This window comes from Heterodontus francisci, chromosome 8, assembly GCF_036365525.1.
Source record: "Heterodontus francisci isolate sHetFra1 chromosome 8, sHetFra1.hap1, whole genome shotgun sequence".
In the NCBI taxonomy this organism is placed as follows: Eukaryota; Metazoa; Chordata; class Chondrichthyes; order Heterodontiformes; family Heterodontidae; genus Heterodontus; species Heterodontus francisci.
The window spans coordinates 85,206,223-85,467,233 of NC_090378.1; the positions used below are offsets into that span (position 1 = coordinate 85,206,223).

Genomic DNA, 261,011 nt, shown 5'->3' on the forward strand with positions numbered 1-261,011 from the left:
ACTGTGATAGGATGGAGGGTGGAGAGATTAAATGACGGGTGTCATGGAACAGAGTGCAAAAGAGAAAACACAAATACAGAGAGAGTGCTAATGGCAGAATAATGAACAGCTCTGTATGAAGGAAAAAATGTGAAAAATAAGTTAGAGACTAGCACATGGTTAATAAATAACTAGAAAAAGAATATAGATAAAAGAATAAAAATAATAAACAAAAAATAATGGGACTCATGTTCTCAAACTATTGAACTCAATATTGAGTTCAGAAGGCTGTAGAGTGCCTGATCGGAAGATGAGGCACTGTTCCTCGAGCTTGCGTTGATGTTCACTGGAACACTGCAGCAGGCGAGGACAGAAATGTAGGCATGAGAACAAGGTGGAGAATTAAAATGACAAGCAACTGTAAGCTCAGGATCGTGCTTGCGGACTGAGCGGAGGTATTCTGCAAAGCGGTCACCCAATCTGCGTTCGGTCTCCCCAATGTAGAGGAGACTGCACTGTGAGCAGCGAATACAGTATACTAAATAGAAAGAAGTACATGTAAATTGCTGCTTTACCTGGAAGGAGTGTTTGAGGCCTTGAATTGTGGTGAGAGAGGAGGTAAAAGGGCAGGGATTATACCTCCTGCCATTGCATGGGAAGGTGCTGTGGGAAAGGGAAGAGGTGTGGGGGTAATGGAGGAGTGGACCAAGATGTTGTGGAGGGAACGGTCCCTTTGAAATGCTGACAGGGGAGGGGAAGGGACGATGTGTTTGGTGGTGGCAGCACGCTGGATGTGGCAGAAATGGCGGATGACAATCCTTTAGATGTGGAGGCTGGTGGGGTGGAAAGTGAGGACAAGGGGAACCCTGTTGTGGTTCTGGGAGGGAGAGGAAGGGGTGAGGGCAGAAGTGCGGGAAATGGGTTGGACACTGCCAAGGACCCTGTCAACCACAGTGCGGGGGAATCCTCGATTGAGAAAAAAGGAAGACGTATCAGAAGCCCTGTTGTGGAAGTTTGCATCATCAGAACAGATGCGTCGCCGACAGAAAAATTGGGAGAATGGAATGGAATCTTTACAGGAAGTAGGGTGTGAGGAAGTGTAGTCAAGGTAGCCGTGGGAATCGGTGGGCTTCATAGAATCATAGAAAGTTTAAGGCACAAAAAGAGGCCACTTGGCCCATCGTGTCTGTGCCGGCCAAAAAACAATCCACCTGTTCTAATCCTACCTTCCAGCATTTGGTCCAGAGCCCTGCAGATTACGGCACATGAGGTGCATATCCAGACACCTACCCTTTCAGGCAGTGAGTTCCAGACCTCCACCACCCTCTGGGTGAAAAAGTTTTTCCTCATTTCCCCTCTAATCTTTCTACCAATCACTTTAAATATGAAAGGATTCCATATGCCGCCTTAACCACCTTATCGACCTGTCCTGCTACCCTCAGGGATCTGTGGACATTCACTCCAAGGTCTCTTACTTCCTCTACACTTCTCAGTATTTTCCCATTAATTGTGTATTCCTTTGCCTTGTTTGACCTCCCCAAATGCATCACCTCAGACTTCTCCAGTTTGAATTCCATTTGCAACTTTTCTGCCCATCCAACCAGACCATCAATATCTTCCTGCAGCCTAGAGCTATCCTCCTCACTATCTACCACACGGCCAATCTTTGTGTCGTCTGCAAACTTCTTGATCATGCCCCCTACATTTACGCCCAAATCATTATTATACACCACAAAAAGCAGAAAAAAGTTGTCTCTCAGAATAGATTCCAATAATTTGCCCACTACTAAGGTTAGACTGACTGGCCTGTAATTATTTGGTCTATCCTTTGCTCCCTTTTTAAACAGAAGTACAACGTTAGCAGTTCTCCAATCCTCCGGCACCACATCTCTATCCAGTGAGGACTGGAAAATGATGGTCAGGCCTTCTGCTATTTCCTGTCTTGCTTCTTTTAACAGCCTACGGCACATTTCATTTGGCCCTGGTTATTTATCAACTTTCAAGGATGCTATTCCCATTAATACTTCCTCTCTCCCTATGTTTATCACATCCAATACTTCACACCCCTCCTCCTTAACTACAATATCTGCGTTGTCCCCCTCTTTTGTGAAGACAGATGCAAAGTATTCATTAAGAACCATGCCAACATCTTCTGCCCCGACACAGAGTTTACCTTTTTGTTCTTTTATGGGCCCTACTCTCTCCTTCGTTATCCTCTTACTCTTAATGTATTGATAAAACGTCTTTAGGTTCAGCTTGATTTTGCTTGCCAATATCCTTCCATGCCCTATCTCTGCTTTCCTAATTTCCTTTTAGATTTCAACACTCCACTTTCTATACTCCTCTCAGCTTTCTGTAGTATTGAGTTCTTGGTGTCAAACATAACTTTTCCTTTTCTGCCTTGTTTTACCCTGTAGGCTGTTTGACATCCCTGGGGTTCTAGATTTGGCTGCCTCACCCTTTTTCTTTCTGGGAACATGTTTACTCTGACCCCCTTGAATGCCTCCCACTGTTCTGACACTGATTTACCTTCAAGTAGCTGTTTCCAGTCCACTTTCGCTAAATCAATCTTCAGTTTAGTAAAATTGGTATTGCCCCAATTGAGAACTCTAACTCCTGTTTTATCTCTGTCCTTTTCCATAATTATGTTAAAACTGACTGAATTATGATCACTACCACCAAAATGCTCTCCCACTGCCAATTCTTCCATCTGCCCATCTTCATTTCCTAAAACTAAGTCTAAAACTGTGCCCTCTCTCATTGGACTTGCTACATACTGGGCAAAAATGTTCTCCTGAATGCACCTCAAGAATTCTGTTCCCTCAATCCCTTTCACACTAAAACTATCCCAGTTAATATTGGGGTAGTTAAAATCCCCTAATATTACTGCCCTATTGTTCTGGCACTTCTCAGAGATTTGCTTACATATCTGCTCTTCTATCTCCCTCTGACTATTTGAGGGTTTATAGTACACTCCCAACAGTGTGATTGCCCTTTTTTGTTCCTTAGCTCAATCCATATGGCCTCATTTGATGAACCTTCCAACATATCATATCTCTTCGCAGCTGTAATAGTTTCCTTGGCCAAAATTGCCACTCCCCCTCCTTTCATATCCCCCTGCCTATCGCGTCTGAAAACCCTGTAACCAGGAACATTGGGCTGTCATTCCTGTCCCTTCTTAACCCTCAGCTCATCTGCTTTATTTACTATACTCCTTGCAATGCACTGCCCAAGTCTTATTTTTATTTTCTAACCTTTGTTTCCTCTGTCTCAGACTCATCCATTAATTTTTTGCCTTCCATTTTCATTTCTGATTTTGTCCCAACTGAGTTTACCCTCAGATCCCCATCCCCCTGCCAAACTAGTTTAAACCCTCCCCAACAGCACTAGCAAAACGTCCCTCAAGGAACTCAGTCCCGGCTCTGTTCAGGTGCAACCCGTCTGCCTGTACAGGTCCCATCTCCCCCAGAGCCGGTCCCAATGTCCCAGGAATCTAAAGCCCTCCCTCCTGCACCATCTTTCCAGCCACGCGTTCATCTGTCTTGTCCTTCTCACTGGCACGTGGCACTGGGAGTAATCCGGAGATTACTACTTTTGAGGTCCTGCTTGCTAATTTCTTACCTCGCTCCCTAAATTCTGACTGCAGGACCACATCCCTCTTTCTACCTATGTCATTAGTTCCGGTGTGGACCACGACTGCTGGATGTTCACCCTCCCCCTTCAGGATGCTCTGCAGCTGCTCAGTGACATCCTTGACCCTGGCACCAGGGAGGCAACACACCTTCCTAGATTCACATCTGCGGCCACAGAAACGCCTGTCTGTTACCCTGACTATTGAATTACCTATCACTATGGCTCTTTCAGTCTTCTCTGTACCTGCCCTGTGCAGCTGAGGCACCTGTGGCGCCATGGACTTGGCTCTGGCTGCACTCCCCAGGTGAAGCATCAGTTTCCTCAGTATTCAGAACTGAATACCTGTTGGAGAGTGAGATGCACTTGGGGGTTTCCTGTGCTTCCTGCCTGATTCTTTTTGACTGCCTGGTGGTCACCCATTCCCTCTCTTTCTGGACACTCTTAAGCTGTGAGGTGACCACATCTATAAACATGCTATCCATGTCGCTCTCATCCTCGTGAATGCACCGCAGTGTCACCAGCTGCCGCTCAAGTTCCAAAACCCGGAGCTCAAGCTGCCACAATTGACAACACTTCCCACACAAATCGTTCTCCAGGATATGGGAGATATCCTGGAGCTCCCACATAGCACAAGAGGTACATTCTCGAGGTTGAAGCACCCCTGCCATTCCCTCATTTATTAGTTGACCCTTTGTTACTGCTTAGAAAAAACCTTATCAATACTACAACACCTTAGAATTATTAATAAAACCTTACTAGTACTGATAAATCCTACTAAAAATCAATACAGTTCACTAGTTAAAATAAACTTTACTCAAAAAAAGTACTCACCAGCTACTCACTTGTTCCTTCTTAATACTTAATTTTTACTCTTTTGTCTGCCAGTTGTTGATACAGTATAACCTAGCTATTGACACACGCACCCTAACAGTAAAATACTAACTCAGCTGTTTACTGATGCTCCCTATCAGCAGTTACTCACCAACTAATCACCATGCAGCTTTCCTGTGATGTCACTGTTCACTTTGTTTTCAAACTCCGGTGTGCTTGGACTCCTCTCTGCTGCTCTCCCAGAAGGTAAGTGCTCTAGGCCACGACCCTCGGGCTGTATTTATCAGCTCCCCGATTCATGTTCTTCCCGCAGGTCCATTCCTCTCAGAAGGGAAATGCGCTAGGCCACGATCCTCGGGCTGTATTTATCGGCTCCCTGCTCCGTGTTCTTCCTGCAGATCCGCTCCTCTCCGCTGCTCTCTCGGAAGGTAATAATAATAATAAATACTAGTGGACAGCCTATCCCCAGAGATGGAGACAGAGAAGTTGAGGAAGGGAAGGGAAGTGGCAGAGTGGACCATGTGAAGGTGAGAGAAGGGTGGAAATTGAAAGCAAAGTTGATGAAGTTTTTCAATTCGGGGTGAGAGCAGGAAGTGGCACCGATACCATCATCAATGTACCGGAAAAAGAGTTGGGGAAGGGGGCCTGAGTAGGACTGGAACAAGGAATATTTGACATATCTCACAAAAAGACAGGCAAAGCTAGGACCCATGCGGGTACCCATAGCAACACCTTTTATTTGGAGGTAGTGAGTGGAGTTGAAGGTGAAGTTGTTCAATGTGAGAACAAGTTCAGCCAGGCGGAGGTGGGTGGTGGTGGATGGGGACTGGTTGGTCCTCTGTACAAGGAAGAAGCGGAGAGCCCTCAGACCATCTTGGTGGGGATGGAGGTGTAGAGAGATTGGACGTCCATAGTGAAGAGGAGACGGTTAGGGTCAGGAAACTGGAAACTGTCGAAATGACGGGCATCAGAAGAGTCACGGATGTAGGTGGGAAGATACTGTAGAAGGGGAGAAAAAATAGAATCAAGATAGGAGGAAATAAGTTCAGTGAGGTAGGAACAGGCTGAAACGATGGGCTGAATTTTACCAGCTTCAAAGATAACGGTCTGTCCGCTCGGATCACTCGTCGCAGAATAGCGTGGCGGCTCATTAACATACACGTGACACACCGTCCCCCCATATGACGTGGAGGGAGTGGGATTGACACTGCCTTAATTAGCATTGGTCAGATGAGGAGCAGGTGCTGGGCCCTATTTAAAGGACAGCCAGTCCTGCATTAGATTAAAAGCTGAAAAAACAACCTTGCAGCCAGAAGTCAGAGCAGTTGGACTAAGTAACAAAACCTGTGCATTTAAAGGACCAAACAAAAATCTGAAGATGGCAGGGGGGTGCTCCAGGGTGGCCCCAGGGTTCAGCGATGCTTTCCGGCTCATTCTCCTCCAGGCTGTGTGGAAGAGGCGGGACGTCCTTTTCCCCAGTGGTGGTAAGAAGAGGCCCTCCCACCTGACCAAGGCAGCTGGCTGGAGGTGGCAGCCATGGGGCCATCCGGTGTGACTGGGTACAAGAGGATGAACAATCTGCTTCGCAACGCAAAAGTAAGTGCCACTTTGTATCATGTCTCCACTGAACCTGGTTGTCCCCACACAGAGGGGCACATGTGTGCCACTGCAATGCCAAAGACAGAGAGGTTGGGCAGGGAGGAATGACATGACATGAATGTATGAAAGAACTCACCCTTGTCTGCTGCTCAGAGCATGGCACCTACATGAGTGGCTCACTCAGTAGTGCACACCGAGCATTCCCCACCTTTGGGCCCAGCACCTGTCTTGTGACATGTGTTATGTTGTTGCTTAAATATCTGCCTCCTTGCTCCTCCAAGCAAAGAAGGCCGACAATGCTCAGGAGGCGAGTCGGTCTGGTGGAGGAGTGCCAGACCTCCGAATGCTGACACAGGCTGAGGAGGATGCCCTGGAACTGGCAGCGATACATGTGGACCATTCAGTTGGTGACATTGAGCTCAGGGTACTGGGTGAACAATCAGCCATTTGATATACACAGTGATCACTGTGAAAATCTTATTCTTTGAGACAATGCTGACATAACCGTTACACACGCACCATAAAGACTGACAGTGTGCTCTTCTCATTGTATCTTGCAGCTCAACACTCTGAATCGACGCCGGCGGCCCAGGACTCCTCCTGCACCTCTGAGGAAGAGACATCTTCAGAGGATGCAGCGTCCCTTGCTTCTTCCACCAGCGCAGATACAGTCACCTCGGTGGGAATGCGATCAGTCATAGAGTCTGGGTCACAAGCTGGTGAGAGCACTGCAGACGCGCCCGAGCAGCTGACCGATGCTGAGACAGCCGAGGCCCCTGACAGTCGGAGGGCGGTAAGTGGCCAGGCCCATGCTGAGCACCAGGTTACTGTTGACCCTCTGTTGTCAACAGCACAGGGCATGCTGGAGCTGCAGCAGCAGTCGTGGCAACATCTGTTGGAGATGCCACAGGCCATGCGCAGCCTTGAGCGGACGATGGGGGTTTCAGACATGTGAGCGCATGGCTTCATCCATGGAGATGATGGCAGTCCTCTTGGTGAGCCAGATTGCATTAATACGCGCTGACCTGCAATCCCTCACCGAGGCCATCAAATCCATGCAGCAGTGGCTAGGCGAGAGAGGGACCAGGGGTTTGGAGACTGACCCTGCCCCTGCTCCTTCCCAGGAGAGCAGAGGGATTCAAATGAGCCCTGAGATGGAGGAGGCGAGCCTGCATGCCATATCTGGCATTGCCCCTCAAGGTGATTCCAATGTGGACACTGGCCCCTCCGCCGGTGAGTCAAGTTCCAGCAGCCACGATGTCTGAGGAGAGTTCTGCGCTGACACAGGATTCCCCCAGCCAGCTGGAGCCCTCCAGGCCTCGTGCGCACAGAGGACAACTGCCAAAGTCATCCACAGCCAAAGGGCTTGCTCCGGTCAGGCTGCTAGTGCAGAGATGGCACCGTGAAGGAGCACTTTGTTCTTCACTAACGTGTGTTGTTTTTTCTGTGTGAATGATGGGTGCCAGCATGTACCGATCATGTCTCCTCCCAGTACATCATTGGTCTTTCAGAACTGCCAGTGTATGGAATAACATCATTGTCATGCCAGCATTACTCATGTGCGTCTCCACAGATGCAGTAACATGGACAATGGCTCAGTATTCTGCTGCCAGTAATGGTTGCGACAAAGATGTTGCAGATGCGGACTGCTGCACAACAGGTGAACGAGGATGCTGTGTAACTTGAAGAGCACATGGTGGTTTTTATGGCCTGGAGAACCTTTGATCAATAAGGCATTGCCATGCAACCCTTGATTGCTGCTCGCCCTGCATGTGGCACCTGGATGCTCTCTGTCCTCCCATGCGCCTTTCCTGTTGTAATTCCTCTGCATCCTCATTATCCGAGGAGGAGTCCTGCTCACGTCTCTCCTCATCTTGCAAGGCCCCACCTCCTATTGAGTGCATAGTTGTGCAGAGCACAGCAAACAGCAACTATATGAGCTACCCTTTCTGGTTTGTATTGCAGGGCACCACCCGATCGTTCCAGGCAGCGGAAGTGGATTTTCAGCATGCCAATCACCTGCTCAATGGTAGCTCTTGTAGTGCCATGGCTGGCATTGTATCTCTCCTCTGCAACAGCGGTGGGATTTCTCACCGACATCAGGAGCTATGTCTACAAGGGGTTGCCCATGTCTCCAAGAAACCACCCCTCAATGTGAGCCAGTTCATTGAACAGCAACGGCAGCTAGGACTGATGCAGGATGAAGGCATCATGCCAGCTGCCTGGAAAGCGGGCACGGATTTACATAAAGCGTTTCTGGTGATCACGTACTAGCTGCACACTGAGCGAACGGAAGCCTTTTCGGTTTATGTACGCAGCTGGGTCGCCTGTCGGGAGCCTTCATGGCCACGTGTGTGCAATCTATAATCCCTTGCACCTGTGGGAATCTTGTGATGGAGTCAAAACCGATGGCCCTCTGGGCCTGGCTCTCAGGGTCCGTTCTGAAGCAGACATAGCCACCAGCCCTCCGATACAGGGCATCGGTGACCTCCCTGATGCAGCGGTGTACTGCTGATTGTGTGACCCCACAAAGGTCACCGGTGGGTCCCTGAAATGATTTAGAGGCGTAGAAGTTAAGAGCCGCTGTCACTTTGAGGGCCACAGGCATAGGATGTCCACTGAAGCCCATCGGCTACAGGTCATCGTTCAGCAGTGCACAGAGATGTGTCACCGCTTCTCTCAACATCCGCAGTCACCTCTGACACTGGTGCTCAGACATCTGCAGGTATGTCATTTGGGACCTGTAGATGCATGGCGATCTATAGTGGCGAACTCGCCTTGGGGGCTGCTGGTGCTCATGATCGGGGGCTTCCACGTGGGCTACACCTACCTCTTGGTTTTCCCTGTGGTGCATATGGCTTCTCATAACAAGCAGATCAATGAATATAGGGTGAACCATCCCCATCTCCAAGTTAAATTTGGTTTCTTCACATCTTCAAAGGTACCTAACAGTGCAAAGAATGATTTTAGCTAGTACATCAAGTGCTTTCAAGTATCAACTATATGGCGTGGCGTGGTATTGGCCGTATTAGCTTCCACTAAGAGTGGCACAGCATGACCACATTCAGATTGCAGCAGTTGCATCGATTGGCCCACCAGCCAGATCACCTTTAAAACGTCTACTGTTTATGGTACCCTCCCCAAACACAGGGTTCCTGGAGTGAGATTGTTCCTTCACTCACACAAACATTCAATGGCGCAGAGTGCCCCCCTTTTCGGAGGGAGGGTACGCAGTAGCTCCCTTTATTCTTGCAGAGTTGTGGACCTTTAATGCACCCCCCCACCCACCTCCCTACACGTATGCAGAGTTGTGCCCCCTTTAATGCACTCCCCCCCCCCCCAACCTGTCTTGATGCCTGCAGAGTTGTGCCTCCGGTAATACCATCCCCCCTCCCACCTCTGTACACGTCTGCAGAGTTGTGCCCCCCGTCTTGCCACACTAACCTTCACAGGCTCCGAGCACTGCAATTTCTGTCCCGTGGTTTTTATAGGTCGGGAATGGGAAGGTATGTGAGACATGCCCGTTCAGCTGAATATTAAAAAATGTTTTCAAAGTGGCAGCAGGATGCATAGTGATGCAAGGTAAGTAGCGCTTTGCATATGTTGATTCGGCTCCCATCGCCGAGCAGTGTGGGGACCGCCATGAGGCCTCACCGCCACTGACGATAGGGGGCGGGGCCTTCCCGACATTGGGGAGCATGCTGGGCTTTTCCTAGAGGCATTTTCCGGCCCTCCCTCTCCCACCGGTCACGACCCCCAAAGTCAGGGGGGGGTCAGTAAAGTTCAGCCCTATCGGTCTGGGACAGTCCTCTTACACCTCCATCTCATATGAGGAGAGATTGAGGCAACTGGGCCTCTATTCTCTTGAGCTTAGAAGAATGAAAGAATAATCTCATTAAAGTATACAAAATTATTACAAGGTTCAACAGGGTTGATGCAGAAAGGATGTTTCCCCTGGCTGGGGAGTCTAGAAATAAGGGACACAGTGTCAGAATAAGAAGTAAGCGATTTAGGACTGAGATGAGGAATTTTTTCACTCAGAGGATGGTGAATCTTTAGAATTCTCTACCCCAAAGGGCTGTGGAGGCTCAGTCATTGAGCATGTTCAAGACAGAGGTTGATAGATTTCTAGATATGAAAAATATCAAGGGATATGGGGATAGTACGGGAAAATGATGTTGAGGTAGATCAGCCATGATCTAGTTAAGTGGTGGAGCAGGCTCGAGGGGGTCGAATGGCCTACTCCTGCTCCTATTTCTTATGTCCCACATTATGAACAAGAATAGGAGATTCAGGCCCTGGAGCCTGCTTCGCCATTCAATTAGATCACGGTTGACCTAGTAGCTGCTGACTTGATTGCCAGTTTATTAAAATTAGGAATGAAATACAGATTCAATATTTGACTCCCAACAGGAGTGCATTTTCATTTATAATTTCCCCTGCATTATTCTTCACATTCCATTCCATTTAATAAGGTACACAGACAGGCCTTGACAAGCATTTAATGAGGTTTTTTTTTAAAACTTGTAATTTGCATTTCAACTCTCTAGCACTTTAGCAATTGTACTAGTAACAGATGTTTAAGGCAGATGTTGATAAAGACCAGGATTGCCCACTGGTTTAATCACAATTCCTTTTTTGCTGGACTTTATTCCCAAAGTAAAATGTACCTTATTGCTGAAACACTTAAAAGGGCAAATAGAGAGAGTACAGTAACAAATGTATATTGGTGCCACAAAGGTAACAAATACAAATCAAAGCTTGGTAAGCTGGAAACAGAAGTGTCGAAATGTGGCTCAGGATATAGAATTCATGCATATTTTCCCAATCAAATCTTGTCTTTACAGAATTCCAAGGTAAACAATTATGATTTTTTAAATTCAGTAGTTCAATGCTTTGTTCACTCAAGCAATGATTCTGCAACGCTGCACTTTCAGCAGGGAGCCAGACTTGTAAGAAAACTGAGTCAGAGAGTAGGGAATACAACATTAAAGCTGTATTTCTAATTTGTGCTCCCTTCCAGCATGGTAGATTTTTTTTAAGATGGTGCTGTGTTCACAGTTCTAAAGAGTTCCATGATATAAACTGTACCGTGCTTGGTGTCAACCTAATATTTAGAGACCATATTCTAATCTCCACTCACTGGGGCAGTTCATTTCAATTATCATTTCAATGTGTTAATCAGGCCAGAATTTTATGCCCCCGAAACGAGCGGGCTGGTGGTGGGGCGTGGGGAGGGGGTGGATGGGAGGGTGTAAAATTGAGTGGGAGGCAGGGGGGCTGTTCCCAACCCCCCCCCCCCACCCCCATTGCCAATTTACGCGGGGTGGCGGCAGCGAGAAATGGCCCGCCCTCACCAGGCCACTTAAATGGCCATTTGACTGGCACTTAAGGGCCTCCGCCTGCTGCCACGGGTATTTTACCCTTGGCTGCGGGTGGCTGAGGGCTCAAAAAGCATGCCTGATGAAAGCAGGCAGCCTTCTTGCGGGCTGGGGGCCGGTGGGGGGGGGGGGGGGGGGGCCTTACTGATCATGCACATGCCCCATGGAGACCTGCCACCGAAGCCCCAACCGCCGCCAACGCACAACATTCCCCCCGCCCCCCTAACCGACCCCCCCTTGCCTCACCAGTGCCCAACCAATTGTCCCCGACGAGGCCCTAAGAATTTATCTTTTTTCTGGGGACGTCTTTCATCTTCTTCCAATAGCTGGGTGTAGTCCCAGCAGTGGCCACTGCTCCTGGTGGCGCTGCTGGGACTAAGAGCTGCCGGCCTGCTGATTGGCCATTAGCTCCATTAGGCGGGACTTCTTGCCTCAAGGAGGTGGAAGTCCTGCCCAAGACCAATTAAAGTCCTGGGGAGCGAAAAATCCCGGTCTGGCTACCCAAGCTCAGTGGAGGCGGTCTCGCCAATGACCTTTCGGTTGGTGGACAGAGCCTCCCGCCCAACGAAAAATTTCGGCCTCAGGCACCAACAAGACATATTTTAAGAGTATTAAGAAACATTTTTGGTTAAACAAAACCCTCTGGGTGGGCTGTACCCTTGCACAAATCAGCTCAGCATCCCACGTTGCCATACCTAACAACATGCAGTTCAGTCTCAGATACAATATCTGATCCTGTGTTTATTCCAGTAAATTAAATGTAGATAAAATGTTACAAACTGCCATGCATAATTTTACATTAGGATATGGCACTAATCATTCTAACTATATTCACTTTACTATAATTTATCCAGCTTTGTAACATAGTCCATGTATTAATATCTATTAAACTTGTACTTCTTGATAGAAGTACAAGTGCATCGTCTCATCCACTGGGAAGTTGAAGGTGATCACCAAGCTGTTTAGGGACTTCAGTGCATAAAATGAAACTCTTATTCAATAACTGAGTGCAGGTTCTGTGAATATTGTTTTATAATGCATACAGGCCATATCATTTCCTGGTAATCAATCAACTGCAAAAGACTTATAAATAAACCTGTATCTGTGTTGCTCCTTCAATTTGAATTTCATCATCCACAAACCAACTGGAATATAATAATAATACCAACATAAAATGGACTCAAACTGAATAAAACCCACATCAAATTAAACCAGTGAAGTCTGTGCTATCTGATATTAATTACTATCTGGTAGTTTAATATTTTTCTGTGGTAACATCGGTACCACCAATGAAGCTGCCAGGTTTGGGAACTGCTCCAGTTGTTTCCTTTTTTCCATTGGGAAAGCAGTAAATATGTTGCCCTGATTGATAAGACTGCAATGATGTGTTTAGTACGTTGGTGTATGGACAAATGACTACCTAATCTAGCAAATACCACCTGTCATGGAGTCCCCCACCTGCTAAGAATGAGACACATTAATTTTGCCACATGAACATTAAAACTTAAGATTGTTGCTAGGAAGAAAAGAGGGCCTATCACAAGGAATTGCCAGGCTCCTCACTGGAAAGACCTTTTTTGCATACTAGCAGACAGTGTTGGAACAAAGGAACCAGTCCTTACTCCCCCTATACACAGAAGATGTTGTCAGACCAGTCTAAGCACATGACTGTTGGAGTTTCTTGAATTTGAACTTGCCACAGAGTTTTAAAACTCAGAAAGCTGTTTGCTCCTGGACTGAAGAGACTTCTGTCCTGTCTGCTCATCTTTTTCTCATCAGCTTTGGAATCCATTGAAGACACTGGAACCCCAAAAGAGAAAAGTCTCCTACAGTGAACAAGGTTTAAGAAGAATACTGGGCCCCAAAGAAAAGCAAGAATTACCTACAAAAGGACTGCAGCGAGCTCAAAGCACAGTAACAAGAAATTCTTCTGATATTGCCTCAAACCTCTCCACTTTATTTTTTCTTCTGCTCTTTTCTGTCTCTATTTGCATGTGCGTATCGCGTATGCATGGTGGCATGGGGTGCAGCGTGTATCCGTAGGCGTGAACCAAATTAGAGTTTAAGTTTTAATAAATTTCACTTTTCTTCTTTAAGCCTAAGAAGGCCTGTTTGTGCTCATTTCTTTGCCTTTTAATTGGAAAGCAGTGAACAAGGATTCACCAAGGGGGAGCTCAAAACACAGTGTGTTTAAAAAGTAAATCCTGTTACAATAAGACCAGGTGAAGGCTGAGAAAAACCCCTAGACACCTTTCTCACCTGGTCGTAACATCACCAGTAATGATATCTGGACAGATTACACAGGAACATAGAAACAGCACTAAGCCATTCAGCCCCTCAAGTCTGTTCCACCATTCAATTTGATCATGGCTGATCTGAACCTCAACTCTATTTGCCCACCTTTGATAAAAATCTAATAAGCTTATTTCTGATTAGCTTAGGTCCTACTGTACAGTCTAGAGAAAGTATCAAAGATCATTTATTTCTGCTTTATTCTGTATAACTTTGCCGTTAGAAAAGTTATGCAGCCTGAAAGGATGGAAGGTGAACCTGTACCCATTACTGCAGAGAAGAAGAAAAGGAGGATGGTGAGATAGAAGAGAAGCCAATTTACTGATGTATGGCCAAGTAATATAATATAGCAAGGACCAATAGACTAAACTTTTAGTTAAAAGCAGCCCTTACATGAAAAGTCCTATAGGCCTCTCTGTACTCTGTTTGCCGGATAAATAACATGATGGATCAAACCCCAACTGCCTTCACTACCAAAACCTAAATGTTTTCTCCCTACATCAGCTGTCATATGTTCCTTGTGGCCAATAATTTGTCACCAAGCATTTCAAGGAAGGTGCAATTAATTTTTTTCTCAATTTCACTGGTGGATTCTTGCATCAAGATATGCTTACTCAGTGCTTAATCTTTGCAAAAGTTCAGGTGCTTACTAATCTCCTGCTTCGCCTCAGACCCATCTCCCAAACTCATGACCTCCACCATCATCACCTCCAAGTTCCCCTCCAGGTCACCCGCCATCCTGACTTGGACATATGTTGCAGTTTCTTCATAATCACTGGGTCAAAATTTTGGAACAACTTAAGAGCACTGTGGAGTGCCTTCGCCACAAGGATTTCAGTAGTTCAAGAAGGCAACTCACCATCACATTCTCAAGGGGAACTAGGGAGAGGTAATAAATGCTGGCCTTGAGAGCAACACATCTCTCAAGAAAGAATTTTTTAAAAAGGTGGTGGTATAATAATTTTGAGGAAAAATAATTTGGTCAAGCAGACCTATGTAATATTTTGCAGATTAATTACGAATCAATAAACATGACACTAAACATATGGGAAATTTCACAGCTTTTGTAAGTACTGCTTTCAAAATTCAAAAGCACCCTGAAGCATTCCTTGAATATTGCTTTAAAAGAATGTTAAGATTCAACACTTCCAGTTTATTTAAAATTAATACAGTGTCTCGCTGAAATCCATTTCTACATTTTTTTTAAGGAGTGTGTAAGTCAATACTTTCTCCTATGAATGAACAATGAGATGAGTAACATGATAAAGTGCCGAATGAACCTACCTTCACCGTTAGGACTCAGAATCAGGAACAAAAATAGAACAAAGAATGATAACAACAATCCAAAATTCATTATAATCATCAAATGATTCTGTAAGTTATAGGTGTCTTACAGTACATTCATACATGAATAAATGTGATCAGAGTTACCAGTATGATTAAGCAATTCATAATATGCATTTCCTAACTTTCTACTTAATAAGGTGTAACCAAACACCAAGAGTCCGTGTGTTTCATTAGTCATTATCAAGATCAAACATGTACACTCTGAGCACTAAGGCCTCACAACACTCATTAATCAGCCATTCCTTAAGATTTGAAATGTGTTTCTTTTTTTCGTCATGTGCAAAATCTGCCATGGACCAATTCATTCAGGCAGCATTTTTTTAAATTGCATCAAAAATATATTTTTTTATTTGTATTTTGAATGTGAGCACCACTGGCAAGGCCAACATTTATTGTCCATCCCTAATTGCCCTTGAGAAGGTGGCGGTGAGCTGCCTTCTTGAACCGCTGCAGTCCACGTGGGGTAGGTACACCCACAGTGCTGTTAGGAAGGGAGTTCCAGGATTTTGACCCAGCGACAGTGAAGGAACAGCGATATAGTTCCAAGTCAGGATGGTGTGTGACTTGGAGGGGAACTTGCAGGTGGTGGTGTTCCTATGTATTTGCTGCCCTTGTCCTTCTAGTTGGTAGAGGTCGCAGGTTTGGAAGGTGCTGTCTAAGGAGCCTTGCTGCAGTGCATCTTGTAGATGGTACGCACTGCTGCCACTGTGTGTCGGTGATGGAGGGAATGAATCTTTGTAGATGGGGTGCCAATCAAGCGGGCTGCTTTGTTCTGGATGGTGTCGAGCTTCTTGAGTGTTGTTGGAGCTGCACCCATCCAGGCAAGTGGAGAGTATTCCATCACACTCCTGACTCATGCCTTGCAGATGGTGGACAGGCTTTGGGGAGTCAGGAGGTGAGTTACTTGCCTCAGGATTCCTAGCCTCTGACCTGCTCTTGTAGCCACAGTACTAATATGGCTACTCCAGTTCAGTTTCTGGTCAATGGTAGCCCCTAGGATGTTGATAGTGGGGGATTCAGCGATGGTAATGCCATTGAATGTCAAGGGGAGATGGTTAGATTCTCTCTTGTTGGAGATGTTCATTGCCTAGCACTTGTGTGGCGCGAATGTTACTTGCCACTTATCAGCCCAAGCCTGGATATTTTCCAGGTCTTGCTGCATTTCTACAAGGACTGCTTCAGTATCTGAGGAGTCACGAATGGTGCTGAACATTGTGCAATCATCAGCGAACATCCCCACTTCTGACCTTATGACTGAAGGAAGGTCATTGTTGAAGCAGCTGAAGATGGTTGGGCCCAGGACACTGTCCTGAGGAACTCCTGCAGTGATGTCCTGGAGCTCAGATGATTGACCTCCAACAACCACAACCATCTTCCTTTGCACTAGGTCTGACTCCAGCCAGCGGAGGGTTTTCCTCCTGATTCCCATTGACCTTAGTTTTGCTAGGGCTCCTTGATGCCATACTCGGTCAAATGCTGCCTTGATGTCAAGGCAATCACTCTCACCTCACCTCTTGAGTTCAACTCTTTTGTCCATGTTTGAACCAAGGCTGTAATGAGGTCAGGCAGAGTGGCCCTGGCGGAACCCAAACTGAGCGTCACTGAGCAGGTTATTGCTAAGCAAGTGCCGCTTGATGGCACTGTTGATGACACCTTCCATCACTTTACTGATGATTGAGAGTAGGCTGATGGGGCGGCAATTGGCCAGGTTGGACTTGTCCTGCTTTTTGTGTACAGGACATACCTGGGCAATTTTCCACATTGCAGGTTGTAGCTGTACTGGAACAGCTTGGCTAGGGGCGCTGCAAGTTCTGGAACACAGGTCTTCAGTACTATTGCCGGAATATTATCAGGGCCCATAGCTTTTGCAGGATCCAGTGCCTTCATTCGTTTCTTGATATCACGGGGAGGGAATGGAATTGGCTGAAGTCTGGCATCTGTGATGCTGGGGACTTCAGGAGGAGGCTGAGATGGTTCAACTCGGCACTTCTGGCTGAAAATTGTTGCAAATGCTTCAGCCTTCTCTTTCGCACTGATGTGCTGGGCTCCCCCATCATTGAAGATGGGGATATTTGTGGAGCCACTTCCTCCAGGTGGTAGTTTAATTGTCCACCACCATTCACTGCTGTATGTGGCAGGACTGCAGAGCTTAGATCTGATCCGTTGGTTATGGGATCGCTTCGCTCTGTCTATCGCATGCTGCTTACACAGTTTGGCACGCAGATAGTCCTGTGTTGTAGCTTCACCAGGTTGACACCTCATTTTGAGTGAGGTTGTTGAGTGTTGTTGGAGCTGCACTCATCCAGGCAAGTGGAGAGTATTCCATCACACTCCTTAGTTGATATATTTAAGATTGGAAATTAGGTGCAGTTTGAGTTATATGACTGAAATGGGTTTATCACAAAATTGATTTATCACAAAATAATCATTTTTAATCACAGTATCAATTCTTTACCTGTGAGGAACTGGATTTTAGATTATGGAATATAACTTTAAAAAAATATACAGAACCATTTACAATTATATTGGGATACAGTAGTCAGTTTCTTGTAGATTTATTTTTAAAAATTCAAATGGTTTTTAGAGGTGCCTAGTAGTGTCCTCATGCCCAGGAAACCAGCTTAATTTTTAGGGACTCCTCAAAGGCTTGCCAATGAGCAAAATAGTGAAACTCACAAAGGTGATTAATTCATGTTGGGGCCCATGGCCAGTTTTGTGGTGAGGCCCAATTTCTAGCACAAAGTTATGCTAGTCATTTATAAATCTGGTTTGGCCTCAGATGGACTATTGTGTCCAATTTTGGGTACAACACTTTAGGGAGATCTTGGAGAAAGTGCAGAGGAGATTTACTAGAATGGTACCAGGGCTGAGGGGCTGCAGTTATGTGGAGAGACATAGAAGCTGGGATTGTTCTCATTAGAGCAGAGAAGGTTAAGGGGAAATTTAATAGCGGTGTTCAAAACTATCATAGATTAGATAGAAACTTTCTACTTGAGGAGGGTCAATAAACAAGGGACACAAATATTGGGTGATGCAAGCAGATTCAATATTATATGATTATCGGATAAATATTTGAAAACGAAAGATTTGCAGAACTATGAGAAAAGAGCAGCAGACTGAGTAATTGGATAGAGCCGGCACAGGCAGGATAGGCCGAATGGCTTCCAGCTGTACTGTAAGATTCTACATAGCCCAGGTATTCCCAGTTCTCCCGTCGGCGCTGCAGCTTCTTCATCACGGTAACAACAGCGAGGAAACCCCGCCCCCTCCGCCAAGCCCGATTCAAATTTGAGCCAATGAGAGCGCGGGGATCGTTCATTTACCTAATTTATGTAACCGCCACTGAGCGAGCTTGTGGAAGGTAGTGTCTAACTGTAAACTTCTCAAATCCGGTCAGGAGTGAGCAGCAGCATTGTCGTGAGTATCAAACCTGTCACCGGGAGAGGAGGGGGAACAGATTTTATAAAGGGGTGTAGGTTGGAATCAAAGCAATCTCCAATTTCAAACACAACGCCTTTTACTCGTTAAGTCAGTGAGGTTCGCATGCAGTCGAGTGCGGATTGGGACATGATCCGTTTCCAGCAAAACTCATCATTTTTTTCTCGGGCTGGGCCCCACCGAAATACTCCCAACTTTCAGCGTCCCTCTAAGAAGGAAGGATTGTGGTAGTGGTCAGTATGGAAAAAAATCCTCTTTCATGTTTGGTTCCCTTACTTCACTCTCTGACTAACTTGATCCCCTCTCTATGCGACTGGTGCATGTGTTTCGCCATTCTCTGTTTTGCCTTTGTCTGTTTAATCAGAGTTGTGTTTGCCACTGTAAATTTTCTTTTTACCTGTATTTGAGTTGCTTTTTCGTGGTTTAGTTGCAAGAGAAAGGAAGATGTTGGAAGCGATACTTTAAACTGCGCCGCTCTGCTGAAAATTGATAAGCCTACCCGTGCTAGATGTTGGTCAAGGCTTTATTTACCCTGGACTGTCGATTGCAGTAGTGTTTTATCTTACTACTCATCGACGTAGACGGCTGTTCGGACTTCTTGGGTAATCTTTAATCAGATTACTCCGTCGTGCCAGAATTTAGCATTGGGGATTTATTAGTTGCTTGCGCATGGAACTAGGATAACCAGCAGATAAGATCGTGGAGACAAACGGAAGTTGCATACTGTATTTTCATTTTATGGTCACTGCTAGGGAGGATGCCAGCACCTTGACAACATTAGGCGTAGTATAATTTGAAGGAGGATCTTGAAGCTCCAAGTACTATCAATTTGGGACTGCGCACAATTTGAACAAAAGAATATACAGTTGGAAACTGAAAAAATGTTAGGCAAAATTTCATTTTTGAATGTCACAAAGTCTTAAAGTTTATAAATGGAAAAATCATGACAGTACATAGAAAGTAACAGACTTTTTTTTCCTCTTTCTGCATCTCGGGATATGGGAATCACAGTGTGCACTGAAAATTCAAGTGGGGTAGATTGCACCCCCCTCCATTTTTGTCCATTTAAAATTCATGGAAAATCAGGCAATCTGTTAAGGACTGTGCTTCTCTCTGTCTGATTGCCCTGTATTCCCTGGGCCCAAGTAATTCAATAGTCCCAAGCAACCATTGATAATCTCTGCCCTGAAATTTGTTATAAACTGTAACTCTTACCTCTTCGCAATGTAATGAAACATAGAATAGATAGAACTCTTTGTTTTAGCAAGATAGTAAAAATAAATTGGAAATAATAAATTTGAGTATGGAGTGCCAGTCATCAAGATCATTCTAATAGCAAGTTCTCCCTGTGTCTGCGTGGGTTTCCTCCGGGTGCTCCGGTTTCCTCCCACATGCCAAAGACTTGCAGGTTGATAGGTTAATTGGCCATTATAAATTGCCCCTAGTATAGGTAGGTGGTAGGGAAATATAGGGACAGGTGGGGATGTGGTAGGAATGTGGGATTAGTGTAGGGTTAGTATAAATGGGTGGTTGATGGTCGGCACAGACTCGGTGGGCCGAAGGGCCTGTTTCAGTGCTGTATCTCTAAACTAAACTAAATATGGATCAGAATCCTTGTAATTTGACGATCAGCTATGCACACAAGATCATCTTTAATATTCACAATATAAAGAGTGTGATCTTTCTACATGCTATTGTCATATAGATACATCTTACTGTAACTGCTTCTATGAGTGGAATTATATAATAGCCAATGGTTTTCTGCTTTGTTATACTTTTTGCCCATATCAGTTGTTGGGGGGGGGGGGGGGGGTGCTGTCAGATATTAGCATCAAGGCTATTTCACTTCAAATTGAATATTAATCTTCAAAGTGCAGGACACAACAAATATGTTTAAAACAGCTACACTGATATTTCGGACCTGGTGTTAGATTTTGTATCACAGATGCAAAGTGTTTTATGGTGTACAGTTTGGACATGCAAAATCCGGGTGTCTGAATACTGGGAATTGTCTGAAAACTGGATATTTTTGAAAATAGTCAAAACCCATTTTGCTCAGAGAATTTCTTATATTTAAAATTTTCATAGTGTATGTAAAAGGGTAGAAACCCATGTACAAAGCTTAAAAAACTCGTATTATACTGCTGTACGCACCTTTTAAATATTGTAACTTAACCTTAAAGGTCCAGTGCTCACAAACAGCAACTGCGGTCTTTGACTAAATTTTCAGTTTTTATTGCTTTGGGCCATCCAAACATTGGCATTTTGTTCAGTGAAATAAGGTACTGTATTCTATTTACACCGCCTTTAATCTGATTGGCAATTCTTGCTGTGACCAGTCACACATTTCAAATCTCCCACTGCTACCTTGGTATTGGGTGAGTTTGTAGGCTGCTCTTTAACTGATGTGCGGTATTGCTGCGAATATCTGACCATCACCACCATCCTGCCTGGCTGAAATCAAGCACTGGGGTAGTTAAAATGAGACTAGTCACATCTCTTCTGATCCTGCTGCTTTCATGCCAAGTCCCAATCTTAAACTGCTGTTTTGAGCAGGTGAGCGGGACACATGCAAGAAGCAAATGGTGCAGTGATGGATTGGGGCATCAGAAGAGGTCCGCCGTTCTATTTCCTGCACTCTGAGTCGACCCAAATGACCCTCAACACCTGACCTCATCTGACCCTGTGTTTTTTGCCATTGTGTCAAAAAGGCCAGAGATATCCCCATAGACAGCACTGCAAAAAGAAAGCATAATTTGTCGTCTATAGCCAAGAAATTGGAATTACAGCAGAAATTAGATTGGTACACCATTGTGAAAGCTGAGTGAGGAGTATGGGGTAGATACCTCCAACATTAATGATTTAAAGAAACAGACCAGATCGTGAAGTTTTATGCTGAAAGTGATGTTCAGAAAGAAATGAAAAACTGCATAAAACTAAAAGTGAGGATTTAGACAGTGATGATGGAGTGGCTGCGACAGAGGAGGAGTGAGAGGATAGCATTGACTGGGTAGATGTTGATTAAGCAAGACATGATTTTCTGCGATGAGCTCAATATTTCAACTCCATGCGACTACGCTTCAGCTTGGTTAAACAAATTTAAAAGGCATTATGGAATAATGCAATTAAAAGTGTGTGGAGCTAAAGCCTCAGTGGATCATGAAGCATGAAAATTACATAGATGAGTTCACCAAGTTATTACTGATGCAAAAACCATTCTGCTGAACAAATCTATAGTGCTGATGAAACATCTCTATATTGGCGTTCCATACCAAGGATACCCTTAGCAACAGCTGATGAGAGGGCACCAACATGTGCAAAAGATAGGCTTACTGTGCTTGGTTGTGCTAATGCGGCTGAGACGCATAAATGTAAGCTGATATGTATTGGAAAAAGCCAGCATCCAATATGTTTCAAGGGGGCAAGAATATTTCCAGTTCATTATTATGCTAATGAGAGAGCATGGATAACCAGGCAAATTTGTTTGGACTGGTTTGAGAAGCACTTTGTTCCCGAGGCTTGCGCTCATTGTAAGTCAGTTGGGCTTGATGAAAAGTGTAGGATATTGTTGTTGCTTGACAATTGCTCAGCACATCCTGATGTTGAACGTTTTGTGAAAGGCAATGTGTTTGGCATGTATTAACTCCCAAAGTAACATCATTGATACAGCCAATGGACCAAGGAGTTTTAAGGCCCATGGACTGTAAATATAAAGATAAATTTATGAGGCGTCTGCTTAGTGCTTTGAACTGAGGCCTGGGGATAGAAGGGTTCCAAAAACAATTTTCAGTGAAGAACGCCATCTGGGCTGTTGCGCATGTGTGGAACCAAGTGACTAAAGACATCATGACTAACGCATGGCGCGACCTGTGGCCGCCAGCTATGTTTGATTTGGATTAAGATGCTGATTTTGAAGGATTTCATGTGTCTAATAAGAAGAAAATGATTTCGGAACTGTTAAGAGTATGCAAAAGGGTAGTCTTCTCAAGCTGCGCAATCGTTGAATGAGCAAGATATCGAAGCAGTTATGAACATAGACAATGATGCTCCCGTTCACCCACTTACAGATGGTGAAATTGTGGAAATGGTTTTACATCTGGGGAGAAAGATAAAAACAGTGAGGATGACGATGATGACACTGATGATCAGGTAGAGAAAGTGTCCATAGACAAATGTATAAATAAGTGTGAAGATTTAATTAATGTCCTAGAGCAACACAGCTTCATAACGGAGGAAGAGATAATGCAGGTTTACAAGATTCAAGAAAAACTAATCAAAGAGAAGCCTAAGTTCATGAAGTAAATGAAATTAGATAATCTCTTTAACAAGGCGTCCCAGCAGAGTGCTATTGACCTGACTTCAATTTCAACTACAATTTCCAGGCTGTAAAATCCTGTTGCTGAGCCATTTCCCTCAAGCTGTAGTTTTGAGGAACAGGGCCCTCTAGAGGTGAGACTAAAGAACAACTAAGCTGGTCAAGTTTGTGCTCACTGAAGCTGCCCTCAAGAGCGTTGTTTAAATCACCTGCAGATGGTGTTTTTCTGTACAGTTACAGCAAGATATGGATTTTTTTTGCGACAGTTTTAAGTTACTGAATAAAAATTCTGAACCATTGAAATTCCTTGTCAAGGTTTTTTTGCATCCATTCATCAATACATTATTTATCCTTTTTCATACTTTATTTTATGTATAGGAATCTTTTATCAATTGAATTTGGCTTACGATTGGCTACCAATTTTATTGTCCAAAATCTGAGAAAATCCAGCATGGTCTTGGTCCCGAGGGTGCCGGATTTTGGACATCGGACTTGAAGTACTATCTACTGTTTTTGCAAATTGTGACCATGCTGAGTGATTAAAGCTAAATACTGGACTCAAAAGTCATTGTCATCTTGCTGGTAAAACATTTCTGGTGCTTGCAATGCAGATGTTGGCAGAGTTTTCTTTTAAAATTAGCATTTTGGTGGCTGGTCAATATTAAGTTTCAGCCTGTCAATGAACATTATTCACCTGATCTACAGTGTACAGCAATCAAAATATGCCAATGGACAACATATAGCAACCATCAATAGCACATGCAAATTACTATTCAAAGGGAGGTAACTTACTGACTGAACTTGATACTTCAATAATTTTCAGTTCCAGAAAGCAAACATAGATAAAGCTTTATTTTATTCAGAATGTCAAGATAACATATTAAGATTGAGTATCCTCCTAAGTGACAACTAATCTTCCAAGAATGTCTTCATCCTCAGCAGGTCTGGCAGTATCTGTGGAGAGAGAAGCAGAGTGACCTTTCATCACTGACCTGAAATGTTAACTCTGCTTCTCTCTCCACAGATACTGCCAGACCTGCTGAGTATTTCCAGCATTTCTTGATTTTTTTCAGATTTCCGGCATCTGCAGTATTGCTTTTATTTCTTCCTGCTTTATTCAAAATTCTTATTTATTCATCCAAAATGTGACTGGTGCTAGTACACTCATGGCTAAGATCAGAGGTTGTGGAGTCAGGAGACAGATAGCAGAACAGAATAGGAGTTAAGGGTAGCTACTCTGACAGGCAAAAGGTGGAAAGTGGTGTTTCACAAGGATTGGTGCTGGGATAAAAACAAAAAATGCTGGAAATACTCAGCAGGTAAGGAAGCATTTATTGGAAAGAAAAACAAAGCTACTTTTCAGGTTGACAACCTTTAGTCAGAACATGGAGCTGGAAACACTGATCACAGTTTACATGAAGAATTTGGACTTGAGAATCAGAAATTAATTTCTAGATGGATAGGATTGAAAAAGCAAAATTATGTTAAACTTGTATTGAACATTTATATCACACCTGGAGTATTGTGCACAGCTTTGCTTTCCGTATCATTGAAAAGATAGAGGCACTGAAGAATTTGCAAAAAGAATGTTGCCAAAGCTGAGAAGATATACTTACTGGGAAACACTGAACAGGCTGGGGTCTTTTCTGTTAAAAAAGAGAAGACTGAGGTGTGACCTGATAGTGGTCTTTACCCTTTCATAATTTTAGACATAGAAAACATATTTGCTCTGTAGGGAGATGAAAACTAGGGGCCATAAATGTAAGAGTACAAATAAATCCTGATATGAAATTCAGGAAAAACTTCTTTACCCAAAGAGTGATAAGAATGTGGAACGTGCTACCACAATAAGTAGCTTAAGTGAATAGCATAGAGGCATTTAAGGGAAAGCTAGGTGTACACATGAGGGAGTGTTGCAGTGCTGGAGATTCTGTCTTTTGGTTGAGACTTTAAACCAAGCTCCCATTTTCCCCCTCTAGTGTATGTAAAGATCCCATGACAGTATTCAAGAGAAGGGAAGTTCTTCCTGGTGGCCTGTCTAATATTCATCCCATCAACAACATCAGTAAAACAGATTAAGTGGTCATTATTTCATTATTGTTTGTGGAACCTTGCTATGTTTCCTATATTACAACAGTGATTGCACTTCAAAACACACTTCATTAGCTGACATAAGGTTGCGCAAAGCTCGATACTAATTCAAGTTCTTTTTCCCTATTGCAAAACCTGAAAAAAAATCTTCTATAAATATTAACACTTAGACTAGAATTAGTATATATTACTCCCTTTTTTCTAACTATGTGCAATCTCACAAGAAACTTCACTATTATCCCTTCTGCTGCTCTCTTACACATAGTAGAATTTTCTAGATCCTGAGCACAGACTTGTGCTTCAAAGGATGTTTGCAGCTTTAATAATATCTGTCATGTCAGTAATTATACTTATGGATATGATGGATCTTTCAGATTTAACATTTACATTATTATAAGATGGGTTCAGATGAAAAAGACCCTTTGATCCTTTTAGTCTTATCCTTCCATAATAACAACTATATCACCTTCCCATTATAACTTCTAGTTGTTTGCATTGTTGTAATCCCAATGACCCTCCCTGATAATCTGCTGTAGCTGTTCATGACTCCGTGTAAAATAAATACTTTTTTCTGTTCTGATCTTGCCATTCAGGTCCCTGAACCTATTCGAATTTATCATATTTCCTAAGGATACAGTAAGAAATCCAAAGCACTATGTCATTAACTATCTTTAGAATTGCTGAAATATCTCTTTGGGGTTGAAGAGCCCTCACTTAGCTCATGTCTCTAATTCCAGATTCATTGTTGTTCTCAGTGATGTCCGCTGGGTTTAGGTGGTTTCTTTGCTGCAGTGACTAAAACTGATTGCAGTACTCTTAGGTCCAGCTTGACCACAGCACAATACAGCTTCAGCATGATTTCTGGGGAGTTGAACTCAATTGATTTGCATGTGTTAATGTTTTTGTTCTATTTTTCTACATTCTCAATATTTTAGGCTTCTATTTTACTGTTGCTTATGGTCCTGAACCAAATGCGTTTGTCTAAAATGGTGTAATGAAGACGCAAAGCTGTAGAGTGAGTGTAGCTGTATCGCTAAATCTCATAAAGCCCACCTAATTTTACGCTGCCCTAGCAGGTCGGATGGTGGCGTGGGGGTGGCGTAAAATTGAGCGGCAGGCTCTGGGAGGCCTACCCGCTCCGCTTCTGCCTCCAGACAAGTTTACGGCGGGAGGGCGGGGTGTGGGAAACGGCCCGCCCGCTCGAGGCCAATCAAGGCCCTTAAGTGGCCACTTAAGGGTCCTCGCCCCCCTCTATGGATATTTTACCCGTGGCCGATCCCCCGGTGAGGCATGCCCCTACTTACCTTCCCTCCTGGTTCCATGGCATCGGATGGGCTGCAGTCCCAGCAGTGGCCACCGTTGACCAATGCAGAAGTGACAACAGTAACTCTGGTCAAGGTAGACCTGATTGATAAGGAATTGCAACATAGCTGACAATCGACCCACTTAGCTCTGATATGAACAGAGCGACATTTGACCTTAAAATAAAAGCAAAATACTGCGGATGCTGGAAATCTGAAACAAAAACAAGAAATGCTGGAATCACTCAGCAGGTCTGGCAGCATCTGTGGAAAGAGAAGCCCCGTCGGAGAGAAGAGCAGAACTTCTTCAAGGTAGGCATTCCTGGAAGAGAAGTGGCAGTGAATTAAACACTAAAATAAAAGCAAAATACTGCGGATGCTTGATTTGACCTTTCTGTATTTGACAGAGGACCAGATATGGCACAATGTAGCCCAGACCCTCCATTATCAATGCTGTTCTAATAGCTAGAAAAAGCTTCCACACCTATGTATTGCTTGATTTATTTGTTTATGCCAGAATAATGTCTTCCATTCTTATCTATGCTATTTACTAAATCAAGGCCAATCATCAGTCTCATTGAGTTGAGAGTTGATGTGGTAGTTGCACTCCTCCTTTTAATTGTTGGAAGATTTTAAAATGCAATTTTAACTAGGTTCATGCGGGACACACTGAATAATGGATAGTGCCTGTATGGAATTGGGAATATTTTGAACTGTTTCATTTATGGATCCATTAGAGCCACACTTTCTTGTAACTTGACTTTTAATATGTTTTAGCACTGTTTCCCTGCACTTCTTTCAACTTGCATTGTTATAGGTTCTTGCTGTGGAGGTAGATCCAATTTATTTAGTTTGACAAGCAAATATGGTAGTTACAACACTGAAATTTGAATTAAGTTTAATTTTTCTTTAGAAAATAAGGTGTAAAAATTTTAACTTGGATAGCCTTGTTTCATTGGTGTTCAAAATATGAGTGTTCTTTCGACCTCCTTGGCTTTATTTACAATCTAGGCAGTTTGTTGCATTTGATAACAGAAGCCTGGAAATTAATGTGAGCGGTGCTATCACATGAATGATTGATGTGCCCATATCAAATTCCTATTTCCACTATTTGACAATGAATGGTTTAATACTTTCTTTTAAAATGATCTGGGTGACTGGAGTCTCGACCACCGATTTAAAAGTACTGGTGAGAGCTCCACATTGCCTCATCTGGGGAAGGCCCGCCAGATCAAGTGCCAATTCAGCACTTAAGTGGACAGCGGTGGGCCTTCCTCGGGATCAAGGACCACTGCAGTGGAAGTCCCGCCGCCTCCCCGCCCCCCTACCAGCTGCGAGCTGCCGATCAATCAGTGGCTGGCAGCTCTTTTAATGCTGCCGGTACTGAACTCACCTAAGGCTTAGGATCGTTGAGGGACCCAGGCCACAGGTGAGTCAGGGATGGAAGGTTTTCGCGGAGAGGGGTGTGTAGGGGTGATTGGCAGCAAGGCAGGGGGGTGGCTCTCAGTGGGCCCTCCGCAATCCTGATGCCAGGGCCCTCGTTCATGCACTAGGTGCCTTTGAACGAGGGACCTCCTCTCCCATTCCCCCACCAGCCCCGCTTCCTGGAGCCAGCAAGCAAACTGCATTGTCTTGCTTGGTGTGCTTCCATTGTCGTGACAGGCCTGCCCACCGCTTGGCTAATTGCGGTCGCGGGATGTGACCCTTAATTGGGTATTAATTGCCCATTCAAGATACTCAGTTGGCAGTGGTAATTTTATGTGCTAATTTGGCATAATCCACTTTTATATGTAGAAGTTGAGCAAATCAGGAAGAATAGCAGATCATCCATTGAGCATGTTGTAATGTTGATTTTGTGTGATTTGAGAATGGAATTTCTGACTGCTTAGGATTGCTCTAACAATTACTTCTACCGTTTTTCTGTTGCGTATCTTGGATTTGGAATCACTCATAATTAACTGTATTTGTGTGGAATTAAAATAATTGTGTTATGGACTAGAACATGGTGGGAGTAATCTATAGGTCCCCAAACAGTAGTTCCGCAGTGGGGCACAGTATAAACCAGGAAATACTGGTGGCTTGTAATAAAGGTACGGCAATAATCATGGGTGATTTTAAATGCATATAGACTGGATTAATCAAATTGGCAAGGGTAGCCTCAAGGGAGAGTTCACTGAATGTATTAGAGATTATTTTTGGAGCAATATGTTGTGGAACCAACCAGGGAGCAGGCTGTTCTAGATTTGGTATTGTGTAATGAGGTGGGATTAATTAATGATCTCATAGTTAAGGATCCTCTAGGGAAGAGTGATCATAGCATGCTAGAATTTCAAATTCAGTTTGAGGACGAGAAACTGGAGTCCCACACGAGCGTTCTGGAGTTAAACAAAGATAATTACATAAGAATGAGGACAGATGACACTAAAATAGGTGGGATAGTAAGTTGCAATAAAGAAATAAGAAATTTACAAATGGATATGGATAGGTTAGGTGAATGGGCTAAAATTTGGCAGATGGAGTTTAACGTGGATAAGTGTGAGGTTATTCATTTTGGTCGGAAGAATAGAAAGGCAAATTATTATCTAAATGGAGGGAAACTTCAGAGTGCTTCGGTGCAGAAGGATCTGGGTGGCCTTATGCATGAATCGCAGAAAACTAGTATGCAAGTACAGCAGGTAATAAGGAAGATAAATGGAATTTTGGCATTTATTGCTAAATAAATAGAGTATAAAAGTAGGGAAGTATTGCTGCAACTGTACAAGGCGTTAGTGAGATTGCACCTGGAGTATTGTGTGCAGTTTTGGTCCCCTTACTTGAGGACGGATGTAGTTGCATTGGAGGTAGTTCAGAGGAAGTTCACTAGATTGAGGGATGAGGGGCTTATCTTCTGAAGAGAGATTGAGCAGTTTAGGCCTTTACTCTCTAGAGTTTAGAAGAATGAGAGGAGATCAAATTGAGGTATATAAGATGATTAAGGGTATTGACAAAGTAGACGTAGAGAGGATGTTTCCTCTTGTGGGGCAATCTAGAACGGGAGGTCATAGTTTTAGGATAAGGGGTAGAAGATTTAAAACAGAGATGAGGAGAAATTACTTCTCTCAAAGGGTCATGAGTCTGTGGAATTCACTACCCCAGAGTGCAGTGGATGCCGGGACATTGAGTAAATCTAAGGAGGAGATAGACAGATTTTTAATTAGTAGTGGGTTGAAGGGTTATGGAGAACAGGCAGGAAAGTGGAGTTGAGGCCGAGATGAAATCAGCCATGATCGTATTGAATGGCGGAGCAGGCTCGAGGAGCTGAATTGCCTACTCCTGCTCCTAGTTCTTGCGTTCTTATATAGTTCCATGGCCTCATCAGACATTTTACTTTTGGTTAAGAATTGTGAAATTATAGTCAAGTTGGAATTATTTCATGTATATTGTTTATAACCTGCATTTTGAATTTCCCAGACATTATCTTGGAATATCCATGTTAAACTGTTAATTCTGCTAGCAGATAGGATACATGTTTGTGTTCCTTGATTTAATTCACATGGCCAGTTCTCACTTTTTACTCTGCTTTTGGTAAAAGGCAATTGCAGGCTAGATAAAATTTTAGTAGTCTAATAGATGTGCATGCGTTACATTTTTATTTGCATTGGTCCATTATATTTTGAGTTAAAATTTGAACCCAAAATTTCCATTAAACAAATGTGAATGCATCTTGATGGAGTTCATCTTAGAAAATTATTAGTATTTTTGTATTCTGTAATGTAATCATCCTATTGCCTACAGGTTCAGATCATAATTCTAATTCCTTTGAGCTGAGAAACTGCTAGATTGTGAAGTAATCAGTAAATTTTGTCTTTGGAAACTTTAAGTATGTATAACAGTTACTTACTTATTGTTTAGGTGCAATACACAATGAAATTCTAAGTTTCAAAAACCCTATTATAGTCCAAGAATTGTTTTGATCACTTTCTAACTTTCCAAATTTAGTACTGACTTTATCTAATTTTAGTCACTTTTGATATTAAGATACTGTAGTATCCTAAGTGTGCGTGTGAACGAATGGTGCTGAATTATCCCATGTTTTGTGTGACCTAGAATGATATTGCCAGTGATAGAACAGTTTTCATTGTTTCCATGCAAATACAGCAGGATGCTAGAGTTTTGAAATTCTGCATATTGGTCACATTTTCAATAGTGGGCATTGCACGTGCAGTAAACATTCAAGTCTGTTTTCTACATTGTTCCTCCTATGATATTGAAACCAAATACCATTAATATGCCAAACTCAGAAGTCTGTTTGACATGGAGCAGAAGTGAATTCTTACCCAGGCCCTCACTGAGGGTGGTGGAGGGGGTGGGGTAGGATGAGGTAGAGGCCAACAGAAAAAAAGAGACAATTCTAGAGGCAGAGGGAGGGCAGACTTGCCAAAAGAATCCAAAGCAAACTGACGATGAGAGAGACTTTGCGCATAAAGAGGAACAGAATGAAGAAAGATTGAGAGAGACAGAAATAATTATTGTGAAACAAGCAGTGGTTGTCATAAGAGGCATTTTAGTTTATAAGCAATGCCAAGAAATATCAACTAATGTTTAGGAAACAGTGATTATGGATACTACCCTTTTGTATTCTTTAAACTTGACTTTCTTTCTATTTGTTTGAAAGCCATTTCTGCTGAACTTCTTTAATTCAGCTCCTCCACCATTATAATCCTCTTTTAAACTAACTGTTTGACAGATGTCCCGAACAGAGGTTACATGTAAAGCTGATCATATTTTCTGTAAAGGTGCTGACACAATATGCGTTGTTTTTCTTTTAACTCCTGAAATAAGATGCTGGCATTTCTGTTGTATTGGAGTTTAATTATCCTTTTACCCATGTAAGCGAACATTTGGAATCATTTCCTCATTGTTTTTGCTTTAAGGCATCACCTGAGTGCCTCAGCTCATGTCAGTTAAATTTGCCAAACAGTAATTCCACCAATTGCTAATAGGAGGAAACGCCCTTTTTTCCAATTATGAAATGCAATCCAAAACTACTGGGCACTACTGAAATGATTAAACTTGCCATTTTTATTATGGTAGCCATGGTGCATAATTCATGAGCACATGCTTTGAAATGTATGTTTAAATATTTTTGAACTGGTGTCAGATGTGTGCTTGTGTATTGAAGGACTCGTGATGAGCAGAATATAAACTGCAGACAATGAAATAATGCGTGGCTACCAAATCTTTTAAGTAGCAATTTTTGCAGGTAAACTTGGAATTATTCCTTGCAGTTGTCCATATACTTCTGTCTGCTTGATTATTTCCTTCTGCAGACAATACAGTAGTCAGCGAAGAATGCAATTTAATGCTTGAAAGTATACTTCAAAACCACTGTTAAGAAATACTTGCATTATACTTTGGATAAATTCCATATTTAGCAGCTTGTTGTAGTTTGTGCATCTCAGATAATTTGCTTTTGTCTTCAAAACTGAAAAAAATTGAAAACTGAGATGGTTTGAATCTAGTTGAACTGTTTGAGTGAATCAATTCCTGTTAAATGAAGAGAAAAATAAACATAATTTTGGAAATAACATTTAAATATACTATTTTAAATGACTACACATTTAAAAGCTATGCTCTAAGATTTACTTTACTAGTAAAAATAAATTGTCTAGTTTGATTCCATTTTCTATACTTCTATTTAGTTTGAGAAATTTACTGATCATCACAAAGTTGCTCTGTTTTGTACCATAAACATTCTCGCTACCATTTAGTGGGATCCACCTTGACCTATTTATAATTTTAAAGCATGGATTAACTATGGATTAAATAGAACAAAATAGATCTTTATGATGAACTTCCTATTGCGTGGATCGGAATTTAAGGAAAGACATTCAAAATGCAGTGTTGTGTGAACTTCTGCAGCATATCACTGCAACTATAAATGAACTATTGCAGAGATTTTGTTTTGATCTATTGTCACTTTTAGAATACTTGTCATTTTTAGGTGTTATGGAAGTGATTGTTAAAATTTTTTTTGAGGAATTCGGTCAAACTGAATTAATGTTGGACCAGATTTTTTTCTAAGAGGGCACTGAAAGAACTAATTTGGCAACAATGTTTACTGGTTGTCACATGAATCAAGTTAAAAGTAGGACAGAAACCCTGGTAACGGGGGAAAATGTGGGCAGAGAAGTCCGTTGCGCTCTTTGGACAAGCCTGGCAGCAGCCCTGAGAGGGCAGAAAACTCACAAGCTTTTGTTTGTCAGTGTCCGAGTGTATTTTACCTTCTGGAGTGAGCGGCTGATAAAGTTAGCTGGAAGAAGAAGTGAAGGAAGGAGAGAAGACTGCAACCCAGCTCACTTTCCAGCATCTCTAAAAGACCCTGAGAAATCCACTGTGTCAATTCATCTCGTCTCCTGTGTTTGAAGAAAGCCTGCTAAATTAATTCTGAACACTGCCTGAAAAGAACTGTTCTAAAAGATTCTAGTCACCTGTCTACGTGTACTCGGAGGCTAGACTGTATGCCAGTTTTGAAACAACATATCTCATCTGCTGTTTTCTTCAAAAATGAGCAAGTAATCAGCCTGAGTGGTTTTTTTTTGTCTGTAACCGAGCTCTGAATTTTCAAAAAATCCCTTATTTTTCTGGTTAACCGATGAATGTATGAGCATGAGGGGCTAAGGTAAAAAGGGAACTTTAAAATTTTAAAATCTCTGTGTTTATGCTTTCCTTCATTATTAATTAAGACTTGTTCTGGAATAAACTGATAATTTTGTTCATTAAAGAAACCTGGTTAGTGTGTTCTATTCTGGGAAAAATAGAGTGTATGATTGACCGTATCGGTAAGTGGGAAAATTTAAAATATATGTTGTGACCTGCAGCGAAGTGGGACTAGAATAAACAGTGCATGTCTCCCCCCTCGGTCATAACATAGGACAACTATGATTGTCATTTTTAAATGAAGAAAGAACAAAATTCCAGACCTGGGTAATGGCTTTTCACTAGAATCCTTAAAATAAATGAAGGTTGTGCTGTTTGCTGTGGCTTTATTGCTTAAAATTTATTGCTTGCAAAATGTCCATGATTACATGAAATCCCTTTCTTGGCATTGTTTAGGGTTATGCATATAAGCTGTATGTTTATTATTAGGCTTCTTGCATCCAATAGGGCTTTATGCAAGCATTCTTGTGTTTCCTTTTGCAGATTACAGTTGAAGGAACAGGGGGCCATCATTACAAGAAATCACAACCCTTTTTGTGACCCAAAACTATTTTTTGTAGTTCTGAGGAAGAACAATGAAGCAAGAACTTAAGATGCAGTCAGCATTCCCAAAATCTTCATACTTATGGAGCCTGTACCTTAAGTTGGTTAATTGAATTTTCTGAAATTAAAAGAGGAATTGACATTCTTCTGGAGCCTTCGGTGGATATGTTGAGTGTCGTCATTTAGTGCAGCTGAATGGATGCAAATGATATTTTGGTTAGCCTGCGTGAGCACCCCAATCATATCCGATACAGGTAGAACTTTTTCCATTTTTGCGATAAGTAGTAAACTGTATAAATTTGCTTTGAATATTTTCCTATTAAAGTTATGATATGTTATGTTGGTAAAGCAATAAAATGTTTGCCATATAACTTAGTGTTTAAAAAGTCCTTTTTTAAAACATAATCTTGTATCCTCGTATAATAAAAGTGTATTAATATAGAAGTCTCAGTTAAATGGACTAAAGCATCAGTGGTTTAACATTGGAACCAATTGTATTTTTTCCTCCTTCCTGTATTTTCTCTTTCCTTTTATTTTGCCCCAGGATTTAAATATTTCCTGAAGTGGTTTGGAGGAAATAGAAACTATAAAGCTATCTCGTGCATGACACCAATCCTATTAATTTTTGTGTTTTATTTTAAGCTCATTTGATTTCAATAAAAATACAAGTTGATCTTCAGCATATTAAATTTCTAAGTTTTAGTATTCTTCCCCTTCACCACCACCATCCCCACTCAATATTTATAATGAAAACAACCTATGTAAGCACATGCTGCAACTACACCATCCTGTCAGTGGAGGTTGTGCAAGTGGGTGTAATTACAATGACATTTAAATGAGCATTCCAGCATTTACTGTTTATTTCAGATTTCCAGCATCCATAGTATTTTGCCTTTTATAAATGTGGACGTTAAAATTTTTAATGGAAGTAGAAAAGTAAGGACAGAATGAATGAATGATTTTAATGTGTGAACTAATTTATCTCTGCATGCCTGTCCCAATTATCCTGCTCCCTCTAACCTCATTTCGTCTGCAGACTACATTTGCTGTGGACACTCTGCAACATCACAGGAGATTGACTAATATTACTACTTCAATTTTTTTTTGACGTTTTTGTGACAATTTTGTGACGTTCAGGCAGCTGCCAGGATTAAAGATGGCACTGCTCAATTTATCACAGGAACTGTTCATGCCTAGATCATTCTCGCAAACTAACCTTACATTAAGTTGCATGGAAGCCCAGCAAAATGCTACTATGTAGTTATAGTTGACGAACTGTAATCCTCAGATCCATTTAATATTCCAGTAATCCTATTAATTACAAAAGGAATTTTATGATGGGATCTCCATTGGAAGATAGTGAATTGGCACCCCGATCAATGGAAAAGAAAATCGGGCAGAGCATAAAATGTGCTATCAATTAGTTATTGTGATTCGTTTATATGACTGACCAGGACTGATTTCACCCGAATGCAGCTACTAACTCCCACCCCACTGGCTGCTCTGCCCCCTCCCCCCTCGGCAACTGGCTTTCTCCTCCTCCCCACCGGCTGCTTTCTTACCCCACCAACACCCCCCCCGCCCCACTTAGTTGCTCGCTCCAGACCTCACTGCTCCCCCGTTTCTCCCCCCCTCCCCCCATGTCCCTGGCTGATTGTTCCCCGCTCTCCAGCTGCTTGCTCACCCACCCCCCCAGCCGTGAGCTCTGGGCCGCACTGCTTCCCTCCTCTCGCCACTCGCTCCCATGCTTCATCTGTCTACACGCGCTGCCTGATGAAGCAAGTGGTGACTGGTCGACGTAGGAGCGAGTGGCTGAGAAGAGGGAAGTGGCACGGCCTAGAGCTAGCAGCAGGAGGGCATGGGGGCAGGAGGGAGCAGCTGGAGAGTGGGGTGAGTAATTGGCCAGGGGAATGGAGGGGAGCAGCGAGGTCTGCAGCGAGCGGCTGAGGGCAGGAAGCGTCGAGGCCTGGAATGAGGGGGGAGAGCTGCACCCTTAAAGTCTCCCATTCAGCTGCTTCTTCCAACCGTTGGATACAAAATGATGCTTTATTGCGCATGGTGCGGATAAGCGATGACGTTAGTGCTTTGTGTTGACGTCATCTTGCACATGCGCCACTGTCCAACAGGATGTAGCTGCGCATGTGCGCAGCTTGGCGCACTCTGCTGACATCAGTGGGCCGGTGCATTGTCAAGAATCACTTTGTATGAACATTGCACATTTCTAGTTGAGCAAATACATTAGTCACCCTTTTTCATCCAAACTGATTATCGACAACGCAGCCGGCAGCTGACGTCATCAGATTGCGCCAATCTGTGCACATGCACAGATCGGCTCATGCTCTCTGCGCATGCGCTGTGTTCCACATTGCCAGGACTGGTTGGCGCATGCGCAGATTACGTCATCGAGTAACGCATGCAGAGAGCGGGGGTGGGCGAAGCGGTGTGAGAGCGGGGGTGGGGGAAGTGGGGTAGGGATGGGGGTGGGTGTGCTCTCCTCCTCCCCCCCCCCCCCCCCCCACCCCCGGCCTGCCCGCTTGCTCTGAACCGCCCACCCCCAGCCCGACCACCTGCTTGGTCGCCCCTGGCCCGCCCTCTCGCTCTCTTCCTCCTCCCCCCACCCCCGGCCCGCCCGCTCACTTCCTTTGCCCCTCCCGGCCCGCCATCTCGCTCACTCACTTGCTCTCTCCCTCCTGCCATTGTGTGCTGCTATGTGTTTAGGTTGCTTTTGTGTGATTATTTGAGCAGCGCTATCTTTAGTTAGTCCTGGCAGCTGCTGATGTCGCAGACTTTGATGTTTAAGTGGCACAGGCTGCATTTGTGCACGTGCCACTGCAGCGCCACCTAGTGGTAGTGTCAGCAAACGCAGCCTTTTTCATCTGATAGCGAAAGTGACGAGTTCAAATCTCCTGAGGTAAGGAAAAGAAATCAGGCTCTTGCATTTGAGTAATATTACAGCTCTTTGAGTCCTCAGAGAATGCATTTGCCTTTCACACCCTTAAACAAGTGAGTACCTATTGTTCTAAAATGAAACAAAGAAATACAGCTATAATTAGAGTCTGATTTTGTTAATGCCTAGGGCTCTGAATATGTCCACTTCACTCATAGCATATTGGTGCACCAATCTAGATGAAGACAGCACAAGTAATTTTTCGCAGGTTTTTTATTCTATCAAAGTACTATTCTGCATTGCACCTAATATAAAACGATCAGAGCCATTTGTTTTTCTTCAAACAAAAGCACATTTTTCTGCTTAATGGTGTGAATAGGTGAAGATTAACACTAATTTTGGTGTCCTTTGCTGTGCACTAAAGTCAAAGATACTGCATTTCATGTGTGTAAAGTTTGACTCAATGAGTTGGGATTACAATTCTAAATATCGACTGTTTAATTCATGTCATCCTCAAAGCATCACTGTAATCACACTGATTTTAGACAATCTGTTTCTTTCAATAAAGCAAAAACAGGTGTGGGTATAGACTGAGTTTCGCAGTAATAAACCTTCACCCGATCTTCACAAAATTTGGATGATATTTTTGTCTATGATATCAGCCAGCAGTAGTCTTTTTAGTCATTGAATGATAGTTTGGAGTCTATTTCTGTGTTGGTGGGAGTGAAATTCTAAAATGTCGACAAATTCAACAGCTTAGATTGCAAACTAGTCCCCGTACTTGACCCACATAAAAATTCCATTCCATCATGATTTTGAAACACTGACCCTGTACGCCCCGTTTTATAATCTTTTCCTTATGCCATGCTATTTTGGAAAAGTGCTGATGGAGACTAGTGCTTTCTTCCATGGAGGAGAAGGAATGCTGTTTAGCAATTTCAGGGAATCAGTACACAGAAACCAGCAGCAGGTTACTTGCGCTGCATCATGGGGAATTGAGGGAAATGATAGACTGGTCCGAATTTTGTGCAGGTCGTCTCAGAATATTTCCATAAATTAGTGCTGTAGAAGGTCTGAGAACTAGGCGCAATTTTTAAGTTTTTGGAGGGAGCCTGTTTGTTCAAGTGGATGAAGGTTCCATTCCATTGTCTCCTATGTCAGGGTTGGGGTGTGACCAGGGAAGAGAACTCGCAGACTTGGTACTCTATAGTCCTAGCTTGGATTCTGCTGGGTGGCTGATATGCTGATAGAAAGCTTTCAGTATGCCACACAAGTGCCAGGCAATGACCATCTCCAAAAAGAGAGAATCTAACCATCACCCCTTGACATTCAATGACATTACGATCGCTGAATCCCCCACTATCAACATCCTGGGGGTGGGGTTATCATTGACCAGAAACTGAACTGGAGTAGCCACATAAATACGGTGGCTGCAAGAGCAGGTCAGAGGTTAGGAATCCTGCGGCGAGTAACTCCCCTCCTGTCTCCCCAAAGCCTGTCCACAAGGCACAAGTGAGGAGTGTGATGGAATAGTCTCCACTTGCCTGGATTGGTGCAGCTCCAACAACACTCAAGAAACTCGACACCATCCAGGACAAAGCAGCCCGCTTGATTGGCACCCCATCCACAAACATTCACTCCCTCCACCACTGACGCACAGTGGCAGCAGTGTGTACCATCTACAAGATGCACTACAGCAAAGCACCAAGGCTCCTTAGACAGCACCTTCCAAACCTGTGACCTCTTCCACTTAGAAGGATAAGGGCAGCAAATACCTGGGAACGCCACCACCTGCAAGTTCCCCTCCAAGCAACACACCATCCTGACATGGAACTAGATTGCTGTTCCTTCACTGTCGCTGGGTCAAAATTCTGGAACTCCCTTTCTAACAACATTGGGTGTACCTACCCCACATGGACTGCAGCGGTTCAAGAAGGCAGCTCAGCACCATCTTCTCAAGGGCAATTAGGGATGGGCAATAAATGTTGACATAGCCAGTGACGCCCACATCCCATGAACGAATAAAAAAAATGTAAAGTCCTCTTGGCTTGGACCCCTGAAAAACTCTGGCAGCTTTTGAGCGACTTTACATTGCCTGGGGTTGCTGTGGTCAGTATGAGAGGTTACCTAATACCACATTTTCCCACTCACCCTTCCAGGATAGGTGCCCATAATGCACCGATCATGGTGTGAGTTCCCACCACTAATTTTAAAATTGGGGAGCTTCCTTCTCAGCCCAGATACACGGACGTTAGGTCAGTAAGGTCAGCAGCAGAGATTCCAGACAAGCATGTCCCAGGATTGAGATCCATGGCCTATGGATTTACAGGGCCACTGTCATTAAAAAAAAAACCCTCCCTTTTTCAGAGGAATAATCTTGAAAAAATGGATCCTTCCATAAAGTATGATGATCTTTTCACTGGATAAAACCATTGCAGTGTAATTTCAAGTTAGATAATCTATTGGGATGAATTTAAATGCTGTATAACTTTTTTCCCAAATGATCTGATGCGCAATTAGCATGAACAGATTCCAATGGATATTTTAACAGACTTGTAGGTAGTACACGAGGACAAGTTTTGTAAGTTACTCTAATTGGAGCAAGGTAACCTTTCAGTTTTAGTGCTAATGTCGGATAACAATTGGGAGGCTTCCTCTGAATGTAGGAGCTTCTTTTAAAAGGGGAGGGTTTCTACTGTTAGAACTGAGCAGAAAGGATGAAAGTGACTGTTTTAAAAAAAAAACATCGCTATCAAACCTAAATGACTGAAGACTTCTCACTCCCTTGCTGTTAGTCTGACAACAGTTTTATTTGCATTTGATGGCAAAAGAACTTCCCTAGTTTAGGGAGACTTTGGGAGAATATAAGCTGCGCATAATTGCAAGTAGCACTGGGAATACTCCACCCACTCAGACTGGAAATTGGCTGCTGCTTTCATTTTCAGTTCCACCAGTGTTTACAGTGGCGGAAAAGCAAAGGCAAGAGTCACATTAAGCTGCAATTTATATTGACAATCCAAAGGACTTGACTGATATGGCTACTGTAAAGAAGGCTTTGCCGTGGCGGTGGTCTGCCCAAGGGCGGGTCCTCTGCTCTTTTTTTTTCTCCACCCAGGAGAGATGGGCATGACTCGGGAAGAGGGTATATGAGATGTTTTCCCTTTGCCTTCCTCAGACTGGAACGGGAATTGAACCCGTAAAAAGGATGTACAGCTGCTAAATTAAACTAAAATTACACACATCACCAAAATTAATAATTGCAGTTTATTTCACTGCAGGTTTTGTATTTTAAAATTACCTCTACATCAATGTGTAGTGTAAAGGCATGTAGGTTTCTGCTTCCAGGCCTTGACGTTTCCATCTATGTGACCAAATGCAAGTATTGCTTGTATTCAGAATCATTAATTTTTAAAAAATACTTTTAAAGCATCAGGACATAGATTTTGAACTTACTACAGATAAGGTAATATTCAATCTGCAAAAGAAACCCTGTGATCGAGTTAAATTGATCTTTCAATTTTTTTAATGGAGGAAAAAAAATAAAGAACAAGCAAAGAATATCTGGATAATGACAATCTTGGCCCTCAGTGTCTCTCAGATACTAGATTTTATTGCTTTAAATACACAGTAATACAATTCCAGTAGCTTAAATAGATTAGAGTGAAATGCAATGTTATTAAATGACTACTTTTCAAATATTTCTGGAATTTATAAAAAAGTTTGTTTGTACAGCAGATTTCTCCAGGTAAAATGTAGAACTAAATCTAGTCCCATCCATTTGTAGAGCAAAAATACAAATTCCTGGGAATGCTTAAAATAGTGTCTCTCAGCATGTGGGGAAAAGTAAAAGGTAGATGAACAGTTGGATAAACATGCTTTTTGAGATGCTGACAGACCTGTGTGTGCTTCCAGTATTACATGTTACAGCAGTATTTAAGTATTCAGTTTTCTTTGTCCATTTATGTGACAATTTGGTCTAAGAACCTCTTTGTTCTACTTTTTCTCTATAGATTATTACACATTTCTGAAAGATTCTAAAACTGTAACTTAAAATTTAACTCAGACATTTGAGCATTTATTGTTTTCAATCTAATAAAAAACATTTTTAGTGGGGGGGGGGTTAAGCTGTCGATGGAAAGTCATCTGGACCATACCAAGTAGTTGAAAGCAACCTTTAGTCTAAAGCTGTGATTACTTTTTTGTTCATACTACTTTTGGGGTGTTGTAGGGTGTCTGGCATGTGTGGAATCCACCACCACATTTCACGTTTAAGAGCCTCCAAACCAAGCTACTGAGAAATCCACACACAGTTTCTGTTTGCCAAACATGGGAGTTCGCACATACTCTGAGGATCCTCCCTCCAAAGGGCTTAGGCATAGGTGTCAGCAGCTAAGACTTAATGACGGCAAAATTTGGTTCCTTAGCGTCTAGCTTTGCGGCACTGAGTGCCATTTTTCTGATGTGAGCTGTGCTGGATGCCATTTTGGTAAGGGCATTGGGCCGTGTGCAGAGTGTCCACTAGAAGTATGTAGAGTAGGCAGATTGTGACATCAATCAGCATGTAACACTGATTTGATGCAGCGCTGGCATTTTGGAGATCAACACTCCCGCCTACGCTGTCTCTTTAAATATGCACAGCTGAATGCAATGTCAGCAGCAGGAAGGGTGCCCCACCAGTGTCAATTAAAAGGATCATCAGCTACTTTACAGGTAGGCTGCCACTGACTGCACGCAGATCACCTTGCGGATGCTGCGTGTCAAACTCTCAGATATGCTTTGACCAAGAGGGATTCCACTCCCTCATTGTGCAACCATTTGCAATGCATCATACAGGTCGTGCTTGTTATCCTGGCAGCAGTTATGATGCCTTCATTTGCAACGGGCTACTGTGCCTCTGTATTTGAGTCACCATGACAAATTAGAAGGTGGCTACTGGGTGATGAGGGTTATTTGCTGATGACTTGGCTTAACTCTGGTGCGCTACTCCTGCAAACGTGGGCCGCATGCACACTACAAAAGCTGTGCCATGCTGTTACAAGAAATGTGGTTGTTTCAACATGCCAATGGTCTGCTCAATGTTAACTGCTGCCTGGACTGCTCTAGAGGAATCCTGCAGTACTTGGCAGAGCGTGTGTCAAGATTTATGGTTGTGCTGCATGCAGCAGATCATCTTGCTATGAGTGAGCAGCTGGGAAGCAGGAGGAGGAAGGGAGAAGGCAAAGAACACAGCTCCTTTCTGACAGGGCTGGCTGTGAACAGATCAACCGACTGCAGTACCAGTGAATGCAACCCCAACTCCCTGTTCCACCACAGACCCACACTTTACCTTCCCTCTGTTACAGACCATCACAGCAGCTGTTTGGCCATATGTAAAAATAAAAGCCCACACAAAATAAACATCCCAAACCAAATTTAGAAATCAAACCATGTTATATTGGATACAAACATCAACTAACGACCCTTGTGCATTCCTTAGTGCCTGTCTTCCATGTGCCTTTGCCTATCTTAGTGCTCCTGTGCGGTGATACTTCAGTTGCTGCAGCATGACTGGTGGAAGGCTACTGACTTTGTGGAGAAGTCTGCAGATGGCCTTGGAGGATGACCCTTGAGCAGCTCTGGTCCCAGAAGGCCCAGCTTGGTCTGCACCATCTTGGTGGGCATCATGGGTGGCAGCAGTCTGGGCTGGCTGGCTGACGGGCAACAGCAAGGGCACTGGCAGAGTGGCAGTGTTGGGAGGACGAATGGTGTCATCCTGAGAGAAGATAGTGCTGCACGGTGCACTCCCCTGGGGTGGTGCCTCTATTGAAGGACAGATTTATTTATCTTGGGTATCTGAAGGAGAAAGGCACAAGGGTAGGGTGATGGTGACTGGAGGAAGGGAAAGCAAGAGGTGCATGCTTACACCATCTGCAACTTGTAAATCAGAATGCATTGTGCGATGAGGAGGAAGTGTAATAGGGTCATAGAGAGATACAGCACTGAAACGGGCCCTTCGGCCCACCGAGTCTGTGCCAACCAACAACCACCCATTTATACTAATGCTACATTAATCCCATATTCCCTACCACATCCCCACCATTCTCTTACCACCTACCTACACTAGGGGAAATTTACAATGGCCAATTTACCTATCGACCTGCAAGTCTTTGGCTGTGGGAGGAAACCGGAGCACCCGGCGGAAACCCACGCGGTCACAGAGAGAACTTGCAAACTCCGCACAGGCAGTACCCAGAACCGAACCCGGGTTGCTGGAGCTGTGAGGCTGCGGTGCTAACCACTGCGCCACCCTTTTTTTCTAAAGCAGGCCCTTCAGCCCACCGAGTCCATGCCGACCATCAACCACCCATTTATACTAATCCTACATTAATCCCATTTTCCCTCTCACATCCCCACTTTTCCCTCAATTCTCCTACCACTTACCTACACTAGGCGCAATTTTTTTTATTTTTACAATGGCCAATTTACCTATCAACCCGCAAGTCTTTGGCACGTGGGAGGAAACCGGAGCACCCGGAGGAAACCCACGCGGTCACAGGGAGAACTTGCAAACTCCCCACAGGCAGTACCCAGAATTGAACCGGGTCGCTGGAGCTGTGAGGCTGCGGTGCTAACCACTGCGCCACTGAGATGTAAGGTGAATTAAATATGAGGATACCATCCTCCTCAATGGTTTCAACTACCCCCCTCCCCCCTGCTTGCCTCTGCAATGGCATCTCTAATGATGGCGACCGCTCTATCCTCCATTGGAGTAAGCACATGTAGTTAACCCCGCCACTTAATTCCTGCTGCCTTACGTTGCGTGCCACATTATCCTGCGAGAGAGAGAGAAGTGTGTCAGTGAGGTGGTCCAATTTTTTAGGTGATGTGCCTACTGTGGTTGAATAGCTGGCAGTGTGTACAAGTTGAGATGTGGGTGTGAGGCTTACAGCAGTGCTTAGTTTGAGGGTGAAGTGAAGTACGAGTCGTGATTGGTAGAAATTACTGGCAGATGAGTGAAAGGGATGGTGCATTGAGCATTTTGTGAGGCTAGTGGTGCAATTGATGGACAATGGCATTTGAAGATTATTTCACTGACCTTGTCCAATTGTGTGCAGTCATTGAACTTCTTCGGCACTGCATCCTGGTCCTCCGGTCTTGACTGCTGGCATTGACCACCTTGGCTGTCTGCTCCCACTGCCTTTGCACAAAGTTTTTCTGTGGGGGCCTTCTTTTCCCCAGCAGCGCTCTCCTTCTCCTTTCCACCACCTCCGCCAAGGTGTCCAGTACAGCATCAGAGAACCTTGGGATTATGCTCACTCCCCTGTTGTGCCATAATTCACACTTTATTTTACTGTTCAATGTCTCTTGCACAATGTTCCAGCACCTGCTTCAGCCAGACTGTAACCCACCCCCCCCCCCCCCCTCCACCACCGACTCCCTATTTAGCACTGGTTGCTCTTTGTGCTCCTGCAGATAAGCAGGCAGCAAGAAGTTGGCACGCCGCCTGCATTGGAAGCAGTGGGCACGGGTTCATACCACATTGTGATCCCCATGTCTGTTTTTGGAAACTATTGAATTTAGCCCCCAAAGATTCTAAAGTATGCATTGGAGCTTGTGTTTTATTCAGGTAAAACAGTACAGCTTACCATCACAACATTAATAAACTTCCAGCTAGAGCTACCCTATACATTAGAAATTATCTAGAGCCAAGTGATAAAATTCCCAAAGCCTGCAATAGATCTACCTCTCCTGAATATTAATAGCCTGGTATTCTGATTTAATCATTTCTGTGGACCTTCCTGGTTCAGTTATCCAGACTACTAAGTCTGCCATATTGTACAGTCCCTCACAATCTTCCATTGTTGGGTATGACACTTTACATAGAATTGATTTGAAGATGCTTCAACAGCACTGCTTATTTTTACAATCCAAACATGATGGGCCCTCAACCCTGGGTATATATTTTATGTAGTGTTATACTCAGCTTCCAGGTGACTCCTTTCAGCAGCAGTAATATCAACCTTGAAGAGTTTCCTCATCAGCTGTTAGTATGTTCTGATGTGTGAACAGTGAACAACCTTTTTTCATGTTTCTTAAATGTCATTCAGTCATTCATAACCCAGCACTTTAGAGATGATGAAAATATATTCGGAAAAGCTTCACTTTGATTTTCTCAATAGTTTTGTTCCAATTTGAAGTCTTTAAATCAGTGGTATCTGAAATAGACGGATTTATTTTTGAGTCACCGATTATAGAACAGATCAAGTTGTGCTTGGTCAATATCTGGTGAGATTGATGCATTCCAGAGGAAAAGCAATGACCGTGAGACTTTTTTTTCCAATTGTCTTGTTTAGGTCAACATAAGCAGGGCTATTCATTTTCTTCTGTTAATGTTTCCAGTCTTCCCCAAAGCATTTGTATTATTCCACTGTTACAGCAACAACTTAAATTTTTATAGTGTCTTTAATGTAATAAAATGTCCCAAGGCACTTCATAGGAGCATTATAAAACAAAATATGACACCGAGGCACATGAGATACTAGGTTAGATGACCAAAAGCTTGGTCAAAGTGGTAGGTTTTAAGGAGTGTCTTAAAGGAAAAGGCAAGATAGAAAGGTATAGGGAGGGTTTTTCAGAGATTCGGGCCATGGCAACTGAAGGGGCCGCCAACAAAGGTGGAGCGATTTAAAATTGGGTGCTCAAGAGGCCAGAGTTAGAGGAGCGCAGATATCTCGGAGCTTTGTGGGGCTGGAGGAGATTACAGAGATAGGGAGGGGTGAGGCTGTGTACGATCTGAAAACAGGGATGAGAATTTTAAATCAAGACGTTGCTGGACCTGGAGCCAGTGTAGTTCAGCGAGCACAGGGCTGATAGGTCAACAGGGCTTGGTACGAGTTAAGACATGGGTTTTTGTTGACCTAAAGTTTACAGAGGGTAGAATGTGGGAGACCAGCCAGGAGTGCGTTGTAATAGTCAAGTCTAGAGAAAAGCATAAATGAAGAATTCAGCAGCAGATGAGTTGAGATGGGTGAAGTCGGGCTATGTTATGGAGGTGGAAAACGGCAGTCTTGGTGTGAATATGAAGTCGAAAGCTTATCTCGGGGTCAAATGTAACATCCAGGTTGCGAATAGAATAGTTTAATCTCAGACTGTTTCCAGAGAGCGGGATGGAGTTGGTAGCTAGGGAATGGAGTTTGGAGCGGGATCCAAAAAGGATAGCTTTAGTCCAGTATTTAATTGGAGGAAATTTCTCTTCATGCACTGTTGGATGTCAGATAAGCAGTCTGATAGTTTAGCAACAGTAGAGGTGTCGAGAAAGATGGTGGTGAGATGGAGCTGGGTGTTCTCAGCATTCATGTGGAAACTAATACTGTGCTTTCGGATGATGTCACTCAAGGGCAGCATGCAGGTGAAAAATAGGGGGCCAAGGATAGATCCTAGGGGGACACCAGAGATAAAGGTGCAGGAGCAGGAAGAGACGTCATTGCAAGTGATTCTCTGGTTCCGATTAGATAGATAAGAATGGAACCAGGTGAGAGCAGGCCCACCCAGCTCGACAACAGTGGAGAGGCATTGGAGGAGGATGGTGTGGTCAACTGTGTCAAGGCTGTGGACAGGTCAAAAAGGATAAGGAGGGATGGTTTACCTTTGTTGCAGTCTCATAGGCTGTCATATGTCACTTTGATAAGAGCTGTTTCGGTACTGTGGCAAGGACGGAAACATTATTGTAGGGATTCAAGCATGGAGTTCTGGGAAAGAGGGGAACATATTTGGGAGGTGACAGCAAGGGGTGGCGCAGTGGTTAGCACTGCAGCCTCACCGCTCCAGCGACCCGGGTTCAATTCTGGGTACTGCCTGTGTGGAGTTTGCAAGTTCTCCCTGTGTCTGCGTGGGTTTCCTCCGGGTGCTCCGGTTTCCTCCCACAGCCAAAAGACTTGCGGGTTGATAGGTAAATTGGCCATTATAAATTGCCCCTAGTATAGGTAGGTGGTAGGGGAATATAGGGACAGGTGAGGATGTGGTAGGAATATGGGATTAGTGTAGGATTAGTATAAATGGGTGGTTAATGGTTGGCACAGACTCGATGGGCCTGTTTCAGTGCTGTATCTCTAAAGCTAAAAATCTAAAAATGTTAAAGGGCTTTGGAGAGGAAAGGGAGGTTGGAGATGGGACGATAGTCTGCAGGGGCGGTGGGCGTCAAGAGTTTTTTTTGAGGAAAGGGTTGATGATGGCAGATTTAAAGGAGAGAGAACTATTAATAGTACCAGCTAACATGGGGACCATGATTGATAGTTGGGTGATTAGCAGTTTAGTGCGAATACAATGTAGGGAGCAGGGGGTGGGTCTCGTGGATAAAATGAGCTCAGAGGGCATGAAGGGAGATGGACGAACTAGAGAAAGATGCGAGTTCAGGGGGCAAGGGAGAGCATTAAAGGAAGTTTGGCTAAGTGGGTGAGTGAAGGGGAGGGATAAGGTAGAGGTCGCTGATAGGATGGTCTTGATCTTCGTGACTAAGGAGTCCATGAGCTCCTCTCACTTATTGTTGGAGGTGAGGGGGGAAGGGTTTAAGAAGACAGTTTGAAATAGAGAAAAGCTGGGGTTACCTTTGTATTCCAGGATGATGCTGAAATAGTGAGTCGTTTTAGTAGATGAGAGCACAATCCAATAGTGTTTTTAAGTGGACCAGCCAGATCTGGCAGTGGATGGCTAAATCAGTTGTCTGCCATATATTTTCAAGTCTGCACGCAATCATGTTATCATATGTGGCAGACAGCTGATAATCTTAGATGTCATGAACAGGATTATCTCATACTTTATCCTTCATGCTAATCCTGAATCACAAATCATGTATGTAATGAGTTCTTTAACTCTCAAAGCAATCATACAACAACGTAGAGGTCTCTGGAAAGAAGCATTTACGTTATTAGCAAGAGGCAGCATGGTTTTTTGAAGGGGAGGTCGTGTCTCACTAACTTGATTGAGTCTTTTGAGTAAGTGACGAAGGTGATTGAAGGAAGGGCAGTGGATGTTGTCTACATGGACTTCAATAAAGCCTTTGACAAGGTCCCTCATGGCAGACTGGTACAAAAGGTGAAGTCACACGGGATCAGAGGTGAGCTGCCAAGTACAGAACTGGCTCTGTCATAGAAGACAGAGGGTAGCAGTGGAAGGGTCTTTTCTGAATGGAGGGCTGTGACTAGTGGTGTTCCGCAGGGATCAGTGCTGGGACCTTTGCTGTTTGTAGTATATATAAATGATTTGGAGGAAAATGTAGCTGGTCTGATTAGTAAGTTTGCGGACGACACAAAGGTTGGTGGAGTTGCGGATAGTGATGAGGATTGTCAGAGGATACAGCAGGATATAGATCGGTTGGAGACGTGGGTGGAGAAATAGCAGAAGGAGTTTAATCCAGACAAATGTGAGGTAATGCATTTTGGAAGGTCTAATACAAGTGGGACGTATACAGTAAATGGCAGAACCCTTAGGAGTATTGACAGGCAGAGAGATCTGGGCGTACAGGTCCACAGGTCACTGAAAGTGGCAACGCAGGTGGATAAGGTAGTCAAGAAGGCATACGGCGTGCTTGCCTTCATCGGTCGGGGCATTGAGTATAAAAATTGGCAAGTCATGCTGCATCTGTACAGAACCTTAGTTAGGCCACACTTGGGATATTGCATACAATTCTGGTCGCCACACTACCAGAAGGATGTGGAGGCTTTGGAGAGGGTACAGAAGAGGTTTACCAGGATGTTGCCTGGTCTGGAGGGTATTAGTTATGAGGAGAGGTTGGATAAACTTGGATTGTTTTCACTGGAATGACGGAGGTGGAGGGGCGACCTGATAGAGGTTTACAAAGTTATGAGCGGCATGGACAGAGTGGATGGTCAGAAGCTTTTTCCCAGGGTGGAAGAGTCAGTTACTAGGGGACATAGGTTTAAGGTACGAGGGGCAAAGTTTAGAGGGGTGTGCAAGGCAGGTTTTTTACACAGAGGGTGGTGAGTGCCTTGAACTTGCTGCCGGGGGAGATGGTGGAAGCAGGTACGATAGTGACATTTAAGAGGCATCTTGACAAGTACATGAATAGGATGGGAATAGAGGGATACGGACCCCAGAAGTGTAGAAGGTTTTAGTTTAGGCAGGCATCATGATCGGCGCAGGCTTGGAGGGCCGAATGGCCCGTTCCTGTGCTGTACTGTTCTTTGTTCTTTAACACTGACGTCCATGTGATGCATGTTCCATTATTGTCTTTATATCAGCTTGTGATAACAGCAAGATAGACAACTGATTGACATCCATGTTGTATTTGCAAAATGGAAATGCAAAAGTAGCAGTTACTGTACTTTGTTCCCCCTCTAAAATACGATAATGTGCTCTCTTTCTTGAAAATAGCTTTTTTAGTGCTTCTAGAAACCATTCTGGCCTGAAAACATCAAGAAAGCTACTACCAAATACTAGCTGCTGAGAGCAGAATTGTTGATCTAGCTCTGCTGTACCACTGCATAGACTTGCACTACAAGTTTCCCTCTTTTTTTAGTAGAAGAACCCCTTTTGAAATGGATTAGTAATCAAGCACTACATCTAAATTATAATACTATATAATACTGCATGTAAAGTGTGTTTTAATAATGGTTTTAAGAAAATGGCTTTTTGCGTACAGATACCTGTGAGGTGGGTGTGCCTGCTTCTCACTGCAGAATCTGTCTATCCTTGCATTCTCCCCTCTCCCCTCCTAGGTGAAACAGCCAGCTCACTCTGAGCTATCCTGCTGACTTGCATTTCACATTATTTTGCAGACACCAAGAATGTCTCTACAGACCCCCAGGGCCTTGCGAACAACTGTTCTAGTACAGTAATGGAATCCTTTTATTAATTTGGTAACCGCCCCTTTAATCCCTTGCTATCTCTCCTGAAAATGTTGCAATCAGAATGTAAAGTTGCCAATCCCATTCAAGTTTACAGCTACGAAATCATATGCTGCTTAATTATAAACTAATTAAAATTAATTTTCTTCCTTACTTGAACAGTGAAAATCAATATTTTATGGCTTCATTGTAACAGTATCTTAAGTCAAGATATAGAATCAGTTTGGGTAGAGATAAATAAAAATAAATAAAGGTAGGAAGTCACTTGTGGGAGTAGTTTGTAGGCCCCCTAATAGTAACCACACTGTAGGTCGGGGTCTACAGGAAGAAATAATGGGGGCTTGTGAGAAAGGTATGGCAATAATCACATTGGCAAAAGTAGCCTGGATGATGAGTTCATAGTGTTTTCAGGACAGTTCCTTAAAGCAGCACGTTCTAGAATAGCCTGCTCTCTGGTTGGCTCTAGATGTGGTAATGTGTAACGAGACAGGATTAATTAATTACCTCGTAGTAAAGGTGCCCCAGGTAGCAGTGATCACAACATGATTGAATTTTGCGTTCATTTTGAGGGTGAGAAGAGTGGATCTAAGACTAGTGTTTTAAACTTAAATAAGGGTAATTATGAGCGTTTGAAGAGAGAGCTGGCTAAAGTAAACTGAGAAATTAGGTTAAGGGATAGGACAGTAGAGATGCATTGGCAGACATTTAAGGTGATATTTCATAACACTCAGGAAAGATACATTCCAATGAGAAAGAAAGACTCCAGGGGAAGGATGCACCGTCCGTGGCTAACTAAGGAAGTTAAAGATAGTATCAAATTGAAAGTAAAAGCATACAATACAGTGAAGAGTAGTGGCAGGTAAGAAGGACAGAATATAAAAAACAGCAAAAAATAATGACAGTGTAATAAGACTACGAGAGAAAGCTATCTAGAAATATAAAAACAGACAGTAAGAGTTTCTACGGGTATTTAAAAAGTAAGATAAGTAAAGTGAGTGCTGGTCCTCTAAGAGAGTGAGTCTGGGGAGTTAATAATGGAAAATAAGGAAATGGCGGAGGGACTGAACAGATTTTTGAATCTGTCTTCACTGTAGAGAATATAAATGAAATCCCAGAAATAATTGTGATTTAAAAATTGAAAGGGAGGGAGGAACTTAAAACACTTACAATTACCAGGGAAAGGGTACTGAGAAAATTATTAGAACTAAAAGCTGACAAGTCCCCAGGTCCTGATGGACTTCGTCCTAGGGTCTTAGAAGTGGTGGTCTTAATTTTTCAAAATTCCCTAGATTCTGGAAAGGTCCCATCAGATTGGAAAATAGCGAATGTAACTCTGCTATTCAAAAAAGGAGAAAGAAAGAAAGCAGGAAACTACTGGCCAGTTGCTGAACATCTGTCATAGGGAAAATGCTGGAATCTATTATTAAGGAGGTTATAGCAGGTCATTTGGAAAATCTCAATGCAATCAGACAGAGTCAACATGGTTTTGTGAAAGGGAAATCATGTTTGACTAATTTATTTGAAATCTTTGAGGAAGTATCAAACAATGTGGATAAAGGGGAACCTGTGGATGTGTTGTACTTGGATTTCCAGAAGGCATTTAACAAAATGCCACATCAAAGGTTATGAAACAAAATAAGAGCCCGTGGTATAGGGGGTCACATACTAGCATGGAGAGAGGATTGTTAGCTAACAGGAAACAAAGTAGGCATAAATGGGTTGTTTTCAGGTTGACAAGCTGTAACTAGTGGAGTGCAACAGGGATCAGTGCTGGGGCCTCAACTATTTACAATCTATATCAATGACTTGGATGAAGGGACAAAATGTATGGTTGCTAGATTTTCTGATAAAACAAAGATAGGTAGGTAAGTTGTGAAGAGGACATAAGGAGTCTGCAAAGGGATATTGATAGGTTAAGTGAGTGGGCAAAGATTTGGCAGATGGAGTATAATGTGGGAAAGTGTGAACTTGTCCACTTTAGCTGGAAAAATAGAAAAGCAACATATTATTTAAATGAAAGGAGATTGCAGAAATCTGAGGTGCAGAGGGAGCTAGGCGTCCGAGTACACAAAACACAAAAAGTTGGTTAGTATGCAGGTACAGCAAGTGATTAAGAAGGCAAATGCAATGTTGTCATTTATTGCAAGGGGAATGCAATATAGAAGTAGAGATGTTTTGCAACATTTGTGCAGGGCATTGGTGAGACCACATCTAGTGTATTGTGTACAGTTTTGGTCTCCTTACTTAAGAAAGGATATAATTGCATTGGAAGCAGTTCAGAGAAGGTTCACTCGACTGATTCCTGGGATGAGAGGGTTATCTTCTGAGGAAAGGTTGGACAGGTTGGGTCTGTATTCATTGGCGTTTAGAAAGATGAGAAGTGATCTTATTGAAACATACAAGATCCTGAGGGGGCTTGACAGGGTGGATGTTGTAAGGATGTTTCCCCTTGTGGGAGAGACTAAAACTAGGGGGCACAGTTTAAAAATAAGGGGTCTCCCATTTAAGACCGAGATGAGGAGAAATTTTTTCTCTGTCGAACTCTCTTCCCTGGAGAGCGGTGGAGGGAGGGAGGGTCATTGAATGTCTTTAAGGCAGAGGTAGACATATTCTTGACACAAAAAGGAGTCAAGGGGTATCTGGGGTAGGCAGGATAGTGGAGTTGTGTCCACAAACCGATCAGCCATGATCTTTTAGAATAGCGGAGCAGGCTCAAGGGGCCAAATAGCCTACTCCAGCTCCTTGTTTGTTTGTAAATCATTATAATAGAATGAGGCCTTTGGATATTTTCATTACACATAATACTTCATACTTTTTTTTTAAGTAAGTAAACTCTTTTGCCTTCCATAGATGTTCTGACTGATATGCAGCTTGCTATGTGGAAAGTCATGGCCTTGAAATTATATTTTAACCACAATGTGGTGCAGTGCATTGGTATAACGTTACACTTATACTGCCCAGTCAGACACCCCGGCTTCATGGTTTGAGGTGCAACTTTTTTGTACATGTTTTCAATTTAACCTTTTCAGAACAACCAACCCATACGTTTTCACAATCTATGACTGCTCTAAGGCATTTTGCAATATGAAACAAAGTTTTGTAACCTCCTAATTCACTGTAGTTATGGCATCGATCACATTTCTTTACTTGTGGTTTTGCAGAATGGAAGCTTCTTGCTTGGAGCTGGCCCTAGAAGGTGAACGACTCTGTAAAACAGGAGACTGTCGAGCTGGAGTGTCATTTTTTGAAGCTGCAGTTCAGGTTGGAACGGAGGACCTGAAAACTCTTAGTGCCATCTACAGTCAGCTTGGAAATGCCTATTTTTATTTGCATGATTATTCCAAAGCACTGGAGTACCATCATCATGACTTGACTCTTGCAAGGTAAGCAAATAGTCTGCCTTACTTTGGGTCTGCATGTATACGAAGACCATTGGACTCATTTCAGTTTGTAATTTTTGGAGAAAAGATGCAAAAACTATTCTGCTAGAATTTCATTCCTTACTGTTCTTATGAGTATTTATATTAGACTAATAACTGAATTTTGTCATTTGTCTGTCAGATGCTATGTTTTCCATCTCTCACTTGTGGGTGCTTTATCAAATTACCATGTAAACATTTATTTCAATTTGAAGAAAGTCCGTACGATATTGCTGAATGACTAACCAATTCTATTATATAAATCCTAGCTTAAAATCTCATCGTTAATCATCAACAAGGCTTAAAGTGAACTGAGTCAGAAGTGACAGTTATAAATTTTTTGAAGCCTATAGTGTTCTTCCATACATACTTGAGTTATAATATGTTGCCCAGTTAAACAAATCATGACCTCAGTTTTGTGATCTGATGAGCCAATTTGACTAAACTATTAAATCAAAATTATAGCTGGAAATAGTGAGCAGGTCTATTAACATATAAAAAAGAAAAGGTTGGTTTGTACCCATAATTTTATTAGAGTCCACTTCTGATGCTCATTGACCTGTTGTATATTTCTAGTGTTTTTCTATGTAATTGAGCTCGATGCAGAAACCAATTATAAACTTGTTTCACTTTGGCGAGGACAATTAATTAAGAGCAGAAGGGATACCAAATATGATTAACAAATTGCGTTAACTCTAATACGGACATGAAAAGTGTTGCATATTGACAAAAACAAACTAAATACATATACAACAACGGGAATAGTTGGCACAGGCAGATTTACAAAGATGTCTGGAAGTAACATTGAAAGTAGTAGGTCTACTGTTAATACAATATGGCGAAACAATTTAAAAAGCAAGAACCAGTTTGGTATACATAGCTCGATTAATTATTTAGAGGTTCGCAGAAACTATGCTAGGGCTTTTCTAGTGTACTGGTGAGATCAGAACTGGTTCCAATGAATGGCTTATAGTTGTCTGAAACTTTTAACCTCATTTTTCTCTCTTCAGATATTAATGGATCTCTTGTTGTGTCTTTCTAACATCTTGTTTTTATTTCAGCCAAATTGGTTCATTAAACTATAAAAGTGAGTCATAAATGATTTTAATTTACTACGTTACAATTTTGATCACTGCAGTAGGAAAGGCTAAGAGAGGAGTGTCAAGAACAAAGTACTTGATACAGAAAGCATTGCCAGTTTTTAGGTTTTAATATACTGTTTACTTCATTTTTCAGAACAATTGGTGATCGACTGGGAGAAGCTAAAGCTAGTGGGAACCTTGGCAATACTTTCAAGGTTTTGGGACGCTTTGATGAAGCAGTCGTTTGCTGTCAAAGACAGCTAGACATTTCCAGAGAACTCTGTGATAAGGTAGTGGTTAGCAAATCATTCAATATGCTTGATAGTAACTCACTTGTTAACCATTTTTTTCTGTGCCTTGTAATCAATGACTCTAACATATTCAACAATATTACTTTGCCAGTGAAGTGTTAATGCATCCAATCATAATTCTAAAGACACAGTGGACTAAGTGCACTGCATGTTGGAACATTGAATCATGCAGACCAAGAAGTTCCTAGATTGAATCCCTGATTTGTGCTGATTGAGCAGACCTGAACTGGTGGGGGCACTACATTTGGGTTTACCTACTCCCCAGCACAGTTCCATGGAATTATGTGGAAACCACAACACTGAAAAAGGCTGTGTTGTTTATCCTTCGTGAACCGTATCCTAATTCCTGCATTTCCATATCCCTATCTTTTAGCCACATGGCTAACCTATTGTTATATTTTGACATGGTTCAATTATTAACTCTGGTAGTTCATTCCACAGTTAGGCAATGCTTTGTTAAAGAAAATCATTCTTTCCTGATCTCTGTCCTAAATCTTTTGCATTTAATCTTGTATCTTCTTGTTCTAGAACCCTCAATCATTAGAAACTGTTTGCTTATATTTATTCGCTCTTAGCTCCTGGATGCTAATTAGTGTTTTCTGCTGAAATGTTAATGTGACCATCAGGTGAAGATGGGTTTAGACGCTGCTATGAATAGTCATAGGAACAGGAGTAGGCCATTCAGCCTCTTGAGTCTGTTCCCATCATGCGATTAGATTGTGACTGAACTGTATCTTAACTCCATGTAGCATCTTTGGTACTATACCACTTATTACTGTAGTCTAACAAAAATCTGTTAATCTCCTCAGTTTTAAAATTTTCAATTGACCTAGCTTCGATAGCTTTTTGGGGCAGAGTTGCAGATTTCCAGTACTTTTAGTGTGAAGAACTGCTTCCTGACATGATCCTTGAACAGCCTAGCTCTCCAATTTTAATTCCATGCCCGTTGTTCTGGATTTCCCACCAGGGAAATAGTTTCTCCATATCTGACAAATGAACTCCTTTTGATCATAATGCTTCAATTAGAACACCCCTTCATCTTTTTTATATGCAAAGGATAACAAGCCTAGTCTATGCAATCTGTCTTCATAATTTTACCTTTTTAGCGCCAGTATCATTCTGGTAAATCAGCGCTGCACCCCTTCCAAGGTCATTTTATCCTTCCTGAAGTATGGTGCCCAGAACTGAATACAGGACTACAGATGGGATCTAAACAGAACTCTGCAGCTGCAATATAACTTCAGGCTCCCTTGAGGTAAAGGCCAACATTCCATTAGACTACTGAAGTTTTTTCGTACCAGTGCTGTAGCTTTTAGCAACCTGTTTTTGGACCCCTCAATCTCCCTGCTCATCTACAGTTGCGAGCTTCTCGCCATTTAAAAATTACTCTGGTCTATCTTTCTCGGTTGCAAAGTGGATAACCTCACACTTTGCCATATTGAACTCCATTTGTAACAGTTTTTTCCACTCACTTAATCTATCAATTGTCCCTTTGCAACTTTCTGCTTCTAATCTATACTAATTGTGCCACCTCAGTGTTGCCAGCAAACTTTGAGGAATAGCGAGCTATACATCTTCTGAATCATTTATAAATATAGTGAAAAGATGAAATGCCAGTACAGATTCTTGGGGAACTCCACTAGTCACATCATGCCAATTTCAGTACATACCCATTACCCTTATTTTGTCTCCTACCTCCTAACCGATAACTGTATTGCAGCTTCTTCATTGTTGCTGGGTCAAAATCCTGGAACGAGCTCCCTAACAGCACTGTGGATGTGCCTACACCACATGGACTGCAGCAGCTTAAGAAGGTGGCTCATCACCATCTTTAGGATAGTAAGGGAAGGGCAATAAATGTGAGTCTAGTCAGTGATGCTCAGATCCAATGAATGAGTAAACAAAAAAAGTTCCCTATCCAAGTTAATGGTTGCCTCCAATTCCATGTGCTCTCATTTTTGTTAACAGCCTCCTATGTACTCTGTTGATATTTGGCCGCAGTGCAGAATCTCTAATTGAAGTACCAAAGGATTGCCAGCATATTTTTCCGAAGAAGGTTGGGGGGGGGGGGCAGGGGGGCGGTGTGGGGCAGAGAGTGGATTAAAGATGAAGGATCATCTTAACATGTCAATTAGGTAAGTTACCAGAGTTCAGCTACTGCTGCTTATAGTTTACTACAGTTATTGTGATTTAAAAATTACTGCTTTCTTATTTCATTGGATGTGGGCCAGCATTTGTGCCCCTGAGAAGGTGTTAGTGAGCTGCCTTCTTGAACAGCTGCAGTCCATATGGTTTAGGTGCACCCACAGTGCTGTAAGGGAGGGAGTTCCAGGTTTTTGATCCAGCAACAGTAAAGGAATGTTGATACAGTTCCAGGATGGTACGTGGCTTGGAGAGGAACTTGCAGGCGGTGGTGTTGCTATGCATCTGCTGCCCTTGTTCTTCTAGGTTGTAGGTTTGGAAGGTGCTGTCAAAGGAGGCTTGGTGAGTTGCAGCAGTGCATCTTATAGATGGTACGTACTGCTGCCACTGTGCACCTATGGTGGAGGGAGTAAATGTTTACGGTGGTGGATGGGGTGCCAATCAAGCAGGTGTTTGTCCTGGATGGTGTTGAGCTTCTTGAGTGTTGTTGGTGCTGCACACATCCCGGCTACACGCATCCCGGCAAGTAGCGAGTATTGCATCACGCTCCTGACTTGTGCCTTGTAGATGGTGGACAGGCTTTGGGGAGTCAGGAAGTGAGTTTACTCACTGCAGGATTCCCAGCCTCTGACCTGCTCTTGTAGCCACTGTATTTATATGGATGGTAACCCCAGGATGTTGATAGTTGGGGATTCAGCGATGATAATGCAGTTGAACGTCAACGGGAGATGGCTAGATTGCCTCTTGCTAGAGATAGTCGTTGCCTGGCACTTGTGTGGTGCAAATGTTACTAGCCACTTATCAGCCCAAGCTTAGATATTGTCCAAGCGTTGCTGTATGCAGGCACGGACTACTTCATTATCTAAGGAATCATGAATTGTACTGGACACTGTGCAATTATCAGTGAACATCTCTGCTTCTGACCTTATCTTGGAGGGAAGGTCATTGATGAGCAGCTGAAGATGGTTGGGCCGAGGACACTACCCTGAGGAATACCTGCACCAATGTCCTGGGGCTAAGGTGATTGGGCTCCAACAATCACAACCATCTTCCTCTGTGCTAGGTATGACTCCAACCAGTGGAGAGATTTCCTCCTAATTCCCATTGATTTCTATTTTGCTGGGGCTCCGTGATGCCACACTCTGTCAGATAGTGCCTTAATGTCAAGGGCAGTCACTCTCACCTCACCTCTGGGATTCAGCTCTTTTGTCTACATTTGGACCAAGGCTGTAATGAGGTCTGGAGCAGAATACCCCTGGCGCAACCCAAACTGAGCATCAATGAGCAGGTTATTGCTGAGTAAATGCCACTTGACAATACTGTCAATGACACCTTCCATCACTTTGCTGATGATTGATAGTAAACTGTTGGGACGGTAATTGGCTGGATTGGATTTGTCCTGCTTTTTGTGTACAGGACATACCTAGGTAATTTTCCCTGTTGGGTAGATGCCAGTGTTGTAGCTGTACTGGAACAGCTTGGCTAGGGGTTTGGTTAGTTCTGGAGCACAAGTCTTCAGTACTACAGCCGGGATGTTGTCAGAGTCCGTGGCCTTTGCTGTATCCAATACTTTCAGCCATTTCTTGATATCACATGGAGTGAATTGAATTAACTGAAGACTGGCATCTGTGGTGCTGGGGACCTCAGGAGGAGGCTGAGATAGATCATCCACTCGGCACTTCTGGGTGACGATGGGCGCAAGTGCTTCAGCATTGTCTTTTGTGCTGACATGCTGGGCTCCCCCATCAGTGAGGATTGGGGTGTTTGTGGAGCTTCCTCCTCCGGTTAGTTGTTTAATTGTCCACCACCATTCATCACTGGATGTGGCAGGACTGCAGAGCTTAGATCTGCTCTGTTGGTTGTGGGATCACTTTAGCCCTGTCAATAGAAGGCTGCTTCTCCTGTTTAGCATATTATTAGAATCAATTCTGAGAGACAGAATAAACTGACACTCAGAAAGGCACGGATTAATCAGGGATAGTCAGCATGGATTTGCTAAGGGAAGGTCGTGTCTTCCTCGTTTGATTGAAGTAACAAGGAGGATTGATGAGGACAGTGCGGTGGATGTGGTCCACATGGATTTTAGTAAGGCATTTGACGAGATCCCGCATGGCAGACTGGTCAGAAAAATGAAAACCCATGGGATACCGGGGAATGTGGCAGGTTGGATCCAGAATTGGCTCAGTGACAGGAAACAAAGGGTAGTAGTCGGCTGCTTTTGCAAATGGAAAGCGGTTTCCACTGGCGTTCCACAGGGCTCAGTGTTGGGTCCCTTGCTGTTTGTGGTATATATTAATGATTTGGACTTAAATGTGGGAGGCATGGTTGGAAAATTTGCTGATGACACAAAAATTGGCCATGTAATTGAGAGTGAAGAGGATAGCTGTATACTCCAGGATGATATCAATGGTTTGGTTGAGTGGACGGAAAAGTAGCAAATGGAATTCAATCTGAAGAAGTGTGAGGTAATGCATTTGGGGAGGGCAAACAAAGCAAGGGAATACACAATAAATGGGAGGATATTGAGAGGGTAGAAGAAATGAGAGACCTTGGAGTATATGTCCACAGGTCCCTGAAGGTGGCAGGACAGGCAGAGTGGTGAAGAAGGCATATGGAATGCTTTCCTTTATTGGCAGAGGTATATATAGAATACAGAAGCAGGGATGTGATGCTGGAACTGTATAAACGCTGGTTAGGCCACAGCTGGAGTATTGCGTACAGTTCTGGTTGCCACGTTACAGGAAGGACATAATTGCTCTGGAGAGAGTACAGAGGAGATTTACAAGATTGTTGCCAGGGCTTGAAAGTTATAGCTATGAGGAAAGATTGGATCAGCTAGGGTTGTTTTCCTTAGAACAGAGGAGGTTGAGGCGTGACTTAATTGAGGTGTACAAAATTTATGAGGGGCCTAGATAGAGTAGACAGGAAGGACCTGTTTCCCCTGGCGGAGAGGTAAATTACCAGGAGGCACAGATTTAAGATGATTGGTTGAAGGATTAGAGAGGACATGAGGAAAATCTTTTTCACCCAGAGGGTGGTGGGTGTCTGGAATTCACTACCAGGAAAGGTGGTGGAGGCAGAAACCCTCAACTCATTTAAAAGGTACCTGGACATGCACCTGAAGTGCTGTAACCTGCCAGGCTACGGACCAGGTGCTGGAAGGTGGGATTAGATTGGGTGACTAGTTTTTTCGGCTGGCACAGACACGATGGGTGAATGGCCTCCTACTGTGCTGTAATTTTTCTATGGTTCTACATATAGTCCTGTGTTGTAGCGTCACCAGATTGGCATCTCATTTATAGGTATGCTTGGGGCTGTTCCTGGCATGCTCTCCTGTACTCCTCAATGAACCAAGGTTGATCTCCTGGCTTGATGGTAATGGCAGAATGAGGGATATGCCGGGCCATGAGGTTACAGATTGTGGTTGAATACATTTCTGCTGCTGCTGATGGCCCACAGCACCTCCATAGATGCCCCGTTTTGAGCTGCGAGATCTGTTCTGAATCTATCCCATTTAGTACGGTGGAAGTACCACACAACACAATGGACAGTGTTTTCAGTGTGAAGATGGGACTTTGTCTCCACAAGAACTGTGCGGTGGTCACTCCTACCAATACTGCCATGGATCCATGCATCTGCAACAGGTAGATTGGTGAGGATGAGGTCAAGTAGACTTTTCCCTGTTAGTTTTCTCACCACCTGCCTAAAATTTTCAGATTTTGACTTATGAAAGATGAGTAACTGGAAAATTGTGGCTGAGAAGTTCAACATTCTCTCCTAATTAACCTTGGAAAACATTGATCTTTGGTGATGAAACATAAAGAGTAATTGCAGAATTTCAGAGACTGTCCCATTAAAGGTAAATTGCACAATTTGCATTTGATATTTGTACCAGGTTACTGTGGCTTTACTAACTTAGGGTCATATTAGAAATAGAACTACTAACTTGTTTGATCAATTGATAACTTAAGAGTTTGAATTAGAATTTGATTTTGATTCCAAACATAATTTGTTATTCTACATTGCAAGAAATGGTTTGCAGCTACAGAATTTGTTTTTCTTTGAGTAGTTGGTGGTCTCCATGCCATTTTGAATTTGTTTTTCTGTTTTTAAACAGGTAGGCGAAGCAAGAGCACTTTACAACCTTGGCAACGCATACCATGCTAATGGGAAAAGTCTTGCTTGTGCAGGAACACAGGATCCATGTGATTTTCCAGAAGAGGTGGTTGTGGCCTTACAAAAGGCTTCAGAATACTACGAGTGAGTAACTTCTTTCAATGGAATCATGGAATTTTAAAGCAGGGAAAGAAACCGTTCGATACATTGTGGCTGTGCCAGTTCTCTGAACGAGCTATCTACTTATTCTCCTGCTCTCTCCTTATATACCCACTTACATGGGTCTTTTTGAAATATTATCCACTTTCTTTTTAAAAGCTATGATGGATTCTGCCTCTCCCTATCTTTATTAGGGTAGATGTTCAAATCTTTTTTTGCTGAAATGAAAACAAAAAATCCTGGAAATACTCAGCAGGTCAGGCAGCATCTGTAGAGAGAAAAACAGAGTAAACCTTTTGACGTTAACTCTGTTTCTCTCTCCAAAGATGCTGCCTGACCTGAGTATTTTCAGCATTTTCTGTTTTTATTTCAGATTTCCAGCATCCACAGTATTTAACTTTTGCTCTTGCTCTTTTTTGCTGAACTGCCCCTTCAGAGATTCATGTCCCATGTGTACACTCCTCCCCCCCCACCCCACCCTGTCTTATTGGGGCAAGTTATCTTTGTATAGAAAAGAGGATTTTATTTTCTTGGCTAGAATAACATATTGCTTAAGAGAGAAAGCAACATAAATAGCGCCATACCCATGCTATGCTACTGAATAAACCTGAACTTTAAAGAAATGCTCGATGACTAACTTTTAGTGAGTAGGATTGGCTTGTTTACTAGCTCAATTTGTGGCATTTCTGTTTAATTTTGGAGAAATCCAACCACAAATTGGTCTCTACATTCAAGCGCCTTCTGTTCTTGTTTTTGATGTAAATGAAGAAAATCCCACTTGACGTAAAGTGGCCAAACATTCCAAAGGCCCATTGGGACAACTTGGGGAAGACTACTTGAATTTACAGGCAGAACTGATCAAGACGCGTGGTTTTGAAATGATCTCTTGAAACGGAGTCATCAGCAATGTTAATCAGATTCTCTTTTAGACGTGCCAATCTTAGCCTTTGATAGAAATTCCTCTGCAAATGTATTTGAACCCAAACAAAACTTTGCAATTCACTTGCCTCTGTTTTGCTGGGCAGTTTGAAAATGTTGCTGAATTTTGTGGATAGCTAAGATAAATACTCCATAATTGCATTCTTAACTTTTAGGACCAATATTTCACAGCCTATGATGACAAACCATGTTGGGTACATAGGTATATTTTCTTGCAGCACACAGCTACTCCACAACAAATGCCTTTTTGGTAAAGCTCCACTTTTCTGTGCATAATGTAAGTGCTAGTTCTTACAAGGAGGATGAGTCATTGCAAAGCAGCTTTGCTAATGCTGCTAAGAGCTAGCTAAAAATGGAACAGGAAATATCATCACCCCCTCTCACCAAGCACTCTTGAACATCTTGATTTACACAAACATACGAATTAGGAGCAGGAGTAGGGCACTCGGCCCTTCGAGCCTGCTCTGCCATTCAATAAGTTCATGGCTGAACTGATTACTCCACATTTCCACCTACCCGTGATAACCTTCCACCCCCTTGCTTATCAAGACTCTATCTACCTCTACCTTAAAAATATTGAAAGACTCTGCTTCCACTGCCTTTTGAGGAAGAGAATTCCAAAGGCTCACGACCCTCTGAGAGAAAAAAATTCTCCTCATCTCTGTCCTAAATGGGCGACCCCTTTATTTTTAAACAGTGACCCCTAGTTCTAGATTCTCCCACAAGGGGAAACATCCTTTGCAAATCCACCCTGTCAAGACCCCTCAGGATCTTGTATGTTTCAATCAAGTCGCCTCTTGCTCTTCTAAATTCCAGTGGATACAAGCCTAGCCTGTCCAATCTTTCCTCGTAAGACAGCCTGCCCATTCCAGGTATTCGTCTAGTAAACCTTCGCTGTACTGCCTCTAACGCATTTACATCCTTCCTTAAATAAAGAGACGAGTACTGTACACCATACTCCAGATGTGGTCTTACCAATGCCCTGTATAACCTCCCTATTTTTTATATTCAATTCCCCTCGTGATAAACGATAACATTCCTTTCCTAATTACGTACTGTACCTGCATACTAACCTTTTACGATTCATGCACTAGGACACCCAGATCCCTCTGCATCTTAGAGCTCTGCAATCTCTCACCATTTAGATAATATGCTTTTTTTATTCTTCCTGCCAAAGTGGACAATTTCACTTTCCCACATTATACTCCATTTGCCAGGTCTTTTGCCCACTCACTTAACCTATCTATATCCCTTTGTAACCCTCTTATGTCGTCTTCACAAGTTACTTTCCCACCTACCTTTGTGTCATCAGCAAATTTAGCAACCATACCTTCGGTCCCTTCTTCTAAGTCATTTATATGAATTGTAAAAAGTTGAGGCCCCAGCACAGATTCCTGTGGCACACCACTCGTTATATCTTGCCAACCAGAAAATGACCCATCTATGCCTATTCTGTTTCCTGTTAGCTGGCCAATCTTCTATCCATGCCAATATGTTACCCCCCCACAATATGAGCTTTTATTTTCTGCAGTAACCTTTGATGTGACACCTTATCAGATGCCATCTGGAAATCTAAGTACAGTACATTTTGGAAGGTCGAATTTGAATGCGGAATACAGGCTTAAAGACAGGATTCTTGGCAGTGTGGAGGAACAGAGGGATCTTGGGGTCCACGTCCATAGATCACTCAAAGTTGCCACCCAAGTTGATAGGGTTGTTAAGAAGGCGTATGGTGTATTGGCTTTCATTAACAGGTGGATTGCGTTTAAGAGCCGCGAGGTTATGCTGCAGCTCTATAAAGCCCTGGTTAGACCATGCTTGGAATATTGTGTTCAGTTCTGGTCGCCTCATTATAGGAAGGATGTGGAAGCTTTAGAGAGGGTGCAGAGGAGATTTACCAGGATGCTGCCTGGACTGGAGGGCATGTCTTATGAAGAAAGGTTGAGGGAGCTAGGGCTTTTCTCATTGGAGCGAAGAAGGATGAGAGGTGACTTGATAGAGGGGTACAAGATGATGAGAGGCATAGATAGAGTGGATAGCCAGAGACTTTTTCCCAAGGCGGAAAGGGCTATCACCAGGGAGCATAATTTTAAGGTGATTGGAGGTAGGTTTAGGGGGGATGTCAGAGGTAGGTTCTTTACATAGAGAGTGGTGGGTGCGTGGAATGCACTGCCAGCGGTGGTAGTAGAAGCAGATACATTAGGGACATTTAAGCGACTCTTGGATAGGTACATGGATGATAGTAGAATGAAGGGTATGCAGGTAGTTTGATCTTCGAGTAGGTTAAAGGGTCGGCACAACATCGTGGGCCGAAGGGCCTGTACTGTTCTTTGTTCTATGTTCTACATCCACTGGTTCCCCTTTATCCATAGCACATGCAACTCCCTCAAAGAACTCCAATAATTTTTTTTTTTTAAGGGATACAGCACTGAAACAGGCCCTTCGGCCCACCGAGTTTGTGCCGACCATCAACCACCCGTTTATATTCGTCCTACATTAATCCCATATTCCTACCACATTCCCAACTTCCCTCAATTCCCCTACCTATACTAGGGGCAATTTACAGTGGCCAATTTACCTATCAACCTGCAAGTCGTTGGCTGTGGGAGGAAACCGGAGCACCCGGCAAAAACCCACGCAGTCACAGGCAGAACTTGCAAACTCCGCACAGGCAGTACCCAGAATTGAACCCGGGTCGCTGGAGCTGTGAGGCTGCCGGGCTAACCACTGCGCCGTCCTTAAACATAATCTCCCTTTCACAAAACCATGTTGATTCTGCCTGATTACCTTGAATTCTTCTAAATGCCCTGCTATAAAGTCTTTAATAATAGCTTTTAACATTTTCCCTAAGACAGATGTTAAGTTAACTGGCCTGTAGTTTCCTGCTTTTTGTCTCCCTCCCTTTTTGAATAAAGGAGTTACATTCGCTATTTTCCAATCTAAAGAAACCTTCCCCGAGTCTAGGGAATTTTGGAAAATTAAAACTAACGCATCAACTATATCACTAGCCACTTCTTTTAACAGCCTAGGATGAAGTCCATCAGGACCCGGGGACTTGTCAGCCCATAGCTCCAACAATTTGTTCAGCACCACTTCCATGGTGCTTATAATTTTCTTGAGCTCCTCCCTCCCTTCCATTTCCTCACTTACAGCTAATACTGGGATGTTACTTGTATCCTCAATAGTGAAGACTGATGCTAAATATCTGTTCAGTTCATCTGCCATCTCCTTATTATCCATTATTAATTCCCCAGACTCACTTTCTATAGGACCAATGCTCACTTTATCATGGCTTTTTCTGGGGGGGAGGTGTGTGAAGCGATTAAATCCAACTAATTTTACCTGGAATTTTGTATGTTATATGGTATAATTCCAAAGCATTGCTCATGGTGCATAAAATATGTTTTCTTTTTGACATCAAATAATCTTCTTTGAAGAATTTTGATCAGCCTTAAGAAAAAGGTTATCCATTCAGTTTTACTGGTTTGTTCCTAGAAGGGAATGAAGAGCTGGTAAGGGAATTAGGATGTCTGTACAAGGGATCCTTGCCAATGTTCCCTCTAAGCTGCACAGCAACATGAAAGTTCCCACATGGCTGCACAAAGAAATTTAAAGGGGTCACGCACTTAAAGAAATCGCTCACCCAATCAAAAAAAAGGGAACAATTGATCCTAGCATAAACTCATAATGAATCCATATGCTGCTTCGTGTGTTCTTTTGAGTGTCAGATGTACAAACTGATTCTGGTAATGGCTGACTTTCACGAAGAGTATGCGGTGATGTTAATTTGAACAGTGATCATTGTTATACTTCTGGTGCACTATCCACTACTTTGTATTTCTTAACTGAATTTATCCTTGCTTTGTCTTTTTCTTTGTTAAGCGAAGTTCTAATCCGAACTAACCATTGGAAATCACTATTATTTACCTGAAACAATTTATTCGTAGGGAAGATTTAGCAATTGTTAAGGAGCTTGGAGACCGAGCAGCCCAGGGACGTGCTTATGGGAATCTAGGAAATACACATTACCTTTTGGGAAACTTCAGAAAAGCAGTGAAATCCCACAAGGAGGTAAGAAATATGAAAAATGTATTTTAATCCTAACTTCATTTCAGGGTGCCAGCATGGAGATGCAAATTATCAAAAATGCGTTGTTTTTCTTCATGTTTTCTATAGATAGAAGGCAGAGTGGAGTAGTTAATCTGGATCTTCCTGGATTAATCTTGTTTTGTACCCTGATGGGTAATGGAAACCACCAGGTCTCACTATTTAAGGCATCAACCCCTTTTAAAAGTGTTCTCATCAATTCTTTTTATTTTTCTTCTGTTGATGTCACACTTTACAATGCTTCTGTGGATGTAAAACAACACTGTCTTTTGCTTGGTCTGTTGATTTTGAAGTATTTTATTCTCCACATTAAGAGCTGAATTTTATTATCCCGCCGCTGAGAGCAATGGCGGGTGCACAAAATGGCGGCTATTTAGCATAATGATGGCAGCTGCCCCCCCCCGCCATCACGTAGCGGGCGCAGCATTGGCGATGCCATTAACAGCATCTCCTGATGTTGGATTCCAGAGTTCCACACCCTATCCCTCAACAGTATTCACTTGCAGAGTTCGCTCCTTCCCTCACAACTGTAGATTGAGCTGAGCGGCAATGTCCGATGTGTTAAGAAAATTCCAGAAGGGAACAACGGATGATTTACCTAATCTTTGCGGGCACCAATGTCTCTACCCTCGGTGGCACCAGTTTTTCAAATACTGGAAAGTGACGGCACGTGAGTGCCACAAATCACGCATTAGATTGCGAACGCCTGACAGGATTGCGGTGAATTAGATACAAATTCATGCAAAACAGTATATAACAGATTTAAATTATGTCGCATTGTGGTGGAGGTGCTGCCACGGAACGTTGCTGCCTCCCAAAAAAATCGGAAGCTGGCATTGCGATGTCTGGTTCTGTGGTGGATAACTCTGTGCCGATTCTCCGGCCACCGCCACCCCCCGCCCCATCCAAATTACCTGCCTTCTAACAGAGTATAAATCCAGCCCTAAGGTTTTGCTATTTTTAGAAATTTAATTGAAGCTACTGGAAAAGAAAGTTTTCCTTTACAAAGTGATTCCTGACAACGCAGCCGGCCACTGATGTCATCTGTCTGCGCCAAGGTGCACACATGCGCAGACAGGCTCCTGCTCTCTGCGCGTGCGCTGCGTTCCGACTTGCCAGGACTGTTTAGCGCATGCGCCGATGACATCATCGCGTGACGTGTGCATCTTCAGGCAACGCGCATGGTTGGCCTCTGTGCATGCGATTTACGCGTACAGCAATGCAACGTCAACGGGTATTCACCCATGCATCAAGCTCTGCTCCCCTCCTACCTCGCTGCTCTCTCTGGCCACTCCGCTTTTTCAGCCACTCCACTCCACCCTTGCTGCTCTCTCCGACCGCTCTGCTTTTTCAGCCACTCCACCCTTGCTGCTCTCTCCGCCTGCTCCACTCCCCCCCAGCTGCTGTCTCCAGTCGCTCCGCTCTTTCAGCCGCTCCACTCCCCCCCCCCCCCCCCCTCGCTGCTCTCTCCGGCCGCTCTGCTGCACTCCCCCCTCCCTCGCTGCTCTCTCCGGCCACTCCACTCCCCGCCCCCCTCCCCCTCGCTGCTCTGTCAGGCCACTCTGTTCTTCCAGCCGCTCCGCTCCCCCAGTCCCCGGCCCGCTCCGCTCGTCCCCAGCCCTGGCCCGCTTGCTCACTCTCCCTCCCGCCATTGTGTGCTGCCATGTGTTTAGGTTAGTTGCCTTCGTATGATTATTTGAGCAGCGCCATCTTTAGTCCTGGCAGCTGCCTGAAGTCGCAGACTGTGACGTTTTAGTGGCATGTGCTGCATTTGCACATGTACCACTGCAGCGCCACCTAGTGGTAGCATTGTCAACAAATGCAGCCTTTCCTTTATTGCTTATAGCCAGTGACTGATTGATTATATTGTGAGAATTCTGCAAAGTAGTGGAGTGAGTGTAATTTGTGCCATTCCTTTCTAGTATGAACTTTGGTCAAAGCCAGTTTGTGAAAATATCAAGCTGTGAACTTTAAAGGGGCTGATGATATCAAACCTGGGCTGAATAGGTATAGTTAGCTGTTTGTGTATGAAGTGTGCCCTTGCATTAATTATGTTTTGATCTTATGAAATTTTAAATGAAACTGAAACGTCTGGGCAATGCACTTAAAGTGGCTAGATGCCTCTAATTTCAGTTTAAAGGTGCTACTTTTTTCCCGTCACACTTTCAAACATATATAATAATCCAGTAAATAAAAGTGCAAACTGTAATGTACACTACTATTGTCTAAATATTGAAGTTAACTACTTTTGATATTCGGTTTGATTTAACTCTTCATATTTTCAGCGCTTAGAAATTGCAAAGGAGTTTGGAGACAAATCAGCTGAAAGGAGAGCTTGTAGCAATCTGGGGAATGCCTATGTGTTTCTTGGTGATTTTGCAATGGCAGTTGAATATTACAAGTAAGCATTGTTTGCATATGAAAACTGTTGTCTTAATTTTGAAATCTAGTAGCTAAATTTTGTGAAAGCATTTTTTGTGGAAACTTACTCTGAGGTATGACTCCATGATACCTGTATCCTTCCATGACCTCACCAAAGTGGCCATTCATGTGTAAACCTAGATCAACAAGACCTCCTCCAATCTGAGGTGCTATGGCTAATTTGAATGGCCCTCAGTTGCTTTGGTTTGAGGTCATTTAGCTCTGCATAGACCAAAGATCAAACCTGGGACTTTTCTTGGTCTGTGGTTCATTATTACCACACCACAAGATATTTACTTGGCCATAGTAGAATCACAGCTGTGTGTGTTCTTGAATGTAGTGACCAATTTGAAAGGCTGCCTAAATGACCTGGCTTAGTCAATTAGCACTGCATAGACCAGAGATCAAACCTGGGACTTTATCTGGTCTGTTTGTCTTGGTGCCATGCCACAAGGTACGCTTATCCACATGGCCATGATACCCAATTGTGTTTTAATCTGATTTTGAACTTAAACTAGATTTACAGTTCTTGAAAAACCTGTCCGTTCCAATTTCTTCGAAGCACTGAAATACACCAAAAATCATACTTGAAAATGTTGCATAACATATAGGTATTTTCAAAATGTTTTGACCTGTGTACCTTACTGATATTCATTTAGGAGAACACTGCATCTTGCTCGACAGCTGAAGGACAGAGCTGTGGAAGCACAAGCTTGTTACAGCCTTGGAAACACTTACACTCTGCTTCAAGACTATGAAAAGGCCATTGAATACCATTTGAAACACCTTATGATAGCACAAGAGCTTGTGGATAGGTAAAATTTAAAATAATCGCTTTAATCTCTATGCATTATTGATGTCACATTTAGGCTATCGTGACTGGTCATAGTCCACAATATAAATGCATTTCTTTATATGAAAAATGGTTTGAAATGCATTGCAGTGCTGATACTGCAATGATAGGCAGCACCATTGAAAGAAAGCTGAGCTTACATTAACAGGTGCTCATAATCAGAAGAAAACTTAGCTGTCTGAAGAAAGCTAACTTAGAAGAAAAATTTGCTATCAAAGTAACGGTGAGGCTAATTATGTTTACTGTTAATTATGCAAGAATCGCACAGCAACTTCATGTGAGGGCAGTTGCATGGTTAAACATGAAAATCCAAAATTTGATGTTCAAGATGTGCCACTTTGCTGTTTTTGTGAAAATAGTATTTTGCTCTCTGCCTCACCTTTTCAAATGCACTGAATGATTACAAACCAAGATCTGGAAAGTGGGATTAGGCTGGATAAATTTTTCAGCCAGTGCAGACACAATGGGCTGAATGGCTTCTTTCTATGTTGTAAATTCTCTGTGGTTCCAATTACTAACTTGTCTCAGAAAGTTACGTCAAGTCATTTTAAGTCCAGGTGCCCTTCTAACAATATAAGTGTTAATTACTGCCAGTCAACCTCTCTCAGCACTGAAAGTTAACTATCGAGTGTAGAGTCTCACTCTTTTTCATGTTTTAATTGTAGTTGGAGATTTTTTTTTAACTTTTCATTTGTCTTTTCTTTCACCCACTGTCTCTATCCAGTCTTTCTTTCCCCCCTTATTTTTCTCTTTCTGTAGGCTAATGCTCTGGGAACATGGGTTCGAATTCCACCATGGCAGATGGTGAAATTTGAATCTAATTAATAAAAATCTGAAATTAAAAAGCTAGTCTAATGGTGACCAAGAAACCATTGTCGATTATTGTAAAAACCCATCTGGTTCACAAATGTCCTTTCGGGACGGAAATCTGCAATCCTTACCCGGTCTGGCCTACATGTGACTGGACCCACAGCAATGTGGTTGACTCTTAAATGCCCTTTGAAATGGCAGTTAGGGCTGGGCAATAAATGCTGGCCTAGCCAGGGGTGCCCACATGCCACGAACGAATAAATAAAAAATATTTATTTGAATTCACCCACTCTGTTAACTTGGTGTTGTTCACAAGCCTTCAATCTGGTTAAGGAGATTGAACAGTACAAGAAACTTTCCGTTTCCAGATATGGGGTACTGCACCATTTCCATCTTGCACTCCCAGAGCAAAATATTGAGATTAAACAGGAAAGGGCAAGAACAGCAGTTGCTGTTTGCTGACTGGCTACAGCAAATTCTGGACAAATTTAGAGTCATAAGAATCATTATGGCACAGAAGGAGGCCATTCCATCCATTGAGTCCATGCTGGGTCTCTGCAAGCAGTCCAGTCAGTTCCATTCCCCTGCTTTATTCCTGTAGCCTTCCAAGTCTATTTCCCTCAAGTGTCCATCCAGTTTTCTTTTGCAATCATTGATCGTCTCTGCTTTCACCACCCTCATAGGCAGCAAGTTCCAGGTCATTACCACTCGCTGCATTTAAAAAAAAAAAAAAGTTCTTCCTCACATCTACCCTACTTCACTTGCCCAAAACCTTAAATCTGTGTCCCCTAGTCTTTGTACCGTCAGCTAATGGAAACAGCTTTTCTTTGTCTACCTTGTCTAAACCTGCCATAATCGTGTACATCTCTATTGTTTCTCCCCTCAGCCTCCTTTGCTCCCAAGGAGAATAACTCCAGATTTTCCCACCCAATCTTGTAGCTAAATTCCCTCATCCTTGGAACCATTCTGGTAAATCTCCTCTGCACCCTCTCAACAACTGTCACATCCTTCCTAAATTGTGGTGACCAGATCTGGATGCAATACTCTAGTTGTGGCCTAGCCAGAGCTTTATAAAAGTTATATATATTATTATTTATAAAGGTTCAGCCTAGTTTCCCTGCTTTTGCACTCGATACCTTTATTTATGAAGCTCAAGATCCCATAAGCTTTGCTAACGACTCTCTCAATATGTCCAGTCACTGTCAAAGATGGATGCACATGAACCTCCAGGTCACGCTGTCCTTGTACACTCTTTAGAACTGTGCCATCAAGTCAATGTTTCCTCTTCCTATCGATTCTTCCAAAATTCATCACCTCACACTTGTCTGTATTAAATTCCATCTGACACTTGTCTGCCCGTTCTGCTAGTCTATCTGTCCAGTTGCAGGTGGTTCATATCATTCTCATTGTATGCCACACCTCCAAGGTTATCATTGGCAAATTTTGACATTTTACTCTGTATTTCAATATCCAAGTCATTTATATATAGTAAAAAAAGCAATGGTCTTAACACTGAACCTTGGGGAACACCAATGTCTACCATCCTCCAGTCTGAAAATTTTCTGTCCTTAAGCCATTTTTTATCACAGCTGATGCTGACCCTCCTTTTCCATGAGACATAATTTTGTTAGCCAGCCTTTTTATGTCGTGCTTTGTCAAATGCTTTCTTAAAATACATATAGACAACATCCATGGCGTTCCCTTCATCAACCTTCTCTGTTACTTCATCAGAAAATTCAATTCGTTTAGTCAAGCATGATCTGCCTTTTACATATCTGTGCTGGCTCTCCTTAATTAACTCAAACCTAACCAAGAGTTTGATTTTGTTTTTTCCCCCTGATTTATTATTTCTAAAATCTTAACCACTGCTGATGTCAAACTGACCAGCCTGTAGTTACCAAGAATGTCCTTACACCCTTGAAGAAGGGTGTCACATTTGTCAATTTCCAATCTTCTGGCACTTCCCTCGTTTCTAGGGGAGATTGGAATATTATGACAAACCCTTCCACTATCTCCACCCCAACTTCCTTTAGCAACCCGGCATCCAAGCCATCCGGAACAGGTGACTTATCCAGTCTAAGCATAACCAACCTTTCCAGAACGTCCTGCCTATCAATTTTCACCCCCATCCACTGTATCTACCTTCTCTGCTTCTACCGATTATTTTGTCAGCATCCTCTTCCTTAGTAAACACCAATACAAAGTACTCATTCAGTATTCGAGCCTTATCCAGTGCCTCTAAACATATATCACCCTCTTCATCTCTAATAGGACCCATCCAGCCTCTTGCTATCTATTTACCATTTACATGCCAGAAGAAGATTTTTGGATTCCCTTTTATGTCAACTGCCATTCTATTTTCATGTTCGCTATTTGCCAGTCTTATTTTCCTCTTCTCTGCCCCTATCCACTTATTGTATTTGGCCTGTTTCTCATTTAGAGTTCACCTGACATGCATCATATACCCTCTTTTTTGTTTTTTCTTCATATTCTCTATCTCTCTCGTAATCCAAGGAGTCCTGGCTTTGGTTCCCCTACCTTTCACCCTTGTTGGAACGTACCCGGCTTGTACCTGAAATGGCTCCTCCTCAAAGATGACCCATTGTTCCATTAGTTCTTCCTGTCAGTCTTTTGTTTCCATTTTACCCTGGCTATATCTCCTCTCATCCCACTGACATTAACCTCTTCCAATTTAGAGGTTCTGCTTTAGATTAAAAGCAAAATACTGCGGATGCTGGAAATCTGAAATAAAAACAAGAAATGCTGGAATCACTCAGCAGGTCTGGCAGCATCTGTGAAAAGAGAAGCAGAGTTAACGTTTCGGGTCAGTGACCCTTCCGAAGAAAACAAATTTTTGCCATGCAGCATTGCTTTCTATTATTGGGCTGCATATTTGTAAGCACTTAAGCAAGTACTAACTCCTTCTCCCCAGCCACATACAGTGAGCCATCAATAGTAAACAAAATATAAACAAAAGGTTTTAAATGAATTAATATTCCTTGGTTTCATCATAGCATCTCTTCATAAATGTTACCTTATATATTACTGGTACAATATATTCCACTTTTTGCAAGATGAGATGTGTGTACCTGTTCTGCCTATAGCTCTGATAACTTCTGTATGTGTAGATTCTTGTTTAAGAAAAATAGAACTTGAAAATACAGAAAAAGTCAAGTAATATGGCCAAAATCTATTAAATCTGCTTTTAATTTAAATTTTAGGATTGGTGAAGGGAGAGCTTGCTGGAGTTTAGGAAATGCTTACACTGCACTAGGAAATCATGAACAAGCTATGCATTTTGCAGAGAAACATTTTGAAATTTCAAAAGAGGTAATCTTTTTCTTTACAAATTTTTTAAAGTATATTTTTTGAAAAAGTACATCATATAAAAGTTCAAATTTGACATTGCATGAAGTGTAATACCATTTAGTTTCTTTCAATACTGTACGTAGCACTCTGAGGCGTCTCACTATTCTTGTAATTACAGGTTATATTTACAATATACATTTCATGTGAAACATTGTCATGTGTACAGCATGGGGTTTTACACTGGTTCCAGCCCCTCTGTATACTATGTCAGGAGGGCTTTAGTACAGTAACACCGAGAGCACTTCGCACCTAATGACCAGGTTTTTTCCCACAATGGCGAGGGAGTGCCACTCCCATATGTACAATTTCTGTTTGGCCTTAGCTATATGCTCCTCCCAGTTTTTGGCACACACCCTGGTTCCTCTGAATCATATCCCAGAATCTTCAGGTGGTTTGACCCGACTGTGAAAGGGACAAAGATTGGTCATTCCATTTCCCAAAGAACATGGCCTCGCTTTTGCTGCAGTTCACTTTAGCTCTCGAGGCCAGTTTGAACTGGTTGGAAATGCTCATCAGTCTGCGAACAGACAGTGGATTGGAGCAGAAGACAGCTACATTGTTTATGCACAGGGAAGCTTTGACCTGAGTGCTTCTGCTGCCTGGGATCGTCACCCTTTTTATGTTTGCATCCTTCCTGATGGACTCGGTAAAATGTTCAATATCGCACACGAGCAAAACAGAGGGGCAAAGACAGCCTTGCCTGACTCCAGATTTGATCAGAAAGCTTTCTGATTCCCACCCATTGGAAACTGCGCTACCAATGTTTGTGTAGAGCAGTTGGATCCGATTGCAGATTCCCTCCCCAAACCCATTTTGGAGAGCCATTTAGGCCTCCCAACAGCCAGCGGGAGGTAGAGGAGCAGATATGTAGACAGATTTTGGAAAGATGTAAAGGTAACAGGGTTGTGGTGGTGGGTGATTTTAACTTCCCCAAAGTGACTGGGACTCACTTAGTGCTGGGGGTTTTAGATGGGGCAGAATTTGTAAGGAGCATCCAGGAGGGCTTCTTGAAACAATATGTAGATAGTCCAACTAGGGATGGGGCCGTACTGGACCTGGTATTGGGGAATGAGCCCGGCCAGGTGGTCGAAGTTTCAGTAGGGGAGCATTTCGGGAACAGTGACCATAATTCCATAAGTTTTAAGGTACTTGTGGATAAGGATAAGAGTAGTCCTCGGGTGAAGGTGCTAAATTGGGGGAAGGCTAATTATAATAATATTAGGCAGGAACTGAAGAATTTAGATTGGGGGTGGCTATTTGAGGGTAAATCAACATCTGACATGTGGGAGTCTTTCAAATGTCAGTTGATTAGAATCCAGGACCAGCATGTTTCTGTGAGGAAGAAGGATAAGTTTGGCAAATTTCAGGAACCTTGGATAATGCGGGATATTGTGAGCCTAGTCAAAAAGAAAAAGGAAGCATTCGTAAGGGCTGGAAGGCTAGGAATAGATGAATCCCTTGAGGAATATAAAAACAGTAGAAAGGAACTTAAGCAAGGAGTCAGGAGGGCTAAAAGGGGTCATGAAAAGTCATTGGCAAACAGGATTAAGGATAATCCCAAGGCTTTTTATACATATATAAAGAGCAAGAGGGTAACTAGGGAAAGGGTTGGCCCGCTCAAGGACAGAGAAGGGAATCTATGTGTGGAGCCAGAGGAAATGGGCGAGGTATTAAATGAGTACTTTGCATCAGTATTCACCAAAGAGAAGGACTTGGTGGATGATGAGCCTAAGGAAAGGAGTGTAGATAGTCTCAGTCATCTCATTATCAAAAAGGAGGAGGTGTTGGGTGTCTTGCAAAGCATTAAGGTAGATAAGTCACCAGGGCCTGAAGGGATCTACCCAAGAATACTAAGGGAAGCAAAGGAAGAAATTGCTGGGGCCTTGACAGAAATCTTTGCATCCTCATTGGCTACAGGTGAGGTCCCAGAGGACTGGAGAATAGCCAATACTTTGTGTCTGTCTTCACTGAGGAAGATACTAGAAATCTCCCAGAATTAGAGATCCAAGGGACGAGGGAGAATGAGGAATTGAGGGAAATCAGTATTAGCAAGAAGGTTGTACTGGGGAAATTAATGGGGCAGAAAGTTGATAAGTCCCCAGGACCTGATATTCTACATCCCAGAGTGTTGAAAGAGGCAGCTATGGAGGTAGTGGATGCATTGGTGATCATCTTCCAAAATGCTATAGAATCTGGAATGGTTCCTGCACATTGGAAGGTAGCAAATGTCACACCACTATTTAAGAAGGTAGAGAGAGAAAACAGGGAACTACGACCTGCTAACCTTGCATCAGTAGTAGGGAAAATGCTAGAATCTGTTCTAAAGGATGTGATAAATGAACACTTGGATAATAATGATCTGATTGGGCATAGCCAGCATGGATTTACGAATGGGAAATTATGTTTGGTGAACCTTTTGGACTTTTTTTTGAGGATGTTACTAACAGAATTGATAAAGGGGAGTTGGTGGATGTAATATACTTGGATTTTCTGAAGACTTTTGATAAAGTCCCCCACAGGAGTATGGTTGGCAAAATTAAAGCACATGGGATAGGAGGTAATATACTAGCATGGATTAAGGATTGGTTAACGGGCAGAAAACAGAGTAGGAATAAACGGGACATTCTCGCGTTGGCAGGCTGTGACTAGTGGGATACTGCAAGGAACAGTACTTGGGGCCCCGGCTGTTCATAATATATATCAATGATTTGGATGTGGGGACCAAATGTAATATTTCCACATTTGCAGATGCCACAAAACTACGTGGGAATGTGTGTTGAGGAAGATGCAAAGCGGCTTCAAGGGGATTTGGACAGACTTAGTGAGTGGGCTAGAACATGGCAGATGGAATATAACGTGGAAAACTGTGAGGTTATCCATTTTAGTAGGAGGAACAGATGTGCAGAGTATTGCTTAAATGTTGCGAGATTAGAAAGTGTAGATGTACAAAGGGACCTGAGTGTCCTCGTCAGTAAGTCACTGAAAACTAACATGCAGGTGCAGTAAGCAATTAAGAAGTCTAATGGTATGTTAGCCTTTATCACAAGAGGATTTGAGTACAGGAGAAGTAAAATCTTGCTTCAATTGTATAGAAACTTGGTTAGACTGCTCCTGGAGTACTGTGTGTAGTTTTGGTCACCTTACCTTAGGAAGGATATTATTACCATAGAGGGAGTGCAACAAAGGTTCACCAGACTTGTTCCCGGGATGGCGGGACTGTCCTATGAAGAGAGACTGGGAAAACTGGGCCTGTATTCTCTAGAGTTTCAAAGAATGAGGGGTGATCTCACTGAAACCTACAAAATACTTAAAGGGATAGACAGGGTAGATGCAGCTAAGATGTTTCTCCTGGTTGGGGAGTCTAGAACCCAGGGAACATAATTTCAAAATAAGGGGGAAGCCACTTGGGACAGAGATGAGGAGAAATTTCTTTACTCAGGGGGTTGTGAATCTTTGGAATTCTCTACCCCAGAGGGCTGTGGAAGCTCAGTCATTGAGTATGTTTAAAGTCGAGATTGACAGATGTCTAAATACCAATGACATAAATGGATATGGGGATAGTGTGGGAAAAAAGGCATTGAAGTAGATGATCAGCCATGATCGTATTGAATGGCTGAGCAGGCTCGATGGGCTGAATGGCTACTCCTATGTTCCCATGTCTGTACCGGCTCTTTGAAAGAGCTGTCCAATTAGTTCCTTTCCTCTACTCTTTCCCCATAGCCTTGCTATTTTCTCTGCTTCAAGTATTTATCCAATTCCCATTTGGAAGTTACTAGTGAATCTGCTTCCAGCACCCTTTCAGGCAGTGCATTCCAGATCATCATAACTCGCAGCACAAAAAAAATTGCTCCTCCTCTCACCTCTTGCTCTTTTGCCAACTACCTTTAAATCTGTGTTCTCTAGAAACAATTTGTCCTTATTTACTCGAACAAAACCCCTCATGATTTATGATCAGCCAGATCAGATAATCCTTCACTATGTAAATCTTGCTAGTTGGTGTTGATGAACTCTCTTTTTGATTTCTGTCGATCAGAGAGAGGCTGTGATAGAAATTGGGACAGATGCTATTTGAGGGTCACTGATGCAACATGCCTGTTTTTTTAAAAATGCCTGTACTTGTCTTGCTTTTGAGACTTGAATCAGCACCATTTTCCAAGTACTCTTTGTGGAATAATCTGCAAGATGAAATATGAAAATCTGTCAGTCATCACAAGAGTGATAAAATCAAACTGATGATCTGGACAGAACCAAATAAAACATCTTCTGGGTTTACCGAACAGAAATTCTCCCACCCCAGTAAATATCGGGGCCATTGTTTCTGAGAAGCAAACTCGTATTTCACGAAAGATTCCGTAAACCAATATGCTGCATGAAATAAAGAATAATGTGTGGATAAAATCTACATAAATGCAGCTTGAGTGTTGCACTTACAGGAGAATTCTAATCTTGAAATTCTTAGGTGTGAAGAAGATATGTTTTATGAATAGTTGTGTTTTTTTGGTCAAAATCGCATATTAAGTTGTAGAAATTGAATCTATTATTTACTGTTCGAACTACCAGAGGTTTGCAGTGCTTTTCTAATTGTGTATGAAAATGAAAGGCAGGTTCGGCTTTTGAAATACTTTAGACATTGTTTGGCATTGTGAAGCTGCTAGTCCTATAAAATAGAGTCGCAGTTCATACAAATAATCTCTGCAATGTACTTTTAACATGTCAGTATTTTATATTTTACAGGTAAGGGACAGAAGTGGTGAACTCACAGCTCGGATGAATCTTTCAGATCTTCAGATGGTTTTGGGCATTAGTTACAGTGCAAACAACTCCATCTTGGCCACAAGCCATGAACTGGATTGTAACTTGCAAGGTGGGTGTAAAGAAATCCTGTGTAAGGAAGTCTCTTGCGACCCCAACTTTAACCTGGGCTCTGCTTGAATGCAGCTCCCTGCTGCAATCATCAAAGTTGCCCTGTTACTGTTTCTGTTGAAGAGCTGCAGATCTTAGCATGAAATTATGTTTGGTGATAGCATTTTTCTGCTTATCAATACAGTGATTTGTCATGGTTAGAAGTACTTGAATATTTCATCTGTTTTCTTGTTAGTGTGGCCAAGTGAAATGTAATTATTAGCACTGGTCTAAAGTGTATCATGGGATTATTTAATTCCATTTGCACAGGCTTATCTTTTTAATACTCACAAGAACTTACCAAGTGTGTCATATGGATGAAACAACGGAGCTGAATAAAATTATAATGTAGCAGTGGGGGGTGGACGGGAAGCAGTGCATAGAGGCACGTGAAGATAATGAATAGAAATGTGCATTTGGTGGAGACCTTAGGTTCTGCTTAAAATAATGCCATGACAACTTGTTTGCATTTATTACCAAGATTTTAGTAATTTCAGTTTTGTACAGATGTCTGTTACAAACAAGTTCTTTATATTTCTTTAAAAATTGGATTCTTAAGGCCAGGGAGTCATGAAGTTTAGGAACTGTTTTAAAAAAACTTTATTGAACTTTATTTACAAGACCTTTGGCTACTTCATGGGTAATGTCAAAAGTCATTCTCTGTACACTTCGTAAGATATCATAAGATCAGTCCTTACACCTTGAATAAATAATTAAAGATGTGTTTATATCATAGTTTCCAGTTAAGAATAGACACATAATATAAGAAAAAGAATAATAGCATTTTGAGACATACTTTTCCCCGCTGGATAGAAAATTGTCCCAGTGGTTTTTGCTGGGGTAAAAAAGATTAAGAGGTTATATTGGACAGTGGTTGCAGTTAAGTACCTCTGCTGCAGTTAAAAAAACAAAAATTGAGGTAGCAGTTAAAAAAAACTCTTATTGATCTATTATTATTCTAGGTGCTCGACCAAGATTAGGGCGTCGACAAAGTATGGAAAAAATGGAAGTAATGAAGTTAACACCAGATAAGGTACTGGCATTTAAAATTGTAACAACATACTATGAGCCAGAGAAGGAGATGTTGGGACCAAGGAGGAAGTTTTTAAGGAGAGTCTTAAGGGAGAACAGAGAAGTCGAGGGTTTAAGGAGGAGAATCAATAGCTTAGGGCCCAGACAGCTAAGGTTTGACTATTAGTGGTAGAGTGAAGGAAATTGGGATTCACAAGAGGCCAGAATTGGGGGAACGCAGTTTTTTTTTGAGAATTGTAGGGCTGGAGAAGGTTAGAGATATAGGGATGCACAGAGCTGTGGAGGAATTTGAACACTAGCGAGAATTTTACATTCGAGTTGTTAGCAGACTGACTGGTCCGCGATGGGTGAATGGGACTTGGTGTGAGTTAGGATGCGGGCAGCAGAGTTTTCGATGAGCTCAAGTTTATGGAAGGTGGAGGATGGGAAGCCAGCCAGGAAGGTATTGGAATAGTTGAGTCTCAAAGTAACAAATGCATTGATGAGGGTTTCAGCAGTAGATGGGCTGAGGCAGAGACAGACATTACTGAGGTGGAAGTAGGAGATCTTGGTGTTGGAGAGGATATGGGGTCAGAAGCTCAGCTCAGGGTACAATAGCATGCTGACGTTGCAAGCTGTCTGATTCAGCTTGAGACAGTAGCCGGGGTGGGGTTTAATTGGAGGAAGCAGTTCATTCACGACTGGAAGAGTATAAACCCTTAACGCTATAAAGAATTTAGGCTAACTAGCATAACAGTAGAAATTCTGTCTGTACACTGTGTGACAATACTCTCTGGATTCATTGTAATTTTCAGTAGACCGTGTCGTCACCACAGATTTCAAGAGACAGTCATGCTTGACCAAACTAATTGATTTCTTGGAAGAAGTAACAAAGAGAGAGTAGACTGGGGTAATGCTGTAGGCCTAATATATTTGGATTTTCAAAATGTCATCGATAATGTACCACATAGACTCATGACAAAGGTTAGAAAGTGTAGAGTCTACAGTATCAAAATGGATACTACACTGGCTACAAAAGAGTATGAATTAAGGGCAGCTACTCAGACTTGCAAAAGGTGGGAAGTGGTGTTACACAGGGATCAGTGCTTGGACCAGTGTTCACAATTTACATTAACGATTTGGACTCGGAAATTGGAAGTACAATTTCTAAAGCTGCGGAAGACACCAGTTTGGGGGATGTCGTTAATACAAAGGAAGATTGTGACAAAATGAGAAAAGACATTAATAAATGTATAGAATGGGTGTTGTAAGATTTGATAAGATAGGGGTGTTTTATGCCCCCTTTTAAGGTGGGAACAGACTTGGCAGCACAAAAATTATGAATCGACTTTATTGAGATAAAGGTAGGGACAAGTTTATTAAGTTTTCAGATAAACCATAGTCATATGATCAGCCAATGATCAACGGTCTAACACAGATATTACCCGTATTAGAGACTGGACAGCAGAGCGCACAACTCTTTCTCTTGCAGCTTTTGGTCTTCAAGTTTTTTGGTCGGTCTCTCTCTCGTCTTCGTTGTTCGAAAATTCTCTGCCGAGCAGTCTCAAAGCCAAGACTTCTTTTATCCTGGCAGCTTTCCAATTAACCCTCCCTTCTCCCAATCAGTGATTAGTCTTGTATTAAAGGGTGTCTGTCTTAACCAACCAAGGATCATTTTGTGATGCTTACTAACCTTTCAGATTTACGCAGGTAATACCCCTTTGTATTGACTACTTTATCTCAATGCTTTTACATTTAGGTTTCTATCTCATTGTGAGGCAAATCTACACTTTGTTCTTACAAGCTGTTTTGCACTGTTTGCTCTCAAGGTCTCGCCCTTTTACTGCAAGTAAGCATTTTAAAACTTGACACAATCTCCCAGACTCCCTGCCTTGACATCTTGTCTATACTCTGTGCCCTATTTCCTAAGTTTTCCCATGTTACCATACTACAAAAAAGGGTTCTAATAAAGCTAAATGTTAGTTTATGATGATAAGTAATAATCATAACAGCAACTCTGGTGAGGTTATTGCACTATTGTCCTGTGTGCTAAACTACTTGTATTCACTTCTACAGACATCTCTTCCTGCTGTCATCTGAGATGTTGCCTGGAGGGCTTTCAGCCTCCTTGGGGGGAAATAGAATTTCTCTTCTGCTGACAACCAGGACCTCCAAAGCTGTATTGGAGAATTTATGTGCCATCTCTGACTCTCTTGCAGCCATTTTACTGCTTTGAACATGTTTCGGCTGTCTTCAGCCACATTGTATCTGCCCTTTAATAGGTGCTGGCTGGCTTTTAAGAAGTGTCGGAGACACTCGATTTCCCAATGCTAAACAGGCCTACATCCAATAAGCAATGCAGATAGCGCTGGCTGAATCTCATTCTCAGTATAATGAGTTGTTAGCATCGATTTCATGTTTTTGGGCACAATTGAATTTATAGGGCTGCATCTTTTGTTTTTCTTCTTACTAGTCCATGGGCTGGGCAAAATTAGGTAAATCTTTTCTGACTGGAGACATTCTACATTTGGTGCATCAAAATGCAACTGCTAACTTTGGATGACCTAGTTGAAAAATATCATCTGAAGTTGTTCATTCACTTTGTAACATTTGAGGCCAATTTTCATTTGGGGTCTAGAACCTTACCTACCCCATTTATCCCGATGGTCAGTTCCCTGTAATTTATGTAGAGGTGTACTGCTAGGCAGCCGAATGACTCGGCTGAAATCACTGGTTGGCCTTTTTCTGTTCCAATGATGTAGTTGGGACTCTGATTGCAATTTAAAGTGACACGGGGTGGAGCTTGCGTTGTGAATGTTGCACCCTTCTATATTGGTATTCTGATCAGAAAATGGTTAATAAAGTATTGAGTTACTTGGATATTTTTGTCGACCCGGAAGATGCAGAAGTGTTCCCCTTAGCTGTAGATAAATACAGCGGGCCTCTGCCAGTGTCCTGTTCGACTGACGTTCCTGAAACCAAAGAGCAGTGATGTACATCAGGGCACTTGTCTGGCCTCTACAGCTCATCTGCCAATTTCAGATGAGGCCAAGGCCTCAACATCACAGACTGATGGCCACGCAAAAGTTAAAATTAACCACATTCTTGCAAGTCCTGAATGCTGTTTGGGATTTTGGTCCTTGAGTTTCCACATTTCTACCTTTTAAATATTAACTCTCAGAAAATATAAGAACAATAGCGATGTTTCACAAAAGAAAAATACTGTGGATGCTGGAAATCTGAAATAAAAACAAAATGTTGGAAACCGAGTTAACATTTCAGGTTGATATTTCGTCATGTATTGCAGTTTGTTCTAGGTTGTAGAGCCAGCAATTACTGGAATTTTCTAGCTAGTTCCCAGTCAACATGCTTTCAACCCCTACCCACGAGTGGAAAGAAGAAAATATGTGATAACAGAAAATGCTGGAAATGCTAAGCAGGTCAGGCAACATCTGTGGAGAGAGAAACTGTTAAAATTTTAGGTCAATAACCTTTCATCAGAACTGGAAAATGCTAGTTATAACAGGTTTTAAGCTAGTAAATAGGCATGGAAAGGGGTTAGTAGGAAGGAGCAAAAGTGAAATACTGTGAAATGGTGCGATGCAGGATTAATTAAATGACAAAGGGATGATACTAGGCAAAAAGAGAGTGGTAATGGAACAAATATAGAAACAAAAGATGGGTCTAGAGGACCCGTACTTGCAACAGAAGCATTACCAGCACCCGCTGTCCAAAAAAAACGGTGGTACTTGTTATGATTTGAAACTGTTGAATTTAGTGGCTGAGAAATTCAGTTCTGTAGCGCTGCTAGAGCACTGACAGGGGAGTGGTGCATTGAGCAGCTTGAGAGATTGGTGGTGTGGTGAGTATAAAGCCCTTTTTGATGCATTCACTGACCTTGGCTACCTGTGTGAGATCATTGAACTTCTTGTGGTACTGCTGCCAGGTCTTTAGGGTCAGACTGCTTACATTGACCTCCCTGGCCATCTGCTCCCATTCCCTTTAGAGGGTGGTCCTCTGTAGAAACATGACTCTCTCTTGCTCCTGCCCACCTCCAGGTCTAAGGCCTTCAGCACCTCATTTGTGAACCTAGGAGTCCTCTTTCTTCCCTGGTGCGTGATTTTTGCAGCTGCTGCATGCAGCCAGTGTCGGTACAGGCAACCAGCAACAGCTCCCTTCAACTGAGCAGAGCTCCCTTTTAAGAAAGGTAGACTGGCTGCACCACATGAGATTAACGCTGGCTGCTTGGCCTGTTGCTGAGTCCTCAGGTAGCTAGCAGCGTGAGCCATGCTTGGACCAATGTTTCAATCAGGTAAATGAAGTAGTAACAGTTTGCTGCTGCCTGCCTCAATGGCATCAGGTGCTGGCAGGTCGTGAATTGCGATCTCTCTACCCAAATATGGGCCCTAACGAATCTTTAGCCTAATATTCTGTAAGGCTATAAAGTGCATGATTGAAAGATGAAGTATTGTTCCTCGAGCTTCATTGGAACATTCTAGGAGGTTGAGGTCAGAGTGGGAGTGGGACAGAGAATTAAAATGACAGGCTAAGGGTCGTAGTTTGTGTACTGAACTGGGGTGTTCAGCAAAGTGATCACCCAGTCTTTCCAAAATAGTGGAGACTGCATCATGAGCAGCAAATACAGTATACGAAATTGTACAAGTTGTTACGACCAGATGAGAAAGGTGTCCAGGGGTCTTTTACTGTCTTACCTGGTCTTATTGTAACAGAGTTTTATTTTTAAACAGTGTTTTGAGCTCCCCATTTGGTGAATCCTTGTTCACCACTTTCCAATTATAAGGCAAAGAAATGAGCATAAACAGGCTTTCTCAGGTTTAAAGAAGAAAAGTGAAATTTATTAAACCTTAAACTCTAATGGGGTTAACGCCTACAGATAGATGTGCACCCATGCTAGCATGCACATGCGATACACACGTGCAAATAGGGACAGAAAAGAGAAGAAAAATAAAATGAAGAGATTTGAGGCAATATCAGAACAGTTTCTTGTTTACTGTACTTCCAGCTCATTGTAGTCCTTTTGTAAGTAGCCTTACTTTTCGTTGGGGCCCAGTATTCTTCTTAAACCTTGTTCACTGTAGGAGGCTTTTCTCTCTTGGAGTTCATGTGTCTTCAATGTTTTCCGAAGCTGGTGAGAGCAAGATGAGAGGTGTTCTCAGTCCAGGAGAAAACAGCTTACTGAGTTCAAAATTCTGTGGCCAGTTCAAATTCAGAAAACCAACAGCTAGCTAGTCATGTGACTACACTGGTCTGACCACTTCTTCTGTGTATTGGGAAGCAAGGACTGGGTCCCTTGTTCCATCACTGTCTGCTAGCATGCAAATGTCTTTCCAGTCAGGGGCCTGGCAATTCCTTGTGATAGGCCCTCTTTCTTCCCAGCTGCAATTTTAAGTCTTAATGTTCATGTGGCGAAATACTATGTGCCTCAGTCTTGGCAGGAGGGGGGCTTGCCTGACAAAGTAAATCGCTGTTTCACCTGGAAGGAGTGACAGTGGGAAGGCAGGAGGTGAAAGGGCAGGTGTTGTATCTCCTATGCTTGTACAGAGAGGTGCTGTGGGAAGGGGACTGGACGTTGGGAGTGATTGAAGAGTGGACCAGGGTGTCGCAGAGGGAGCAGTCCTTTCAGAATGCTGAAAGATGTGTTTGGTGGTGGCATCACAGTGGAGGTGGTGGAAATATAGTCGAGGGCCCTGTCGACCATGGTGGAGGGGAATTCTTAGTTGAGGAAAAAGGGAGACATATTGGAAGCATTGGTGTGGAAAGTGGTCTCATCAGAACAAATTTGACAGATGGAGAATACATGATTACAGCTTCCCTAGGGCAATACTACTGATAATAAACATTCCAGATGCATTTAGTTGCTGAGATAAACACCTGACTGGAAAGTATACTTATGACAGTGCAGTGTCAATGAATTGAAAATAGAATTTCCTAATGCATCAAGTGAATCTCCCGTGGTTGTGTGTCTGAGCTGTAAGGTGACTTGCGAAATGTAGAATATCTCCTCTCTGTGAAGGCAATCTCTATTTTGCTATTTTTCTCCTAATCCTTCTGGAAGGTTGCGTGGGAGCTGGAGGGCATAAACTCTTCTTCAATTCAAACTGCTACTTGTTCCCCTCTTTTTTTTTTTCCCCCCCATTCCAGTGATCATCAAATGATCAGTGGCTATATATTTGGAGGCATTTTAATGTGCAGGTTTTGTAATATTGATGAATGAATTTGTTTTGCCCAGGTTCAGAACTGGAACAGCGAAATATTTGTGAAACAGAAACCTGCACTTTGGAAGCCGTCAACAAAGTTGTTGTTTGTAAATCGATTCAGGGGCAAAAAGCACAAAAGTAGCAATTCATCTGCAAAAGTTCTTAAGGACACCAGTAACTCTGTGGTCATAAATGATGCCAGAGTCCACATTCCACAAAAGGTAAGCTTTGTTATAATACTTTGTTTTTATTGTTTACATCTTCTTGTTTGATAGATGATACCCAACTCACCAAACTCTTTAAGGTATTCTTGAATCCAAGTACAAAATAGAACAAATTTCCCAATCTATGTGTTTTGATTTCCATCAATCTGTCTGAATTTCTAATCTTGGTTTCATAACTTTCCCGTAGGAAGGGAAAAATCAATAGATGTACATCATGGAACATATTTAATACAGGCAAAGCCACTTTAATGTATTCAAATGGAACCAAATGATATGTTCTCCTGAAGGGCCATTCATTTAGTAAGTGGATGTGCTTGGAAGCTAATGAGGTTTAGTGGATACAGATAAATCAGGCTATTGTTTTCCTGTGATAATTGCACTCAGGTTAATGTTCATTTAGAAGTTTGAGAATGTAACTTGTTGCACCTTCGCACTGGGGTCACATTTAACTTGGCTCAAATTTCAAGTTTTGAGTGGAGGAAATGGTGATGGGGTGGGGGTGGTTTTTGTAGCTACATGGCCGCAGTATTGGTGGTGGTGAAGGCAAGAGTGACAGCTATATGAAAGGTGTAGAAATGTCTGATTCAAAACTATGAGCATCAACATTTACTTACTAAGCGTATTTATTATTCCCCTATTATGAAACATAGGAAAAAGGACAGGAAAAGCCCTACTGGCCCATTGGGCTAGTCCCCCCTCTAGGCATACTGTAATTTGCACAGACCAATACCTCCATCCTCTGCATGCAGTCACACAATCTCCTCGGAAAGGCAAAAAAGAACTGTAGGCTCATCTCCGAAAATCTCTGGACACTTGCCCTGTGACCTGCAGAGGCGATTAACACTAGCTGCAGGAAACTACAGTGATTGGGTGACACAACCCCAGTGGCCCATCAACCATTTATATGTTTTGAGATAAAAAGAGAAAATGCTGTGAATACTCAGCAGGCCTAGCAGCATCTGTGGAGACAAAGAGTTGACGTTTTGTTGGTTTGGCAGCAAAACTGGGAAAAGTTAGAGATGTGTACTTATATATTTGTTTTCTACATGATATTAGAATCTCAATTGGGTTTCTTTGAGTGCTATATTTGCATTAAATGTGATTAATTTCAAATTTTACTGTTCAAGCTGGACATTTGTGTAGGTATTTTCTAAAAGGAAGTAGACTTATTTTATAGAATACTAGTTTGCATTTTTGTTAAATTCTTGAGTCTCCTCAAGAATTTAACTAAAGCTGGGAGCTACTGAGATGTGAGTGATTTTATATTTGATTTTTGCAAACTATATTCTCTATATAGAGTACATGTATTCTAAGTTCAATTTCTGCTTCTTTAAGGCAAATAAGATTAATTGTAGAGTTTCCTCCTGGCATTGTTTATTTGTCTCCTACATTTGCTGGTGACAGCACTGTGAACTAAAGGAGGCAGCTACTTCTTGTGGCAGCACAAAGAGCCTCTGCATGTGACTTTTTGCCACACTTCAGGAGGGAACAGAGCTGCTACAGAAATACAAGTGACTGTAAATGGCTACCAGTTTCTTGGGTAAAAATGGGTTGAGCATTCAGTCTTTCCATAGGCCAGAGATGTCTTTGGAATTATAAACAAGGCAGATTTCACAGCATTGTGCAGTGTAAACCCATCAGTACAGATGGGTTTAGAGAACAGGATTCTAATTTAAAATGTGGCAAATGCCAAAAGAATTGAACACATGGGAAGTGCATATTTACATAAGGAAATAAAAATTACCAATTATCCAATCAATCAATAAAATCACAAGGAACAGTTTATCTTGAATAGCTGTTGAATGCTGGTGAACTTTCCAGCCTTTGCTCCAAACAAAAGGGACGGCATTTTACCGTCATGCTTTGAGTAATCAGTGGCAAATTGGAGAAGAGGGCTGGAAAAGGTCTGAATTCATACTGCGTTTATAAAGTGCTTTGGGACTTTCTATTTAAAAGTCTTATATACATGCAAGTTGATGCTGCATAATGGCGGAGTATGTAGCTGTCATAGTATGATGAGCAGTATGACGCTAAGATTGGAAGCAAGCAATGGCATTTTGCATTCTCACCCTAGCTTAAATATGATTACATGCCAGTAGGTTTAAATCTTAATGTTTGTCGTAGAAAACCACAGAGTACAACAGAATGTTTGCAAGCTGTGTTGCCCTCACTGCTCTTTAAGTTGGAGGTAATAAGGTTAGGGTTTAAGCCAGGAGAAGTAAAATTGGAACGCTGAAAAGGTTGCTTTTTCAAAACAATCCCCTCAGCAATCTGAAGTAAACAACTTTTCAATCTCCCAGTTATTCAAGATCAAACTGGTGAAAATTGTTCCATGTCTCAAAGAAAATTAATAGAAGTTGAGCTCCCCTGTCAGTTCCCTGAAAAGTTTGAATTTAAAATTTTAATATTTTAAACTTGAGACTGAAAAAAATATCAATTTTTCATACAAACCCATAAAGTTGGTACCAACATCACATTGGCCAAAGCCATAAGTAACATCCTCTCTGACCATGACTCTGTCTTTCTGTTCCCACTTATTCTTGCCTTCAGTCTAATTTGATGCTGTTAACTACTACATCTTCCTTCAGTGCACAATCACACTTGGCTCCCTTCTGGAAACTGCTCATACCCTACTATACTGCTACTAACAGCTTCTGTTCCTCAGCTTACACAATCACCTCTGATGTATCTTGGGGGTTCATCCTTGCCCTCCTATCCCCATGGTCACTTCCCACATTAATACTGGTGCGCCCCACCAGAAGGAGAAACTGAATAATACTGTCCTGTCTTCCATAGAATCATATAATACAGCACAGGAGGCCATTCAGCCCATCTTGCCTGTGCTGGCTCTTTTGAAAGAGCTACCTAATGAATCTCTCTCTCTCTTACCCTCCAACTATTCATGCAGTTGTCATTTGAAAGTTATTATCGAATCTGCTTCCACTACTCTTTCAGGCACTGCATTCCAGATCAAAAAATTGCTGTGCAAGAAAAATTCTCCTCATGTCACCTCTGGTTCCTTTTTCAATTACCTTAAATCTTTGCCCTGATTACTGAGCCTGCCACTGGAAACCGTTTCTCCTCATTTACACTATCAGAACACTTCGATTATGATTATGAACACCTCTGTTAAATCACTCCTTAACCTTCTCTGCTTTAAGAACAATCCCAGCCCCTCCAAGGAGTGGCACAGTGGCGCAGTGGTTAGCACCGCAGCCTCACAGCTCCAGCGACCCGGGTTCAATTCTGGGTCCTGTCTGTGTGGAGTTTGCAAGTTCTCCCTGTGTCTGCGTGGGTTTCCTCCCACATGCCAAAGACTTGCAGGTTGATGGGTAAATTGGCCTTTATAAATTGCCCCTAGTATAGGTAGGTGGTAGGGAAATATAGGGACAGGTGGGGATGTGGTAGGAATATGGAATTAGTGTAGGATTATTATAAATGGGTGGTTGATGGTCGGCACAGACTCGGTAGGCCGAAGGGCCTGTTTCAGTGCAGTATCTCTAAATAAATAAAAAATAAAAATAAAATAACCGAAGTCCCACTGGTACCATTCTAGTAAATCTCCTCGGCATCCTCTCTATGGCCTTACTTTCTAAAGTGTGGTGTTCAAAATTGGACAATACTTCATCTAGTGATTTTATAAAGATTTGGCATACTGCCTTTGCTTTTATACTTTATGCATCTGTTTTATAAAGCAAGGGAACCCCTCTGCTTTTCTAACAACCATCTCAACTTGTCCTGCCACCTTCAAAGAGTTGTGAACATATACCCATAGGTGTCTCTGTTCCAGCATCCTTTAAAATTGTACCATTTATTTATATTACTCTACTCATTCTTACCACCAAAATGCATCACTTAAAACTTATTTGCATTAAATTTAAGCTGCTGTCTCCCCATTTGCTAGGAGCCCTAGCAAAACTGAGGTCAGTGGGAATCGGGGAAAACCCTCCGCTGGCTGGAGTCATACCTAGCACAAAGGAAGATGGTTGTGGTTGTTGGAGGTCAATCACCTGAGCTCCAGGACATCACTGTAGGAGTTCCTCAGGGTAGTGTCCTAGACCCAACCATCTTCAGCTGCTTCATCAATGACCTTCCTTCAATCATAAGGTCAGAAGTGGGGATGTTTGCTGATGATTGCACAATGTTCAGCACCATTCATGACTCCTCAGATACTGAAGCAGTCCTTGTAGAAATGCAGCAAGACCTGGACAATATCCAGGCTAGGGCTGATAAGTGGCAAGTAACATTCATGCCACACAAGTGCCAGGCAATGACCATCTCCGACAAGAGAGAATCTAACCATCTCCCCTTGACATTCAATGGCATTACCATCGCTGAATCCCCCACTATCAACATCCTAGAGGCTACCATTGACCAGAAACTGAACTGGAGTAGCTACAAGAGCAGGACGGAGGCTAGGAATCCTGTGGCGAGTAACTCACCTCCTGACTCCCCAAAGCCTGTCCACCATCTACAAGGCACAAGTCAGGAGTGTGATGGAATACTCTCCATTTGCCTGGATGGGTGCAGCTCCAACACCACTCAAGAAACTCGACACCATCCAGGACAAAGCAGGATTGGCACCCCATCTACAAACATTCACTCCCTCCACCACTGGCGCACAGTGGCAGCAGTGTGTACCATCTACAAGATGCAATTCACCAAGGCTGCTTGGACAGCACCTTGCAAACCCGCGACCGCTACCAACTAGAAGGACAAGGGCAGCAAATACGTGGGAACACCACCACCTGCAAGTTCCACTCCAAGTCACACACCATCCTGACTTGGAACTATATCGCCATTCCTTCACTGTCACTGGGTCAAAATCCTGGAACTCCCTTCCTAACAGCACTGTGGGTGTACCTACCCCACATGGACTGCAGCGGTTCAAGAAGGCAGCTCACCGCCACCTTCTCAAGAGCAATTAGGGATGAGCAATAAATGCTGGCCTGGCCAACGACGCCCACATCCCATGAATGAATAAAAAAAAAAATTTCACCAGTGCTGCTAAAGTCTGTTGCTATCTGCCTCAAAATTTACTACATTTCCAAGTTTTGTCTCATCTGCAAACTTTGATATGACCAGCATACCCAAGTCTACATTGTTAACTCTTCCCTCCAGTCTGAGAAAACAATTGTTCTCCATTATTCTTTCCTTTATTGTCCTTTAGCCAATTTCATATCCGTGCTGCAGCTGCTGCTCCTTTGATCCCATGGGCTTCAGTTTTGCCAACCAATCTATTATGTGGTATATCAAATGCTTTTTGAGTGCAGATTATTTAAAATAAATACCCATGGGAGCGATAAGACATTAATGCAATCCCAGAGTATCAATTTTATATGGTTTTTTAAAAAATCAACAAACACTGCTTATTCATGACTTAAGTCAGAATATGATTCTGGCACCTGATAACTTTGTTTATGTAGCTTCTTAGCAGAAACAACCAAAATTACTTCTATTTTTAAACAAATTTCTAATTCATGCTTCCAGCAACTTGTGTTTTTTGAGATCGTAGTGTAAGAACTTTTTGTGAGTGTGTGTATGTTTAAGTGAACTGTGTGTATACATAGTAACAATTTCCGGTGTAAAAATTGTCAATAGTATCTTCAGTCCAATTTTTGAGAGTTTTTATTTGATGTTGACAAATGTGCATGACAAATTTTTCACATGGCAAAGATGCCAACTATATAATGCAGTAACATAATATTGTTGAAATCTACACCAAGTGGAGGGTGATGATTAGACCAGATAGCTGCTAATTGCAAATTTAAATTACTAGTAGCTATGAGCACTGGTGTACAGATGGTATAAAAGTGAAATTGATAACAGAATTATTTATAGTTGGCTCCAGCAAAAAGTGTTAGAAACCCCATTTAGCCAAATAACTAGCTAAAAGTATGAGCAAAAACATTTACAGTTGACATTTTAAATCAGTTATTCATACTTTAATTCTTTTTCCTCCCCATTTTAGAATGTAGTTTAAAACATTTGACCCTTGCAAAGGTACTTTTAGTGTTCATTACACTAATTTAGATTTTTCTTTGGCTTCTGTGACTGATCTTAATTAATCTGATGTTTGTGTATAACTTTCACATTTATAACAGTGTTAATATATAACCTAAATGCATCTTCTTCGGGAGCTGTTAATATTTTCTCAATTCTGCCTCCCCAGAATAATCATCCCCACTCTTGAGTTACCTCATGCGAAGGAACGTATTCTCCCTCATATGTGTATTGTACAGATTGTGTATAATTGTTATGTAGAACTTTCTAAATGCAGCTAGTGTTACATTGATGTACAATTTATAATATTTGTCTTCAGAGAATGAATTCCAGTATGCTGGGAGAAGAAGGGTTTTTTGATTTGCTGAGTCGATTCCAGAGCAATCGAATGGATGATCAACGATGCTCATTTACCAAGAGTCAGAATGGGCCGACAAGCACTGCACCAGCCTCATCAACCAGACCCAAAACATTAAGTGAGTGTTCTTTCAATTTTCCTGACTTTATGTTGGAATTGCATCCATATATAGTTGCCCCTGTTAGGCTAGGGAAATTTTAAGTGTGCTTTTAAATTTCTTGCAGGAATTTTTATTTGTGCTCATACTTTCAGCCAGTTATTTGGCTAACTGGGGTTTCTAACACTTTTTGCTGGAGCCAGTCTTTCTAACAAGCCATTCCTTGGCAGAATGTGAGCATCTATAGGAATCTTTTTCCTTCAAATAGTATAAATAGAGAGACCAAGAATAGAGGTATATTGGGCAAGTTTAGATTCACAGGAAGAAGGAGTCCAACAGCCTTTGCTCTCCTGATTGCATTTATAGATAATGCCACACTTAACTGAGGAACAATGTATGTGGATGCACTAATTCACTATGGAGACTGTCAGGAATTGTCAAATGCTGCAAGCTGGTCTTCAACCCAACTCCAGAGCAGGAATGGTACTGCCAGTGCCTGATAACACTTCAGCAAAAGAGTCCTGTGTTTTTTTTCCGATTAGTCAGGATTTCACAAAGTCCAAAGCTTCAGTGACTGCAGATATAAGCGTACATGTAAGCTGCTACACAAAATAGTGGTGCGTCTCTTGCTGCAAGAGCTACTTACTCCCATCATTGTGCACCTGGCCTGTTGCTCTTTACACAAGCAGCAAAACACTTGCCAGTTGTGATCTACATGGTTTTGGATGGTCAGCCCCCAGCAATATTCAAAGAACAAAGAACAGTACAGCACAGGAACAGGCCATTCGGCCCTCCAAGCCTGCGCCGATTTTGATGCCTGTCTAAACTAAAACCTTCTGCACTTCCAGGGACTGTATCCCTCTATTCCCACCCTATTCATGTATTTGTCAAGATGCCTCTTAAACATCGCTATTGTACCTGCTTCCACCACCTCCCCTGGCAGCAAGTTCCACCCTCTGTGTAAAGAACTTGCCTCGCACATCCCCTCTAAACTTTGCCCCTTGCACCTTAAACCTATGTCCCCTAGTAACTGACTCTTGCACCCTGGGGAAAAAGCTTCTGACTATCCAGTCTGTCCATGCCGCTCATAACTTTGTAAACCTCTGTCTTGTCGCCCCTCCACCTCCGTCGTTCCAGTGAAAACAATCCGAGTTTATCCAACCTCTCCTCATAGCTAATGCCCTCCAGACCAGACCTCCTGTGCATACTTTAGGCCCAGGTCTTTCTATTGCCAACCTGCACCAAAGTTGTTTGGACTTGAATGAGTATAGGGACGGAACAAAGAACAAACAAAGAACAAAGATAATTACAGCACAGGAACAGGCCCTTCGGCCCTCCAAGCCTGCGCCGATCCAGATCCTCTCTCTAAACATGTCGCCTATTTTCTAAGGTTCTGTATCTCTTTTCTTCCTGCCCATTCATGTATCTGTCTAGATACATCTTAAAAGACTCCATCGTGCCCGCATCTACCACCTCCGCTGGCAATGCGTTCCAGGTGCCCACCACCCTCTGCGTAAAGAACTTTCCACGCATATCCCCCCTAAACTTTTCCCCTTTCACTTTGAACTCGTGTCCTCTAGTAATTGAAACCCCCACTCTGGGAAAAAGCCTCTTGCTATCCACCCTGTCTATACCTCTCATGATTTTGTACACCTCAATCAGGTCCCCCCTCAACCTCCGTCTTTCTAATGAAAATAATCCTAATCTGCTCAACCTCTCTTCATAGCTAGCGCCCTCCATACCAGGCAACATCCTGGTGAACCTCCTCTGCACCCTCTCCAAAGCATCCACATCCTTTTGATAATGTGGCGACCAGAACTGTACGCAGTATTCCAAATGTGGCCGAACCAAAGTCCTATACAACTGTAACATGACCTGCCAACTCTTGTACTCAATGCCCCGTCCGATGAAGGAAAGCATGCCGTATGCCTTCTTGACCACTCTATTTACCTGCGTTGCCACCTTCAGGGAACAGTGGACCTGAACACCCAAATCTCTCTGGACATCAATTTTCCCCAGGACTTTTCCATTTACTGTATAGTTCACTCTTGAATTGGATCTTCCAAAATGCATCACCTCGCATTTGCCCTGATTGAACTCCATCTGCCATTTCTCTGCCCAACTCTCCAATCTATCTATATTCTGCTGTATTCTCTGACAGTCCCCTTCACTATCTGCTACTCCACCAATCTTAGTGTCGTCTGCAAATTTGCTAATCAGTCCACCTATACTTTCCTCCAAATCATTAATGTATATCACAAACAACAGTGGTCCCAGCACGGATCCCTGTGGAACACCACTGGTCACACGTCTCCATTTTGAGAAACTCCCTTCTACTGCTACTCTCTGTCTCCTGTTGCCCAGCCAGTTCTTTATCCATCTAGCTAGTACACCTTGGACCCCAAGCGCCTTCACTTTCTCCATCAGCCTGCCATGGGGAACCTTATCAAACGCCTTACTGAAGTCCATGTATATGACATCGACAGCCCTTCCCTCATCAATCAACTTTGTCACTTCCTCAAAGAATTCTATTAAGTTGGTAAGACATGACCTTCCCTGCACAAAACCATGTTGCCTATCACTGATGAGCCCATTTTCTTCCAAATGGGAATAGATCCTATCCCTCAGTATCTTCTCCAGCAGCTTCCCTACCACTGACGTCAGGCTCACCGGTCTATAATTACCTGGATTATCCCTGCTACCCTTCTTAAACAAGGGGACAACATTAGCAATTCTCCAGTCCTCCGGGACCTCACCCGTGTTTAAGGATGCTGCAAAGATATCTGTTAAGGCCCCAGCTATTTCCTCTCTCGCTTCCCTCAGTAACCTGGGATAGATCCCATCCGGACCTGGGGACTTGTCCACCTTAATGCCCTTTAGAATACCCAACACTTCCTCCCTCCTTATGCCGACTTGACCTAGAGTAATCAAACATCTGTTCCTAACCTCAACATCCGTCATGTCCCTCTCCTCGGTGAATACCGATGCAAAGTACTCGTTTAGAATCTCACCCATTTTCTCTGAGTCCAAGCATAACATTCCTCCTTTGTCCTTTAGTGGGCCAATCCTTTCTCTAGTTACCCTCTTTCTCCTTATATATGAATAAAAGGCTTTGGGATTTTCCTTAACCCTGTTTGCTAAAGATATTTCATGACCCCTTTTAGCCCTCTTAATTCCTCGTTTCAGATTGGTCCTACATTCCCGATATTCTTTCAAAGCTTCGTCTTTCATCAGCCGCCTAGACCTTATGTATGCTTCCTTTTTCCTCTTAGCTAGTCTCACAATTTCACCTGTCATCCATGGTTCCCTAATCTTGCCATTTCTATCCCTCATTTTCACAGGAACATGTCTCTCCTGCACGCTAATCAACCTCTCTTTAAAAGCCTCCCACATATCACATGTGGATTTACCTTCAAACAGCTGCTCCCAATCTACATTTCCCAGCTCCTGCCGAATTTTGGTGTAGTTGGCCTTCCCCCAATTTAGCACTCACCCTTTTGGACCACTCTCGTCTTTGTCCATGAGTATTTTAAAGCTTACGGAATTGTGATCACTATTCCCAAAGTAGTCCCCTACTGAAACTTCAACAACCTGGCCGGGCTCATTCCCCAACACCAGGTCCAGTATGGCCCCTTCCCGAGTTGGACTATTTACATACTGCTCTAGAAAACCCTCCTGGATGCTCCTTACAAATTCTGCTCCATCTGGACCTCTAACACTAAGCGAATCCCAGTCAATGTTGGGAAAATTAAAATCTCCTATCACCACCACCCTGTTGCTCCTACATCTTTCCATAATCTGTTTACATATTTGTACCTCTATCTCACGCTCGCTGTTGGGAGGCCTGTAGTACAGCCCCAACATTGTTACCGCACCCTTCCTATTTCTGAGTTCTGTCCATATTGCCTCACTGCTCGAGTCCTCCATAGTGCCCTCCTTCAGCACAGCTGTGATATCCTCTTTGACCAGTAATGCAACTCCTCCACCCCTTTTACCTCCCTCTCTATCCCGCCTGAAGCATCGATATCCTGGGATATTTAGTTGCCAATCATGCCCTTCCCTCAACCAAGTCTCAGTAATAGCAATAACATCATACTCCCAGGTACTAATCCAAGCCCTAAGTTCATCTGCCTTACCTACTACACTTCTTGCATTAAAACAAATGCACCTCAGACCACCAGTCCCTTTATATTCATCATCTGCTCCCTGCCTGCTCTTCCCCTTAGTCACACTGACTTCATTATCTAGTTCCTTACAGGCTTTTGTTACTACCTCCTTACTGTCAACTGACCTCAATTGGTTCCCATCCCCCTGCCACATTAGTTTAAACCCTCCCCAACAGCGTTAGCAAAAGCACCTCCAAGGACATTGGTTCCAGTCCGGCCCAGGTGTAGACCGTCCAATTTGTAATAGTCCCACCTCCCCCAGAACCGGTCCCAATGTCCCAAAAATCTGAACCCCTCCTTCCTGCACCATCTCTCAAGCCACGCATTCATCCTGACTATTCTTTCATTTTTACTCTGACTATCACGTGGCACTGGTAGTAATCCTGAGATTACTACCTTTGAGGTCCTACTTTTTAACTTGGCTCCTAACTCCCTAAACTCTGCATGTAGGACCTCATCCCGTTTTTTACCTATATCATTAGTGCCTATGTGCACAATGACAACTGGCTGTTCACCCTCCCCCTTTAGAATGTTCTGCAGCCGATCTGAGACGTCCCTGACCCGTGCACCTGGGAGGCAACATACCATTCGGGAGCCTCGTTTTTGACCACAGAACCGCCTATCTACTCCCCTTACAATCGAATCCCCTACGACTATAGCCCTTCCACTCTTTTTCCCGCCCTTCGGAACAGCAGAGCCAGCCACGGTGCCATGGACCTGGCTACTGCTGCCTTCCCCTGGTGAGCCATCTCCCTCAACAGTATCCAAAACGGTATACTTGTTTTGGAGGGAGATGACCGCAGGGGACTCCTGCGCTGCCTTCCTGCTCTTTCTCTGCCTTTTGGTCACCCATTCCCTTTCTCCCTCAGCAATCCTAATCTGCGGTGTGACCAATTCACTAAACGTGCTATCCACGACCTCCTCAGCATCGCGCATGCTCCAAAGTGAGTCCATCCGCAGCTCGAGAGCCGTCATGCGGTCTAACAAGAGCTGCAGCTGGACACACTTCCTGCACGTGAAGGAGTCAGGGTCATCAGCCATGTCCCTGAGCTCCCACATTGAGCAAGAGGAGCATGATACGGGTCTGAGATCTCCTGCCATTTTTAATCTTAAGTTTAAACTTAGTTAAATGAAAAAGGAACGAAAAGTTTTTACCAATCACAATAAAACCAGAGAAATCGAAAAAGCCTTACCTTATAAACACCCCACCGAGTCCTTTTTTTTGGTTAGAGGAGGAGGGCGGGTGGGAGACACTACAAGTGTGGTGTCTCGGGTTCAGAAACCGCCCAAATATATAGTGTTTTACTTACCCAGCAGCCCCCTGGCCTCCGCCGAAAAACAAAAGGAAATTAAATTTACTTTCAAACGGACTTTCCCAGCTGCTCACTCGCTCACACGCTGCTCCCGAAAAAGCTGCTGCACTGAAAGGAAAGTTATTTTAAACCGCCCAAATATATAGTGTTTTACTTACCCAGCAGCCCCCTGGCCTCCGCCGAAAAACAAAAGGAAATTAAATTTACTTTCAAACGGACTTTCCCAGCTGCTCACTCGCTCACACGCTGCTCCCGAAAAAGCTGCTGCACTGAAAGGAAAGTTATTTTAAACCGCCCAAATATATAGTGTTTTACTTACCCAGCAGCCCCCTGGCCTCCGCCGAAAAACAAAAGGAAATTAAATTTACTTTCAAACTGACTTTCCCAGCTGCTCACTCGCTCACACGCTGCTCCCGAAAAAGCTGCTGCACTGAAAGGAAAGTTATTTTAAACCGCCCAAATATATAGTGTTTTACTTACCCAGCAGCCCCCTGGCCTCCGCCGAAAAACAAAAGGAAATTAAATTTACTTTCAAACGGACTTTCCCAGCTGCTCACTCGCTCACACGCTGCTCCCGAAAAAGCTGCTGCACTGAAAGGAAAGTTATTTTAAACCGCCCAAATATATAGTGTTTTACTTACCCAGCAGCCCCCTGGCCTCCGCCGAAAAACAAAAGGAAATTAAATTTACTTTCAAACGGACTTTCCCAGCTGCTCACTCGCTCACACGCTGCTCCCGAAAAAGCTGCTGCACTGAAAGGAAAGTTATTTTAAACCGCCCAAATATATAGTGTTTTACTTACCCAGCAGCCCCCTGGCCTCCGCCGAAAAACAAAAGGAAATTAAATTTACTTTCAAACTGACTTTCCCAGCTGCTCACTCGCTCACACGCTGCTCCCGAAAAAGCTGCTGCACTGAAAGGAAAGTTATTTTAAACCGCCCAAATATATAGTGTTTTACTTACCCAGCAGCCCCCTGGCCTCCGCCGAAAAACAAAAGGAAATTAAATTTACTTTCAAACGGACTTTCCCAGCTGCTCACTCGCTCACACGCTGCTCCCGAAAAAGCTGCTGCACTGAAAGGAAAGTTATTTTAAACCGCCCAAATATATAGTGTTTTACTTACCCAGCAGCCCCCTGGCCTCCGCCGAAAAACAAAAGGAAATTAAATTTACTTTCAAACTGACTTTCCCAGCTGCTCACTCGCTCACACGCTGCTCCCGAAAAAGCTGCTGCACTGAAAGGAAAGTTATTTTAAACCGCCCAAATATATAGTGTTTTACTTACCCAGCAGCCCCCTGGCCTCCGCCGAAAAACAAAAGGAAATTAAATTTACTTTCAAACGGACTTTCCCAGCTGCTCACTCGCTCACACGCTGCTCCCGAAAAAGCTGCTGCACTGAAAGGAAAGTTATTTTAAACCGCCCAAATATATAGTGTTTTACTTACCCAGCAGCCCCCTGGCCTCCGCCGAAAAACAAAAGGAAATTAAATTTACTTTCAAACTGACTTTCCCAGCTGCTCACTCGCTCACACGCTGCTCCCGAAAAAGCTGCTGCACTGAAAGGAAAGTTATTTTAAACCGCCCAAATATATAGTGTTTTACTTACCCAGCAGCCCCCTGGCCTCCGCCGAAAAACAAAAGGAAATTAAATTTACTTTCAAACGGACTTTCCCAGCTGCTCACTCGCTCACACGCTGCTCCCGAAAAAGCTGCTGCACTGAAAGGAAAGTTATTTTAAACCGCCCAAATATATAGTGTTTTACTTACCCAGCAGCCCCCTGGCCTCCGCCGAAAAACAAAAGGAAATTAAATTTACTTTCAAACGGACTTTCCCAGCTGCTCACTCGCTCACACGCTGCTCCCGAAAAAGCTGCTGCACTGAAAGGAAAGTTATTTTAAACCGCCCAAATATATAGTGTTTTACTTACCCAGCAGCCCCCTGGCCTCCGCCGAAAAACAAAAGGAAATTAAATTTACTTTCAAACTGACTTTCCCAGCTGCTCACTCGCTCACACGCTGCTCCCGAAAAAGCTGCTGCACTGAAAGGAAAGTTATTTTAAACCGCCCAAATATATAGTGTTTTACTTACCCAGCAGCCCCCTGGCCTCCGCCGAAAAACAAAAGGAAATTAAATTTACTTTCAAACGGACTTTCCCAGCTGCTCACTCGCTCACACGCTGCTCCCGAAAAAGCTGCTGCACTGAAAGGAAAGTTATTTTAAACCGCCCAAATATATAGTGTTTTACTTACCCAGCAGCCCCCTGGCCTCCGCCGAAAAACAAAAGGAAATTAAATTTACTTTCAAACTGACTTTCCCAGCTGCTCACTCGCTCACACGCTGCTCCCGAAAAAGCTGCTGCACTGAAAGGAAAGTTATTTTAAACCGCCCAAATATATAGTGTTTTACTTACCCAGCAGCCCCCTGGCCTCCGCCGAAAAACAAAAGGAAATTAAATTTACTTTCAAACTGACTTTCCCAGCTGCTCACTCGCTCACACGCTGCTCCCGAAAAAGCTGCTGCACTGAAAGGAAAGTTATTTTAAACCGCCCAAATATATAGTGTTTTACTTACCCAGCAGCCCCCTGGCCTCCGCCGAAAAACAAAAGGAAATTAAATTTACTTTCAAACGGACTTTCCCAGCTGCTCACTCGCTCACACGCTGCTCCCGAAAAAGCTGCTGCACTGAAAGGAAAGTTATTTTAAACCGCCCAAATATATAGTGTTTTACTTACCCAGCAGCCCCCTGGCCTCCGCCGAAAAACAAAAGGAAATTAAATTTACTTTCAAACTGACTTTCCCAGCTGCTCACTCGCTCACACGCTGCTCCCGAAAAAGCTGCTGCACTGAAAGGAAAGTTATTTTAAACCGCCCAAATATATAGTGTTTTACTTACCCAGCAGCCCCCTGGCCTCCGCCGAAAAACAAAAGGAAATTAAATTTACTTTCAAACGGACTTTCCCAGCTGCTCACTCGCTCACACGCTGCTCCCGAAAAAGCTGCTGCACTGAAAGGAAAGTTATTTTAAACCGCCCAAATATATAGTGTTTTACTTACCCAGCAGCCCCCTGGCCTCCGCCGAAAAACAAAAGGAAATTAAATTTACTTTCAAACGGACTTTCCCAGCTGCTCACTCGCTCACACGCTGCTCCCGAAAAAGCTGCTGCACTGAAAGGAAAGTTATTTTAAACCGCCCAAATATATAGTGTTTTACTTACCCAGCAGCCCCCTGGCCTCCGCCGAAAAACAAAAGGAAATTAAATTTACTTTCAAACTGACTTTCCCAGCTGCTCACTCGCTCACACGCTGCTCCCGAAAAAGCTGCTGCACTGAAAGGAAAGTTATTTTAAACCGCCCAAATATATAGTGTTTTACTTACCCAGCAGCCCCCTGGCCTCCGCCGAAAAACAAAAGGAAATTAAATTTACTTTCAAACGGACTTTCCCAGCTGCTCACTCGCTCACACGCTGCTCCCGAAAAAGCTGCTGCACTGAAAGGAAAGTTATTTTAAACCGCCCAAATATATAGTGTTTTACTTACCCAGCAGCCCCCTGGCCTCCGCCGAAAAACAAAAGGAAATTAAATTTACTTTCAAACTGACTTTCCCAGCTGCTCACTCGCTCACACGCTGCTCCCGAAAAAGCTGCTGCACTGAAAGGAAAGTTATTTTAAACCGCCCAAATATATAGTGTTTTACTTACCCAGCAGCCCCCTGGCCTCCGCCGAAAAACAAAAGGAAATTAAATTTACTTTCAAACTGACTTTCCCAGCTGCTCACTCGCTCACACGCTGCTCCCGAAAAAGCTGCTGCACTGAAAGGAAAGTTATTTTAAACCGCCCAAATATATAGTGTTTTACTTACCCAGCAGCCCCCTGGCCTCCGCCGAAAAACAAAAGGAAATTAAATTTACTTTCAAACGGACTTTCCCAGCTGCTCACTCGCTCACACGCTGCTCCCGAAAAAGCTGCTGCACTGAAAGGAAAGTTATTTTAAACCGCCCAAATATATAGTGTTTTACTTACCCAGCAGCCCCCTGGCCTCCGCCGAAAAACAAAAGGAAATTAAATTTACTTTCAAACGGACTTTCCCAGCTGCTCACACGCTGCTCCCGAAAAAGCTGCTGCACTGAAAGGAAAGTTATTTTAAACCGCCCAAATATATAGTGTTTTACTTACCCAGCAGCCCCCTGGCCTCCGCCGAAAAACAAAAGGAAATTAAATTTACTTTCAAACTGACTTTCCCAGCTGCTCACTCGCTCACACGCTGCTCCCGAAAAAGCTGCTGCACTGAAAGGAAAGTTATTTTAAACCGCCCAAATATATAGTGTTTTACTTACCCAGCAGCCCCCTGGCCTCCGCCGAAAAACAAAAGGAAATTAAATTTACTTTCAAACGGACTTTCCCAGCTGCTCACTCGCTCACACGCTGCTCCCGAAAAAGCTGCTGCACTGAAAGGAAAGTTATTTTAAACCGCCCAAATATATAGTGTTTTACTTACCCAGCAGCCCCCTGGCCTCCGCCGAAAAACAAAAGGAAATTAAATTTACTTTCAAACTGACTTTCCCAGCTGCTCACTCGCTCACACGCTGCTCCCGAAAAAGCTGCTGCACTGAAAGGAAAGTTATTTTAAACCGCCCAAATATATAGTGTTTTACTTACCCAGCAGCCCCCTGGCCTCCGCCGAAAAACAAAAGGAAATTAAATTTACTTTCAAACTGACTTTCCCAGCTGCTCACTCGCTCACACGCTGCTCCCGAAAAAGCTGCTGCACTGAAAGGAAAGTTATTTTAAACCGCCCAAATATATAGTGTTTTACTTACCCAGCAGCCCCCTGGCCTCCGCCGAAAAACAAAAGGAAATTAAATTTACTTTCAAACTGACTTTCCCAGCTGCTCACTCGCTCACACGCTGCTCCCGAAAAAGCTGCTGCACTGAAAGGAAAGTTATTTTAAACCGCCCAAATATATAGTGTTTTACTTACCCAGCAGCCCCCTGGCCTCCGCCGAAAAACAAAAGGAAATTAAATTTACTTTCAAACTGACTTTCCCAGCTGCTCACTCGCTCACACGCTGCTCCCGAAAAAGCTGCTGCACTGAAAGGAAAGTTATTTTAAACCGCCCAAATATATAGTGTTTTACTTACCCAGCAGCCCCCTGGCCTCCGCCGAAAAACAAAAGGAAATTAAATTTACTTTCAAACGGACTTTCCCAGCTGCTCACTCGCTCACACGCTGCTCCCGAAAAAGCTGCTGCACTGAAAGGAAAGTTATTTTAAACCGCCCAAATATATAGTGTTTTACTTACCCAGCAGCCCCCTGGCCTCCGCCGAAAAACAAAAGGAAATTAAATTTACTTTCAAACGGACTTTCCCAGCTGCTCACTCGCTCACACGCTGCTCCCGAAAAAGCTGCTGCACTGAAAGGAAAGTTATTTTAAACCGCCCAAATATATAGTGTTTTACTTACCCAGCAGCCCCCTGGCCTCCGCCGAAAAACAAAAGGAAATTAAATTTACTTTCAAACGGACTTTCCCAGCTGCTCACTCGCTCACACGCTGCTCCCGAAAAAGCTGCTGCACTGAAAGGAAAGTTATTTTACTTGCACACCCCACCAGGCAAACAAACTTGCCTGTCTGTGTTTATCAGTTCTTTGGTTTGGAGACCTTTTAAACATGATAATGTTGTAGGAACCTGACCAAAAAATAATGTCCACTTGTAACATTATAAAATTTTCACCAATCTTGATAAGAGATATCCTTATTAGACCTGCGACCTCTTCAAAATGGTCTCGAGTTTACTGTATGTCTATAAATATGAAATTTAGTACTTTCCTTGAGTTTAGAAAGCATTTCTGAATTGCAGTTGTTTACTAAAAACTATCTTGCATTACTGCAAATCAGATTTGTTCTGTTACAATACTGTTGCTGCATATTATGTCAAGGTTACTGGCTGTATAACCTAATTTCAAACTCGACGGGAATAAAAACGCCCTTTTTATTGAAAGTAGTTTGTAATTTTTTTGCCAAAATATTGCATCTCCAATATGCTTGCTCCTTCTACTTCAGTAGCCTCACCACAGACAGATGAGTTTTTGGATCGGCTTGCTAGTTCTCAGAGCCGCCGATTAGATGACCAGCGTGCAAGCAGTCGCAATCTTCCGGGCTTGCGCCTTAACCAGCATAATAGCCACCCTGTTCTCAGTCGCCTGATAACCAGTGGTGACAGCAAGGAGCCAGATGATTCATTCTTTGATATGCTGGTAAAATGTCAGGTAAGTCAGATTTTGAGACCTTCCATCGTTATTGACTTCATTTCTAAAAATATCAGTTGCAGTTCACATGTGAAGTTTCTGAATGTGAAATTCTACTCTGTTGCACTGTTTCTGGTCCTGATGGAAAGGGAGTTTAGAACGAGGGGACATGGATAAGATTAAATGTAGGCAACTTAGGACTGAGAGCAAGAAAAACTTTTTTTTTTACATTGAGAGTTGAGAGACTTGAATGCACTATTGGAGTTGGTGATTCAAGCAGCGATCACATCAACATTTAAAAATGTTAGATAGGTAATTGAAGAAATAGGGGATAAAGGAATATGGGAGTGCAATGTGCACTTGGGATTAGGACTGCTGCTCATGTGGAGAATAAACACTAATATGGCTTGTTTCCTTCCATGTTGTAATTGAGTTTTATCAAGTTCTTGTGTGTATCCAATATAATGGAATTAACTTCCTATTTATGTAAAATTCCGATTAAAATGGATGGAAAGCTTCCAAGTACAGACAATGTGTAGTTTAACATTAACCAAAACAGACCAAATTCCATTCCCGGTCTGTATTTAAGTTTAGCTGGTCTCAGCTATATTTAGTTTCATTACACATGCTGTGAGGGAGGGGAGCTTTTGAAGAAAGATAAAGTAACAGCCGAGGTGTGTGTGGCTATGATGTTCTTCACAGTTGAGCAAAACCTTTTGATTCTTACTGTCTGGGCTCACAAATGAATTGGTTTAGGAGGGCTGCTGGGGCCTGGGTAAGAATATACCTCCTTCATGAAAGTTTTATGAGAAGGGGGAGAAACACATTTCATAGAATCATAAAATGATGCAGGAGACGACCATTTGGTCCATTGTACCTGTGCCAGCTCTTTGTTAGAGTTTATCCAATTAATCCCACTCTGCTGCTCTGATTTTGTTCCCCTTTTTATATTTATCCAATTTTCTTTATTGAAAGTTAAATTTTGAATTGGCGCATCCTTTTTGGCACTGCATTCCAAATCGTCTTAAACCTCTGTCCTCTAGTTCCTTATGCCACTAGAAACAGTTTCTTTATTTATTCTATCAAAATACTTTTTCAAATCTCCTCTTAACCTTCTCTGCTCTGAGAACAATCCCAGCTTCCTTGTTTCTCCCTAATAAAACCAAGGATCCCCTATGCTTTTTAAAAAAAAAATGTAGTCATCTCAATTTGCCCTCCTACCTTCAAAGATTTTTATACATGAACCCCCTTTAAAATTATACCCTTTGTTCCCTCTAAGCTACGCAGCAATCAGGAATGTGCCATGCACAAGCAACATTCCCATTAAGATGCGCGCATGCACGGCCAGGTGGCAATCTTAAAGGGACTGTGCAGCGCATTGTACCACTTAAATTATGATGTCTCCTCTCATTATTCCCACTAAAAATGTATTACTTCACACTTCTCTGCATTAATTTCATCTACCCTGGTCTGCTCATTTCAGCAGTCTATGTCCCCCAGAAGTCTGTTACTATCCTCCTCATTGTTTACTAAATTCGAAGGTTTTGTATCAGCTGCAAACTTTGAAATTATGCCCTATTGTTTTGAGTCCAGATTATTAAAATATATCAAAAAAAGCAGTGGTCCTAATACTGATCCCTCCAGTCTGAAAAATAAGTGTTCACCACTTTGAAGTCTTAAAATTGTCTTTAAATTTGTTTAAGTACAGTGGGTTGAAATTGGTGCACTGAGCTACAAAGTGTATGACACATTTGCTATACCACAGCTAGAGTACTGCGTACAATTCTGGTCACCAGAAGAGGGAGGTGATCACATTGGACAGGATGCAGAGATGATTTTGAATGATGTCGCCCGAAATGGAGAATTTTAGCCATGAGCAATGGTTCAATGGGCTGTTGTTGTTTTCTTCAGAACAGAGGAGGCTGAGGGGAGATTTAATTGAGGTGAATAAAATTATGAGGGCTGAGATAAAGTAGATAGGAAGGACCTATTTCTGTTAGCAGAAAGTTAAATCACTGAATGACATAGATTTAAAGTAAAAGCAAAATACTGTAGATGCTGGAAACCTGAAATAAAAACCAGAAATTCTGGAAATACTCAGCAGGTCTGGCAGCATCTGTGGAGAGAAAAGCAGAGTTAACGTTTCAGGTCAGTGACTCTTCATCAGAGCTGCATAGATTTAAAGTAACTGATTGAAGGATTAGAGGGGAGTTGTAGTAATTTTTTTCACCCAGAAGGTTCCGTGGTCAGGAACTCATTGACTGAAAAGGGTGTAGAGGGAAAAATCCTCATCGCATTCAGAAAAATACTTGGATATGCACTTGAAATGCCATAACCTACAAGGCCTAATTGCAGACATGGTAGTGAGACATTTTGCACATCAATCATCATTTGAGACAGATGCTAAGCATTGTTCACTGGAAGGGAAGCAAATCATAACTACCATTCTACGAAGGCTAACAAATACTAAGTATAAATACATTAAGTATAGTCAGGACAACTGATGCTACAACCAACGTTGTAAAACATTCAACTCTTGTTCTCTTCGTTGCCCTCAGGAAAAATTAAGCTACGTCTGATGTAATCTAACAATGGAGCTCATGCTTGGAGTCTGATCAAAGGTCCTCAATGACTAACAATAGTAGGAAACTAATCTGCTGGGGGAAATCCCACCCTCTGTCCACATTACTGTTCTCTCATGGTCATTGGGTTGGTATTTGGTCATGGACCAGTATTAGTTTTAATATGTAATTGTTCTGACTTAAGAGTGCTTACAAATCCTGTCTAACATGTACTATTGGTTCTAGGGAGAATACTGATGCCTGCAGATTTGCCTTCTGTGGAATATTTAGAAACAGTAAAATTTAGCCATTCTGCCCACTGTCAGTACTGGCCCACCTTCCAACTCTTGACCTGTAGTCCTTGTAGGTTATGGCATTTCAAGTGTATATCCAAGTATTTTTTTTGAATGTGATGAGGATTTCTCCCTCTACAGCCTTTTCAGACAGTGAGATCCAGGCCCCACCACCTTCTGCGTGAAAAAAAAATAACTCCAACTCCCCTCTAATCCTTCAACCAGTTACTTTAAATCTATGAACAAAGAACAAAGAACAGTACAGCACAGGAACAGGCCATTCGGCCCTCCAAGCCTGCGTCGATCTTGATGCCTGCCTAAACTAACACCTTCTGCACTTCCGGGGCCCATATCCCTCTATTCCCTTCCTATTCATGTATTTGTTAAGATGTCTCTAAGACGTTGCTATCGTATCTGCTTCCACCACCTCCCCTGGCAGCAAGTTCCAGGCACTCACCACCCTCTGTGTAAAAAAAACTTGCCTCGCACATCCCCTCTAAACTTTGCCCCTCGCACCTTAAACCTATGTCCCCTAGTAACTGACTCTTACACCCTGGGAAAAAGCTTCTGACTATCCACTCTGTCCATGCCGCTCATAACTTTGTAAACCTCTGTCTTGTTGCCCCTCCACCTCCGTCGTTCCAGTGAAAACAATCTGAGATTTTCCAACCTCTCATAGCTAATGCCCTCCAGACCAGGCAACATCCTGGTAAACCTCCTCTGTACCCTCTCCAAAGCCTCCACGTCCTTCTGGTAGTGTGGCGACCAGAATTGCACGCAATATTCTAAGTGTGGCCTAACTAAAGTTCTGTACAGCTGCAGCATGACTTGCCAATTTTTATACTCTATGCCCTGACCGATGAAGGCAAGCATGCCGTATGCCTTCTTGACTACCTTATCCACCTGCGTTGCCACTTTCAGTGACCTGTGGACCTGTACGCCCAGATCTCTCTGCCTGTCAATACTCCTAAGGGTTCTGCCATTTACTGTATACCTGCATTAGACCTTCCAAAATGTATTACCTCACATTTGTCCGGATTAAACTCCATCTGCCATTTCTCCGCCCAAGTCTCCAACCGATCTGTATCCTCTGACAATCCTCATCATTATCCGCAACTCCACCAACCTTTGTGTCGTCCGCAAACTTACTAATCAGACCAGCTACATTTTCCTCCAAATCATTTATATATACTACAAACAGCAAAGGTCCCAGCACTGATCCCTGCGGAACACCACTAGTCACATCCCTCCATTCAGAAAAACACCCATCCACTGATACCCTCAGTCTTCTATGACCGAGCCAGTTCTGTATCCATCTTGGCAGCTCACCTCTCATCCCATGTGACTTCACCTTTTGTACCAGTCTGCCATGCGGGACCTTGTCAAAGGCTTTACTAAAGTCCATATAGATAACATTCACTGCCCTTCCTTCATCAATCATCTTCGTCACTTCCTCAAAACACTCAATCAAATTAGTAAGACACGACCTCCCCTTCAAAAAACCATGCTGTTTTCAGTTATTTAACTCTCTGCTTAAAAAATAGGTCCTTCCTATCCACTTTATCTCGGCCCCTCATCATTCTATACACCTCAATTAAATCTCCCCTTGGCCTCCACTGTTGCGACAAAAACAACAACAGCCCATTGAACCATTCCTCATGGCTTAAAATTCTCCACTCCTGGCAACATCATTCAAAATCTTCTCTGTATCCTGTCAAGTGAGATCACAACCCTCTTGTAAAGCTATGACCAGAATTGTACGCAGTACTGTAGCTGTGGTATAGCAAGTGCTTTATACAGTTTCAGCATAACTTCCCTGCTCTTGTACTCTATGCCTCGACCGACAAAGGAAAGTATCCCATATGCCGCCTTCACCACCTTATCTACCTGTCCTGCTACTTTCAGGGATCTGTGCTTTGCACTCCAAGGATCCTTTGTTCCTTTACACTTCTCAATACCCACCATTTATTGTGTATTCCCTTGGCTTATTTTCCCTCCCTGAATGCATTCTCTCTCACTTCTCCAGACTGAATTCCATTTGCCACTTATTGCCCACTTGAGTAGTCCATTGATATCTTCCTGCTGGCTACAGCTTTTTTCCTCATTGGCATGGCCAATTTTCGTATCATCTGAAAACTTCTTAATCATGTCCCCTACATTTAAGTCTAAATCATTGATATACACAAACAGCAAGGGATTCCCAGTACAGAGCGCTGTGGAATCCCACTGGAAACAGCCTTCCAGTCACAAAAAAAACGGTTGACCATTACCCTTTGCTTCCTATCACTGAGCCAATTTTGGATTTAACTTGGCACTTTCCTTTGGATCCCATGAGCTTTTAAATTTCTGAACAGTCTGCCATGTGAGGACCTTGTCAAAAGCCTTGCTAAAATCCATGCATACTACATCAAACATGCAACCTCATCAACCCTTTTTGTTGCCTCCTCAAAAAAGTTTAAATCAGGTTAGTCAGACAAAACTTGCACTTAAATTCATGCTGACTGCCCTTGATTAATCTGTGCCTTTTTAAATGACTATTTATACTGCCTCAGATTTTTCCCCCCAATAATTTGCCTACCATCAAGGTTAGGCCGACTGACCTGTAATTACATGGGCTATCCCTTCCTCCAATTTAAAACTATGGGACAATGTTAGCTGTCCTCCAATCCTCTGGCACCACACCTGTAACTGGAGAGTATTGAAAAATGATGGTCAGAACCTCTGCTATTTTTGCATTGTTTGTTTTTTTAACAGCCTGGGATACATTTAATCTGGGCCTGGTGATTTTATCCACTTTCAAGGATGCAAAAAAGCATTAATATTTCCTCCCTCACTGCTTAGCCCATCCAATATTTCACACTCTTTCTTAACTACAATATTTGCTTTGTGAAAACAGGTGCAAAGCATTCATTGAAAACCATGCCCACCCCTTGCACCTGCACACTCATGTTACCATTTTGGTCCCTAATTGGCCCTGTTCTTTCCTTAGTTATCCTCTTGCTCTTTATGGATTTATAAAACATCTTTGGTTTTCCTTGCCAATATTTTTTCATGCCCTCTCTTTTTGCTTTCCAATTTTACTTTCTAATCTCACCCTGCACTTCCTATACTCCTATGCTTTCTGCAATATTGAGCTCTTGGCATCTCACACATGCTTTCCTTTTTTGCTCATCTTACTCCGAATGCTCTTTTGATGATCTGGGGTGGAGGGGGTGGGGTTTGGTTTTGTGAGTCCCACCCTCCCTTGTGAGAACATTTGTTCTCAACTCTCTATCCTCTCTTTAAATACCTCCCACTCCTCTGACTGATTTACCTTCAAGCAGCAGTTTCCAGTCCACTTCTGCCAAATCACATATCAGTTTAGTAAAATCGGCTTTTCCCATAACTACTCTAAATTTATTTGAACTATGATCTTTCCCACTGATGCCCCTTCCACCTGCCTAGCCTCATTCCTTAAAACTAAGTCCAGAACTACCCTTTTTCTTGTTGGGCTTGCTGTGTACTAGCGAAAAAAGTTCTCCTGAATACATTTTAAAAATACAATGCCCTCTACATTTTACACTGATTTTTATCCCAGATACTATTAAGGTAATTGAAATCCCCTACTGTTACTGCTATATTGTTTCTGCATCTCTCAGCAATTTGCCTACATATTTGCTCTCCCTATTTTCCCTCTGACTGGGGATCTATAGTATACTCCCAGTTCTGTGATTGCCCCTTTTTTGTTTCTCAGTTAAACCGTATGGCCACATTTGAGGATCCTTCTGGCATATCATCCCACCTCACAGCTGTGATTTTGTTTTTATTCCCCTCTCTGGCTGAAAATAGCAATGTTGAGCTGTCATTCCTGGCCTCCTTTGAGCTATGTTTCATTAACAGTTATGTCATACTTCCAGTGTCTATCTGTGCCCTCAGCTCATCTGCCTTATTCACTGGACTGCTTGCATTTAAGTAATCACTGAACGACTCCTTTCTCTGTTTTCTAGCTTTTGTTTCCTCAACCTTCCATACTAATTTTCTGCCTTATATTACTAGATTTGCTTCTCTCCCTTCTGAATCTATGCTCAGGTCCCCACTCTCCTGTCAAGCGAGGGAAACTAGTTCCTCCCCAATGGCACAAGCAAATCTCCTGACCATGATATTGTTCCAACTCTGCTGAGGTGCAAACCACTTCCCCCAGAACCATTCCCAATGCCCCAGGAATCTAAAGCTTTCTCTCTGCACCATTTCTCCAGTCATGCATTCAGCTGCATTATCCTCCAATTTCTGCAGTGCGTGCATGGCACTGAGTAATCCAGAGATTACTGGCTTTTGAGACCCTACTTTTTATCTCCTGGTGCCTTAAAATTACCTACAGGACATCATCCCTCTTCCAACCTATATCATTGGTACCAATATGGACCATGACCCTCTGGCTGTTCATCCTCCTCTTCTCAATGTTCTGCAGCTACACTGTGAAATCTTTGACCCAGGCATTGCGAGACAACCTACCATCCTACAGTCATGTCTTTGGCCAGAAACATGCCTGTCTGTTCCCTTAACTATTAAAATTACTAATGCTTTCCTGACTTCCCCCATGTTCCCCCACTCGGGCTGCATAGTTGAGCCACCCATGGTGCTGTGGCCTTGACTCTGGCTGTATTCTCCAGAATAACCATTGCTCTCACCAGTATTCAGAACTATTTATAGAAGGAGATGCACTCGGGGGACTCCTGCTTGATCCTCCTTGACTGTCTTGTGGTCACCCATTCTCTGTCTGCCAGAATATCTTTAAGCTGCGAGGTGACCACCTCCACAAACATTCTACCTATGTAGCTCTCATCTACGCAGATGCACCACAGTGATGCCTGCTACTGCTCAAGCTCCTCCAGCTGACACTTCCTGTACATCTTATTGTCCAGGACATGAGATGTGTCCTGGAGTTCCCACATGGCACAGGATATACGTTCGATGGGACTGAGGTGCCCTTCCTTACCTCTATTTATTGGATTATTATCTAAACTTACCAGAAATAAAACTTAAGTCTACTTAAAACTTGCCAAACTTGCAATTTATTAGACCACTACATTTCTTAGTTTAATCAACTAGTCACCTAGTTGTTGTCCTATGACATCACTCCTTGATTTGTAGTTGCAATTGTATGTAATTTCACATTGTATTGCCAACTTAAATTGATTTCCCATGATTTCCACCAAACGTTTACAGATTGGGCTTGTTTCTTTAAAACAGAGTCAAATAGAAAAAATTATCAAAAGTATGGAGCTGTGCTATAAATGCAAGTTATGGGTTTTTAACCATTTAGGTGAAATAGTAGAATTCTGAAATAAAAACAAAGCTGGAAACACTCAGCAAGTCTGGCAGCATCTTTGGAGAGAGAAAGTTAACATTTCAGGTCTGTGAACTTCCATCAGAACTGAGAAAACGCAGACATTTAATAATGTCACAACTGTTTTTCTCCTCCGTTTAAAACAGTGTGCCTTTAAGACTGAGCACAGTGTGCCAGCAGCTGCACCCGTTTCCTAGGTCAGAGCAGGAGAGAGAGATGTCACATCGTGTACTGTAACTTATCTGTGGATAAAGACTGGTCTGAACTAGAGTCCAGTGAAACATGCTCTGGAGGAAGAAGCTGTCTGTTTCTCTTAGCAGAAAATCTACATTTATCTTCAGGCTTAAGGAGAGAGAAAAATCCCTGGGGGAGAAAAAAAAGAAAAATTTTCTTCAAAAAGGATTCTGTTGTTTGTTTGTGTTTGCTGGAATTCTCAGTAAAGTTTCTACTGAAAAACTACCCAGTTAAAAGATGAGGTGCTGTTTTCAAGCTTGCATCCAAGGCCCCAAACACTCTTCCTAAGTGAAGCAGTGATTTACTTCTACTTTCAATTTAGTATAGTGCATTCGCTGCCCACGATGTGGTCTCTACATTTGGGGAGACCAAACCCAGACTGGATGGCCGCTTTGCAGACCACATGTGTTCAGTCTGCGAGCTTAACCATGAATTTCCTGTTGCTTGACATTTAAAATTCTCTACCATGTTCCCATTCTGACCTTTCTGTCCTTGGCCTGCCTGCTAGTGTTCCAATGAAGCACAACTTCCAGCGGCTGCAGTATTTTGCTTTTGTGGTAAACTTGAGTTGACTTAATTTATTATATCCTTCATTGTAAGTGACTTAAATTTTTAGTGTCTTCAAAAGCATTTGAAAGTTATTCATTTAGTATCTTTAATCGATTTATATACTTTGTTCAGGGCTCCAGGCTAGATGACCAAAGATGTGCACCACCACAGCCTGTACACAAGTGTATTACTGTTCCCGATGAAGATTTCTTTAGCTTGATCCTGCAATCTCAGGCCAAACGGATGAATGAACAGCGTGTCACACTTCCCTCAAATGTGAAGGAACAAAAGAGGGACTTCTCCCATTAAACTGAATGAACATGTTTACTGATAATTAAAAAAAACTAATTATTTCTGAGAAATTGAAAACAATGGCTGGGACTTGCTAAAATTCACATTGCACTTTGGACTGTTGGCAACCTGCAATCTTGTCTTCTGAGGTTCTATTGTCCACAAGTGTATGTTGCTCGAAGTTTTATTTTCATTGTTCTGTTCTACATTTTACAGGCAGTTGAATGATTTGAAAAGGTAGTAAAATGGGACTAATAACTACCAATTCGTATATAAACTGGTCAAAGGATATGCCAGTCGTCTATGTTTTTTAAATTGAAAACTATCACTGATTTGATGATCATAACAGTAAAAGGATCATCCTGTTTTTTCATGTTAGATCAACAAACATTGATTCTAAATTCATTCTTACCAAATGTTTATAGAGTTCTATTAGCAGAAAATTGCAACCGCCTTCATTTTTATTTTTAAACAGCAATTAGAAAATTGAGCACTACCCATTTTAGGCTTTTAGTTTAAACTAATTTTTGACATATATTTGCTATAGGAAATCATTGGTATTTATAACAGAACTATTTTCTGATGTACAAAAATATTTCTAGCCTTATTAATGTATTCCACTACCAATCTTGACCTTATTTTCTTTCTTGCAGTTTAATGAAGAGGTCTTCAAACTGCATATAATTTGCAGCTTTTTTTGTAACTGCTGCTGTAAGAAATTATTTTAGTTCTTGATCGCAAATCCAGTACTGAGCATTTATAACTTAACAATTTTTAGATGATGTGGTTAGGATCAGTTTTTAGTTTTCACTTTAAAGCTCCAAATCTATCTTCTCCGTCATTTGTTCTATGCTGCTTTCAGTTAGGTAAAAAGGTGTATATAATTTTTATAGTACATTTGTAAGGGAATAAACAAAAGTATTCCTCAATCATGTCACAATTGAGGTAATGTCTGTTTTGTCAAACTACTGAAGTGAGAGAGAGGGGCATTTTTATAGTTTCTTTTTTTTAAAAAAAGGATTCCAGGCAGCTCGGTTTGAAAATATATATCATCCTTCCACAGCAAAAAGAATGATGCATTCCATTCATTATTAGTCAAGATAAAACACTGAATAATGGTAGAATGTGGTACTTTATTACATTTTTATATTTTTGGGTTGGCAAGGAGTATAGGTTAATTTTTCTTAGTGTTGATCATTATTGTCTTTCAGTGCAAATATTAAATGTTGCTTGTGTGCTTTTTTTTGTTTGCAATGATGTAGTGTGGAATCATGTCCTCACTGAAGAATTATTACAGATGTAACATAAAAGCATGCTGCCTCCAGAATAAGAATACTTAATCTGCTAAAGCACTGGCCAATTAGAATATTTTCAATAACCCAAATATGAAATGCTATTGCACACAATGTTCAACCTATATTGATTGTGCATCTTTTAATAGAACATTTGGGACAGTGTATAGAAAGTATAAACTAGGACCAGGATTTCAAAGGGGGCAGATGGGATCCTGGGTTTTATGGAGGCATAGAATCTAAAACAGGAAGTTGTAATGTATCTTTATAAAACACTGGTTCAGACTCGCCTGGAGTCCAGTTCTGGGCACCACAGTTTAGGAAGGCTGTGAAGGCTATAAAGAGGGCGCAGAAAAAAATCATGAGAATGGTTACAGGGATGAAGAACTTCAGTTATGTAGATAGATTGGAGAAACTGGGGCTGTTCTTTGAAAAGAGAAGCTTGAGGGGAAATTTGATAGAGGTGCACAAAATTATGAGGGGTCTGGATAGTGTAGAGAGAAACTGTCCCCATTGGCCAAAATGGTCAAGAACCAGAGGACAATGATGAATAGCTAAAGCAAAGGTGACATGAAAAACTTTTCATGCAGTGAGTGGATAGAATCTGAAATGTACTGCCTGAGAGTGGTGGAGGCAGCTTCAGTCGTGACTTTCAAAAGGGAATTGGATAAGTAGCTGATTTACTCTTGCGGAGACTTGGTACAGACATGAGAGGCTAATTGTTATGTGCTGTAACCATTCTATGATTTTATTTCTTGTGTCTGCACCTGCCAGATCATCATTTTCCATCCATTAAAATGAATGAATGGAAATGTGGGTTGATGTGCAAAGCAGTGGAAAACCCAGGCTTATTCCAGTTCATTTCAATGTGGTCATGCCATCTGGCTAAGTAAAATTCTATTGAATCTTTCTGCCAACTCTATCCATGCTACTCTTAAGCACAAGGTGTCCGTCACCACTCTTCTGGCCAGTGCTTCCTGCAGCATGACTTGCATCTTAACACTATTCCACCTTTTGGCCTGTAAAAGCTGATTCTCTCCAATCAAGCAATAGTTTAAGGAACTGTTGTAATCTTACCTTGCTGTATTAAAGTATACTGTCTTCTGCATCTGTTCTGGTGTCTTGCATGTTGAGCCTGGATGCCACCCTCTGTCAGATACTAAGCACTGCTTACTTCTAGGAAAAGTATGTGACAATGCCAAAAAGGGCAACCTGATTTTTATGCAATGGAGTAGCATGTTCACTTTTCCAGTGGCTACATCCTTTTAAATGAGAGCAGCTGGTTTGGTAAATATTCTGATCAAGTACAATAGTACCTGCACCTGGGTCTATGCGTGCAGGGGCACTTACAAGTTATTTAAATAAGCTGATCTCAAATGCAAGTTGTTTTGTGTACTTTATCACTTTTAACATAGAAAAACATCCCAATGTGCTTCACTTTGCCGGAAGAAAATAGTCTGAATTGAAGATTTCAATATAATTTGTATATTTGTGATTTACCATTGAGAGATGGTGCGTGCAGAACTACATTTTGGTATCAAGAATGTGGTGACACTATTTTAAAGGGGGTGCAGGAACACAGACACCTGGGGATGTACTTGTACAAATCTTTGGAAGTGGTAGGACAAGTTGAGAAGGCTGTTTTTAAAAAAAAAAGCACGGGATCCTTTGATTTATTAATAGAGGAATAGAGTACAAAAGCAAGGAAGTTATGCTAAACCTTCTGTAAAGCACTGGTTAGGCCCCAGCTGTAGTGTGTCCAGGAAGGATGCCAAGGCCTTGGAGAGGGTGCAGAAGAGGTTTACTGGCATGGTACCAACAATGAGGGACTTCAGTTAGGTGGAGACACTGGAGAAGCTGAGGTTGTTCTTAGGTGTTCAAAATCATAAAGGGTTTTGACAGAAGGGTGGCTACCTAGAGAATACAGATTTAAGGTAATTTGGAATGCACTATCTGAAGGGATGGTGGTAACAGATTCAACAGTAACTTTCAAAAGGGAATTGGATAACTACTTGAAGGGAAAACAAATTGCCTCCTTCTATATCATATGCTTCTATTAAAAGTTTAATGTTGTGAACATGCTAAAACTAGGTCATTTTTACAAATTCCAGATCTTCCTTTCTACAGGATTCCTTAATAATCATTTATTTAAAGATACATGTTTTTGCATTAAGAATTTGGTAGTCTTTACTGTGGCAACTTTGGAAATGAATACAAGTAGAAAACAAGCTAGTTGCATCAACTGGAAAACAGACATAAAAGCTTTAATATTCCACACTCTGTTATAGTATGAACAAAAATGATAATGACTAAACTATCTGAATCCACTTTCACCTTGAAATTTGTTTTTCTGTTTTATCTAAGTAGTTCTAAGATGCTATGACATAAGTCTTATGCTATTCAAGTTTAAAAATCTAAATTTCACACAAATATAGTATTTTGTTAGAACTGCCACCACCATAAACAATTTTAAATAGTTAGCCATGAAAATTTTTCCTCATCTTGATTTAAAAAATACTTGTTCAAAAATTAGTTGTAATGATACGGCATAGAAACTTGGAGATACAGAAATTGGATGTGTCCAATTATATTTCTCTTCTAATTGCCACTAACCCAAGAGAATTCACTACAGGTTGGATGTCCAAAATCTGACTGTCCAAAATCTGGACATTTTTGAAAATATTCCACTTGATATTCAGTGAAATGACATTCGGACTTATTGTTGAAATACTGGGACAATTCGGCTAGGCGCTAGTACTAGTTGCCATGCTCAGAGTCGACCCTGTCCAACCTGGGGTTTCCTGTATTTTTTGCCATTGCAATCATGTCAAAAAAGCCAGCAGATAATCTCATTTGTAGCACTGCAAATAGGAAGCATAATTTATTGTCTATAACTAAGAAAGTGGAACTACTGCAGAAGTTAGCTAGAGGTGTGTCAGTGTGAAAGCTGAGTGAGCAGCATGGAGTGGGTACCTCTACCATTTATGATTTACCGAAACAAAGACCAGATCATGAAGTTTTTACGCTGAAAGTGACGTTAAGAAAGAACTGAATAAATGAAAAACTGCATAAACCTAAAAGCGATGAGTCAGACAGTGATGGAGTGGATGCGACAGAGGAGTGAGAGGATGTCATTGACTGAGCAGATGTTGATTAAGCAAGCTAAGATTTTCCGTGATGAGCAGGTTGGTTAACCAAATTTAAAAGGCATAATTGAATAAGGAAATTGAAAGTGTGTGGAGATAAAGCCTCAGCAGATCATGAGGCAGCTGAAAATTACATAGATAAGCTCACCAAGTTAATTACTGATGTAAACCTTTCTGCTGAAATGAATCTATAATACTGATGAAACATCCCTATATTCACATTACATACCAAGGAAAACTTTAACAGCTGATAGGATGGCTCCAACATGTGTAAAGGACGCAAAAGATAGGCTTGTTGCGTTAATGCAGTTGGGACACTTAAGTGTAAGCTGTGTATTGGGGAAAAAAAAGCATCCAAGATGTTTCAAGGGGGTAAGAATATTTCCAGTTCATTGTTATGCTGATGAGACAGTATAGATAACCAGGCAAATTTGTTTGGACTGGTTTCAGAAACACCTTGGTCCCGAGGCTTGCGCTCATTGTAAGTCAGTTGGGCTTGATGAAAAGTGTAGGATATTGTTGTTGCTTGACAATTGCTCAGCACATCCTGATGCTGACCTTCTTGTGAAAGACAATGTGTTTGGCATGTATTAACCCCCAAAGTAACATCATTGATACAGCCAGTGGACTAAGGAATTTTAAAGTTCATGAACTGTAAGTATAAAGACAGATTTATGAGGCATATGTTTAGTGCTGTGAACCGAGGATTGGAGATAGAAGGGTTCCAAAAAGAATTTTCAGTGAAGGACGCCATCTGGGCTGCTGCGCATACGTGGAACCAAGTGACTAAAGACATCATGTCCAATGCTTGACACAACCTGTGGCCGCCAGCTATGTTTGATACTGATGCTGAATCTTAAGGATTTCGTGTGTCCAATAAGAAGAAAACGATTTCAGAACCGTTAAGAGTATGCAAAAGGGTAGTCTTCTCAAGCTGTGCAATCGTTGGATGAACAAAATAATGACAAAGTTATGAACATAGACAATGATGCTCCCGTTCACACACTTACAGATTTTGAAATTGTGGAAATGGTTTTACATCCAGAGAAGAAAGATAAAAACAGTTAAGGATGACTATGATGACACTGGTGATCAAGTAGAGAAAGTGTCCATAGACAAATGTATAAATAAGTGTGAAGATTTAATTAATGTCCTAGAGCAACACAGCTTCATAACAGAGCAAGAGATAATGCAGGTTTACAAGACTCAAGAAAAACTAATCAAAGAGAAGCCTAAGTTCATGAAGCAAATGAAATTAGCTAGTTTCTTTAACAAGGCATCCCAACAGTGCTATTGATCTGACTTCAACTTCAATTTCCACACTGGAAAATCCTATTGCTGGCCCATCATGAATCCCAGACATCCTAGCTGAGCCCTTTCCCTCAAGCTCTCCCTTCAGCCAGATGTAGTATCCATTGTTGTGCATCCTACTTTAGAAGCAGATAAGAACTAGGAGCATTCGAGCCTGCTCCGCCATTCAATACGATCATGGCTGATCTCATCTCAGCCTCAACTCCACTTTCCTGCCTGTTCTCCATAACCTTTCAACCCATTATTAAGTAAAAATCTGTCTATCTCGTCCTTAAATTTACTCAATGTCCCAGCATCCACTGCATTCTGGGGTAGTGAATTCCACAGACTCGCAACCCTTTGAGACATGTAATTTCTCATCTCTGTTTTAAATCTGCTACCCCTTATTCTAAAACTAAGACCTCTTCTAGATTAAGAAGAATATTTGATGAGTACAAAAACTTAGTATTTATTCTTTCTCCAAACTTTACATATACATTATTTATTCTTTTTCATACTTTATTTCATGTATCTCATTAATTAAATTTGGCCTAGGATAGACTACCTGATTTTATCGTCCAAAATCTGAAATCCGGCACAGTCCTCGGTCCTTAGGGTGCCGGATTTTGGACCTTTGTCATTTCAGCTGTCCACTAATACAACCTCACTAACTCGTTAGTTCTCTGATGTTGATACTTCCGTTTTAAAAAGCATCTGTTCAAATTAACAGGAAAGTGAAACAGGCATTAAACCTAAACTGTTACATATGCATATAAATGTTTTGATTATTGCATAGACAAAGGTGGCAAGATGCACTCTAAATACTACTGCAAACAGCCCTGACAAATGACTGTACATCACAAATGATACAGCTACCTTAAGCCACTGACCCGACAATGTAGATTCATGCACCAAGGTCTTCATAACAGACAGATGTCCCTGTTTTCAGTTGGTTTTAATGACTTTCAGGTTTACTTAATTTTGCTAATACATTTCAGATCGACCTTAGTAAAACATTTACAACAGCATCATTACAGTGTACCAAGAGGATGGCCAAGTTATACATATTTCTTGTGTTTCCTAGTTTAAAAAAATTTGCAGTGAAGTAACTGCATGACAGTACTGAATGTATACAGATAAGTGATAAATCAGCACTAATACAGGACTTCTGAAACTCGTGCAATAGCATTCAGTCCCAGAACTGTGGGCTGAAGATGATTGTAGCCCAAGCTTTGCACTGGAGCCATAAGTTTGTGCCAGCTATAGAATTTCCTAAAGTTGATAACCATCATTCTAGCCTGGTGCTAAAAAATGGAAATTGGACCTAACCAGCAAATGTTGGTTTCACTCTAGATATAAACAAAGAATTCAATTGAAAAAATGCTGTATTGTGATCATAATTATGTGGTCTTAATTGAATTTGGTTCTGTTCATACATGCAACTTTGTTTTTTTTATAAGACATGATGTTTGTATCTAAAACTATAGATTAAAATTAAATTGGAAGATTGAGGATGTAAAACTTTTCAAGGAAACATGTTGCATTTTTTTCTGATAACTGGTTTTACTTTATGTTCAGTCTGAAGCTTTGTTCACTAGATGAATGTGAATACAGGAGGATTGCTATTTGTCCACCTAAATTTTAAAAGTTCATTAGCAATACAATTGTGTTACTTCAAATGTTACCATAAACATGTTGATATATGAAAGAAACGAATTACACTTCATTATGAAAGATACTTGAGATCATTGGCTGAAATTTCAATAACTAGCATTTGTTGCAAGATACAACTAACATTAGTTTCTTCAACAGAAATCTTCATGTTCTTTGGTTCTCTCCAGATTCTGGATTACTGAAAGCCTATGGAAGAGACAACCATTAATTATTCAACACAAAGTTAAAAAAAAAAATCTACATTATTTCACTTATTTTGTTCATGTTTAATAATCATAGAACTGATATTACTCCATTCACATACAATATGAACAATGTTGAGAATATGAGTAACTTTGGTGAGATACAGGGAAATTAACACAAGAAATTCATTACATACATTAGGAAATTTTCCCAGAGCACATTTACACATTTAATTATGGCTTTAAACTCTTATGTATCACAATATTTGAGACAAAGTTAGACTGAACTTACGATTTTAAATTTATAAATTCCATCATATTAGTGACAAATTACTCGTTTAAATCTGAAAGCGCAGAGGAAGATTTCATGCAAAAACACAAATAAGACAAATCACAAATTAGGATATAATCAGAAATCTCATCACTGTAGAACAGTTAGCATTCACCAATTATGGAACATAGTACATTATGGAAACTGCTCACCCACAAACAATAATTTGTCTTTGCTCAGGAAAACACCACAGATTCTTTCTTCAAGCAAATTCTGATTGACAATTAACTTTAGCCAAACAATTTTTAAAAATTATTTGTTTTTTTAGACGTGGGCTGCATTAGTTGCCCTGGTGGTAGGTCCCAATTTAATACATCTTAGCTACCCAGATAGGCTTAAAAGAGCTAGGTCTGAATAATTCAGGGAAGCATATATTAAAAGGCAATTTAACTGATATTTACAAAATAATGAAAGAATGGACTGGGTTTATATGGACCAATTACTTTAATAGGATAGGTTATGCAAGACCAGGGTCACGCTCACAAGTTATGTAAGGACAGAACTACGTAGCAATTTGCCAAGGTTACTTCAACAGCACCTTCAAAACCCGCAACCTCTACCACCTGAAAGGACAAGGACAGCAGATGCAGGGGAACACCGCCACCTGCATTTTCCCTCCAGGTCACCATCATCCTGACTGGAATATATCACTGTTCCTTCACTGTCACTAGGTCAAAATCCTGAAACTCCCTCCATAACAGCACTGTGGGTTGTCTACACCTCATGGACTGTAGCAGTTCAAGGTGGAGGATCACCATCACCTTCTCAAAGGGTTGTGAATCTTTGGAATTCTCTACTCCAGAGGGTTGTTGATGCTCCATTATTAAATATATTTAAAGCTGAGATAGACAGATTTTTGGTCTCAGGGAATTGAGGGCTATGGGGACTGGGCAGGAATGTAGAGTTGAGGCAGAAGATCAGTCATGATCGTATTGAATGGTGGAGCAGGCTCGATTGTTTCTGAATGCTGCATTCTCCTGTGCAGGAAACCACTAACAAAGTACAGCCTTCATCAAATTGACATTAACTGTAAAATACAATTGACAGTGAATAGCATCAGACCAGAATCACTGAAAATAGTGCAACCTCCACTTGCCAATACAGAAATATTAAACTTCTTAACTCTGCATCAACTAAAGAGATTTTCTAATTGAATAGCTTAGACTTAAGTGGATCAGATTCTACACATATGCCAATGTCAACCAAAACCTAATTAGAGAACTGGTTTCATCTTTATATACCCTTCTTCTCCTTTCCCTTTCCAGGGTGCAGTGGCCTTTTTTTCACCTCCATTTTCCTTCCATCCTTTTGACTATACTTCTACTAATATGGAATCTTATAAATGATCAACAACTTATTCCTGGGTACTGAAGTGTTTTTAAATTGCCATACCCAAACGCCCATTATATTTTCACCTCCCATCAGTGCCAGCTCGCACTAAGACATTTTATCATTTACTTAATACTAATGCTGCATTAATATTGTTACGCTTTTAAAATCAGCTATTTACTCACTCAATCAATTCCCTCCTTTGAAACATATCAGTTCCCACTGGGTTATCCTTTAAATCTCACCATTTCATCATTAAGCTTCCCAGTCTCTCCAATTTAAGAGATGATGTAATTAATGGAATACAATTAAAATTAATTTACCTTGTACCCACATACCTTACATATTGCTTCAATGCATTTTAATTTTATATGAAAATTTCTTCACTTGTTTCTTTATCCAGCTTTTGTTTATAAAATACACATGTCTATTTCTCATAACTACAATAATTCAACACTCTCATAAATATCATTCAGTCTAACATGCCTGTGCCAGGTCTTTAAAAGAGTTTTCAATTACTTCCTCTCCCCGTTCTTTCCCTATAACCTTGCAATTTTCTCTGCTTAATGTTTATCCCATTCCCTTTTGAAAGTTACTGGTGAATCTGCTTCCAGTCCCCTTTCAGGCAATGCAATCCAGATCATCATAACTCGCTGTGCAAAAAATTCTCAACTCACCTCTGGCTCTTTTGCCAATTACCTTAAATCTGTATCCTCGGGTTACTGACCCTTTATCCAGTGGAAACAGTTTCTCCTTACTTACTCTATCAAAACCCTGCATGATTTATGAATCAGACAGATCAGATAATCCTCCGCTATATAAATGCAAGCTGTTACTCTTTGGTGTTGACAAACTCTTCTGACCTCTGTTGAGAGGCTTTAAATTAGGACAGACACCAAAAAAGCAGGCAGCAACCAGCAGCTATGCTTTTATGCTAAGTAAAGAGCTCATCAGAGTCATATTGATTGCCTTGAGTGTCTGTCATCATACTCAATGTTCTGTATATTGTCTATTGAATAAAGCAGATTCAAATAAAATTGAATGTCATCTTGGTTAGTGCTAATTCAGTTCATATTTGGAGAAACTTGGGTCCTGTTATCAGGCTAATAGATATAGGGGATTGAGAGTCAATTTAAGGCAACACGATCATTTAAGGAAGCGACTAACACTGAACAAGTAGATATTGGCAGCAAATTCGTTACAACCTCCTTCCCTTGAGCCTCTTTACTTTGTCTTTCTTATTCTAAGCTGAGCAATACTGCCCTGTGACCACTTTATCTACCTCCCTGTCCCACTCCCATCACTGTGTAGCTCACTACAAACCTGCCCACTAAGATGAATTGCCACTGGCACATTGCTCCCACCCCACTGAGAGGAGTAAATGTTTTCAACCCCCACACTTTCAACAATGAGGAAATCAATCCCCACTGAAGACTTCCCTCCTTATTAAGCAAGAAAATCAATCACCACTTGTTACATTAACCCCCTGCCCCCAGCTGGAACACGGTCCCAAGCCCATTGCCCCTTAAAGCATCAAAATAGGCTGTAGCAAACTGTTACTCCTCCCAACAGTATTCATACAAACATCCTCCACACCAGTCGTTCTACCCTTATCCTCCCTCCACTTCCCCTCTCTCCAAGAGGCATGTTTTAAAGTTACAAAGCACTTGGTTTTCCCACACAGTTCAATAACACAAAAATGTGCCCAATAAATGGCTGCCAACAGACCAATGTAAAATATTCCATTTTTGCAATACTGTATATAGTTAGAAATGTGAAATCCTACCCTTCCACCAATCGCTATCTTGTAGTTAAGTGTTTACAAAAAATGGCTTAATTACTGTCCTAAAAGTATCTCGATTTCTGGGAAAACTTACTTGCACTCCCACATTTTCTATGCACGAGGCCTCATTTCCAAATTTCATTTCCTGCACAGGTTTCTCGTCAGTCCCAGTGACATTCCTTCCTGATGGAAGCTGTGAAACTGCAACAAGTGGCCTGTCAGTTGTCCCAAGTTCCTCAAGAACATTATTCTGCATGTCCTCCTCACCTGCTCTTCTCCCGTTTTGTAACTGATCATCTGATTTACTAACAGGCAAATCAGTTGCCTTCTTATTTTGTAAAGTACTACCTTCACACTGTTCAACAATCCCTTGAGCTTGGTGAACATCATCATCTTCTGTGAAACTTTGTGCAGCATTTTCCTCTGGTGGTTGTAGTATGGCGGTTGTAAAGACTCCATTAATAGACCCCAGCTGTTTAGACGTGCAATTAGCACATTGACAGTCTTGCTGGTCTGGTACTCTCCTTCTGCGTAGCTGGTTGTCACCTCTCCCATCATTGGGCATCCCAGCTCTTTCCCAGTTCATTAAATCTTCCAGACCCTGGTGATTTATATCTCTTGGTCTATTGGCACTTGTAATTACAGCATCATGGTTGGTATCTCTTCTCATGTGAGGATCATAACTAGCATCTCCCCCAGCTTGATAATCCAGATATCCTCTCTTTTGGTAAAAAGTATTATGAACAGGGCCTTGTACACCATATGGCACATTATAGTGTGTAATTGGAGCTTGAGGACCAATATTTGGAAGTGATCTAGATAAACCATATCGAACAACTGCATTTCCACAGGAATAGCAGAATGCCTGCAAAAGACAAAAGCAAAAATGGGCGATCATAGTAATGTCTGAGAATCACTGAACAGGAAATTATGCAAACCCTTTCCTTAAGCTAAAAAAAAAGTCGAGATGCTCAGGAATAATGCCACTTAAAAATAACTTGCAAAGTCTGCCATTTTAATACATTAATTTCAGACCTTCATTCTCCAGAAAATATTTTTGTTTATGAACTTATCCAGTATAAATGAAGAAAAAGTGCTGGAGATGCACTCAGAGTTATACAGCACAGAAACAGGCTCTTCAGCCCATCATGTCTGTGCCAGCCATTAAGCACCTATCAATTCTAATCCCATTTTCCAGCACTTGGCCCGTAGCCTTGTATGCTATGGTGTTTCAAGTGCTCATCTAAATACTTAAATGTTGTGAGGGTTCCTGCCTGCACCACCCCTTCAGGCAGTGTGTTCCAGATTCCAACCACCCTTTGGATGAAATTTCTTTTCCTCTAATCCCCTTTAAACCTCCTGCCCCTTACCTTAAATCTATGCCCCCTGGTTATTGGCCCCTCCGCTAATGGAAAAGGTTTCTTCCTATCCTATCAATGCCCCTCATAATTTTGTATACCTCAATCATGTCCTCCCTCAGCCTTCTCTGCTCTAAGGAAAACAACCCGAGCCTATCCAGTCCCTCCTCATAGCTGAAATGCTCCAGCCCAGGCAACATCCTGGTGAATCTCCTCTGCACCCTCTCCAGTGCAATCACATCCTTCCTATAGTGTGGTGACCAGAACTGTACACAACACTCCAGCTGTGGCCTAACTAGCGTTTTATACAGCTCCATCATAACCGCCCTCCTCATAATTCTATGCCTCGGCTAATAAAGGCAAGTATCCCATATGCCTTCCTAACCATCTTATCTACCTGTGCTGCTGCTTTTAGTGATCTATGGACAAGTACACCAAGGTCCCTCTGTACTTCCTAGGGTCCTACCATCCATTGTATATCCCCTTGCCTTGTTAGTCCTCCAAAAATGCATCACCTCACACTTCTCAGGATTAAATTCCATTTGCCACTGCTCTGCCCATCTTTATCGTCCTGTAATCTAAGGCTTCCTCCTCACTATTTACGACACCACCAATTTTAGTGTCATCTTCAAACTTACTGATCATACCTCCTTTATTCACGTCTAAATCATTAATGTACACTACAAACAGCAAGGGTCCCAGCTCCGATCCCTGAGGTACACTGCTGGTCATAGGCTTCCACTCGCAAAAACAACCCTCGACCATCACCATCTGCCTCCTACCACGAAGCCAATTTTGGATCCAATTTGCCAAGTTACCCTGGATCCCATGGGGTCTTACCTTCTTAACCAATCTCCCATGCGGAACTTTATCAAAAGCCTTACTGAAGTCCATGTAGACTGCAGCAACTGCTTTACCCTCATCTACAGATCTAGTCACCTCCTCGAAAAATTCAATCAAGTTTGTTAGACAGGATCGCCCCCTGACAAAGCCATGCTGACTAACCTAGATTAATCCCAGTCTCTCCAAGTGGAGATTAATCCTGTCCCTCAACATTTTTTCCAATAGTTTCCCTATCACTGATGTTAGACTCATTGGCCTGTAATTACCTGGTTTATCCCTGCTATCCTTCACTCAGAGACACTGAATGACCTACATTCTTGTACTCTGTGTCAATGCCTGTTGGAACCCCAGTATAACACACATTAGCAGGATCTTATTAATAAATGAACCTTTAATGCATAAAATATAATTTTAAACAAATATTCAATTTGATAATTAAAGCTGATACTTACAACAACAGCCAATACTACTGTCAGGATCACAGGAAACTGCAACATCCATGGTAGGTCTTTAAGGAGATCTCGGAAAAATTGACTGATGGGTTCCCCAATATGTTTTAACGGTTCAGTGATCAGTGTTGTTATAGTAAGCATCAGAGCCTTAAAGAAAAAGCAAATTACACCATTGGGTATTTCAAATAAAATAAATACATTTCTGACACACAATTATTCATTTTTACCTTGGTTGGAGGAATCTCCAAAAATGGATCCACCAAGAGAGCTTCATAGTATGCTTCACAAGGGTCTTCCTGTAACGTCCACGTTCGCCTGTACCACTCTGTTTAGAGAAGAATCTGAGTGTTAAAGGGCTTAAAAATCAAACAAAAGATTACTATTCCATGTTCCTCAAAACTTAGATCCATGCCGAACATTTACAAAATAGCCTCAAAACGTAAACATTACATTGTACATGCCAAATATGGCTAACCAATGCTGTTACAGTCCTAATTGGAAAACTTACTTTCTCTCCCATCAAAATAGGACATTTAAGAGCAGTTGGAAAAATCTGTAGCTAGCCCAATACAAAATGAGCTGCTCTAAAAATATTTCCTTACAATCCTTAAGAGGTCTGACCCTTTCAGATTGGAGCTAAATAGACACTGATAAACAAAGGATCACCAAAATAAAGAATTTTCTCCACATGCCTTGACAGTTTTGGAGTCTAACAATACAATGCCATAAGAAATTAGAAGTAACACAAATAAAAGGGTCAAATAACACCTCGCTTCCTGCTTTGAAAAAAAGATGTCTATATATAAATATGTCTATATATACACAAACCAGTCACTTATCATGCTAAATTTCATCTGCCATGTGTCTGCCCATTTCACAAATATATCTATGCCCTCCTGAAGTTTATTATTAACCTCATTATTTATTACATATCCAAGGTTTGTATCATTTGTAAATTATGCCTCTGTACCCAAGTCCAGGTCATTAATATAACTAAGAAGGAAGGCTCAAGTGAAGGGAAGTTTATGTTACACTCCTGTTCAAAAGGGAGAGAGATAAACCCGACAATTACTGGATAGTCAGTGTAACGTCAGTGGTGGGGAAACTTTTAAAGACAATAAGTGGCATTGGAAAAATATGTGTTAATAAATGAAAGTCAACAATGTTAAAGACCAATCGTTTTCGACTAACTTGCTCGCGTTCTTTAATGAAGTAATAGAGAGAGTTGATGAGTGTAGTGTGTTCGATGTTCCAAAAAAAATCAGTGGTCTTTCCTAACTGCACTTCACCAATTAGCATTAGCAGTCTCTGCACAGGGCGTCCATATAGTATGAAAGGAGAGAAGCCTGTAGATTATTGCAATATCTCCCAGTTAGTAAATAGCAAATATGGCAACATTTTATCTCAGCCCTTTTGGTGCACATCATCCTAGTTAGTGTGTCATTAGAACTCTCTACTAGCCCATTTGTCTTAGGGTGATGGATTGAAATTATTCCTTTTTGAGTGTTACTGTAATTGTGTCTAACAGGCATAAAATTAGCTCCCAATTGGATATAACGGCCTAGCGTTTCCACCCGATTATGCTGGTTTACGCAGCATAATTTGGCTAAAATTGGCCTAACCAGCACAAAAGACCAATGAATTGCATTTAACTCAAGTTTCTGCAATCTTGAGCTGGTTTAAAAAAACACCGCACTGGAAGCAGGTCCTATTCACACAATTGGCCTTGCCCCAGCGTGCATTAATCCCCATTGGGAGTTTTGACTAAATGTGTTCATTTGCAGGCCTTCAGGGAGGCTTTAAAAGGTACATTCTGAAAGCTATAAATGTGATTTTTGTATTAATTTACTAAGAAACTGTCTAATGTACCTCAATATAGGGGAAGGCGGTGGCGTAGTGGTATTATCACTGGACTAGTAACCCAGAGACCCAGGGTATTTCTCTGGGGACATGGGTTTGAATCCCACCACAGCAGAAGGTGGAATTTGAATTTAATTAATAAATCTGGAATTAAAAGCTAGTCTAATGATGGCCATGATAACATTGTCGATTGTTGTAAAAACCCATCTGGTTCACTAATGTCCTTTAGGGAAGGAAATCTGCTGTCCTTACCTGGTCCAGCCTACATGTGACTCCAGACCCACAGCAATGTCAATAAAAAGGAATGAAATCGGACGGACCACCCGGCATTGACCAAGGCACCGGAAACGACAACGGCAAACCAGCCCTGTCGACGCTGCGAAGTCCTCCTTACTAACATCTGGGGGCTTGTGCCATAGTTGGGAAAGCTGTCCCACAGACTAGTCATGCAACAGCCTGACATAGTCATACTCACAGAATCATACCTTACAGACAATGTCCCAGACACTGCCATCACCATCATCGGGTATGTCCTGTCCCACCGGCAGGACAGACCTACCAGAGGTGGTGGCACAGTGGTATACAGTAGGGAGGGAGTTGCCCTGGGAGTCCTCAACATCGTCTCCAGACCCCATGAAGTCTCATGGCATCAGATCAAACATGGGCAAGGTAACCTCCTACCGATTACCACCTACTGCCCTTCCTCAGTTGATGACTCAGTACTCCTCCATGTTGAACAGCACTTGGAGGAAGCACCGAGGGTGGCAAGGGCACAAAATGTACTCTGGGTCGGGGGCTTCAATGTCCATCACCAAGAGTGGCTCGGTAGCACCACTACTGACCAAGCTGGCCGAGTCCTAAAGGACATAGCTGCTAGACTGGGTCTGCAGCAGGTGGTGGGGGAACCAACATGAGGGAAAAACATACTTGACCTCGTCCTCACCAATCTGCCTGTCGCAGATGCTTCTGTCCATGACAGTATTGGCAGAAGTGACCACCACACATTCCTTGAGGAGACAAAGTCCTGCCTTCACACTGAGGATACCGTCCATGGTGTTGTGTGGCACTATCACCGTGCTAAATGGGATAGATTTCGAACAGATCTAGCAATGCAAAACTGGGCATCCATGAGGCGCTGTGGGCCATCAGCAGCAGCAGAATTGTACTCATGGCCCGGCATATCCCCCACTCTACCATTACCATCAAGCCTGGTTCAATGAAGAGCGTAGGAGGGTATGCCAGGAGCAGCACCAGGCATACCTCAAAATGAGGTGTCAACCTGGTGAAGCTACAACCCAGGACTACTTGCATGCCAAAGTGCGTAAGCAGCATGCGATAGAGCTAAGCGATCCCATAACCAACGGATCAGATCTAAGCTTTGCAGTCCTGCTAAATCCAGCCGTGAATGGTGGTGGACAATTGAACAACTAACTGCAGGAGGTGGCTCCACAAATATCCCCATCCTCAATGATGGGGGAGCCCAGCACATCAGTGCAAAAGATAGGGCTGAAGCATTTGCAACAATCTTCAGCCAGAAGTGCCGAGCTGATGATCCATCTTGGCCTCCTCCTGAAGTCCCCAGCATCACAGATGTCAGACTTCAGTCAATTCAATTCACTCCGCATGATATCAAGAAACGAATGAAGGCACCGGATACTGCAAAAGATATGGGCCCTGACAATATTCCAGCAATAGTACGGAGGACCTCTGCTCCAGAACTTGCCGTGCACCCGCCCCCCCGCCACCAACCCCCAAGCAGTTCCAGTACAGCTACAACACTGGCATCTGCCCTGCAATGTGGAAAATTGCCCAGGTATGTCCTGTACACAAAAAGCAGGACAAGTCCAACCTGGCCAATTACTGCCCCATCAGCCTACTCTCAATCATCAGTAAAGTGATGGAAGGTGTCATCAACAGTGCCATCAAGCGGCACTTGCTTAGCAATAACCTGCTCAGTGACGTTCAGTTTGGGTTCCGCCAGGGCCACTCAGCTCCTGACCGCATTACAGCCTTGGTTCTAACATGGACAAAAGAGCTGAACTCAAGAGGTGAGGTGAGAGTGACTGCCCTTGACATCAAGGCAGCATTTGACCGAGTATGGCATCAAGGAGCCCTAGGAAAACTGAGGTCAATGGGAATCAGGGAGAAAACCCTCTGCTGGCTGCAGTCATACCTAGTGCAAAGGAAAATGGTTGTGGTTGTTGGAGGTCAATTATCTGAGCTCCAGGACATCACTGCAGGAGTTCCTCAGGGTAGTGTCCAACCATCTTCAGCTGCTTCATCAATGACCTTCCTTCAATCATAAGGTCAGAAGTGGGGATGTTTGCTGATGATTGCATAATGTTCAGCACCATTCGTGACTCCTCAGATGCTGAAGCAGTCAGTCTAGAAATGCAGCAAGACCAGGTGCACAATATCCAGGCTTGGGCTGATAAGTGGCAAGTAACATTTGCACCACTCAAGTGCCAGGCAATGACCATCTCCGACAAGAGAGAATCTAACCATATTCCCTTGACATTCAACGGCATTACCATCGCTGAATCCCCCACTATCAACATCCTAGGGGCTACCATTGACCAGAAACTGAACTGGAGTAGCCATATAAATACCGTGGCTACAAGAGCAGGTCAGAGGCTAGGAATCCTGAGGCGAGTAACTCACCTCCTGACTCCCCAAAGCCTGTCCACCATCTTCAAGGCACAAGTCAGGAGTGTGATGGAATACTCTCCACTTGCCTGGATGGGTGCAGCTCCAACAACACTCAAGAAGCTCGACACCATCCAGGACAAAGCAGCCCGCTTGATTGGCACCCCATCTACAAACATTCACTCCCTCCACCACCGGCGCACAGTGGCAGCAGTGTGTACCATCTGCAAGATGCACTGCAGCAATGCACCAAGGCTCCTTAGACAGCACCTTCCAAACCCGCGACCTCTACCAACTAGAAGGACAAGGGCAACAAATACATGGGAACACCACCACCTGCAAGTTCCCCTCCAAATCACACACCATCCTGACTTGGAACTATATCGCCGTTCCTTCACTGTCGCTGGGTCAAAATCCTGGAACTCCCTTCCTAACAGCACTGTGGGTATACCTACCCCAAATGGACTGCAGTAGTTCAAGAAGGCAGCTCACCACCACCTTCACACCTTCTCAAGGGCAGTTAAGGATGGGCAATAAATGCTGGCCTGGCCAGTGATGCTTACGTCCCATGAATGAATAAAAAAAAAATATAACTAGAAAATAGTTCTACATTTTTTTTTAAATGAATTTAGTCAATTTAAAATTTGGTTACTCTGAAGTAGTGGATTGACACTGTGATTAAAAATATATAATTTTTGTGGAAGACCTATTTTCAGCTATTTTAATCAAACTTCAAATTACCACTTTTAAATGTGTGATGGAATTTTTTTTTTTTTACAAAGTGTTTTAAAACGCTGCCCGATTGCGCTGGTTCATGATATATTCTGCATTCAGCAATATGCGTAAAAAAATATTTTCAGAATGGAAATAATTAGCACTAGAATCGACAATTACACCCAACGTAGAAACTCAACCCCAATCTCTTTTAGGAATCCCAATTTGACTGAACATATCAGCAACGCATCGGCGATGATGTCTGTGTCCATGGACAAGATGGATTACTGCATCTGCATACCTCCACATGTAGGGCTGAATTTTTGCCCCAATATGGGGGCGAGTACAGAGGCAGGCAGGCGTGTAAATTTGCACCGCTGGCTGGCATGCCGATTTTCAGGCACCATCCTGCCCCTGAGCCATTTTCCCAAAGGCGGGATCAGGGGCAGAAGGGCTAACAAGCCAATTAAGGTCAATCATATTCCAACTGGAATTTTCCTGTGGGACCAGGGACAGGCCAACTACCTGGAGGCGGCCTCCCATAAGAACTTAAGAAATAAGAGCAGAAGTGGACCATACGGCCCATTGCGCCTGCTCCGCTACTCAACATGATCACGGCTGATCTTGGGCTTCAACTCCACTTTCCTGCCCGCTCCCCATATCCCTTGATTCCCTGAGACCAAAAGTCTGTCCATCTCAGCCTTAAATACATGCCATGATGGTGCATCCACAGCCCTCTGGGGTAGAGAATTCCAAAGATTCACAGTCATTTGATCGAAGAAATTTCTCTTCATCTCAGACCTAACTTAGGAGCCCTTAATCTGAAACTGTGTCCCTTGTGTTCCCAAAGACAGAACAGGGGGCCCAGCATTCCAAACATGCCTTGTGACCTCTCCGTCTACTTGGCCACAGCTGCCCCCTTCACATAGGTGGCCCGGCAGCTGTGGCCATTTTTAATTCAAAAGTGTTAAAAGTTTCTCAGAGGGAACCTCAAGATGGACAGTGAGCATGCCCTCATTGGCCAATTCAGGGAATATCACTGCTGGGTGACTGCTTCCAACAGTGCGGGATCAGGACACCCATTTGACCCAGTCATCGGGGTCCCGACCCAAAACCCTGCCCAGGGTTAAAAGTACCATTTCCCAACTGACTTCTTTTAGGCATAGGGCCTGCATTATTTATGCCCACTCTGCTAACAGATTCAGCAATAATAGAGAGGGGTTGCAATGAATATTTGCTCCAATCTCCCAGCTTACTCATATGTTGAGATTTGCCATACATTTAACAAAGTTTGTCTGTGTCCTTAACGTTATTAGGCCAATAAAAGCTGTAGCACTAATTTTTATACGGTTTGTTGCCTGATGTCCTGTGAGTAGGATACGACAGGCTACTGCTACAACTGATATCACTATTCGTCAGAATTCTTCCAGTTCCTGACCCACAAAAGGTTTGGATTTATAAAGTACAGTCAAATTGGTCTTCATGACTACACAGTTCCATTGATTCAGACTGTGTGTCCCTGACATCGTGGGTGGATTGCGCTTGCACGTCTTCAAATGTAGGATGCGTCCACTGAGCCTCTTAATTTTTAGTGTTCTAAGCTCTCCACGTCCTCCTGGTTAGCTGCTTGTTGTGGGATGCTGCATTGGTAAACATCAGCTCTGTCTAGTTGACTCAGCATCACTTTGGTAGTAGAAGTCTCCTCACCCTGGGACCTGTCTACTTTCTTGGGTGCCATGAAAGCTCAGCTCACTACTGTGGTTGGTATCACTGCTATTTCGAACTAGTGTGGCTCCAGTCTTAGCCTGACTTTGTGTTACAGCCAAAGGTTTCTCCACCTCAGCTGAATTAATCCCAATGTTCTGATCAATCAAATCATTCCCCAACAAAATTTTAAACAGTGTAAGAATAGACACTCCTGTTTTCTTTACTTCCATTCACAAGTGACTTTACAGCTGGACCTCGGCTAGTGACTCAATCTATTGGCTAGTGAGACCCAGTGAGGCCACGAGCTTTTGGTTTTTGTAGGTTAACTCTAGAGCCAAATTTGGCATCATGCAAAAAAACGTAAGATACAAATCCGAATCCAGTTTTATTTTTATATTAAACCACCATTTATATAAATATTACCAAACTGTAATTCTATGAATACACGGAAGCTGATTTTCTACTGTAGTATCTGTGTTGGTACTGGAATTTCTTTCCTTCTCTCCCAACAAAATTCACTGCCAGTTAGTTTGTACTTCGCTCTTTGCTTCAAAAACAATCTAATTCAGATTGCCACTTATACAAACTATAACCAAATAAGCACCAGTATTGACAATTTTAACATTTTATGAAATGAAATAATAAAACTAAAACAAAGTACTTTGCTGTTGTTGCAGCTGCATCTGTTTGATAATTCTTGCTACTGCCATATTATGACTGCTAATAAGCTTGTATTTTACAGACCAATAATTAGCGAGATTATTTAATTTATTTAAGGCGGCACAATGGCGCAGTGGTTAGCACCGCAGCCTCACAGCTCCAGGGACCCGGGTTCAATTCTGGGTACTGCCTGTGCGGAGTTTGCAAGTTCTCCCTGTGACCGCGTGGGTTTTCGCCGGGTGCTCCGGTTTCCTCCCACAGCTAAAGACTTGCAGGTGATAGGTAAATTGGTCGTTGTAAATTGCCCCTAGTGTAGGTAGGTGGTAGGGAATATAAGATTACTGTAGGGTTAGTATAAATGGGTGGTTGTTGGTCGGCACAGACTCGGTGGGCCGAAGGGCCTGTTTCAATGCTGTATCTATTAATAAAATAAATAAATATAAGCTTGCTCAATAAAGCTTACTCACCAACCAGACTGCCCCTCCAGTCCATGTCTTGTACGCCTGTACACATAGGTTTATCAAGTTGTAATTTGGCAACATTAGCCTGTCGCTTAGCAAAAGCTGTCTGCAAAAAATTTACATTTTACAACTTCAAGATTTGCATTATAAAAATTAATTGTAAGGCTGCACAATCTGCACAGAGTGCATTTTATGGTAAGCCAATTAGTTGTTACATAGAAGTGCACTATAGCCTACGGTGGAACAATTCTAAGAAATACATCATCGTGGATCTTCACAGAATCGTGGAAAAATGGTGTTGGTACAAAAATTCTGTGCAAAACAAACAGTCTATCATGAAAAGAACAGAAATATTGATTCATATTGCCAGGTTTTTTTATATATTTATTTTTTGGGGAATTGTTGGACCCACAAGGGCAACATCTAGCATGGGTACAGGTTTCTTTGGATAATAAAACCAAAAGCAGATAGTTTTGAGTGCATACTCCACATCTACTTTTGGTACTGCTTGTCAGGGAGGTTTTAGAGTCATTACGGCAGAGAGAGAGTCCATTTGGCCCATTGAGTCCATGCCCTCTCTGTACAGCAATCCAATCAGTCCCACTGCTCCACTCTATGCCCATAGCCCCACAAGTTTATTTCCCACAAGGGCCCAACCAATTTCCTTTTGAAATCATTTATCATCTCAACATTCACCACCCTCGTAGGCAAAGAGTACCAGGTCATTACCACTCGCTGCGTAAAGAAGTTCCTCCTCATATTCCCCCTGCATCTCTTACCCAAAACCTCCAATTTGTGTCCCCTAGTCCTTGCACCATCAGTTAATGGGAACAGCTTTTCTTTGTCTACCTTATCTAAGCCTGTCATAACCTTGTACACCTCTATCAAATCTCCCTTCAACCTCCTTTGCTCCAAGGAGAACAACCCCAGTTTTTCCAACCTAACCTTGTAGCTAAAATCCCGCATCCTGGAACCATTTTGGTAAATCTCCTCTGCACCCTCACATCCTTCCTAAAGGATGGTGACCAGACCAAACACAACATGGTAGTGGCCTAACCAGAGCTTTATAAAGATAAAGCAAAACACTTCCCTGCTTTTGTACTCAATAGCTCTATTTATGAATCCCAAGATTCCATATGCTTTGCTAACCACTCTCCCAATATGTCCTGCCACCTTCAAAGATTTATGCACATGAACCCCAGGTCCCTCTGTGCCTGTACACTCTTTAGAACTGTGCCAGTCTATATTGCCTCTCCCTATCCCTTCTGCCAAAATGCATCACCTCACACTCCTCTATTAAATTCCATCTGTCAGTTGTCTGCCCATTCTGCTAATCGATGTCGTGCTACAGTCGATTGGCATCATCCTCAATGTCTGCCACATCTCCATTAGTATCATCGGAAAATTTTGAAATTTCACCCTGTATTCCCATATCTAAGTCATTTCTTCTTTTGGGCCTCCTTATCTCGAGAGACAATGGATACGCGCCTGGAGGTGGTCAGTGGTTTGATAGATGCGGGATTTTTATAGATATCAAAAAAAGCAGTGGTCATAGTACTGAACCTCGGGGAATATCACTTTCTATCAACCTCCAGTCTGAAAAACATCCATTTACCATGACTTGCTGTTTCTGTCCTTAAGCCAATTTTTTAATCCAAGCTGACACTGATCTGACACTTATACCATTCGCCTCAATTTTATTAACTAGCCTTTTATTTGGCACTTTGTCAAACATTTTCTGAAAATCCACAAAGACAACATCCATTGCATTCCCTTCATCAACCTTCTTTGTTACTTCATCAAAAAATTCAATTAGTCAAACATGATCTGCCTTTTTCAAATCTGTGCTGGCTCTCCTTAATTAACTCAAACCCCTCCAAGTGCCTGTTGATTTTTTTCCTGATTGTTTCTAAAACCTTACCCACCACTGATGTTAAACTGACCGACCTGTAGTTACTAGGAATGTCCTTAAACCTTTGCTTGTGTAAGGGTGTCACATTTGCCACACTCCAATCCTCTGGCACCTGCCCCGTATGTAGGGAACATTGGAAGATTACGGCAAGTCCTTCCGCTATCTGTACTTCCACTGGTAGCCTGGGATGCAAGCCATCTGGACCAGGTGACTTATTCACTCTAAGCATAGCCAGCCTTTCCAATACATCCTTCCTATCAATTTTCACCCAATTCCTTACCTCTATTATCTCTGCTTCTACAGGTTGGTAATGAACTGCTTTTTCCATTACTGCACTCAATGAGAGAACTGAGCTTTCTCACATCAGGTACAGCACAGCCATATGTGGTTATAAGGTCCTTTCAATTCCATCCCAAAATATGTCTTAACCATAACCTCAGGCACAAAAATATGATTTTTCCTCTTGCATTCCACCAATCATCGTTCCTACTAGTTCAGCCTTTTTGAGATGCCAATTCAGCGCCAAATCAAGGGCAATTTTGTGCTAATGGGCCTGCATCCACCAGGAACTAGGTTTAAACTGTCAAATTCACATGACTCTTACAGCTAACAATGAAAAGAGACTTTCATTCCACCTAGGCTAGATTCCAATAATTTAGGTTCCAAGGATGAAAGAACAGCATTGAAACCAGGTATCACAGAACCATTATTTACATGTGCAGAGATCTTAAATTTAAAAAATTACCGTTCCATACTTTATAAAACAAGGAGCTTTTTCATATCTATGCAAGGTAAAGATCAATGACTTTAAACAAAACAATAATCTTTCCTCAGTGATTATAATGTTTGATTAATTACATAGCTGTAGGTTAAAAGTGACTGAACACTGTGGCCAGATCTAGAGTGATACAGACTCAGGCAACAGGTCATTCTCTTAGTCAGGAGTCAGAGGATCGTAAAAAAACAAAAGACCTGGATCCAATTTCCAACATACGAAAATTAAAAGGGCTCACAAGTCAAACTTCTGGTTAAAATCAAATCATTAACTATGTGATTTATTGGGCCATAGTTACAGTTTCTAAACAAATATGAAAATCTAGCATTCAAACTGTATTCTAGTAATTAATCAATTATACCATTGCAAAGGAGAATATAGAAAACCAAATGTGGAAAATGGCAAATTGATCTTTGCATTTAAAATAGGTATTCCATGTGCAATTATTTGACAGGGCCCAGAAATTGAGCAAAAACATATGACTATATGTCAGATGAGATAAACGAAATCAAAGACTTCTGTACCTTGTATAAAAACACCCAGTTCCAAACAAAACTAATCAGAAAGCAGTACAAGAAGAAGCGATAGGGCCGTGTAAATGGTGAGGTGACAGTCCATACAATCCAAATAATTATAACGATTAAAGTTAGGTTGGCCAACGACTGGGGGAAGAAAAAGGAAAAAGTTAAGTCGGAGAGATATCAGACCACTTGCAATCACAATCCACAGCTTCAGTTAATGTACAATGCAATGCTTATATATTTAAATGGCAGTTTAGTGTGGGACAATTTCCTAGGTTTTGGTGTTGAGGCAGAGATTGAGCCACAAAAGCATAGGAACCAGGGTGAAATGGAACCACAAGCAAATTCTGAATTTTTTTTTTTTATTCATGCCCATCCCTAATTGCCCTTGAGAAAGGGGTGGTGAGCTGCCTTCTTGAATCACTGCAGTCCTTAGGGTGTAAGTACACCAACAGTGCTATTAGGAAGGGAGTTTCAGAATCTAGACAGTGAAGGAATGGAGATATAGTTCCACGTCAGGATGGTGTGTGGCTTGAAGGGAAACTTGCAGGTGGTGGTGTTCCCATGCATCTGCTGCACTTGTCCTTTTAGGTGGTAGCGGTCACGGGTTTGGAAGGTCTTGTTGTTGTTGTAGGAGCCTTGGTGAGTTGCTGCAGTGCATCTTGTATATGGTACACACGGAGTCAGAATTATACAGCACAGAAACAGGCCCTTCGACCCGTGTCCCCACCGGCCATCAAGCTTATCTATTCTAATCTCATTTTCCAGCACAGCCTATAGCCTTGTATGCCAAGGCATTTCAAGTGCTCATCTAAATACTTCTTAAATGTTGTGAGGGTTCCTGCCTCTACCACCCCTTCAGGCAGTGTGTTCCAGATTCCAACCACCCTCTGGGTGAAAAATTTTTCCTCAAATCCCCTCTAAACCTCTTGCCCCTTACCTTAAATCTATGCCCCCTGGTTACTGACACCTCCGCTAAAGGAAAAAGTTTCTTCCTATCTATGACCCTCATAATTTTGTATACCTCTATCAGGTCTCCCCTCAGCCTTCTCTGCTCCAAGGAAACAACCCTAGCCTCTTCAGTCTTTCTTCATAGCTGAAATGCTCCAGCCCAGGCAACATCCTGGTGAATCTCCGCTGCATCCTCTCCAGTGCAATCACATCCTTCCTATAGTGTGGCGACCAGAACTGTACATAGTACTCCAGCTTTGGCCTAACTAGCGTTTTATACAGCTACAGGTGGTGGATGGGGCGCCAATCAAGCAGGCTACTTTGTCCTGGATGGTGTCGAGTTTCTTGAGTGTTGTTGGAGCTGCACCCATCCAGGCAAGTGGAGACTATTCCATCACACTCCTGACTTGTGCCTTGTAGATGGTGGACAGGAATTGGGGAGACAGCAGGTGAGTTAACTGCTGCAGAATTCCCAGCCTCTGACCTGTTCTTGCAGTCACAGTATTTATGTGGCTGGTCCAGTTCAGTTTCTGGTCAATGGTGACCCCCAGGATGTTGATAGTGGGGGATTCAGTGATGGTGATGCCATTCAACGTCAAGGGGAGATGGTTAGATTCTCTCGTTTGAGATGGCCATTGCCTGGCACTTGTGTGGTGCGAATGGTACTTGCCACTTATCAGCTCTAGCCTGAATATTGTCCGAGTCTTGCAGCATATGGACTGTTTCAGTATCTGAGGAGTCACGAATGGTGCTGAGTATTGTGCAATCAGCAAATATGTTGGTAAAGAGACTAGCTATCTTTATTGTGCAGGGGTCTGAATGTAGTCTTAAAACTAACCAGGCCCTTTATTGCTGGCATTATATATTAGCCTGTGTTGTTTTGCAAGTGTGCTTATAGCACTCTTACATGAGTCAGATCACAGGCACGAAGTCCACTGCAAGAATTGAGCACACAATCTAACCTAACATTTCAGTGCAGTACTAAGTGCTGTATTGTCAGAGGTGCTATCTTTCAGATGCGACATTAAACGAAGAAAGGTTTGCTTTTATACAGAGACTTTCAGGACTTTGGGACTTCCCAAAGTGCTTTACAGCCAATTACATACATTTGAAGGGTAGGAAACACGACAATCAAATTACACACAAGAACCCACAAACAAGAAGATAAATGACCAGATAATCTGTCTTAGTGATGTTGGTTGAGGGATAATCATGGCCAGAAGACTTAACAGAACCTTCCAGGTCTCCTTCGAAGGAATGCCAGGGGTTTCTTTTACATCTACCCGAGAGTGCAGACAGGGCCTCAGTTTAACATCTCATCTAAAAGACAGCATCTCCAACAATGCAGCACTCCCTCAATACTGCACTGCAGTGTCAGCTGAGTTCTGCAACCAAGTCTCTGGAGTGGGATTTAAACCTACAACCTTTTGACTCAGAGGCTAGTGCTACCAACTGAACCACAGCTGAAATTGTTCTAGGTAAATATGCTGACAAGACTAATCTTGATTAACATGCATATGAAAATCCAGGCCAATTTTAATATGGAATGAAAATAATTTTGTAAGACACAACCACTATAGTCTAATTGATACCAACAATCATACTGTAACGACTCTTTCACAATTTAATCCAGTTTCCTATTTCACAAGCCAACTTTTACCTTTGTATAAATTCACAATATTACAACACAAAGAACTTTCCTCTATTACAAAGGCAAAATATTGCAGATATTGGAAATCTGAAATAAAAACAAAATTCTTCACAAAAGTGCTGAGCAAGACAGGCAACATCTCTGGAGAGAAAAAAAAGTTTATGGATCGAATTTTCCCACTGGCTTCTGGACCCCGACATCTGGACCAAATGGGAATCCTGAACCTGCACTTGCTCTGGGAGCAAGAGCAGCCCAAACAGAGGGCTGGCAGCTCTAGAGCACCGGCAGCCCAACTGGGCCAGCTCAAAAAACGCAAGGGCACCTCAAAAAAAAACTGATATTTGGGAGTGGGGGCCAGTAGGCTTCTCGGATCAGAGAGGAAGCCGCTCCGCTTGAATTGTTGGGGTTGTGGGGTGGGGTGGTGTTTCCCTTGATGCCCATGGACCCCTCTTTGGTGGATAGCTCCGAAGGCCCCCCAGACTGCTGCAGGGAGGCTGTTGCCATTAAGCTGGTGGCCTCCGCATGCGGCAGGGGCCTGCCCCGCCACCAGCAAAATGCCAGTGAACGTGAAAGGTCGCCCGTAATTACTTAATTATTTCAACTGGCTGCCTGCTGTTTTCCCACCCATCCTACCTCCTGGGTGGCCACATCGGAGCCAGGAAAATTCAGCCCAATGCTTCAGGTTGATGACCTTTAGGGCGGGATCCATGGCGGGGAGGGGGAGGCATGGATTGCCCCAGATGAGCCCTGCCACGGACCTCGATGCCAGCAGAGCCCGTCCCGATCTCACGAGCAGCGACAAGGCCTCATGGTGCCCCCACCCTACCCCCGGCGCTTGCCGACAGGATCACGATTTACATACTTAAATAAATCTACATATCTGAATTAATTGCAAGATTGCCTCCCCAGCGGTCCCATTGCGATCTTTGTGCCGCTAGCTGGCATTCCTGCGCCTTCCGATCCCCGTCTGGGGAATCGAGGGACAACACTGGTTAGGAGGGGGGGTGCAGGTGAATTTTTTCTTTGCGGGGGGATGGGGAGCAGCGGTAAGGTCTTCCCATTGGTGGAGGGGATGGTGGAAAGGGGTAGAGTTGATGCACTTTGGGGGTGGGGGTGGTGGGGGAGAAGGTCATTGGCAAAGGAAAAGTGTTTTGGGCTGGAGAGGGCAAGTATTTGATATTCTGGATATTTGGGGTGGAGTTGGAGAGGTGCAAAAATACCAGCTTTATCATTAATAAATTTTTACTTACTTATTAAAAAAATCCAGAAGGGCTTAAAGCCCTTTAAAAATGGCACCTGCCCAGTGGCGCCTGACGCCATTGCCGGTTCGCCCACCCCCTCCGCGTCAACTGGGGGTAGTTTGCCCCAGCCATGTTAATGAGCCGCCGCATACAAGATCGCGGTGGCTCCGCGGAGTGAAACTTGCATGTGCTGGCTGCCATCTTATATGGCTGCCGCTGTACTCGGCGGTAGCCACATAGAATCCAGCCCAAAATCAGAACTCATTTTCTGCTTCTTTTAATTCCACTTTATCTATTGCCTTGGAGAGTTGCAGCAACATTTAGAAAGTGCCTCTGGGAAGTGAGATGGTGTCATAGAGCTCAAGCAGGCTTGGAAGAACAGGTGCCAAAATAAAAACATTTTACTCAATAATTAATAAGTCAATTGAGTTGAAATTGTCTAATATTAAATAGGAGAAAACGTTATAAAATCAATTATTACATCAATGATATGAGGATAGCGAACACAGGCTGGAATTTTACCCTAGACGGACGGGAGATGGCCACCGACTGATAACCCGCTTCCACCTCGCCTGGGGAACCAACCCGCATTTTGCGGGTCGCCGGGCTTCAACTGGTGTGAGGTGGGACCTCCACCCGCTGGACCTACATCCCAGCATCAAGAAAAGATGCCGGGGAGCCTGGAGCAAAGGCAAGTTTTGGCTGCCTCGCCAGGGGTAATCGGTCGGGCCCCAGCAAGGCAAGGGTGGTCAATTGGGGGGGGGGGGGGGGGGTGGGGGGAGAAGAAGGGGGGCGTGTTGGGTGTAGTGGGTGGTTGGGGTAGCGGGGACGGCCCTCCATCAGGCACAGGGTGCCCAATCTGGAGGGCAACCCCCCCCCACCCCACCGCCCTGCCCTGGGACGTTCGAAAGCCGCCTGGTTTTGTCAAGTGGCTTCCCAGTCCTCAACCCCCTAACCAGCCATGGGTAAAATCCCCGTGGAGGCGGGCGAAGGCCCTTAAGTGGCCACTTAAGGGCATTGATTGGCCTGGAGCAGGCAGGCCGTTTTCGCCACCGTCACCTGCATAAAGTGGCAGTGGAGGCGGGAGCAGGTCGGGAAGGGCCCCCGGAGCCACCGGGTCCACTTTACGCCACCATCCCTCTCTTTTGAGGTGGCGTAAAATTCCAGCCACAGAATCAAATTTCAGGTTCTCTGTTTTGGGCAAGGTTTGACATCAATGGGAGTTAATTATGGTTGTAAGACAATAGGACAGCATTTTATCCCTGGATTACCCAAGCAGGAACAAATAACACTAATATCTAAGAAGCTTTATATGTCATGAACTGATATTTTTCAGCACCCTCAGACTGGATACAATTCATGCAGTTATTTTTTAACAGAAACAAAAAAATCATTTAATACTAAAACCAAGAATTGCCATTCTCACCAGAAATGCTGTTAAGGGATCCACACCAAATGTGTCCTCAAACCTCCATTTCCAAGCTTCATGATCATGAGACTTAAAATTAATTAGAAGTTTACTCAGTGCATCATCCAAAGCACCAGCCTTCCATGCCTTACCATTGAGAAACTTCTTAATCTCAGTTACATCCTGTTTTGTAATTAAAATCTCTGCATCATAATGAACTTCATTATCATCATCAGGCTAAAGGAAAGAAGTGAAAAAAAGAGTCAGGCTTTTTTCTGATTTTTATTGCAACAATGTAAGATAGAGCTTGTATACAAAACCCTTGAAACTGTATGACCTGTTTTAATATAAACTGAAATATTTTGATATCTTAGTTTTGGCTTCAAAACAGCTGAGTAGCATTGAGAACTGTCATCTAGAGCAAGAATACTCCCAACTGGTTAACCAAAGGGCAACACCGACAGTGGTTATCGAGAGACCCACCACAGATGATCTAACGGTGCCTCTGTGCTGAACAAAATGGGACTGGAATATTTTAAAAATGGAATCTTCTTGTTTATATTGGTCACCAACACCAAGAAATCTCTGGAGTCATTGTTCTTTAAACATGAGAAGAACCAAAGAGAGAAAAAAAAGCGATAATCTGTCAGTCCCATTACATGAATAAATTACATATATTAATTTACTCCATTTACTTAATCTCCAGAGAGGTAATTGACCACAGGGAACATTTCTTTTAAAAAAAAAACAATGCAATTTCACCCTGATCAAAGTAAGTCTCATGAAACCCCGAGCTACCAAACCAATGTATAACCTACATTACTGAACCCACTCCAGTTTCACATATACATTTCCCTGGTACTAGCAATCTGGAACCTGCCACACTGCACCAGCATTTAATCATGATCTACCTTTTTTCCCTTGTAGCCTTTATACAGTGCATTTTTTATAAAACACATGCAGCACAAGATGAATAGTTATACTGAGGTGCGGCCCAGAAATGACCATTTGTAACATAAACATTCAATGTATTTGGAGAACGGTTTTGAGGCACAGAGTTTTGATTTAAAACAAGAACTGCTGGAAATACTCAGCAGATCTGGCAGCATCTGTGGAGATAGAAGCAGGGTTAACATTTCAGGTCAGTGACCCTTCTTCATGTGGGGCGGCACAGTGGTGCAGTGGTTAGCACCGCAGCCTCACAGCTCCAGCGACCCGGGTTCAGTTCTGGGTACTGCCTACGTGGAGTTTGCAAGTTCTCCCTGTGACTGCGTGGGTTTCCGCCGGGTGCTCCGGTTTCCTCCCACAGCCAAAGACTTGCAGGTTGATAGGTAAATTGGCCATTGTAAATTGCCCCTAGTGTAGGTAGGTGGTAGGAGAATGGTGGGGATGTGGTAGGAAATATAGGATTAATGTAGGATTAGAATAAATGGGTGGTTGTTGGTCGGCACAGACTCGGTGGACCGAAGGGCCTGTTTCAGTGCTTATATCTCTCACTCTAGAACTGGTATTTTCAGCGTTTCTTGTTTTTATTTCAGATTTCCAGCATCTGCAGTATTTTGTTTTTATTACAGAGTTTTGATTGGTTGGAGCTACATGGTTCAACATGATTTTAATCACTCAGTCACTGGCAGCCATGCCTTCAGCTGACCGGTTTCTAAGCTCTGGAATTTCTTCCTTATACCGCTCTGCCTCTCTAGTTCCTTTAAGAAGCTCCTTAAAACCTACCTCTATGATCAAGCTTTTGGTCACCTGCCTTAATAACTCCTTCTGTGTCTCAAGGCTATATTTTGTTCTAATGCTCCTGTAAAAGGCCTTGGGATGTTTTATCACATTAAATGTGCTCTATAAATACAAGTTGTTGTTCTGTTTGAGCATAACGTGGAATTCGCATTTGCAAACAAGCGAGGGAGGTGTGTTTATAATCAGAAGCAGCAAGCAATGACCGGAGAAAGAGCAGTAGCTGCAGCACCACCTTTACTTGGGCTCAGGGCCTATACTTTCATGAATCAGCATTTCTATTAAATTGGATGACTTTGAGGGCGCAAAATTGGCTTGCATAGCGACAGAAGGCCTTGCATTGCTTTTCACGTGTGGCCCACACAGCCGGCCGCTTTCTACTCTGCACGCACACCAGTGCATCCACTATGTAAGCCAGAAGTTATTGATTCAGTGATATGCCGACGTCACACAGCTTATTCTATTGTAAGGTATCTGGAAGCACTCTGGAGGCGTTTTGTTGAGTTTCTGGATTTGCCAGAGAGTGTTGCCACATCCTCACTGGGGGGCCACAGGAGTAGGTGACCTGTCCACACAAAGGTTGCAACAGATATTGGGGCAGCCGTGGTAGCTCCTCTGGCAGCATGACAGTGAGATGAAGAGGCGCCACAGAGGGAAAACTCCACACCAAGTTGGAGCTGGACTCTTCCATGCTTATTGATAGTGGCAGGAGGTTGTCTAGCAGATCAACCAGTGCACCCAGCATCTGTACCCATTCAGTGCTCTCCTTATGCCACCCCACTGAAGTCCTCTGCAGCTGTATTTGTCTGGCACCTTGCCCTCTGGTGAGGTGGCACATGAACCGTCCTTTACTCCTGGCCTGGCTGCAGTCTACTCATGCCTGGTTGACTCCCATGTGCTGATTCCAACTCTATACTCGCCTCCAAGGTACACGCAATGGTGTCAGATCAAGTGACAATGCCTCTTCATTAGTGCTGCGATGTTGCTTTCTTTCCTCCTCCTTGGGCTCCTGTGTGACTGAGTAGGTGTCAGTTCTTCGGTGTCTGAAACCAGGAACTCAGAAGGGGAAGACTGGTATGAAGGATGTGGGGGCGGGGGGGGGAGGGGCATGGAAGCAAGAGGTCTGTGGTCACACCATCTGCAGTTTGCTCATCATGCCAGGTAGTAATATGAAGATGTGCTGGCAGTTAAGAAGGGGCATAAGACAGGAACGTGTCATCATGCTCAATGGGCCAGCAGTACCATGATGTGGACAACCACCTCCTCTGTAGGGCTAAGGAGATGCAGGCATCCTTGTCCCCTGCCAAAGCTGCTCTACTCCCTCTATTGTGTGGCACCTTGCCCTGCAAGAGAGCGAGCAGAATGTCAGTGATTGTAAAAAAAAGTGTTTGGGTGATGTGCCAGCCATGGATAAATAGCTGGAGGTATGTATGTGAAGACATAGAGAGGTGGGTCTGAGGTTAGCAGCATTGGGTAGGTGTGTGAGGGTGAGGTGGAGTATCTAAATGTCAGAGGTGAGTCCTGAATGTTAGGGAGTGCTGCTGGGTGAATGATGGGGGTGTGGTGCAATGAGCAGTGAAAGAGGCTTTTGTTGTACTGGGTAGATGCCATCATATGAAGATGTATTCACTGACTATGACCTTGAGACTTCATGTGGCACTACTGCCAGATTCTTAGTTCCAGACTTGGAGTTGAATTCCTTGGCCATCTGTTCCCAATCCCTACTGATGGTGGTCCTTGAGGGCCTCCTGGCACAACCCCCACCCCGTAGAACCATTGTGCCTCTCCTCCTGCCCATCTACATCACTAATGGTCATGGTCCGAGCCATTATTTAGGTAAAAAAAGGTTTATAAATTGCTGGATCTTCAACCCTTAAAAATCTCATGATTGTGGGAATGAGGTGCCAATAAAAATGAAGTTTACATCACTGGGAGCAGCAACGTCTGCTAGTAACTGGGATCAATATAACCTGGTTACTAATCATACAGCCCCTTGAGCCCATCGCCATTCAATACAATCACGGCTGATCATCTACCTCAACTCCACTTTCCTGCCCACTCCCATTTTCCTTGATTCCAAGAGACCAAAAATCTGTCAATCTCAGCCTTAAATATACTCAACGATGGAGCATCCACAATTATCTGGAGCAGAGAATTCTAAATATTCACAACCCTTTGAGTGGAAGATTTTCTCCTCATCTCAATCCTAAATGATTGACCCCTTATCCTGGGACAGCGCTCCCATGTTATAGCTTCCTCAGCCAGAGGAAACAACTTCTTAGTGTCTACCCTGACAGAGAGCGGTGCCTTTAAGATGCCCTTATATTGAAATCACTTCATGCCAATTCCAATGTAAATACACCTGCATACTGGCCCCTTCCCCACAACATCCTGTGTGCACTCCTACCTATGTCAGCTAATGATTAGTACAGTTTTATTACAGTCTTTCCTCCAAGTTCCTAATGAGGATAAAGCTTACATCCTGGTGCGAACATGTGGCCGAATTTCAGTACGGACACAAAACTGACTTCAAATACAAATGGTCCAAGTGTTCTCACCTTGACCATGCCAGCTGTATCTTTCAAGATGCTTTGAAAGTGCATCTTACAGCCAGTACAGTACTACAGTCCCTGCTACACAATACTAGCATCACTAGGTTTTGGGGAAAAACAAGAATCTTGTTGCAGTATTTGTACTTCATTTTGTCCGTCACTCTTCAGAGCTCTGTCCATAATGATTAAAGAGATAAAAGCAAAATACTGCGGATGCTGGAAATCTGACATAAAAACAAGAAATGCTGGAACCACTCAGCAGGTCTGGCAGCATCTGTGGAAAGAGAAGCAGAGTTAACGTTTCGGGTCAGTGACCCTTCATCGGAACCGATGAAGGGTCACTGACCCGAAATGTTAACTCTGCTTCTCTTTCCACAGATGCTGCCAGACCTGCTGAGTGGTTCCAGCATGATTAAAGAGATGTTGCCCTGCAAACTAGAGCTGCATGTTACCACTGAGAACTGTTGCCAAATGGTGATGAGTTGCTCCAAAGGTGAGCAAAACTTCATCATTGCCAGTTTCTTCAAGTTTTTAGATGAATACAGTCTGACCATAAATTGCTTTCTCTGTACGTGTTACAGCTTCCAAGGTGATATGCATCAGCGGGAGACATTAGAAAACATGGCTAGGAGACATCCTTTCATTCTCAAAAATAAAAATATCCATAATAACCAGCTAGATAAATATGGTATCATTTGAAAATCTTAGCAACTTAACTGGGTATGCTTTTATTCTGATGGGGACATAAAAGGAGGAAGCACAGGTGAAAGGAGAAAAAGGAGTCACGAGCAGCGAAAATAACATTTGAAAAAAAAAAGCAGCTACCCTGATTTCTACTTGTGGTCTAGGATTTCAAGACTGAATCTTCTAATCCAGTCGGCACCCAAGATGGAAAACCCCAACAACAAATATATATATACTCTGGTTTTGAACTACGTGTAGATGGGAACAAAGAAAATTCTTTTCAAATATTCTGTTACAGAGTACTTACCAAACCTAACTTTCCAGTCTCCAACAGCAATTTATTCAGGTATCTCTTAAAAACAGGATTGCAACCAATTTCTGTTGACTCAACTGATTGTTCCTTTATACATGCTTCAACCTGTATAAAGAAGGTCAGCTCAGTTATCTATAATATAATCCATAACATGCTTACATGATGCCACCTGTGTAAAAATAACATATATGCTCAAACAAAATGGGCAACATTAATTCACATCCTACAATACTGGTATTGAGCATTACCACTTTGTACCTCATACCTATTATCGTTCGATAAAAATAGCATAAAATCTTCAATGCTTTCACAATATGAAATTACTCACTGGCGAGCTTCTTCATTCTATCAATGCAGTGAAATGTCTACATAAAACTAGGATATTTTTGCATTTGTATGGTGGATGGAGGATAAAAAAGGCAGGATGTCCTATTTATGGATGCAGACTAAGAAATTAAGAATAATGATAATGTTCTTTTTTCTTTAGATTTATGAGTAATGAAAGATCTGAAAATCTGCTCTAAAATCACTGATTAAGGTAGCTGGCACGTGCATAGATTTTACTTACATGAGAAATATTTATTCTCCCCTCCCTTCTATGAGATCTGTCCCACTACCAAGGACAAAAGCAGCAATGTCTTGGGGTCATCCAATTCCCCTCCATCAGCACACTATTCTGACCTGGACACTGACACTGTTCCTTCATCATTGCTGGTGCAATTAACCAAAGGTATTAAGGGATATGGGGCAAAGGCAGGTATGTGGAGTTGGACAGAGATCAGCCATGACCTCACTGAATGGCAGAACAGGCTCAAGGGGCTAAATGGCCTACTCCTGTTCCCATGTTCTTAATGTCCTAGAATTCCCTACTTAACACATTGTAGGAGCACCACCATTACATGGACTGCAGTGGTTCAAGAAGACCCATGCCAGCATCTCAGGGCAACTAAGTATGGGCAATAAATATAGCTTTGTCACCATTACCAATTCCAAACAACCAATAATTTAAAAATGATTCCATTGGGGTAATCCATGTTGGTTGACAAAAACCAGAACCTTCTTTCAGACTACATACAATTAATTTGCCAGTGAATTTGGTCATAGTCAGATGAAGATGGGAGTTTGCAGAGATATTTCATAAACTTGCTACCCACAGCCACCTAGTGAACAGAGACTACAACTACACTGGTTAGTTGACCAGTCAAATTAAATAGAGAATGTTGACATCGCAATTTACACTAGTAAATAATGAAACAATGTGCAGTATCTGCAACATTCACCACATTGAGTACTGTAGGCTGTAAGTGTGACACATGCACTGTTTAAATATTGCCTACAGGCTATACATGCAGTGTATATATTACACAGCCATGAACTATCCTTCTTGTTTCACATGCTTGAGCTTCCATTTGCCTCATTCACAGGTCTTTGTCCAATTCATATACAATATTCAACAAAGTGACAATAAAATTAGGACAGCCTTCACTTAGGAAACAATTAAAAATGCAAAGTAGAAAGTGAGGAGAAACTAGTTACTGAGCAGTGAATGGTTGTCTGGGCCCATTTCACAAATGGGGGCTGAAAAAATTTACAAAAAAAAAATCCTCTTTAAAAAATTAACATTAAATGTAAATACAAACAATTTACAAGCTTTTTCTCTAATCTCAGTAAACATTACTATTATGCATGACCAACAAAGCAGAATTAGACTGAGTTTTGCATTTTTTTTTTTTAAAGCATTCATTCTTGGGATATGGGCATCACTAGCAAGGCCAATATTTATTTCCCATTACTGGTTGCCCTAGAGAAGTTTGTGAGCCTTCTTCTTGAACCACTGCAGCCCACATGGTGAAGGTGCTCCCACAATCCTGTTAGATAGGAGGCTGTGGTTTCTTACCTAGCGACAATGAAGGATGGTGTGTGACTTGGAGGTGATGGTGTTCACATGCCCTTGCTGGCTTTCTCCTTATAGGTGGGCTGCCACAGATTTAGGATGTGCTGTCAAAGTATTAGCGAGTTGCTGCAGTGCATCCAGTACATAGTACACACCATCAACTATGGTGTGCTGGTGAGAGAGGAATTGGATGTTTAAGGTGGTATATGGCCTGATCAAGTGGATTGCATTGGCCTAGGTGGTGTTGAGTGTCAAATTGGTGTAGTTTCATCCATTCAAGCAAGTGGAGGGTGTTCCATTACAGTCCTGACTTGTGTCTTCTAGGTGGTGGAGAGGCTTTAAACAGTCAGGAGGTGAAATATTTGCTGCAGAATACTCAGCCTCTGACCTGCTCTAGTCGTCATGGCATTTATGTGATGGGTCACCATTGATCAGAAACTCAACTGAAACACAGGATGTCGATGGTGGGGGACTCAGCGATGGTAATACCATTGAATGTCATGGGTAGATAAGGCTCTCTCTTGTTGAAAATAATTATTGCGTGGCTGAATGTTACTTGCCAATTATCAGCCTAAGCCAGGATGTTGTTCAGGTCTTGCTGCATGTGGACATTATCTGAGGAATTGTGAATGGTGCTGAACATTGTGCAATAACCAGAAAACAGCTCTACCTCTAACCTGGTGCCCTGGTGCTGAGATGATTGGCCTTCAACAACCACAACCACTGTCCACTAAGCTAGATGAGACTCTGGCCACTGGTGAATCTTCCCCACAATCTCCATTGACTTATGTTTGACTTGGGTTCCTTCATCCCACATTCATTCAAATAGTGCCTCAATGCCAAATGGAGTAACTCTCACCTTATGTCTGGAACTCATCTCTTTTGCCCATGTTTAGATCAAGTCTCTAATAAGATCTGGAACTAAGTTGCCAGAGTGAAACCGAAACTGAACATTGGTGAGCAGGTTATTGGCGAGCAAGTGCCACTGAATAGCACTACTGATGGGTCCTTCCATTATCTTGTTGATGATTCAGATTATACTGATGGGGCAGTAATTACTGGATTGGAATTTTCTTGCTTTTTATGGAAAGGACATATCTGGACAATTTCCCACTTTGTTGGGTAGATGCCAGAGTTGTAGCTGTACTGGAACACCTTAGCTAGTGGCGTGGCTAGTTCTGGAGCATATTTCAGCACTACACCCAGATGTTGTCAGGGCCTATAGCCTTTGCTGTATCCAGTGCACTTAGCCGTTTCTTGATATCACATGAAGTGAATCTAATTGGCTGAAGACTAGTATCTGCTCGTCAACTCAACATCTCTGGCTGGAGGGCTGCAAAAGCGTCAGCCTTGTCTTTTGCACTCACATGCTGGCCATCATTGAGAATGGGATGTTCATGGAGCCTCATATTATTGCTTATTTTTAACATCATCTAAGTTATTCAAAAATAAAAAATTAATACAATTTCTTTATTTGGTAGAAAATAAAGTTAACAATTTCACAAAATGAAAACCTACAATCAAACCATTAGACCACTGACGCTGTCCTTAAAAATTTGAAATGATGATGCAGCAATGATTTCACATTTCTATTATTTTTACTTGCAACAGAAATTACCAAGGCTTAAACAAAAATTTCCATTGTTACGACCAGGTGAGAAAGGTGTCCAGGGGTCCCTTTCAGCCTTCACCTGGTCTTACTGTAACAGGATTTAATTTTAAACACACTGTGTTTTGAGCTCTCGCTTGGTGAATTCTTGTTCACTGCCTTCCAATTATAAGGCAAAGAAATGAGCAAAAACAGGCTTTCTTAGGTTTAAAGAAAAGTGAAATTCATTAAAACTTAAGCTCTAATTCGGTTAATGCCCATGGCTATACGCCACACCCTACACTAGCATGCATACTCAATACGCACATGCAAATGGGGACAGAAAAGAGAAGAAAAATAAAGTGGAGAGGTTTGAGGCAATATCTGAAGAGTTTCTTGTTACTGTGCTTCGAGCTCACTGTAGAGCCCTTGCTTGTAGGTAATTCTTGCTTTTCGTTGGGGCCCAGTATTCTTCTTAAACCTTGTTCACTGCAGGAGACCTTTCTCTCTTGAGATTCCTGTGTCTTCAATGGATTCCGAAGCTGGTGAGAACGAGATGAGAGCAGACAGGAGAGGCTGTGGCGAGCCAGCCACAAGAGGTCTTTTCAGTCCAGGAGCAAACAGCTTTGAGTTCATATTCTCTGCGGCCAATTTAAAACTCTCTGTTCAAAACTCTGCAGCAGCCAGTTAGTCATGTGACTAAACTGGTCTGACCACGTCTTCTGTGTATTGGGGAGCAGGGACTGGTTCCTTTGTTCCAACACTGCTAGTATGCAAAAATGTCTTTCTGGCGAGGAGCCTGGCAATTCCTTGTGATAGGCCTCTTTTCTTCCCAGCAACAATTTTAAGTTTAATGTCCAAGTGGCAAAATTAATATTCCCCATTCTTGGCAGGTGGGGGCCTGCATGACAGCATCGATTCCTCTTGTAGATACAAGTACTTAAATTCTGACTTAAAAATCATAACAGTTGCTGAAAGGTAATATTGAAAAAAAACTTGCATTTATATAGCACTTTTCATGACCACCAGACATCTCAAAGCTGTTTACAGTCAATGAAGTACTTTTTTTTTTTTGAAGTGTAGTCACTGTTGTAACGTAGAAAACGCAGCACCCAATTTGAGCACAGCTAACTCCCGCAAACAGCAATGTGATAATTATGTTGATTGAGGGGTAAATATTGGCCAGGACACCGGGGATAACTCCCTAGCTCTTATTTGAAATAGTGCTGTGGGATCTTTTACATCATCCAAGCAGGCAAATCTGGCCTCAGTTTAATATCTCATCTGAAAGACAGCACGCCCACAGTACTGCACTGGAGCGTCAGCCTTGATTTTTGTGCTCAAGCCCTGGAGTGGAACTTGAGCCCGGAACCTTGTGATTCTGAGATGAGAGTGTTAACAACTTAGCCATGACTGCCACCGTAACAAATAGGAATTCAGAATAGGAAAAGTTGACAGAAAATTGGGACAACAAGTAACGCTTGTGGACTCTAAGCATACTGCCCAAAATAAGACTTTATCATATTGTTGACCTTTTTGAAAAAAATCTTTACCACAATGATAATTTGCCTGTCAAACTTTTTTTCAATTGAGTTAACAATCTAAAGCTTTTATAATAATTGATCCAGAGCATTATTCCTGGTCTGCTGATCTCTAGAAGGTGCACAAAAATACCCCAACAAAACTTTTTCCACCATACGCTCAAAGTGAGCACAATTATAGCTCAGCATCTCTCATACACACAAATGCAAAATACTGTGGATGAAAGGTCAACAACCTGAAATATTAACTCTGCTTCTCTCCCCACAGATGCTGCTTGACCTGCTGAGTATTTCCAACATATTCTGTTTTTATCTCTAATAGTCAGGCTGGGATCAGTTACTGAGCGTGTGGGGAATCAGGGGCACATCCTATAATTCCAAGCCTCTGCTAGATATTTTAGTTTGTGCAGTCCCATAGTATCATCAATTTCTCTTTAATACTGCTGTTAACTGATTTTGCAAACTAGCCAAGTGGTAGGGAAATATTACTTTGCAATCAGCAGATAGGCAATGAAAGCTCAAATGCAGTAGACCAGCCTTTGTAACCTTCCTTTTGCCGCAGAGATGTAGTGCTTGCTTTTGAAGAATGCTCTGTCCTGCAGGTCTCATGAAAGTCAACAGAATTCACTAAATTTGAGTTTGAGTGAATGTAAAAAGATGATGATGTTTAGTACTGGATCTTCCAGGAATTCAGGTTTAAATTCCTGTTTAACCAAATTGCCAGCTGAAAACAGCATGCTTTACTTTGATGGTAGCTAGAGTTTTAATAACGCCAATTTTTTTTTTACTTTCGCTAATTTCATCTCATTTCTGATATAAATTAAAATAGTAATTTATGTTATGAATGACAAAATTGAGATTTTTATTGAATTTACTTGTATATTTCAACTGGCATCCATATCATACACTACTACTCCAAGAGAAGCTTTAGCAACAATCCTACAACACAAGTGTCAGGCAAGCCCCCCACCTGCCAAGACTGAGGCACACTTTATTTCACCACATGAATATTAAAACTTAAAATTGCAAGCCCCTGACTGGAAAGACATTTGAATGGTAACAGACAGTGTTGGAACAAGGCACAAAGGGCCATGCCCTGACTCATTCAACCAACAATGGACTTTTGATTACCAGAGGTTGAAGGTGGGGGGAGCTAGCATTCCAGGTTGACTGCGAAGATAGTAGAATCCACAAACACAGAAGAAGTGGTCAGACCAGTTTCAGTCACATGACTAGCTGGCTGTTGGAATTTGAACTTCCAAGAGAATTTGAACTTAAAGTCATGTGCTCCCAATTGGAACAGAACCTCCTCTCCAGTCCTGCCTGTCTCCATCTCTTTCCCACGGAACGGAACTTTGTGAGAACACGTGAACCTCAAAGAGAGAAAAGTCTTCTACGTCAACAAGGTTTAAGAAGAACACTGGGCACCGACGAACAGCAAGATTACCTACAATCAAGTGAGTTCGAGTGTGTGTTTAAAATTAAACCCTGTTCTTGCTATAGAGGGAGTGCAAAGGTTTACCAGACTGATTCCTGGAATGGAGGGACTGATGTCTGAAGACAGTTTGAGTCGATTAGGATTATATTCGCTGGAGTTCAGAAGAGTGAGGGGGGACCTCATAGAAACCTATAAAATTCTAACAGAACAGGTAGATGCAGGAAGGATGTTCCCGATAGTGGGGGAGTCCAGAACCAGGGGTCATAGTCTAAGGATATGGGGAAAACCTTTCAGGACTGAGATGAGGAGAGATTACTTCACCCAGAGAGTGGTGAGCCTGTGGAATTCACTACCACAGAAAGCAGATGAGGCCAAAACATTGTATGTTTTCAAGGAGTTAGATATAGCTCTTGGGGCGAAAGGGATCAAAGGATATGGGGAGAAAACGGGAACAGGTTACTGAGTTGGATGTTCAGCCATGATCATAATGGCGGAGCAGGCTCAAAGGGCCGAATGGCCTACTCCTGCTCCTATTTTCTATGTTTCAATAAGACCAGGTGAAGACAGTAATAGACCCCTAGACACCTTTCTCACCTGGTTGTAACAGAAATTTGGGGGCTACCATCCGGAATTTTACGTACAAACAAGTGAAATTGGAAGCGGGAAGCCAAATTGTTCCCAATCAAAAAGTGCAAGTTTTCAATACAGGTTTTCTTGTGGTTGTGTGTGATTGAATACTAACATGTCTGCAACTGAAGTGAGTAGCTCTGCAAGCCAGGGTGAAGTAACTTGGGATAGTAACTGTCTATGGAGGAGTTGAGGAAAATGGCTGAGCAGTGTGAGATCACTGTACGTGGCAAGGCCAGGAAATCTGAACTCCTAAGGCTAGTGGCCAACCATTTATCCCTTGAATCTGAAGCAGAATCAGGTTTAGAAGCACAATCCAACAAGGTATTGTTAGCAAAGATACAATTAGAACAGAGGACACTCGAATTTGTTGAAAGGGAAAAAGAGAGATACAGGAGAGGGAGAAAAAAATAGCCTTCCAAAAGGAACGTGAAGAAAATGAAAGTCAGGAGAGAGAGAAAGAATATTCCGGAAGGAATGTGAAGATATTTAAGGCGGCTTGAGTTAGCTGGGGGCAACAGAGTAACCCTAGTGAAAGCATGGCCAATATGGAGGAGCACAATTCAGGGCTTGGGTACAAGATTGCTAAAACTCTCTCAATTAATTCCAAAATTCAATGAGGAAGATGTGGAAGAGTTTTTGTGTCTTTTGAGAAACTGGCAAGGCAGCTAAAATGGCCAGCTGAGACCTGGTCTCTTTCACTGCAAAGCAAGCTAACAGAAAAAGCCCATGAGGTTTATTCCTTGTTGCCAGATGAGAGTTCATCAAATTATGAACTGACCAAAAATGCTATCCTGAGGCATATGAATCAGTACCCGAAGCCTATCACCAAAAGTTTAGAAGCCCCAAGAAGCAAGCCAATCAAACTTATCTGGAGTTTGAAAGAGGCAGCTGGCTTTTGACCAGTGGCTGAGGGCTTTAAAAATACAGCTCAGCTATGAGACTCCCAGAGAAGTAATCCTGTTAGAGGAATTTAAAAACTCTCTCCCATTCTCAATAAAAACTCATGTAGAGGAGCCGTGGGTTCAGGGAGCCCGATAAGCAGCCGTTCTGGCCAATGAGTTTGCTTTAATTTATAAGTCTGTTTCCCAGGGGAGAATCTTTCCTAATCGCCCCCAAAAATCCGAGGGGGCCCTCCTCCAGCCAAAAAGGAAGGTGCTGTGAGCGAGAGTGAGATCCGGAGACCTGTGTGCTTCCATTGTAATAGGCAGGGCATTTAAAAGCTGACAGCTGGAAACTAAAGGGGAAACTGGTAGGGTTAATCAGGGCACACCTGCTCAATGAAGACGAGGACCTGTTGCAAAACACAGAACAAGCTGTGGCTTTAACTGTAGTAAGAGTGCAACCCAGGAAGCTTACTAGGGCCAGTGCAGGTAAGGTTAATAGGATTCCTGAAGGTTATCAGGGTTTTGTATTTGAAGGGAAAGTAACCCCATATCCCTCGAGTGGGGCAAGCAAGCCCATAGTAATTCTCAGGGACACAGGGGCAACTAAATCCCTGTTCCTGGGAAAAGGCCTGACCTTTCCCCCAGAGAGCGCAGTGAACACCAAAATGGTGGTGACTAAGAATTAGGAGCAGCAGTAGGCCACTCGACCCCTTGAGCCTGCTCCACCACTCAATAAGTTCATGGCTGAACTGATTACTCCACATTTCCACCTACCCTCGATGACCTTCCACCCCTTTGCTCATCAAGAATCTATCTACCTCTGCCTTAAAAATATTCAAAGACTCTGCTTCCACTGCCTTTTGAGGAACAGAATTCCAAAGACTCACAACCCTCAGAGAAAAAAATTCTCATCTCTGTCTTAAATGGGTGACCCCTTATTTTTAAACAGTGACCCCTAGTTCTAGATTCTCCCACCAGGAGAAACATCCTTTCCACATCCACCCTGTCAAGACCCCTCAGGATCTTATTTGTTTCAATCAAGTCGCCTCTTACTCTTCTAAATTCCAGCGGATACAAGCCTAGCCTGTCCAATCTTTCCTCATATGACAGCCCGCCCATTCCAGGTATTAGTCTAGTAAACCTTCTCCGTACTGCCTCCAACGCATTTACATCCTTCCTTAAATAAGGATACCAGTACTGTACACAGTATTCCAGATGTGGTCTCACCAATGCCCTGTATTGCTGAAGCATAACCTCCCTACTTTTGTATTCAATTCCCCTTGCGAGAAATGAAAACATTCTATTAGCTTTCCTAATTACATGCTGTACCTGCATATTAACCTTTTATGATTCATGCACTAGGACACCCAGATCCCTCTGCATCTCAGAGCTCTGCAATCTCTCATCATTTACATAATATGCTTCTTTTTTATTCTTCCTGCCAAAGTGGACAATTTCACACTTTCCCATATTATACTTCATTTGCCAGGTCTTTGCCCACTCACTTAACCTACCCATATCCCTTTGTAGCCTCCTTATGTCCTCTTCACAAGTTACTTTCCTACCTTTCTTTGTGTCATCAGCAAATTTAGCAACCATACCTTCGGTCCCTTCTTCCAAGTCATTTATATAAATTGTAAAAGGTTGAGACCCCAACACAGATCGCTGTGGCACACCACTCGTTACATCTTGCCACCCAGAAAATGACCCATTTATGCCTACTCTCTGTTTCCTGTTAGCTAGCCAATCTTCTAGCCATGCCAATATGTTTACCCCCTGCACCGTGAGCTTTTATTTTCTGCAATAACCTTTGATGTGGCACCTTATCAAATGCCTTCTGGAAATCTAAGTACAATGCATCCACTGGTTTCCCTTTATCCACAGAACATGTAACTCCCTCAAAGAACTCCAATGAATTGGTTGAACATGATTTCCCTTTCACAAAACCATGTTGACTGCCTGATTACCTTGCATTTTTCTAAATGCCCTGCTCTAAAGTCTTTAATAATAGCTTCTAACATTTTCCCTAAGACAGATATTAAGTTAACTGGCCTGTAGTTTCCTGCTTTCTGTCTCCATCACTTTTTGAATAAAGGAGTTACATTCGCTATTTTCCAATTTAAAAGAACCTTCCCCGAACCTAGGGAAATTTGGAAAATTAAAACTGACATATCAACTATCTCACAGGCCACTTCTTTTAACACCCTAGGATGAGGTCCATCAGGACCCAGGGACTTGTCAGCCATCAGCTCCAACAATTTGTTCAGTGCCACTTCCATGGTGATTGTAATTTTCTCGAGTTCCTCCTTCCCTTCCATTTCCTGACTTACAGCTAATACTGGGATGTTACTTGTATCCTCAATAGTGAAAACCGATGCAAAATATCTGTTCAATTCATCTGCCATCTCCTTATTATCCATTATCAATTCCCCAGACTCACTTCCTTTAGCACCAATGCTCACTTTTTTAACGCTTTTCTTCTTTAAATATCTACAGAAACTCTTACTATCTGTCTTTATATTTCTTGCTAGCTTTCTCTCATACTCTAGTTTTACCTTCCTTATCAATCTTTCAGTCATTCTTTGCTGTTTTTTTATATTCTGTCCAATCTTCTGACCTGCCTCACACCTTTGTGCAATTATAGGCTTTTTCGTTAAGTTTGATGCTATCGTTAACTGTTTTCGTTAACCACGGATGACGGGTCCCACCCTTGGAATTTTTCTTTCTCTTTGAAATGTATCTATTCTGTGTATTCTGAAATATTCCCTTAAATGTCTGCCACTCCATCTCTATTGACCTATCCCTTAACCTGATTTACCAGTTCACTTTAGCTAGCTCCGCTTCCATGACCTCATAATTGCCCTTAGTTAAGTTTAACATACTAGTTTTGGAACCACTCTTCTCTCCCTCAAATTGAATGTAAAGTTCAGTCATATTATGAACCATGCTACCTAGGGGTGCCTTAACTATGAGGTCATTACTTTATCCTATCTCGTTGCACAATACCAGGTCAATATACCAGGTCTCTGGTTGGCTCCAGAACGTATTGTTCCAAGAAATTATCCCGAAAACATTCTATGTTCTCTTCTAGGCTACCTCTGCCCATCTTATTTTTCCAGTCTATATGTAGGTTAAAATCCCCCATAATTATTGCTGTACCTTTCTGACAAGCTGCCATTATTTCTTTCTTTATACCCTGTCCCACAGTGTGGTTAATGTTAGGTGGCCTGTACACCACTCCCATAAAGGCCTGCTCAAGTCACTAAAAAAAAAACCCGACGGAACCAAATGGGACCTGACCCGCCCCGCCCACCGCAACGTTCCCTTGACTTACCTTCCAACTTTCAATCTGCCAGAAGCTGCAACATGAGCGTGATGACATCATAGAGACGCTCACACGCTCACTGCACGGACTCAGTTTCCCTGCTTGACGTCCCGGACCCGCTGCTCAGGTAAGTTTTTAAACTTTTAACCTTGCTATGCCTGTCCGACCCTGACTCGAAGGCCGGACACAGAAGAGCAGCCCGACCTGACCCCAACACGTCGTCGGGTTTGGGTTGGGTAGCAGGCCTTTCACTCCCACAAGTGATTTCTTGCCTTTATGATTTCTCATCTCTACCCAAAATGCTTCTATATCCTGGTCTCCTGAACTTATCCCTCTCTATTGCGCTAATACCATCATTAATTAACAGAGCTACACCTCCATCTTTTTCTAGCTTCGTGTCCTTCCTAAATGCCATGTATCCTTCAATATTCAGGGCCCAATCTATGTCGTCCTACAGCCATGTCTCTGTAATGGCTATCAGATTGTATTTATTTATTTCTACTTGCACTCTCAATTCATCTGTTTTGTTTTGAATGCTATGTGCATTCAGATACAGCGCCTTTAGTTGTGTCCTTTTATTATTTTTGTAACCTCTAGCCTTATCTGTTGATTTATATTTGTACGCTCTGTCTCTTCCTGTCACAGTCTGTTTATCATTTCCCATATTAATAACTTTCTCTCTTGCCTTGTCTCTACTCACTGATTTACCATATCTTCCCAAATTTGATCCCTTGCCCCCACTATCCAGTTTAAAATCCTCTCTACTTCCCTAGTTAAGCAGCTCGCTGGAACACCAGCCCCAGTATGGTTCAGGTGTAGACCGTCCCAACAGTACAGCCACCACTTTCCCCAGTACTGGTGCCAGTGCGCCACGAACCGGAACCCACCTCTACCACACCAGTCTTTGAGCCACACATTCATTTCTCTCATCTTATTTGCCCTATGCCAATTTGCACATGGCTCAGGCAATAACCCAGAGATTATTAGCTTTGAGGTTCGGCTTCTTAATTTGGCACCTAGTTCCTCATACTGACTATGCAGAACCTCTTTCCTTGTCTTGCCTATGTCATTGGTACCATTGGGGCTAGGACTAAGATGACTGGATCCTCCCCCTCCCACTGCAAGTTCCTCTCCACCCTTGAGCAGCTGTCCCGAACTCTGGCACCGGGCAGGCAACAAAGCCTTCTGGACTCTCGCTCTTTGCTGCAGGGAACAGTGTCAATCCCCCTAACTATACTGTCCCCTACTACCACTACATTCCTTTTTTCTCCCTCCACTTGAATGGCTTCCTGTATCATGGTGCCATGGTCAGGTTGCTCATCGAAACAAGCTGAAAGAATCTCAAACCTGTTTGGACAATAGCAAAAGCTGAGGCTCCTGCACTCCTGCCCTCTGGGTCCCTTTACCTGCCTCAGCTGCAGCCACACTCTCCTGTCCCTGACCACTGACCAAATCAAAAGACCCTATCCTAAGGGGTGTGACCGCCTCTGGTACAAAATGTCCTGGTAACTTTCCCCCTCCCTGATGTGTCGCAGTGTCTGTAGCTCAGACTCCAGTTCAATGACTCTGAGCCGAATGGTATTGGAGGGCAGTGTATGCCTGTACTTGTGCACCTGGAGTGCAACCTAGTTTTGGGACCGGTGACTGTAGGGATTGTCCCTAGTTTGCCTGTGGACGGGGTTGACTTGGTCCTAGGTAATGATCTGGCAGGGGTGAAGGTGGTAGCACCCCCAGTAGTGAAAGAAAGACGGCAGGAGGTCAGAGAGACAGGGGCGGCGGCAGGAGACGGTCTCCTGCAGTTTCCCTGAATGTGCAGTAGGCCATGATCAAAACAGCTCCCCCAGAGGAGTCTGCATTGGCACTGCAGGCAAATTACCATGAGATCTGCCTGCCCGAGACTTTCTTTGGAAAGTTAGGAGACCCACGGAATTAACTAAATGGATTTTCCCTAGCTGAGGCTCAGCGAGCTGACCCAGTATTGCGAGAATTAGCACAGGTTGCCCAGTCTGAAATTGAAGCAGAGGGGAGTCCCTGACTGCTACTATTTAAAGAATGAGGTACTGATGAGGAAATGGAGTTCTCCTCAAAGACCTGAGAGCAAGGAGTGGGCAGTAGTTCACCAGTTAGTGGTGCCGCAGAGGTACCGGGGAGAAATATTAAGAGTCCACGAGATTACAGTGGCTGTACATGTCGGTATACAAAAGACCAAAGCCCACATAAGAAAGAAGTTTGACTGGCCAAAACTCCACAAACATGTGCTGGAGTAGTGCAGGAGTTGCCACATGTGCCAGGTTGAGGAGAAACCCCAACCTACAGTGAAACTTTCACCCCTAAATCCTGTACCTGTGCAAGGAGGACCCTCCAACAGAGGGCTGGTGAACTGTAAGGGACCTCCGTCGAGAACAAAAGGGGACAGGCAAGATCACGGCTGGAAAAAATTTAGAAAGGGATGGGGATAAAAGTGACTAAGAGAGCAAGTTAAAGGAAGTCTGGGAAGAATCTCGGATGAAAACCTCTACTGTCTGGTCATCTTTTTCTTTTGGGCCTCCTTATCTCGAGAGACAATGGATACGCGCCTGGAGGTGGTCAGTGGTTTGTGAAGCAGCGCCTGGAGTGGCTATAAAGGCCAATTCTGGAGTGACAGGCTCTTCCACAGGTGCTGCAGAGAAATTTGTTTGTTGGGGCTGTTGCACAGTTGGCTCTCCCCTTGCGCCTCTGTCTTTTTTCCTGCCAACTACTAAGTCTCTTCGACTCGCCACAATTTAGCCCTATCTTTATGGCTGCCCGCCAGCTCTGGCGAATGCTGGCAACTGACTCCCACGACTTGTGATCAATGTCACACGATTTCATGTCGCGTTTGCAGACGTCTTTATAACGGAGACATGGACGGCCGGTGGGTCTGATACCAGTGGCGAGCTCGCTGTACAATGTGTCTTTGGGGATCCTGCCATCTTCCATGCGGCTCACATGGCATGTCTGGTCAACCAACCCCAAAAAATGTGAAAAGTTAGACCCCACAACCTATGTAAATGCAGACTCTAGAAGCAACCCACAGGGTTGCTAATAGCATTTACATGAACCTGCAGAGACAAAGAGAGATCTCTAAGGGGCAAAGAAACCGTGAGGGTGATGCCTCAAATAGTCAAAGTGCCACAGGAGAATGTAGCCAAGTCTGCACAAATACCTGCAGGTAGGAGTGTCCCAGAGAACAAAGAGGAGAGTAACAAAGACTTCTCCCTTACAGTCAGAGGACAAGGGAACCACCTATCCCTTGAAGTCAAAAGTCTTTGTAAAGCAGCCCTGGCACCCAGAACAGACCATTTTTATCAAGTTTTAAGATTGGTGAATGAATGGAAATGAATGAGAGAAATGCATGGTTTTTCTTTCTGTATCTTATATTTCTCTCAAACTCTAATGAAATGCGCCGGTTTTCCTCAAATCGCATTTCATTCCCGAGTGTGGAGGTGTCAGGCAAGCCCCTCACCTGTCAAGACGGAGATACACATTATTTTGCCACATGAACATTAAAACTTGAAATTGCAAGCCCCTGACTGGAAAGACTATTGCAATGGTAACAGTGTTGGGACAAAGGACAATGCCCTGACTCATTCAACTAACAATGGAGTTTTAATTACCAGACGTTGAAGGTGGGGAGAGATAGCATTCCAGGTTGACTGCTAAGACAGCAGAATCCACAAACACAGAAGTGATCAGACCAATTTTAGTCACATGACTAGGTGGCTGTTGGAATTTGAACTTCCAACAGAATTTGAACTCAGAAGTCATGTGCTCCCAGTTGGATCAGAACCTCCTCTCCAGTCCTACCTTCCTCCATCTCTTTCCCACAGAACTGAATCTTGTGAAAACACGTGAACCTCAAAGAGAGAAAGGTCTCCAACGTCAACAAGGTTTAAGAACAACACTGGGCCACAACGAACAGCAAGACTATCTACAATCACGTGAGCTCGAAGCACAATAAACAAGAAATTCTTCTGATATTGCCTCAAACCCCTCTCTACTATATTTTCCACTCCTCTTTTCTGTCCCTATTTGCATGTGTATAATGCGTATGCATGCTAGCGTGGGCGCATTGTATATCCGTAGGCATCAACCGTATTAGAGTTTAAGTCTAAGTTTTAAAATTTCACTTTTCTCCTTTAAACCTGAGAAAACCTGGTGTGTTGGTTTCTTTGCCTTATAATTAGAAAGCTGTGAACAAGGATTCACAAAGGAGGAGCTCAAAACACAGTGTGTTTAAAATGAAACCATGTTCAATAAGACCAGGTGAAGATAGTTACAGATCCCGACACCTTTCTCACCTGGTCGTAACACAAGTCCCATTCACTTGCAGATTTTTCATTCCTTCCCCTTTGCTCTTTAATTTACATAATTTATTTATGGCACCAGCAATTGCAATGAATGAGGAAAAAAAATTACTAACCCTTTTTTGCAAATTATCAAGTTGTCTCTTACAACTGGAACAATCTGGACATAAATCATTCCCCCGGTTAACTTCTGTATAATCCTCAGTCGTCGGAGTTTCAGTATCACCCTCCTTATCTCTCGTCTTTGATGAAATGAACAGAAAAGCACTTAATTAATTTAACATTCAAAAACACATTTTAAGATGTAATGAGTATGAGATATCAGTCAGCTGATTACTGGTTACTGTAACTACTGAATTCATACCAAGTTAACGAAAGAGAAGCAAATTTCTTGTGTCTGTTTTAAATCTCCTTCAATAGTAGACATGCATCCAAATATGTTAAAAAAAAACTGCCCCAGGTTTTGCTGCCAAAATAATAAGTTCAATGGCACTTGTCATTATTAATGTGTATACTGTCCAGCAACTTAGTGAGGAAGAACTACTGTGTGAATTGTAAATCACCACAAGTTTCTGAGTGATTTGTGTTACTGTCAACCTCATTCTTATTCTTAATTTCCCCAAGAATTTCATGAAATTGCTTCATTTGTGGATCACTTGCCAATTAAACTCACCACAGAAAGTTAGGGTTGCTATTTTAACTCAAGTACATTTTTAATGAGGAGATTTATATTCCTGCAATGCCATGCAACTTCTCCGGCCCATAAAAGGAACAACTGAAACTATGGAGTCTCATTCCTACAGGTAGTAAATTGTTGTCAGACATTTCAATTTTTTTTAACTTTTCCTTTTGTCTCTTTTAATCCAATCTTTCTTTCCCTCACTTTATTTCTCTTTCTGTACATATTTTGACTCTAATTCACCCTATTTCCTTAAATCTCATTTGTTAAGGAGATGGACTATTGGTCTGATCATTCACCAAAGTCCCAGATGCACTTTTGACCTCACTGTACCGTTATCAGCTGCCCTTCCAGCAACTTACAGGCCAAAAAATATTTAAGCTGAATGGTGAGGGAAAAAAAATCCAACTAACAGGACACACCATGAGATGCCCCACACCAGCAAAATTTGAGCCAATATGCAAGTTAACGAGAGCAGTTTGAAATATGTGGTTGGTGTCTATGGGCTGCTTTAGTGAGGTCTGTTTATTTTCTAGCCAAAACCCAATGTCTCCGAATTGGCTCCAATCTCAAATCAAGCACACAGATTGGCCCAGAATTTTATGGAAATTTGTGCCATTACAATACTGTATTTAGCACTGGGTTCATTTTTCAGCACAAAAGCCCCAGGAAATCACAGTAAGTTACAGCATTATTCATGCAGTGCCATAACTTCCACGACTTCTGAGCTGCTCCAGCGATACCCTCATCAAAACCATGCAATTGTGAATGTGCTAGATTTACACTTAAGTAGTTTTTTTCACCACAGCCACTTAGACTGAAAAATAATGGTGCAAGTGGGTCCTTGGTTGCCTGTTATCAACATGGCTTGCAGCTCCCACTTAATTCTCAGCCTGGGAGGATCATAAAAGGTGTGGGGTAATCTAGACTCGCATAAATGTGCATGTATACCTAATAAAAATAGGCTGACATTTCACTATCAAAAATAAGTTATCAGTGTGTCCATTCCGAAGTGGAGCTCTCAGGGCAAGTGAAAAATTATTAAACCTTTAGTTGATCCTTAAGTATATTTAAATTCAGTTATTCAACATAAAGTAAAATAAAATCTCTGCTCTCAATATACTTATGAGCAATGTCTATCAAAACATTTCTTCCTTGTCCTTGTGTTAGGCTTACTGTAGTTTTCTGTATGGTGTAGGGTACTTAAGTGCTTGCACATGCCATTGATGAAAGTGAGACTTTGTTTAATCCCGAGACGTTTTAGGTAGCTTAAATGACTGTCATGTTCTAAATAAATGATAATAAATTTTGAACAAAGACTGGTCCAGAAAACTGAATATAGCAGCCGCATTCAGTTTTTAGGAACGGTCCATACAGAGTGTCTGTAACTCAGACAATTTTCTGAAAGTAATCAAGTTCAGTGCAGTGAAAGCATTTGAAATTTAGAATTCTAACATTCAGCTCATGGCAATATTGATGTGTTTAATTAATTCACTGCCAGACGAGGGAAGCAATCAACTGCACTGCTTTTGAGATTCCTGAATTGCCATATGCTTGCTGCAGCATATTCAAATTATTTTCCAGGAAATTTGGGTGTAACTTGCATTGGGAAGATTAATGGTGAAATGGCATAATTTATCACTTTGTTCCAGAAAATTCTGGGCCATTAATTTAGATGGACTCAGAATTTCAAAATCAGTTTATCTAGACAAACAAATTTGCATTCAGTAGATCGGTACTGTATCACAATAACTGAGCTTTTTCCTGATACTTATGACTTATGACAGGCTTTTGCCAACATGCTCTGGAAGTGACCTTTTGTCAGAGCTTCCACTACATGTGAGCCTAAAAGCAAAATCTAAAATGAATGAATTTACACTGGTTATAAGATGCTAAAATAGAATGAAGTTTGGGGAAATCATTTGACCAATACTTGTGTGGGTGGAAATGGGGAAAAAGAAACAAGCTGAATTATAATAACTATCAGGACATTTGATCAAAGCCGGCAGGGAAACTTACTGAATTACAACAAATGCCAAAATTAGCTAGAGTATAGCAATTCAGACAAAAACAATGGAGCCAATATTTTGGAAAATTTTGTTACAAAACTTTACTTCATATTACTTAGAGCTTAAAATGTGGTAATGGAACTCTGTTGCATTAAAATGTCTTAGAGATAATTACCTGCTGTGGCCTTCTCATTCTACCTGCCGCAGCATCGTAGTTCAGCATATCTGTTGGATCAATCCACTCATCATCATCATCATTTTGTAGCCCATTCACTACCAGCAGCACTTCAAATATCAACCAAGGCATGAACATGATTTGAATCTAAGGCATGGGATAAACGTGGCAAAATTACTGAATGTACTTCTGCACATAGTGTAGCTTGCCTTAACAAATGTGTAGCAAAGAATATGAATAATGAATAGGTACAAAATTGGCTGTTCCCTTTCCCAACATTACACGACACTTGGCTTCATTGGCAATGAAGCACTTGGGGACATCTTGAGGTCATAAAAAGGTGCTATCTAAATGCAGGTTCTTTCTTTTATTGGTGGCGGAGGAAGAAACTGCATTTTCTCTGCAGCCACTGTTGCTTTGTGATCTGTTGATGTTTTTTCTGCCCCACTGACTAGTCTATGGCAAGCCCCATTCCAGCTTATCACAAGTTAACTCCAAAAGCAAAAAGCTGCAGATGTTGAAAATTTGAAACAAAGATAGAATGTGCTAGAAATACTCAACAGGTTAGTATCTGTGCAGAGAACAGATGAGTTAAACAGCCTAGAATTTGTCAACATAACACTGAGGCTTATGACACTTGCCGTCATTTTTGTGCAAATGCTGCAGCAACTTCAGGCTAAGGCAGATACACAGAATCTAAAAGCTGCTGTCAGAGTTGCAGCACTCCTCCGTTAGCCTCTGGGCTACTGCTGTTGCTGTCTGGTGGTTCACTATTGAAATTCACTGAACGGCGTCAAGTTGCTGTATTTGCACAATGGTTACGAATTAAACTCTACACAACGTCGTCATTTCAAGTCCAAGTACCCTTTTATCGATGTGATAAATAGCAGCTTCCACAGTGCGGACTGCGACACCGACCACTCCCTGGTGTGCAGCAAGGTTAGCCTCAAACCAAAGAAGCTGCATCACTCCAAGCAGAAGGGCTGCCCGCGCATCAACTCTTGCAGAATTTCTCATCCACAGCTGTTACATAAGTTTCTAAAAGCCCCTCAAAACACTCCTACAGGGGATGCAGAGACCAAGTGGGCCCACATCAGAGACGCCATCTATGACTCAGCAATGACCACCTATGGCAAACGTGTGAAGCGGAATGCAGACTGGTTTCAATCTCACTTCGAAGAGCTGGAAACTGTCATAGCCGCTAAGCTCATTGCACTGCTGAACTACAAGAAAGCCCCCAGCGAGTTAACATCCGTAGCACTTAAAGCAGCCAGAAGCACTGCACAAAGAACAGCCAGGCACTGCACAAATGTCTACTGGGAACACCTATGCAGTCATATTCAGCTGGCCTCTGACACCGGAAACATCAGAGAAATGTATGATGGCTTTAAGAGAGCTTTTGGGCCAACCATCAAGAAGATCGCCCCCCCTCAATTCTAAATCAGGGGACACAATCACTGACCAACGCAAGCAAATGGACCGCTGTGTGGAGCACTACCTAGAACTGTACTCCAGGGAAAATGTTGTCACTGAGACCGCCCTCAATGCATTCCAGTCTCTACTAGTCATGGATGAACTGGACGTACAGCCAACAAAATCAGAACTCAGTGATGCCATTGATTCTCTAGCCAGCGGAAAAGCCCCTGGGAAGGACTGCATTACCCCTGAAATAATCAAGAGTGCCAAGCCTGCTATACTCTCAGCACTGTACGAACTGCTTTGCCTGTGCTGGGATGAGGGAGCAGTACCACAGGACATGCGCGATGCCAATATCACCCTCTATAAGAACAAGAGTGACCGCGGTGACTGCAACAACTACCATGGAATCTCCCTGCTCAGCATAGTGAGGAAAGTCTTCGCTCAAGTCGCTTTAAACAGGCTCCAGAAGCTGGCTGAGCGCGTCTACCCTGAGGCACAGTGTTGCTTTCGAGGAGAGATCCACCATTGACATGCTGCTCTCCCTTCGCCAGCTACGGGAGAAATGTCGTGAACAACAGATGCCCCTCTACGTTGCTTTCATTGATCTCACCAAAGCCTTTGACCTAGTCAGCAGACGCGATCTCTTCAGACTTCTAGAAAAGATCGGATGTCCACCAAAGCTACAAAGTATCATCACCTCATTCCATGACAATATGAAAGGCACAATGCAGCAGAGTGGGGCATCATCAGAGCCCTTTCCTATCCTGAGAGGCGTGAAACAGGGCTGTGTTTTCGCACTGACACTGTTTGGGATCTTCTTCTCCCTGCTGCTCTCACATGTGTTCAAGTCTTCAGAAGAAGGAATTTTCCTCCACACAAGATCAGGTGGCAGGTTGTTCAACCTTGCCCGTCTAAGAGCGAAGACCAAAGTACGGAAAGTCCTCATCAGGGAACTTCTCTTTGCTGACGACGCTGCATTAACATCTCACACTGAAGAGTGGCTGCAGAGATTCATCGACAGGATCGCGGCTGCCTGCAACGAATTTGGCCTAATCATCAGCCTCAAGAAAACGAACATCATGGGAGAGGACATCAGAAATGCTCCATCCATCAATATCGGCGACCACGCTCTGGAAGTGGTGCAAGAGTTCACCTACCTAGGCTCAACTATCACCAGTAACCTGTCTCTCGATGCAGAAATCAACAAGCGCATGGGAAAGGCTTCCACTGCTATGTCCAGACTGGCTAAGAGAGTGTGGGAAAATGGCGCACTGACACGGAACACAAAAGTCCGAGTGTATCAAGCCTGTATCCTCAGTACCTTGCTCTACGGCAGCGAGGCCTGCACAACGTTTGCCAGCCAAGAGCAACATCTCAATTCATTCCATCTTCGCTGCCTCTGGAGAATCCTTGACATCAGGTGGCAGGACCGTATCTCCAACACAGAAGTCCTCAAGGCGGCCAACATCCCCAGCATATACACCCTACTGAGCCAGCGGCGCTTGAGATGGCTTGTCCATGTGAGCTGCATGGAAGGTGGCAGGATCCCCAAGGACACATTGTACAGCGAGCTCATCACTGATATCAGACCCACCGGCCGTCCACGTCTCCGCTTTAAAGACATCTGCAAACAAGACATGAAGTCCTGTGACATTGATCACAAGTCGTGGGAGTCAGTTGCCAGCGATCGCCAGAGCTGGCGGGCAGCCATAAAGGCGGGGCTGAAGTGTGGCGAGTCGAAGAGACTTCGTAGTTGGCAGGAAAAAAGACAGAAGCGCAAGGGGAGAGCCAACTGTGTAAAAGCCCCAACCAATCTGTAGCACCTGTGGAAGAGTCTGTCACTCTAGAATTGGCCTTTATAGCCACTCCAGGCGCTGCTTCACAAACCACTGACCACCTCCAGGCGCTTACCCATTGTCTCCCAAGACAAGGAAGCCAAAGAGAAATATTAATTACTGCCAGGTAACCCTTCTGGCACTGAAAAATAACTATTACAAATGTGGAGTCTCACTCCTTCAGATTTTTACTTGTTTAACTTCTTTTTAAAAAAATCTTCAACAAAACTTTATTTCACTTTTCCTGTCTTTTTTTTCCTCTCCCCCTTAATACAATCTTTCTTTCTCTCTCTATTTCTCTTTCTGTACCCAATATCAAATTGAATTCACCCACTCAAATTTACACATCCTTCTCAGTTCATGTGGTTAATTTCACAATCCTTCAATCTGATTAGTTAAGGAAATACACAGTTGCTTTCCTGGTTTACTCAGGTCCCAATGCCCTGTTTCTCTTGCTGTGATTTTATTAGCTCACGCTTTCAACATGGGCATGTCTATATAGCAGCACTGTTCACATTAATATGTGCATTAATATTCCCCAGTGATCTAAATCTGCATTCATGATCTGCAGTTAAGCATCTCAAAACCATCACATTCAACAAATGGTGCCCTTTTCATCTTGATGTATGCCACATGTGCATCATTGGACGCCTTCAATGACAAGTTCTGTTGACAGCACCCTCTACTTTAGATAAGCCAGCAATCCCGTGAAATGCCGTAGAACATGAGACTGTTGATGTCACATAATGTGTAAACAATCTGACACCCTGGGTCTCATATGTCTCCACAATTTCACAACTTAAAAAGGTCCCCTTGTCTGAATCCAGCATAAACACCACCAAGACAGGGTACTTGGGTCACTTCAGACCAGCCCTAACTTTCTGTGCCGAGTTAAGTTTGTATCTACTGTGCAAGTACTGCAACTTTACGCTTTTCAATGCATTTCAATAGTGAGGCAGAGAGCAAAAAGCCGTTTTTGTGAAGTTAACAGCGGAGCGGCACAAGTGAGACAGCAACTTTTGGATAGCGGTATTTAACTGTGCTTCTGCCCCTTCCCTGAAATTGCTATAACATTTACACAGGCCGAGTCCATCAGGAAGGATACAGGGAAGAGAGGAGTGATGATACCAGGCAGCAGAGGCGTTCAGGTCAAAGCCTCCCTGTAGGTAGACGGCATTGCTGGCTTCTGCTTAGTCTGCTGTCGATCCACGGATTGATGAGTGTCTGCAACCAGTTCAAACTGGCCTCAGGAGGCAGAGCAAAGTGTCACCCAACACCTTCTGGAATGTGCATTTGCAAAGAGAGTGTTTTTTTTGTTGAGGTTCATCCCAAGCATGTCCATACGCAGGACTCTGCTCCACAGATTGTTCACAGGCATGCACACCAAGACAAAGATCAGCTGACATCAATTCAATGAAAGGCACTCTTTGGTCTACCTGAAACCTGTTGGTCTTCCAGTGTGAGGAGTTGCCCATGATCAAGTGCTGCACACTGGCACATCCCAATGTCCAGGACTATGTGCTGAGGGGTACACTGAATTTTCATGCAGCTGCCACAAAGGCTCCATGGGGAACATTCACAGTTTAGACTCCTGCCATCGTTGATTCAAGAACTGGAACAAGTGCAAAACTCCTGATTACATTAAACATTTCCTGATGTATACAATGTAAATGTAGATGCAATCTGCATCACAAGTGGAGGGAAGCAGCTTAGAGTACCATGTTCTACGTTCAACAATATTGATGGATTGCACCAAGTGATCTGCCACATTTGAAAAGCATTGTATTGTACCTTGACAAATTATATTAATGAAATTTTTTTGGGGGAAAAAACAATTAGTGGCAAGTACCATTAGCCAAATCATTACCCAGACAGCAAAATCAGGTCCAATGGTAATAAAACTAAGGGAGCAGACCCTGACAAGGCGCCCAGACCCAGCGTGCACCGCTCCCTCCCCCCGTGCGCTAGTCCTCACCCACCAACCACCCCCACCTGCATCGTGCACTGCTCCTCACCCAACACCCCCAGCACTCCACCCTGCACACTGCTCCTCACCCACTGACTGCCCAACTCCCCGTTCTTTTCTTTATTGTTTCCTGGGATGTGGATGTTGCTGGGCCAGCATTTAATGCCCATCCCTAATAGCCCCTAGCCACCTTCTTGAATCGCTGCAGTCCACATGGTGCCTGTACACCACAGTGCTGTTGGGAACGAAGTTCCAGGATTTTGACCCAGCAACAGTAAAGGAATGGCGATATAGTTCCAAATCAGGATGGCACGTGGCTTGGAAAGAAACGTGCAAATGGTGACATCCCCATGTTTCTGCTACCCTTGTCCTTATAGGTGGTAGAGGTCGCAGGTTTGGAAGGCGGTGTTGAAGGAACCTTGGTGAGTTGCTGCAGTACATCCTGTAGATGGTACACACTGCTACCACTGTGCGTCGGTGCGGAAGGCAGTGAATGCGGAAGGTGGTGAATGGGGTTCCAATCAAGTGGGCTGCTTTCTCCTGGATCGTCCCCTCCCCCAGCGCGTGCACCCTTCTTCACCCACGAACCCCGGTCATGCACTGTTCCCGGCCGAACCTGCGGTCTATCTCCAGCGGCTGCTCCTTGATTGCCGGACCTCTAGCTTCCCACCACGAGCAGTATCAGCTCAGTCACATCGATCCAACAAATGTTGAAATAATTTACATTAAATGTACACAAAAAAAAAACGAGAACTCAAAACTAAAAACTCAATTCCCCCCGACATCACCTCCCTCAGCACACTCGATAAACCGCCGACCCAGCATGCGTCACTTCCGCCAGCAGCTGCACGCTGGGAGTTGTAGTCCTGATGCCCGCGTGTGCGCATGCGCTCAGCTGCCGTCCTTCCACCTCTTAGCAAACTAAAATCCGAACGAGAAAGTGGGTAACCCCACTGTTATTTAGGTACAGTGCCACACTTTCTAGCTTATAACTTAGTGAACTAAAAACACGATGTTGCTGGAGATAACAACTCGCAATTACATTGTGCCTTTAACATCTCAGACAGGTCCAAGGCCCTTCCCAGCTAGGGGTAAAGAAAAATCACTGGGACAGAAAGGGCATGGGTGTGATCAGCAGCTTAGTGAAGAGATGGGGCTTTCAGGGAGCCTTAAAAGTATGGGGCATCAGCTGCATTGCGTAAGGAATTAATTCAGTAGCACATTCAACACACATCGGCAAAGAAGGTTGTATCCATCGAGTTCGTGAGAGCCTCTAATTCGTCCAGGATGTCAAAGGAGTTTGAATGACACATTGCGAAGTGTGATACTTGTTTGGCTCATTGTAGTTCTCCAAGTGAGAAACCATTATTACAGCAGGCCATTGTGGATAGGACTTGGTAGTAAGCTTTGAAGTTCGGCCAGGAAGGTCCAGGATTAAGGCAGAAGTTCTGTCAGTACCTCTTCACAATAGTAGGTCTCGCCGTGCAGCTTTCCTCCAAAAAGAAAAGCATACCTTCTATTCCAGAGTTTCGAGGAACTCTGAAATTTAAACGAAACAAAGCAATCGCAACCCAGGACTTTATAAAAACAAAATAGTCCTTCAATGGAGATGGAGGCCGATGCTGTGTTCTAGATCAGCAATCGGTGATTGGCATCTGTTTCACGTGTTAGAGTTGTTACTTACTTTCGAGATAGTGGGCAATTCAAAGGACCGCTGGGGATGTAGGTTGTAGAAATATCTTTCAGTTCAGGAATTTTGCTTACAGGTGGCTCATCAGCAAAAATCAATTGATGCCAATCACCAAGATGTATTCCTTGAAGTAGCTTAGAATTCCTGTCATAGCTGACATTGCTTCTTACCTCCAAGCAGACGAAGCCTTAAATACTGAGGCTGCGGGAGTGTTCCCTCTATCCAAAGTAACGTTTTGCACCTACGCCCCATAAGTCTCTCTGTAGGGCTTGTTTCTATACCTTAACTCGGAGTGTTCCGTAAATCTAATAGAGCTAGAAACAAACTGACTGGTCTTGCATTTTGTGAAGAGTCGTTTAACTGTCTTGATGGTATTCTCGGCTTTGCCATTGCACTAGACTGCATGTAATGAGGTGATGTCACGTGTTTAAATCCCTATGTCTCAGCAAACACTGCAAATTCTGTTTGTAGGATGACTGGTATCCCAAATTTTGCAAATATCTCTTGCTGTTTATTCAGAACACTGCCTGCAGTAAGGGAAGGGAGGTTGGCTGCTTCGATAAAGTTACTGTAATAGTCACACACGATGATCACGGTATGGCCATTTAAGTCACAAAGGTCAGCCCTAAATTTCCACCGAGTCCTATCCACAATGGCCTGCTGTAATAATGGTTTCTCACTTGGAGAACTACAATGAGCCAAACAAGTATCACACTTCGCAATGTGTCATTTAAACTCCTTTGACATCCTGAATGGTTAGAACTCGATGGATACAACCTTCTTTGCCGATGTGTGTTGAATGAGCTACTGAATGAATTCCTTACGCAATACAGCTGGTACCTCATGTTGCTGTCTCTTGAATATGAATCCTCTTTTGACAGTTAGTTCATCTCGAAAGTCAAAATAGGAGTGAGGTACCTCTCCCTTGATCCAGGTCAGTCTTGCCAAATGATAACCTGCAATTCCTTCTGAAGTGAGTCATCTGCTGCAGCATGATTAAGTTGTTGAAAACATGAATCTTCAACTGGAAGTAATTGACAGGCATCAACTTCTGGTAGGTATGCTCTGCTTAGTGGATCTGGACCATCTTCTCCCCTTATAACATACTTTCAGACAATATTTTTGGAGTCTTAACAGCTTTCTTTGAAGTCTCAGGCACATTATTAAGTGGCTTGGGCACAATTGACTCTAACGGACAGTGTTCCATTTCAATGTTCACCACCTTCAGACCGTAGATGTAAGTTTGAAATTTATCACAGACGAACACGATTACCAGAAGTTCTCTCTCGATCTGTGCATATTTTGTCTCTGCTGCTGTTAATGTCCTTGATGCATACATAAAATAAAAGCAAAATACTGCAGATGCTGGAAATCTGAAATAAAAACAGAAAATGCTGGAAATACTCAGCAGGTCTGGCAGCATCTGTGGAGAGAGAAGCAGAGTTAATGTTTCAGGTCTGTGACCTTTCATCAGAACTTGATGCATCATTGCTGCGCCAAGTCCAGATTGAAATGCATCATCGTAGAATGACTTCCTGAGATTGTAATACCAAGAACCGGCATGCTGGTGATGCTACTTTAAGTCGTTGCAGCATCAGTTCTTGCAATTCTTCCCAGAACCATTCTCAGTACTGCATTACATTTCTGAGCAGCTTTACATCTGTCAGATGCAGGAGGAACTTAACTCAGGATCCTGAGCTAATCCAAGTAGTCGCTGGAGCCCTGCTACATCAGTTAGTGATGGCATCTCCAAAGTTACTTTGACTTTGGCAAGATCAACACAAAGTCATCTTCCTATAGCAACATGAACAATAAAAGGAACTCTTTACGTATAAGGTTTAATTTTATCCATGCTCAACATCACTCCATGCTCATTGCATTGATGTAGGAAAGCTTCTAGGTGTTTAGCATGGTCTCAAATCGCTAATTCAAGCGTTTCTCGAAACCAACATCACAAAACCACCTGCAATGACTTCTACCCTTGTAGTCCTTCCATCATCTAATGCATCTTTTGTTGGAAAACTCTTGGCACTGAGCTGATCTTAAATAGCATATGCTTCCAGCTATATTGTATGAAAGATGTGTGGAACGTTGTAAGATGTGAACTAGTGTTCATCAAGATTCACCTGCCAAAACACATTGCAGCCATCAAGAATCATGAAGTAAAAACAAGAAATGCTGGAACCACTCAGCAGGTCTGGCAGCATCTGTGGAAAGAGAAGCAGAGTTAATGTTTCGGGTCAGTGACCCTTCTTCGGAACTAGCAAATATTAGAAATGTCAAAGGTTATAAGCAAGTGAGGCGGGGGTGGGGCAAGAGATAACAAAGGAGAAGGTGTAGATTGGATAAGGCCACATAGCTGGCCAAAAGGTCATGGAGCAAAGGCAAACAATATGTTAATGGTGTGTTGAAAGACAAAGCATTAGTACAGATGGGTGTTAATGGACTGAAGGTTGAACAGCCGCAAGTACAAACATGAAAAAAAAAACAGTGGGTAAGCAAACTGAACAAACTAAGATGAAATGAAACAAAAAAAAATTGTAAAAAATGTAAAAAAGAAAAAATAACTAAAAATAAAAGTAAAATGGGGGGCCCCGTCATGCTCTGAAATTATTGAACTCAATGTTCAGTCCGGCAGGCTGTAGTGTGCCTAATCGGTAAATGAGATGCTGTCCCTCGAGCTTGCGTTGATGTTCACTGGAACACTGCAGCAAGCCCAGGATAGAGATGTGAGCATGAGAGCAGGGGGGAGTGTTGAAATGGCAAGCAACCGGAAGCTCAGGGTCCTGCTTGCAGACTGAGCGGAGGTGTTCCGCAAAGCGGTCACCCAGTCTGCGTTTGGTCTCCCCAATGTAGAGGAGACCACATTGTGAGCAGCGAAGACAGTATACTACATTGAAAGAAGTACAAGTAAATCGCTGCTTCACCTGAAAGGAGTGTTTGGGGCCTGGGATAGTGAGGAGAGAGGAGGTAAATGGGCAGGTATTACACCTCCTGCGATTGCAGGGGAAGGTGCCATGGGACGGGGACGAGGTGGTGGGGGTAATGGAGGAGTGGACCAGGGTGTCGCGGATGGAATGATCCCTTCGGAATGCTGACAGGGGAAGGGAGGGGAAGATGCGTTTGGTAGTGGCATCACGCTGGAGGTAGCGAAAATGGCGGAGGATGATCCTTCGGATATGGAGGCTGATGGGGTGGAAAGGGAGGACAAGGGGAACCCTATCACGGTTCTGGGAGGGAGGGGAAGGGGTGAGGGTAGAGGTGCGGGAAATGGGCTGGACATGGTTGAGGGCACGGACAACAGTGGGTGGGGAATCCTCGGTTGAGGAAAAAGGTCATATCAGAAGCACCGTCATGGAAGGTAGCATCATCAGAGCAGATGCGTCGGAGATGGAGAAACTGGGAGAATGGAATGGAGTCCTTACAGGAGGTAGTGTGTGAAGAAGTGTAGTCCAGGTAGCTGTGGGGGTCAGTGGGCTTATAATAGATATTAGTAGACAACCTATTCCCAGAGATAGAGACAGAGAAGTCGAGGAAGGGAAGGGAAGTGTCAGAGATGGACCATGTAAAGATGAGAGAAGGGTGGAAATTGGAAGCAAAGTTGATAAAGTTTTCCAGTTTGGGGCAGGAGCAGGAAACGGCACCAATACAGTCATCAATGTACCGGAAAAAGAGTTGGGGGAGGGGGCCTGAGTAGGACTGGAACAAAGAATGCTCGACATATCCCACAAAAAGACAGGCATAACTAGGACCCATGCGGGTACCCACAGCAACACCTTTTACTTGAAGGAAGTGAGTGGAGTTGAAGGAGAAGTTGTTCAATGTGAGCACAAGTTTAGCCAGGTGGAGGAGGGTGGTGGTGGATGGGGACTGGTTGGGCCTCTGTTCCAGGAAGAAGCGGAGAGCCCTTAAACCATCCTGGTAGGGGATGGAGGTGTAGAGCGATTGGACGTCCATAGTGAAGAGAAGGCGGTTGGGACCAGGAAACCGGAAATTGTCAAAATGACGTAGGGCGTCAGAAGAGTCACGGATGTAAGTGGGAAGAGACTGGACCAGCGGAGAAAAGATAGATTCAAGAATCATGAAGTCTTTAGCACCGTGTATGCATGTAGCTACATCTTCAGTAGTTGGTAGAGGATAAATTCTTGCTCGATAGCCTTTTTTAAGTCTTTAGGATCTAAGCAGATGCGAGGTGTCACTCTTCTTAAGTATGAATACCATTGAACTGCTCCATTAGGTCAGCGTTGTTACAGGAGTGATGATGTTCTGTCTGACTAGACCATCCAGTTTCCTTCAGCTTATCCTTAAAAGCCACTGGTACATGATGCAGGACATGTTAGACCGAATCGACCGGCTTGTTGAACCTGATTAGGTCTCCTCCCTCAATCTGCCCTACCTCATTGCTGAACACTGGAAGTGGCTTCGGTATTAAACACTCCTTGGTTAGTAGTTTGTAGTATTGATTGCGTATACTGTTAACTCCAGTAGATGGTGTTCTATTAATTTCACCATTATCATTGTACCTAATATCTGTAGAAGTGGAGAGAGTATAGGCATTGGATAGGGTAAAGTGAGAGTGAGGAGGTACTGGCAAGGTTGGCTATGCTTAGGGTAGATAAGTCATCTGATCTGGATGGCATGCATCCCGGCTTGGTAAAGGAAGTGGGGATGGAGATAGCGGAAGGGCTTGCCATAATCTTCCAATCTTCCCTAGATATAGGGGAAGTGCCAGAGGATTGGACTGTGGCAAATGACACCCTTATTCAAGAAAGGGTGTAAGGACCGTCCTAGTACTACAGACCAGTTAGTTTAACATCAGTGTTGGGTAAGGTTTTAGAAACAATAATCAGGAAAAAAAAGATCTTGTGTTTCTTTCCTCAGTTCCTGCACTCTCAAATCTGTGGAGAATTCTTTAGCATTTTCCTGCAGTTTGCCTCTGTCACGGCTTGGGGTTTCCCTGGCTGTAAGTATTGTACTCACATTCGGTCCCTTCAACACCCTGATAACTTTGAGTTGCAACATTATGCTTTCAGCAGCGTGACAAATTTTATCCATCTTCGACCTTAGATTAGTCTCTTGAAGCAATCTCACTCGCACCCTTGAATCCGCAATTTCAAACACAAGTCGATCTCAGAGTATCTTTCCGGTGTGTTGGCATCAAGCTTGCACCCTTTGGTGAGTTTTTGCAGTCCTGTACAGTACTGGTCATGTTTCATCAGTTTCTTGCTTTCTTCTGTTGAACATGCATTTCTCATTGTGCAGTTGGCAATTCAGAGGGAACTTCCTCAGCTCCGGCGCTACTTCCAGCCATGACCCAAGTCTATCCATGTGGAGTAGACTTTGTATGCTTCTTCCCCATTCAGGAGAAATTGCGCTACCTACGCACGTCTGATTCCTGCTCAAGCTTCATGGCAAGAATGTAGTTGTTCTAGGCTTGCTTGAATGTCTTCCACTTTTCCACAGCATTCATGTCGTGGATTGAGAGCCCGAGGTGATGGCAGAGCACCACCTGATCCCATTATGTACATGCTTTAGTTTTCCTGTAAATTTAAAAACTGTCAGCTTCTGAGATGTCCCCTAAAATAGTGAAAATCACTTTAAACACTCATTACCGCTGTCACCCAGTGTTGATAATTCTTTAAATAGTAGGTGTAGCCATGTGTTAGAGTATCGTTTTATTTTTAGCATACAAAATAAGTTTACTTATAGTGGTGTCAGGAGCTGCACGATTGCTGCTTTACCAGACCACACAGGACAGGTCACCTGACAAATCACAACAATGACTCAAGCAGGCATGTATGTTTCACAAAAGTGTGCTGTGCATCACAGGAGTAGCTGAAAGTACTGTGTCCAGGAATGCTGCCAAAGGAATGGGCAGGGGTACACAAAAGGCTGAAGTGATGCAAAGGGTTAATTTTTCCTCTTTGGATATTTTAAGTTCAAATTGGAAAGATAATGTGCAGAAACTTCAAGAAGCTTTAGATGGGCCTTTGGTTCTCAAAGCAATTGACTTTGGAAAACAGTGCTGAGACAGGTAGAAATCTGGAGAAAGACAATTAAATATACAGCTTAGTTTCACAGACACCAGCTTTTCTAACCTTTGCCAGTTCTGATGAAAGATCACAGACCTGAAACATTAACTCTGCTTCTCTCTCCACAAATGCTGCCTGACCTGCTGAGTATTTCCATCATTTCTTGTTTTTCTTTCAGATTTCCAGCATCTGCAGTATTTTGCTTTTATTTTGACAAGATTGCAAATGGACTGGCTTAGCATGGTTCAGCCGAAGATGATAGGAAAGGGGAAAGTGTGTACTGCGCACAGCTTTGTACATTTGTTGCATGTTCCCATCCTTTTTAAGTCATCATCTTTGTCTCCAGGTGGCCCACACTGTTCACGCATTTCCAACCTGCTAGAAAATGACTGTGCCCTGGCCTCAATTCATATGATTCCAGAACAGGGCATCAGGAGGTACAGAATTAAGTTCCCAGAAAATTCAGTTCTATGCTGTGTAGTCAGGGCCTTTAAATTTTTGTTTTGTGAAAACAAACTGAATAAATCAGTAAATGAATGAATGTGTGTGAAGGGCATAAAGTGAGGAAAGGAGACAGAGGGAAGCAGAGACTTGGCAAAAAGAGTTGGAGTTAGAGATGCATATGACAAGTGAATGGGAGCTACACAGAGAAAATGTGAAGGACACAGAATTAGGAAACAAGCAGTTACAGGATGAAAATGTATTATTGTTCTCTGTGCACACTATAATTGATCAGCTAACTGAAGCAAACTGAAATAGCCAGCATCTTTCAATCTTGATATGAAACAAATTTATTTGAAATTCTTCATTAAATAAATTTTTATTGAGAAAACACTGCACAATCACACTTCGTAATTCTCATTACATTTTCAATCATTACACAGGTTAGAAAAAAACGACTAAATGAGGTGCATAGGGTATATCCTCTGGTTCTTTTTAACCAAAACACAAATACATAAGTTAAATATTAATGAACTCAATATTTCAGTATTTATATTAAACTAAACTGTACAATAGAAAATAAAGCATTACATATACAAACCAAAAAAAATAACAGTACACAAGTCATTTAAAACTTTGTAAGTGCAAGAACACAAGCATTTATTAGTTTTCATGGGCCTGTTTATAAATACTGTACTAACATTACCCATGCGCACACACAGTGGACAGCCATGCTACAGGAAGTATAAAAGCAAAGCAGCTATGTCTGAAATGTTCTGCATTACCAACTGTTTCTCACCATCTTGTACTATCAACTGGCTAGCTTTAATACTTCCTACATCAGAACAAATTCCTGTTTAGGTTGATTAAATAAATGTTCACTTTGATTTATTGTAAAATTAACATACACAAACAATAGTTGGATCTATAATACTCAGCCAGCTTTCTACATTAGTCACTGGCACAATGAATAAGGAATGCCATAAATACCAAATGAAAGTCTGCCTCACTTGATTCAGTCATTGTGTACATTTGGCGACAGAGCTCAGTGACTGCGTGATCACATGTGGAAGACCTAAGCACAGCATAATAATACAAATACAGACAGCAGTTCCATTTAGCTTGAACAGCAGCACATGTTGACCTGTGCTTTCTCATACGTTCTACTGGTCAGTTACATAAACAGTGATGCCAATAAATTTCAGCTCCTGGATTACAATTATGATTGTGCTTTGTCTGCATTGGCATCAATTAGTCAACTGTTGTTGTAAGTCCAGAGGGTTACCGTCCTGTCAGCAGATGAAGACAAGAAAGATAGATCCTCAGTGTGCCATCTACACTGTATAACTTTGTCCTTATGCTTAGATACTACTGTTGTAGGAAGTGGTTTTATTAGATCTCCTATGGGCAGAAAGTTAAAGGTTACAAAAGTCTGCAACTGTGGAAAATATGTAAGCATTTAATTGCCACCAAATTAAGATGAACATAGAAAATAGGAGTAGGCCATTCAGCCTTTCGAACCTGCTCCGCCATTCATTATGATCATGGCTGATCATCCAACTCAGTAGCCTGTTCCCACTTTTGCCCCTTACACTTTGATCCCTTTAGACCAAAGAGCTATATCAAACTCCTTCTTGAAAACATACAATGTTTTGGCCTCAACTGCTTTCTGTGGTAGCGAATTCCACAGGCTCACCACTCTCTGGGTGAAGAAATTTCTCCTCATCTCAGTCCTGAAAAGGTTTTCCCCTCATCCTTAGACTATGACCCCTGGTTCTGGACTCCCCCACCATCGGGAACATTCTTTCTCCATTTACCCTGTCAAGTCCTGTTTGAATTTTATAGGTTTCTATGAGATCCCCCCCCCCCCTCACTCCTCTGAACTCCAGCGAATATAATCCTAACCGACTCAATCTCTCCTCATACGTCAGTCCCACCATCCCAGGAATCAATCTGGTAAACCTTCGCTGCACTCCCTCTATAGCAAGAACATCCTTCCTCAGATAAGGAGACAAAACTGCACACAATATTCCAGGTGTGGCCTCACCAAGGCCCTATATAATTGCAGCAAGACATCCCCTGCTCCTGTACTTGAATCCTCTCGCTATGAAGGTCAACATACCATTTGCCTTTTTTACCGCCTGTTGCACCTGCATGCTTACCTTCAGCAACTGGTGTACGAGAACACCCAGGTCTCGCTGCATATTCCCCTCTCTCAGTATATAGCCGTTCAGATAATAATCTGTCTTCCTGTTTTTGCTACCAAAGTGGATAACCTCACATTTATCCACATTATACTACATCTGCCATGCATTAGCCCACTCACTCAACTTTTCCAAATCACCCTGAAGCCTCTCTGCATCCTCCTCACAACTCACCCTCCCACCCAGTTTTGTGTCATTTGCAAATTTGGAGATATTACATTTAGTTCCCTCACCTAAATCATTAATGGATATTGTGAATAGCTGGGGTCCTAGCACCAATCCCTACGATACCCCACTAGTCACTGCCTGCCATTCGGAAAAAGACCCAGTTATCCCTACTCTTGGTTTCCTGTTCGCCTACCAATTTTCCATCCATCGCAATACACTACCCCCAATCCCATGCGCTTTAATTTTACATGCTAATCTCTTATGTGGGACTTTGTCCAAAGTCTTCTGAAAATCCAAATAAACCGCATCCACTGGCTCCCCCTCATCAACTCTACTAGTTACATCCTCGAAGAATTCCAGTAGATTTGTCAAGCATGATTTCCCTTTCGTAAATCCATGCTGACTCTGCCCGATCCCACCACTGTTCTCTAAGTGCTATAAAATCTTTGATAATGGACTCTAGAATTTTCCCCACTACTGACATCAGGCTGACTGGTCTATAATTCTCTGCTTTCTCTCTACCTCCCGTTTTAAATAATGGGGTTACATTAGCTACCCTCCAATCTGTCGGAACTGTTCCAGAGTCGATAGAATCTTGGAAGATGACCACCAATGCATCCACTATTTCTTGGGCCACTTCCTTAAGTACTCTGGGATGCATACCATCAGGGTCTTGGGGATTTATTGGCCTTCAATCCCATCAATTTCCCCAACACCATTTCTCTACTAATACTGATTTCATTTCAGTTCCTCTCTCCCACTAAGCCCTGCATTCTCCAACATTTCTGGTATGATACTTGTGTCCTCCTTTGTGAAGACAGAACCAAAGTATGTATTTAGTTGGTCAGCCATTTCTTTATTCCCCATAATAAATCCCCCCGTTTCTGACTGTAAGGGACCTTCGTTTGTCTTCACCAATCTTTTTCCCTTCACATACCTATAGAAACTTTTACAGTCAGTTTTTATGTTCCCCGCAAGCTTGCTCTCGTACTCTATTCTCCCCTTCTTAATCCATCCCTTGGTCCTCTTTTGCTGAATTCTAAACTGCTCCCAATCCTCAGCTCTGTTGTTTTTCCTGGCAAATTTATATGCCTCTTCCTTGGATCTAATGCTATCTCTAATTTCCCTTGTAAGCCATGGTTTGGCTCCCTTTCCCGTTTTACTTTTGCACCAGACAGGGATAAACAATTGTTTCAGTTCATCCATGCGCTCTTTAAATGTTTGCCAATGCCTATCCACCGTCTTCCCTTTAAGTAACGTTTCCCAATCCGTCATGGCCAACTCGCGCCTCATACCTTCATAGTTTCCTTTACTAAGATTCAGGACCCTTGTCTCAGAATCAACTACATCACTCTCTATCTTGATGAAGAATTGTATCATATTTTGTCGCTGGTCCCCAAGGGGTCTCGCACCACTAGACTGTCAATTATTCCTCTCTCGTTACGCAATACCCAGTCTAGGATGGCTTGTTCTCTAGTTGGTTCCTCAACGTATTGGTCCAGAAATCCATCCCGTATACACGCCAAGAATTCCTCCTCTACGGTATTGTGACTAATTTGATTTGCCCAATCTATATGCAGATTAAAGTCACCCATAATTACAGATGTTCCTTTACCGCATGCGTCTCTAATTTCCTGTTTAATGCCATTCCCAGCATCAACACGACAGTTTGGGGGTCTATATACAACCCTCACTAACGTTTTTTGCCCCTTAGTGTTTCTCAGCTCTACCCATACAGATTCCACATCGGCAGAGCCAATATCTTTCCTCACTATTGCGTTAATTTCCTCTTTAACCGGCAATGCAACTTCACCGACATTTGCTTTTTGTCTGTCCTTCCTAAATACTGAATATCCCTGGATGTTAATTTCCCATTCCTGGTCACCTTGCAGCCATGTCTCCGTAATCCCTACTATATCATACCCGTTTAAATCCATTTGCACGATTAATTCATCCACTTTGTGAATGAACTTGTGAATGGTAACTGTAAAACACTAACTGATGACCAAATCTATTCCTCAAGTTTAAGTTCCCCATTCAGGTTTAATAAAATGATTTGTTACATACATCCATAGCTCATGCAAGTATAATATATAATCAATATAGGAGACAACCTTAAAAATTAAAATAATTTTAACTTCGAAATGTATGAAAGTGAATTACTGGACTCCCCAGTAGTTTAGTGGGCAAATGAATCACACAATCCAGGAAGGTACGATGTCAGTTCGTAGTCTATTCTGTGTTAGCCAATGGCAGCTAGGATAAGGATATTCCAGATAGTGTCAGCTAATTCCTGCTCCTCATTAGTTACTCCCATTCAAACTACACAATATGAAATAAAAACAGAAAGTGCTGGAAATGCTCAGCAGGTCAGGCAGCACCTATGGAGAGAGAAGCAGAGTTAACGTTTCAGGTCAGTGACCTTTCATCAGAACTGGCAGAAATTAGAAAATAATTCTTTTCTAACCGTTGCCAATTCTGATGAAAGGTCACTGACCTGAAACATCAACTCTGCTTCTCTCTCCACAGATGCTACCTGACCTGCTGAGTATTTCCAGCACTTTGTTTTTATTTCTGATTTCCAGCATCTGCAGTATTTTGCTTTTACACAACATGAATGTTGAACAAGCACTAGGGTGCAACTTGGCTGTGATGGCCTCTATAGCCAATAAGCTTTTGACACAATGTTTGGGCTCACACATCAAGACTGGCACTAGGCTAAAATGCTGGATCTTCGCTGCCACCAGCCATGCAACTTTACTCAAAAGAAGATCTCACTAACTTCAGGAGATGAGATGCAAGAGATAAAAGTGAATAATATTGAAAACTTCACTAACAGTTTTTAACAGTTTAGAGTAAAAAGCAACACATTATAAAATATTCTCAATTTACAGTGCATCATAGCTTTACCTCGTAAGTCAGTTACTTTAACAGTGGTGTCATAAGATCCTGTAAGAAGGTAGTAAGCTCCTGGAGAGAACCGCACTGAACGTACATCACTACCATGTGGTTGGTAAATTTGCACCACTCTCCCTCCTCGGATATCATACAGCATGCAGCTAGAGTCCTCCTGACCTGTGGCTAGCAGTCGTCCACTTGGATCTACAGCCACAGAAGCAACAGCACTGCCTGTGAAATGAAAGTCATACAATGATCCAACAGTGGTACATACTAACTATACTGAAAGTGTAACTGGCTCTCTCGTATTTACTGCCATAAAACAAACAAAATGATAACTACTAAAGATAATTACACCAAAGAGAACTGGGATATCATGAAATTAAGAAATCTGAGGCATAAAAACATTATGCATTAAACATCTCAACATTAGAGATATTTATAGAATCATGAAATAAATATGTTTATTCACCAGATGAAAGTTGGCTAGATGGGCTTAAAATATTTGATTTAATGTTGAAACTATGGATTATGAACCTAGCATAACAATGATTATTGAAGTTCGAATACACATGCAAAACAGTTTTGAAACATTGTATCTAGTGTCACAAAAGGTTTTATTTTTGTACTAAAATCTTGGACTTCTATGTGTTCCAAAAAAAATGAAAATGGATTCTGCTCAGCGAAAGACATCTGCAAAAATAATTGGAATTCCTGCAATGTTTTGAAAGGAAGTCCAAAACAAGAATGAACTTTATGAGTGTGTTGAAAGGAAGTTAAAAGGACAGGAAGGTCAGCAGTTTCAAGCAAATCACAGGGGTTTGATCTTTCTTTCGAGCAGCTTGAGTGACATGGGGGAGACACTATGTCTGGACACGTGACCATGTTCAGGAAGGTTCTTTTTTCACTTTGGGCCCTTTAAAAAAGTTTGTAAATTGGAAACAGGGCAGGTATTTGAAATCTTTGCTTGTCCTGCCTGGAGCAAGAGAGAAAAGACCCAGAAAAGTGTTACCTCTCTTTGTAAAGGAGACTTGCATCTCTTGAAAAGGAATCCTGCATTTGAAAGGTGGCAGATTCCTGTTGCCTCCGGTCTCTGAAGAATTTCTGCATCCAGTGAGAGTCCTGCTGCCTCCCGTATTCTAAGAAATCCTAAAATCTGAAGAATTCTTCTACTGCTAGACTGCTGCTTCAAACCCAAGCAGCTCAGTTGCTACAACCCTGATGGAAGACCTATGTGATGCCTGCTGCAGTTAAATTGCCGTGAACGCATACCCATCACAGACTGTTCATCAACCTCGCCTGGAGAGACTTTGCGCGGCATCAGATTATTCGACTCTGGGACACCTCACCGTACCGAAAACATCCTACCAGAACATGAACCTCATTTATTTTTTTATTATTCCTTCTATTCCAAGAAACAGTTCTATTGCAAAACACCCTTTTGAAAGTGGTTAACCATTTCTTTTCGAATGTATGCGTGTGTGCATGAGGGTTAAGAGATTAAGGAATTTTCTCATATATAGATTTATCTCGTTAGTAGTTCAGACCTATTACTTCTTTTCTAATAGATAGTTAATGTTGCTGTTGTTTAAAGAAACCTGGTTCGGTGTGTTTTATTCTGGGGAAAAATACAGTTTTTAATTTGGCTAGTTTTCGGTAGGTAGGAAACTTTATTTGATATGCTATGACCTGTGGAGTAGTGGGACTGAATTAACAGTGCATTACTCCCACCTTGGTCATAACACTAGCTTGATTATAACATATTTACAGTAATCAGCCATCCTTCCCATATGGAAGATGCAGCATCTCCACAACGCACCAAGGCTCCTTAGACAGCACCTTCCAAACCAGCGACCTATACCACCTACAAGGACAAGGGCAGTAGATGCATGGGAATACCACCACCTGCAAGTCCCCCTCCATGCCACACACCATCCTGACTTGGAACTATCTTGCCGTTCCTTCACTGTCGCTGGGTCAAAATCCTGGAACTCCCTTTCTTGGGGTGCACCTACACCCGAAGGACTGTAGTGGTTCAAGAAGGGAGCTCACCACCACCTTCTCAAGAGCAATTAGGGATGGGCAATAAATGCTAACCTATCCAGCGATGCCCGTATCCATGAATGAATAAAAAAAAACTAGCTGCTTTCTCAATGAAACAAGTTTCTGCATTACTTATGGTTTTCTTTTGAATACAATAAAATCACCAGCTATAGATTTATGAATTTCTTCACTACTTGTAATTTTTTTTAGATTTTACTGATATACACATGACTGGAACAGAAAAATAAATTTTAAAATATTTTCTCCTCCTTTGTAAGGTTTTCATGCAGCATCCTCCATTCAAACACAACCTACTCACAGATAACCACTAAAGCAATGAGATTGGAGTTTCTGCTTGGTTTTTGCCCAGATATCAGCACAATCTGGAGTGTATCAATTGAAATGGTGCAAAAGGTTAATGACAAATGATATTAGTGACTTAGACTTAGGTGCACAGGGCACAATTTCAAAATCTGCAGATGACACAAAACTTCTAAGTAAAGTGAACTGGGAGGTGGTTAGCGATAAACTTCAAGAGGACATAGACTGGCTGGTGGAATGGGCAGACACGTGGCAGATGAAATTTAAAAGCAGAGAAGTGTGAAGTGATATATTTTGGTAAGAAGATCTAGAGTAACAATATAAACTAAAGGGTACAATTCTTAAGGAGGTGCAGTAACAGAGAGGCCTAGGTGCATACGTGCACAAATCACTGAAGGTGACAGGGCTGGTTGAGAAAGTGTTTAAAAAGGCATACGGGATCCTGGGCTTTATAAAAATAGGGCATACAGCACAGAAGCAAGGAAGTTATGAACCTTTACAAAATATTGGTTCGGCATACAATTCTGGAAACAGCTCTTTAGGAAAGATGTGAAAGCTGTACAGAGGATGCAGAAAAGATTTATGAGAATGGTTCCAGCGATGAGGGACTTCAGGTATGTGGATAGATTGGAGAAGCTGGGGCTGTTCTCTTCACAGAGGAGAAGGCTGAGAGGAGATTTGATCAGATGTTCAAAATCTTGAGTGATCTGGACAGAGCAGATAGACAGAAACTGATCCCACTGGCAGAAACCAGAGGACACAGATTTAGTGATTGGCAAAATAATCAAAGGCGACATGAGGAAAAACTTTTTTTTTTTACAACATTGGGTGGTTACGATCTGGAATGCATTGCCTGAAAGGGTGATAGAAGCAGATTCAAATGTGGCTTTTTATAGGGTAGTGGATAAGCACCTGAAGGGAAAGACTTGCAGGGCTCTGGGGAAGGGTGGGGGAGCCGGACTAGCTAAATTGCTCTTGCAGATAGCTGGCTTGGGCTCGATGGGCCAAATGGCCTCCTTCTGTGCTATGGCTATTCTGAGTTACGCCCCTAACCTTTTATACTCCAGTTTCTGCAATGTTTTATGCTGATTCAAAAGTCAATTTTCCCAAAACAGTACCCCCACAATAGCCATTCCCCCAGGTTGGCAAGGCAAGCTTGCACCGATTGCACCTGTTCAGGGACGTTTAGTACACTGTGCCCAAAATTTTGGGCACAGAGTCATATGTGGCTGCGTTAGTCTATTGTTAATGACCTGCAGATGCAATGACCATCAGTCAGTTGAAGCCTTATTCTGGTCTGTTTTCATATTGATGTTATAATTACTTCAAATTCAGTTTAAATGAGTTCAAATTCAGTTTAAATGAGTTCAAATTTGGTCAACTGATTTACCCTCAGTACAGAAGTCAAGTGAAACCACTGATTGGTCTGTTTCTTCAACTATAGCAATAATTTGAACATATTATTAGTTTAAGAGTTTCATTCAGTAACCTTGAGGCCATGTTCCAATCAATAATCGATTACAATTGATAATACGCTTGTTTGCACTGATTTATGGGAGATTTTATGCCCAAGGTTATGCAAATAAGTTTTCTGTGCAAACTTGGGCGTAACCTCACATCAGCAAAACTGGCACAATTTCTAGCACAATTCCAGTGTATTTTCCCGATTGCAGCCCAAGTGCAAACTCCAGACTGTGTTGTCTAATTCATTAGCCACTAGCCACATGTGGCTAATTGGGAATCCAGACATGGCTAACTGCATTTCTAAACAGTAAATAAAAAGTGAATGATAGACAATGTTGGGCATGTGATCTCAATACTTGTATTGATTCAGCACAATGGTTGTGCTCTTTAAGTTTATGCATATTTGTTGGTGAAATGGTAAGACGAATAGCAGGATGTGACAATTTCTTTTCACCATGGAGTCCTCCACTTCCCTGGTTGGTGAATGGTGATAGATGTTTGTTAAGAAAATATAAATGTGAAATACATTTATCTGTATTGCGTGCATGTGTGTAAGGCCTTTCCCACTAAAATTAGTGCAGGTGGCCAAAACCATGTGACCTTAGCCACATCTTTGCCCAGTCAGTGATTTTTGTTGAACACTATGCTAAAGTTTATTCTACTTAGAGACTATGCTGGAGTCAACCACAGTGGCTTTTGCTCCAACTTTCCCTCAAGTAGTGAGGATAAATATTCTCCCTTTGCTCAAGACAACCCTGATAACACAGAAAAGATTAAGAATTCACTGCAAAAGGAACTGTAGGCCTTCATTGGTTTCCCATCATTCTGTGGGACAGTGACAATATCATCCTGCCCCAAGAACAATCCTGCAAGTTGCAATATTTTTATATTTATGAAGTAATGGATCATCACTTCGCTATGCTGCATCATGAATTTTACAGCAATTTTACACATTGTTTTTGTATCATTGACCTTGCTATAAATATGAGTCACAGTACAAACTTGTGTTGTGAATAAAGGTCCAATGTCCTTATTGTGACTGGACGTCCATTCAGCTGAAAATAATACAAGTCATATACAATATAAAATCAATCACCAAAAGCAGATCTACACCCACCTGATCCATGAAATGCTGTTCCAACAACACGAACGCAGCTTGGCACTCTTAGATCCCAGAATCTTACAGTTTTGTCTTGTGAGCCAGATGCAATCATCCAGCCTCCCCAAGTATACAGTGCTAGAATATGACCTAAAAATCACAAAACAAACACTGATGTCTAAAACTCTGCAAGCTGCCTGTAGCCTCCTATAAAAGGAACATGCATTTGTTTACAAAAATCAAACACACTTTAGCCTCCGATGTCATCAAGAGTTGGAGGATCATATTTGGTTCATCTCTTTTTATATTTGGCCAACAAGAGCTAGAAATGATACAGACCAACTAGCTAGTAGCATGCTATTTTTCAGTTCTTGCAAACCAAAAAAATTTTTTTTTGCCCCAATGTCACCCCGTCACACCACTGCATCTGCCCTATGTGATAATTAAATTATTTTCAATCTACAGTATCTAAACAGGACTTTTAAATTCCTAAACTATAAACAATGACCTAGTGGGGGAAAACGGCTGAGCGTGAAGGATACCATAATCTGAACAATGAAGAAGACTGTACAAGGCAGTTAATCTATTTTCTTCATTATTCAGGCATCATTCACACACTATAGGAATCATACTGTATTATCAGCTTAGGAGAAGGATGGCTCTCGCTGAGATGCCTAATCCCTGCTGCTCGAACAAGTTTTCTGAAAACACTGTCCCAGGTTTTGCCCAAATTTAATTAGCAATGTCTAATTGACATGCAAATTATATCCCATGTAGCTGTCTTGCAGTCATGAACACCTGACAAAGAACCCTGAAAAGTAGAAATGATTAAGAAGAATGGCCCACAACTAGATCTTTGAATGTTTACGAGCTAAATGCTACAATGGAGAATACAATCCATTAGCCACTTTGTTGCACCGAGTTACCAAGTGGTTTTTCCATGCAGTGCAAAAAAAAACCTCAGGACTTCCTAAAGTTTGTAAAAACCAATGCATACAGCTTTGACATGGTGAAACATAATTCTGATATGATAGATGGGGAGACAGATTTTCTTCTCGAAAAAGTATGTATAGTCTTATATCGCCGATGAAACTGAATACTTGGGTAGACATCTTGGGTGGGTCCTTTAACTGCTCTATCCTCCAAATAGGACTGATTTCCAATCTGAAGCCTACAGCTCATTAATTGTGTAAACCGAAATTATCAATGTCTTCTTCCAAGCAAAAAACCTCAAATTACAATTACAGAGTTTAGAACACTGTGACCATAACGTATCAAGGACTACATTAAGGTCCTATTAGGAACAGAGTGAGGTCTATTTGGATGCAACTTCCATATTGTTCATATAGAAAAACACAAGGGGATAAAAGTCTATCAGACTTATTGCTAATGGTGATGGCCAAAATTACTTGGACAAAATTCTTTTCGATCCACTACAACTATTCTAGAATATAACTAACCATGCCAGTGGGAAACAAACATAGCCACACAACATTCCATAAATTTCCACTATTTGACACAGTAAACCCAAATAGTGGAGTCTTTTCTGCAATGAGTAGGATTTCAACCAGGCTAGGCAACAGCTTTATCTACAAGTCAATACCTTTTAATAACCATGCCATCAACCAAAAGCATTCCTGCTGTCAATGCAGAGTCTGATCTACCGCCACAAAAAACAGGTCTGACCAGGGTGGTACAGGAATGCTGACTCTGCTTCCTGCCAAGTTCACTAAAGACAATGGTAAAGAAGTGATCATGATGAGTGGCTACGATTTGCCAACTCCACTACAAGCTTTCTTCCAATTGCCTAATTACACAACTGCACTGGTATTGTAGTAAACTTATGGCACAGACTACTTCACTTATGACACTGAAGGTGAATGACAGCATAAGAAATAGGAGCATGAATAGCCATATGGGCTCTCAAGCCTGCTCCACCTTTCAATATCATGGCTGATCATCGACCTCAATTTCACCTTCTTGCCTAATCGCCATATCCCTCGATTCCGCCAAGTCCAAAACTCTAACTCAGCCTGAACATACTCAACAACTGAGAATCCACAGCCTTCTGGTGTAGAGAATTCAAAAGATTCAGAACTCTGAGTGAAGAAATTACATGATAGGCCCCTAATCTTGAGACTAGGCTGCCTAGTTTTACTCTCCAACCAGGGGAAACAACCTCTCAGCACCTACCCTATCAAGCCCCGCGCTCCCCCCCCACCCCCGTATGTTTCAATGAGATCACCTCTCATTCTTCTAAACTCCAGAGAATATAGACCCAATTTACTCAGCCTCTCATCACTGGACAACCCTTGCATTCCAGGAATCATTTCAGTGAATCTTCGCTGCATCGCCTTAGATAAGGAAACCAACACTGCACACACTACTTCAGGCGGGGTCTCAACAAAATCCTGCACAATTGTAGTAAAACTTCCTTACTCTTCTTGCACTCCACCTCCTTGCAATAAAGCCCAACATGCAATTTGCCTTCGTAATTTTGATGTACCTGCATGCTAACTTTGTGTTTCTTGTACAAGGACACCAAGTCCCTCTGAACGCCAGCATTTAAAAGTTTACCATTTAAGTAGTCAGATTTTCTATTCTTCCTACCAAAGTGAATAATCTCACATTTCCCCACATTATACTCCATCTGCCACCTTATGCCCATTACTTTACCTGTCTCTTTGTCCTTGCAGCCTTCTGTCCCACCTAGCTTTGCCTCCATCAACAAACTTGGATACATTACTCTCAGTCTCTTCATCTGTCATTAATATAGATTGTAAATAGCAGAGGCCTCAGCATTGATCCTTGCAGCACTCCACTGATTACAGCCTGCCAACTTGAAAATGCCCCGTTTATCCCTACTCTCTGTTTCCTGCTCATTAATCAATCCTCTATCCATGCTAATATATCACCCCCAACTCCATGTGCCCTATCTTGCCTATTAGCCTTTTGTGCGGCACCTTATTGGAAATGCAAGTATACTACATCTACTAGTTCCCCTTTATCTACCCTACCAGTTACATCCTCAATAAACAAATACATTTGTCAAATACTATTTCCCTTTCATAAAACCCTGTTGACTTTGATCATACTATGATTTTCTAAGCACATTTTTAATACTTCCTTAATAACGAATTCCAGCCTTTTCCCGACAACTGATATCAGGTTAATGAGCCTGCAGTTCTGTTTTCTTTCTCCTTCCCTTCTTGAATAATGGTGTTACATTAGCCCTTGGTTCCCAATATTTTTGGTATGCTTTTTGTGTTTTCCACTGTGAAGGCAGATAGAAAATGTGTTTAATATCTGTCATTTCCTCATTCCCCATTATAATTTCTCCTGTCTCAGCCTCTAAGGGACCAATGTTTACTTTTGTTATTTCCCTTTTTACATATTTGTAGAAGCTCTTACAATCTTTTTTATATTTCTTGCTAGATTCTCAGATTCTATTCTTTCCCTCATCAATTTTTTGGTTGTCCTTTGCTGGTTTCTAAAATTCTCACAATCTTCAGGCTCACAGCTATTCTTCACCATATTATAAGCCTCTGCTCTGAATCTAATACTATCCTTAACTTCTTTAGTCAGCCATGGATGGGGATCACTTTCCCCAAGTACACGTGATCAAGATAAAACCTAAAAAAAAACAAATTCTCACAAGAAATGTCCAAGTTTCACATGGACTTAGTTCTCCTCTACAGTGTGCAAAGGAGCCTGAATGACAACTATATTTTATTTGTCTTAAAACCAATTTCTTCCAGTTGAAATGCAACAGATTTTGGCAAATGAAGCATCAAATATTAAAGTGAAATGAAAAAAACTTGCTCTCTAATATAATATGCCTTTGTTACATGTTTATTTCTTTGCCCTTAGAAGTTAGTTATGCACAAGGAGAATTCTTTATTTTGTTTCCTTTTTCTCAGACAAAATAAACCAAAGTGATGAAAGATGGAAAACTCAAATGCAAAAATTAGTTCAGACAAACACAAACTCAAGCCATCTATTCATCCTGATACATTGACTGATGCATTATTTAACACAATACGAAAAGCAACACATTTGTGCAAGAGAAAGAGCTCAACCTCTTGCAATTACTGCAACCTATTTGCACTTTTATCAAAGTTTATTACAAAAAGATTCTAAAATACAGGTGAAGACAGATCACTCCCTCTGAACTTGCTTATTCTCCTTCACTCCACACTCTGAGCTTGTGCATATTTTGAGAAAATTACTTGGTTGTTGAACTGTTGCACTAAATATACTAAAATATATTTTACTAGCCTTAAAATGAAATTTTAAAGAGTGAAAACTAAATCTTTCATACTAATGGCACTGAATTCTGGACAATCCATATTGATGAAACTTGATCTTTTATCGAGTTACAAAGAGCATGGCATTTCTTCCATAACATTACAAATATTACATTCCATACATCCATTGTTTCTAGTTATGAAGGTATCATCAAGCTTGATATTATTCAATCTATTTTTCAATCTATTTCATACCAGTATGTCCACTGAGTGCATGCAATCCCTGGCCCCGCTGACAGTCTGTAGTGTAAATATTACAGTCGCCAGCTCCAGCACTGATTAAGATCGCCCCTCCACTTTCTGGGCCCTCCATGAAAGCAAGATCCCGGATTGTACCATCATGCATGCTGAACTCCAAATCAGGACCTGTGACAAAACACATCAGTCATTTAACTTTTTATCCCCTTTAGCAACCGAACACAATAATGTGATTTATTGCTTTTGCAAGTTACTCATATTTTCAGACATTAATCTCATTAATCAGTAGAATTTTTTGCAACATGTGGATGTCGTTCAGTACATTTGCAATCATGCATAGTGCAGGTTCAAATAGTCTTTTACCAAATGCAGAAATACTACCAGTATGTACTGCTAGAATAACCGTCCAGTTAGTAACAAGAGTATTCCATTCAGTAAGTTGTAGTATCTAGTTCCAGAAAATAATTAAATTGGCAGCAAGTGGAGTTAATTTTGGATAGTATATTAGAATCTCTACAGGGCTGAAAAGTGGCTACAATTCACCAACTCCATTAAAAAAAAACTGTTACAAGAAATGTCCAAGTTTCCACTGACTCAATTTTCAAATATCCTCATGGGAAAATTGAAAAGTTTGCTGTGCTCTTCTACCAACAGTCTACTGACAATTGTATATTTCTGTAAATGAGTAAGCATCTTCAGTTTTTTTCCTCTCCAACGTATTCAAAAGTTACAATTTTACACTGTATTTGATAAATATAATGCCTTTAAAATTGACTAATTCTCTACCAGAAACCAAAACTAAAAATAATGAAATGAAACAAGCTGCAGCTTTTGGAAAGCATAAACACAGAATTGAATATTCTTGACAAATTCTCTCCCACTTAGCATTTGGTATAATTCCCCATTGAATACAGAGGAAATCTTCATGACATGTTCAAGAGTATGCTGTGTCATCCCATTATGTGACCATCCTTTTCCTATCCTGTGCTAATTTTAACTGGTGTGGACTATATTAGCTCATCAGAGAACACAATGAAATACCTTCTGGCATTAGCATGTGCAGTGCAGGACCACTGCATTGCAAACTTTGCATTCATACAAATTGCCAATCCAGGTATTCATCTATGGTCAATCTAATGGTGTACAAAAATGCAATTTGGGCTGGATTACACCTTGCTGGCGGTTCCCCCCACCACCCCCAATGGAAAAGGGAGACTGACATAGCTGCAGCTTTGAAAGGATTACAGCTGTATTTAAAGGGAAGTGACCAATATGGAGGGCAAAAAAGCTGATGACAAAAGGTGTGGCACAATTTCCAAGAGTTCAAGCCTCACGCCAGAGGCATGAGCACATCATTCCGGCTGACATTTCAATGCAGTACAGATGAAATGCTACACTGTCGGAGATGCAGTCCTTTGATGAGACATTGAACCAAGGCCCTGTCTGCCCTCTTGGGTGGGCATAAAAGAACCCATGGCACTATTTATTGACTTGTTGTTTGCCAGGTCAAGAACCCTAATCATTTTGTCCTCATTGAAAACCAGCAATGGGATGGAGTGTACTGCAATGTTTCCACATCACAGGCTTCTCTAAAATCCAAGAGGTTATTGAGATATCTGTACTGCTGATTTACTGATTTTGATGATGGAAGCTTTGAATGAGCCAGAGGCACTTTAGTGACTTTCCTGCTACTGAGAGGGAGCTTATCTGCAGGACAGATTACAAAAGATAGCATAACTCCAACATTGCCTTCCTGGAAAAACAAAGTACAAAGTTCTAGGTTACAAATATGGCTGCATGGGTAAATGTGAGAAATCTGCCTTACATCTGGTTTTTCACCCTGATCTGCCTTCGCAAGAGTCAAGAAATACACATACAAATTTCCATTTTCTGATTTTCAATGTTATCAAATATTTTGCAAATAAAAATTCAACAATCAGAGTTCCAGCCATTAAAAATCCTGCAGTTCTGTTTTAACTAACATCCTCAAAGCCCAGAACATGCCTACCTTCATCACCCATTTTATATGGGTGAGCTGAGGGCACAGAGCATTCCCTGTAAGAAAACTGTAAAATTACACACTTATTCAGTTGAATACAATTTCCATGAATTAAATTCATGTTAGGTCCCATTCCACACCATCATGAATCATCCTATCAGCCAGAAAAATCTATCTTCCTCAAGTTATACAGTTTCTGAAATCAAAATTTGACAATAAACTAAATGAATAATTCACAAGTGACAGAATGTTTGAGGTCTTTGGTTAGCGGTAGCACTCTTGCCTCTAATTCAGAAGGTTGTGGATGCAAATACCACTCCAGAGACATGAGCACATAATTTAGGTTGACACTTCAGGACAGTACTGAGGGACGTCTACACTGTCAGAGGTTTTGCCTTTCCAATGAGGTGTTAAATAGAAGCCCCATCTGCCCTCTCAGGTGGATGTAAAATATTCCATGGCACTATTTTGAAGAGGAGCAGGGGGGGTTTCTTTCTAGCATCTTGGCCAGTACTTATCCCTCAACCAATATCACTAAAAATGATTATCTGGTAATTATCTTATTAGTGCTTGTAGGACCTTGCTGTGTGCAAATTAGCTGCTGCGCTTCCTACAACATTAACTTTTTTAAAAAAAGCACATTAGTGGCTGAGAAGTGCTTTGGAATGTCCTGAGGTGATGAAAAGCACTGTATGATTGCATGTTCGTTCTTTGACAGGATCATCATAAACATTTTGTATATTTCAGTTACGTACCACACATTTGGTTTGTATCATAAAGTACATTTTGTTTTGATCGGCAGTTTCCACAGGCAAATGTTACTAGCAAAGGTCAAAAAAATCTACTTTTCCCCAATATTCCCTCTGGAGCATTATTCATGGTAAATAAAAAAGCAGAGAACACTCAATGCAATACAAATTTACTTTCCTCTCTGACTTAAAACATGCACTGCATTTTCTAGTATCCCTTGCAATCTTGAGATGTGCCAAAAACAATAGAAATTGTTGATGTAATTTTTTCTCCAATTTATCGCCAAGCTTTTTATCCAATGCTTGCCTAGATTTGTGTCTAAGTGAAATGAATACTTTGCATCTGTCTTTACCAAGGAAGAAGATGCAACCCAGGCAATGTTAAAAGAGGAGATCTAAAAGAGACACTAGAGGGGTTTAAAATTGATAAAGAGGAAGTATTAGATAGGCTGTCTGTACTTAAAGTGGATAAAGCACCAGGGCCAGATCAGATGCATCCAAGGATACTGAGGGAAGTGAGGTTAGAAATCACAGAGGCACTGTCCATAATTTTTCAGTCTTCCTTAGACTCAGGGGTAGTGCCAGAGGACTGGAGAATTGCAAATGTTACACCCTTATTCAAAAAAGGGTGTAAAGATAAGCCCAGCAACTACAGGCCAGTCAATTTAACTTCAGTGGTGGGAAAACTTTGGGAATAAATCAATAGTCACATGGACAAATGCGAATTTAGTTAAGGAAAGCCAGCATGGACTTCTTAAGGGAAAATCATGTTTAACTAACTTGGAGTTTTTTGAGGAGGTAACAGAGAGGGTTGATGAGTGCAATGCTGTTGATGTGGTGTACATGGACTTTCAAAAGGCATTTGATACGGGGCAACACAACAGACTTGTAGCTCATGGAATAAAAGGGATGGTAGCAACATGGATTCAAAGTTGGCTGAGTGACAGGAAACAAAGAGTAGCGGTTAATGGTTGTTTTTTGGGCTGGAGGAAGGTTTGTGGAGGAGTACCCCAGGGTTCAGTGTTGGGACCCCTGCTTTTCCTGATATATATTAATGACCTAGACCTTGGTGTACAGGGCACAATTTCAAAGTTTGCAGATGATACGAAACTTGGAAGCATTGTAAATTGTGAGGAGGATAGTGTAGAACTTCAAAAGGACATAGACAAGTTGGTGGAACGGGCAGACAGATGCAGTCCAATGCAGAGAAATGTGAAGTGATTCATTTTGGTAGGAAGAACTGGAGAGACTATATAGTATACAGGGTACAATTCTAAAGGGGGTGCAGGAGCAGACGGACCTAGGTGTATATGTGCATAAGTCAATGAAGGTGGCAGGACAGGTTGAAAGAGCGCTTAATAAAGCATACAGTAGCCTGGGCTTTATTAATAGGGGCATCGAGTACAAGAGTAAGGAAATTATGTTGAACTTGTATGAGACACTAGTTCGGCCTCAGCTGGAGTATTGATTCCAGTTCTGGGCGCCGCACTTGAGGTAAGACGTGAGGGCATTGAAGAGAGTACAGAAAAGATTCACGAGAATGGTTCCAGGGATGAGGATTTTCAGTTATGAAGATAGATTGGAGAAGTTAGGACTGTTTTCCTTGAAGAGAAGGCGCAGAGGTAATTTGATAAAGGTATTCAAAATCATGAGGGGTCTGGACAGAGTAGATAAAGAGAAACTGTTCCCACTTGTGAAAGGATCGAGAACAAGAGGGCACAGATTTAAAGTATTTGGTAAGAGAAGCAAAAGTGACATGAGGAAATACTTTTTCACGCAGCGAGTGGTTAAGGTCTGGAATGCGCTGCCTGAGAACGTGGTGGAGGCAGGTTCGATTGAAGCATTCAACAGGGAATTAGACAGTTATATGAAAAGGAAGAATGTGCAGGGTTATGGGGAGAAGGCAGAGGAATGGAACTGAGGGAGTTGCTCTTTCAGAGAGCCGGTGTGGACATGATGGCCTGAATAGCCTCCTACTGCACTGTAACAATTCTGTGATTCTATGCTGTCAAGACAACAGGCTATAGCAAATCTGCTCCATGTCTTCAACCAATGTTCCTTTAGGCAACTTCTTGGAAGCACTCCTGGCATACGATCAAGCAGAAAATTCCTCGATATTTTCCATCCCTCTGTAGAGATGCTGTAGCCTCATGGCATGGCTTAGCTAGGGAACTAAGTAAGTAGAGTAAGGGGAAGTCAAATTTAAGACTTTCCTACTATATGGTGCTGCAGGTTCATAAACATTCTGTACCATCATCTTAACTTCCAACATAATTTCCAGACAACGAACGCTTCAGTATCAAGTTAAATCTTTCTAGTTGGTAAGGTTTACTGGCAGTTAAAAGCATTTTCCACCCTAATGTAATAAGGAACCTTTTTAAGTCACATAAACCGGAACACCAATGTACCTGTAGCGTTGCAGGTCTCTGCACTAAATGGCAGCACTTTCACATATTTATCATTTGATCCAGTAGCCAACAGTTGTCCACAATGACTCCAAGCCACACAGTAGATTGATCCCTTGTGGTGTTTATTCCTTTTAAACTTTACGACAGGTTGTTTAGGTGAACTGTATGTACTAGAAGTGGGTGGGGTGGCAGAAGAGAAGGAAGGGGAAGGGAGAAAAAAGAAAAAGCAGATGTTTAACAAGTGATAAATGCTAATATTACAATTTTGCCCGCCCCACAAAGAAAGAAAATTATTTGTACTGTGTATTCCACTTTTACAATACATCAATTATAACTGATCATATCAGTGCATTAGAGGTCAGATACTGTGTTGTTCAGGAATGAAGTCAGCCAACAATGAGCAAGTTGTTTGATAGAAATTGATGAGCTTTACATTTAAGATTGAGAAATTCATACATCTAAAATGGCTTTTCCACACTATAATGATACACCATGTTGGTCTTTGGTATTACTAGTTGTAGCCTGAACAACAGTGTTCCTCATTTAAAACTTTTCAGATGAATACTGGCATAAACAAAAGTTACAAAGGTCTCTGAAATTGCTGGATTGCAGAGGTTAACCAACCTTCTGAGCTAGGAAGTAGGTGGGCAGTCATAAGAAAGTTGCATTTACCTACACTGCTCGGGAACCATCATATCCTGGGCTCAGATGTCTTTGGAGCAAGCCACAAGCCACTCTGAGCATTGTCCCAGCTGTGTCACTGTGCTTCCCACAACTAGCATCACTGGAGCAGCCTCCTGAAGAAGGAGACTATTCTCAAGGAGCTCCACACCAACAAGTAGTGTAACATTACCCACCACCCCCCCCAAAAAAAACACGTTTTGGGTGAGGTTACCACCTCTCCACAAAATGGGACACACAGGAACTGAGTTAAGCATGGGTCACACATTATAAATTCATCCCCTGGACATGGGTTCAAATTCAGTCCAAACAGATAGGAATTTCACATTTGTGAGACTGGAGACTTTCATCCTATGTGAAATCATTCTCTGCAGTCTAAATTCAGTTCCTACAGCAAAACACTGCCCTTAATTTAGCACTAATCAGTAATGTCATACCTGAAACCAGCAAGCCTGGAGTGGAAAATGAAATAAAGACCACACTAGTGTAACAGGGAATGCTCTTCAGCAGCAAATAAGTGTTGCTTGTATCTAGCCATGCAATATCTGATCTGAGGTTTCTTGATGCGAACACTGGATGTATGATTGGCTCAGTACTGTTTCTTTTAAATTAACAAACCAAATGAACAATTTAATGAGATAAAAAAGAAATCAGAAAGTAATTAGGTGACACCCAAGCTTGGATTTTAACCACGTGAAGATCCAGAAAAGTGCAGGGGGAGCACTGAAAGAGAGCAGGAATTCCAGTTTCTTTGCAAAGGAAGAGGAGACAGCCTGCTCCTAGAACACAACTTTGTCAGTAACTAAATCAACTAGTTGCTAGAAAGTTCATAAGCAAAGCTGTAAATGACTTGACCATTAACTTCACATCTCTTGTTATGGGTTGGCACCCACTTTTTTTTTTGATCAAAATTTCCCCCCTTCCCGATGGCATGAACTTGAAATATGAGGATACTGTAGATGGAGTGCCATCAATGCAGTCAGGCACCTATGTGTGTTTTTCTTAAAACAAGTAAACCAGCATTTCAACGCCTCTGTTACAGACCAGAAAACATCTGACAAAATAAAGATAATATATTTAAAATAAAATCCACTATGATGAAAGAAAGGGATTTGCATTTATGTGGTGCTCTATCAAGTCCTAAAGGAGACCTCGGAGTGCTTCCCATTCAATGAGTTACTCTTTGAAGTTATACTTATGAATAGAACACACCAGCCAAATTATACATAGCAAGGTTCCAAAATCGGCAAATTAAATAACCAGTTAACTTGCTTTTGATTGTTCTGGTTGAAGAAGGAATGTTGGACATTGAATCATTATCCACTGTAAAAAACAGCTGTTTAAGGGCTCATCTGAAAGACAGCACCTTCAACAATAGACTCCCCTTTGTACTGCAGCGGAGTACAAGCCTAGATTAGGTGACCACCCCTGGAATGGGTTGAAACCCACCACAATCTAACTCAGAGGGCTGTGGGGTTCTAGCCCCACTCCAGCTAAAACCACACAGTTTACTTTTACAGAGCACCATTAAACTTCCCAATGCCCAGAACCATACTACCAATTCAGATTGACAGGGTTGCCTGGGGCCAAGTGGGAGGAATTCCAGTGACAGATGTATCTTTAGGGTTTCATTAATACGATAGCTGAGTAGTCAATCAAAAATGCTCTCGGGTACTGCAGACTCCAAAAAAGACATTGCTTGTCACCTTCCCCTAGCAGATTAACCACTAGTTGATCAGACACTCAACAAAAATGCAGGTTGAACCATAAATATTTGCCATTTTGACAGTTACACTGCTTAATAGTTTCACAAATTAGTTTTTTTTTTATTACCTTGGGTCAATAACCTCTGGGTATGCACAAACCCGTAAGGTTTTGGTATTTGAACCTACAGCATAGAGAGTCCCACTTGGATGGAATGCTACTGCCCTTATGGCTTGAGTATCTTCAAGGGTATTAATGGCAATGAATTGTTTTCCAGATCCATCATCCTGTCACATTTAAAAAACACAAAAATAATGAAATGCTTTTGAGCTTCCAAAATAAACACAGTTCTGCAAAAATATTTTCATTTAAATGGAATCAAAAAGACTCAGGACAGGCTGTAATTAGTTCACAAAATTCTCTATAAAATACAGAAATCTTATCACAGTTCTCAAAATGTATCTCAGTCTTTTGTGTTTACATAATTCAAGGTTTCTTTGGGTCAGCCAGATGTCTTGAGAATGTGAAAGCCCACCACCATGCTTCTAAAAAATCCACACAGAGTTTTCTTGCATAACATGAAGCCCACTCTCTCCCCATATAAGGACACTCACTTAGACAAGTCCAGAGACCTTAGATGTAGGTTGGAAAGAGACAAGTGTACACAGAGATACTGCCCATGTTTAACCAGCTAAGCCAAAAGAGTTTGCCAGCACTGACCACTGGTAAACATCCCTCTACTTGTATAGCCAAGATGACCATTTCAGATAGGATTTGCAGGATCACCAAATAGGAAGAATTCCAATTTCTAGTTACGATTTGACCCCTCAAGAATTCCATTAGCAAGTTAAGCTGATTGGTAAATCATCAGAAGCGCAGCACTCTGACCTCAGCCTCCTACACTGTTCCAATGAAGGTTTATATATGCGCAAGGAACACCACCTTATCTTTCAATTATGCACTTTACAATCTTCCGCACTAAGCAATGAGTTCAACAAATTCAGATCATAACCCCTATCCTCATTTTTTTTCTTGCACAGCAGCTATTGCCGATTATTCTGCTTTTCCCATTTATGCCTCCTCTGGGCCCATCTTTTGTTTTGTTTAGCTTGTTACCATTTCCTTTTGCTTTGCACCATTATCCCTTTTGCCATTTAATCTCTCCTGCCTTCCACCCTATCACAGAACTTCCCCTTTATTCTTTTCCCCGTCTCTGCACTTGCTTAAAACCTGTTAGATCGTTAACGTTTTCCAGCTCTAACAAAACGTTGACCAGAGACATTAACTCCTTTTCACTTCACAAATACCACCTGAGCTGCTGAGTATTTCCAGCATTTCTGTTTTTAATTTCAGATTTCCAGCATCTGCAGTATTTTACTTTTGGATGAGAATTTTAAAATTAAGGCAATGCTGGACTAGAAGCCAATTTAGGTCAGCGAGGTGATGGGTTACTAAACCTTCATGTGAGTTACGATAGCAATAGAGTTTTGGATAAGCTCAATTTTATGAAGGATGGAAAATGGGACGCTGGCCAGTGGAGCATTAGAAGAGTTAAATCTATAGGTGACAAAAGGCTTGAATGAGGGTTTCAGTAGATGAACTGAGGCAGTGGCAAGGTCGGGCGATATTAGAGGTGGAAGTAGGCAGCCCTACTGATTATGTGGATACCCAGTTATAAATTCATCTTGGGATCAAATACGAAATCAAGATTGAGAACAATCTGGTTCAATCTCGGACAGTTGTCAGGGAAGGGGATGGAGTTTGCAGCAGGGACTGAAGACAACGGCTTTGGTCTTCCCAGTATTTAGTTGGGAGGAAATACCGGCTCATCCAGTACTGGATGTCAGACAAACTGTGTGCAAAATCAGAGGGCTCTAGAAAAGTGGTAGCATGATAGAGTTCTGTATCATAGCAAAGTGTAAATTAGAAATAGCAGTTGGGAGGTGGGGCGAAGGCTAAATCCTTTGGGGAATCAAAGGTAACAATGCAGTAGCGAGAAAAGAACACGTGATTCCTTGGTTACGACTGGATACGCAAGCATGGAACCAGGTGAGGGCAGTTCCACCCAGTTGGATGACTGGATGATATCAATGGACTGGTCAGGTGGGCAGATAAGTGGCAAATGGAATTCAACCCAGAGAAATGTGAGGTGATGCCTTTGGGGAGGTCAAACAAGGCAGAGGAATACATAACAAATGTGAGGATATGGACAGGTGTCGAGAAAGTGAGGGACCTTGGCGTGTATGTCCACAGATCCCTGAAGGTAACAGGACAAGTCAAAAAGGTGGTTAAGAAAGCATATGGAATCCTTTCCTTTATTAGCCAAGGCACAGAATATAAAAGAGTAGGGAGGTTATGCTGGAACTATATGAAACATTAGTTAGGCCACAACGTGAGTACTGTGTGCAGTTCTGGTCATCTCATTACAGAAAGGATGTAATTGCACTAGAGAGGGTTCAGAGGAGATCAACGAGGATGATGCCAGGACTGGAAATTTGCAGCTATGAGGAAAGATTGGATAGGCTGGTGTTGTTTTCCTTGGAACAGAGGAGGCTGAGGGGAGATTTGATTGAGATGTAAAAAATTGTGAGGGGCCTGAATAGAGTGGTTGGCAAGGGCCTATTTAGCAGAGAGGTCAGCGACTCGGGGGCATAGATTTAAAGTGATTGGTAGAAGGATTAGAGCAGAGATGAGGAAACATTTATTCATCCAGAGGGTGATCAGGGTCTGGAACTCACTGCCTGAAAGGGTGGTAGAGGCAGAAAACCTCATCTCGTTTAAAAGGTGCCTGGATGTGCACCTGAAGTGCAGTAACCTGCAGGGTTACTAACTGAATGCTGGAAAGTAAGATTTTTTTTCCTCTGGCCATGCAGACATGATGGACCAAGTGGCCTCTTTCTGTGCTGTAAACTTTCTATGATTCTATGACTGAGGAAAGTCATTGGGAGATGATGTGATCAACTGTGTCAAAGGCTGCAGACAGGTCAAGAAGGGTGAAGAGGGATAGTTTTACCACAGTCAGTACATAGAATATCATATGACTTTGATGAGGGCTGTTTCAGCACTGTGGTGGGTGGGGGAGAAATCCGACAGAATCCTAAAATGGTTACAGTGCAGAAGATGACCATTTGGCCCATTGTGTCTGTGCTGGCTCTCTGCAAGAACAATTTAACTAGTTCCACTCCTTTGCCCTTTCCCCACAGTCTTGCAAACTTTTTCGCTTCAGATGCTTATCCAATTCCCTTTTGAAAGCCACAGCTGATACTGCCTCAACCACACTCTCAGGCAGTGCATTCCAGGTTCTAACTATTTGCTGCGTAAAAATGTTTTTCACGTCGCCGTTGGTTCTTTTGCCAATCATCTTAAAAGGAGGGTGGTGGCAGCATTAAGGAGAATATTAGTGTTGGAGAGAAAGGATGTCCTGGAGGGGTCAAAGACAGAATTTATTTGGCTAGGGTTAAGAAACAATAGCACAGAATGGTTACAGTACAGAAGGATGCCATTTGGCTGTCATGTCTGTGCTGGCTCTGCAAAAGCAATTTAGCTAGTCCTATTCCCCAACCTTTCCCCATAGCCCTGCAAATTTACACCATTACTCTATTAGGCATATTCTATAGGCCACCAACTGGTGGGAGAGATATAGAGTAGATTTGAAGGGAAATTACAAAGAGGTGCAAAAACTATAGAGTACTGATGATAAGGGATTTTAATTATCCTAACATACACTGGGATATTAATAGTGTCAATGACAATGAGGGGAAGAGTTTTTGAAGTATGTTCAGTAGAATTTTCTTGATAAGTATGTTTCTGGCCCAACAAGAAAGGAGACTGGATCTGGTTCTGGAAAATGAGGTAGGTCAAGTAGATTAAGAGTCAGTAGGGGAACAGTGATCATAGTATCATAAGGTTTAGGTTAGCTATGGAAAAGGACAAGGAACAATCTGAAGTAAAAATGCTTTATTTTTGTACTCCTAATCTGTGACATCTTGTTTCCATGGTCAAATGGTCTCCTTCTGCTCTGTAACCATTCTAGGATTCTGTCAGATTCCCCTCCCTCCACCACCACAGTACTGAAACAGCCCTTATATTAGTTGCTTGAAAAATTGATTACTTGTTGCACTGGATATGACCAATTTAATGTGCATACTCTGAACAGGTATCAGATATCCATTTTTAAAATTTTTGATTACTGTTAATGGATACTCAGTTATTCACTGTCATTTGTGTGCGTGTATATGTGTTGGTTGATTGCAGTGTGTTCCTGGCATGCCCACAGGCAGTAGCCAAGGCAGGAAACCAGGTGGGAGAAGCTGTAGTGAAAGCACAAGGAGCAGCAGATTGAGTTTGTGGTCTGTCAAGAGCATTATGGCCAGTTCAGATTCAGATTGGAGGGCTACAAAGGTTCAAGAGCAAAAACAATCTTTTAAATAATATTTCAATAGATAGTAATTTACTGACAAAAGCAGCAACAATGGAGCAGAAGCTGTGATTATGGTGTAAAGCTGGACCTAACAGTCTGATGGAGCTCTGAGCACTTATTGATAAGATTAACAGGAGAAAGCCTATTAAGAGTGCCACCAACAGGCATGACAGTCAATTTTTCAAGTAACCAATGCAAGTGTAAACATGAGGTTACAGATTAAGAGTACAAAAAGAAAGGAACAACCTCTGAAAGTCCAAAGAACAATTACGCAACCACAAGTAAACTATGGCTATTAATAAATTCCTTCTAAGCTCAAGAAAGGAGATTGAATTATTAAAAAAAAACTTTCATGACTCCCTTTCCCACCACGCTGTGCCATCTTGACCTCCCAACTGAAAGAAACAAGAAAAGAAAGCAGAAGAGGACATATACAGAAAAATAAACACAAAAGACAGAGACAAATCAATAACTAAAGAGAAACAACGCAAGAAACAGCAAATTACAGGTAAGGACAGACAGAAGGCCGACAATTTTTTCCACAGCTATGGGAGATCTATTAATGTACAGGAAATTGGAAGAGACATTGAATTAATATCAAACAAGTAAATACCTCCATTAACAATCTTCTTCTGTGAGAATCTTTGTTAACTCAGTATATATAGCATGCACCAATAAATTCTGACATTAATAAAGCTTTACAAGTGTACCTCTTCATCCTTTGTACCATTTCCACTGGCTGAAGAATTTTCCACTATTGGTGGGCTTACTGCAGGATCTTTTGATGAAGATGAAGAATCTGCACTACATAAAAATAAAATAAGCTATAGTTAATTACACTAGAGCTCATTTTTAACAAAGTTCAGGATAGTGTACGGTTTTAAAACAAAAACAAGTTCAAGAAGCAATTAATTGTAAGGATAATTGTCAAGTACTTACAGCAGTAAATCTGCTGGGACAACATATCAAGTCAGATGGTTTGGAATGCAGTTTAGAACTCTACTAGTAATTACTCTGCTTTCAGACCAACGGCAACATATTTTGAGCTGGTCATGTTACTATTTTACTACGTTTGACAACATCTCAGCAGTGAATGAAAAAAAAATTAATGTGCTAATTGTGAAGGGCTAAAACGGCTCAGTTCATACCACCTCAGAAGGGCTGGCTCAGTGTATAACAGATTAAATGGGAGGAAATATTTGTTCCAGAGAGAATATTGCAAAAAGAAATGCTTCATCGCATTTCAATTATTTATATACCATAAATATATAGAGATGTACAGCAAAAACTATTAAGCATATTTCACAGTTGCTGAAATACAAACATCTTACTTTTGCATGGTAAAAAATGAGGATCCCTCAGGATAGGGGAATGCATTTCCTGCGCTGGGTTTAGTTGGAGTACTTGTGCACTGGCTTGAGCCCTCGGACAATCCTGAACACGGCTGATTAACCTCAAGGGGTGTTAAAAAATTAGTGGCTGAAGAGCCATTTTGTACATTTGGTTGGCTTCCATTGCACTGTTGGTTAGGAGACTGTGCCTCAGTGCCAAGGTTATCGATTCCTAGATTTAATTCTTCTAGCTTTTGCATTGATCTGAAAAACAAGAAAACCAAATTGTACCATCAGCTTTACCAAATACACAGCTTTATAAAATAAATGACTACCATAGTATTGTATTTCAGATAGATATGCCCACTGTTAAATTGTATTTTCATAAAATATTCATAGAAACACTTGTTACAAGATACAATACTGTGTGAAGAACAAACTGTTTTTGGGAGGGGAAGAAAAATAATGTGCGATGTGGTAGCATTTGTATCAGAGCTGAAACTGACTTGCTAAGGAACTGCTCTGTGAGGTTCTGCTGCTGGCTTGCTCCATCTTCTTCATTGACCCCTCCTTCTAGTAACATCTGCTGGTACATTTGCCTTTGTTGCTCCTTTTGCTCTAGGTGCTGTTGGTAGCGCATTCGCTGTCGATAGTACTCCTGAAATGGATCTGTAGATTCCTTCAGCTAAGAGATTCAAGAAAATTACATTATTAAATTATTTGCATTTATAAAACTATTTAAATTATAATTCAAACTGTGTTTTACATTTCAGTCTAATCAAGCAGAATTTCATGCCTAGTATTTTGAACTGCATACTGCTGTTGTGTCAAAAAAACCCAGTTTATAGCCTTGTATTTTATAACAAGGGAATGTCACCATCAAATTTCATTGAGTAAAAGTCCAATAATAATGCAAAATCAAAAAATATGGACCCTGAAAAAGTACTTTGGCTCATTAAACCACTTTTCTAATAAGGATGGACTCTAGTGGATAAACGCACTGCCTGTTATGGCAACTGAGCCACACAACCCTGCAAGGTTCCGATACTGATCCGGGTTGAGTTAACCTTATATAATAAAAGCAAAATACTGCGGATGCTGGAAATCTGAAATAAAAACAAGAAAATGCTGGAACCACTCAGCAGGTCTGGCAGCATCTGTGAAAAGAGAAGCAGAGTTAATGTTTCTGGTCAGTTCCGATGAAGGGTCATTGACCCGAAACGTTAACTCTGCTTCTCTTTTCACAGATGCTGCCAGACCTGCTGAGTGGTTCCAGCATTTCTTGTTTTTATTTGAGTTAACCTTATCTGGGGTATTGATAGGGCATAACAACTGGCATTCCTATAGTCAAGGCTCCCATTTCTGACAGAAATAGGTGTATGGATGTTGGTCCACAATAGGAATAGGCTCAATATCATGATCCCAAACATCTTGCTAATATTAATCACCTGGATTCACTCACATAAGTATCTACAGGTGAGGTACCGGAGATTTCACGTTGCTCATATAATGTGATCCAATATGAGATTTCAATTTCAGGATAAGTTGAGAAAATGAAAACAAAAATATCCTGTTCTTTTACGTAGACCTTTTATCTTTAGAAGCCAGAAACCTGTGGATAGTTGCAGCCTATAGTTGTGTTTCAAGAATAGTCACAAACACAAAAGAAAGAAGCTACCATGTTTATTAACTCCTTAAAAAAGCTACTACCATCAGTCATTATCCAGAATGCAGCAGATACGAAAGAATCAATAGCATTTCCCAGAGCTCAAGCTGGAGTTTTCCACAATACACAATTCAGTACAATTAAGAAGTACAATCAAAACTGCCTAACCAGATAACTATGTCAAATCGACCAAAATTCTATTAAAAGTACTATAATAGGGGAATTTTCCTTATAAACACTTGCAAACACTTCAATTTTGAAAATATTTACAACTTCAAGATAAAACATTAATATTTTAATTTTACTGTATTAAGGTTTTATAAAAACAAAATCAGCTATTTTGAACGAATTTATCTTCAAAATTTAAGTACATGCAATTGCTTTTCCAATTTTTGACAGACTAACATCTTTGAGTCAAACGATTCAGTAAATCAGCAATAATGAGCAGCTTAAGACAGAGTTAGAATCAGAGGATAGGAAGCTGTCATAATTGTCAAAATTTGTACTATGCTCACGAATTTCATCATCAGCTCAAAGCTTAAGTGGAGATTCAAGTGATCAGTCATCAATGGCAATGTTGTCAGACTGAGGAACATAAGCAAAGATCAGTCTTGTTTGATGAAGTTTCTATCAAATACTTGGCAGCTCAGGGTTGGTTGCAATTTCATTGAGCTCCATTTCTACTTTACTGACCATACCCATACAACGAAAGTAGTTCCCACTGTTACTCTGACTCACAAGATTATAACTTCAAGCAGCTATTTCATAGTCAAGAGTTCAGTCCTTTTCTAACCAGAAATCTCCAATAGTTACCCTTGAAAACTCCATTGCCCGTTGCCTGAATTAGTTGTATCCTTTGGAAGATGGTCAAGTACCACATTCATTCAGCAAGAAATTGCAAGATGTGAAGACTGAATCATGAATGCACTTCTAACCTGAGCCTGAAATTTTCTGTCCAGAAATCAAATATAGGCTGGAATTTTATGTCGGCGCAGAGGTCCCACCCACCGGCAGAATATCAGGGGCAAGACCTCCTCCGCTGGGGCTGGAAGCCCCGCTGTGATTTTACGTGGCCCAGGCCCCTAATTGGCTTCAGGTGGGACTTCTGCCCCTCTGAAGCAGAAAAGCCTGCTTCCAAGAGCTGCTGGCCAATCAGCAGCCCTTCAGTCCCAGCAGTTCCACTGGGAGTGGTAGCCACGGCTGGGACTGAACCCAGAGAGATGAGCAGCAATGGCGGAAGCCCTGGAATTAATTTTAGTGTGTGGGGCGAAGTGCTCCAGCGGGGGCAGCTTGTGCCATGTGGGGGGGCCTCAGTGGGGCACAGGATGCCCAATCAGGAGGCCATGCCCCCCTAGAGGCCACCAGGCTTAACTGGACAGCCTCTGCAGCTGGCAAAGTGCCTGTCCACTGCTGGTTATATCCTCGTGGTAGCAATTAATTGGCCTTAAAAGCCTTAACTGGCCTGGGGCTGGTAGGCAGACCCCCCCAACTCCGCTCGTAAAATTCCAGCCATAATCCTCAAAAGAAAAGTCACACAAGTCAGCCATGATTGCCAACTGAGTGTGATGGCTTTAGGCCCCAAAACACCTTAGCTGCTTGCTTTTCTCAATGAATCAAGATAAAACGTCTCAGATCTGTCCAAATTGTTACCCAGAAGAGTTACGGCTCCTTGCAATGCTTCCCACCAACACTCGCCCTGTCGCAAATAGTGAAAGACTTCTCTAGCAGAAGCTTCCAGAAAGGTCTTGCTTCTTAGAGGTTGAAGACATCACAAGGCCAGCTCTTTTGAAGTGGTAGGGTAGAGGTGATGAAAGCCATTTGTTTGTCTTTTCAGGGGTCACTTCATCAGCTCTCTGGCTATATGATTTTTTTTCATCTTTTGATACACCCCAAATGGACTTGAGAAATCAATGAACACAATTTCTTCTGCAACATTGGCAGTTTTTTCTATTAAAATTGGTTCTGAAATTCCAGGGTTTTATTTTTTAAATCAGATGCTGCCTTGAACCATTCAAGTAGCTCTGCACCAGCATCATTAAGTTTATAAGTGTGCAACCATTTCCTATCACATCTGAAATCGCTTCTGATCCCTTTCATTGCAGACTGCCATTGTTCTTTGTAGATTTTGATGATGGCTACCTGAGCAAATTTATTTTTGGCAATTTAGTCTATGACTTTAAAATTCTGCCAGAGCAGTGATAATTCTGTACTTGCAACCCAAATTCCATCAGCATGCTTTAATTTAATTCTATTTTCACAAAAAATAACAGGCACTAAAATACTGTATTGCAACAGCTCTCCTTATTAGCTACCCCTCATAGTAAGCTCAGTAAGATGGTACAAATTTGAACAATCAGGTCAGATTAATTTGTGGTCGTTGAAACTTGCACATGGAGTGAAAATTTCATAGGGTTGACATACATGTAGCATTTTTTGATCTCTTGTTATATGGGAATACAAATTTGCATAACATTAGGCAAATAAGAAGATTATATGGCTACAATAATACGCAAACTCAAATGTGTACAAACGATTGCAAGCACAGCTGGCACTGACTGCCAGCGTAACGTGTATTATAACATTTTGAGACCTTGCCTGTAGTTTGTAACCAATTTTACGCCATATCTTTAAACATGGACTATATTCAGCATAGCATCTTCTGGAACTGAATTTTCCTTTTGTTTTAAATGAACCACAATGGATATAAAAGTGGACATGGGCTTCAAAGATGGTCACTGAAGGTCAGCTGACCTGTCCTCTATTCAAAAATGGACTCATTATCTGAAAGGACAAAAGAATACCTTCCAAACCAAGAGGTGTCATCAGCGCCCATGCTGAAACCATCAGGAGACATTCCTGAATTGAATGGGTTTCTCCTGAAACAAAGAAGGCGATTGTTTTAACCCTCCTCAGGATGATTGTCTACAACAATAAACCAGGATGGGGCTAATAAATCCAGACCCCCACCATATTTGGAAAAGAAACTGAGAAGTCAAATGGTGGGGCAGCCATGTTGGTCTCTTAAAAATCTTTTAAAATACAAAATGCAGGAAAAAGCAGCAAGCAGACAAGGCAGGACCATTGTGCCGTAAAAGAACCAGAGGCTGTCACATCTTAAGGTCTCCGAGCCTGTTCCTCCACCAGTACAGAAAACCAACCTCTTCGTAATAAGTCTACAAGTAACTAACTTTATGACCTGCTGATAATCCACCTGTTCGAGAGAATCATGCACCGACTTCAATATACGACTCCTATCAAATCCACCTAGTTATATTTCAGGAGTGAAAACGCCTTCTTCACCAGTCCCGCAATGCATGCCTTTTCCCCATGACGAGCCAAATCACGTGACTTACAAACTATTCCTTTGCTTGTAATTTGTAAAGGTGCACTATCCTTTTAACAGCTTTCTTTCAACAGAGAGAGGTGAATAAGTGACGCAGCATTAGACTTTCAGGTTGAACGTATGAATAATACTCAATTCTGTCTGTAACACAAGCTACTGAAAAGTAAAGAACAGAACTTAGTATCACACATGCTTGCAAAATTAGTGATCTTCGGGGCACTTTTGTATGTTAATGGCAAAGCAAGTTCATTCCCTGGGAGTATTGTTGCTCCTTAAGATATTAGCAAGGACAGCTTGGGGATTTTAACAAAAAGCAAAATACTGCAGATAATGGGATTCTGAAATGAAAACAAAATGCTTGAAACACTCAGCAGGTCAGGCAGCATCTGTGGAGAGAGGGGGTGTCATTAACCCTATTATTCCCTCTCCACAAATGCAGGTTGACATCTGTCACGAAAAAGAGAAAACTGACTATTTTTAGCCTGACAGTCAACCAGCATGCATTGGGAAACTGGAAACAGTGATGATGGAAGAAATGCTTGTTTTTCAGTATTTTAAAATTAAACATGTCAAGCTGTAAGGCAGTAAAACTAAACAAATGCAATCGGAAATAAACAGAGATAGTGTGGACGAAGAACAGATATTGGTATTTAGATAGACCTTGGAGACTGTACAAATTAGATAAGGTGAGAGCCTAATGTTCTGCTAACAAATACAAACATCTTTATCTGCAAGGTTGACCAAAAGAGGCTTCACGTAAGGAAAACTGCTGAAAGAAAACGAAGAAAGGTGGACAACTTCTGGGTGGGTTCAAACCCTATGGTTTAAACAAAGAGCTCAGAATATTAGCGGGTATTATGTTTTTAAGTGAAGCTTCATAGGACGATATAGCCCTGTCAATATAGTAACCCAGGTCTATGCCTTGAAAAAGGGGTATAAAGATTGAACCTATCGGAGACCTTTACTGCAGTCAACAGGCAGGATCCAGATCTGCATCTGAAGAAGAATCTTTAATCAACAAGAACTGGCCACTGTGACTATGGCTAATCTTACTGGTAACATATTTGAGCATTCTGATGCCAATAAGAGGGAAAAACCTCACCAATCTATCTGTTGCGGATGCATCTGTCCATGACAGTATTGGTAGGAGCGACCGCCACACAATCCTCCTGAAAACAAAGTTCCATTTTCGGTATCCGAGGATACCGTCTATCATGTTGTATCGCATTAACACCGTGCTAAATGGGATAGATTCAGAGTAGATCTGGCAACTCAAAACTGGGCACCCACGAGGTGCTTTGAACAATCAGTAGCAGCAGAATTGTATTCAACCACAATCTATAACCTCATGACCCAGCATATCCCTCACTCTACCATTACCTTCAAGCCAAGGGATCAACTCTGGTTCAATGAGGAGTGCAGGAGAGCATGCCAGGAGCAGCACCAGGCGCATCTAAAAAATGAGGTGTCAACCCGGTGAAGCTACAACACAGGACTACTTTCATGCCAAACAGTGGAAGCAGCATGCAATAGATTGAGATAATCGATTCTGGAACCAATGGATAAGATCAAAGCTCTGCAGTCATGCCACATCCAGTCATGAATGGTGTTGGACGATTAAACAATAAACAACTAACCGTAGGAGGGGGCTCCACAAGTATTCCCATCCTCAATGATGGAGGAGTCCAGTACATCAGTGCAAAAGAAATGGCTGAAACATTTACGACCATCTTCAGCCAGAAGTGCCGAGTGGATGATCCATATTGGCCTCCTCCTGAGGTCTCCAGTATCATAGACACCAATCTTCAGCCAATTCGATTCATTCCATGTGATATCAAGAAACGGCTGAAGGCACTGGATACTGCAAAGGTTAGGATTCCTGACAACATCCCGGCAATAGTACTGAAGGTTTGTGCTGCAGAACTAACTGCAACCCTAGCCAAGCTGTTCCAGTACAGCTACAACACTGGCATCTACCCGATAATGTGGAAAATTGCTCAAGTATGTCCTGTCCACAAAATGCAGGACAAATCCAATCCAACCAATTACTTCCCCATCAGTCTACTCTCCATCATCAGCAAAGTGATGGAAGAAACATAGAAAATAGGAGGAGTAGGCCATTCGGCCCTTCGAGCCTGCTCCGCCATTATGATCATGGCTGATCATCCAACTCAGTAACCTGTTCCCACTTTTGCCCCATACCCTTTGATCCCTTTCGACCCAAGAGCAATATCTAACTCCTTTTTGAAAACATTCAATGTTTTGGCCTCAACTGCTTTCTGTGGTAGCGAATTCCACAGGCTCACCACTCTCTGCATGAAGAAATTTCTCCTCATCTCAGTCCTGAAAGGTTTACCCCTCATCCTTAGACTATGACCCCTGGTTCTGGACTCCCCCACCATCGGGAACATCCTTCCTGCACCTACCCTGTCAAGTGCTGTTAGAATTTTATACATTTCTGAGATCCCCCCTCACTCTTCTGAACTCCAGCGAATATAATCCTAACCGACTCAATCTCTCCTCATACGTCAGTCCTACCATCCCAGGATTCAGTCTGGTAAGCCTTCGCTGCACTCCCTCTATAGCAAGAACATCCTTCCTCAGATAAGGAGACCAAAACTGCACGCAATATTCTAGGTGTTGCCTCACCAAGGCCCTGTATAATTGCAGCAAGACATCCCTGCTCCTGTACTCGAAGGTGTCATCAACAGTGATATTAAGCGCCATTTAAACAGCAACAACCTACTGATTGATGCTCAGTTTAGGTTCCACCAGGCCACTCTGCTCCTGACCTCATTACAACCTTGGTCCAAACATGGACAAAAGAGCTGAAATCAAGAGGGGAGGTGAGAGTGGTTGCCCTTGATATCAAGGCAGCATTTGACGGAGTGTGGCATCACGGAGCCCTAGCACTGAAATCAATGGGAATCAGGGGAAAATATCTCCACTGGTTGGAGTCATATCTAGCACAAAGCAAAATGGTTATGGTTGTTGGAGGTCAATAATCTCAGCCCCAGGATATTGTTGCAGGAGTTCCTCAAGGTAGTGTCCAAGGCCCAACTATCTTCAGCTGCTTCATCAATGACCTTCCCACCATCATAATGTCAGAGGTGGGGATGTTCGCTGATGACTGTATGATGTTCAGGACTACCCACAACTCCTCAGATACTGAAGCAGTCTGTGTCCATATGTAGCAAGACCTAGACAACATTCAGGTTTGGGCTGATAAGCCAGGCAATGACCATCTCCTATAAGAGAGAACCTCCTTGGCATTTGGCATTACCATAGCCGAATCCCCCCAATAACAACATCCTGGGGGTTACCATTGACTGGAAACTGAACTGGAGCACCCACATATTACAGTGGCTACAAGAGCAGGTCAGAGGCTGGGAATTCTGCAGCAAATAACTCACCTCCTGACTCCCCAAAGCCTGTTCACCATCTGCGTGGCACAAGTCAGGAGCGTGATGGAATACTCGCCACATGCCTGGATGAGTGCGGCTCCAACAGCACTCAGGAAGCTCGACTCCATCCAGGACAAGGCAGCCCGTTTGATCGGCACCCCATCCACAAACATTCACCCCCTCCATCACCGATGCACAGTGGCAGCAGTGTGTACCATATACAAGATGCACTGCTGCAATTCACATCTCCTTCGAAAGCACCTTCCAAACCCACAACCTCTTTCACCTAGAAGGACAAGAGCAGCAGACGCATGGGAACACCACCACCTGCAAGCTCCCCTCCAAGCCACACAACATCCTAACTTGGAAATATATCGGCGTACTTTCACTGTCACTGGATAAAATCCTGGAACTCCTTCCCTTAGAGCGATGTGGGTTTACCCACACAAAATTGACTGCAGCTCTTCAAGAAGGCAGCTCACCACCACCTTCTCAAGGGCAATTAGGGATGGGCAGCAAATGTTCGCCTTGCCAGCGGCACCCAATCCCATAAAACAAATTTTTAAAAAAACAAGGGCTGGCCACTTTGGGTGATTGTATGACTAAGCTTACTGGAAACATATTTGGGCATTCTGATGCCAAATACTGTTGAAACATTTATTTGCTGGGCATACAGTAATAAAGCAGTTTTTTTATTATTTTCTTTTCTCTTTCCTAACCTGTTAAATCTGTAATCGTTGTCTATCATTTTAAATTTGAGCCCGTTTTAAATCTGTAATCATGGGTACAAATAAATCAAAACCCCATTAAATATAATAACCTTTTGAGTGAGTCAAATTTTCCTCTTGTAATTCGCGGATCAAAACAAATTAATGTTTTAAAACAAAACAGCCTACACCTGCTGAGTGTTTCCAGCACTTTGTTTATATTTGTAAATTTTAATGATAGAACTCATTAAATTAAAAATGTCTGATCTCCTCTATAAATCCCTCCTTGGCCCTGTTCTACCCTTTATTTGCAATCTCCTCCAGCCCTCCTGAATGCCTAATTCTTTTAACTCCTACCTTCTGTTCATCCTGCCTCCCTTCATTCCAGCATTGGTGGCAGAGCTTTCAGCAACCTTGTCCAACTCTCGAACTCCTTCCCTGATCCTCAAAATACATCTCTGAATCAAAACTTTCTGTCACCCTCCTAAACTGTCCTCTTCCTGGCTTGCTGTTCATTTTGTTTACATCTAATTGTGCAGAATCTCAGGATTATAAGGGTGACATAAATGCAAGCTGATGTAATATACATAGACAAAAAAAATTCAGGGTCTGCCTATGAATATCAACTACAGGACCCAGATTAAAAATAAAAAAACCTGAAGAAATAGGGAGCTTTAATAGAATAAATTTAACATTTACCTCATTCCTTTCCACTTTCGCTTCTATGGAATTGCATAACGATGCTTCATCCTGAATCGAAGTTTCACCATTACCACTACCAGAAGAATGCTGAATTCTGGGTGTTGGGGAATCAGTCCTATTAAGGCATGGTGAAAGAGTGGAGAGAAAAGGAAGAAGCAGCTGAATGAGTGAAATGGTTAATCAAATGTATTAATTGCTTTAAAAGAGCATGGAAAAAAAAAATCATATAAGGAGAAAGAAATTATTTCCCTCTGATGTGTTTTTTTAATTATTTGTTTTTGTGGGATGTGGGCATCGCTGGCTAGGCCAGAATTTACTGCCCATCCCTAAATGCCCTTGAACTGTGCAGAGGACAGTTAAGAGTCAACCACATTGCTGTGGGTCTGGAGTCACATGTAGGCCAGACCAGGTAAGGATGGCAGATTTCCTTCCCTAAAGGACATCAGTGAACCAGATGGGTTTTTACAACAATTGAGAATTATTTCATGGTTGCCATTAGGCTCACTTATAATTCCAGACTTATTAATTGAATTTAAATTTCACCATCTGCTGCGGTGGAATTCGAACCCATGTCCCCACAGCATTAGCCTGGGCTCTGGATTACTAGTTCAGTGACATTATCAGTATGCTGCCGCCTCTCTAGTTGCCGGGAAACCTAAAGCAAATTTGCCAGATTCATGAAGGTCAGCCACAGGGAAACCCTGTGTGTCCTGCTGTGTCCAAAAGACCTTTGTCCTCACAAGAGTCAAAAGACGACAATGAACTTAGATCCTTAGAGTTCATTAAAATTTCAACCTGTAAATGTCAGAGAGGAAAAATGGATGTGACCTGGTCATTCAGTTGTTACATGTAATGTGAAACTGGCACAGTTTACTGAAGAGCCAATTGCCCATGCCGAACATTCCAGCTGATAGAAGTCATATCATGGGTGGGTGCAAGTGCTTTGAAAAGCATGTACTGGCTCCAGCATTTTATTTTTACTTCAGAGAGGGGGATTTTAACTTTCATAAAGATTGGGATAAGCAGACTAGCACATGTCAGAAAGATAATGAACTTCGAGTGTGCCCAGGATACTTTTCTGCAGCAGTATCTCTTACAGCCAACAAGGAGGAATGCTACATTAGATTTGATGATAAGTAATGAGCTAGACTTAGTTAACAGCCTAATAATGCATGAACATTTATCCAAACAGCATTTATAACATCATCGACTTCAAAGGGAGAAACACAAAACTGCTGAGATTTTAGACTTGGGTAAGGCTGACTTTAATACGATAAGACAAAGACTGTCCATAGTAAACTAGGCAAATCTGTTAATGGTAAAATGATAGATGATCAGTGGAAGGTGTTCAAAAAAGAATCTGATGCGACACAGAACCAGTTTATACCAGTAAGGGGCAAGAGCTTTACTTGCCAAATGACTGCCATGGACAACTAAAGAGGTAGAGATAACATAAAACTAAAAGAAAAAGCTTACATAAATGCAAAAACAAAATACAGATCCTGGTCAATGGGACCGGCACAAAGAACAGCAAAACAGATAGTAAGAGCTACAAAAATGGATTATAAAAAAGAAACATGCAATGGATATCAAAATCAAAAGTTTTTCCAATGACGTTAGGAAAAAAAGAGCGCGGTCAGGAGCAATGTGGGTCTCTTAAACTGGTAATGGTTATATTGTCAATGAAAATAAGGAAATGGCAGACATGTTGAATAATTACATTGTGTCAGTATTTACACAGAAAAAAACGTCAACATGACAGATATCCCAAAGAAACTAACATTGAATCAGGGACAGGGACTTTCTAAAATTAACCGAAGTTAAATAGCAGCAACGAAGAACATCAATGCACTAGTGACAAACCCACAGGACCAGATGGTTTCCATTCCAAAGTTTTAAAGTAGGTGAGAACATTGCAGATACCCTCAGTATAATCTTCCAAAGTTCTCTCGATTCAGAAACCGTATCTTTAGATTGGAAAACTGCAAGTCACTCTGCTATTTATGGGTGGCGAGAGAGGGAAACCTGGGAATTATAGACCAGTTATCCCACCAGCTGTTGTCAGTAAATTACTAGAATCTATAATTAAGGATAGGGTGACTGAACATCTTGACATTTTTCAGCTGATCAGAGAGCCAGCATGGATTTGTAAAGGGTAGGTCATGCCTGAGGAATCAGGTTGAATTTTCTTTGAAGAGGTGACTGATGTTGTGAACCAGGGGAATGTGTTTGGATGTTAATTATAGGGGCTTCCAGAAGGCATTTGATAAAAGTCCCTCATAAGACAGTTAGCTAAAGTCAAAACTGATGGAATTGAAGGAAATTACTGACAAGGTTAGGAAATATGCTGAGTGACAGAAGACAGTAGGGATAATGGGCAGGCACTCTAATTGGCAGAATGTGACACGTGGTGTTCTGTGTCTGGGCTCAACTATTCACCATATTTATTAATGAATTAGATAATGGTATAGAAAACCACACTTTCAAATTTGCCGATGACACAAAGATAGGCAGCATTCTAAGCAGCATAGATGGAAGCATAGAATTACAAAAAGGTATTAATAGGTTAAGTGAATGGGCAACTGTGGAATATGGATTTCAATGAAGGCAGATGTGAGATCATCCATTTTGGACCTAAAAAGGACAGGACTAGATACTTTCTGAAATGTGAAAAGCCAGAAACAGTCACGGTCCAAAGAGACTTGGGAGTCCAGGTACATAGATCATTACTAAGATGTCATGAACAGATCCAAAAAATAATCAAAAGGCTAATTGAATACTGGTCTTTACATCTAGGAGAACGAGAACAGAAGGGGGTAGAAGTCATGTTTCAGCCATACAAAGCCCTGGTTAGAACACACCTAGAGCACTGTGAGCAGTTCTGGGCACGTTACCTGAGGAAGGATGTATTGGCCTGGAAGGGAGTGCAGCATAGATTGACCAGAATGATACCTGGACTCCAAGGGTTAAATTACAAGGAGAAATTACACAAAGTAGTATGGAGTGATGGGGTGATGCGCTCAAAGTTTTCAAGATATTAAGGGGAACAAATAGGGCCGACAGAGAGAAACTATTTCTGCTGCTGGGAGTTGAAGACTAGGTGGCATAGTCTAAAAATTAGAACCATGTCTTTCAGGAGTGAAATTAGCAGACATTTCTATATGCAAAGGTTGGTAGAAGTTTGAAACTCTCTTCCGTAAATGGCAATTGATGATAGGTCAATTGTTAATTTTAAAATTGAGATTGATAGATTTGTCAACCAAAGATATTAAAGGTATACGAGGCAAATATGGAGTTAGATCACAGATCAACCACGATCTCACTGAATGGCGGAACAGGCTCCAAGGGCTAAATGTTCAAGTTCCCACGTTCCTTTTAGCATTCGAGATAATATTTTCTTCGACAACCAAGCATGATGCATAACACATACAGAAGCCTCCAAGAACAAATCAGTTTTAAAAGATATGTATTCAAACTTGAAATGCAAGAGAGGAAAAGTTATATTGTGCACTTCTGGGTTCCAATTAGTATGCAATCTGAAACCCACACAAGACAGCCTCCCAAAGGTGGACTAGACTCTCAGCTTTAATGTTTGCATTAAGATCCCGAGTTATATTGATACTTTCAGATTTGTACATACCCAAAACCATTTCATATCAAAGCAAAAGCAACATTATAACTCCATCATAGGTAGCTGGACTCTTCATCCTTTGAATTTAGATTATGTGCATTTCTTGCCAGTGTCTCACAACTACTCCCAACTGACCTTGCTTTGAAGGCAAAAAGTTTATTTTGTTCCCCAAAAAGAGTAAATAAATAGACATAGTTCTGGGAATGAAACAAAAGTGATGATTTTTTTTATTGCTGAACACACATCAATTCATTATGTAAGCTTTTTCACCAACATAGGATTTTGCTTTTTTATTTTACAAGATTTCCTCTGGTTCAGAAATATGCTCAACTATTTAAGTTGCTCGCTTCAGTCACCTTCTTCCTTTCACTTGAAAACACTGAAGAAGCTCCCCAACCAAAACACACAAACAAATCTGAAGCTTCTTTGTAGCTCCAAATGATAGCCTTGATTTTAAAAAAAATGCCTCTCTGGATAAGATTAATTATTTTCAGACCCAGAATCACTAACAATGTTTTCACTTCTCTTACAGTAAAACCGAGATGTTTATTTTAACTCCCATTCAACAACATTATATATAAATATATAGATATCTCATCTATAATGTAATAACATGTCCCAAGGCATTATAAAACAAAATATGAAACTGAGCCACATAAGGAGATATTAGCTCAGATGACCAAAAGCTTGACCAGTGGTAGGTTTTAAGGAATGTCTTCAAGGAAGAAAGTGAGGTAGGCAGGCGGAGAAGTATAGGGACGGTATTCCAGAGCTTAGGGCCTAGGCAGCTGAAGGCGTGGCCACCAATGGCAGAGTGATCAATATCAGGGATGCTCAAGAGGCCAGAATTAGAGGAATGCAGATATCTTGGAGGGTTGTGGAGCTAGAGGAGATTACAGAGATAGGGAGGGGTGAGGCCATGGATGGATTTGAAAACAAGGATGAGAATTTTAAAATTAATATGTTGCTGGACAGAGCCAATGTAGATCAGCGAGCCCACTGGAGAGAGAGGTGAACAGGACTTGGTGTGAATTAAGACACAGGCAGCAGAGTTTCGGATGACCTCAAATTTATGGACGGCAGAACATTGGAGACCAGACAGAAGTGCATTGGAATAATCGAGAGGTAACGAAGGCATAAATGAGGGTTTCAGCAGTAGATGAAATGAAGCAGGTGTGAAGTCGGGCGACGTTACGGAGACCGTCTTAGTGATGGTACGACTGAGATCGGAAGCTCATCTTGGGGTCCAATGTGACACCAAGGTTGCGAACAGACTGATTTAATCTCAGACTGTTGCCAAGGAGAGGGATGGAGTTGGTAGCCAAGGAATGGAGTTGAGCAGGGACCAAAAACAATGGCTTCAATCTTCCCAATATTTAATTTCAGGAAATTTCTGCTAGTCCAGTATTGGATGTCGGATAGGCAGTCTGATAATTTAGCAACAGTGGAGCAATCGAGAGGGGTGGTGGTGGTGAACAGCTGAGCGTCATCGGCGTAAATGTGAAATTTAATGCTGTGCTTTCGGATAATGTTGCCAAGGGGCAGCAGGTACATAGGAAATCTGAGGGGACCAAGGATAAATCCTTGTGGTACACCAGATATAATAGTGCGAGAGCAGGAAGAGAAGCCATTGCAAGTGATTTATCTGGCTACGATTACATAGAAAAGAATGGAACCAGGTGACAGCAGTCCCATTCAGCTGGATGACAATGGATAGGCATTGGAGGAAGATGGTGTGGTCAACTGTCAAAGGGTTGCTGACAGGTCAAGAAGGACAAGGAGGGAAAGCTCACCTTTATTAGTCACACTGGATGTCATTTTGACAAGAGCTGTTTCTGTACTATGGAAGGAGCAAAAACCTGACTGGATGGATGGATTCAAACATGGAGTTCCAGGAAAGATAGGAATGGATTTGGGAGGTGACAGCGTGTTCAAGGACTTTGGAGAGGATAGGGATGTTGGAGATGGGGCGGTGCTAGTTTGCAAGAACGGTGGGGTCAAGGGATGGTTTTTTGAGGAGAGGGGCAATGGCGGCAGATTTAAAGGACAGAGGGACAACACTTGGAGAGAGAGAACGGTTAACAATGTTGGCTAACAAAGACTACTTCAAACTAGATTACAAATATAGGGCAAGCGGACTAGGTTGAACTAGTAAATGGCAAATTTAGACTAATATTAGCAAGTTTGCAAAGATTCTCACAGAAAGAATGACCTTTGGAGTAAGAAAGAGGAGACAAAATAGCTGCATTGATACCATAATGGGGGGCTTTGTGGGAGAAGAATTAACACTTTAGGGTCTGAGATGGGTTGAAAGACCACCTTCAAATACATTTATCTTGTGACTTGCAGCAAAGGCAACCACGATTAAATTACTCTCTTATCCAGGAATCAAACTCAGATATTTCTCACGGGCAATTCTTCATTCTCACCAGCTCTGGGCAGCTTGCCTCGGAAAGGAGTTTTTACTTTATTCCATCATTCACATGTTTACCTCCCACATTTTTTCCACCAAATGAAAAGTAAGTTGGGAAATTATAAATAAATATTGAAATATATAAATCGGTGTACAATTTTTAGTGGTCTGTTCTAAACTTTAATAGCATATTTATCACTAATGATTAACACATCACAAGACATGCCAATTAATCCAAAGCCTTTTACCTAAACAGTGACAGGTATAAAACATATAAATAAATACAAAAATAAACTCACCTTTCTGGTGATTCTTCATATATGCTGTGACAGTCTGTGTTTTCTAGCAAGAGACTTCTGGAAAGATTTTGCGTGCCAGGGTAATGAAAGTTTGCAAAAGAATGCGACATTGGAGAACTTCTGTTCACTATGTCAGCATTACGCTTCTCCTGACTAGTCAGCCCATATGACAGGCCATCCAATGCTGGGTTCAAGGAACGTGACATGTATGCATCAGCAGACTGTGGACGCCTCATCGGGGATGATGGGTAAGGAGACAGTTTATTAATTAGAGGTGTTAGAATATCAGAGTATGAAGACCTTGTGGGTTTTACAAGTTTGTCTGTATGGATATTCAAAACCTTTTGTTCAAAAGCACAGGAGAAAGTATCAGGTGATAAATTTTGAAGCCATGAGAGAAGACTCAAATCCAGATCATCACACCCATTTCCACACAGCAAATCAATTCCAAGTAGTACTTCACTTTCACTGATCTCTTCACCAGTGGCTCTGCTCTGACAGAATTCCACACAAGACTCATAGAGCAAACCTTTAATGACAAGTTGAAATAGTCTGTTATTGCTGGCTTTGAAACCAGCTTCACTCAACTTTCTGTCAGCAGGGATGAACTCTGCTACCATAACACAGGCTTCATCAAAGCACTGGACACGAGCAGTGCTGGGGTTCCAATCCTTAAATTCTGCATGGTTTGTTAAGCGAGGAAGTGTAAGCAATAAGCAGAGTTTGCTGTAGTCTTCTTTGGAGGGACAATATTCCTCTAGTGCATGGAGACACTTCACAGCCTCTTGCATTGTATACTCCAGCTGCAACAAATAATGTTCAAGATGCATGAGAAGTTTTATGCAAGCATATTTTAATACAAGTCTAACCTTTATGTTTAGAAGTTAAAAAAATACACAATGCTGGAAGCAATATCCTTCTAAGAGATCCAAAGTAAAATCCTAATTGTATTTTAAACATTCACACTCTGTCTACCCCTATTGTGACATTTACTTGTCTCAAAGGGCTGGATTTTAAGAGCCCGCTGTTGCTCTTGGCAGTGAGCCTTGCGGACCACATGCCTTAGAGCCACCGTGATCACCCACGCAGCAGCTCATATAAATGGCTGGGGCGGCCCACCGTGCACCCCCCAACCACATGAAGGGGGCGTGCTGTCCGCCGCCAGAAATGGCGTCAGCTACCTGCGTGCAGGCACCATTTTTAAAGAGCAGCCAGCCCTGCCAGCAAATTTGAAATTTTAAAATGAACCCCACCAAAATTTTCAAAATAAAATTGTAACGCCCCTTTCCAACCCACCAATATAAATTATATTAAGTTTTTGCCCTTTGCCCCCAAAACACTTACCTTTGAATTCTGACCTTCCCCGCCTCCCCAGACTGCACAAAGTTGGAAGTGCACCCCTTCCCAACATCCCCTACACTGATGAGGCTTATTTGACCCTGTCCCCCAGCCCCCCCAGTAAAAATCTTAGCTCCTCCCCCTCTCCCCACCAGCATCACCGCTGGTTTCCCCAGACAGGGAATTGAAGGCGCCAAAGATCGCGGCGGGCCCATAAGAGTCAAGGTAAGTTGAATTAAATTTATTCATCTCATTAATTTAAATAAATCCATGTCCTGTCTCCCAACAGCAAGGGGGTGGGGGGGCGGTCACCACGGAGCCTCGACACTGCCGTGAGGATCCAGCCGGGTCATGCCAGTGTCAGCCTCCGTGGCAGGCCTCTGCTGCAACCATCTTCTGGTCCCCCTCCCCTGTCACGGAGCTCGACGTTGTGGGCTGAGTGTGCCCAAAGTGTGAGATTGAGAAAAAAATTTGTCAAGGGGGAACCTGAAGTAAATTTACAATCATATGAAGGAACAGAATATGGGGAAATATTGATCATACTATTTAATAATCTTTGATAAAAAATCTATCTGGAAACAACCCCATAGAAGGACTTCTTCTTTGGCCTCCTTGTCTCGGGAGACAATGGGTAAGCGCCTGGAGGTGGTCAGTGGTTTGTGGAGCAGCGCCTGGAGTGGCTATAAAGGCCAATACTAGAGTGACAGACTCTTCCACAGGTGTTGCAGATAAAATTGGTTGTCAGGGCTGTTACACAGTTGGCTCTCCCCTTGCGCTTCTGTCTTTGTTCCTGCCAACTGCTAAGTCTCTTCAACTCGGACTAACGGACATCTTTCACATGCTTGAAAAAAGTGCAGGCACATAACCTGGGTTAACGTCATTACCTCAATTTGTTGCGTTTGCAAATTAAGAGTGGCAAATCAAAGACCATCTTTTATCTTGCACAGGTTATATATGTAGTTTAGAATTTTTAAAATTCTTTCATGCAATGTGAGTGTCGCTGGCAAGGCTAGCATTTGTTACCCATTCCAAATTGCCCTTGACAACTAGTGGCTTGCTAGGCCATTTTAGACAGCAGTTAAGAGTCAACAACATTGCTGAGGGTCTGGAGTCACATGTAGGCCAGACCAGGTAAGGACATCAGATTTCCTTCCCTAAAGGATATTAGTGAACCAGATGGGTTTTTACAACACTGATAGTTTCATGGCACAAGTACTGAGACTAGCTTTCAATTCCAAATTTTTGTTAATTTATTACATTTAAGTAATTGAATTCAAATTCCACCAGCTGCTGTGGTGGGATTTGAACCAGTGTCCCCAGGGCATTTGCCCATGCCTTTGGATTACTATGATAAATAAAAACAGAAAGTACTGGAAATACTCAGCAGGTCTGGCAGCATCTGTGGAGAGAGAAGCAGAGTTAATGTTTCAGGTCTGTGACCTTTCATCAGAACTGGCAAAAGTTAGAAAAGAATTAGGTTTTAAGCAAGTGAAGGGGATTGGTTGGGGGGGGGGGGGGGTGGGGGGTGGGGAAGGTATGTGATAGGACAGAGGGCAAGACAGATTAAATAACAAAGCTGTCCGGGGACAAAGGCAAATAGTATGTTAATGCTTATGGTGAAAGACAAAGCATTAGTCCAGAGAGAGTGCTAATAGCAGAATAATGAGCAGCTCTGTGTACATGAAAAACAGGCACATGGTTAAAAAATAAAATATTAAAAACAAGTCAGTCATGCTCTGAAGTTACTGAAATCAATGTTCAATCTGCAAGGCTGTAGAGTGCCTAATCAAAAGATCAGGTGCTGCTCTTTGAGCTTGCATTGATGTTTACTGGAGAAGGCCAAAGACAGAAATGTTGGCATGACAGCCAGGTTGGGGGGGGGGGGGATTGAAATGGCAAGCGACCGTAAGCTTGGAAACATGCTTCGGACTGAGCAGTGGTGTTCCGCAAAATGGTCACCCAATCTGCCTTTGTTCTCCCCAAATAGAGGCGACCACATTGTGAGCAGCGAATACAGGGTACTAAATTGAAGGAAGTACCAGTAAATCAATGCTTCACCTGGAAGGAGTGTTTGGGGCATTGGATGGTGAGGAGATAAAAGGGCAGGTATTACACCTCCTGTGATTCCATAGGAAGCTGCCTCTGGATTACTAGTTCAGTTATATTACCAATGCCACCGTCTCCCCTATCATGTCTGCATTCCACTGTTATATCCTCCATATAGGAATAGGAATTGTGAAAAAGACATTCATGCTTAACCCTTTCCAAGTATTCCCTTGGAAAAGTGATTCAGCACCACAACATTTCAGTTGGTTTTACACTACTAGTTTGGAAGTACACATCTTCCTATTAACCAAATATATCCGATTGAAAAGTCAGTTGCTATTTGTTAATTGGCTTACGATGATATACTTGACCAACGTTTGTTACTCCAACCACTTTAATGTAGAAAAACATCCTGAGGTACTTCTGGAATTGTAATCATAACAAAAATCAATGTCAAGTCAAAGAAAGAGATATTAAGAGGTCTCACTAAAATCTTCTTCAAAAAGGAGGGATTTTAAAAGGATCTTATAAGAAAAGGAACTGGAGAGGCCGAGAGGTTTAGAGTGGCAACTTTAGAGCATAGGGCCTAGACAGCTGAATGGATGATCTGAACTTTATGAAGTACAGGAGACAACCAGGAGAGCAATGGAACAGGCGAGTCTAGAAGTGGCAACTGCATAGACGAGGGTTTCAGCTCTGCAGCAAGTTGAGGCAAGGGTAATCTTAGAGGTGGAAGGAAGCAGTCTTTGTGATGGGAAAGGATATGGGGTCAGAAGTTCAGCTCAGGATTAAACAGGATGCCAAGTTTACAAGAATATTAGTAACTAAACAATTAGCAAACTTAACTTTATAGAGTAGAGATAGTAAAGGTGCTTTGGGGCAGTTACTCTTGGGCCTCCAGTATTGAAAGGGATTTCATAAACCTTGTCTAGCATTTTAGCTTATTTTACAGAATGCTACATAAGGGATCAAATTAATTCGTTCAAACACTTACATGTTGAGGTTCATCATCTGCTGAAACTGCATTGTTCACACATAAGGCTTCCAAAAACTTCTGTTTTAATATAATATACCGGAATCTGGAAAAAGAGATTAACTACATTAAATGATTTTGTACTCTATCAAAATGATTAAGAATGAGCAGAGCTTTCACATTTTCACAATAAACCTAAGAAATTATTAGAAATCAGACCACAAATGAGGCAGTACATAGGATTAATAGGTTGCAATTCTTCCATTATAATAATGCTTTCATACATGCAATCTAACTATAATTTTAATGGTAAATTTCTAATTTCAAATATTCAAAGCTGTGAAATTCAGATGCATACTTCAGCTTCCATCTACTTCTATATAAACTTTTAAATTGAAAGTTGATTAATCTACTAGTTAGGCAGACCAAGCACCTATACCATTCTTGCAGGATAAACAGAAGTCAAAAGAGTTAAGTAGGTAATTCATTTGCAAGAATGAACGTTAACTTACAACTGTGAGGGGCACAGAGAATAGACAGAACAGTAGTCAGTATTCAACTGCAGCTGGGTAATCCAATCGAGCTTTTTGAAGATGTTACTCCAGCTGTTTTTCTTGAAAATAATGCATCTTGGACTGAAAACTTGGTATCAAGTTCTAATAATACCGCAAATAGCTATCATAAATTGTAGATTGATCTTCATAGTGATTTGTATATGATTATGTTATTTAAAAAAATAAAGAAAACTAAAAACAAGGGCCTGAAATACTGGTTTCAAGTCATTAGCTACATCAACTTAATAGGCAGCATAAAGACAACAAGCCGCAACTTTGGTGTTGATTTATAATTACTAATTTGCCTCATGGTGACCAAGCTCCTTTTCATCTAAAATGGAAAAGAGCCATCATTATGCCTGTTCCATAATTCACACACAGTAGCAAGGGTCAAACCAGATAGAGGGCAACAGCAACCATATTTTTTTTCTGGATCTGCCAAAAAGCTGCCCCTAGTGAAAATGGACGTGTTTTACAAACTAATGAGGAAGGCTATTGCTTCGAACAGCTGTGTCCATGGTAGATGCCTGAAATGCTAGGACACTTTTAGAAGGAGGGAGAGGTGAAACCAAGAAAAGAAGAAAAATTAACTAACCTTTTTGCATCAAATTTTTCCATACATTCAAGTGGCTGGATGAACTGAAGCACCTCATCCCAATGGCCATCCAGTACTAGCTGTCTATAAAATATCCAAAGATGATTTTTTTTTTGAGGTGAAATACTATACTGTTTAAGATGGCACAAACCAAGTTTACATTTTCACATCAAACCTAGCAAAGGAATTAATACAAATGTCACCACTATTTTTTGACTATAATTCTTACCACTTAAGTTATCTTACCTTTCCCTATATTTTTACTACGGTAGCAAAAGCAGAAAGGTAGCTCTGGCTATTTTTTTTTTTTAAATCTTGTACTTGCAACTTACAAGTCTGTGTAATGGTGGGTTCCCCTGATGGTTTCGTCATCTTCATCGGGCTTGTTCCAAGTTTGATCCCTAGTCTGTGCTGATATTAGATGGAGCAACAGTAAGGAAACTACTATTGGCCTTACAGCGTCTTAATTGCAGTGCAAAAAGTGACAGGGTCCTTCTCTCATCCATAATTCAATGACCCCTGCTGGAAGTGCATGTGTCTAGATGAGGACAAGATTGCACTAGGTTAAAATGTTCACTGCAGTCAATAGTGTGATTGCATGGGATTGTGAAGGCTCAACACAAATAACAGCCATGGTGGCAAATTATTGGAGGGTGCCTGTTGCCCATAGAACCTTAGCTCAGAAAGAAGTTAATTACTTAAATGGAAGACAGAAAGGGATGAAGTGTCAAAACAAAGACTGCAATAATTTCAGTAAATGAAAATGTTAAAATGGGTAGTATGTGTTTCCTTCTATCAACAGACTGGTGTAGACCATTTTTCATCCTGGCACAGGAATTTCCACTGACTGAAGTTTAAAGCTATATTTACCTGAACCTACACCTTATTTAAAAGATGCACTGATTGCACTTCTGTTGAATTTAGGAAAGAGTTCAACCCATAAAGTTCCAGCATTCTGCTGTACTGGTGGGCAACAGACCCAGTGCCCAACTGTGTAGAAACTCCATAATCGCCGCATTCAATTGGATCAACAAAAGTTAATGAGCTTAAACTAGTGTTTTGATGACTTTGCCAATCCATTTCCAATGTTATAATTTAAGGTAAGGGTTTTACACTTTATAAAGTAAAAAGCCTACATGTGAAGTCATAGTGCAATTGTGTTATACAGCATTTACAGGAGAATAAATTGACAAATGCAGGGTACAGTTAAATGCGTGCTGGGAACCAGGCACTTTGGTACTCAGCATAATTTAGTTCAGCAGATTCAGGAAGATTTCAAGGGCTGTGCAAATGGATTTTACAGGATTGATTCCAGTTGAATGACAGAGAACCCTTGAGAGTCTGTGATCATGTTCCATGTAGATTCATTCTTAGCTTCATTTGGATCAATCTAGGTAGAGTAGGCTTCCAGGAAAGGGTTCCAGACTGCCTAGTTTTTCCAGAGCTTTTACGACTTAACGTGTTACGAGCTCACAGGACACCAGTCTGGTGTGTACTCTGTCTTTAATGAAACTGACTGTAATGGCTGCCTGCAGTCAGAATGCCTCATTGTAGAGGTCAGATGACTACAGCAAATCAGCAGGCACATTGGTACAGTATTGCATTTCTATCCCAAACATCTCCCTTTTCATACTTAAAAACAAAAAAAAATTGCCTGCATTATCATTTACACGGAGTTGCCCAAGTTTCCCACTATGCACACAACTGTTCTCGTGCATTAGTAGTTCGTCATTCTTGTCCGTCTCTGCACATGCATTGCACACAGTCATTAAATTGTGCCGGTCTCTTAATGGTACGCGTTGTCGTTGGTTGTTTTTCTGGTTGATTTTCCTTCTGTGGCAAGTGTCGTTCCCGTGTCACTTGTTGCGATAACCGTTGTTGTTCTGTTTCTGTTGTTGGGGTGCTGTGGACCTCTGGGGCTGATGGTTGTTTTATGGTCTGTGCAGTTGGTGAGTTATTATCTTCCTGATCGGCCGCCTGCTATGACGGAACAGCTTCTCCAGTTGCGCGTATATGTCTGCGGCAGCCACGGTACATCTGGTCACTTACTTCCACCACATACGATCGAGGTGACAACTGCTCTATGCAGGTCCCAAGTCGCCACTTGGACTGACTCTTGTTGATAGCATTGAAGGTTTGTACCCTTACTGGCACTCCAATGCTCAATTCTGGCAATGGTTTGGCAGTTCTGTCAAAGTGAAATTTGGCTTTCTGCCGGTTCACTTTGATTTTGTACCTCATGCCTGTTACTACTTCTGGCTTCAAAAGCTTTTTTACCACTGGAAGAGTAGTTTGGGTGCGGCGTGACATTAGTCTTTGTACCAGACTACTTTCCATGCCTTCGGTAGGTGTGTTTCCCCACTCGAGGATTGCCGTATACATCTAAGCCAGATTTGCTCGATTTCTTTGATTCCTTTGGCGATTTTCACTGCCCCCTCAGCCTTTCCATTGGACTGAGGATAGTGTGGAGATGATGTATGGTGTTGAACTTCCCAATCCTTTATGAAGCGGCTGAATTCTTTGCTCGTGAACTGCAGATCATTTTCGGTCATCGCAATGTTTGGAATGCCTTAACAACCGGTGTGCTTTCGGGCATTCTACAATCTCACTGGTAGTCATTGAAGTCAGCTGGTCTACCTCCCAGTAGTCAGAATAGTAATCTACAGTGACAAGATAATCAGTAGCTCAGAGTGTGAAGAGGTCTACTCCCAGCTTCATCCAAGGTCTGTCTCAGATGTCATGTGTCATTAGCGGCTCTTTAGCTTGCTTAGCTTGGTACTCGCTGCATGCACTGCACTGGCTGATGTGGTCCTTGATTTCATTGCTCATGTTTGGCCAGTACAGTACTTCTCTTGCCTTCCTCAGACTTGACTCAATTCCTTGCTGGCTTGCATGGATGCGCTTTAGCATCTCTCCTCTCAACTCTTTAGGGATAATGACTCCATTTCCTTTGTACAAGATGCCATCTTGGGCTGTCAATTAAACTCTGCAAGCCCAATATGCTCTTGTGAACATCTCTCCTTGATGCTGTCAGGCCATCCTTTCATCACTACTTCTTGCAACATTTATAGAGTTGGATCTTGTTGGGCAGTTTACTTGATTTGGGCAAGGAGCATGTCTGTCAGATTCAAGGTCTCTGCTGGTTTGATGACTTCCAGAGCATGTCGAACTGCAGCTTCACATTGGATCTGGAAAATTTCACACTGTCATAGCATCCTCTACTTTCTTCAATAGGGAGTGCAGCTCTCAACAGCATGTCAGCGATGTACATCTGTTTCCCTTGCTTGCATGTCACATCCAGATGATATTTCTATAACTGGAGTAACATCCTTTGCAGCAGATCGGAGCATCTTGAGGAAAATGCTTTGGAGTGGCTTGTGGTCGGACTCAACTGTCACTTTGTCTCATCCAAGTCGGTATTGATGAAAATGTTCACAAGCAAAGACAACGGCCAGGCACTCTTTCTCAATCTGAGTATAGAGTTGTTCCGTTTGCGTTAACGCCCTGGTGCAAATGCAACTGGTTGTTCTTGCTGCATTAGAGCTGCTCTAAGTCCTGTCTCGCTGGCGTCACACTGCAGGGTAACTTCATCTTTTACGTCATAGTATTTCAGCACTGGCATTGCTGTCACTAGTTGCTTGATTTTAGTGAATACTGCTTCTTGTTCTGTGCCCCAATACCGCTGCACATCCTTGGTGATGAGTTGGTGTAATGGTTCACACTCAGATGACAAATTGGGCAAAAATTTTGCTAAATAGTTGACGAATTCAACAAATCATTCTACTGCTTTTACATCTGTTGCTTGCCTCAATGCTGCTACTGTTCTCACCTTTTCGGGATCCGGGCGAAGACCTTTTGCTGTCAGTACATGACTTATGTACTTGACTTCGGGCATCTTTAATTGCAACTTTTTCTTGTTCAACTTCTGGTTCGTCTGGTGAGCTTTGTCCAGCAGTTGCACTAGATTTTGATCATGGTCAGCAATGGCTTCTTCCATTGAGTCTCTGCATCCATAAAGTAGATCACCCACTATAGCTTCCACTCCGGGAAGATCACTATCTCATGCTGTCTGCGTTGATACTCCTCTGGAGCTGTGGAAATGCCAAATGGCATGCGCAACAATCTGCATCACCCGAGCAACATCCAGAATGTGGTTAGAAAGCTGCTGTTTTCATCCAGCTTCACTTGTCAGTAGCCATCCTTCGCATCTCGGGTAGAGAAGATTTTTGCCTTTGCAAGTTGTGGCAAAATTCCTTCGATGGTTGTCATGGAGTAGCGTGATCTCTACAGAGCTTTTTTAGATCCTTTGGGTCGACGCATACTCTCAGCTTTCCAGATTGTTTCTCTGCTATCATGCTGCGAATCCATTCTGTAGCGGTTGTCACTTTCTTGATTACTCCCTTCTTTTCCAGCTCTTCTATCTTGTCTTTCAGGCTGGCCGCGAGGGCAGATAGAACTTTCCTTGGCAGATGCTGAATATGTCTTACCCTCTCATCTACTTCGAGATGATATTCTCCAGGAAGACAACCCAGACCTGTAAATACATTGTTGTACTCCTCTAGGATCTGTTCCACAGTCAATGGTTTAGTATGCTGCGACACATTGCAAATCTCTTTTTGCACATTGAGTGTTACCAGTCCAAGCTTTAGACTTGCTTCGGCTGAAATGAGTGACTTTTGTTTGCCGCCTATGATCTGGTACTCCAGATCTTTGTTCTTGCCATCGCATTGGGCTCTCAGAGTAACTTGTCCTCTTGGCACTAGTATGGTGCCATCATGTAGCCTCAACCTTACTTCTGACGGCTTCATTTTTGGATCGCCATGTTGAGCCACTTTGCACAGGTCTGTGAAGAACATGATGTTGCATGACACACCGGTGTCTAACTGGCACTTTATGTTGACTTAATATTTTCCTTCCGCAGTCATCATTTCAAAAGTTACAAACCATTTATCACTTATTGATCTGACTGAACCAATCTGTTGTATAGTGATTCATCACAATCTTCAGCTGACATCTCTCCAGTGGCCATCTGTACCTGCGTGTTGTGCTTCCTTCTAGCCAACACTTGTGTGCAGAATGATTCAGCAAGCTCACAGGACACCAGTCTGGTGTGCACTCTGTCTTTAATGAAACTGACTGTAATGGCTGCCTGCAGTCAGAATACCTCATTGTAGAGGTCACATGACTACAGCAAGACAGGAGACTCATTGGTACAGTATTGCATTTCTATCTCAAACACAATGGGTCAGACACTGCCTTTCACCTAGGGAACTTGGGCTCAAATCCACTCCAGACTGATGAACACCAGAAGTGAGAGCTGGAGGAGGCCATTTGGCCCCTTGAGCCTGCTTCACCATTCAACAAGATCATGGCTGATCATCTACCTCAACCCTACCCTCCCATATCCCTTAGTGCCCAAAAATCTATCAACCTCTGTCGTGAATGCTCAACAACTGAGCGTCCACAGCTCTCTGGGGTAGAGAATTCCAAAAGATTTGCAACCCTTTGAGTGGAAAAAATTTCTCCTCATCTCAGTCCTAAATGACCGGCACCTTATTCTAGATCCCTCAGGGAGGAAAAACAATTTCTCAGCATCTACTCTGTCATGCCCCTTATGAATTTTATATGTTTCAATTAGATCACCTCTCATTATTCTAAACTCCTGGGATTATAGGCCTATCTATTCAATCTCTCCTCATAGGACAATCCTCTCATCCCAGGAACCAATCTAGCAAACCTTCATTGCACCCCATCTACAGCAAGTATGTCTTTCCTATTAATTGTGTTTAATCATATGCAGGTGGAGGGTGTTAATTAGGGATATATATTTATTTTACTGAAACTGGGTGAAGGTTTGAGTGAGGAGCTGCATGTTTGTAACCTTTTCACTTTGTAAAATAAATAAAAGACTGAGCAAAGATTGGCTCCAGCATAATCCTTCAACAAGCTTTCTGGAGTTTAACACTGCCTTAGGTAAGGAGCCCAGAACTGCACACAGTACTCCAGTTATGACCTCACCAATGCCTTCTATAATAGTAAGACTTCTTTACTCTTATGTTCTAATCCCTTTGTAACAAAAGCTAACATATCATTTGTCTTCCTAATTGCTTGCTGTACCTGCATGTTAACTTGGTGATACATGGACCTGGGTGTCCTTGTACTTCTCAATGCAAATATTTCCCTAGTCTCTACCATTCAAAAAAAAACTTCTTTTTATTTTTTCTGCCAAAGTGGATATCTTCACATTTCACCTTTTTCTGAATGCTCCATATGAAATGAGTTTGGGCAGTCTCAATCCAGTTCCTAGTGGGCATGAACCTACAGCACAAAGCTGTCCCGAATTCACCAAAGAATAGCAGTCTCACTCAAAGAAAGGTTTGGTGTATTATTTGGAAATAAAGTTACACTGGTTCAGTATAGGATACTCTCGAGGTTAGGGAACAATACAGCAAACTTTATTGTTTACACTAACAACCTCTGTCAACTGTTTAAAGATTGTGAAGTCTCAAGTTCCAGTTTTGATGCTGTAAATGACTTCAAGAGAATATTCTGGAACTCAAAACTCTGAAGCATCAGAATAGAAGTGCAGACATCCTCAAGACTGAATACATAAAATGTTAAACCAAAATCAAAATTATGGATAAAGGAGAATGATGGGGTATAGATTAAATTGTCCTTGACAGAGGACAAAGGATCGGCACAACATCGTGGGCCGAAGGGCCTGTTCTGTGCTGTATTTTTCTATGTTCTATGTTCTAAAATATTACAGATGCTGGAAATCGGAAATAAAAACAGAAAATGTTGGAAACACTGAGTAAGACATGCAGCATCTGTTTCAGGTCAATTCCTTTCATCAGAACTGGAAGATCTTAGCAATTAAGAGCTTTTAAGCTCAACAGCACCAATGAAAAAGAGGAGCAGGAAAGAACAAAGGCAAAGGTCTGTGACTGCAGAAGGCAGGAGTTAATAAATTACAAAAGGGATGATGGTGCAAAGCAAAAGTGGGTGATAAAGGGACAAATAAATAAAAGATGAGTCCAGAAGAGGTGTATATGATTACAGCAGAATTTAACATTCGCATTTATGTTGCTTCACCCCAGATATACAAAATTAAAATAAGCTCTCAACTACACCACATACCTGAGGAAGAGCATGTCATCTGAATAGAGTCCATTTATAACACCACTCTCTTTCTCAAGAGATAGCATACTAATATGGAGCTTCCTTGAATTAAGAAAATCCAGGATTAGTTTAATTATTTCGGCCTCTTTAACATTTATTGTCTCCTCGGCCGTCATGATTACAGCTTTCCAAGTGAGCTGACCTATAAATAAAGGATATAATTTGATAAGGGTTTTAAGAAAAAAAATTAATCTTTAGTGTGCTTCACACAGAAATGAGCTTTCAATCAGTTTCATTCTTTGAGCCAAAAGTCTCAGCCGTTATTGTTTTGCAAAGTAAATAGTTCTGAATTAAAATGTGAAGGATCGACAGATTTGTCTAAGATGCAGTACAAGTAGAAAATCTTGTTAGTTTTCAGAATATCCTGTTTATACTGAAGTATTGTCATTAAACCAGATTTCCAGTTTATTGTATTATACGCAATCTCTTATGTGACTTAGATTTGTTTTTACAACACAAAGCAATTTCTTCTCAGTCCCAGAGAAACACAGCTACTAAACACTGCAGCTTTCCTTACTACTGTAAAGCCATCAGAAATTATGCAAACATTCCAAAGAACATGCTACATGTAGTATTATGTACGACAGAGAGGATCTAAGCCAGAAGACAGAAAACGTGCAAGACACAATCTGTAAGCTCAGCATCCAGTTCAGCACATTTCCATATAAAAGTCACTGCATGTTTTAATTCACTACATGAAGTATTTGAAATGTTTCAACGTGATAGCACTATAACTGAGGTTTTAGAAACAACTATAACCTTGGGAGGCTGTTTGGGCTAACACGCAAACCACTAGCCTTCAGTTATCAAGCCTCCTGAGCTTGTTTTTTCTTTCCTATAGCAGGTTTAAGAAGTTCCTACTGTAGCTTCATGGTTATTGTAGAAACAGCCTGTGATAATTAAGAGAGCCTGAAATATTGACAACTAAGGAGCGATCCAATTATTTGGACCTTCCATTGAAACATGGAAATTGTGCTCTGCTTACCTGGTTTTGCAGTCGGTTTCACTTTAAATCACCTGTCTTTCTAACTTTCTTTTAATTCCCAAAACATTCAGCAAGCCCATCTCTCCCTCCTCTCCTTTCCTGCATTTCTTCTGATCCCTGGAGTGCTCCTCTGGTCTTTTGGGGGGTCAAACTTTAAGGTGGCGGGATCTGCACCCCTTTAAACACTTAATAGGGATGGGGATCCTACCCCCAAGAGCTGCCGGCCAATCACAGGGCCAGCAGTTCAACAGTAATCGACAGTGCCACTGGGGGCAGTGGCCACTGCCGGTACTGCAGAGGCCTCGGTCCAGCATTGGAACCCCTGGACCCGAGGTAGGTGAGGAGTGTTGCTGGGGCAAGTTCGGAAGGCCCCAGCGAGGGGATTGGGGGGTGGTTGTTCGGTCCGGGGGAGGGGGTTCCTGGGGGTACAATGGTTCTGGGGGGGGGGGGGGGGTCCTATGTGGGCCACGAATTACCCACGAAGGAGGGACCAAGTCTTCAGGAAGGGTGCCTCGTTTTCCAAGGCAAGATAAGATCCCAGCGGGAAAGGGCTCTATTTGGCATCTGGGTGGGAAGGCCGACGTCAGCCCATCCCACCCACGAGAAGATTGCGTCCAGCAATCCCAGCGTCAGGTTCCATGGCGGCCGCTGCTGCTCCGATTCTCTGGCCACACCACCACCACCACTTGCTTCATAGATATTTCATAGATATCTGAGACCTAGGCAGCTGAAGGCACAGCTGCTAATATTCAGGAGAAGTGGGGGGATGTTTCACAAGAGGCCGGTCAGAGGACAGGAGTGTTCAAGGGAGGCAGGGACAGAAGGATGCAGCAGGTTACAGGGAAAGGTTACAACAAAGCCATAAAGTAACAAACACGACAATGAGAATTTAAAATATAAGGCATTAGGTGGCCAGGAATCAGTGTAAATCAGAGGGCATTAGTAAGCAAAACTTGATATGGACTAGGATACAGGTAGCAAAGTTTTGTATGTGGTGAAATTTAAAGAGTGCAAGATGGAAGGCTCACCAAGACAACATTGAAACAGTCAAGCCTGCAAGTGACAAATGCATGCATGTGGGTTTCAGGAGCAGATGGGCTAAGATAGGGGCAGAGACAGTCGATGTTATGGAGGTGGAAGTAGGCAATTTTGTGATCAAGAGGATATTGGGTCAGGAATTCAGCTCATGGTTAAAGAGAATGCTGAGACTGCACATTGTCTGGTTCAGCCTGAGATGGTGGCTTGGAAATGGGATGTAACTAGTGAATGGGTACAGAGTCACTGGACATGCAGAATCTAATTCTATGTCTGTGTATGTCAGCATGTATATGAGGAAGGGGGAAGAGGGACAAGGATGGATCTTTGTGGGACTGCAGAGGCAACAGTGTGGGGCAAGGAAGGAAAGTAATTGTCGTTAATTCTCTATCCAGGAACAGATAGGAAAGAGTGAAACCAAGCAGGGGCCATTCCCACTGAGCTAGCATACATAGGACAGGCATTGGAGGTAGTGTAGTCAACTGTCAGAGCACTTGAGGGGGAAATAATAGCATATCAGCTGTGGCTCAGTTGGTAGCACTCTCACCTTGGGTTAAACTGAAGCCACGTCTGCCATCTCAGATGGACGCAAAAGATCACATGGCACAATTTCAAAGAACAGCAAGGGAGTTATCCCCGGTGTCCTGGCCAATATTTATCCCTCAGTCAACATCACAAAGAACAGAATATTTGGTCATTATCACATTGCTGTTTGTGGGAGCTTGCTCTGCATTACATTACATTACAATGACTACGCTTCAAAAGTACTTCATTGGCTGTAAAGCACTTTGAAACGTCTGCTGGTTGTGAAAGGCGCTATATAAATGCAAGTCTGTCTTTCTTTTCCTTTTAGCACACCCACAATGACACAGGATATAATCTGTAATTTCTAATGCATAGCTGAACTTGGAGAACAGACCAAGGGACTTTGGGTTTAATGTTTCATTCAAAGATCAGTACCTCCAGCAATGCAGAAATCCTTAAATACTGCATTGAGATGTCAGTTTGATTAGTCGCGCAGGAGATGGTAGGGGGCTTGAAACCTGCTGACTCAAAGACAATTATAAAATATCATCTGCAGCAATGATCTTTTAATCTAATTTGCTTTGTTGACAAAAAAAAAAGGCTTTGAGTTGTTAAACCAATATCAACAAGTCAGGACAATACTAAAGGGCAGTTCTATGCTACACTTAAAATCACACTTTTTTTAATGATACAGTCTAATTAAGATGTATAGGAAATTTTTAAACATAAATTGACACTAGCCAAATTGGTGTAGGAACCAGTGTAAAATTGTGCTAATTGGAAGAACTATTAGGCTTTGTATAAGTTGACCACACCAGACATATCTCTTGCAGTAACTTCTCAACAACCTGCATGGTTATCATGGAAGTGCTTCAAGAATGCATTACTGACTGGCCCCCTCCTACTTGATGTCTTTCCCTCAACTACATTATCTGTAAACATTGCGACACTTAAGTCAAACTGAACCCATAGCCAGAACCTTCTCCAACTTATAGCAAGTTTATTTATCCTGTTCATCTCCCACAGTATGCTCTACACCCTAATCTGACAGGTTGCTCCCCTGCTTCCCCCACCCCCACCATAAAACTTCAGTGCAATCTCTTTTTTTGCTGTGCACGGCCTGCTCATTTAAGTGTGCGGACCCTTTAAATTTTTTTCCATGCAGCAATTTAAAGGGGCTGACTTGTGCTCAGCCTGCACGGGAAATTCCAGGTTGCTGCGTGGCTGTGAAGCTTGGAGGGAACATTGCTTCAGCGTCCGATTTGATCTTCAGCTGAGCTTCAAAGCTGATATACTATCCATCACCAGCAATGTCTATTTCTACTTCAACCCTCATCTTCACCTTCATTCAACTCCTCAAGCTTGTTCTGCTATTCCATTAGATTATGACTGATCTGTACCTCAATTCCATTTACCTGCCACTGTTCCATATTCCTTGATACCCTTACATAACAAAAATTAATCAATCTCAGACTTGAAAATTTCAATTAACCCAGCATCTAGTCTTTTGGAGAAAGCGAATTCCAAACTTCCATTACCATGTTTGTGAACAACAAAAAAACAACAAAGAACAGTACAGCACAGGAACAGGCCATTCGGCCCTCCAAGCCTGCACCAATCTTGATGCCTGCCTAAACTAACACCTTCTACACTTCCGGGGCCCATATCCCTCTATTCCCTTCCTATTCACAACTGCTTACCAATTTCGCTCCTAAATGGACTAGCTCTAATTTTAAGAATTTCCCCCTTGTTCTGGATGCCCCAACAGAGGAAACAACTTCTCTGTATCCACCCTATTGAATCCTTTTACCATTTTAAAAACCTTGACTAGCTCTCTCTTCAACATTCTAAATTTAAGAGAATACAAGACAAGTTATGCAACCTGTCCTCAATATGACCCCTTATGCTTGGTTTTCATACCAGTGAGTCTGTGCTGTCCTTCCATGTCAGCCAGTGGTAGCACTCTAGCCTGAGTCAGGAGACTGTGAATTTAAGCCCCACTTGACAGACTTGTGCACATAATGCTAGGCTACCACTTCAGTGCAGTACCGAGGGAGTGCTATACTGTCAGGGATGCTGCCCTTGGTAGAATAAGTTGTTGAACCAAGCCCCACCTGTTTGCCCTCTCAGGTTGACTTAAAGATCCCTCGGCACATTTCAGAGAGATCAGGAGTCCTCGGTGTCCTGGCCAATATTTATCCTTCAACCAACATCATTAAAAAGCAGATTATCTGGCCGTCAAACTACTTTGTGTGAGACCTTGCAATGTGAGAATTGGCTGCTGAGTTTCCCACATTACAACAGTGACTACATATCCAAAAAAGTATTTTATTGGCTGTAAAGTGCCTTGGAGTGCCCTGAGGTCATCAAGGGAGCTATATAAATGCAAGTCTTTATTTTTCAGGCCAATATATCCTTTGAGAAGTGATACCCAAAACCAAACACAATACTTGAGATGGGGTCTGACCAAGGCTCGATACAAATGAAGCATCAATTCCACTCCTTTGTATTCCAGTCCCCTTGAGATAAAGGCCAACATCCCATTAGCCTTTTTGATTACTTGCATCAGTGCACAAGCTTTTAATGACTTGTGTACATGGGACATCCAAATCACTTTGTTCCTCCGCAATTCCTAATTTCTGACCATTAAGAAAATATTCTATTTTGTCTTTCTTGGATCCAAAGTGGATGATCTCAGTTAGCCCACAATGAACTCCCACTACACAGTTCTGCCTTTGTCTCTGTGACTTCCAGTTCTCATTTGCACATCTAACCTCCTAACAGTGTCACCTGCAAACTTGAATACACCACTATTTATACCCTCATCCAAGTCATTGATATATGTTGAAAAACGGAGGCCTAGTTTAAATCCTTAGGGAATATCACATGTCACATTCTAGTAGTGTACAGCCCCTTTATCCCTACTTTCTGTCTCCTCCCTCTCAACCATTACCAAGCCATGTCACAACGTTGCCTTCAATTCCACAGGCTCATTTTTGCTAATCTCTTTTCTGGAACCTTTTTTGAAATTAATTCTCAGGATATAAGAACATAAGAACTAGGAGCAGGGGTAGGCCATACTGTCTCTCAAACCTGCTCCAGTCTTCAATAAAATCATGACTGATCTTCTACCTCAATTCCACTTTCCAGTCCAATTGCCCAATTCCCTTACTACCTCAAAATCAATTGATCTCAGTCTTGAATATACTCATTGACTGTGCATCCACAGCCTCCTCAGGTACAAAACTCCAAAGATTCTCAATCCTACGGGTGACATAATTTTCCATCTCAGGGCCAACCCCTTGTTCTGAGATTATGACCCCGAGTTCTAGACTCTCCCAGCTAGGTGAAACAGCCTTTCACCATCTACCTTATCAAACCCTAAAAATTTTATACATTTCAAACAGATCAACTTTAATTCTTCTAAACTCCAGAAAATATAGGCCCATTCAACTCAATCTTAAGACAGCCCTCTAGTGAACCTTCATGGCACCCCCTCCAAAGCAAGCATATCCTTCTATAGGTAAGAACAAAGTTGCACAAAGTGCACTGTGTGCTCTCACCAAAACCCGATATCATTGCATAATTATGTATAATATAAATATAAACATGGACATTGCTAGCAAGACCAGCATTTATTGCCCATCCATAATTGCCTATAAGGTGGTGCTGAGCCTCTTGAACCACTGCAGTCCTTGAGGGGCAAGTATTCCCATAGTGCTGTTAGGTAGGGCATTCCAGCAATAACAATCAAATGTGATCTGGAAATCCATACAAGCAACATCCTAGACTCTCCTGTCTGCCATGTCGTGACCTCCTCAAAAATTTCAACTAGATTAGTTAGATATGACCTGTACAAATCTGTACTGATTCTCTTTGATCAGCTCATGTTTTCAAGTGCTCAATCACTAACCCCGCCTGCCCCCAATGATACATTCTCGTAAATCCCACAACTGATGGCTCTGTAGTTTCTTGGTTTCTCGCTCCCTTCTAAAATAATGGAGTAACTCAGATTTTGACCTGCTTTGACTCCACCTTCTCCTTACTTTAAATCAGCTTGTCCCTACAATATGAAACTCTCTCATTAAACCCATTTACCTCTCTCCCACCTTCAAAAGCCTGCTCAAAGCCCAAGTCTTCCACCATGCCTCCCCATTTTTTCTTCCAATGCTCTGATGAAACCTGGAACGTTAAGTGGTCTTCTCCCTTCACCGTCCTGCTGTGTTTTCCAGCATTGCTTGTTTTTGCATCAGTTGTTGGACCAAAGACCTAGCCTGTTCTTGTTAATGTGACCAGGACAAAGACCTATAATCACCTCAGTCACTATTTGCAGGGATCCAGGGAGCCCGTTCACCTCAATCTTTCCTCTCCCGCCTCTGGCGTATTTGTTACGGGTTTAGAAAGCCCGTGTTGGGTGTTTCCATCTGGTTTTTTGTGGGGGGGGGGGGGGGGCCCTACCTTGACGCCAGAGGCAGGGGATGCGACACTATTGACCAGGAGCTGCAACTCATTGCATCGCATCGCACAAAGAGGCGGCCTCAGTATTCACTCCGTGGGTAAACAACCTCAGGGAGGGGGATTTAAACATAAAGCACACGTAACAAGGGACAACTTGAACACCGCTCAGACAGTGATCGTCCCGGGACCAGCACCGGTGGCCGGGCAGCCGCCCTCACAACTCGCCCAGACCCAAGCAGTGACAATTTAAACATCCAGATTACATTTGTAAATTCATACCGTGCGTCGGCGAGTTACAATCACAGCGAATGGAGTCCTTTTGTTTTTTTTTTGCTCAGTGCTCCCAGCTTTTTACCCACACTCGTTGCTGACCGTTATTTTCCTTCTCCATCCCCCGGGTGACAGCGGCGGTGAAGTCCCACTATATGGCAGGAAATGCTCCCCGCACCGCACTGCGCCTGCGCGCCGCATCCAGCCTTGGAGGCTCAGGATTTGGCAGGTGGACGCCCGGGGAAGGAGGGGCTGGTCCCGGTCAGCGATCAGCCAGCAAACTTAACAAGAGTCGGCTCGTTTTACCAAAAAAGAAACCGACCCGACCCACAAGTTGTATTTGTGATGAGAAAGTTCCGGACGGCCTGCTCCTTACCCAGGTGAATGGCGCAGTCACAGCGCTCCCGCTGCGGCCGCTACCTTCCCCTCCCCCTCCTCGGGCTCGCGGCGTTGCCGTTGGCCGTTGTCTTGGTGCCGGCGCCGCTCACGTCCAGTCACTGCGCAGCCTCACTCGGCTGCTGCGGCCGCTGGGACCAGGCGGTCGCCTCTTTTGCGAGTGTCTCCCAGAGAGGGAGGGAATGATGCTGACAGCATGCTAGTGTTTGTGCTGCTAACAGACCTTCCAATTCTAACTCATCTTAGTACTAAAATTGTAACCTACAACTCCTGTGGAGCACAGACGCCTGCTGGGCCTGCTTCTGTGCTGTAAGCTCGCCGCGTGTTTGAACGGATGTACCGTCCGCGCCGCCGGAATCAGCCTTTCTTTCCTCTTGTTCACTGCTGCGCGTTTTAATACCGTTAACATGAAATTGGTGTGGACTCCTTCACAGTCGGGTTGTAATACGGTGTTTATCTCATCTACAACACATGTCGACTGTCTTTTTGTCTGCGGGGAAAATAAAGATAACAATGTAGTGCAAGGCTGCTGGAGCGGTCTTTTCCCGACAACAGGATGCAGCTACCTCCAGGATTCTCAGCTGCTGATCGCCCGTCCAAAATGTTGCCTGCGAACCTTTAAACATTTTCCTGTACACTTGTTAGTCACAAAATGTGAGATTAAATATGGTGACTTGGATAATGTTTCACTCACGGGGACATTTTTATATTTAGGCATTTACAGCATTTTAATTAATTCTTATCCCTCCCTTTCCTGAAAAAAATGTTCGGTATGCATTTCGTCCACAATCGCTTCAACAGTGGAAAGAAAGGTGCTGGTTAAAATGAGAACCATCATATCTTCTACAGACAACAGAGAGATGGAATTATGGCACGAGTTCAGAGGCTTGATCAAAAAAAATCTCTGAAAATCTCGCTCATTTTTCAAAATAATGACCCATCATTGAAAGGAAGTCTTTTTTTTTTAAAAAGATGGACTTCTATGTTAAAAATCAGACATCTGGTGCCCAGGTTTTGTTTTAGAAACTGCTAGACACAGCCACTCAAAAAATGGATTCCCTAATCCAAAATCAAACCCCAGCAGATTAAACATATTCTCTCCCCCCCTCCCCTCCCCACAAAAAATGATTACAATATAAAAAAATGAAGATTTAGTGAAAAATTGTTATTGTACAAATGATGCAGATCCACATAATCCAACAACAACTTCCATTTATATAGTGCTTTTAATGTAGTAAAACATCTAACAGAAATGTTATAAAATACAATGTCGTACCTCATAAGGATATATTAGGACAGCTATGGTCAATGTGACAGGTATCTTCGTAACGAGAAATAGAGACAGAGAGGTTTAGATAGGGAATTCCAGAAGTTAGGACTTTAGCAGCTAATGCTGAATAAAGGAAATTGGGGCTGCACACGAGGCCAGAATTGGAGGAATACAGAGAGCTCAGAGATTTGTAGGGTTGGAGGAGGTGACAGTTGGGAAGGGGCGAGGCCATGGATAGATTTTAACAAAAAGATGAGAGTTTTAAATTCGAAGCATTGCTGGACCAGGAGCCAATGTAGTTCAGTGAGCACAATGGTGATGTGTGAATGGGACTTGGCGTGGGTTAGGATACAGGCAGCAGAGTTTTGGAGGACTTAAAATTTATGGAGTGTGGGAGATGAGATCAGCCAGGAGATAATAAACTTGCTAATGAACAATAATTCTCATCAAGAACATCCCTCATGTGTGTCTATCTATGCCATGAGCAGGCACTGTATATATTCAAAGATAGAGGAAAAAATGAAATATGGTACATGTAATGTAAAGATTAACATTACAGGGCTTTTGTCAACCAAAATTTTCACCTTTCTGGAAGCTGGTCCCCACAAATATCTCTTTTCTCCACTCATTTTAACCAGCATATTTCTTCCCACTGTTGCTCTGTTCTGGTGCTGTAATAATTAAACAACAACTGTGTCTCATCAACTTCAGTCCTGGCTTGCACTGACGATTTTAAGTCTTTTCTTCCTGAATGGGGTGCTTGTGCACAAATCTTTGAAAGTGGCAGGGCAGGTTGAGAAAGTGGTTAATAAAACATCTGGTATTTTGGCCTTTATTAATAGAAGCAGAGTGCAAAAGCCAGAAAGTTTTACTAAATCTATATAAAACTCTAATTTGGCCTCAGATGAAGTATTGTGTCCAATTGTAGACACCACACTTTAGGAAGGATGTTAAGGCTTTGGAGAGAGTACAGGAGAGATTTACGCGAATGATTCCAGTTGTGAGGGATTAGTTATGTGGATAGACTGGAGAAGCTCAGGTTGTTCTCTTTTGAACAGAGTAGGCTAAGAGGAGATTTGATAGATGTGTTTAAAATTATTTACTCCATCAAAACACTTCATAAAGAGAAACTGTTTTCAATGGCTGAAAGATCAATAATTAGAGGGCACAGATTTAAGATGATTGGCAAAAGAACCAGAGGTAATATGACAATAAACTTTTATACAAGAAGTGATTTGGATAGATTCAATTACAGCCTCTTGAAAGAGAATTGGATAAATGCTTGAAGGAGAAAAGTTGCAGGGATATGGGGAAAGAACAGAGGAGTGAGACTAACTGGAATGCTGTTTGAAAGAGCTGGCAGGGTGTCAATGGGCCAAATAGCCTCCTCTGCTGTAATATTCTAAGTTTTCTATGGTTTCACATATTTTGAAACACAAAATAAAAACTTATCGTGAGAATCCAAAATGCTGTTTCATTGTGTTATTTTGTTGCAGTGTTTAAATAGTGACATGAAAATAGCTGCTAAAGGTTTGCCTTTTTCCAATTATACCCACTCAGGAAGTTACCTTGTTACCACAATGTACATGCAGTGGTAAACAGAAAGGCAACAACAGTAAAATCCATTATGTGATGGCACTGTATCAAGTTAAGTGTAGCACATCAACAACAATTGCCAATATTTTCAAGAACATAGAGATAAAATGCGGAAGCAAGTATCACATATGGGGTCAGTGCCAACCCTGAAATCAAAAAGAATTCAATACAATTCTAGAATTGGCAATCCACTTATCAACCTTTATGGCAGCTTCTTAAACTTTTTGACAATTGAATCAGGATTGGTATAATTTTTTTAATCTGTGTTTCAGACCATGAGGTGTTCCTATGTTAATTCTGAATCAATATACCAGCAAAAAGTATTATGGAGATTGCAGTTTATACTTTGGAGCAAATAATACATGGTAAATATTAGAAAAAGATGAACTTCATTCAAATCTTGGAATGTTTGAATCACACATTTTCCTATATTTCATGTAATTTATTAAGTTATACATATAGCCTAACTAGCAGTTTAAACAATTATTCTCTCATGAAAATATTCCCATGGATTGTGGATATAGCCTTAGATCCACTTCTCCTCAGAATCAGCATTGCAGTGTTAATCATACTTTTGTGCAGAATTATATAATGAAAAAGGCATCATAGGCAAAATGCCCATTATTTTAAGGGTTATCAATTCAGCAAGGCTTACAACTTCAGATATATTTCCATTGACTTTCATATTATCTTATCCGGATTTTCCAGGGTCTCCAACAATTCTACTGCCTCACTCTTTGTAGACCAGAGGATTTTGGGAACCCAAAAAGGCTTGATAAACAAGACAAAATTGAGTGATATTGAAACTTTGCACCAATAAAGGAAACGGTGCTATGAAAATCACACAGTGCACACTGAAATCCTTAATGGTCTGTAGCTGCATTTATTGCCAGAAGGATGAGTCATATTTTTCCTTTCTGATTCAAGAAAATAAACTGGTGTTCAGGAGAACCTATAAAGCATGAGTATATCTAGATTTATAGCCTCACCTCTAAACATGTGTCATGTGTATTGAGACTTTGAGGTTCAAGGTAGGCTATAGAAGCTGTAAAACCAATAAATCCTGTGAATGGATGAACTATACTCCAGAAGACCTACACAAACAACAGAGGATCACTGGAAATTGTTTGGAGAGAGTCAATGATCAACACAGAGACTCTGACAGTGTCAGAGAAAAGAACTTGATAACTAAAGGCTCTTCAGCCTCAAAAAGAGATGCACTATAGTAGCTATATGAATACTTAGTGGGATAGTAAAAGCAAACCTGAAACAATACTTTAAGATATTCCAGGATAGTAGGAAGAGGGCTGAAGTTCAGGGTTGTGAAAGGCAAATTTAAAGAAATCAGGAAGCATTTCTTACTTAAAAGATCAATAACTAGAACACTTTGGCAGGAAGGGTTGTTCAGGCCGAGGATAGGTATTCTGGAAAAGGATGAAATGTACTGAAGGACCTTCGTCATCTGAATCTCTCACAAGATCTTGAGATTGCCCCCACCTATTTCCTGCTTTTTAGAAAATGTGATGCTTTTACTTAATAATACTGCAGCACAAGAGAGCATGCTGTCACAATTTATAAAGCTGTGGTGTTTGTTAAATACAGGATAATAGTATTTGTATAGACATATAGTATTGTCAAAAAACCCAAACGTTGAACACTACCATTAGAGTCAGAGTTATACAGCACAGAAACAGGCCCTTTGGCCCATTAATTGACATTCAATTGCAATGTTAAATCATTGGAAGGTATATGGAGGACATTTTGATCAGATATAACTGAAAAGGCAGAACTGAGGCTTCAAACATTTCAACAGGATTAATTCATGATGACTGTGAGGTAACACTTCAAACCATAAATATTGTTTATATGCAAGTAAAAAATTTAAGATGAAATTGGCTCTGCCAAGCACAGATCATGAAACAGTATATTTCCATTAAATAAATTGCTTTTACTTAGGTGTACAGCAGTTGCTTTCAAGAGATAGTCATCTTTCACTGATAGGGCATTATCTTTGTATTTTGAAGGTTGCTGTTTTGGTGTGTTTAGAATAGATAGCTGGGAGTATGGTATTCAACTCACTGTTGCCCCACCATAGTGCATTTCTTACTGCCATCTCAAGGGTTCAGCAGTGACTTGATCAGTCACAGATCAAAGAGTGCTCAAATTACACATTTGGACGCTCAATGTGTACCACGCTAATTCCCACATTATTCCTGTTGCTTTATAAAAAGATATAATTACTTTGCTGAAAATAGCAAATGATAGATTTGGTACAATAGCAGTGGTGTAGGCTGTTCTCATTTTCTGTTTCAAGAGAACAAAGTAAAATGTATTTAGAAGAATTTGTCTTTAATTTAAAAAGTTCTGTTGTTAGATTTTTCTTCCAATAGAGAATCTAAAAGATTTGCCCAGTCCAAGTGAGAAGATTTATTACAATAGTAGCAGGGATATGAGACTTTGGCTATGTAGAGACTAGAGAAGCTGGGATAAAAGCAAAATACTGTGGATGCAGGAAATCTGAACTGAAAACAGAAAGCGCTGGAAATACTCAGCAGGTCTGGCATCATCTGTGGAGAGAGAAGCAGAGTTCACGTTTCAGGTGAAAGGTCACAGACCTGAAACGTTAACTCTGCTTCTGTCTCCACAGATGCTGCCAGACCTGCTGAGTATTTACAGCATTTCTCTTTTTATTACTAGAGAAGCTGGGGTTGTTCTCCATAAAACAGAAAAGGTTAAGGGGACATTTAATAGATGTGTTCAAAATCATGATGGGTTTAGAGTAAAAGAGTGGCAGAAGAATGGTTAACCAGTGGACACAGATTTAAGATAATTGGCAAAAGAACCAGAAGCGAGATGAGAATTTTTTTTTTTTAATGCTGCAAGTTGTCACGATCTGGAATGCAGTGCTTGAAAGGGTGGTGGAAGAATAATTAATGGTAACTTTCAAAACAGAATGGGATAAATAACTAGAAGGGGAAACATTTGCAGAGCTATGGGGAAAGGACAGCAGATTGGTACTCATTGTATAGTTCTAACAAAGAGTCAGCACAGGCATGATGGGCTAAATGGTCTCCTCCTTCTATTGGGATCATATGTGTTTTATGGCACAGAAAGAGGCCACTAGGCCCAAGCTGTCCATGCTGGCATTTATGCTCCACTTGAGCCTCCTGGGCAAGTCTTTTAGATTCTCTATTGGAAGAAAAATCTAGCAACAGAACTTTTTTAATTAAAGGTTCAAAGTCTCCAGTAAAGCATTTTGCTATCATTGCTAACACAGTCTTTGCATCACTTGGCTGTTATTCCTGTGATAAATAACAGCAGCCAGTGCCTTCCGCTATCAAAGTTTTAAACCCCACAAATAAACAGGCTCCTATTATAATGTTCAAATTTAAAATTTTATATTGGTAGCAGATCAATCACCTTTAGATACATTCAATATGCATTATATAAAATTATCTAGTGGAATAAATTGACAAATGGGGAACTTTACAATTTGGCTATTAAATATAGATGGGAAGGAAGTATGAATTCAGGATTCTGTCTTAGGTTTGTGTCAGGGGCTCATGTGACAGAATTACAATAAAATGAAACTTATGAGGGAATTTCTGTTAAAATATTGATTCAACATTGAACAAATCAAAAACAATAAGGGGTATACATGACGAAAGCTGACTCTTCAGGATATTCCACATTTGTAACTTATGCTCTCCAAACAAGACAAAATAATAATCATCAATGATGTCATGCTTTGTTTACTTTATTTGAACAAAAGTATTCCACGGTACTGGTAACTAGCAAACTAAATGATAGCATGACAGAATTAGACAGCACAGCATCTAATAAATGGAAGCAGAGCTCCACTAAAGTGGACAAATTATCAAGTTTGAACATAGAACACACTGTACATTTAGCAACAGTGGCCTTTGATAAAAATTAGTCAATTCTGGCTTTAAACAGCCAAAACTATGATTGTAACAGTCAACCTACATGAAACCCCAAAAACAGACACCAAAAGGTTTCACCAACTGTCGTGGCTGCCAACATTTAGTTGGAGAAACAAATATATTCCATACAGTTTATAAATATACCCCTGATGAAAGCACCAATGTTTGCGAAGGGATAGAAACCCAAATGAGCTTAACCAGTAACGATTAGAACTGAACCAAAAAAAGGTACAAGTAACTCCAAGGTTTGGACATATTCCTCTTTTCACCCATCACCCTCAGCCATGATTCTCAATTTATATATAAAAAAACAATTATTTGATAATGGTATTAAATTTAAAAAGTGACTCCTTCTGGTTTCTGAACACACTGCACATGCATTCTCCAAGTACACTGTAACATCAAACATGTGGAAAATTGTAATACAAACACTTGACAATTTCCCTTTACAACTCCCAGAATTTCTTATTTACAGCGTTTTGATTCTGAAACCTGTATTTTTAAGTAAATGTGACTTTAAAATGAGAATACTGTATATAATAAACTGTTTGACAACATGAAACAAAGGGATGGATTTTAAGTTCCTGACATGCTGGAAGCGGGAGGGTCCAGTACTGTGCGGGAAACCCGAAAGCAAGTGCAGCGCATCTGTTCGTGGCTTTTTAACCCAACCGCTGCATTACCATATTATTTCCGTACTTCTAGACCAATTAGCATGAGTAGGTGTGAATGACAACTCACATAAGTCAATTTCAACGCCAGTATTTAAAGGGATGCAATTTAGTGGATTTTGGAGTTGGGAGTATAACAGAAGGAATTGGCAGAATGAAGTCCAGATGTTCAAAAGCTGCACCTTGTTTTAATGATGCCTTCCTGGATGTGCTGCTGGGGGCTGTAAAGGCCCAGAGGAAGATACTACTGATGGGAGGAAGAAGCCTGCTGGTGAAATAAAGAAGGTGTGGCAGAAAGTTGCCTATGAGCTCAGCAGCAGGGGTGTGGTGCCACACTTATGCATTCAAAACTGAAAGTGGTTTAATTGTCTAAGCAGGGCAGGAAGGATGACTACAGTGGCACATTCACCTACATCCTGATGTATGTATCACCCCAACCCCCTCAATCTGCCTTCTCAAGCCTATTCCAGGACATCACTCTTCACACCAATTTACCTTGCAGGTGCACCCATCCCCCTCTGTTGATATACTTCCTCACATCCCCATCTGTCCATCCACCACTGACACTCACCCTTGTCCTTATGTAATGTCATGCCTCTCCTTCAGTCACCCTCAACAAATGCTCTCCAACCATCCTTTTGACATGCCGTTACTCATAGGTCTCTTTTGCTCCTTGCAACAGAGAACATAGAACATAAGGGGGAGGCAGAGAATCAGAGGTGGTCCCCCAGCCATCTCACAACCAACACATGAGGTGCCACTGGACATCAGTGGAGTCTCAACATGCTTGATCATCAGAGATGGGGACCTCCCAGCTACCTAGACAAAATTAAATAACAGACAGCCGCACGACATACAACATTCACTCATGTTGACTTGATGTCAGCACCAAGTGAATTACGATCATTTGTATAATGATCACTTAAAACACTCTTACCATGATAGTTCTAACTCATGTCATTAATCTCCCAAGATTAAACAGGACTCATGCAGACTACACTCAAGCTCAAATACTCACACTTCAGTGGGACTGGTAAGGCAGATAGTTGTGTTTTCACCTGGTGACACACATCACAAGTGAGCAAAAGCAGATGGTGGAGACAAAAATAGCAGCAGTCTGCAGGATGCTCCAAGCTCTAGGGATAGGACAGGAAAGTGGAAAAGAGGTCAAAAGATCAGACATGATCTCACTGAATATCAGTGCAGGCTCAAGGTGCCAAATGGCCTACTGCTGCTCCTGCGTACAGGAGCAAGGATGTCTTACTGCATTTATACAGGGCCTTGGGGAGACCACATCTGGAGTATTGTGTGCAGTTTTGGTCTCCTTATCTGAGGAAGGATGTTCTTGCCATGGAGGAGCACAAAGAAGATTTACTAGGCTGATTCCTGGGATGGCAGGATTGACGTATGAGGAGAGATTGGGTCGACTAGGTCTATATTCACTAGAGTTTAGAAGAATGAGAGGGGATCTCATAGAAACCTATAAAATTCTAACAGGACTAGACAGGCCAGATGCAGGGAGGATGCTCCCAATGGCTGGGGAGTCCAGAGCCAGGGGTCACAGTCTCAGGATACAGGGTATGCCAGTTAGAACCGAGATGAGGAGAAATTTCTTCACTCAGAGGGTGGTGGACCTGTGGAATTCTCTACCGCAGAAGGCAGTGGAGGCCAAGTCATGAAATATATTAAATATATTCAAGAAGGAGATAGATATATTTCTTAATGCCAAAGGGATCAAGAGATATGGGGAGAAAGCAGGAACAGAGTACTGAATTAGAAGATTGGCCATGATCTTTTTTCAATGGTGGAGCAGGCCCAAAGGGCCGAATGGCCTACTCCTGCTCCTGTTTTCTATTTCTTATATTCTTATGAACAGAATACTTCTGTAGCAGCAGCAAAGAATGTGCGATGAACTGGTAGGCATTAAAGCTGCACTATGCACACTTGTAGAGATTTTGGTGCAATCCATCTCAAGCGTGACTGTCGCAGGCCTTTACGATGATGTCTTTAGCCATGGAAAGGGTGATCACCTGTTTGCAGTATCAAACGCAGCAATCAAATGAGTGTATGTGGGCCTTCATCTATAGCTTTCACACTATGAATGCTACCTTAAATAGGATTAATGATACTCTAGCCTTGGTTGTTCATTGCCCCATTGATCTGCAGCAAAGTGTTCTCCAGTTCATGGGTGGGCCACAAGCGGGATAATAGTAAAAGGGAATATGGAAGTGGGAATTCAGCTTAAAGCGCTTCCACTTCTCACCCGTTGACTTCCCACCCACTCAATGGCTGAGTCTGCCCCTGCACGGGTGGAGTAGTTTTTGCCGGGATCCTCCTGGGCTCCAAAACCTCAACGACATTGACCAAGAGCATCCCTGCCATCAGATCAGGGATCAGCCTACCTCAACCTCTGCTGAAACCACAGGAGTTGCACTATGTAAAAGTGCTAGGAAGAGGAAGAGTAATGATTTGTAGTTGCACAAGGTTTCTGTTTTATTTTTGAGGTACATAAATATTATTTCTTTCCACCATGCTTCCATTTTGTCCATTTTTGGTTGCTAGATAGCAAGTGGCCTTTTCACTTCTGATGACAAGACAGGAATTGACATCTAGCAATGGGGGCTGTGAAAGGGTTGCTCGGTTGTTTGCAGGACTGCATTAAGTTTGGAGGAATGGCAGGGAGGGCAGTGGGAAAGATGGGTGGACTGGCGGAACCCAAGTGAATCTTGCAATAATGACAGCATCCTTGGCAGCAATGTGCGCCACCACTAGTACATTGGCCGCATTATGTTCTGCCTCCTCCTCGGAATCATCTGAAGAGGCTATGTTCTGTGCTTTGTTCCTCCTGCACATCCAAACCTCACTGCTGTGCAATGTTGTACAGAGCCCAGCTCATCACAACCATTCTGGAGATCCTGGCTGATGTGTACTGAAGAGCGCCTCCAGATCTGTCCAGGCACCTGAAGCACATCTTCAGGTTGCCGGTGGCTTACTCAATGACACATCTAGTTCTTATACGGCTTTCATCGTATTGCTCCTGAGCCTCACTGGTTGGGTTCCTCACAGGTGTCATCAGTCACATGGGTGTCCCTGGTCTCTGAGCAGCCAGCTAGCAAGTCTACATCAAGGTGCGGAGGAATCAGGGAGGGTGGACTGCTGCAGGATGAAAGCATCATGGCAGCTGCCCAGGAATCTTGCACACACCTGTACAAATATTTTTTTGTGGCTGCACATTGATGGGAATGGAGGCCCTTGCAGTTGATAAATACTTCTGGGTGATCTATGGTTGCCTTAATTGCCACATGCATGCAGTTGATGATGCCCTGCACCTGTGGGAAACCAGCCAGAGCCACAAACTCAAGCACCTGCTCATTCTGACTGGTGTCCTTGAAGGTAAAGTTGACATAATCTCCAGCCCTGGAAAACAAGCCATCAGCCACCTGTCTTATGCATTTGTGGGCAACCAGCTGCAAGATCCTGCAAATGCCTCCGTCTGAGTCCTAGAAGCATACAGAGACAAAAAACTTGAGTGCGGTGGTGTCTTTGACAGCCACTGGTAAAGAGCAGCCATCTGGTCCAGCTGGCACCAGGTCTTGTAAGCAGGACGTGAGTCTCCTGTGATACAGGTGTTCAAACGTGTCACGGAAGCTTATCTCTCCCTTTAGAATCCTCCTGCAAGCTGCAACTCTCCTCTGATCCCCACTTTCCTGTGGAGCTGCAGATCTTTTGGAGAAACAGGCCAACCTGGTCCTCATCAGAGGTCCGAAGTAATACGGCATAAGCAGCACCCATGCTGATCTGATAGATCAGAGCTCTGAAGTGCAGATCAGACGTAGAAACCTCCAAAGTTGTCCAAGAAACCTTTCAGCACAAGTTTTGCATTCACACAAGCAGGCAGGAAAGCAGCTGTGAGGATTCTGTACTTATTGACATATTTCCCTGTTATGTGTTCAGTCCCCTTAATTGCCGCTGTGTTCTTGGCTTGTTTTCACTAGCAAGTTCCAGAAAGCCTGGGAAATCAGTGGACCCACAGCTAAGTTGCAAAAGCCATGTTGCTGTTGCTATAATTAACTTATTAACATATTGAAATTGACAACCCGGCTCTCCTGAAGTGGTTGCTCACAAGCAGCCTAATGTGCTGCTGTTAGATGCAGAAATTGATGGGTTGGAGCCAGCTTCCTGCTGTGCTGTCAATCTCCCCAATTTTAGTTCCCCCACCAACCCCCCTCCCTCCCCCCACCAGCTCCCAATCCCATTCACTCCTGCACATTAAAATTCAGCCCAATATGTCTGATGGTATATAGCTGTAAGGAACTAACACCGTGCCATAGAGTGGATCAGTTTAGGGTACACACAGAGAACTAACTAAGACACCAAAAGAGGAGGTACAGGCAGGACATCTGGTCAGTCAGGTGAATGTAGTCAACCTGGTCTTGAACTGTTCCTGGGTATCTCCCAGCACCCAGACACAAAACAATATTGATTTAGTGATCCAAGACCAGGTCACATGCAACTCCTCCTTCTCCCTGCAGGAAATGGTGCAGGAACAGACCAAAGTGGCAATTGGAAATAAAAAAGGATGTTGTAACCTGCCTTTTGCATAACTAAATCATGTATTCTATTATTTGGATTATGCAAATATTAAAAAGTTCCAATTCCTTAAGATTTTAATAAAATTTCATTTATGGAACTGAAGATTCTATTAAAAACTGTCATTACCCAGGAGTATTTTGGTAAATTTGGGCAGTGCGCCTAATCAGCAAAATGTGGCTGACAAAGCAAGCTTCTAATTTTGGTTTTATGTACATGTTCATCTGTACAAATCAGTACACAGTTTATATTTGTGCATCACATGTAACCTTATTTTCTGTAACATGCAAACAGTATTATGAAGCGTCAGCCATTGTAATTTCCCAATAGTGCAAGTAAACACAAATCTCTCAGTTACTAGGTATGTTGAGGTCCATGACTAAAGTTTTGCATATACAATTGACAAAAATATACAGAAATATGATTGCATAAATTATATTTAAATAATATTAAAAAAGGTTTTGACATGAGTTTCATGTCATCTACAGGGATCTGAAGCTTGAGGCTTTGAGTAAACAAAAGTGAAACAATCAACTGGTAAAATGCTGAAGCACTGTTCATCCTTTGTGCAGATGTAGCGATGTTCATCCTTTGTCTGGCAGGTATAGCATTTTAACTGGCAAATAAGTAGAGCACAACAGGACAAAGGTCAAACAGGGGGCGGGAAGAAACACCACCATCACTTAATGTCAGATCACAGATCACACTCTATACGTGGAAAGTATGAAGATGGGTGTTTCCCCTTCCTCCCGGCTGCAATCACTGTGGCAGCACAATAATCAGACATACAGAGCACATGCAATTGAAATGTTACAATGCCTCAGAGTAAAATTTTGCTTGACAATAATCTGCAGCAAGGAGTCAATATTTTTCACCTTAAGCACTTTCCTTACTGCAGGACAACAAACAGGCATCATTTCCTGATTATACAGAAGCTACTGGTGCCCTGTCACAAACTTCAGAACATTAACTAGCAAAGAACAGGAACAGATTTTCTATTCCCACCATCATGCAAAATTGTAGAATATATTCCTATATACAAAAGATAAACTTAAAGTCTCATATCAGGTACTGAATAATCAAAAGTTACTTATTTTTGTTTGTTAAGCCTTATTTGTCTTCAGTGATTCTTCAATGTAGATATCTAACATTGAGATTAGTGCACTGCAGTGCTCTTGCTATTTAATATACCATACTTTAAACATTTCCCACATTAAAGTAAAATCTTCATTTTAGAACTCATTCTGTTTTAAATACTGCACATATGCTGGGAAGAACACAAATCAGTGCAATGCCAGACACACCCAATCCGCGAAGCGGAAAACAAAACATTAAGCAATTAGTTCAGTAGTATCTAGCACAACTGGGCTGGATTTGGAAAAAACCCAAAGACTTGCTCTTTGCTCCCTGCTCCCTTTTACACAATTAATTAATTGGGCTAAATGTGGGAGACAAGGGAGGAATAGGAAAAGAGAGTTCCATAACTGAATGGATATAATTAATTTTTTCTACACTGATAGAAACAAAAGAATTTGACAACCACACCTCCACTTGCCCCCAAACCAAAGCAATCCTACCCAAATTTATGGTAAGACTCAGGGAGGATGGCTAGAATGTGAAATAAAAACAAGAAATGCTGGAACCACTCAGCAGGTCTGGCAGCATCTGTGGAAAGAGAAGCAGAGTTAACGTTTCGGGTCAGTGACCCTTCATCGGAACTGACAAATATTAGAAAAGTCACAGGTTATAAGCAAGTGAGGTGGGGGTGCGGCAAGAGATAACAAAGGAGAAGGTGCAGATTGGACCAGGCCACATAGCTGACCAAAAGGTCACGGAGCAAAGGCAAACAATATGTTAATGGTGTGTTGAAAGACAAAGCATTAGTACAGATTAGGTGTTAATATACTGAATATTGAACAGCAGCAAGTGCAAACCTGAAAAAAAAGTGGGTGCACTTGCTGCTGTTCAATATTCAGTATATTAACACCTAATCTGTACTAATGCTTTGTCTTTCAACACACCATTAACATATTGTTTGCCTTTGCTCCGTGACCTTTTGGTCAGCTATGTGGCCTGGTCCAATCTAGACCTCCTTTGTTATCGCTTGCCCCACCCCCACCTCACTTGCTTATAACCTGTGACTTTTCTAATATTTGCTAGTTCCGAAGAAGGGTCACTGACCCGAAACATTAACTCTGCTTCTCTTTCCACAGATGCTGCCAGACCTGCTGAGTGGTTCCAGCATTTCTTGTTTTTATTTCAGATTTCCAGCATCCGCAGTATTTTGCTTTTATTGGCTAGAATGTGAGCTGTGCATGTTGCCAAACCACAATAACCAAAGATTTTGCAGCCATAACCAGTTCAGTTTACAGGATGAAAAATATATGAAGCTGCAAGCAAAGAAATTAGCAACTAGATGGTGGTGGGAAATCTCCAAAGAAAACATTTAAAGAAGCCAGAAGGGATTTCCCTTACCTACACACCCTCCACCCACTCATGCTATGGGTATTGCTTTCCACAACTACACAGTAACCCAAGAATATGGGCACGAAAGGTTTGAACACAGGCAAACAAAATAAAATTGGGTCCATTTTGCTGCAGAGATTTCTAGTTCACTAAATGTGGGGAGTGGCAGGTCTAGAGAAGACCATGTTCCTTTCTTAAGCACCGACTTGAATTCCACCCCTTCAGAGATTGAGAGGCATGGTAAGACATATAATGATAAAGCAGGGCCAACATAAATTTCCAAATATGTTTCCTGGTCTGTTCTAAAATAGTCATCTTCATTTACATCCATTCATGTTATGATCACTTTTTAATTTAAAAAAATTAGATACAGTTTACTGACTCATTTTACTGAGCTGCCATAAATATGGTGAGAGCTTTGCCTTGTCCTGTTACTATGCCCCTCCCTGTTTTCTTCGAGAAATGACAGTTCTTGGAAAACAATGCATACATATTTAAAGGTTAAAACACATGAACCCCTGAAGAAATTACTCAAGTCAGGTCAGATGCTCTTTATTCAATATAAGTTTAATAGGTAAGATTATTGAGGTTGTACTGGACAATAGCTCAAACTCCTGTGTGGTAGGAATATGTCCACCTAACCCTACCTTTATCTACTGCTGATCGTGATACCTTGTATCAGGTAAAAGATGTGGCGCAGGTAGACAGGCAGGGATCCTGCCAGTGTTCTATGACAACTTGCCAGTTTCTTCCCTTGTGCTGCAAATTTAAAAATGCTGAACAGAAACAGCCAAAAATGTCAGCGAGTAAGGCTCTGCAATGAGCTGGAAGTTCAAACACCAAAAGCACTGCTCAGCCTGCGATACCATGCATTTGTGATCACAGCATTGCAAAATGTTGGTCGAATCACACTCAACATGAATTAAAAATATCAATTGTTCTTGCTACGTGCCGTTCTTTGTGCTGCTGGTATGGCTCCCAAATAATAATATGTTACTTTTAGAAGTAAAATTATTCAACTTGCTTTAAACCTGGCAAAGGTTGATCATGCTTTAGCACCACCCAGCACAACTAAGCCTGTCAACTAGTTATCCTGTTGGCTGTTTGGGCTACTTTGAGCTTTTGAATGGAAATTAATTTTTTACCTGAGCTTTTAGAGCAACCAATTCAAACATTCAGTCTCGTGTTTAGTGGGAATAAAACAGCTTTTTAAAACAATCTCCAGTTTTACTGATAGGGATTTTAAGTGGAATACTGCAGAATCGTGACAGAACAGAAAACTATATAACTGTTAAAATATGTAGGCAATGTAAAATTAATAGCAAATATAGAAGAAAAATAATAAGAAAAGCAGAAAAAGAATAAGATTTCGAATGCTCTTTTTAGATATATTAAAATGTACAGTTTTCAACAGTAAATTACAGTAATAATGCTACTCCAGATATCTCAAAGGCCTTATTACTATATTAGGTGCAACAGAGAATGAACGTAACTCTGAAAAAAACCCTGGCCGGGAGTACAGAATTCCATGGATCTGCTGGCATTCTAAGTTTAAGAAAAATGTAAAACCAAGTCATATGAACAATCCAAGAGACCTAATGATAATGAACTCCACCACGTGGTCAGTCTGAGATTTTATCATACTAGTACCAGTTTAGTACTTGATTTGGTTAATCCTAAAATAATCCTTTCTGTGGTAAACCCAACATAAAGCAGACTTTTCATGTATTACTGTGCAACAAATAATGGATTTGCGCTCAATAGAAAAAAAAAACTTGAAAGAATTTGACAGAATGGCAGATAAATGGCAGTGGCAGCATGGATACAAAGTCAGCTGAATGACAGGAAACGGAGAGTCATGGTAAATGGTTGTTCTTTTGGACTGGAGGAAGATATAGTCTCCAGGGTACTAG

The 261,011-nt window shown here is 42.1% G+C and overlaps 3 protein-coding genes across 13 annotated transcripts; 1 reads left to right on the top strand and 2 right to left on the bottom strand.

Annotated features, from left to right (window-relative positions):
- Positions 1-18,406: 18,406 nt before the first annotated feature.
- Positions 18,407-115,098, top strand: gpsm2 (G protein signaling modulator 2). Of its 5 annotated transcripts, none has more exons than XM_068037588.1 (15): positions 18,407-18,479; positions 33,390-33,703; positions 52,340-52,561; positions 53,834-53,969; positions 60,250-60,392; positions 65,294-65,417; positions 67,739-67,854; positions 68,534-68,689; positions 72,759-72,867; positions 77,641-77,770; positions 78,771-78,841; positions 85,070-85,258; positions 91,584-91,740; positions 103,260-103,465; positions 112,540-115,098. In XM_068037588.1, the coding sequence occupies exons 2-15, from the start codon at positions 33,645-33,647 to the stop codon at positions 112,714-112,716; spliced, it is 1,995 nt and encodes a 664-aa protein (XP_067893689.1). In that variant the 5' UTR covers positions 18,407-18,479; positions 33,390-33,644; the 3' UTR covers positions 112,717-115,098. The 5 variants fall into 5 exon arrangements, with proteins under 5 accessions (XP_067893689.1, XP_067893692.1, XP_067893693.1 ...); XM_068037591.1 differs by having other exon boundaries at positions 103,263-103,465; XM_068037589.1 differs by lacking the exon at positions 18,407-18,479 and adding an exon at positions 18,637-18,733.
- Positions 115,099-116,228: 1,130 nt separating this feature from the next.
- Positions 116,229-172,712, bottom strand: clcc1 (chloride channel CLIC-like 1). 5 transcript variants are annotated; one of them, XM_068037595.1, is made up of 13 exons: positions 172,499-172,712; positions 171,353-171,528; positions 166,663-166,809; positions 163,916-164,041; positions 148,169-148,279; positions 142,904-143,122; positions 137,638-137,775; positions 134,433-134,532; positions 126,606-126,703; positions 126,379-126,525; positions 123,820-124,590; positions 120,575-120,626; positions 116,229-120,286 (listed from the first exon to the last, which is right to left on the bottom strand). In XM_068037595.1, the coding sequence occupies exons 2-12, from the start codon at positions 171,389-171,391 to the stop codon at positions 120,621-120,623; spliced, it is 1,902 nt and encodes a 633-aa protein (XP_067893696.1). In that variant the 5' UTR covers positions 171,392-171,528; positions 172,499-172,712; the 3' UTR covers positions 116,229-120,286; positions 120,575-120,620. The 5 variants fall into 5 exon arrangements, with proteins under 5 accessions (XP_067893696.1, XP_067893694.1, XP_067893699.1 ...); XM_068037593.1 differs by lacking the exon at positions 120,575-120,626; XM_068037594.1 differs by lacking the exons at positions 116,229-120,286; positions 120,575-120,626 and adding an exon at positions 120,633-121,640.
- Positions 172,713-180,379: 7,667 nt separating this feature from the next.
- Positions 180,380-244,658, bottom strand: LOC137372994 (WD repeat-containing protein 47-like). 3 transcript variants are annotated; one of them, XM_068037600.1, is made up of 15 exons: positions 244,542-244,658; positions 236,851-237,034; positions 229,711-229,794; positions 228,583-228,667; positions 224,205-225,007; positions 217,859-217,976; positions 208,546-208,724; positions 208,040-208,303; positions 207,419-207,512; positions 202,418-202,575; positions 199,904-200,073; positions 194,745-194,915; positions 190,261-190,392; positions 185,328-185,546; positions 180,380-181,446 (listed from the first exon to the last, which is right to left on the bottom strand). In XM_068037600.1, the coding sequence occupies exons 2-15, from the start codon at positions 237,006-237,008 to the stop codon at positions 181,301-181,303; spliced, it is 2,781 nt and encodes a 926-aa protein (XP_067893701.1). In that variant the 5' UTR covers positions 237,009-237,034; positions 244,542-244,658; the 3' UTR covers positions 180,380-181,300. The 3 variants fall into 3 exon arrangements, with proteins under 3 accessions (XP_067893701.1, XP_067893700.1, XP_067893702.1); XM_068037599.1 differs by having other exon boundaries at positions 244,175-244,658; XM_068037601.1 differs by lacking the exons at positions 228,583-228,667; positions 229,711-229,794; positions 236,851-237,034; positions 244,542-244,658 and adding an exon at positions 227,945-228,011.
- Between the last annotated feature and the right edge of the window lie 16,353 nt (positions 244,659-261,011).

What these genes read in the sequence shown, in the direction of transcription:
- gpsm2 (XM_068037588.1), top strand. Translation starts at nt 33,645, where the DNA reads ATGGATGCAAATGATATTTTGGTTAGCCTGCGTGAGCACCCCAATCAT. An exon ending in GCACAAGAGCTTGTGGATAG is followed by an intron (nt 68,690 to 72,758) that starts GTAAAATTTAAA and finishes TTTAAATTTTAG; the next exon opens with GATTGGTGAAGGGAGAGCTT. An exon ending in ATATGCTGGTAAAATGTCAG is followed by an intron (nt 103,466 to 112,539) that starts GTAAGTCAGATT and finishes TACTTTGTTCAG; the next exon opens with GGCTCCAGGCTAGATGACCA.
- clcc1 (XM_068037593.1), bottom strand. Translation starts at nt 171,391, where the DNA reads ATGGGCAACTCCTCACACTGGAAGACCAACAGGTTTCAG. An exon ending in AGACTGGAAAGTTAGGTTTG is followed by an intron (nt 143,123 to 148,168) that starts GTAAGTACTCTG and finishes TCTTTCCTTTAG; the next exon opens with CCTGATGATGATAATGAAGT. An exon ending in ACTGGGTGTTTTTATACAAG is followed by an intron (nt 134,533 to 137,637) that starts GTACAGAAGTCT and finishes AATTTTTTGCAG; the next exon opens with ACAGCTTTTGCTAAGCGACA.
- LOC137372994 (XM_068037600.1), bottom strand. Translation starts at nt 237,008, where the DNA reads ATGACGGCCGAGGAGACAATAAATGTTAAAGAGGCCGAAATAATTAAA. An exon ending in GAAAAATTTGATGCAAAAAG is followed by an intron (nt 228,668 to 229,710) that starts GTTAGTTAATTT and finishes CTCTTTTTCCAG; the next exon opens with ATTCCGGTATATTATATTAA. An exon ending in CAGATGATGAACCTCAACAT is followed by an intron (nt 225,008 to 228,582) that starts GTAAGTGTTTGA and finishes TATTTGTTGCAG; the next exon opens with CTGGAGTATACAATGCAAGA.